Here is a 288,358-nt window from a genome sequence, read left to right as displayed (position 1 = left end):
GAGTTGATAAAAATGTTATGTTCCTCTATGTTGCCATTAGTCGTCACTGTGGGCTCATAGCAATGAGCAGGTCACCTTATTTGCCCCGGGCTTCGCCTCTCAGGCTACATATAGGATTTAGCTCTTTCCTCTTGTTGCTGGAGATTATTAGGGCCATATGGAGCCTTAGAGGAGGACTGAAGTTACTACTCTGGGCTGGGCAGAAATACTGCAGCATCTTCTGCAGATTTTTTGGGTAAAAAAAATGCATTTCTAAGATAAGTAGAGACGGTAAAGGCCCCGTTCTTCTAAATTAAAAGTGAACACATTATTTATCCATCATTAAAATATTATTTCTCTTTACACCTGAAGTCAAACCTACGCCCTTGTTTTCAGCCGTTACTATATCATGATACATTTCCATTCTACTACAGAATCATTAGTTCTGAATATCAGTGTTGAACATAATACAATTTTTGCTCTTGCCTGTCATCAGTTTGGTCATTTAGCCCTTAAAGATGTATTTTTTCATTTGGTTGCAAAACTTTTACTAGAGAGTCAGAAAGTGAGGAGAGAAGTCGGCGGATGTGACTAATTGTAACGTGAGTGAAACTTTAAATCATTTCCTCATCTGTGAACATTTCTGCCGGAGTCACTCAGATAGATCTTCATCAGCAGCGGTGGCTGTTTAACAATGACGACAATCATTCCCATGATACCACACTACTCGTGACTTTTGTCTTGTTTTGCTTGAAAGACCCCATAGCCGCAGAAATTAAATATGTGCATGCACTACTTTTTCTTTTTTTTTTCCTGATCCTGTGTCACGACAAGCCGTAGACAAACCTCAGCAGCGTCCAATTAATTTTTAGTCAGGAGCCAATACATTTTGGAAGCAGTGAGGGTAAAGGTCCCGTAATCAGGCAATAAAATCCGTCAAACATGACTAGATTGAAGAGTTGCTGGGTTAGAAGGGTTAGGAGGGTGAGAGGAAAGCAAGCTGGCATTGACGTCCTTACTCTCATTATACAAGGGTCCTTTTTTTTTTTTTCCATCCAATGACATTAATGACTCCCCAAAGTCACCGCGAGAAATTCAATTAAAGTCCTTTTAATTTAGTAATTAAATGGAGATGTAAGCAGAACTGGATTTAATTTGGCAGTCGAGTGAAAGTTCAGTCCAGAACCCGAAGCACGACATCCGGGACTCGATGGGATGCAGATGGGGCTGGAGATGAAAATGCGAGGCGGCTGGGGAATTGTCCACATTAAGCGACATTTATCATGATCAAAGTGGAAGATCTTTCATTAGCGTACTTAGCTGAGTCTGCCGAGCTTTCATGCATTTTCCATTACATCTTTTACTCGATTTTAGTAACTGAATTGTAGTGCCTTTTAGTGGGAACATTTTTTTTATGCTTAATTATGTTGCATTTTTCGAAAAAAGTACTGCTCCATTTTAGTTTCCAGCTACTTCCCTCTTTTTTCTTTTTTGAGTAGGCAGAACTAAGCGTGTTGACCAGGACAGGACAGCACACCTGCACTTTTCACAGAATAGTGAAATGTTTTTCATGCTCGGCACAAACATCTATAAATTGCAGGTTTTTCGAATGGAGTCTGGTATTGTTGCACCTCTGTGAAAGACTCCGCAGAAGGTGTTTTCCCCCGATCAAAGGACTTGAAAGCGCACGCTGTAAAGAAATAAATAAAATGTCGACATGTTTTTGTTTGGGAGTCTTCTACTGTAAACTGAAGCCTACATTTATAGCCTTGTGGGGGAAAAAAGCACCCGATGCTTCCTGTAAAAGAGTAATTTAACACTAAATCACATAGGGTTGAATACTGCCGCTGCACTGCTTTCTGGGAGTTTGAGCTTTCGAGCAAGTGGCATTTGTGGATGTCCTGGTGCTTATTTTACCTTTGACATCACTGATTGGTTGGGTGTGTGGACAGATGCTAACGTGCTTAAAAGTTTCCAGAGTTGTAGAGCAGAGAATCAGCAGTTTTCCTGATGTGATTCATATGCATTTCACACATGGTTAGAGTCACACTCTATATTTCTTTGCTGATCATATTTCCCTTGGTGTAAAATAATGCACACTATGTTGTCTCGCTCCAATATGATGACGGTAGAAACAGTTAGAAACTGGTATTAGTATTGATTTCAGCCCCTAAAACCCACATGGGTTGAGCGCTGCTGCTCATTGATTTTGTGTATGCTTATTACACCACCGAGCCTTTTTTCATATCAGAATTTGTGTGTATTTCCACATGCATCCAGATGTTTGTCCGTCTACACTTCTCTTGTATTCGTGCCATCCGCTGTCTTGGGCGGTTTCTGTTATTTCTCCTGCAAAAACGTGAGTAGGCAGATCTGACGGGGCCGGACAGAGCTGGCAGCTAGCCCGTGTATCTTAGTTAAAGGGCAGTGTGTGCATAATGCTGGCGCGGTGGAGTATCAGGGTCTATAATCTCTTCTGGAGCTGTGTCATCATGGCGGGGTCAGAGTCCCCTCTCCCCGGCACAGAGGGAGAAGGAGAGCGGAGTGGAGTTGACAGTCTGGACACCGTGGGCCATGCTCAGCGGAGCTGCAGGCCAGCGAGGCACAAGGACAAATGACATATTGCAGCACACATTAGCATTTTTAGTCTGGCATAGCATTTAGTATTAGAGTTAGGAGATGATGCAAATTTGCCATATGCATGTGAGTGGTGCGTCAGAATTAGCATATTAGCTTTGTGTGTATCAGGGTAGATTTTCTCAAAGGCCTCAGTAACAAAGTATCAAAAAGAATCAGTGACTTTCTCAGGTGGGCCTATTGTGAATGTTAAACCAGTGCACTGCTTAGGATGGCATTGAATAGGCTACTGTTACAGAGCTTACTCTAACAGCTTACTCTTGCACTTAGCTCAGCGCAACCCAAAAAGAAAAAAGTGCTCCGGAAATAGAACTGCAGCAACTGCAGATGTTCGAACAATGTCAAGAAACCGGCCCCCGGGTTGCCATATTTGTGTTTTCTCTTCTTCAGATGATTGCCCCAATAAGCTGATGGTGCACTCCGCCAGGAAGGGGAGGGGGGGGAGATGTACACAGAGGCAGGCTTCAACACATGCCGCCTGCTCATGTACTCTGAAAAACTCCCCTTTTTGCAAGTCAACAATTTGAACCGTCGCTACTAGAGCTGCTTGTTTTTTATCCTTACTCTTACTCGTCTTGCTCCTCCTTGAGAGAGCTTGCTTCTTAAAATATTCATCCCCCTTTTTTTTCTCCCCCTCTTACTTCTCAACTAACTTTTTGTCAGGAGAACAATTTTCAGAGCCTTTTTTCTCTGTCTTTACATCTCTCTCTCTCTCTTTCTCTATCTTCTGTGTGTACTGTTTTGTTTGCCCCTCCAGACTTCAGCTTTCTGTTGTTCTTATCTGGGTCAGTTTGCGAGTGGAGTTTCTCCTCTTTCTTTTTTCTTTATTTACCCACCCCCACCCTCCCCAAAAACAAAGGGGGCTACGTCTATTCTTAGCGCTACACCAGTAACAGGGGTTGTCCTCCTTTCATTGTGCTAGGTGACATGAATATTGCAAACAAGAGGACTTACTGTGTGGGAAATGAATTAGTGCTATTTTTCCACATGAAAAGGGCCTGTCACTCTCCGTTACACATGTGCACCTGATTTTCTTGTGCTGCTTTTCTCTCTCTTGCTCTCTCTTTCCGCTTTTTCTTCAACCTCAGCGTTACAAAATGAATGATGAATGTTTTATTATTTTTCCTGCTCCCATAGTTGCCAGGAGGTACACGCGGGAGGCATCTCGACAGTGCCTTTGTGACATTCCCCCAGGGTTCTACAGAGGATTGAAGCATAGCAGAGAAGATTAATGCTTGCATGTTTTGTATTATTCCGCTAAACCCTGGAAGGTGAATGTAGAAGGTCACCATTGTGTACTGTATAATATAAAGAACGCGTGCCATTGTCAAGGATTAAGGCCTGTCCAATGGAATTGTAATGGGTGCCATAGTGTGACATACAATGTGATGTCTTAAAGACAGCAACCATAAGGTTATGTGGCATCAGGGAATGCAAGTCAGTGTTGTTGTTCGCGCTGTGGTTCAGTTTCTGATTCTCTACTTACCGCTCTAGCACAAGTCCTGCCCGCGTGTAGGGCTCCACCTTAAAGTTAGCAATAAATAAATAAACAAACTCTTTTTCATGACTGAATAAACAAACTGACCTTTGGCAACACAATTTCATCCTGTTTTACTTTGTTTATATGTGGCGGACCCTGCCACCTTTCTAGCTTCAAACAGTGTTCTGGGGACCTTATTTTCCTCTGAGAACAGCTTGTTTATTCACTTACGAGAAAAAATATTTCTGAGTTTGTATTATTACCTCATTAATATTGTAAATATTACAATTCTGAGTTTGAGTTTCTTCTCCAAAACTACATAGTGCCCCTTTAATGTTATGCAAGACAGCGACTGTGCCTGAGGTGTGTGGAAATCGAGACATCTAAAAAGAATCACACAGAACACGTCCCAATCTATACATTGATTCCTAATCTAAAATGTCCATATATTGATTACTAAATCTAAAATGTTCAATTCCCACATTCCCCCTTTTTGACACAAAGTGCAACATGATATATATGGGAATTACATAGTAACTCATAGCTCATGTATTCAGATGACCATTCTCTAGTTATTCAATTGGACCTTGAAACTTTATCTGTAACAAGGAAAGGAAAGATGTACACACACACACACACACACATCTAACTGTTCATAGATTGAATACTAAATCTAAAATGTTCAGTTCCCACAGGGTTAAAATAAGTAAGTGAGTTTAGCTTAGGGCTGCAATTTACGATTATTGTCATTATCAATTAATCTGACAATCATTTTCTCAATTAATAGTTTTAATTAAAGTTGTTTGACCCATAAAATGTTTGAAAAAGGTAAGAAAAATGTTCACTTTCACTTTTTCCAAAGGCCAATATGATGTCCTCAAATGTCTTGTTTTGTTGCTTTAAAAGCAAGTCAACATTTGAGGAGAGTGGGTCGTGCAGCAATCGGAAGTTCACTGCTTCGAATCCCTGACTCCCCCGGCTGCATGTCCAAGCGTCCTTGAGCAAGATACTGAACCACCAAATTGCTCCTGATGAGCAGTTGGCACCTTGCATGGCAGCCTCTGCCATCAGTGTGTGAAAGTGTGTGTGAATGGATGAATGTGACAAGTGTTGTAAAGCGCTTTGAGCGGTCAGTAGACTAGAAAGGCGCTATAGAAATGCAAATCTGTTCCATTTACCCTGTGACTGTTGGTTACACATGGGTCTTGAACTCAGGTCTCAGACGTGGAAGTCCTCTGTTTGACCCAGCCAAGCAACCAACCGCTGGAAGTTTCTCGTAGCCTCCAGAAATGACGCTACAGGGTCATGTTTGAACCACAGTTTGAAGCGTTGCCAAGCTGCTGTATTTGCTGCCCGATTGAGAACAGGTTTTTTTTTTCATATATTGAAAGATGCTTCATGGAGTGTTGGTTTGATGAAGCTAATGGCATTTCAATCAAGGGAATTGGAAACTGATCTAAAAACTGTTTTATCATCATTCCTTGTAATAATTTAAAGCCGCAAGATTTCTGGGATTACCTTAATGAAACGTCAACCTTCAAGGTCAAACCATTTTAGATTAATCCCGCTCTATTTCACTGTCTCACCTGTGCTGTAGTTGATCAAAGGCCCATCCGACGCCTCAGCTCAGCACGTAAAACCCAGGGTGACGCCGTCCGATTGATTGTGCTTATCTCCTCTGCTTTTTTCTTTTTTTTCTTTTACTCCAACACCTCCTCCCTTATTGCCTGATTGCTTCGCCTCACTTGATAGGTTCTGCGTACGTCAATATTTTAGTCAGAGATTAATTTCACCGCCGAATCTAGGCATTGGAAAGCTCTCACCAATCAGATAACATTTATAAAGCCATGCTTGACCCTGAGCGTGGAGGATGAAGGGAGAGAGAGACAGAGAGGGCAGGAGAGTTGGTGAGGAGGGGAGGGACGGGCATTATTGAGTCTCGCAGCTCATCACATTCACCTCAGACTTTTTCAGGCTAATGGGCTCCTCATCCTCCGGTTTGACAGAATGACCCGCTCGTCCATGTTAACTCATTACAGCCGCATTTCCCAACCTGTCTGGCCCTAAAGTTCCTCGTCGAGTCAGATCCCAGAGCACCCTCCCCCGGCGGTCCCTATCCCACCTCTGTTTCATACCTATAAGCATAATGTTGACTTCTCTCGTTGTGAGGGAGCATAAGGACAACATCGCGTTAATCCTTCGCTAAGACCGCACGTTCAATCATATTAAATCCTAATACTTTCAAGGTGACCCCGAGCGTGGATTCACTGGGCATATGGTCCCGTTTTTAAGCCTTGAAATGAAGCAATGTGCGTCAGAAGAGAGGGAGGAGAGGACTTTTATCTTTTCATTAAATTTAAATCAACACAATTTATGGACTTGGAGCTGCAGATCATTGTGAAACCACTTCTCTCTGTCTTTCCCCCTCAGACTGAATAGCGGTCGCTCCAGTCCAGGGCTGTGTTTTTGCCCTTTTCTGCGTCTTTTGTTAATTGTTTTTCCCCCCAAAATTAAGTAGCGGGCGGATTAGCTCAAAGATCACACAATGTGTTGGTTGACAAAAAAAACAGTAAGCCAATAAATGAACACACCCTTCCAGCCACAACCATCAGCCTCAATTAGTTGGCTTTGAAATTGAGATTTTCCTCAATAATGGCTTTATTTGTCAACCTGGAGCGGAATAAATGGGATTTCAAAGAGACCTATTATGACAGGAGAGTGCATATCCAAGCAGGCGAGCAAAATGTACCCCCATTACTGCTCTTTGACTCATTTATTATGGCTGCAAAGTGTTGTTAGCGCATTTCAGTCAACAAAAATGCTATACGGTACTGCGAAGAAATATTGATTGCGTAGGCAGCTATACATCATCTAGTTTCATTATCGACAATTTTGTTCAAGGAGAATTGTCCATATTTGTGGAGTGTAAAGCCCAGTGTGGGGTCTTTATCCCATCGCGGTGTGGATGATTGAGGTGTTTTTCTGCACACAGTACAGCTGAAGCCCAGGGTGCTTCTATTGGCTGTGACTAAGATGATGTGGTGTTGCAGAACGCACTGTACCGTTGCTATATATATTGATTTCCGAACATGATTTATGATCATTCTGCCTTATATAATCGTTAGGAGACACTTGAACATTCACAGCCTTTCAGGTCAGTAAATCAGTTCGTGTGGCATCCATGCAACACAAGCTTGGTGTTGTTCTCCTTTCACAATAGGTAAGTGTTTGTGTTGCTGGGCAAATTGTGTTCCAAGGGCACGTTACGTGCCAGTTCTTCCATTGCATTTATTGTCTTCTCCTACAAAGATGAACATAGTTGTATTTCTTATAGGTTGTCCCTTGAACTGGGCTTATACTGTGGTGTTTTCGTTTTCATCTGCGCACTGAATATGTGCATGCTCAACCAATCAGAAGGAACTCATTGAACATCATGGGTGCTTCACCTATAAAAAGGCAATCCAAAGATCAATTGAAATAAATAAATACTTTAAATAACCATCAATTTCTACTCAAAAGAGAAAAAACAACCTCTGTCTCTATTGTGCAGGAAGCACTGCAGACGCACTGCGGCACCGCCAACAACATGAACAGATATGGACAGTGATGAATCAATAGTCAGTTGAACACATCAGAATGCTGTCCCACTTATAAATCAATCAATGGCCTACAAAAGGCCATCACACAGAGCCTCTACCATATAACAATACCTAGTCAACTCCCAGTACACTGGCTGATCAATCAGATTCCCTGCAGATGGAAGCAGTGACCATTGAGATGATGACATTTGTTGTCCCAACAAACCACATTAGAGGAATTGAGGTGAGAGGCTCAAAAATGCATTATTCAAACTATCGATGCACCGCTGACAGCCAGGCCAGAGGTTATAATTTCACACCTTCACTCAGGTCTGTCGCCAGGGTATTGATCAGCTTTTCATGTGCTACCAGTTGTTAAATTCGAATACCTACTGATCGAATCCTTGTCTGCGTTAAATGGCATCATTTTCATTGTTTTCTCACTGTCTGATTGTACTGCAGAATCACTTTTTCTTATTATACTTCGTCTGAAACATAATCCTGGTTATCTGATTTTCCCAACTCCCATTTTTCCTGAATGTCATTGAAACTTTCCCCAACTTATTTACCTGATGAAATCAGCTCTTGACATTTTATTTCTTCAAAATCAATGAAGATAAGGCAGAGGAGATAAGTAAAATTACCCAATTTGACTACAGTGCAGTTGGGTGGGGGACAGGAATTTATTAACATTTGGATACTTCATATTTGTCAATGAACTCTTTGCTCGTCTGAAAACTCCTTTGCTGATATTTTCTGACTTTTTATGATTATTCCAGAAAGGTATTCTTAAAGAAATGAAAAACAGAACAAAAAAAAGAAGGACAACAGAGAACCCAATATAAAAGAATATAATCTCACCACAAGGCCCATTTGCAGCTGTTCTGGAGCTTTTCATACTTACTTTCATGATGAAGATCTTGTGATGTATATGATCTCCACGACAAGGTTAAGAATGAACTCAATAGAACAGAAAAAAATAGAGTTTTATGGCTCTTTATTGGTTAAAGGTCTAGTCAGCGTGATCTCATAGTGATGTGAGAATGATATCAGCGTGATGTCATTGTGATGTCAGAATGATGTCAAAGTGATGTCAGTGTGATGTCAGCATGATGTCATTGTGATGTCAGCATGATGTCATTGTGATGTAGGATTTACTGATGTCAGCTTGATGTCAGAATGATGTCAAAGTGATGTCAGTGTGATGTCAGTGACATCCATCAGAAAGTACAATGATTTGTCTGGTAACCATGTAAAAGAATATATTATATTATATGGCACCTATTAAAAGGGCATTATGTAGTTTTGGAGAAGAAATCCAAACTCAGAATAATTTGATATTTACAATATGAATGAGGTAATAATGCAAACTCATAACTGAATAAACTGTTCTCAGAGGAAAATAAGGTCCCCAGAACACTGAAGCTAGAAAGGTGGCAGGGTCCGCCACATATAAACAAAGTAAAAAAGAATGAAATTGTGTTGTCCTTTAAGGTCAGTTTGTTTATTCAGTCGCGAAAACAAAGATAATTTGTTTATTTAGTTTGTTTGGGCAAAAAAATCTGTCACTGAAGATGACTTTGCCTCCCCAAAACAACATAGTGCACCTTTAAGTGTTCAAGGTCATCAATTATTTCCGTCTGTGAGCTGTAAGAACTGTCTCCAGAACTAATGCAGCGTTGAATGGGTTAAACGCGTAATGCGGGACAATTAAAATGGCTACATCTGCACGTAGTCCTGCGATATTTCCAGGATGGATCGGGAATGATTGGCTTGGTGTAAAGGATTCTCGGGAGACCTTTTCATCATGTGCACACACACACAGACTAATAGAGTAATCTACACCAGCAAGTAGATGACTGATTGGCCTTCCCATCTCCCCATCAGGCCTAAACAACAGCACATAACTCAAAAATCTCATACACGCCGGCTAAATAGCGGATATACACGCCCATGATGCATTAGACAACCATTAATGATTACTGACCCACTGTGATTTAGATAGCTGAAAGAGTGATGAGTCATCACACTGTAGTATGATTGATTAACTAGTTGCATAGATCAGAGCATTGTTTGGCACTTAGCATACACACACTTCATGTTGCTGTGTTTAAATGCAATGTAATTGACTTTAAGAAATGTGATACAAGTAGCGAAAGGAATTATTTTTTAAGTGCCTCGAAGATTTATCGTCTGTGTGTGGTCGGGAAGCTCAGAACTGTCCGTGGGTTGAAACTAACACCATTAGCTGCTTATTACTGATGTTTCCGAGTGCAGTACCACAGCGGTATTTACGCTGCCACAGTTTAGGCAAAATTGTCATCGCTTAGGTGACTTGAATGAATCACGCCGTGAAGCCAATAATGCCCTGTGGTTGAGGCAAACTGTAGCTATAGAAAACAGAGAGCTTTAGACTCGCACAGCTGGCAGGGAACCCACTACCACTATGACTGGGTCGCCGCTGCCGCCACCGCCGCTCCCCTCTCACTCTGAAACGCTGAAGATTGATGTGTTCATTTAACATTAGCCTCCAGCACCACAAAGAGGATAAGCACCTGGGCTCTAAAAATACCTCCTTTTCAGATTATGTGAGGGAAGAGAAAATCAGATGAGTGAAATTACACTCCAAATGGAACCCCATTCATATTACAGCGTGCTCCTTGCCAGAGATCCACTGTGTTCACAGAAACGCCTCACTTGCTACTGAAATATTGATATTCATATGGAAATGCTACCCTTTATTACCATAATAACATAAACAAATTGGGGATTTGATGTGGGTCCAAGGAAAGAGGCGATGGGGCACTTTTGGCAAGCTCACCAATCAACAGCTGCGCATCTCAACCTAGCGCGATGTGTGTTTATACAGCTTCAATCGGGAAGCTTTTCAAGTTGTATATTTGTCTATAAGTGAATACATACTGTATGTATGTGTGTGTGCTGGTGGGTTCTTGTGGGGGTGAGTGGAGAGTGATTATATATCTATAAGCTTGTTGTCATAGTAACTGTGCCAGGCAGGGCTTAGTCTATTTCTTTTTTTTTCTCTCATAGTCTAAGAAAAACAGCCCCTGGGAATCAAAAGCCAACAATTAACTGAGCTGCGTCAGCCATTTAAGGCTTTTTAAAAATTGCGTGTTAATGAAAAAAGTATCAGAGGGGCTAAAAAATGGCTACTGTTAAAGACTGTCCTTTTGACTGCAAGGGATTTGCATTTATGCAAATAATACTTCTTTTAATATCAATCCATTTACATTAAAAATGCGTGTCTGTGTGTGGGGGGGTGATTATGGTGCGTAGAGTATTTTAACCGCAATTCAACACGAGCACAAGTAGCTACTATACTGCTCAATAATCCTCAATTCCACTCACTCCACTGGAGATGAGGTAGCTGGTAAAGGTCACACACTTAAAATAGATCCTACCTAGTATGGGCAAACGGCGGCACAAAAGAAAAAAAGGTTTAATGAGTCTAGTGTCGCTCCTTGAAACAGCGTGTTTTTTATCTTTTTATGGAGATATTATTCGGCCGCCACGTCCCCTCTCATCACTCAGTGCTTCTCTCCATGTAAGTGAGATGGAAAGAATGGGGATGTGGTCAGTCAGTCATGTCTAAGAAGACCTTGGAGGACCAGAGAGCTTCACCGCCGGGACGTAACAGCACGCTGCTGATAGATTGGTTCGCCCAGCAGACAGGCTCAGGCAAAAAAAAAAAAAAAAAAGCAAGACACCATGACCACACCTGGGACATTAAATCACACTGGTATATCATTAGGTTGATTCCTCTTGGGGACGGATGCTAATAGGTCCATTTCAAACTGAAACAACTTGTAGGGGAGAGTGTCACATCAAGGTAAAATCAGAGGGAACTGCAAGAGCATGCCATATGGATTCCCAGAAAAAAAGAAAAAAACGCTGAAATGTAATCACACTGAAGATGCTCTGGGAGGACTACATGTAGAGAAAGCGTGTCTGCATATGGCAACGCCATGATGAATGTGCAGTCCCATTGGAACTGGGAATAGATTAGAATAGAGTGGTGAGGTTTCGGACTATTTCTCTTCATTAGGGCTGAATAAATCAGATGAATCCGTCAATTATTTTCTCGATTAATTGCTTAATCATTTTAAGTAGCAACCAGCAGCTCTATAGGTCGCTCTGTCGGTCCAGAAAAAAATTCCCCACCCTTTAGCGGGCACAGTTTATGCTCTGGGAGGCTGAAATTTGGCATGGAGGTCAAGTGTGTGAGTGTGTGGAGGTGTGTGTTTGTGTTCATGCCATTTGGCTGAAAGGGCTCATGGCAATGAAAGCTGCCTTTCCCAAAACCAACATAACTTCAAAATGGATTCAAAGACTTGATAATGAACCAAAGTACAGCTAATTAACTGTTAATTATTATTATTACACAAAAAAACTTCACTATTATAATTGTCTCCAGCCATCTTTTTCTGCATTATGTTGTTTAAATACCGACATATATCAGCCGACCTTTAATATCAACTCATACATGCGACCCGACTGCATGTACCCGGTTGCAGTTCTTGTAGATTTGCCCTTGTTTCTGTAAAATGACAGACAGTGGTGAAATATCTTCATAATAATGTCTCGCAGGCCCCAGTAACGTCTTCAGATTGCTTCTTATGTCCAAAAACCTACGGATGTGAATGAATAACACAAAAACCTCCACAGAAACAGCTGGATCTACAGATTGCTTGACAGAAAAGTGACTGAGCAAATTAATTGATTTCGTATTATTAGACTGATTGGCCCATCAACTGGGTATGTATCCTCGAGCAAGTTATCTGTTATGAGAATTTAAATCACCAAAAAATTACAGACTGGTTCTGAGCTTTCAAAGAGAGATCATTTCTTTGTAGCACATATGAAATGACACCAGTGACTTTGTAGTCAAGCCACCCCGCAGCTTCCTCTGTGTTCCCATCACTCTTGCATACCATCATTTGGCGGCCATCAAACAGGCAGCAACAGACGCAATTCCATCTGCCCCGATCGTGAAGGACAAATCACAGGGGTGCGTTTGATTCATGTGCCCTCTGGTGAAAGAAGCCCCTGCCGTCGCACCGTTTATCCCGAAATCTTTTCTGTGTCATGAGCTCCAGGGGTACCGCTGCTCCTTCTATACTCATCAGCGCCTGTGGCGTCTAATGGAAGGAAGAAAAGCGAGAGATCAGATTTGCTAATTAGGCTGATTTTAGCATGTTCCTTTTAATCCAAGCAAACGCCGTGCTGTACGCTCCAACCAACAGCTAAATGACCTGTGCGGAGGTATTAATTGCAATCTCTTAGTTAAACATCTTAATTAACCCCCACCTCAAGGTGCACCACCACCACAACATACCCCTTTTCCTGATAAGACTGAATTTATGGCTGAAAGTGCCTCTCTTTATACTGCGACTGAGCATGTTTTCCAATTAATTGGGAGATGTTTGAGAGAGGCATCAAATCAAAACTAATAAATGTAACAGCAGGGAAGGCTTTACTCTATTTTCAAGAATTTCTATGAATTTGACTATAAATGGGGAGAAAAACAAACTAATTTGGTTAATACAGAGATTTTTGCTCTTAATCTGTTTGATTACTCTCTAATAAAGCATAAAATAGACTTCCTCCATCGCAAAATGCAAAACATACTTTGTATTCATACATTGCTGTCGACTGAAGATGATCTTTGTAGCTGTGTAGAGTCTGAATATCTTAATAAGCGACTGTACTGAAGAAGTTCTCCCACCAAAACTGGACTAATTACTCGAGTGAGGAGTTGGCAATGCAAGAGCCAGATCATTTCAGATTTGGAGGATAATCAAAGGGCCGAAGAGATTAAGGATCCACTAACCTAACCTAATTATTCCTGACTCAGACAAGCAAGATGAGGCCTTAAGACTTGGGGGGGAGAACAACAGAGTTATGCGGTGCGATTGCAAAAGAGATGTTTCCACATGCAGCTGTGTGGACAGGTCAAGGCCCCTGTCAAAACAGACCGCGAGGACTGGTATTCAGGCTGACAATATGAGGTCCTCTTGACATTTCTGATGGATCTGTGTTGTTCCCTGAATGTTTAATCACTCACCCACAGTGTGGCACAAAGTAGATGGATAACGGGCTTGCATTTCATTGAAGCCTCTGTAGTTAAATATCAAAAGATTGATTCCGGCCGCGTGCGTAAAAGATAATTAAATCTTAAAGAAAATAGCAATGCGGGGCTGAATGACAAGCACCACATGGGTGCTGAGTTTTTCGTAGTGGTCGCAAGTGTCATGAAATGAAATGTATTACTTATAATAAAATATTTGAAATGAGAAAAGACATCACACAATGACAATGAAAGCATGTCTAAGTAAAAGTAGGAAGAGTTCCAGGTGAGACTAAGGCAAAATATTCATGAGGAAGTGAATTTGTATGCAGAACGGTCAAAGAGTGTAGATGGGCAAGTGGAAGAAAATAACCACAAAAAGTCAAAATCAATAAAAACACTGCTGAAGGCAAAATTCAGAGGAGCAATATGAATAAACTGTGAGTGTTGTATGAAGTTCACTCGACTTTACCTTGCACTGATATACTTTATTTAACCACCACAACAGTGTAAAAATACTACACACAGAAACTTTTCGAGCACTTTACAACACAAGTCAGCATTGAACCATTCACATACGTTCACACGCTAGTGGCAGAGGCTATACTGCCACCAGGAGCAAATTGGGGTTCTTGCCCAAGGACACCTCGACATGTAGACTGCAGGCATTGGAAAAGTAACTTAAGTATAATTAGTTAAGCATTAATGGTAGTAAGAGGTTATGTTTTCGTCCATTTGTTAGTTTGATTGTTGATTGGTTGGTTTGTCTGCAGGATTACACAAAAACTACTGAACGGATTTCCATGAAACTTGGATGGAGGCTGGGTCTCAGCCCAGAATAGACCCCATTAACTTTTGGTGTGGATCTGGACAGATCCAGGATTTATTTTTTTCACTGTCTTAAACATTGCGAGATGTGTTTTTAGACAGGCTTGATTTAAGTAAAGGGGACTGTTGGGCCTTGGTGGAGTCATGTTCTCCACTGAGTGCCATTCTCATTCTACATAAACCGAATACAGTATAGCAGATAGAGCTGGTAAAGATAATCATATATTCTGTAAACCAGGTCACCCAAATGGCAAACTTACAAATACAGGAAACAGTTTGAATTATTCAGATGACTCGCATTGGTGCAGTAGGGTTGCTTGGTTCAACCCAGATTGGCATACATCATTCCTGCATATGTGTCCTTGAGCAAGACACCGAATCTCTACTGGGGTCTGCTTGTGTACAGCTAAAGCTAGCCTCTAAAATCCCTGAGCAGGGAGGAAGTGGTAAGAGACTTTCTCTGTGGGATCAATACAGTATCACTTTATTTTTATGAAAGTTGCCCGGGGCTTTCACACTGGCAACTTGTTTTCAGCATCAGTTGTAATGGAATATTTGCTTGGTCGCTCCTATTTCTCTCATATGTAACAGTGGCATGTGCGGTAAACTGCCCAACATAAATGATTTCATCAATTTCTTCTCTATTGCTGTGGACTTTTTGCTTAAAGAGTGCATAAACACACTGTTGTCAGCCAGCGTTCATCAAGTACATAATTGTGAAAGATGTAGAAAAGTGGAGTGGAGGGTTCGAGGGTGTGCGGGGCTGTGTCTGTAAAAACAGATCAGTGGTAAGTGAGTCTCCTGCAGTTTTCTGCCATCACTGTAACACTGTGTAATTGAGAAGTGTTCACACATTCAAGTCTTTTTTGCCGTGTCGGGTCGTTGAATTTGAGGGAATTGGGCCTGGAAAGCCGTTGAAAAGTCATTGAATTTAATGTGTAACAAGGTGCGGGAGCCCTGCAAAAACACAAACAGAAACACGGCAGCGACAACACTAAATATCGTGGGACAAAATACAGAGTTAAGGCCTTTACACACGGAGGATGTGACAAATAAACAACATGAAAATGCGATATACTCGCCTGTGTATATGTCACATCACCGATAGCAATGCAAATATGCTACAATATGAGAATTTGCGAAGCAGGTTTATTCATCGCATTACAAGGATACTCGGCACAGACCAAGCAGGACAGGAACTGGCAGGAAAAAATGGCACAAGCCCTGAGAGGGCACTGAGGGGAGAGAGAGTTCACATTCACCAGGGTCACCTCCGCTGCCTGTCCTGGGGCTCCAGTCCAGTGAGATGTATTGATACGTTAAAACACCAAAGTTACAAACAAACTTGCTGATCGAGGCTCCTGTAGATCAGCTGCTCCCATGTTCTGCAAGTTAAAATGACTGTTTTTATCAAATTAGTCTGGTGGATTCGAAGAGAGCACAGATGGACACAACAGCTTCAGTTTTCCCTCAGTAAATCCCACATATACTGTTTATAGCAGTCTGTCTGTGCAGAGAGCAACTGAGGTTACTCATCCCCAAATCACATTTGTCACATTGTCTTTACAAATTTGAAACTTTTTTCATTTATTACAGCGTCATGTCATGATAAAAAACAACAGGTCCACCTTAGAATAAACTTAATTGTCCAGCTGAAGCAGGAAAATGAGAATCAATCGCAGAAGAAACACCTCCAGTGTTTAAAGGCCTTTACTACAGACATGATTGAAAGATCAGTTGGCCAAAAGGGGTATTTAGCCGGGAACGTAGAGATATCAACACAACAGATGAGAGACAACACAAGAAACACAAGCAAACAGAACAAACGGACAAACATACAGTACCTGACAGGGCCGACGACAGATCGACAAACACACTGGCACCATCTTGCACCATCATCCCCACTACTTGGGGACGGAAACAGCTTTCCATTAGTTAAGTACAAAACAAAACAGCCCTGGCAACACATTTTGACGCCGGGCCAGTTTCAGCCCACAGAGAGAAGTGTAGCAATAATTTTCTAACCTTAGAAGTAAAAAGCTGGATTTAGAGGGATAATTTGTTTTTTTCAGGAATTGGCTTGTTTTTCTCAAGCTGTAGTTAAAATGAAGGGTTTTCTTCGCAGGAGCTTGCAATAAACAGTCAAATCTATAATAAAACTGCAACATAATTACAGTCCTTAATGCTTTTAGATGATGTTTATATTACTATCCTTTTGTGTTTGGTATACATAGAAATATGCCCTGATTAATGCATGGACCGGCTAAATTACCTTAATTATCCTCATTAGTATAAGTGGTTACGTTTAATGATGATCATGGCAGCACATCGGGCCCATTTTATTTTTGTGAGTCATACCTTGAAGGTTTCTTGATTCTGCCTTGTAGAAAAGCTTTTGTTTTAGCTCGGGTTATTCTCAATGACACCTGAGAGTAGAATAGATGGCGGTCGTGACTACTGTGTTACAAAGAAAAATAAAGAATAATCATGTTCCCTGAAGATGGATCCATTTCTTATAAACAGTGTTTATCTGTGGGCTGCCTTTCTGTGTGTGTTTGGGCACTGGTGTCATGTGCACAAACGTGGGTGGATTCATGAGTTTGTGTGTGTGTTTCAAACGTGTGAGATTTTCTTTTTCTTCATATCAGTCTGTAACTCAAGTTTAAGAAACTGACCTTCTCTTGCACTCGCTTCCTTTGAAGGCCCAGGCTGTGTTCACAGTCTGTATGGAGGGGTACGCATATGCGCTTGTTTGAGCGTGTTGAAACGAGGACTCGTTGTCTCCTCAGCCGAGTGTCGCTCCTGCTTATACCCCATTTGAGCTCAATCCAAAGCGAGCAGTGCTGGCCCATTCTGCAGCCTCAGTTCCTGTGGTAAATGGCTGGCTGAGTGGCGGTAATTGCCTCCCGCCCTGCCAGTTCACGCTCGGAGCAGCCTCGCGGAATTTAGCGCTAAGATTCGAACCATAGCTCCCCTTGGATTACGCTAAGCAAGGTGGGGTGTCCCGGTTGCCACCCCATACCTCGCGCTCACAGTCTGAGGCTTAGTATCCTAATGCATGGAGACACAGGGCCGCAGACATCAGGCAAGGTCATTTTCCAATGAGACGCAGAGTAAGAAGAGAGATGTTTAGTTATTTAAACAGAAAGGTCATTAGTAGGAGACATAAAGAAGCTCCGACAAATGAAGTCAAGCCCAGTTAATGTTCCATTCTTGGAAAGAGGAGGAGGTAGCCGAAAGAAGATGAAAAAATAAATGGAAAATTGCCCTAACTGTATATCTCCATTCGCTCAGTTAGAGAGGAGCTTCTGCAGCAGAGCAGGCACCTTGAGAATGAAGGAACAGAATAAACAGAAATATAGAGCGTAAATACACGTATTTTTCTTTCATATGCCTCAAACTGCCAGCATATCCCAAACAGCCCTCAGGCAACAACTCATTTGATTTCCCACCAATATTGTATTCTCAATATATGATGGTGTGATGCGTCTTTCTTGCAATTCCAGCTCAGACATCTGCTTGTATGGGCGAACAGATGGGGGGGGGAGAATACTCAAGAGGGTCTTGGCTATTGAGAAAAATGCTTGCGTGACTTCCCATCCCCCTAACACTTTTGCTTTCTCAGTACATCTTGCCCTGGAGGACACAAGCACATGCGACTATCCCACCTACAGTGTTACACTGTAACACACATACACACACTTTCATACTGTATGTGCATACACATACGTGGCTACACGCATGGACACACATATACAGGCTGCAGGCCAGACTCGCATGCTAGCTGGTGGCACTCGGTCACATGTGTGGGTCAAATATGTGTGAAAGCACACGTGCATGTGTCAGTGTGATTTCTTAATTTGTGCAAAAAAATGAAACTGTGTGTGTGTGTGTGTGTGTGTGTGTGTGCGTGACGATGGGGAAAGACAAGAACGTGTGTACAGGAGGAGGAATAACCTCAGTGCACCAAAACGAGACATGCGTGATCCTGTTAATGTGCAGATCTGCAGTACAGAAGTGGCTGCTAACCACATGTCGTAGCATATAAGAGAGCTGAGTGGAGATGGTTTGTGTGTGTGTGTGTGTGTGTGTGTGTGTGTGTGTGTGTGTGTGTGTAGTCTCAGGGGAGTCCCCCCCACCACCACCAGCTCATCAAAGTAGCATATTAAAATGAGATGACTCAGACTGATGATGACGCTGTGAGACCCGCTGCGCCAGCAGTGTAGCAAAGGATAACGTGTTTGTCTCATTCTCGTCTCCCTCTCACACTGCTCTCATTCTTGGTCAAATGAGGAGAAGACATCGGTTCTTGCTGGACTAACACAATCATACACACTGCAAGAGTAACAGGATGTTCTGACCTGGCCTTTTGCTGTTTGGAGAATCGCATCTGTACGGTTGTCAAAATTGGTGTTAGGCCAGCAGTTGAGGGTGAGAGGAGGGTGAAATGTGGCTTTATTATAGCTTTCAGCGAAAATACAGCCAAAGTTATAGGCAGGATATGCAGGATTTGTTGGTTGCTGTTGATTGATAGGACTCAACAATCGACCATGTCTCTCCAGAATTGCTTGCCCTCAACACGATAAAATAATTTTGAAAATAAGAAAATACAGTCAGATGGTGGGATCTCTGCAGATACAGACACCAACACACTTATAGGGGGTAATCAGTGATGATTGGGAGGGATTATTTTTGTATGAGTCTATACATTGTTCTCTTTTTTAGGAACATCCTGAATAGTATACCTTTAAGATTTTTTATATTTTTGCCAAGCTGGGAAGAGTTATTTATATTCACAGATAAAATGCTGTCTGGAATGGACTTGAACCAGTTCATAAAAATATGTGTCGTTGTCGTTGATGAAATAATAACAATTTGTGAAAATGACCGCCATGTCAATATGGTCAATATATCGCACAGTTTTGCTCAGAGCTTGAAAAATGCCAGCAATTTTACTATAATCACTATAACTACATGCAGCTAATGTAACTAGTTGGTCACTATGGCTAGCAAACATGAGCTAACTGCTAGTAGCAGCACAATGTCTCATTTCCTAAAATTTCTTAATATTAACACTCATAATCATATTGTCCATTGGAGCAAGACTAGTCATTTCCAGTTTGGTGCTGAGCTATACAAAGCATGTCTAGCACCACTGTACTGAAAGCACAATATAAATGGTATAGTGGTATCTTCTCCAACTTCTGTTATATAGAGCAAATCAGCGTACTCTCCCCTAATGTCAGGTTGTCCTTTAATGGTGTCTCTCACCACATAATAGAACGTGTGCGAAACACAGAGAGTAAGCCACGATTGCATAACAGCAGCTGCACGGCAGATGTTGTGACCCACTTTGTCAATTCACTTGAGTGTCACGGTAGTGATTGGTATGGATTTAAAGTGATTATTCAATATTTAATCAGATTTGCATATGCGATCACAGACAGGTGTGAAAGAGAAATGGTCTGCCAGCGTTGAAGGTGGATCATATGTTAGCAGAAGCTGAAATGTGGCAGGATGAGTTGTGGGGATGCATGAAGGATTTCCTCCAGGATCAGTCAACCTTTGAACAGAATTGTTATTGCGCAAAAAATAATAAAAACACCAAATTGTTTGACAGATGCTTTTGATGACTCTGAGAAACCTCTAACCATCACCAACCTGTCACACTATCATTTCCTCTTGTTAAATCTGCACGCCTGGTAGCATCATGGCTTGGCAGAACGCTCATCTAGCACAAAAGAGAGCTTTTGCCGATACACATTCAAAAACAGCACTTTCAAAGCGAAATTACACTTTCCTTTTGTGGTTTAAAAAGACAGTTCCCTAGTAATTGAGTGTGAACGTGAGCAGAAAGATTTTGCAAAAGGAAATCTTTATTTCGAAGAAAAATACCAAGCAGGAGAAATCAGATCTGGAAACGAAATATATATTTACGCTTTTTTAGCATTTTCAACTCATCCACCCTCCTGGAAAAGCTTCAAAAATCAACTTTGACAACTTTATTTTTGCCTGTTTTTCTGCATGACTTCTGACGTTTGCCACCAGCATCGGGACTCTCTAGCAAAGCCGCCACTGAAATAAATCGTTAATGACCTTTAGTGCCTGAGAGGGTTTCCTAACCACGGCCGGGGACCCAGGGTGATGGGCACTGAGCACCGGAGTGAGTGCAGCCGTTCCACACTGATAGTGCTGAATATATATGCCCTTGCCATGACAAAGAGAGGTGGAGGGCTGAAAGTGGTCACATTGCATTAGCATCGAGCAAGCTTGACTGGCTGACAGGGCAGTCTGACTGGAGCCCAGTGGTGGTAAAGGCAGTGCCGAGGAGGTGAGGGGCAGAGGGTCTACCATCCTTGGGGGCATTTCACAGGACAGTCAGATGGGGTCAGTCAGCAAAACCAAGCAGCCACCCATCAATAATTAAATCAGTCACAGTCAATATATTTTGGCATGAGCGCCTGAGCACTTTGATCACAACAGAGGACCCCACAACTGGCATCAAAGAGGAGAAATCAGGCTGCTTGTTTGACAGAAGTAGCTGCTACATGGACGCAGTGATCCGTGCACCTGCTTTAAGGAACATGTGTGCATTTGGAGACACAAGCAGGAAGGCCTTGTCTAGCAAGCTGCTTTTTTCTCATTTCAAAGTGATAGTGTGCACAGCGAGCAGTCCATTGCTCTTTATGGAGAGGATGGCTTTTCAGCAGAGCTGTGGCCCCTCTGTCAAATTAGATTAAGGGCTGCTTACTCATTATTGACAGGAGCCGCTTGCAGTAATGACCCATAGTGAGAGAGTCATTTACTTTGATGGTAAGAACACAGGCTACACTGGACATTTCCCCCAGCACATCTCTTTAGGGGGAAAAGAGCCCTTTGATGGCCATTAGATTTTTGTGAATTATTCCACATCGCAATCCTGTTTCTGGCCAACTTTGATCTAAAAAGCATCTGTCTGATGTGTTTTTTTCCCCACTCCTCTTTTTTGGCCCACCCTAAAGTCAGTTGACAGGGAGGTTAGACTTCATAAAGGCCCCTCAGAGTGTGTGTTGGCGTTTCATTTGTTTGAGTTGGAAAGATGACAGAAGTCACATTTAATTACAGGGTTCTTGTGTCAACCGCAGAGATAAGGGGGTATGTTGTGAATGCATGGCGCATACAGAATGAGCGTGGTCTGTTCTCTTCCATTTTCAAAAAGATATCTGACCATTAGACTGCACTGTACAGCAGAGTGTGAGTTTCTGTGCTTCAGCATTCATTTCTTTCCCCCCTCTGTCTGCAGCTATGTTTGTGCATCCATGCATTGTGTTCCATCATGTGTATGTTTACAGTGTCTGTTTGCAAACCTGCTGCAATATGTGTTGTGCATTTCTGATTGTAGACCAGAGCCCCGGAGCTGTGCAGCACTCCCTGTACAAACAGCAGTGTGCCCAATCAGATGCTAAAGAGGAAGCCTGATGTTGTGGGCAGCATTATATGATTAACACTAGCCAGACTGCCATAGGAGGCAGGCATCTGCCTCTGATTAGCTTTTACATGTTATGAGCTCACACACAATCTGATATAATCTCATGGTGTGTTTCCTTAAACATCATAGTTAATGTTGCTAATTGAAACTGACCAATCACGTTTTTGTAATATCATAGCTAAGTGACTTGGGGGAAAAGACCCGCAAAATCTGCACATGGGAGAAGTTATCCTCAACGTGTTTTTTATGTTGTGAACGGGTCTATTAATCCAAACCATGTTTTTCTTAACCTAACCAAGTATTTTTGTTGCCTAGAACTAACCAAGTAGTTTTGTTCCCTAAGCCTAACCAAGTGTTTTAGCTTCCTAAGCCTAACCAAATATTTTTTGTTGCATGAACCTAACCAAACAGTGACAAAAAATGTTAAATACATGGAAAATAATGGGTGAAGTTAGTGTAAAAATAATAAGTGAACAGTATGATAATACGCCCCAAGCAAGAGTTGCTGAGTGAGTGTCCCAGACGTAACCCACTCAGCCACAACAGCTCGGTCAAGATACAGTTTCCTTCGCTTTTTCCCTTGATTTAAGTTACAGTAATGGTCCTGGAACAACATTAACTGGGATGCTCTAGGAACACCATCACGGCCATATCAGTTAAACTGAGAGTGCACTCTTTACAAACAAGCAGGCTCACATTTCCATTAGGAGCCAAGTTAAACGAGTGCAAAGTCATTGTTAAACTCCAAGTCAGATAAGATCTACAGAGAAAATAGTGCAGTATTGGTCCTGGCAGTTGGACAGAAGAAGAAGTTGCTAATCACAGTCCAGCATCCAGAGCTGACAGAATGCTTTACTACCAGTGACAGAGACTGATCTGCTGTGCAGCCTTGGTACCGTACGTCTCTGCAGCTGTAGATTTAAATGTGAGATTTGAGACGACCTCCCTGTAAGCCCTTGGCCTGCCCAACCTGTCACGACAACTTCAACTCTGAGCCTTGAGTCATGTGCCATCTCTCCTCATCTCGGCACATATGCTATACCACTGACCTTTATAGGGCACGTGTGACGGAAACATTTCTCAAGACAGCATGGTAACATTTTGCATGATTTATTTGCTTACCAATAATGTCCGTCTTTTTGCCCCTAGGGTGTATTGATACAATCTAGCATGCACCTATAATCCGTCCTATGGGATTTTGAAATCGGGTTTGGCACTATATATGTCCCCTACAGGAAAGCATGCTAAAATACCATTGCAAGTGACAAATGGCAGTTAATAGGTGCTCTCAGGATTATGTAATCATCTGCTTTACTGAGTGGGTGTGTCCTGTGTGGTTGCTGTTATCGCTGACCCACTTACATATCTCACCATGATAGTTGCAGGTGCTCATCCCACATTCAGTGGCTTGTTCCTTCACATTTAGAAGCAAATGAGACACTGTACACAGCTGTTATGTCACTTAGCGCAAACATGACTTCTGGCAGTGTTACACTTTGCAAGTTTCCTGTGTGCCGTCTGAGGCGGAAACAGATTCTGCAGGAATGGTGGTGGTGGGGGGATCAGTCCGTTGCAGCTATAGAACAAATGACCTCGGACTGATTTTCGCCCTCAAACCTCTGTAGCTGTATCCGGCCCTACGTGCCCAGTTCAAAGCAATCTGGAAGGTGGAGTTAGCAAAGAGCACAATGTTGTCAAACAGAAATCAGATTTGCTCCACTCTCCATTAGCCTTAGCCCCTTCACTCTCCCCCCTGGAGATCACATTAAATGACATCTGCTATCATCAGGATAACCTGTGTCAGCTCCGTGACGAGACTGCAGATGCCCGGCCGCAGATTGTGAGAGGATGAAGGAAAGAGAATAGAGATAGAGGAGATACAGCTAGCTTAGGAGTCCTCACACTTACATTAAGGCTTGTTAAATCTGTCCCAGGATATAATTAACATATAAATCGATGCTGGTTCATAAACCAAGCATGGTACAGTTGAGAGCAGCTTTATACCACTGGGAGGATAGAAAACGAAGGATGTATTCAGGGTGTACGGCTGCAGCTCACACCACCACTCTAATAACATACACTAGGACACGGAAAATGTGATCAGAAATCATGCATGTTTCACAGGAGCATCTCTGGGAAATGTGGTGGGCTTCCACAGTCAAGCTTACTTCCCGATAAGGAAGTCCGCTGAGTGACAGCAGACTGAGTGGCTGTCAAAAGTAGCGATGCATGACCCGGCTCTGGAGCATCAGCCACAACCAAACAGCTCTCCTTATCTTCTGACAGTACCATTTGGAGAGCTCGCGCTCTTCTATCTGTCTCTCATTTGCGCTCTTTCATTGCCATCGCCCCTCCCCTTTCCTCTTGGCAGTGCAAACGGGCCACTTCTGTTGACTCGATAATTAGAAGATGGGTCTCTTTGTCACGCCGCTTCTTTAGCTTCCACTGCTATTTAAGCAGCTCCCTTTTGTTGGCTTTTTGAACATCTGTTTCTATCTTTTCCCGCCTCTCAAAGGAGCGTTTGTTATCTGGTGTCACCTCTTTAACATCAATAGCTATCTTAGCCAAGCACGTTATTTCATCTTTGGAACATGTATGCGTTTGTGTTTCTGTTGAATCATCCAAGCTGCTAACCTCTTGAAGCCCTCTTTGAGCAGTCCATGCAAACGCTCCCTAATTGTATGTATTGTGCGATATGGTATGCACGCTTTGTGGCTCTCCGCTGGATGTAACACTACCTCCAGGCTCCTGTCCAAGATGCTCCCATTGAGTACTAATCATCTTGCAGAATGCGAATTCTGCTTTTCTGGAGGAAATCATTATAGAGCCTTTACAAAAAGGCAGCCTCCAAATAGTCAGGGCCCAGATATTGTTGGACTGAGGCGTCTGCACAGGCGCCTGATTAAAAAAGAAGCATGGGCATTAATTGGCCAGCTGATGTTAGGTTGTCAGCAGTAGCTGATGGCTCATTATGCTGCCTGAGCAGAATAGGAGGATGAGAGATGAGCGCGCCCCCTCACACATTACATTTTGGCCATCCTTAAACCGCACACACCCTGTAATTTCAGCATCAACACATCACTCAAAGGGTCTGGGGTATTAGATAAATAAAATCTGTCATTCCTTTAGATACAGACTCGGTGGGCGCTGCGATGGAGAGATTGCTATGATTGTGCGTGTGTGTCTGTTTGTTTGTGATGCAGGGATTCATGGGGACAGTTTGCTTGGCTAATGGGGTTGGCGGGCAGCACAGTGCTCTCTCAGGCGAACAGCTAATTATCAGGAGCAGATGAGAACATGGCGAGTGTGTGTCCAGGATCCAAAGACACACTGCTCGACCAACCAGGAACACTTTGTTTCCCATCTGTCCAATCAGAGGCTCGGAGCGAATACCTCCTTTCCTTGTTCAGTGTCCATCCAGCCAATCGCTGACATCTTAACCTTTAATGGACTCTCCCACCTTTCCAGTAAGGCTTCAATTTACCATGGCAACGGCATGTGTCAAATGGCTACTTAGCCCGGAGGGAATCTCACAAAAACAGAATCCATCAAGTTCAGGGTCATTTAACGTTCATGTTCCCCATTGCCGCTGCTGCAGATGAACAATTGGAGTGCGAGGAGCACTGTCCTTGAGATGGAATTGAGATTTTTTGTGCAATAAGAGAGAATGAAGGAGCACAAAGGCTGAGTCTCTATGGCAGCACATTGCCATGATGGACTCCTTTTCTTTTACATGTGAGATAAACAAGACCTTGTAGCTCCAGGCAGAAATATTCTTCCAGTAGAGATGGAAAATTTGAAGATTTTTAGTGATGCAATGCCATTATCAATTTTGTTTTCTGGTCCAATTCTTTACCCATTTCATTTATTTATTGCTGTTGAATTGCTCTGCGGAAAAAATGTAGGCCTACAAAAGTTTTCAGGGCCAGCACAACTGTTTTTATACCTTATTTTTTCAGGTTGTCTGTCCGTCTGTACGCACACACTCATGAAGATGATATTTCAGGAACGCAGGAGGGAATTTCTTCAAATTTGCACTTCCACTTATCCACTTGGATTCAAGGATGAATGGAGTAGAATTTGGTATTCAAAGGTCACTGTCACCTCATGAAACGATAACCCAAGAATTCATACGATAACTAAGACAAAATTACACACAAGTGTCTATTAAGATGAAATAATGAAGTGATAACATTTTATATCCAAAAAGGTCAAAGGTCAACTTCCCTCTGATGCAAAATCACTTTCCTGGCCATTATTCAACGCCATAACTTAGAAAGAGAAGGGGAGAATATGACCATATTTCACATTTGGACGGGCGCTCAATCGGTGACACTAATCTTGCCGTGCCATCTTGAAACTGAGGTGATTGTATAGATCTTCTGTTCAGCCGTGTTGAACCGCGAGGTGGTGATTTCAGTTTTATCTCTGAGTCTGAACAAAGTGTTCTATTCAAGAAGGGACAATGCAAATTAATAGAACACTTGATACACAAGTAAAGATGCCAGAATGGGTCAAAAGTCTATTTTTCATCCGTAGTCCCTTGGTCAAGGTGTTCAGAGTTTAGTGTTGGCATGCATATGTATTAATCATCAATTGTTACCTCTGCCAAGGAGGTTATTTTTTCACCTGTGTCTGTTTGCTTCTGGGTTAGTTTGTCAGCAGGATCTCACAAAAACTACTGAAGAGATTTCCACGAAAGTTGGATAGAAGAAGAGTCTCAGCCCGGAGTAGACCCCATTAAATTTAAGTGCAGATTTGTTTGCACTTTTAGTACCATTTGTACCATTTTTGTCAGTTTCTTAGGGAATAATGCCTGGATCTTGATGAAAAACATCAGTCGTATTTAGGTGGATTGAGCACTGAGGAGGACTGTTTTGTCTTTGTTGAGGTAGGAATTCAATTTTTTATTTCTTACTTAAAGATCTTCATGTGTTTAGTTGTCTAATATGATTTGCATTCCACTCTCTAGAACCTCTGTGAGACCAGGCTGTCTGACTAAAGATTAAATCAGTATCAGATAGAAAAAGCAGAACGAAAGGCACCCTTGTGACTCAGGTAGCTAGCTATAGCAACAGTCTGAGTCATCATGTGAATTGGGTGAAACGAGAATATTTTGTAAAGCATTGTTTTCATTTCAGAAGCGGGGGTACTCGTGACTGTGAGTTTTACACCATGGTGCAATAAGGGATGATTCAGTGTATTGCTTACAAGAAATCATTATTTTACAGACATAACAACCGGCACTGTTGCCATCCTCGTGAAATGAAGCCACGATTGAGACTTTTTCTTCCTCTCCACCTCTCCTTTTTGTTGCATAAGTTTGACGCGCAACTGTCAGAAAAAATAACCCACCTGCGTTGATAAAAGGAATTGATACTCTAAGCTTGGAGAAATATGCTTTCTGTTGATCAGAACCTGTTCCTCGATCCCCATCCCTAATTAAATCTGGCTTGTGCCTTTTAAAATAAATGAATTGTGCTCAATACAACAACAAAATGACAAATCTAAAATCTTCCAAGATCAGGTCTCTACACTGAACCGTAGGATTCCACTCTGCCGCCACTCCCTGAACTCACTGCTCGAGGAGATACAGTATTTTTAAACTAGACTTCTTATACTGTCACAGCACTGAGATGGTGGGTCACATCTCAGCATCTTTCAGACAGTGATTATACCGACACAGGAACGAAAAGGTAGAATATGTCTCATATTTCTTGGGTAACCATGGCAATGACTGCTGTTTCTATGAAAGACTGAACAGTCTGTACAGACCAGCATCTGCTGCAGACATACATCATCATTTATAAGCAAAGAAGATGCTGGTGCTGAATGCTGCAATTACAATGATTGTTGTGATTGTAAAGATCTTCTATAGACGAGGAATTGAGAAGTTCTTTATCATAAGTCGTATACAGCTGTTCTTTGTGCGTGGGGGAAAATTACCGCTGGAGGTTTTATTGTTTTTTTCTGCTTTTGAATCACAGCAATCCTGTGACAGTGGCTACACGGACAGTTATGATATGGGTGAAGATTGCACACGAGACCTCGGCTTTAACAGCTCATTTGTCATTCATCCGAGGTTGGCCCGAGCCAGCCAGAAAATATCGGGGAATGAGATTTCCTTGGCCTCCTGGCACGCTATCTCGCCGCCGCGTGCACGTGTCATCGTCAGCCTTGCAGCGTTAGCAACACCATTTTTATCCCCTCGCAGATATGAACAGAGCTCGAAACTACACCTTTTATTGTGAAGCTCGCCCAGGCATTGAGCCGGCGTTTTCCCAGTTTTTGTGTATTTTTAGGTTCGCACACATGGAACCCCCAGTGTTATCTGAAACAATAATCAGACCATTTTCTGTCCGATTTTAAAGATAATGGGTTATAAGGGGTATAGTGCATGCTATGAGTCACCGTGTTATCAGGGGTTCTACTGTTAAAAATAAGTTTGATGTACTGGCTTGCTTTAAAATCACGAAACAGGTCCAGTAGGGCGTTCAGCCTCTATAACACAGTACACTGGCCCAGGATTAAAAATCCCATCATTATATTCTCTCCTGTGTCTGGCTCTGCTCTTTTTCATATCCCTCTCATCTTTCCAACCATCTCAGTAAAGAGAGCATAGTTGACGAGGTTATACTGTACTACCCACTGTACTGTGAAAGTAGCTTTGATTAGTACAAGATCTAAAAAAGAAAACTTCCTTCGCATTGCCAAAACTTGCAAGTTGATGAAAAAGTCTTGCGTGTGAAGGAGTCCCGGTTTAGATGCGAACGAGATAAAGATGCACTGGCGAGCGATGGCCCACTCATGCATCTCGAAGGTGACAGATACTCGAAGGATATAAAAGATCAGACAGCCTCGTTTCAAGCATGGAAAACAAATCAGAGTACATGTCAGACCTTCCCAAACAGGGTACGGTGACTCTTACGGGAAACAGCGGTAAGTGCCACACACACACAGAGTGAACCGTCCCGTCGTCACACAGCATACTGTACACTACATCTATATTTAACCGGCTGGAGATCATGATGTATATTTTAGCGCTGAGAGGTTCTTGATGGTAACTTTTGCAGCACAGCGGTCAAAGCAGTTCAACAATGTATCACCCAGCATGTCATCCAATCATGGAGCCGTTTTTTTCGCTCCCCTCCTGCTCACACACTACAGGCTGAAAATCAGAGCCGCTTCATCCGCCCTGAAGACAGAGCAGGAGAGGGAGAGACGCACATCTATTATACATGGTATATGTGGCTATGTGGAATGAACCGGCCGCAGCAAATTGGGCACATTTTGCTCCGACGCTAGCCAGTCTCCGAGGGGAGCCAATTACTACGTTTCTCCTTCAGAGCGGGGCCAAAATAACCGAAATTCCCCCATCTTCCCCTGAGCACGGACAAGGAGCAGCGAGGAAAATGTCCACTCTCTAGTTCCCCATTCGCTTAGCCCTACAGACACTCGCTGAAATCACACATCCCCCTGCATTCATTACCTGCTAATGACTCTCTGTCCCTCAGAGACCATGTAGAGGGAGAAAAGTGAGGGGGGAAAAGGTTTAGAGGTAAAAGAAGTATAGATGGAAGGAAGATGGGAAGGCCCATCATCACGGAAGATGGATGTGTCCCAGGAGCAGGTGATTTCCAGACTGGAACACTGAACATTGGAGACATGGAAATATCCGATACGGCTGGTTAGTCCATGTCGGCTGGTGGCCGAGGAGCGTCCAGAGAGGCCTGGCACTGAAAACTGAACTGCCCACACACCTGCGCTGACCTTCACCTTGAGTGGTCAACACAGCGAGCAGGTGCTTAGCTTAATGTTTCGAACCAGAGAACATTTTTATGTGTAATTACAGAGAACACGCACCGGATTTACTAACCAATTTCACCAATTTACCAACAACAGGCCGGCGCGATCTGGAGAAAACCCATCCGTCGATAGCTGCTTTTTAATTCATACTCACAGCGAAACCATTTCAGCCTCTTTTCAAAATAATGATTCTGTAAAGTGCTTCACACTTTGGCTGCAGCAAATGGAACCCTTAACACACTGAAAGACCTAAAGACAAGCCAAATGGTGTGGTTAATCGTAATGGTGTGTATTGTGATCACACCATTACAAAGAGAATAACTGAACAGAAAGTTTGAAAGATGAATAATTTGGCCTCATGTCTGCCCTCCTATCAGTGATATTCTGCTTTTTTCCCCTTAAGTGATAGATATTTATTCTAAGGGTGTCCGGTCCCATGACTTATCTCATCTTTGTATTCCAAACAAAAGAGCATGCCGTGAGAATATGTGTACCTCCGGGCATGCCTTACAGCATGCATAAATGAGTTACCATAGCTGATGTGTGATTTTGAAATACAGCGACGAAAGGTGGCAGGGATAATGTCACGTTAAGTGTGAATTTAGGTGTTTTATTCAAAGTTCTAAATCAATTTTAACTCATCGGTAGAAAGCAGCAGATCGTATACGTCATCAATAATATTCGGAATAAGACACATCGTTTTTTTCCATGGAAGTTGCTAAGGAGTGAGTCATCTTGCTTCTTTCTCATCTCTGTTGAGAGCCGCACATGCACAGTGCCGATTGGGCGACCAGGGAGGCTCAGTGACGTGGAAGCCAGTAACAATGTTACTGTGGTTAGGGTTGGGTTTGGACATCAGCTGAACGATGTTTAAGTGCTGCTTGAACAGAGCGACCTTTACTTCAACACACGTCATAGCATCGCACCTGAAAAGGGACAAAGATTAGCGTGTCCCCCCCCCCCCCCCAGTGGCCTCCTTGTTTAATCTACTCATCAGTCCAAAATAACTGGCGAGGAAAAGCAGCAAATTCTCACATTAAAGAAAAAAACTGAAACCAGATAATATTTGGCATTTTCAGGTGATTTCCTGTTGTCTAATCGATTAATCGCTCTATTGGCTAATTGTCTATTGATGCATCTTTAATGCCCATTCACTTACATACACTGAAGAACATTAGTGCTTAATGTGCTCACATATATACATTTCTCTGTCTTTAAAAAGCATCGTAATTGTAATCCAGTTACACCATTGTCTGGCATTGTATGGTGAAACAATTGTTTTCTCTCCATTATCTCTTTAGCAGTAAACTAAAAGGAAGCCAGTGAGTGTTCGGTCTCGACAAATTGAAACACAGGCTGCATCTTGAGCTAAAAATCCAGCCAGCTGTGTGTTTCTACAGGAGCAGAGATGAAACGTGCGGATTCTAATTACTCTGCGCTCCACAGAAAGTATTAGCTGCTTTGCTCGCAATAATTGTCCCAAGTCCAAAACCACAGAGGGCTGAATTATTGCCCTGGATTTTCTGTGTCATCAAATGAGTGTGTTTAGAGAGCAAAATGGTCTTTTTTGGTGGGGCTGACTCACACCCTGTTCCCTACAGCAAGAGATAAGGTGGGTGACTGCGACATGATGAAATGATTGTATCTTTTCTGTAAGAGGTCCGCAGGGTGACTCAGAGAGACATGCGAGCATTTACTGTCTCGCTATCTGACTACCTTTTTTCTTTTCTTTGTGTTTCCTGCACACGCAGCTGTGAGAATGTGTGAGCATGCGCACAGCTGGGAGAGAGAAAGTGTATCTCTGAATCACCCCGTGGATGAAGGAAAAGAGACTGTGTGTGCATGTGTGGTGTGAAACTGTGGCTGTCTCCAGACTGGAAAGTTTGCCCCTGGGCTTCTCTCTGTCCACTGTCATTCACAGAGCTCTAACCTCAGAGGACAGAGACTCCTCAGCCACAGGGTGCCCTTCACTACAAAATCCTCAGCTGATAAACTATGACTGCTTTCTTTGTGAACCACTTCTGTGACATCACAAACAGCATTCTTCACATTTTGACATTCCTTCGCCATATCTGACCGGTAAGACTAGAGCAGAAACCATAAGTTGATTAGATCGAAATGTAATCCGCGACAATTTTGATAATCGAGCGATCACTGTCAGAGTTTATTTAATGAAACAAAAAAGCTTGGAATCAGTTCCAGCTCAATCATATCATTTAAAATAAAAACAAGATGCAAAAGAGGACAACAACAATGGGCCATACTGTATGTTCCAGTCATGTAACTCATTAAAGGAAAAGTTCACCCAAAAATGAAAATTCAGTCATTATGTACTCACCTTCATGCCAACGGAAAGTCAGGTGAAGTTTTGTAGTTCACATTTCTGGAGCTTCACAGCAAAACAGCATTGCAGCCATCTCCTTAACAACTGAAGTAGATGGGGACTTGTTTTTTAAAACGTAAAAAACAACTAAATGAAAATATAAAATGGCTGCTTTTACAGCTCATTCAGCGGAATCAAAGTCTCAAGAAGCCCAGAGACAACAAACTGATTTGAAAAGACTTTATTTACACTCTTTTTAAGCCATGATCTTCACTGTAGGTGCTAGACTTGAAGCGTAGCATGCACCCTGTCTAAAGTTTAGTTTATATTCAAACAAGTCCCCATCTACTTTAGTTAAGAAGAATGCCGCAACGCTGTTCTGCTGTGAAGCTCCAGCATTGAAGTGAGTAGATAATGACTGAATTTTCATTTTTGGGTGAACTTGCCCTTTAAGAAACTTTTTGGACCGCAATATTTGAGGTGTATTCATGCATCTGCTTAAAAAAATATATGGATCCTGCTCCATGTATAACATTATTTTGTTCATACCAGTCAAACGCTATTGCATGTACCTCACTGTTAGTGTTATCATTCATTCTTAAGGCTACCTGTCCCCCCCTTCTTCTATACAGTGGATTAAGGAAGTCATGATATGTCTTCAAATAGAGGATTACTTGGTCACGCTTTATCGATTATGTGGAGAAACTATCCCTCCCAGCAGTTTGAGTTCACATGTTTGTGCACGAGTTGGTTCTCAGACCTGATTCTAATCTGCTCTCATTTCTCAATTTCAAGTGTGTTTTTTTAAAATCTTATTTCTTTTGTCTTTTCTTTTTTCCTCTCCTTTCGCTTATTTGTTCACCGTCGGTTTTGATGATAATGCTACAAAGCGATCGTGCCTTGTTGTATGGAGAAAAGTGTTCCTGCACACCGTCTCAATCACCGCTGGTATATTTATTTATTTATTTACAAGACAGTGAGAAAGTCAGTGTCCATTAGTTTTTTCATTTCTCAAATGAATACATCGAACATCTTCTGGCTTTGGTCGGGAAATTCTGGTGGGACTTCTGAATTTTTGGAGACTGACGGAGAAAAAAGAAAAAATCATCAGGCTGATCGATGATGAAATATAGTTAAGACGTCGGAACTTGGCATCACCACATTTGGCCTTGCTGCTATAATTCCAATACTGTTTTTTATTAACCTTGATGATGCAGAGCTGCTTTCATAAGGGTTGCGGCGTGCGTCACTATGCGGTGCAGTTGCATAAAAGATATCTAACTTCCGTGACACCGCTTTAACAGCTAAAACCAATATCTACCACTAAAGGCAGAGCGCATCTTCTATTCCCTTTTCAGTCTCTTCATCAAAGGGGCTGCAGATCCGAGAGCAGCAGCCAAGGTGAAACAGAGAGTGGACACAGAAGAGGAACATCTTACATTCCTGCTCATACCTTTGATTTTCAGCGAATCAAGGCCCATCTGTTTAAACAATACGCAATTACCAGCATTTAAACAGCTAAACTTGTTAAAGTGATTAGCCAGTGTTTACCATAAGCAACATTTTGTACACAAGATAACGGCGCTCATTTGCATATGCTAATGCTCGGTAATTAGCTATGCTCCGCCGGGTAATTCCTATTCAGCCCCAACCTACAGGCGTTATTTTTTGGAGCAGATTAAAAAAAACAGCAAAATAATGAATTAATTCAATCAATCATGTAAAGGCTAATATATGCGCAACAAATGGCAAGGGGACAGTTTTAATGTCAGAAATCAAAAAGGCAAAGATCCAAGGATACTCTAAGGCATGAAAGACGGAGGCAGCCGCCAAGGTAGATTTAATTGTGTTTCTCTGACAATTTACAATAGCACAAACACCTTGTTTTCCGGATTGTGGGATGGTGATTGTAACGCTCAGTATTCAGCGGGGAACAACAAGAGAAGCACTTCCTTCCCTGTAATCGCTTGCCCACACAAACCTGTTGATGTTGTTTTTTTTTACAATAGAAGAAGAAACAAAATGGCTTTTGGAATTAAGGTAAACCTCGTTCCCCCTCCAGGGAGACATGCCTTTCGAAGTGGTAACGAGAAAGAGAGACGCTGATCTAATTTAGGTTTAATGTGTGTTTGCGCTCCCAATTTTCTCTCTCTCTCTCTCTCTTCTCAGACATGGGAAGGCATGATAAACTCGGAGACCGTCGGCTGTGAGGCGAGCAGACGGCACCTCTGCTCGTCTCTCTTGTCCCATTACCTCAGACTGCGCAGGTGTATTAGGTCGCCCAGTAATATATCCATTCCCATCAAAGCTGAGGCCAGATAGAGGGCAGGAAATATTTTACCCTCGCAAACAAATGCCAGCGCTGTTTGTGTGCAAGGTTTATATTTAGCTCCGAGTTCTACGGTGTCCTACTGAGACAGACAGAGGGTATAGAAGCAGTTGTGTCACCAAACAGTCACTGTAATGATTTATAAAGGAGATTATCTGCCGCTAGATTGGAAATGCAAATTTTTCTTCGTGTCAATTCACCACCTGGCAACGGTGTCTGATCCGTAGCTGCATTTGTTGGAGTGACGTCTTTGGTTGTTGGGGTAACTTTACTGTAAGGAGTTTTATTTTTAGAAGGTACCAAGTAACCACCCTTTGATTAAAGATGGTGTGGTTTCATGATTACTCTGTTCAGCAAAGCTTGCTAGTTTCTAGGGCAATCATTTATTGCTGAGCCCCCTAGTATCCTCACATTGTGATTTAAAAGGCCTGCACTCCCCTCAGAGTTGACGTAAGGTTGTAAATGCACTAACATTACGTCTCCATGTCCTGTTTATTGTTGTCTTATTAAACCTGCCCAGTTTGGCGAACCCAAGACGCTCTGATACTTTGGTGCCAGCTGTGTTTCTTATCTTCTGGCTGCTGTTAATGACTTTCTCACAATTGTACTGTTGTTATTGAGTTTTCTTTGATTGGCCTCCTCAGTATAACTAGCTGGCTTACTTTGTTTCAAGCTTCTGAGGCTGAACACAGCTAAGTTACAAACATGTGGTGCGGAGACGAAGATGAAGACACTTCCTCGGTTTTCTTGGCTGAGTGAGACGATTGGAGGTTGACACTGGGAAACAAAGGTGTCCACAGTGGTGTGCGCCTAAACAACAATGTCATCATTGATGGCGATGTTTGACCTTGAATCACCAAACCCTACAAATTCTCAGTTTTGTGTCAACCCTCTGATACCTACGTGGTTAGAAATGATTACATAACACCAGATACGGTGAAATTGCTGGTCCACACCAATGGTATGAAAACGCAGGATGTCAAGTGCACGCCAAAGCAACAGGTGGCGATATAACCTCTACCGTAAGGCCACGTTGGCCAATCAGAGGTCTGCCAAACAAAGGAGACAACGAACGCCGTTTACGTGTGTACGGTCGGCCAAAACGCGTAGAAAAAGCTTTGCTTAAAGAAATACCCATGTACATGTGAACAGGGCCTAGCTGTATGTAAAAGTTCACATGAGAAGAAAAAGTTTAGAAGTTTCCAAAACACTGTCAGATCTGTTTTTCATATCAAATCTTTGTAGGCTTTCATTCCTCTTCATCTTTTCCCTTCCAGACTGTAAACAGGCAAAAATCTCATTACTTTAGATATTCTACGACAGACAGTTGAGAAAAAGTACAAACGTTGTTGCCATGACAATGGACATGCCAGAAAAAGCCACACACACACACTTTTAAACTTTTCTCGGTACACAATACTCTCAGTTTGACAAAACTCTGATACCTTTCAGTCTTGACAGAGGAGTAGTTTGTTTGTCACGCACAAGTTTCTGTTTGCTTATCATGTTCGAGAGACACAGACATTTAGAGCCCTCGGCAAAAAATTAGACGGTGTACTGTATTTTCTTGGAAAGGCGTTTTAATCATTACCTTGACATCAAACCCGTCAAGCTTAATATTCACTTTCAGTTATCTCAGGTCTCTCGCATCTGCAAATGAAACCCTGTGTGTGTGTGTGTGTGTGTGTGTGTGTGTGTGTGTGTGTGTGTGTGTGTGTGTGTGTGTGTTCGTGCGTGTCTGTCTGTGATGGATATAATTGAGCACAAGAACAGAGGAATGCAGCAGACCTGCTCTGTGGGCGGAGGTTGCCTTGGAGAAACAGACAAGCTGGTGGACTTGCTATTTATGTAAATTGGTGATAGCCATGGGTGGGGTGTGCATGTCAACTCACACACACACACACACACACACACACACATACACCTGACAACAGAGCCTGTTGCCATGGTGACCGAGAATTAAAAGTGGATCAGGAGGGGGATTACTGCAGCCACACAGGATAAAAAAAAAAAAACACATGTGACCAGCTGTGGATGGTTACATCTTGAAGAGATATTCTTGATCCTTTTTTTTTTTTAAACTCTGAACTGATGTGATTTGGTGGACAGTGTCAAGGAAATGAGCAAAATGAAGAATTGAATACACATCCACAGTTGGTGCCCGGTACCTGGGTCTCACTCAGTCTGAGATAACAGCCTCCGGTGTGCCATCATACATTCAGACAGCGAGGCTGGTCGCATTAGCAGACAGAGAAATTACAAGGAAGCCACCATGACAGGATAAATACAATAAATCTAATATGCTCTTGTCAAATTCATGGCTGGCTAATGAGTTCTGGAGGCTTAAACAGTAAACAGCAACTTCTCATCTCAAACAAACGGAAGGGTATGTCCTCACATTACTGCCAAGGCACAGTGAGTGATACCACAGATGGGAAACCGTAAAGAAAGTTGCAAGTCGGTGTCAAGTCTGGAGATTAGAACATTGCCATATGGGTGTTGGCATGGCGCTTGTGAGGTGATAATGCTGGATTTGGAAAAAGGATACGATCTTCCAAGTTTTAAAAGATCAGAAACTGGAAAAAAAAAATTAATAATAATAACTCGAAGCTACAAATCTGCTGTGTTCAGGTCACACTTCTTCGTGGAGTATCACAGAAGAAGAGTGTGAATCAGAGCATTTCTGCTGACAAGTGTTGTGGAGAACCTGTTATGTAATCGTACCATGTCGGCGCGCTACATTTCAACATGCAGACTTCCAACTAACAGGCTCACTTGAAGGCCTGTGATGTCCCCAGCTGCCACCTGCCGCGGCAAGTGCCATCTCCACAGTTGCGGGGCATTAGCATGGCATGAAGCTGGCACAGCACAACAAGAACTCGCACACAACCCTCTCGGGGGAGAGAGAGGGGTGTTTTTTCTTCTTTTTTTTTTTGAGGGGGTTGGGTGTGTTCCTGGGCAGGGGGCACCCCCAGAGCAGTAGGACGTACAACAGAAAACTTGCAAGCCACAGCAGGCAACTGAGGAGGTCTGGCGTGCCGCTCGATAATGCTGTGTCCCTTGGGTGGCCTGCGGGAGCCGGCAAAGCGCATGCAAGCTTGAAGCGATGGCACTCGGTGAAGGGATGTGGAGAAACAAATGTTGGCTGCGTACTTTGAGGTAGATGTGCGGTGAGGGTACGACACCAGAAAGTGAGCGTGTGGTGGACTGGAGTGAGAGGAGGCGGGCATGTATGTACATATGGTACAGTGCATGTCAGTTAGCGCTGGAGGGCAGGCAGAGAGGGCGTACGCGTCCTTGTGCTGCGATGTCATTGAGCGATAAGCTTTCCTTTGCGTGTGTGTCCTGTACATACATTGTGCACGCTTGGCTTGCCAGTGTACCGGAAGTACCGGGAGGCTCAGGGAAACAGGCTGGCGACGCGCTCTGGCGACGAAGCTCACACCCTCTGGTGCGTGCTGTCATTTCAGTGGAGGGGTTCCTCCAACAAGGTGCAAAAGGGGAAGACAGCAGAGGAGAACTGGCGTCGTTTCCACCACATGTGTTGGAGATGGCCTCCTTTGTGCTCCAACCATGTCTACTTCCTTACCCGGTCCTCCCTCCTCTCTCATGTGTGTTTTAGTATTCAACACAGAACGCTTACAGCTCTCTAATCAAACAAAGGTTAATTTGTGTTCTCGAGCCTGAATGTCTGTACAGGTGCTGAAGGTATATTGTTTTAAATTATACATAAAGCAGATAATTACGTCTGCCTCATGAGATGTCATGGAAAACACTCTAATCAGATGTGCTGCGTATCGACGACTAAGCTGACATTGAAAGACACCTTTCAATACCCTCCTGAGACCCGGAAGAATAAAGGTTTTAATCAAGTGTATATCCACCGTGACGTCACCCATTGGTCCGTGGACTACTATTTTGAAGCCTCCCATTTGGCATCGGTGTCGACGCCATCTTGGTTTTTTCAGAGCCAGAAGTAATAATGTTTTGCCAAGAGTGTAGCGCTGGGGAGGATATCCTGATTGGATCTGACTGGATCTGAGCACCCAAGGACATGCCATGATAGCAACTTGTCAATCATAAGGTAGCCACGCCCTTAAGCGTACCCAACTTCATCAACTATTATGCTCTACATGGGACTTTAATTTACAAACTGAGCATCATGATGTACTGAGGAAGACCGGAAACTAGGGATTCAGACCATAAACTCAATAGAAAATGGTTTACTGAGGTAATTAATCAAGTGAGAAGTAGGGCCTTTTTTTCATAAGTTTACATACAATCAGACTCAATCAGAATTTTTTTACACGTCAGGTTTTTTCCTAAAAAAGTAAAAAAAATAACTTCTGTTTCTGTTTTATTCCTTCCCATCCGATGAATATTGGAAACAAATACAAAACAAATTTTATTGCTTAACAAACACATTTTCTTACAATGAACACTCGCGTTAATTCGAAACTCATCTCATGGAACAGTTCCTGGTCTTAGCGACACACAGAAAACATCTCTCTAACTCGATGATTTGCACCGCTCTGTACCTGCGACAGCATTTCATCAGCCAGTAGCAGCTTGAAATCAAAATGCTGCAACCTCTCCTTGGCAGGACTCCCAGAGGCCTGGTTATCTGACCTGTGCTGGATCCAGCTGTTTGTGGCAGCCAGATCAAAGAAATACAGGATGGTGCGGACAGTCAACATCTTTGTGTGGCTTGACACTGACATAATCTTTTTCTGCCTCACTCAGGGACCCTTTTTGTTGAAGTATGGAAAATGGCTGACAATGAGAATTAATGTACACTTCTCAAATCTTAATCGGTCAAGACTCTCGTTGAATGAAAAAAACAACACCGTCCTTACGAAGAACAGACGTTTCTTTATAAATTTGATCACCTGAGGCTCATACCACAATTAAATGTGTTCGCTGTAGTTCCTGCCATTTTGAAAATGCACACTGGCTCTGTTGGCCACACCCCCATGTGTGTTTCATAATTATAAAGTGCAGGATGTGCTTTTCGCAGTACATTAGCACTTAATTAGACTGCATGTATAGTGTTTGACATAAAGGCCTCAGTGTCATGTCTCCCACAGCACAAATATGACAGCATGTACGATGAATATATGTAATTCTGAACTGATTAAGTGAAAGGTGAGTGTACATAATGTGCTCATACATCCAAGAGCCGTTTAATACGTGTTTTTTTTTTTCAATCTACATGAACACAGTGTTTTTTCATGAACATTTCATGTTATAGAGAGAAAAAAAAAGCTTTGAAGAGCTGTGTGTAGGTGGAATTACTTACTGAATTCTTCATTTAGCTTTCATTACAATTATGATTTGAAAAGTTAATGTATGATTTTATATGTTCCACAAGCCACTGTGGCAGAAATTCAGAGGAAAACATCCCTTTTAGGTGAAAACTCAAGGGGAATTTGTTTCCTTGACCGTGCCACTGGGTGATAGAGGGTGATGCTGAGTCTGTCTGTCTTTGTATTACACTATTTGTCATCATGGCTCAACTATTGTGTTCTTGAAGGCTGCACAAACTCCAGTATTTCAGAACACTGAGTCATCAGTTTTTAACACAGCTGTAAGTCTATTGTAGTAGTTATTGTGACAATCCAAGATTCATCCAACCTACCAAGGTGAAGCTTTCATATGACAGCAGTATGTTTAGTCCTCCACTGGTTCTCCGCACTCACCAACTCAATTTTGCATTTATTTCTGCTCATTTTTGCCATTTCTTAGTCCCTTTGGATCCGCAGTCTTGGTAGTTGCCAGTTTGTGGGAAAAAAATGTAAAATTGGTAAAAAAAAATAAATTAAAAAAAAGTTCTAGGATTGAATACCACATTTTGTGTCTGAATCAATAACACACTTCAGTAATTTGTATTTTGTAGTAAAGCCCAGACAGTAAGTCAATATGTTGACATTGCCTTCAGTGTGACCAAAATAAATAAAGAAGTTTATTTTAATTCACACATTAATAGCCAACTAGAACATCTCTTCAGTACCATCTGTGAGTTTGATTATATCTTTTTGGAAAATTTAAAATCGCTTTTTCATCTCAAAACTATAATGAAAGTCCATAAATTTACCAGACAGGACAACAAAAGGACAAAACTTTATTTTTTGGGTTACATAAAGTTCATAAAAAAGAAACATGCTGAAATAAATACTTGTGAATGTCTTGCTGGGTCGGGTAGAAACAAACAACACAACTCCTCCTTTTTAGTGCAGATACAGCACAGCGTGAGTCGTGTTCAAAGACGAGCCATGCTGCTGAAAAAATAACATGTCCGGGCAAAGATGTCCTGACATACAAGTACACACACACACACACATATAAACACACAAAAGAGTTCAACAAAGGTGTCTGGGAGGCGTCTGCGGTGTCTGAAAAGCAGCACAATCTGACAATTCTTATCAGGATTATTATTGCTTATCGGGGCCTCAGAGGAATCTTTGCCCTATTGGATACATGATTAATCTGTGAGCAAATTATCATTCAGCATCCTCGGAGGCTTCGTTTTAAATTGCATTGCTGTGTCCCTCGTAGAATGCCAAAACCTGATAAGGCTTCCTTATTCACCATTTCTTTTCAGAAATAGAGTTATTCACTCACCCATTCAGTGTATTCACATTAAAAAGAGCCCACACCTGCCTCAATGACATTTCACTGACAGCTGATGGTACATAAGAGTATTACGTAACGTCCAGCCACGCGCGTGCCGTGACAGACTAGTGTACTGTGCTATTCAAGTGGATCAGTGTGTCTACGTGGCTCAACGCTTAATAGCTCGTTGAAGACTCTGGAGTTTTCCCCTCTCTTTAAATTCATGTCTAAATGATGCGGAGTGGGTGGGAATGACAGTGACAGCGTGGCTTTTTAAATCACTGGTTTCCTTCCCCCCTCTGACACTCACCAAGTGGTCGTATTTTAGCAATACACTGAGTTACAGTAATTAAATAAGTGCATGGCAGAAAAGCGTTTGCACCATGTAATGTTGGGCAAAATATACTGGAAACTGGATTCAATTGTCTGGTCAGACCATGATCTGGAAAGTGAAGCCAGTGGGAAGTGCCTTAAACTTGCAGTCTTTCTAATTGCCAGCAGGTTTTAAAAAAAAAAGTCCAATTATATATAAGCTTATGAGAAAATGACTCTACTTCTCACTTGATTTATTACCTCAGTGAACAGTTTCCTGATAAGTTTATGGTCTCAGTCGCCGGTTTCCAGTCTTCTTCTATCCAATATGATGCACATTTTTTAAATTTTGATCCCACTTGGAGTAAATTAGATGATAAAGCAGAGTATTTTTAGGGTGAGGCTACCTTGTGTCCTCTGTTTTTTAGGTCAGATCCAATCAGGATATCCACTCCAGCTCCACCCTTGTCCAAATATGGTCATTTCTGTCTCCAAAAAAAACAAAATGGCAGTGGCCAAAATGCCAAACCCAAGTCTTCAAAAGTGTTGTCCAAAAGCTATGGATGACATCTCGGGGATAGGATTAGACCAGGTTTACACTTGGATCAGATTTTAAATCTTGCTCAGTTATTGTTTCAAAATATATCTCATTACAATTTAAATCTGCCAGTTTTAGACAAGGAAGTGATATTACTATTTTAGATAGACGAGTGGTAATGAGGGACAGAAGGGCACAAAAAATGTCCTCTTACGGACCTGAAATGGGGGCTCATATAAATGTAACTGATTGTGTCAAATGGGCATATGATATCATCTCCTATTGATCGAAGGCCCCTGTATCGAATCGAATCAAAATCGTATCTACCAATAGTTGTAAATTCCCACCTCAAACTTTTATAAACTGCCTGGAAATTAAACTCTGAATCAGACAGTTCCACTCGTATTAGGTCAGTGGCATTAGCAGCTGCATTCATGCTTCACATCACTCGCTCAATTATCTACTGTTTGGCTACCAGCCGATTGATAACATCCAATCATATTTAGCACGGCCATTATAACCCGACACTTCTCAGCATTACTCCTCTGATGGGCTCATGCCAGCACAATTTGTTTCTGCTGCTCACACATCCTCCTCTTCCTCCTCTCTGTGCGCTATATTTTTGGCATTGTTGATTTAACTTTGATTTAGTGCATCATGTATGGTTTTACAAACGCCGGATTAGCTCTCCCGACGAAATCTTTTCTGCCGCTCAGATCCTCGGAGAGCTTCCTCAAAGAGCAGAGCCTTCCCCTGCAAATCCGGCTGTATAACCGTCAATTCCTTGACACAAGTTTCTCTGCCAGAACTGAGTATTTGCATCTGAAAGGCCTCAAACTGGACTTCCAGTTTCATCAAAGATACACCCACACCGAGGCTCAACACCAACGCAACGATCGTTTGATTCCGAGCTGCTGTTGGATTGAATGTGGCCTTTGGTGGTGAGGGGGCATCCAGATGGGCCAGTTTACTGACTTCCTGAGTTCAGATGTCAGCATCATACTGGGCAGCTGTGCTCTGACCCCTCGTCTTACTGTTTACTCGAAGAAATACAGAAATATCCGCCTGACAACTTGCGCTGGAAGCCTTCAGTTTTGATCACTCTAGGTACAAATCACAATCTTTGTCTGTGAATAAAAGAGCCCAAACGCAAATCTCAGATAGCTCAACTGCCTTAATTAAATTAGTCTGCAGAATCAAATCCCCATTTCTGTGTCCACTAACAATAACTTCATCACTATCTGGAACCTACAATGGAATGGATGGTTGTAATAGGGGCTTACAGGGTAAAAAATACTCCAGGGTGCGGAAAATGTTAAGAAGCAGGATTACACTGGAAACGGAAAAGGAATTACATGTAAATCTATATATTCTGGACAATGTCTACCTAATTAAACTTGAATTCATGCTCTCGGGGGTTGACTTCCAGAAAACCGGTAATTCTTCAAGTGCACAGTATTTTTAAGGATTATTTTAAGCTTAAACTGCTACTTCGCTTCCTCCTTTGTGTATTCAAAACAGTAAATTCGCTTTATAATAGAATTATGAGCGAGTGGCCTGCGAGGAAAAAAAAGTGTGTCGTATTAATAAATCCACTTCTATGAGCAGCAGTTAAGACTACTGTGGGTATGAATTTATTTAAACATGATGAACGATAAGACAAGAAGCTGAAGTCTACGGCCGGATGTGGACAGTGAAGGCCCAGTGGGATCATTAATAGTGGATTCGGATCCCAGGGGCTAAGACAAATACTTCGTTCTTTATTAACATCACGGGTGAGAGTGAGAGTGTTCAAATATAATGGCTGTCGTCGGAAAGTTCACAGATGGCTCGCTGGAATATTACTGATGAGATTGAAAAGGCAAACACCTCTCATGATTATTATGGATTTAACTCCCATATGTGCATTATTTAAGCCAGTTTAATTAAATATTCAGTCGATAATGACAAGTAACGGCCATTAGAACTTGCATGTTTAAAGCATTAACAACTGGTATTAATGTTTTCAGGGAAATCATTTTTCATAATCCCGTCACTTCGACCTCGCCGTACAGAACTGTCACCAATAACATCAAGGGCACGTTCAGTGCCGTTAGCGGTTCCTCATTTTTGGGTTTTATTAGCCGTATCCAGATTTATTTTGTGAGCTAGCCAAAATATGAAGCGACAGCATTGCCTGTAAACATGCATCTGAATGTGAGATGGCACTATATGTTGAAAAAGTTGGTGACAATTGTGTGTTTTTCTTCAGCGATCACAGTGATGAGTCTACTGGTCAATAAATGATGTAGCATGAGCTGAATTTATGCATTAGGGTCAACTGATATTGACTTCTCAATCATTTTTTTCCTGAAAAAAAAACATTTTTTTCCTGAAAAAAAAACATTTTTTTCCTGAAAAAAAAACATTTTTTTCCTGAAAAAAAAACATTTTTTTCCTGAAAAAAAAACATTTTTTTCCTGAAAAAAAACATTTTTTTCCTGAAAAAAAAACATTTTTTTCCTGAAAAAAAAACATTTTTTTCCTGAAAAAAAAAACATTTTTTTCCTGAAAAAAAAAACATTTTTTTCCTGAAAAAAAAAAAACATTTTTTTCCTGAAAAAAAAAAAAAAATTTTCCTGAAAAAAAACAACATTTTTTTCCTGAAAAAAAACAACATTTTTTTCCTGAAAAAAAACAACATTTTTTTCCTGAAAAAAAACAACATTTTTTTCCTGAAAAAAAACAACATTTTTTTCCTGAAAAAAAACAACATTTTTTTCCTGAAAAAAAACAACATTTTTTTCCTGAAAAAAAACAACATTTTTTTCCTGAAAAAAAACAACATTTTTTTCCTGAAAAAAAACAACATTTTTTTCCTGAAAAAAAACATTTTTTTCCTGAAAAAAAACAACATTTTTTTCCTGAGCAAAATCTTTTTTCCCTGAATTTTTTTTTCCTGAAAGGGCAAAAAAAAATGTAGATGATTTTTTTTTTCCTGAAAAAAAAAACTTTTTTCCCCCTGAAAAAAATCTTTTTTTCCCCCTGATTTTTTTTTTCCCTCCTTGAATCACGTTTTTTTTCCTGAAAAAAAATCTTTTTTTTTCCTGAAAAGAATCCTTGTAAAAATCCCCTTTTTCCCCTGAAAAAAAACTTTTTTTCCCCCTCCTTGAATCACGGCCACAGCCAAAAGGAAGATGAAGAAAGTGCATATTTCTGGCAAGAAATGACAGAAAACGAGTTGTATGAGATGGAGGTTGGAAAACATTCTTTATTAATTCTGCAATTCTGCACGTTTTCCTTTAGCAGTGCGAAGACAGTGAATATCCATGCATCCATCAGCATTTCGCGCAGTATTCATTTGTTTTCCTGAAAAAACGTTTTTTTTCCTGAAAAAAATCCTTTTTTTTCTCCTAAAAAAAAACCATGCATGCATTATGAAGATTAAAGAGACAAAATGTATATATAAAGCAAATGTAGCCGGTCACGATCATCACAATAATAATAGTCACAATATAACATGCCCGAGTGTGACCAGTGAGCCCGGCCACGAAATTCCCAAAAGTTTATTAGCCTGATTCTCTCGATACAGGTTAACCTTGACGTTGATTTCAAGTCTTAAATAATATTTCTTATATAAACTATTGTATTGTTTTACACTGTTCTGTAGCACTGTTTCTCTTGGATGAAGCAGTGACCCCCTAGAAAAGTACTACTTGGCCCTTTTGACCTTCTCCCAGGCAAGATCTCAATCACTTTAAGATATAATATGTAAGAATTCTGCATAAAAATGTCTAAAAATGACTAGACCCAGAGAAATCCACAAGTTTACTCAAGCTAACAAACGTTTCAGTTGGTGGCCTGTCGCTACTTCCTGAACAGGTAAGTTGGTGAACAAGACTAAACTTGTAGAGATAAAACTTTTTTAAAAACGACCAGGTCTGTGAACGTTTGTGCATGGGTCACTTCAGATCGATTTTTATCAGCAGCGGTGTTTGTTTAATGGTGTATTCACCACCAGTGACGATAGTTTGACCGCTGAATCATTTGTGTTGATTGCGTGGACGTGCATTCACTTTTACTGTACAGCAGCCGTCAGCTTTCACTGAATTCAGCACTCACCAGAAACTCCATTTCTCTGTCATCGTTTCCCCGCTCTTCTCTGAAATATCGATGTGACTTTGGGTGTTTATTCTCCCAGAAGGTCCGGCTCTGCATCTGACCTGATCTCACCTCCAGCACTAAGCAGCTGTAGCGGCTCGGCCCCTCCCGCTCCACCCAGCTCTCCCCACACAACGCTCTTTTGTTTTGTTTTGATAGAGTGAAATCACATATTGTGCGTTTAAGCACCGCTTTAGCAACACATCCCTCTGTGTAAACTACAGGAGGTTTGGTGATTCACATGTGTTGATGCCAAAAAGCTCTTTGTTGCTGGCCCCTCGTAGTCATTGTGTAAGATGACAAATACATGGCGAGCTGAAGTTTTATGAAGCCTGACAGACACGGTACATCTGTTTGTTTGGATCCCACTGACATCTAAATTGTCAGGATAGTGGAATATATGAGATGAGGAATAGTACAAAAGGTATTTTTTCACAAAGACCTCGCTCAGAAGGACACAGTTTGTACGTAACAGTCGGACTCAGATTGTTTGCCGTCGGTAAAATAACTTCAAATCAGACGGCAATTTGATCTAAAGACACTGCGCTGTTTATGCAGGCAGGAGTACAGAAACGCATGAGGAAAATACAAAGAGGCACTTGAAGGTAGCTCAGTGACATGCTGAACTGCTCGCAAATACACAGGGGAAGGCGGTTTGAATCTCCTCTGATTTGTACAGTTGTGTGTTATCGTTGTCTGTGGCGTAATATGATGATGTGCCGAGCAAGTCTAATGCTCTTGAAACCGCTCAGGGATGAAGCGGCTGGCATCCCCCCATAAAAAGCTTTTTCAGGGTAGATTTCATCCCTGATGGTGGAAAAGTTATGTTGATAAAAAACATCGTGTACTGCAAGTCAACAATATGGCACATTATGTTTTACTGCGCCGGCTTTTAGCACACGCACACGCACACACGCAGTATGCTCCAAATATAGTAGATGTACACGTACTTCCTTTTACTCCTTCACCATGCAGAAGCTCATTAAAAAAATAACGATTTTAGACTTAATGCCTTCTATTCTTAACTCTCTTGTGTGTAGAGCATGGAAAATTACACAACCATATTTAAAGAAAGGATAATCAGCAGCCAGCTGTACCATTTCTGTTTTGTGGCAGTGTTTCCAAATGCTTTCAGTCACCCCCGTGAATGCCGGCTGGCGTTCGCTCGCTGTAACCTGGACATTGCCGTCCATTCATCCACTTGTACATAATGATTCTGACCTTCTCTGTGAGTTTCTTTAGTCGTTCCACAGATGCCAGAGCTCTTGTAGTAAAACCTCGTGAAACAGCTTAACGTGACAAGTTGACACTGAGTTTGAGCTTCTCTGTTCCTCTCGGTGTGTTAGATAAGCACTAAGTCCACGGTCTTTTAACATTTTGCAAGATTTGTGAAAAGATTGTTAACTTTTTTCCTGCAGGACTCATAGTTCACACATTCACTGTGCCCATGTCACTCTACTCTAGGGTAAGAAAAATCTCTTTCCTTAGTAAAAATTAGTCATTTGCAAACTCATAACAGCTGAACATAGTTGGTCGCAAGCTGTTGTTCTCACTTGGCATTATTTTAGCTACTCGTGTTTCACACAGCAGAGCAGAAGCTGTACTCACTAGTAAAAATACTCAGCCCAGTCACCAGGATGTAAGTTCAGCAGTTAACGTGTCTTCAAACCACTGATACGTCCGAGGTTGACATTTGTACCGAACGTGGCATGTCATCTTCACGTCATACTGTATGCTTATTAGCTCTCTTTCACATCGGGAGGTGGAGGGGAAGGTAGTGGCTCTGTTACAAGCCACAAAGCCAGCAATCAGGTAACTGTAGTTTAAATCTTCGGGGACATTTCCAGCTTTTTTTTGGCGACCAAGGCGGGCTGTTTTTCGGGGGAAGTCGGACCATGTCCAGTTGTTTTTCTGGCGACTAAACAGGGTGTTTTTTAAGGAGACCTGGGGACATTTCTGGACATTTTTGTGGCAACCAAAACCAACTGATAAGTTTGAACTTATCTGTGGTTTTGCAGGAATGTACTGAGCTGACATTTACTCTGAAAATTGTGTTGAAATACTTTTAACCGCCTGGGTTGAGCTCCGAGTCTAACAGCTAAGAAATGGTTGAAGACTATTTACTCCTACTGGTACCCGGCTGTGTAAATATCCCATGACAATATTGCGTTTGCTTAACTCTCAGCCTAATGTCTTTATACACGGCAGCATGTTGGCCTTCCTGTTTTCATGGTTTGTCCAAGCTGCTGCATCTTTTTTTACTTTTCAGTGGGATTGTGCAAGCATATCTGTTACTGTATCCCAAGACCGAAAAAGGTTACCTAGGGTTTGCTAATGTCCCTTGCAGAAACATAATGTTACATAATGCTGCTTCATAGGGCCACAAGTCAAGCAGCAGTAACAGTAAATCAGCCTCTGGAGAGAAACTATCCGCGTCCAAAATTCTCACCACGTACTAAATCCAAGCAGGTTTTCGAGTCACAGTCAGCGTGCATTTTAAAAAACTTTTGATTTTTTGAGTGCGCTGTTGATTGCCACTATTCTCCCACAATGTGATTCCAAAAAGGAAATTGAGGAGCTGCTCACAGCTGGAAAGATATTAACCTGATTGTGGGTGGTGGTGAAAAAAAGCTCCAGGAACAAACAGAGCATAACAATGTCATTTTCGGAAAAAAGCATCTGCATCCGCTCCGTGAAATATTTAATCATTCAAAGTTAATATGAAACGGAGACATATGTTGATTTCTTTTCTACTAACTTTTCAGAAAAAGTAGCATACGATATAAAGATAAACAATTCTTGTTTTCAAAGATGATTTTTTATTCAGTTTAGTTTAGTTTTTTAAAAATATATTCAGATATATTTCCACTGTAAATCAACAGAATAACACAGCTTCTACCTCCCAATAACTGCAAGTTTGCTCTCCTCCAATTCAACAGCACATGATGTTCATGTCATTCAGGTTTTACAGAGCGCCAGACTTGTCTGGATGACTGACAGGAGAATCCCTTCCGGACAGGATTCCATCCCTACAATTATAATTGGAAATAATAATAAAGTAAGAGCTGACGGGATGTGTGTGTTGGCGACAGTGCGACAGTGGTTTGGATCCTGTCGGGGCTGAAGCAGGTACGTTTTGGACACAAACTACACCACCTGAGGACGGAGGGCAGGACGTGAGCGGGTGTTACCGAGAGATAAGGGAAGACAGGGGAGCAATGCAGTGTTTTTTTGAGGGGAATTAAGTGGCATGAACAATAAATTAACAATTCAGAAGAGCTGATTGACATTATAAATGGAATAAATTAACTTTGTCTGCCAAAAGTGCATATTTTATCCCACTGACCTCAGCCTGTTAAAATAAGAGTTAATTAAATACCAGCCTGTAAACATTTCAAAGATTATCCGGCTTTGGAGTGATCCATGAAGTATTTTATAGAAGTTTGCACGGACATCGGAGCCATTATACTGTATGTCTCTGGTGCTGTCAGTGCTCATCAAATCCATATTACTTTCTTATTGGGAAAATTCCCAAATCAATTAAATTTAAAACTGCCTTTTCACTGCTACCTTGCACCCAGGCAGATTGACACATAGCTTGCACAGACAGGCAGCAGAGTTGAGGTGGGTCGCATACTGCCACCACAAAACGCCTTGAACAAAGAGAGGAAACTAGGTAGGAAGAAGGGAAACATGACAGTAAGGAGGAGAGTAAGATGGCAAACGTGAGAAAGAAAGGAACGAATGAAGAAGGAACAAATGAACTATGAACTTTTGGCCAAAAAACAGTACAACACCTTTTTAATATCTTCATATATGTGTCTGGATGAAAATGTACCCATCTTTTTATCCCCCTGTTTAAAGGAACCAGAACAGAGGAAATGACATGCTTCCTTTGCCCATGTAACTGTGGTTACTTCTTATCTTTAAAAAATACAATAAAATCCAAGAGAGACTCAAAGCAGAGAGAACAGTAAACAGCAATTTGACAATTCTGATCTGTGACCAGCGGTGCGTTCACTGATAAACTTTGTACACACAAACCAAGCCACTGAAATCAGTCCTACGTTTGCATCAGCTCTCAAATATGTTTAAAAGGGTTTTCTTTCTTCTCGGGTTTATGAATTATTGAGACGGGTTTCATTTCCTCCTCAAACCTCTTCAGAAGTGATACACGCCTTGGGTTAAAAAAAAAAGATATTTCCTTTTGTTCCCTACACATCATTGATTTTTTTTTTTCTCTTTTCTGGCAGTCTCGTAGCCACGCTGCTAACACATGTAAACACGTGGATAGATCACAGTCGAACAGCACTTTCCTAATTGAAAAAAAGGACCTCGGTGATGGGTGCTTTTCTCTTACAAATCCCTCACAACAAGGCAACATTTCACGGTTTAATTGTTGTTGACACAGTTTTGATTCGGCTGCCTGCGATGCTGCGGAAGGCGCCGAATAATCGACATTTCCAAGCAAACAATTTGCTGACAACGGCGCTCTGCTGTAATCTGCACGTTACGTCTGCTGGGCGTTGTTTCAACTCTGACAGCTTTACAAACAGAGAGGAGATGAAACCAGAAGGCTGCGCTTACAAGTCAAACAGACAACCACTTTTCATATCACCCACCATCACTTTCTTTTCCCTCCCTCCCTTCTCTTTTTTTTTTTGTCTTTAGTAAGTAGGCCCAGTCGCTATCTCATCAGCTCGGAGAGGAAAAGCAATGAGAGCGAGGGACGGGAGGAGGGCGCAGAGACGATGGATCGTTTGTGACAAAAAAAGACAGAGAAAGGACATGGATCTATAAGACAAAGTCGTCTCACCAAGTCCATGAGTCAAGTGACAGGACAGACAGGATTCTTAATTGCCTTTAGAGCATATTTCTCATCCAAAGCTCTGGTAATTGGACATGAACATCGGTGATAAATTGCCCGGGCCATCTTTGATTTGGTGGCTCCTGACTGCTGCGTGGCACCTGGAATTAAGATTGGCATCCATGTGAGGAGGGATGTTTGCAAAAGTTTCTTTATTTTTTTTTGTCTTACTTTAAATTCCACACATAGAATCACTCAATGACACCTGCTTTTGTAACACCTTCGTATGAGTTTTATACCAGATAGGATACAAAGCTCAGTCATGAATATTAATTTACGCCCGTGGTTCTGACTGGGGTCATGCAAAACCTTGTGTCATCTATCAACCACGGAGAAAGTCATGAAAAAATAAAAGTACTCCTGCCACTTGTAATTGAAAAACATGTCCTCGAGGTTGAAGCTGTTTTTTAAAAATCACAATTTGAATTTAAGTAGGTACATTTTCATGTTGCTCCCACTCTTTCAGTGCAGTTTGCAATAACAACCTCTGGTCACCTTCAGTGTTTAATTGCAAGAGGGAAAACAAACCAGGCTCTCCTTTTACCCTTTGCAGGTTTTTTTTGTTTTTTTGCAAATTTTTCAGCTACATACTCTTTAAATCACACATCTTGTGCTGTCATTTGGTTGAAAATCAGCAGCAAAACAGAGAAAGAGAATTTAATTTGTTTTTTGTTTTTCTTTGTTTTTTTTCTGCTTACGCCTCCTCTCGTTGTATTGACCCGCCAGAAAGCAATTGGGTTACATTTCTTTAGCCAGCGGAAAAAAATTAAATCCAATCCCTTTCATTTTAAACTGTTTTTGTACAAAGCAGTTTGTCGGCAGGCAATGACAAGGACTGCCAGATAGTCTGCTACAATTTTTCACAAAAATCAAGTTCGAACTAACACAGTTCGTTTGAACTAATCCGTGCAGGTCCATTGAGGCATCGACACAGGAACTCTGGGAGTGATCAATGTTTACCTCCATCTGTTGGTCTTCAGAGTCTTACCCTTACTGTATGTCTAGTCTGTTTAGTTGTGTGTCTCCAGTTCTGCAACTGTCCTAAAAAATATATTCCCCAAAACAAAACCAATGGCTTTCACAAAGTAAAGAAAGTCCTCCGATTTGTGGCTTTTTACCAAGTCGGCGATCAGCCTCATCTTTTTTGGTAATTTTGTCATCTACAGTCGCAATACTTACGCAATACTTAATATTTATTTAGATTTTTTTGAGTCCCTAGCAGCAGAACTTGCATAATGTGTGTTTAAGATTGTCTTCTGCTAGACCACAAAGCAAAGTACTTCAAATGGCCTAAGCCACAGATTTTGGTACTAATGTGTCTTTTAGTCCCTTGCTGGTGCTCAGCCTGTCAATCACACGCTCAAACCAACACCACTCTTGTTAAGTTTTCTCAAGAACTTTTAAGTTATTTCCCCAAAGACCCTTTTTCTTCCTTTTTAGAAATAAAAAAACTTTTGAAAGTCCTCTAAAATTACTTTCTTTCGGTTAAATGTGACCGAGTCGGCGAACAGCCTTTACTTTTTTGGGAATTTTGCAATCTACAGGGTAAATTGTGTGCTATGCCCCCTACTCCACCTGGCCTGTCCCGCACAATACTCTGCATTTTTTTTTTATTTGTTTTGATAGAGACCCTAGCAGCAGAAATTACATAATGTGTGTTTAAGATTGTCTTCTGCTGGACCACAAAGCAAAATACTTCAAACATGCCTAAGCCACAGATTTTGGTACTGGTGTGTCTTTCAGTCCCTTGCTGGTGCTCAGCCTGTCAATCACACGCTCAAACCAACACCACTCTTCTCAAGTTTTCTTAAGAATTTTTATAATATTTCCACAAAGACCCCTTTTCTTCCTTTTTAAAAATTATTTTGAAAAATATATTTTTTAAAAAACTTTAAAAAATTCTTCTAACATTACTTTCTTTCAGTTAAATGAAGGACTGTCCCGGCTGTGCTGTATTTTGCAAACAATGAGCGCCTTTGTTGTGCTACGATAGCAGCTGATGTTTGTCCATATGGTACATAATATGGTGATTTGTTATGATATGTATAGCTAACTTGTTAACCCTTCTCGGAATCTTCCATCATGGGAAAAATTACGATGTCTAATTGCCAGGCAGTGACTCTAGTATGGTGTGTAAACTGACTTTTAGAGATCTATTTTTGGAGACAGTCACTGCGGCTGCCTCTCACAATGAGCTGTCATTCAACATACTTTTGAACTGATAGATATCCACTGTGGTTTAAAACATCTGCCATATGTATATGTCTCCAATGTAAATGAAGCATCGGCCTCATTCATGTCAAAAATAACTTGAGTCTCAGAATCTGCCAGTTTCCTTTCTATGCTGGTAAATTCAATGTATGCATATGCAAGAGTCAGTTTCTTCAAGGTGACCTTGATGATGTAAGACACTTATGAATACTGCAGTATGAGACGGTGTTGTTGTATCCTTTCACAGCCCTATCCTCCCTGGGTTCAACCAAGCGTGTACGGTTTCATGAAGCAAGCTTTAAACTATATAAGTGACGATAACGAGGAGGCAGCGATGTGCTTTATGTCAGATTTGGCAAAGCACGGCTGCTCTATGTTTTTAACAGTCATTTAATGTGGAATGGAGCATTTATTTATATGGCAGGCGATATTAAATGTTTATGAGCACTTCATTACAGCCCTGAGTTTTCCACCATACCATAGTGGATATGACTGCAAAGATTGTGAAAGACTATGACCCAGAAAACAAATCAAAACCCGTGCTGCGGTATATTTAAATGCACGCTGAACAAAAATCACAAGGAATACCTCACTACACTTTTAATGTGAAGCTATAATGAGCAAACCCACTAAAGTAATGTTACTGTACATGCTCATAAAATTGAGCTGACTTCCAGCAAAGAAGCGCAATGTAACATCCACACTTTAACTCCTCTCCCTTAAAAACAATGATCATGAAGTACATATAGCTCACAAGCTGTCAGTGATGTTTTCCTTTGCATATTTAAATCAACTTAGGGAATATGGAGCCTTGGCAAGTATTTGCATGAGATCCAAAGACAAACTAGAAGATAAAGGACTTCATTCCATGTAAACAAGTTTGCGCTTCTTTTAAACATCACCTTTGGTTGATCTCATTCCCGGAGAGTCATGTTTTATTTTGTTTCCTGGCACCGAGATCACACAAACACATTTCAGACATGCACTCTTCAAAAGCAAGCCCCCCCTGAAATCATCACCTCATGTAAATTCAGCAGTTGCCCTTCTGCGCAACGTTAACCCTCTAAATTGGAAGTGAAAAGTGAAAGTAGTCTATTATACGCTATTGTTTGGTAGAAGTAGATAATTAGAACTACTGCGAACTCGTGATAAATTTCAAAGGTTAAACTAGTTCAAAACTGACGCAGGCTTCTAATTTCAGATTCTTTGAAAAAACCAAGCCAAGCTTTTAGTCAAAGGCCTTCGTCAGAGTGTTTTGTTTTACAGGTAAAACAAAACCTTTTATCTGTGAAGAAGTACTCTCCTACTTTAGCACAACTGCTTTATTACAATCAAACTTGAATTTTGATCCTTGTACCCACAACTGTATAATTAACAAGTAAGAAACACACAATATTCCACAGTTTTTCCAAGCAAATAATGACGACAAAACACTTGTAGTTTGCTTATTTTTATTCAGCAGATTTTTAATAGAATGCAAAGGTCCATTATGTGGAAACAAATTCAAAACACTGTTTCTGCTATGGCATACAGAGACAGAAAGAGAAGAGTCTGCCCGAGACAGGATCCTAACCATTTTAAGAATGTAAACTTTACAGAAGGAGATAGAGAGATGATAAAATGCCACGATGGCATCGATGTTTACTGGTCATAAAAGTGTGACATAGTGAATAAACGACAAAACACTCCCCACAAAAACATCTGCAAATGTCATCATCACACAGATATACATCGAAAGACAAAAATAAACTCATCCTTTTTTTTTGTCTGTGTGGCTCCACCTACAGTATTTCGCTAAAATAAATCCATTTACACTTTTCAACATATCCTCACATTTACATGAAATCTATTAGGGAAGCATTTTTTTTGCAAAAAAAAAAAAAAATCAAGCGTCTCCCCCGAAACAACCAGTCCCTTCCTGTACAGAGGAAAAGCAGGGATTGGGCTATAGCATCAGAGAGCATAGGAAATGATTGGCTGAAACACGTACGCATTAAGTATTATAATTATTATCATTCACACAGGAAGTCTGCTGAAAAGTTAACATGGCAAATAACACAGATTGGCAATAGTGCAGGCTGCTTGAGCTGGCAGTGGCCCATTAGGAAAAAAAAAAAGGATGAATAAAAAAGTGATTCTCGAATGATTATTTTTTTTTCTTATTTTTAGCACTGCTAGCATGCTCTATTTGGAGCTACAGGGGCGAGCTTGAGGGAAAAAAAAAAAAGGTTTAAGCAGAAGAAAAGTCAGGACCGGAGGGATGAAATGTCAAATATAAAGGAAAGTGAGTCAATGCTTGTCGTTTAGTTTTCTTTATTAACTTTATGTTCTGTCCAATAGCGTCACTCGCCGTCCATGTCGGTCTTTGGAATGGTGTTGATTGGATGGTCGGTTTGTGTTTTTCTTCTTCTTCTTCTTCTTTTTCTTTTCCATTTTTAGCGCCTGTAACCAAACTCATCGGCATCGTCTGCACGGAAGTCTCCGTAGCGCCAAATGTTGAGCTGATGGAAAGACAGAGACAGATTTTATTGACCATAATGAAACAAATAACCGTAAAATGCGGCTATGTTCCCCATCCCTTTGAATGGGGCTACAATAACCTCTCTAGCGCATTACATGTTAAATGGTCAAGAGAAAAGGGAGAGTGTGGGAGGGAGACAGAAAGTCATCATGCAGTGTGGAGAGAGAGAGAGAGAGATCACTGCTTTTACAGCCTGGTGTGAAGGCGACTGTATCATCATCATCATCATCACCATTTAATCCAACTCTTTGTGCTTGCCCATCCAAGCTGGAGGCCCTACAATGCCTCAAATACCACCCAGTCTATTACTTCTCCTATTCCATTACATTCACATTCCCGCGTCGCCTCATAAACCATCACATGCGTTACCCAGCTAAATGCCGCCTTTATTACAATGCTGTTGGCAAAGTGTGTGTGTAGTTTGGATCAGCATCCAGTATGGCAATTGGTTATTTAAATGTGATGCAGTCTGAGGGGTGTTTGTGTGTGTGTCTTTGTGTATGTAAGAGGGTCTTGTGTGGGATGTTTCTTTTTTGGCTCTCGCAAGCATGCGCGCTCAGCTGTTAATGCTGTGATTCATACCTAATTAGCGACTGTGCTAATTAGCAGTAGTTATTAGGATGAATGAATGAATCAAGCCATTTGTACGTGTTGCCATTTCCCGTCTCCCGCTTCCCTGCCTTTTTTTTCCCTCTCCCCCTTCCCGACACCCTGAAAACATGGTTGTAACTCCAATTATGATTGTTGAGTCAATACCACCTCCGACTGGCTCGTTGTCTGAGCGTGCTGTGTAACTACGGGGTAAACCACAAGAGCACAGGAGGGACGGCTTCCGCTAGGATTTTGAGCCATCGTGCTTGACATTTACATGAGCAAAAACAAAATAGGATCTGATTGTTTGGAGTGTGCGCGCAGGCTTGGCAGGGTTCTTGTGAAAGAAGGCTTAGATATGAACAAAAACTTTCCTGTCAAAGTCTGAAGACAAAAACAAAAGAGATCCAGCAAACAAGGTTTTGACACTTAAGCTCAGGCTATTAGACAGTGACATCTATTGTTTTTTTCTTGAAGGATAAGGCTGGTGATAGTTCTATGTTTTTGTTATTGTCGGAATATCTCATGAAAAGACCAAAAACACCCATTTCTTATTCCCAGTCTCAATCATTTCTGCTTTCCTGGGCCTATCTGTGGCACTAAGCCCCAAGCCCATTGGTTCCCTTGATGATGTAGATCTTTAGGACCAGATAACAAAGCTGTAGTTTTAGGAGTAAATACAGTATTTGTTGAAGACTATTTTCAGTGACAGATATGGTGCAAAGATTGACCATAAAGCAAAGTTTAGACACTTTAGCTCAGGCTATTCAACAATGACCTCTATTTTGTGGGAGCAAATACCTGCTGATATTTTATATTTTTATTGTTGTCTAAATATCCCATGAAACAACCAAAAACACCAAAATGTTAGCCCCTGTCTCTTTAAAAACAGGTGACAAAGATGTAGTTTTATTTAAAAGGCGCAATATGTAAGAAATAGCCACCACAAACTGGCTAGCGTGCTAATTCCAGTAGATATCTCTGCAGCACAATACATAGATGTCTTCAACATAATGTCAAGTGTTACTTCTTCATATTGTGTTGATAAATGCAGTTCATTTTTTAATGTTTTAAACTAAAATTCTTACATATTCCACCTTATAAAAAGCCAAATGATTTCCAGAGAGAGCTGGACGTTGTAGTCTATAGGAAACGCCAGTCAAACAGGAGTAAATACAGCACTCATTGGGGACTATTTCCAGCGACTAATGAGTATTTGTGATTGACACACTTGTTGATTTCTTAATTCGTCGACTCATTGATGTTTTGTAATAGCTTTTGGACAATAATGGAGCTAAATGAAACAGAGGAATAAGCTACATCAGGCTTCGACAACACAGTGGGATCAATTCATTGTTTGTTTAGTTTTTTCATGGGATTTGTTGACAATAAGAAAAATGTAGCCTTTAAACATAGCCCCGCTTTTGTATAATGAAAATGACTAAATTCTTAATGACCCACATTATTAGATTCTTTCATGTGTTTGGTTTTAAATTCCATTATTTGCTGCCAGTTTCGCTCTGGCAAGATGGTTTTCTGGGCTTGAATAAAGTCATTTTCACTGGACAGTGTTGTGTTGGATCCCTGTGACTGGACTTATTGTAAAAGAAAAAAAAGCAGGCACCCTGTGTGTTATATGCTGCCTTCTATTCACTCTCCATTTTCTCCCTTCTCTCTTTCTATCCCCACTGTACACTTTTGCACACATCCCCACCCCCCATTTTCACAGTATGGACCTGCACAGACTGTGGGCAGCAATCCATATGGGACAATGGTGACTGCCAATGTAATGTGTCGCATCTTGAGAGAGAGGGAGAAAGAGAGGAAAGCCGCAAAGAGAAAAGACACTTTCTCCCTGGTAGTTGGTGTCGAAAAGTAATTAGTGTTGTAATGTATTCTTGTTTTGGCAATATTAGATTTCTCAGTGAGAGGCAGACAGACCTAAATTATAAAGAGGAGGAGGCGAGAGAGAAGCTGATGAAAAGAGAGGGAAAGACAATGAAGTCGGGACTGCCGGGTCTGGATGACTTACCCTGGCACTCTTGGCAGATTCTTGACTGTTCAGGTACTCTGTCACCTAGGGCAGAAAGAGAAGAGCCATTAGCATATCACATCACTGCGTCACACATGGGATTTTAGAGGATTAAGGTGAATCAATGCATCCTTTCAACCTCCTCTGCCCCTCCAGACATTTCTTTTACCTGCTTACATGGAAATTCACAAGTTTTTTTTTTTTTTTATGGACAAAGTTCACTTTTTTCAGAAGGGCACTTGCTCACCCTCGCAGCAACACTAGATTCTGAGGAACATGGTGTTCTCTGAAGATCAACAGGATCAAGATAACACACATGGACGCATAGTGCTTATGTCACTGCAGGGGATGTGGAACGCGAAAACATGTGAAGGAAGCATACGGAGTGCGGTGCGCCACATTATGGTTCGCCGTTTGGGGTCAATGCTTTATCCGCCGTGTGCAGGGCATCACTTCGCGCTTCATGCTACAGCTCACACTAGCAAAGCCACTCCAGATGAGAGGCTCTCATACCCCCTCGTGTCTGCTAGCCCCAGGCCAACACCTCGCTGGTTTGTAGCAGCAATTTATAATCAAGTGCATTCACAGGACGCCTTAAGGGAGCTACTAGCTAAAAGGGAATGAGCCCCAACTTCCACCTGTGTTGATGGAGAAAAATTAGAGCCATGGTAAACAGGCATGTTAAACAGTTTGTCAAAGGGCCTTACATAGAAAAGTGCTATTTTTTAATGTATGGTATAGATGGTTGCCAATACTATCCTAATATAACTTGTGAAAGGACAAAAATGCACATTTTTCTTACAAATGAAAAGCTGATTTTATAAACTGCATCCTTTCTAAATGTAAATCACCTTTGGACTTCTACAGCCATAGCCTTACATGGTCGGGTGAAGGGCTGCGGCTAACGAAACTTTCATAATTGATTAACACAGATTGCTTTCTCGATTTATCAATTAATCTGCCCGAAGTTAATAAAAAAATTGCCTCTTTCGATTTACCACAGCCCGAGGTGACACCTTTAACTACCTTGACACCGCAAGACTCAAACGTGATCAATTCACGATTGTATGAAACAGACGAGCAGCAAATCCTCACATCTGAGATGTACCGGTGAGAACAATTACTCGTTCGGCAAGATGGTTGAGGTTTATTTTTCTGTCATTTCAAGGGTTGGACTCTGACCTTTTGAAACCTAATTTTTTATATACACAAGAACATATAAAACACACTGAAGGAAAGGAAAAAATTGAAAAGCATAACTATAGACAAAAGGCATTACAATATGAAGTATCAGAGATCTTTTTTACTTCCTTTTTTTAATTCATTATGTGTCTCTCAGTCCATCTATAAGCAGTCTATTAAAATATCTAGCATGAACTATAATTGTATAATGTACTTACTGTGTGACAATATATTCATATATCTAATATTTCCTTATGTTGATCAAGAACAAAAGTAAAAACCCACACACACCGTCTCATGTAATGTGGTTTTTATTTCAAATAAGATTAAAAGCAAAAGTTTCTCTTCATGTTTCTGATAAAGAAACTATTAATAAACTAAGCCAGTGCTAAACGCAGGAGTTTATCATCTTAGTCACACTATGCTGCCTCTGTACACACCTATCACATGTCTAAAAATGTGATGCGTGGTATACATGCAGTTGTTTGATCTGCTTGACGCAAACAACTGGACGTACGCAATATGGACGTATAGAGAGGATATAAAAGAGTTGGACGAGGAGAGAGGAGGAAGCCAACGTGCAGAGTTGAGCATATTGACTGCTTCTGCTAGAACAGCCACTTAGCCTCATTGAATGAACCAGTGATGAGTCATAGGGCAGGGGAGGGGAGGGGGTGCAGAGAGAGTGTGAGAGGCAGTGTTTGGATAGATGGGTACAGCGTAAGTGGATGTATGGACCTTGGAAAACTCAACCGGCAGACCCATCTGAGTGGAGCTGGAGTGAGAACAGACTGATCAAGCTCTGCACGAGGCACAGACACACACATAAACACACACACACACACACACACACACACACACACACACACACACACACACACACACACACACACACACACACACACACACACACACACACACACACACACACACACAGTCCATCTCACCTCCACCATGTTTAACCCTGCGCACCCACACCTCTCACATCCCGTCTGCGCAAGGTGGAAGTAAAGTTCTGTAAGCAAGTATTGTGTAGCCAATCGTTGAGTAGATTTCGCTGGATTTGGATTAGCGGAACAGATTTAAAAAGGGAAACGTTCGCAATGGCGGTAGAAAGAAAACAAGTTAAAGACAAAACACAAAGACGGCAAACTTGAAAGGAGGAGAAAGTGAAGAAGAGTCATTGTGTTCTTGTAATGGATTCATTGTGCACCATGTTTTGTAGCTTATTATAGTAGCAGATGAGCTGGCTTTCACACTCAGACGCACACAAACGCACACACACACACACACACACACACACACCAGAACAAGGATGCCAGATGTTAAAACTGTCGAGTGTGGATGGGGCTCTGGAGTTTAATTGCTTTGCTAGCTCGTGCACGTAGGTTGATTTGATAGCTCCGCTGCACATGGCACCGCCAAGATAACAGACCCGCAGCTGGATGGTACAGCCACTCTGTCTAAGGCGGTGCACGTGTGAGCGTGTGGCTGGGGGAAAGTGCAGTGGCTGCACAAGTCATCCATCAAAGCCAACTAAAGGAGAGATTTTTTGGAAGGCGTTGGGATATGGCATCTTGGTCCCATCAGGCAGATGTCACCATATGGAGGACCCAGCCGACGATATTTCACCGACACAAAAGGCTAGTGATGCCATTTGGGCTTTGGAGGGGAGCTATCAATGCCTGTAGCAGTTTTAGCTGTCTTTGCTAGTGCTGCATTTGGAAAAAGCTAGAGGGAAACTAAAATTATGTGGAAGAGGGGTTTCAAAGTGGCCCTAGCAATATTTGAGCAGAAAATTACATTTGTGAGAAAAATGGCAAAGCAGGAATATATAAACCTGAGCTCAACTTTAAAAAGGAAATAAAAAAATATATCCAGTCTTCACTTTTGCCAAACTCGACACAGCTGAGCGCCTCCATCCAAATGCAAAGCATTCTGTGAAAGATACCGAGTCAAGAGCACTACAGCACAATATGCACAGATGATACGCTGCCATATTGGAACTATCACGGTGAGCCTCTTTGTACTCTGGTCGGGAGGGTGCCTTTTCCCGGCTCGCCCTCATCTTTCACTGTTCTGCTCACTTCAGCTCGGTGTGACACAACAGCCAATCAGTGTGCAGCTGAACACCGATGATGACTGCCTACGGATTCTGAACAGCTCCACGTATCCTGTCCCGGATCCCTCTTTCACAGTTTTTCTATTGGCTCCAGTGGGGAGGCATAATGGCTCATTTGCGACAAAAACAGAGGCAAAACTCATCTGGAGACGACTTCAAGTGGCAAAGGAAAGGAATGTTTCTTGGGAAACAAGTGCCATGTTAAATACGGGGGGAGAAGATGGAAAAAGAGGGATGATGTGTGATGCAGGAGTGTCAGAAAAAAGAAATTATGTTCCAGCAAAGGAGAGAGGCCAACAAGGATGGCGTTTAAAGCTGATTATGTGGAGGAGGAGTTGAATATGAAACACAACAAGAAGACGATAATGAATAAGGGGACGAGGAAAAGAAAATGCCATGTTTGGAGGGAGTTTGGGTGGCAGAAGGCAGCGGGTGACCGTGTGCTCGTCTGGATGACCCTACAGAGCTCCCATATGCCAGACAGATGCCATGTTTGGTGAGCAGTGGCCATGGACACTGGCAGAAGCAGAGAATATGCTGTTGGGCTAAGGAGGAAGCTGCGTCTGTGTGATTAGCATCCATTTAAACTCCACTCGGAGTCTGCAACGTGCAACAAAACAACTATCAGAGAGTTCACTGATTACAGAAGTCAATTTATTATAATTTCACGCCGACAGATCACGTTTGTGTGAATTTATCGGAGCATACTGAGAAAACAACTATCTGATACTCCAAGCACATTCAGGGAAAAATAAAGATTTACAACTACTGTCTGAGTCAATTTTATTGCATGCAGGTAAACTTTCTAGTTGGAGACTTGGAAGACTTTGTGTACGTGTGATGCTTTTCATAAGATGAACGACAGGTGGTGCGGGTCTGGTGTTTTGGCACTAGTCGGTGTGTCTGCCTGGCTGTGAATCTGTCTGCCTGAAGGCAAGAGAGTGAGACCGTGCATTTCCCAGCGATGGCCGGCACATGTCATGCCCAGGTGGTGTTCTGGTAAGCGTGGTGTGAAAGTGACGGATCTGAGCGAGAGCTAACGTGGCAGCTTTCTGACAGGTTGTGCGTGTCTGGTGCGTAGGTGCGCTGCCTTTTTTTCCCCCTTATTTTTTCATTTCACAGTATGCGAAAAAAATGCAAAGTGAAAGCAGATTTCGGATGGAGTGCATATCAAAAGCAAGTGACTAATCAAAGTTTGAGCACTGGGTGTGCTTTCTTGGTCCTCTGACGCCGAAATGGGATGTCAGGCAACGTAAAACCGCTCGAGTGGAAAGGGAACAATGAGGCTTGTCCTCCACGCATGTTGAGCTTTTCTCATTAACAGCAATGACTATCAGACGCACAGCATCCCAGTCACACTCCAACTACAAAAAAAAGAAAATACCACCAACTCTCTTTTGTTGCTGCATTTGTCTTGTTTTCTGTACTGCTCTCTCAATCCCAATGACATCTCGTTTCTCCCTCCGCCTGCCATCTCCGTCTCCTTTTGACTCCACTGAAAGCAGATAACTGCGCAAGACAGGTCGTCGTCGGAGTATTTGCCGAAACATAATGGCTTTTATGTCTGTAACTCACACTGTTTCGAGTTGAGTGTACTTGGCTGAGCCACGGATTGTAGTCCTAAGAGATGTCTCTCATTCAACATGTCAGTGCATGAATACTGCATGGCAGGCGGAGAGGAGGCCACGGTTTTGGGAAAGTCTCTTCAGAATTTTCATGTACAAGTGGTTTGATAGGGAAAGGCTCGTCACATGAGCACCTTAGCGAACCGGGATGAGAATCCTCTAAGGCTTGTTGTGTGGAAGTGTGCAAAAGAAAGTGAAGTGTGTTTGAGTAAATGTAGGATGAAAAGTATGACATTGGCTTTGCTCATTTCTACAGATGTAAAACTAACACATGTCCAAAAATGTGAAAATCCAGGAATGAACCAAACAAGGCTGAAAATCAAATTAAATCACATGAAAATGTGTGAAAATCATCAAAAATTCTTGTTTCTTTTTATTTACTTGTATAATCAGCAGCTGATTTGCATGTGCTCCCAGTTTCTCTCTTCACTTCAATTACTTGAAGCATTTTCTGAGCCCTCAATGATGCAAGAGAACCTTGTTTATTGTAAACTGCAGCAATCACTGTCTGCCTTTTGCATAAAATAACTTTTGGACATCAATTTGAGTTCAAATCAGTTTGTACCAATTTGCTCCTTCATAAAAAATGTGGGTGTTTTGTAGAAATCTGTTAAAAAATTGAAAAAGACGAGCTTACGTGTACATCATGAGTGTCACTGTCCCTATCTGAGGTAAACTGGGATTACGCCATGTTGCACGCTGGTCCCCCCAGCATGGCTGTCGGAGGAGATCAGGCACTCTGGCAGGAACGTGGCATGACAAGCCCACCAGCATGGGTTCATGGAGTTAAGGAGGACGCACACATGTAAAACATGTGCACATGCACACACAATAAATGGGAGGGCTAACAACAGATATCACAGAGAACATTCTCCAGTGCTCTCCCAGGGGCACTGGTAAGAAAACAAGTCTTACATAAACCACTAATGTATCATAGAAATACATCACAAACACACACACACACACACACTTTTATATAGGCTGCGTCAAGAGTTTGCCCTTCTTTTTCTCCAATATCTTTTTTCTCTCTCCCGCGAGGTCACACAACTCAAAATAATCTAAGTTTGAACAACATGGTGTCTCTGCTCCCTTCCTGACTGTTCTCTACTCACCCCCAGGGTGTGTGTGAGAGGGAGGATATAGTGTGTGACTGTGTGTGTGTGTGTGTATACATCCACAGAAGATGGAATGGCATTTGGGAAGTGGCGCGTGTCAGCTAGGACATGTCAAAGGGGCCCTCAGAGCAGTGGCAGCAGGGGAGGCAACTGCCTGTGCAAGTGTGTGTATGTGTGTGTGTGTGTGTGCAGTCAATAACAGGGGAGCAGAAAATGTCCATTAAAAGGCTCCATCTCTAACTCTACTTGTAAATTAGGTATTGAGCCACTGGTGGGGAGCGGTCATGCTGTCACACGCCCATGAAGCTCAGTGTGTGCGAGTGTGTGTGTTTATATGCACCCTGCGGTGGGTTTTTGTGGGATGAGGTAGGGGATTCTTGATGGGGTGTGACAGGCGTTGGGGTTGAACAGGGAGGGCAGCAACCTTAAAGTCAGTCAATTGGTGGTTGGAATACTGCTTAAAGCCATTTATAGATGACATGGTGAGAAATATTTTGGGTTGGGATCCTTCGGAGGTTTGCTGGCTCTGCTCGGAGACAAACACAAACCTCTTGACTGTGTTGCTCTTTGTCTTTGTAATTTTTTGCACACTGTTATTTTTGAGTGTGTCCTCTCACGTATTGTCTTGTTTCCTCGCTCTCTACATTTAAAAATAAATACTTAATAGTGAGTGTGTGTCGGAGCTCATGAGGGACCCGCACACATGTTCCTTGTCCGTCCTCTCTGCTTGGGGACAGCTCATAAGCAGCAACAGCGGTGCTACAACATGATGTGTTGTTTGCCCACGAGGCCTCATTTTGTTACAGTGAGCCTTCTGTATTGAAACACTGACACTCCCATGAGGCTTATCATCAGAGTCCGAACCACTGGCTTACCAGTGCGACAGCATCCAACTGCATCCCATTAGCCACCTAACTTTAAAGTATGCGTACCAAACAGCACTACTGCACACTGATAAATGGAACAACCCATCCCTGGAGGCATCCTGTGTATGTGTGCAGCCCTCCTTCCTGATTTCCTGTATGGATTCCCATCACGCAGCTGAAGGTGAGACTATACTTCTAAGCACGCCATTTCATCTACGTCTCCAGCTTCAACCCACATTAACACAATTACTGTGCAATGCAGCTGCTGCACTCTCGACTACACGGGGGGTCTCTAACTGCAAGCTATGAGAAAACTACACTACCCATGAGGCTGCTTGTGTGAAAAGAATAAGAAAATACCTGCATCTCGTGTGAGCCACCACTTAAAAGCTGCCCTTCTGGCCCCTCAAAGCTACTTGAAAGTCCTCTGCTTGACATTCATACATGAAAAGCGAGGCCTCGCTGCGAATACAGCAACAATACAGGCAAAGAAGATAAAAGAAAGAAATAAAACTACATTTCCCAGGAGGCAGCTGGGTAATTAAAGATTCCAGGACTCTCATCTGCAGCTTTCACTCTAAGGGAGCCACCTCACAGCTGTTTCCCTATAGCCTTCTGCTGAGACACGCTCAAACACACACTGTTAACATTTTAATAAAGATCTTTATAAACATTTGTGTTAGGTGTGTGAATTATTTTATGGCTTTATCTCTTCGGCAGGAGACAAGAAGGAAACTGAGCATAGGTCGATACAGCAGGCTCTATTCCTGTTCGTGATTGATAATAATTGCGCTGGCGAGGGAGTGACAGAGACTTCCGTGTTTGTAATTGACTTGTAATTAGCAAACGGGAGATTATTAGCTTGTAACGCTAATGCACTTTGGGGGCTAGCACCGATGTCAGTTAGCAGAGGTGACTGGGCGAGACCGCTCTACCCGGTGGCCTGCCAGAGTCAGAATCAGTCATGTTGTTTGGCGGCGGCTGACAGAAAACACTAGTGAGAAGCAGCCGAGCACAAAAGATAGTGCTTCTAACCACACAGCCATCTTCCAATTGAGCTGTCATGACAGACTCATTTCAACTACATCTGCGACCAAAAAGTATCACTCTGGGTGTGTATTTGTGTGTTGGTCAAAGATAGCAGCTGCGGGCACTTATTACTTGTGGACCCAATCAGGTAGAAAGAAAAATGTCTAGTGTATCTAGTTATCTGCTGAGCACTCTGCCTTCTTCACTTTCTCTTTCAAATATTAGCCTACAGAAACACACACACACACAGTTCGTGTCCCTGTTCTGTATGCCTTCACAGAAAATTTGAAAAGACAGGCATTACTATCAACGCACTGTGGGTTCGCAGGGCAGAGCTGGCTGATGCAAGTTGCAAATAATTGCAGATAACAGCGTTTTAAATCACAGCTCATTATGAGGCCAACGCCAGGTCTGATCTGAGTGCCTCTCCACTTGAATTCTTTGGGATTATTGTTCATCGTGACATAGCACTGAAAGACAAAAATGCAAATCAGACACGCGCACACACAAATGAGCCGCCTCCCTACCGCTGCCTTTATGAAGTGCTAGAGCTCAGTTTGAAGAACATGAATAGGAAAGGTAAAAAAAAAAGAGAGAGAGAGAGACAAAAACAAAAAAAATACAGGGAGAGGACGACAGGTGTATGAGTGAGTGAATCTCTGAGTGGAGAGAAAAGTAATAATGACAAGTACGGTCGAAAGTGATGTGCAGAAGGCGGAGAAATGGAGAGTACAGAGGCGAGTAAACAAGAAAGAGGTGATGAAGAGGAGAGCGTTGGACAGATAAGAGGCGATAGGACTGAGAGACGGAAATAATGGTAGAAATCAGACTCTGAAAAATGAGCGGAGAGACGTTCAGAGGGATGGAGGAAGAGAGAGAAAGTGCTTTAGTGAGTGAGTATGTGCCAGTGTGGCAACTTGCCATTCTAGCAGTGGATAGTTGATGGTGCCAGGACAATTTAAGGATGGCTTAGTATATCTACTGTGCCTGGAGGTGGAGAAGTCAGTGTGTGAGTCTTGAGAGGTCCGAGGAGGAAAGAAGAACTCTGAATGTGGTGTAAAAAAAGACTGCAGCTTGTTTGGAATCCAATAGGAGGTTTTACATTTCAAATTTGGCAAACATTCACAACTTTTTGGTTGCCAAAGCTGACAGAAATGCCATATGTTGTTGGCTTGTTTATAACTGGAGTGATAATATGTCAATATAAGTATCCTTAAATTATAAGGTATACTTGAAGTTTTGATTAAGTTTTTGCTTCTCCTCTCTCTGGGTGAGATAATCTCAGTACTTTCCTGTGCATGCTGATGCCCTATTGATCAAACACTTATTTTCATTCTCGCCATTTGAGAGGGAGAAAATCAATGTGCTCTTATTCACGCATTTGCTAGATTTGATACTGAAGGGAAGAAATACAGATCTTTTTTCCCCAATTTAAGAACAGGAGCTGCCAACTGGGGCAATCAGAGCAAATTACATGGTTGACACTGCTCTAAACCTGGCTGCTGTTACCGTTTAGCTTTGCTAAAAGCCTTTGTTTTTTCCTAACATGATGATAGCATGTACCTGACAATCTGCAGAGTAGAGCAGTGCTGTGCCTCAGGGAATGACAGGATGAAACATGATCATGCACTCTCTTTTGTTACAAGTTGATTTGCAGAGAAATCAAGCCTCTTCTCGAGCTCTGTATCTGAATTTAAAATGCCTGAGTGGTGACACATAAAGAGGAAGAGCAGACAGAGGAACAAAGAGATTGGTAATGTGATTCTGTAGGACAACAGAGAAATACAGCAGAGAGTGAAGAACAATAAAAAGTTCCAGGTTGGATTTGAAACCAGCGAAACGTAGTAACTGGCCCATAATGCCTGATAAACTGTAGCTACTGTATATTATGTAAAGTACATAAAGTCCCTTCTGCTTCCAAAGCTTTGTAGATGATAAATCAATGATATCACTCACAGATGATGATCTAAATGTCATAAACAACACATGTGCAGATGGATTTCACATGATATGACAGATGTATGGCAGATTAAACTTTATACTTTGACATTGACTGTCAGTACATGTCTGCACACTCATTATGTGTAATGGATATATAGACACACAGTTCACATATGGGTGCTCTGATTCTGTGTTTTTGGGTCAATACATTCTATAGGACGAAAAGGTCATCTGTACTTTAATCCCACGCTTTGTTGTTCACCCACACATCTGGGTCACCCTCTAAGTTTCCCCTCACTAAGTACAGTAGGCTACATCAATCATAATTTGGCTTACTGGTTTTCCAGCCGCCTCCTACTTCCTCTGTTCCGGCCTCCCTCTTAATATCCCACTCCCATCCAATCAGATAGCGGCAGCTGGCATGCATATCATCATCTTTTCGCCTACACTTCCACAATGACTGTTTATCCCATACTATGATACTGTTGTATAGCCGCAACAGTAGCCATCCATATGGTGCGCATAGTGGGCATCGGTGAGTGTAGGGCTTAAGGCAGAAAAGCACTTGAAAAAAGAAATAAAGCCCCCAAATGGACTAATATCCCTCTCTGCCTTTCCTCTCTTGGGACAATGCCACCCTCAAAGACTGGTGTTAACCTTCAGTGCACTTATGACTGACTATTGATAGTCACTGAAGTGCCAGTGAACATTACAGCCCATCTGTTACACAATGCTTAGCACTAGAGTACAGATTACAATGACCATGTTCCAATCCCCTAGAATGGATAATGAATAAAGAATGGAGCTAAAATGGAGCAGATAGGAAGGACAAAAGTCACTTTTACAAGGAGGCTGATAGGTTGGATGAGTGAGAAAAGAGAAAGAGCTCGGGGTGAGCCTGCTAGGATACTACACTGTCAAAAGCTCGCGGGGAACTTTCTATAAAAAAGGGGAAGAATATGGGGCAAGGATCCAGAGGTCAACAAAAGGTTGCTTTTTCCAACGTTTCTTGACTCTCCTGCCCTCGAAAGATAACATTTTCTGTTGTCGCACTCAGCAGCTGCAGTGCTGCTCATGAATCTTTGAGCCAGAGATGCCTCTTGCTAACAAATGACTCTGATCCATTCGGGCTGGCAGCCTGGCGCCATTTCTATCTGCTTTTACATCTCAATTAGAGACTGAGTGAATGAATGCACTCACGTTTTGTCCTGTGTTGTTGGTCTTTCATATTTTTCGTGCTGCAATTCAATTAATCTTCCTTTCATTTCCTTAATTAACCTTTTGTCTTGTTTCTAAAATTTCAATGTCTGACCAAGGTCCAAAAGCCAAAGAAATTTAATTTGTTGGAGAAGGAACATCAAATTTGAGATTTTTTTTTTTTTACTTTAACTTAAAAAGTCATTGAAAATTTTAATTGATTGCAAACATAGTGAAAGTACTAAGTTCAAAAAGTTTTATCATCTCTAATAAAACCTTTCAGACCAGAAAAGTAACCATTTAAACAACACTCACTGTTAGATATCCACATTATACTTGATGAACTAGAATGGACGTCTAGCTGGGCAATTTAGCGACTGTATGCAGCATAGAATAAGCCCGCACAATCCATGAATCTGATGTACATTTACTCTATTTCAAGGTTTGAAAAGTGGCCTAATCATACTTCAGCTTGTTCGGCTTTAAGCTGAAGCAGACTTGATGGCTGGAATCATCAACAAGAATTGCTTTAGAGCTTACTTTAACACTCACTTGTAAGCACATTGGCAACACTGCTGCTTGTTAAGCTTTCTCCAGATCAAAATATTCGTCTGTAGACGCGAGGAACAAGCGGATGCTGGAGACGTAGCTGGTGAATACTAAAGAGAAACCATTTGAGCCAACAAAACCTACATCTGTGCAGTCTATAAGCCCATTAGTGGTATGGCTAGAAGGTTTTAATCACTGTCCGTTGCCTATAGGGTCCATTACCCAGAGACTACATTATGGTCCTCGGCTACTCTTAAGAGGTCAAAGGTCAAAATGCTCTTACAATGATGCACAGTGCTCTATTGACCAACTGGGAGGCGTGAAGTGCTTTTATCGGTGTGGTTTAGTGTGTACAAAAATGAGCTTCCGTGTGCGAGTGAATAAATCGTGGGAAATAATGTCTCTACAAATGTGTTCTTCCCACTGAGGCCTCTCCACTCTGATTATGTTCGGGAATTACACTCTTGTGGACATATTTCTCCATTGCTTTGTGCGTTTCAGTTTTTAAATAAACAGCAGAGTGACTAATATCGGGGTTGTGTGGAAGCAGTAATTGCAGCAGGAATAAATATCCCCCATTTTTCTTTATCTTTCACGTACAGAGTGGCTTTGAGTCTGCTGGGATGAATTAGCATAATGAGAGGAAAAGTAAATGAGCGACGCTTCATGGTTTGACAAAATGGCCACCAAATTGTAGAGGTGTGTAAGCGTATGTTGTGTGGTTGAAGATTGACAAGCAAGGAGAGGCATTATGTCTGTTGTGTCACAGTGTTAGTACATTAGAATACCTAGAGGCAGTCGGTGTAATGGTAGCTTCCATTTTTCAAAAATAATCTATAAATGACAAACTCAGAGGAAACGAGTGGGTAGATGCATGCTAGCACAGAAATGTGGCAATTATTGGACCGTCAGAAAGCCATAGGCGGTAGATGAACCTTTTAACACTAAATAATACACAAGGGGTCCATTTGCCAATAAGAATGCGAAACATTTACTGTGTGCTTAGAGTTAAGTAGCACCTGCTACCGTTTGATCAACAGACGCCATTGTCTGTTTGGAACAGCGGTGGCGCAAATAGCTATTGATCCATACTGTGCATTGACCTGCTGAATAACAAGCCGTAGGTAGAGAAAAGTAGTTTGAAAGACTGATAGTTTGATTTGCTGTTTGGCACTACGGTCAAAATCCAGCTGGGAAAATCAATAAGAAATGTACTTAAACCGACATTATGACTCTTTAACCGACCTGTTTCAACAAATTAATTCTTTCACACTTCCCTTTAAAAGCGCCTGGAAGTAAAACTACGATTCACATCTCAACCCAGATACAGACAACATATCACTGTCAGTCGGCATTATACTTTCTTACCACAGTTTTGAGTGACATATTCAGCCATGACTGCCTCAGTGAGAGCAGAAAGTGTCATTAACTTAGACAGAGAAAGTTGTTGTCTAAATGTTAAAGGAGACCTATTCTGCTTTTTTGTTTTTTTCCTTTTCCGTTTGTTTTACATATGTTCTTCTGCATGTAAAAGCTCTTGAAAGTTAAAAAAGGTCAAAGTCTGCACCAACAGAAACTCCTCTCACCCACAGAAAACACTGCTCCTGAAACGCCTCGTCACATTTGCATAATCTATGCCTAACGGCTAGTTTGGCACCTAAGAACTGATTTTGCACAGCTGCTCTGTTGTTTTTAGCGATGTTGGGTCAGGCATGTGTGAGCTGACCTATCAGAGGAGACTGGGTATTCTGGAGGCGGTGTCTTAAAGAGACAGAAGCTAAAACAGAGTGTTTCAGACAGAGGGGGAGTACAGTGCTGCAGCACTGGACAGTATGAGAAGACTGCTGTGTTTTTTGAGCATTAAACCATGTAAACCTATTCTAGTAGTAACCTAAAATAAGATTATGCACCTGAAAATGAGCATAATATGTCTCCTTTAAAACAAACAAACAGCAATAAGAGGCTTCAACATCAGCCTCAAATCTAGTTTTAGGCCTTCAGAAACTGAATTCAAGACTTCATTTCACTTACCATCTTCTGCAGGTACTTCTCCTTGCGGACGTCTACCATCACCAGGCCCTCCTTGACCAGGCCGAGACCCACGTCATCCTTGGTGTCCCCAAACTGTATTGTGACGAGTGGGCAGGTGGGGCCCGAGTACTCCACGTTCAACAGGCACTGGGTGTTCTGGATGTCCTTCACAATGCAGTCCACCACGTCCGCACGGGCATCCTCCTGAAGAGGCAGGGGTTGATATGGGAGGGGGAGAAGGGGGGTGAGGAGGAGGACAGGATATGGGGCAGTAATGGATGGTGAGATCGAAGAAGGAACAAAGAAGATTGAGGAGATAATGGGAGAAAAGGGAAAGGGAGAGAAAAAGGTAAACGGGATTATTAATCTGTTACTACTGATGGTTGCTAAACATATATGCATGCACACACATATACGTGCAGAGGCTGATAAATACACCCTATATATGCATTCCTCTCCTCACATTATTCACCAATTGATTGCAGTTACATGATCACTCACACAGTAATCTTTCAGTCATGTAGCACAGCAATAATCAATTCAACCAGTTCAAGAGAGTTTCATTTGACTGAACTATCTAATGGTCTGACTGTCATCCACCCTCCTCCTCCTTCTCCTCCTCCTCACCCTGCCCCTTACTTCTCCTTTCTTCTCATTCTTCAGTTAGTTACCTCACTCTCTCTCATTCCTAACCTTCTCGAATGCGAAAGGGCAGCGTTTGATTGAACACACGGTGGAGAAAGGAGGTGGAACAGCTGCAATGCAATCCTGACCTTACGTCCTCCCAGCAGTCAGGTCGAAAAAAGGAGGAAAAAAAGAAAAGGGAGCTGCATCTTCGGAGGGAGGAAGACACTTAAAAACAAAAAAAATAAAATAAAATCAGTCCCTGGCCATCATCCATCCCTCCCCTACACCATCCATCTCTTCGCTTCCCTTCTTTCTCGCCCTGGTCTTGTCTCCATGGCAACCCCCTTCGAGCTAGCCGCCCTTGGGTATGTGCGTGTCTGAGCGTGTGCGTGTGCGAGTCTGTGTGGGCAGGGAAGCTTGTTCAAGGCACAAAACTAAGGGCCTTTTTTGTCCCCGCTCTCCCCCTGGTCAACTTGTCACAGGCGCTGCAGGGGAGCTCAGGGCGAGAGAGAGAGAGGAGAGAGAGAGCGAGCGTGAGACAGAGAGAGAGAGAGAGAGAGAGAGAGAGTGAGAGAGAAAGGGAGGGGGGTAAGAGAAGGTGGTGAAGAGATGAGACAGAAACGCAGGGAGAGAGTATTACAGAACAAGAATGCCTTGACACTCGTGAGGGGGCAATACAAAATTAATGAGAGCCTTCTAGTGACCCTCGCTTGTCTACCATATGTGCAGAACAGACCTGGTTCAATGTGTTAAGAACAGGATAAAATATCTTCATTTTGCTTACTGTAAGGCTGTGCAGCGGAGTATTTAATTGCTGACTTTAAACACTACTTTTAAACTGAAAAAATATGTATGTGGTCTTTTTTGGAATATGAATATTTTACTAGAAAACCCTTTTTTCCCAATTTAACAGTATGAGCCAAAACTTCTCAAATGCATAAATGTAAATTTTGTCTTAACACAAAGCAACCACACAGGAGCTTTGCCTACACAGAATACTGTCTGATATGAGAAAACTAGCATGATTAAATCAAGAAATATGTGATTAAACAGTAAGAACATGTTTAAATCAATCTGAGTAAGTTCAAAATTTGAGAGATATCAGTACTTTATGCTATAGACACATTCAGGAGGTCATAGTCGAGACAAAATTAATGAAATTTGGTAAATAATATATCAATAAGGGATGCAACACGAAAAGATTTTATTGTGGAAAACACTCAGGATAAGTTGATTGTGGTGAATTTCCATTATCGGAATAATTGTGAATCATGATAACCGTGAATATCCTCAAAAAAGATGCTTAAAAAAGTGACTAGTTTGCTGATGCAAAGTTCTGAAAGATTTAATTTTCAAATAAAATGTTGTTTTTAAATAAATACTACAATGAAAATGTCAGGATAGATGTGTCAAAAGGTGTTTTTAAGCCCTTACTTCAGCCAAAAGGTAACAAGTAACCCCCTGCTGCCAGTGAACATTTAACATGACCCATAATAAGTAATGCAATTAGGTAAAAAGGAATTGACACCTAACAACACCTGGTGCAACCTTTTCATTTTCAATTGTCAACAAACCACTACCATGAAGGGAGTGGGCATCAGGTGGCTCAACTTTTTGTGTGCTTGTGGGCTTGTGTTTTTGTTTTGTTTTTTTAAGAATTTAATTTGTTGTTTACCGTTTTTACAAGTGCACTTTTGGCTTCTACTACTTCCTTTAATTAGCTGTCCAGGCATTGTAAAGAGGTGTGAGTGTCCTGAGTGCCGACAGCTTTGAGTTTACAACATATGTAATAAAACCGGATTAAATAGTGTGAAACACGTGGTAGCAGTTGTTGCTCTGTTGCAGATGTGAAGAGATAACATGTACAGTTTCTTCTACATCACTATCCTTTTGTTTTTTTACAAAACAGAAGGATAGTGATAGTTATTTTTGAAGATATTATTACTTAATGGAACATTTAAAAAAAACTGCACGGAAAAGCAGCTGAATAATTTTGTCCCACTGGCAGGATGTTGGTGTTTACCACTCACTGTGAAGCCCAAGAACTTGTGACAACAGACATTTTATGCAGGGCATCAGGTGGCAGGTTAGCGAGACAAAGCAACAACCTTTCCGATGTGCAGCAGCAAAGGCGCAGTGCAAGTGGGGCACCGTGCTGTCAGCGTGAGTGACACAGTAAAAAGCTTCAGATGAAGCAGACGGAAAACACATGAAAGCAAAAGCGAGAGGAAAAACAGAAGGAATCGGAAAAAGGGTTAGAGGGATGCAGCATGACAGAGAGAGTGAAAACGAGAGGTGTAAGGTGCCTGGCAGCATCCAACATGTGGTAAAGCTGTGTGTCTGTGTCTGTGTGTGACTGGGGGCTGTAAAGTGTAGGTGATGCTTTTGTTTCCTGGGTTGGACCAACAGATGGGCCACTTCATCCTTCAGGAGAGACTGACTCATGAGACAGGTGACAGCATGCATTTAGGCACTACCAGCTCTCTCACTCACACACACACCACCACCACCCCACTGTGACTATGTGAAGCTTCAATAAAGAGTCCAAGCGTGTAAAAAAGTAAAGTATTGACATGAAATTCTTAAAAATAAGGGCAGGATTTAAATGTAATAATAACAAAAAAATGTATTTCATACTTTATGCCATGTACACGTCAAAGTCTACACTTGCGGTTCACAGGTGTGGTGGGAGGCCTTGAGAATGGGCCAAGGTGCCATAACATTTATACATTGCAGTTTGAATTTATTCTGGCGCATTACATTAACTATACTTGATGTCATGTTTTCAAACTGAAGAAAATAAGCAATAAAAATATTTAAAAACTCATATATGCAGCCGTGCTGAGCCAATGACATGACGGCTCAAGATTGCTGGTTGTCATAGAAACACAACATGCTCTGCAGCTGGAAGGTGACAAAAAAAAATCCTGTGAAGTGGTGGCATGGTTTTAAAACATTCTGGACACTAAATAAACTTGAACAAACACTCAAAATTAGGAAATCTGTAAGTATAATGCTTTTCAGTTCAACAACACCACAGACTGCAACCTCTAAACTAAATATAAGATTGTGTCAACACATATCCAAACCATTTTTCAACACGATTGAACACTATAACCTTCACGAAGGTAGGATTTACTGTAGAACTGTTGTATTAAACTACATTAACTTAAGCAAGATTTATCCATAGACCGGTAACTGAGTCTAGATAAACAATCTAATATATCTAATCGAATAAATCGTAGCAAACAAACAATGTCCGTTCCTGTTAATCATAAGGAACATATGACATTACAAACCTGCAGATGCTCTGCATCTTATCTATGTTAAGTGGAACAAATACGCTTTATTAAACCAACACGCTCTCGAATGCATACACACGCACGCACGCACACACGCACACAAAACCAATTAAAGACGGAGCTTAGGTATTGTGCCAATCAGGCATATACCAAAAGAAAACATGTTTTTATCTGCACAAACTATTCAAGGTGCTGCCGACTCAGGAGGCTACCAATGAGTTGACCCCCTGACACACACAAAACACAGTCACTCGCACGAGCGCAAGCACACGTACACAAGTGGTCACCGGAGGTTGAGTAAACACACTCGGATGTAAACAAGAAGATTAGGGCTGCAGAAAAAAACAGTAACTGCTGCTCGGCTATCAGATGGACGTTTATATGCACAGACACATGCACATAAAGTATCTGGATGGTTTGTATTCATCTTTAGAGTGTGTGGGAGTCTGGGCCATAAAAGAAAAATAGTTTATGTTATCAAATTGTTCCTAAAACATTAATGTATCTCTGCTACTGTGTCAATTACTCTCTAATTTATTGCAACCAAGTAAATCAATGGCTTAATGTTTGTCATTGCTTCTTCTCTGTTCTGCATGCATTATGTATGAGCATAATTTTCACTAGAACTTGCTTGGAATGAAAACTCGACCCCGTCTGTCACTTACAGACTTATCACCTCATGCGATAAGTGAAACTCAAACAGTTTTTATGTCTTGCCAGAAAAGTCAACTTTCAAAAGCTGGCAGAAAATGAGACTGAAGATATCGCTAAAGTTAATTTTGAGGCTCTCAGCTGCGACACATATCTCTAACTCTGCACGTGTGCAACCCCCTTCCGTGCACTTACGTCCTGTGGGATCTGGATGAAGGCGAAGGCGTACTCGGTGGCCTGTGCTGGCAGGGTCCTGGTGCTGAAGGCTGGGGGGATGGCAGCCAGGCGAGTGGACGGCACAACTTCTCTCTGAGGGAGGATGAACGGAGGACAGAAATCAGACCCAATATAAAACATTTTCCCAGACAGTCTTCATGGTTTTTATCTTTGCAACCACAAAAAGACACAGTGACATTTGTTTTGTTTTTTTTGATTATCAATTAAAAAGTCCAATGTTGTAGTGTGTTTGTGACTATCCAAGCAGACATGAAAGAGACATCCATTTAAATAAAGGAAGCCAGCAGAGATTAAGGCAGAAATGTCTGGTTTGTTCAGTCATGATAACGATACATTAAACAAGGTTGTTGAAAGCTTGTGATGAAAGTATACTTTCTGAATATTCCACATTACAGAGTCCTTCTCTCTCAAATCAAATGCCTCTCCAAGTGAAGGACATCCTCAAACAAAATGCAGCATGCACTCAGGCTGTAAAGCCATCCTATGCCCTGTAATGTATTTCTATTTTTCCTCAATTCTGAATCAATTCTCAAATCTGGATGGCACTTTAACAGTAACAGTTTACACCTGGTCATGAGGGACAGATGCCATTTTGTAGCTTAAGGGCTGCATGCTTGGATATGTCACCTTAACAATCATTTCACAGCTGTTTCTCCAGCAGTACTGAGGCCCCTTTCACTAAGCTCCATCTGCTCTTTTACTCAGCTAAAAGCCAAGAGTAAAGATGACAATAGGCATCAATCTGATAGTCTCCAGACTCTTGTCAGATTAGAAAACACAGCAAGACCAGTAAAATGTACCAAAGGCAACACAGCTTGCCAGTGTGCACTGGGACAGAACGATGGAGGGTTTTAGTGCTACATATTCACTTATAAGCATCAGAGATGTGTTTACCTGCTTTTACAACCTAATAATAAAAAACAAATAGGACTGCAACTAGCTATTTATTTAGTTATCGACAAATCTACTGATTTTTTAATAAAAGTTAGCAAAAGTAATCGTCAAAAAAAAATGTCATCAGTTTCCCAGAGCCCAGAGTGACATCTTCACGTTGCTTCTTTTGTCCAAAACCAAGACTCTTCATTTACTATCATAAATGACAAATAAAACCAACAAATCCTTATGTTCAAGAAGATTGATACATTTAGTCATTTTTGCTTGAAAAATGACTGAAGCAATAAATCAATCATCAAAAGGTTAGTTATAAAACGTCTTTCGATTTACTCATCAAAAAACCATTTAAAAGTTGCAGCTCTAAACAAAGTAGTGCTGATTGCAAGTTCTGCTCTCTAGTTTGGCTTCGTTCCCGAATTTAAACAAAATACACACTGTTTTGTATGAAAAGTATCTCTCACATTTCAGTGATATGAGGCAATAAAGTTGATCCTTCCTGACAGGTATAAAGCCAACGTGAGCACTGACCAATCAGTCATCGTCCACAGGCTGCCTCAAGGGAGAAATGCGCTGACGGAAAGTCAGACAAATACGGCCGTTAGAAGTGGGGAGTTAATTTAATGACCTCCATATCTTAGGTTAATGTGTTCATTGGACTGTACAGTCTAGACAGAGAATACCTTGAACATTTATTATGGCCTAGAACGTTAAGATTTATCAGCGCCATATTAGATTTTGACAGCACTGTAAATGTGGGCTTTAAAAAATGAAAGACAAAAGTCCTCTGTCGTGTTTGCTAATGACCACATAATAATTCAGGTACTGACCTGTACCTGAGACAGGTGGCAATATGGCCGACTAATAGCTCGTGACACACAGGCATGAAATCAGGGCCCGTGAGTGACTCAACCTGAAATGACGCAAAAACTACAAAGGGTGAGGTAAGATATCAGTTCAATTTTTTGTGTGTGTGCGCCAGGTCGGCCTCGGAGAATCACACTTTCAGCAACATGCCAGGACGCATCGCATCTGCCAGCCAAACCTCGAGCCGCCCCCCCCCGCTCTAAGGTCAGTCACACACTGTGCCGCTCCACTGCATCATGGGAAATCTCCCGCGGGCCGGGGGGTTGGCTGCATGAGCCACTTGGTGATGCAAGCATGTGTACGCACGTGGGTAGACAAATAACGCACTCGGAAAGATGTAGTGCCTTCGTCATCATGGGATTTTAAAAAAAGAGATCCAGAGAGAGGGGGAGTTCTGCTTTTGTCGTAAAATGATGCACTCAGTTGCACTCTTTGCTTCAGTCACAAACAACAAAGGGAAAACAAACAAGCCTGCATCATATTTGTTCTAAAAACTGCAGCTGAAAGGATACATTAAGGCTGTTTGGCTGCTCTGAATGTAGAAAAACAGCAAACATCTGGTGTATGAATAGGTGCAAGAAATCTCTCTTCAAACACAGATTAAAGTTGGGTCAAGTCAGGTCGAGTCTTTAGTTAAGGCAAGCCAAGTCCTTTGTAAACTCAGTCCGTCCCCCACCCCAAAGACACTCCAGTCTTCCTTCCAGTATTCAGTCTTTATATAGAGAAAAGACAAGATATTAGTACCTGTTTAATAATTAGATTATTGACCAATTTATCTAACCTGTTCAAAGAGCCTGACAATCAATTTAATTTGGATTATAATTATTGATATTCAGTGAAATAAATGTAATCAAACAAAAAACAAATAACTTTATAAAAGCTTATTCATTGATTTATTTCTTCGTCCCTCCAAGTGACTTTTAAACTGAAAAAAACTGAAAAACTAAACTGAAAACATAAAATGACCACACACAAGTCATTCGACTCGAGTCATCGTGTCTCAAGTTGAGTTACAAATATTGAACTTCGAAGCAGAGTCTCAAGTCATTTATTTTCTGTCAAGGGAAGTTGCAAGTCATCCTAACACAATAATTCATGTCTGTGTCTGTGGTTTGGCTGCGACAAAACTTGACTAATGAGTGTCTTTTACGTCTTAACGATGACTAAGACTCATTCAACACTTCTATCACGCAGTCAAACTCCACAAAGTTACTCACGTTGCCGTAGTCGATGTAGAAGACGTGAACCTTTGCCGGTGACTCAACTTTCTCCACTCTGGCTCTGTACCTGCAGCAGCAAAAGAATAATTGAGAGAGAGACAAAGACAGAGAAAGGGGGGAGAGAGAGAGAGAATAGAGCAGTGGGAAAAAGAGATGAAGACAGAGGGCACAAGAGGAAAAGGAGATGAGTAAATGATTCCGTGCTTATTTCCCTGGGGAGAAGGTGTTGGAGGATCTGTCTGTTGTGATCGGGGGAGAGGAGCAGGAGAGGATGAGCAGGCCGGGGGAGTGGAGGGGGGTGTAGTGGGGATCTATCAGGACATGGCAGGGCTGCGAAAATTGCACAGAGGCCTCTTTGCAATAAAGGACAGAAATTTAAACCTAGTTTTGCCTTGTAGCAAATAACTTTAGTGCATTAGCGCTAATCACAAAAAAGCCAGCGGTTTTTACTTCATAAGGTTTGATCTTTCCAGCACATTTGTCAGTTTGAGCGAAAGCAAAAATTGATATCACGAGGACGCACTGATCGTTGACAAATTAAAAGAAAACACAACATTAAGTGTCTGAGCGGGAGCCCGATCCTACTCAAGAATTCATATAGAAGCTACAGACGAGCATGTCTCTCCTCAGACTCAATTCAGGAAGTGTCTTTTTATCTGACCGCCAGTCGTCTTGAGTCTCAACTCCAGTACAAAAGACGAGAGCGGGGAGAACAAATTGGCTGAGAACCAAGGACAGCATGAGAAAGCCAAATAATTAGAGGTACATGGGCAAAGAAAGAGACAAGAGAACAAAGTTAAAGCTAAATAAGTGATTAACAGGACTACGTAAAGAGTGTGCGACAAAGTGTGAGTGACTGATGAACAGAGGTTTTTCCTTTCTGTTTACTTTCTTTCTGTGGTGTTCTAAAAGGCCTTGAAAGGCAACGGATTTCTAATTAGCCCCCTTATGAAACAAGCCCACATTCCACATGCATCGCAGAATACAAAGATATGGACACAGAACAATGAGAACATGAACATAATTAGCTCGCTGAATAATATATGTCTGGTAAGGAGGGGAAAAAAGAGACAAAAATCGCAAACATTTGCCGCTTGGAGCAGGATTACAGGCAACACTTTTCTTTACAAAAACAGCAGAAGAAAGTGAAGGTTAACAACAGATGGTCTGTTTAAAAAAGCTCGTTGACTTGCGATGGTGGCTGGGGCACGAGAATAACTTTGGTTTCGCCCCTTAAAAACCTGCAGAGGAGGATGGAGTGAAGGATGGAGGAAAAGAAGAAGAGCACCTGTGTCTTGGGAACATTTGGTTTTTTAATCAGTTTCCTGATCTTTTTTCGCCGTCACCTCCTTGACATAGACACCCCCTCTCCCTCCCTCGATCACTGTGACTTTTATCTGTCCCCACGACCATCTGTAAACTTCCACATCCGGTGCGGAGACAAGATGAAGAGAGGTGTGTATGTGTGTGTGTGTGTTACTGTCAAGCGACTGCTGATTCTAAAAGGGCCAAAGCAGTGGCAGTGAGCTAATTACACCCTGTGGGTGTCTACAGTTAATGCATCACAGGCTTAAATAGAAAATGAAATGTCAGGTTTTCTTAAGAGGGGGAAAAAAAAACCATGCAAACATATATCTTAGAAATGATGCTCAAAGTGACGGAAAATGTCCCAGTGGCAGTGGAGGTTGTTTCAGGTTTTCATAAATAAACTGATAAGAAACTTTGACTAGTTGTAAGAGAGGCTCCTTGGCATGGCTTACGTATAGGTCATCGTAAGGTCTTTAAATATCACCATAGGCATTCAAATGTTTGCTTACCATTCGCCATCAGCAAACTTGGCTATGCAGTAGTCCCCTCGGCGTGGAGCGTAGGATCCTTCCACTGGTGGCTGGGAGGCGATCTCTGCTCTCATGGTTTCCATCAGACTCTCCAGCTGGCCTCCTGAAAAAGACAGACATGAGTGAGATGGAGGCAAAGCTCAGTTTACAATACCAGTGCAATTAGAGGTTTGGTACATTTCTTTTAGTTGCATTTCATTACATCACTATGGGCTGTTTTCAACTCACTTTGACACTGATGTGTTTGCTGTTTTGCTTCTATTATCTTTTAACCAAGTTCCAACTCCCCAAAGAGAAACAGTTGAAATGTTTAAGCAGTGATTGTGTGAAATGTGTCTAAAATTCTATTTCATTCTCTCAGCTGCAGAGATGAAGGATGCTGGCTTGACTGGGAGGAGTGATTGACGGAGGGTGGGTCCTGAGGCAGCAGCAAAAATGAACACCCTTGTGTTTTACCCCTGCAGAGCTGCTAAATAACTGCATCAGTATAAATAAATAAAATCTGATGCAACTTTGCAAAGTATGACTGCGTGCTGCAGAATAAGGACTTTTCTGAAGGTTTCTTATGTTTGTTGTAACTGAATGGGAGTGCTTTTCTCCCTTTTGTTATGAAAAAATAGGATTAATTACTGCATCGCATGCTGCAACATGGTTTATTATAAAAAGGTTCTGGTTAAATTGCATCACTGCCTCAGAGAAGGTACTTCAAACCTTGACTAAACAAACAAAAAATATAAATCCTTGTTTGTAGGTCACACAGCTCCTCACACAAACTCTAAAGGAATGATAAAGAACTTAAGATAAGAAGATTAGATAATATTATTTACGGATGTTTTTTTCTCAAATACTTCAGTGCTAATGGTATGCCACATCGGCTCAAAAACTATGTAAGCTGACCGCCCTTTGGACACTGAAACCAAAAATCCCAATAATGTGTGTTTTTTTGTAGCCGTTAGCCCATTAGCACCGCACTGCTAATGCTGGTTTGACCCTGTCAGAGAGATGCAGCTGTGAGTAAAGCAGCTGCTCCAATGGGCCTTCATGGCCTATCAAGCCATTATATCATGCGTGGCAGACCTATTATGGTGGATTCAAGGCGAGAATGTGGCTGTCGATATGGCGAGAGTTGGGACAAATCAGATAGAGAGTCAGTGCTCCATGGAGTCAATGACTGCACTAAGTGGCAGCCTGATTTGTACCCATCAGTTGCAATTGGGGGGCTGATTGTGAGCGCCACTAAATTTGTGCATCTCCAAGAGAGCCACTTGCTGGTGTTTGTGTAATATGTACAGTATATTTGTTTGTGTATGGTGGAGTATGTTTAAGCACGCATGTCTATTCGGGCTTACAAGTGGCTATGTGCGTGAGTATGTGTGGGGCGTATGAAGTGTGCGGATGCAATTATGTCAGCTAGTTCAGTAAAGTGGCCCACATGAAATCCCATGGCGGTATTTTTAGGGGCTATTTTCACTGATTTACCACCTGGAGGAGATTTAGTTGGCAGGCCAGGCAGATCAGTGATAGAGCATCTTTAACCCCACATATTAAAAAGGAGTTCTGTGGAACTTCTGTGTTGTGTTCTGGAAGCCAGATGTTTGTTTGTGTTAACAGACTCCATTTCCATTAGCTACTGTTGCTCTCTGTTAGCTGAGCGAAGAGAGACACTTGAGAACATGCATAAAGTCACAATCCTCTCATGAGATAAGAGTAAAACAAAAAGAAACTGACAATCACTGCATCTAGTGTCTTTCAGCAATGATCAGATTTCTTAAACCTAAAGTCGAAGAAGAGTCTTTATTTATTTATCACACAGAATGTACAATGTGGTGAAACTGGTTCTCTGCATTCAACACATCCCGGAGTAGTAGTGGATAGCAAACGTTAAGCCCCCAGGGGACCAACACCAGATCTAAGCCAGTGAAAGCAGAGAACTATGAGAAACCCACGCAAGCACAGGGAGAACATGCAAACTCCACACAGCCAGGATTCCCAGGACCTTCTTGCTGTGAGGCAACAGATGGGAACCACTGCACCACTGTGCTGCCAAGTTCACAAGTATCCAGGTTTTCCCCAATTTCTTGGGCATGTAATACCGCACGGCTCCATACAGGGTTTTCAAAAAGGTTTTGTATGTTTTTGAAGACTTTGAATTTAAGACTGGGAAAGTATCACTGTTGCAGTGAAGAGACGTGGCAGTGCGTCCTTGAATCACAAAAAATTCACACCAAAGTTGCCTTCAAAAAGGCAGTAACTAAAACCAGGTGTGAAACAGAACCTACCACACCTAAATCAATTGATGGATATAGAAAGGGAAATACTTGTTAAGGCGAAATAGACTTAAACCTGAGGATAAATCTTCAGAAAATATGGACATTAAGACAGTAAAAGAAGAAATTAATACAATACTTGGCTCTAAAGTCAAACTAAACTAAATGACACAAGATGAATGAGTCTAAATAAGTTGGTTTACGACAGATGAGCAGCAGAGTATTTGTAAAATTCAAGTATGTGCAAATAGTAGGGAAACACTGTGTGCTCTCACACTAGAGAGTCTGTCCTCTCACTGTGTCATCAGTCCAAATGCTCCAACAGAAAAAAAAACAGCTCTTCAAGCTGCAGCCTGATGCATCACTAATACGCTTCGAATATGCCAGCTTTGGATAAAACAAGAGCATCTGCATCTAAACTTGGGGTTTACAGTCACCAGGTTCTTGCGGCTCAGGTAAACACATTCTCCGATTTCCTGTGTTAACATGATTTCTCCCACTAACCTGGTTTCTTCGCATGAATGCAGTCAGTCTGCGTGTAAAATTAGTAAGTTCTGCTTACTATGCATGTTATTGCACTATAAAACAAACAGCTTGGAGGGAGGCAGTGCAGCACGACAGCATCACCTCTGAATACACACCTTTCTGTGCTCCTTTACTGCTGTGGTGAGTCGCCTGTAACACCTAATATTATTTATGCTAATAGAAGAACAAGAAAACATAAATAACGATGCTGTTTTCCAAGGGTTATCTGTGCTGAGACAGCCGAGCAGCTGCCAACCAACGTCAAGACAGGCAACCTTCATTAGCACGATGTCAAACTTAAAGAAAAACACCGGCGAAGGGCACGAAGGGATTTATAGTGTGAAGGAGAATCTAGTTGGATTGGGGAGGGGGTCAGGGCAGGAGGAGTGGGGGTAGGGGGGTGTCCAAACACCTCATTGGCCACCCACTGCTCCACCAACTGCTGATGAATGCAGCGAGGGGAATAAGTATAAATACACACACACAACACCAAACAGACTCATCCTTTGCGTTTTGTAGAGAAAGCAGTTTTTGGAAAACATGTCAGATGAATTGCTTCCCGAACCCCTCGCCTCATATGCACAAACACACACACACACACACACACACACACAAACACACACACACACACACATGGAGGTTGTGTGGTTACATCATTATGCTCCAGCTTTGCCACGGCGGCTTGGTGCAGACTTACTGGAATGGCGTTGGGCTATAGCCGTCACAGCCAGCCACCTCCTTGATTTATTAATCTAATTAAAAAAAGTTAGTGTACGCCTGCCTTCCTTCTCAGAGTGTGTGCATTTATGTGTGTATGTTTACACACCCACTTATATATTTATTTCCGTTCCTGGGCCATGTTCCACTTTGGGTCCGGAGAGAAACGAATAAATGACACATGAGCTTTATATATATATATATATATATATATATATATATATATATATATATATATATATATATATATATATATATATATATATATATATATATATATATATATATATATATATATATCTTAAAGCTTGTGTATGTGTGCGTGTGTGTCAAGTAAGTATATATATTCACACGCATGAAGCCTTAATGGAGGGAGTCTCTTAGCTCGACCTAATTAAAATGCTTTATTCATGCAAATGGTAAAGCAGGACTGAGCGTCAGTATGGAGGTGCAGCTGTTATATCTGATACATTAAACGGGGGTAGAATTCTGACATGCCACATCAGGAACAGCGCCCTGATTAGCTGATGATGAGCTGATGTGACTGCCAAATCTCTGCATCTTACGCTCAGATCTCTCACTTTGAACCGGTTGAAGGATCTCCGAGGGCATTCATTTCTACCTCCAGCCTGTGAATAAGGCTTGTTTACTCCTTAGCAGACTTTTACTGAAAAAGAACCAGGTTTCTTAAAAAGAGCTGACCAGGATTGTACAGAATGTTCCCAAGCATCTAAAATATGTTGTTTACTCCTGCAAGAAGATACAGGATTTGTGGTTTTTAAAATGCCTCCTGAAATAGAACAGCTAAAAACATTCTGGAAATACATATTTGACATGTACAGGCTCACTGATATAACATGGTTAGCTAAGACAAATATATATCTGTAGCACTCTCTATAATCTGATGCCTTCATTTCCATAAGTGCACTGATGTTTGGTGCAGCATGCATTACAAATCTTGAAAGTTCATTTGGTTCTGTCTGATTCTGTATGTGTTTCTGATGTTAGCTCTCATGTCTCACCGCAGGCTGATAAAAGTAAGTCCGACTCAATGTGTGTTCGAGTGTAACTTTTCCAAATAGGTTTGCTTTGTGGTCGGGAAATATACGCCAGCTTCCATATAGGCTCTGGCTGGGGTTATGCAGTCAAAGGGCACCGACAGTAAAGTGTTATGGATCACCAATTTTAACAAGCTGATTTATGATCTGCTGTGACCCATGGATTCACTCCAATTACTTCCAAGTCAAGTCCAGTCACACTTTAACAATAAATCCATGTCCATCCAGTGACTGACATGAATCCTGGCTTTTACAGGTTATTCTCCTCACGTCCTTCAGTACTGTCTTTTATAATCTGTTTGTTTGATGATTACAATAATCTACCATTGAAATATTCAACTCCTGATGCTTCTCCTAATGAAAATGTTAACGCTTTATATTAAGGTCCTTCTAATAAGTGTTAATAGTTAATAAGGCCCTTTTAGGTCTTCTAACATGCTTTTAACATTTTATATGTTAAAGAGACTATGTAAGTGTTCACACTGGCTTCATAGATCAGACATTTATAAGCAATTATAAGAAACGTTTTAATAATTTATAAACTGCTTACAATTTTTAACATTTAAAAATGAGTTTCTTATAATTATTTATAATTGCATTACAAACACATTTGAGTGAAACTAACCGATCTTTTATGTCATTGTTAAACCTAAGAACGCTTTTTTTGTTGCTCTTATAAGATAAATACACACTTTATTGTGCTACATAGTGCACCTTTAACTATGCTTTTTCCAGCTACCCCATCTGAAATGAGGAATATATATGGTTAAGGTTGGCTGACTACATCTAAATTCAATTTAATTATTCTATATATATATATATATATATATTAAAGTTTCATCACATTCACCTAAATGGCAGCCACACTTAGAAGTCTGGTAGTTATTGTTGCAGTGTTTTAATGTTGTTGTTGAGGCTGCTGATGTCATTGTATAGTGATTATGTATTGTCTTGTAACCGTTTTTTATACTGTGGTGTAAATTTTCTTTACAGAGCTGTTGTCTCCGTCTCCTGCCGAGGGACTACACGTGTAAATTAGCTCATAGCCTACTCTGGTACAGCTTAGAAGCTGTGCAATCTCCCTGTTAAACAATATATCTTTGAGGTAAGTTGTACAACCTCAAAGATATTCTGCAGCATGATATAAACATCACGTATCACTTCCACACAAAAAATAGTGCAACTGTAATATTAAAATGAAGGTAGACAGCTTTAGCTCTTTCTTGTCTCAGGCAGCATCCTCAATGAAGTAAATTGACACATTTTAATTTATACGTTTCCTCTCTATGTGTTCCTGAGCTTTTCATAACATGCACGACCACATTTGCAAGGTGCTTTTGATTTAGTATGCAGAGTGTGCTTCATGCATTATCATTACTCTCTGCTGGGATTTACACGTCCATTTTGCTGTGCAGGCCTCTTGGACAAACATGAACTGGCTTTGGGGTTACAAATTCATCAGATACTCATCATCCATGCGTGCAGGTTTAAGTCTAGATGGCTGCCTGTCTACAGAGCCATGGTCTGGAAATTATTTGTGTAAATAAGCATATCACAACACAAAGAGTATCAGGAATGTGGAATCACACATGAGACACACTACACTGAATCAGCTTAGAAGAAAACTGAAATGAGCTTTACATGCTGCAGGCGAGCTCAGAGAGAAAATCTAGGCCCTCTGGGGTCAATTGAGCAAAATCGTATGCGAGTGCAACCTCTCAGTGAAATTCTGAATGAATGTGAACATTAGGAAGGAAGTGGAGCTAGGACACTGTGCATTACAGAGGCAGAATCCTATTTAATGTTGGCATGAAGACAACTAAATATCTGCGTGCAGAAGGGGTAAACCATGTCGAGCGTGAGTGCTCATTTTGTGTTGAAGGCAGAGCCAAAGCAATGATCCAAAAAGCAGCCAAAACCACTGACTGTGTGTGATGCTGGCCAATTTCTCTCTGTCTTCATCTCTTTATTCTGTGTTCTCTCTCGTTCTGTAATTTGTTTATACACCATTATGGCTGCAGCTGTTTGTAAATCATATATAATTACATTGTGAATGCCCAGTGCAGAGTGAGCGAGCGATTAGGCTTAAAAACACGAAAACAATGGAGAAGGGGAGAGAGAGAGAAAGGGGAGAGAGACTGACAACATTTATACAGGTCGGTTATGATCATATTTGATTATATTGTGGCGCACGGTGTGTGAGCAGAGACAAGGGGGAAACAAAAAGCCAATGAAAACAGTGAATCATGTGCCCTTTCGCTACGCATCCCAAGGCCGAACTGAATTCTATTAAGCCGTTTACGAAAGCCATTAAACCACAGAAGGGTAAATAATCACAATATGACAGAGGCAGAGGCCAAGAGAGCGATGGTTGCTTTTTGAAAGCATTCTAATTTTCTGGCTTATAAGAATGAAGAAATTAAGAGTCAAAGTGTAGTTCATCTATGAAAAGGACACCTGCCGAGGAAACATAATCCTGACTTTAACTGCTGACAATTTATGAAGGAAGAATGAGGTAACGTTAAGAGGAGTGATAAAAATGCAGACTGGGGCAGATGCACAACTATTTTTTGTGTCAACGTTCCTGTTCATCTTATACCACAAAGCCTTTGCTGTACGCCCTGGCTGACCGGTCAAAGACTTTGCGGACACACGGATGGTGCATCATCTACCATCTGAGAGTTTCAGAGCCACTGAACAGAGCTTTGTGCTTCTGCTCACCTGTTAGTTCTGAGCGTTAAATATGCATGAGGTCTGGACGGGGGCTATATTCTCTGGGGTAGAGGAATGGCTGCGTTTCAGGACATGCAAGCAACACTTCAAAGGTAAAAGGCCGCACTGACAGACAACAAAAACACAGGCGCGGTACAGTATGTGCTGGCTCGTGAGGGGCTGCATTTGTGTGTGCGAGCAAACACACACACACACACACCCCCACACACACACCTCATGGCCCCTGTGGTTGGTCAACAAAGAACCTGGCGCTTACCTGGGGATATTTGTACACTTTCTGAAGACACAGTGTGACAAGGAGGGAGCTAAGACAAGAGAAAGGGCCATTTACTCCCCTTCCTGAGTGATGTTTAAAGTGGTGTCAGCATCTGCCGAGCATTGAGGGAGGCCACTATAAAAAACAAATGATCCCCCTGCTTGACTAATGCTGCTCCACTCCCACTGGAGAGTGATATGGATTATATCTCATGCGATGCCGCCCCAACCACCCACCACAGCCACCAATTACCCCGTTCCATTCTACCCTTCCCGGCAGTCTGGAACCTTTTACAGCAAATTACTGTTTCTGTAATTGGAAAAGCCATCAGTGAAAAATCTAAACAGAGATGGCATCTGTGGCTCTCTTTTTGCATCAGTCTCTCCTGCTCATCTCTCTGCCACCTGTCGAGCCTCATTGACTGCAGCTAATGCCCTGTTTTGATTGTGAGGAGTCCAAATATATTCACAAGATGGCCTCGTGCAACATTTGGGAAAAGAGGACTGGGGGGGTCAGTGAGCCTGGCCAATTTTGAAGAGAACCCCATTTGGACCTGTAAGTGGCTCACCACTGCGAAAAGTGTCGTTCAGCCAGTCAGTTTTAGGTAATAGAGCGAGAAGTTTGACATTAGTGCAAATCATGCTCACTGGGATGGTGAAGAATGCGTAGGAAGACGCTCATTTTCTGCCTGAAAATCAAAAGCACCCCGCGTCAAACCGACAGGTGAGCTGACCTTTTAGAAGCTAAGTTGCGCATCTGATTTAATAATGAATGCCTTGGGAGGGGTTGGGGGGGAATCATGCAGGCAGGGTCTGACCTCTAAATATTGCATCTGCTGCAGTGGCAGGGAGCTGGGAAAGTGAAAAACAGAAGCATTGACTGCAACTTTCATTTACTTGTTTGGTTGCTTTGTTCACTGTAGGTATATGGTCGAACGCCATCATGAAGGATTGTACACATTTCCCTTAATAAAACATGAGACATAAAAGACAGATGGACAAAGATACATCTAGTTCAACTACATGGTTTTTTTTTTTGCCTTTTGTGAGAGACAGTAATTGTTGCGATGGTAACTCATTTTATTCAGGCTGAATGTAAAATTAGAACTAATATGGTGGTAAAGACAAGCAGCTTTAGCACTGAGATGATTGCATCCACACTGCGAGAATAGTATAGCAATTAAAGCCATTCTCCCCTAATCTGAAGGGGCCATTAAACTATTCAACATAATCATGAATACAATTGTCACATTTAGCACTTTGTTACACTTCCTTTGTATTTTGGCTGAAATGTGTGTTCATTTATTTCCTCATTTCACAATCAGTTGCTTTAGTTCATTGTTTTAATTGGACGGTTCAACAAAGAACAGACATGATTAATAAAAAAGTACTTTCTGAAACGCTTTTGAAAAAAAAAAAAAAAGAGTTTCATAACGCCCTGGTGTAGCAGTTACAGTAATTATCTCCACCCCTGACTGACTTTGGCTTGATGCCTACAGTGCCACAGACAGATAATTCAACCAAAATGAAAAAAAAAAAAAGGAACAGTACAGGCAGCATTGTGACTATCATTTCTAAATGTGCACCCTTGTTTTTCTTATTAAGCTCTATTGTATGAAGTAATCATCACTTGGCTGACTTGACATGACATCCAATTAGCGGGCCACTCACCCTGATCAATATGAAATGCTGCAGTAATTCTCATGTCCTCTTATTGAAATCAGCACCCTAAATACCACTGTTACTGTGGCAAGTTGCCTCTGCTTAATATAGAGTTGGAAAAGAAAGATTATTGCTGTGACGCTGTCAGATCACTGTAGGGAGGCCATATTGGCTGAGGATGTCTTTGTGTGGGAAAGCATACATTAAAGAGGACAGCTACACAAAGAGGGAACAAGTAAATAAGCCAACATGAATATATGAAAATCCTCGATTGGCAAAAAAAGATTTAAATATTTCAACCTAATGGAATTAGATTTCAAAAGACAGAAAATGGGCTGGTTTGAAGTGTAGCCAGAGAGAGAACCGGTCCCTGCCTGCCTTGCTCCATCAGTAGCTGGGTCCAGCATCATTAGGTGATGAACAGCTGCTGTGTGTAAAAGGTAGAAGTGTGAATAATGTGGACGGAGTGGCACCTGGTTGGGGGGAACGACTCCACTCATTATGAGTCTGTAAGGGTGCCAGGAAACAAGCACTAGACAGGATGTACCGCCAACTGCGCCGCAGCTGAGGCTTGAGGTGGGCGGAAAATGCGTGTTTGTCGGACGGGGCCGGGCTTAACAATCTAGTCCCACGGAGGTGAGAACTGAGTGGGGTCCAAATCAGAGGGAGCTGCTAGGACAGGGCGGCCAAGGCGGGCTGGATGCAACATGTCCGAGTGTTGTAACTAACTCATACACAGGAATCAGGGGTGTATGCGACATGGAAAACAAGTGATAAGAATCATGGTTAAATAAATGGTTAAGACGTTATGACTGAGCAAAATCCACCCGCTGAGGAAGATCATGAAATGTAGTTGAAAGCTCAGGTAGAAAGCTAGTGGCTCAGTCGCAATGAGTGGAATTAAAAAGGTGATATCTTTGGTTATGCTATATTGATTTTTATCATTTATTTTCAAACTGGCCATAATGAGTCCAACATAGCTTATAGCTTTTCAAAACCTGGTGCCTACATTATCCACAATGCGGCTTAACCACCGAGTGACATCACTCAAAGTAATTTACCAGACTACATGCAGCTTCCTCTAGAGCCACGAAAGGCTTTATACCACTTTTTCTACACGTGCACTAGACCTTTGAGGACACTTTAATGTTTAAAATTGTTGGAGTTACCCTTTAACATTCTACATTTGGACTATTTTGAGTATACTTAATTCTGTCCAGATATACACCTTACATATTTAAAACAAGACCTGATTGTTGATGATGTCCGATGATGTGTTTTTTGGCGAAGCAAATATTATTTGAGTTACAAAAATATCTGTCGATATCAATTTCTTCACATAAACACATGACCAATATCGTGACGGAGAAAGGTTCTTAGTGGTATATTTTACAGTTGAAAAATGAAGCAGCAAGGCTCCTTTATGTTACCATATTTTTTAAATGATCTTAAAACATGCAGTATTTTTGGCATTTCTGTACTGCAATTATTTGTTACGTAAGAGCCAATATGTGTGTAGCAAGCGTCTGGTTCTCCCCTCTAGCTCTATTCAAAACATTCCTTAACTACTACGTACTATGGAACTGGGACACAGCTAATGGGTTTTTAGGGAAACTAATACTCCCGTACTTTATGTCTTTGATTAAAAAACATTTGAAAAGTGGCAGCGCATCCAATACTCAGGTTGCAACCATTACGGCTACGCACCCATAAAGACTTAAGGAATATATTTAGCAAGTTTTTAATTATGTCGACTCTCCAGTATAGCGGTAATGCAACAACAGTGTACAGCACAGAGTCACTTCCTCCCCCCCTGTGCCTGGAGTGGCCTTTGTCTTTTAGTGTCCAAGGTCACACAGATCTATGCAGGTCCCCCTCTGACAGTAATTACATATAGCCTCCAGAGAGAGAGCAACACGCACAAGGAAAATAGGGAGAGGAAAAAGAGAAAGCGGTACGGCGAGGAGACAATGTGTGCAGGGAGAAAAGTGAGACAATGAGAGATAAACGCATACAGCAACAGATAAAGACCCTTAAAATAAACTGAGGATTAAAGAGCGCAATCCCTCAAGCTTCTCAGTGACTTGGAAAAAGCGTTCCTAACGTGAAATTAATCACTTATCGAGCTTGTGTAAAGATATCCATATATGAAAAAACCCACACTTAGGAGTAATTAAATGTGAATAATTAAAATGGGAAAAGGGGTAAAATACAGAGCGCTTAGGACCCCCAGAGAATAAAAGATATTACAAACTGCATTTTCTCCACAAAATATGAGAAACACTTGGAAGATAACAGCGTAGAGACTATTTCATGGGCCCTTCGTATATGTTCAGTTAAGTGCAACAGCAGCTGTATGGACTTCTCAATCACTACTGCCCTCAGCAGACCACAATAAATAAATAAGTACATCCTGTTCAAAGAGATAGCCAAAAATTCCACAGACTTAATGGTTTGGAAACAGCATCTAAATATTAATGGCTGTAACCATAATGTTTTTATAGGTTGTTTTTTATTCTTCTTCTTCTTTATTCTACTGTAACAAATGTACTGTCAGACTGTATGCTATTTACAACATCTGGTATCTTGCTCTAATGCACTGCTCATTGTAACTAAATTGAACTGCTGCCAACTGCCTCAAACTGTGTATACTTCTATCAATTTTAAGGTCACCCTTCATCATCCCTTTTGTTCTACTGTCTGTATATGGTATTAATTATACACACTTGACCCAATCTGCCATATCGCATTCTCACTGTGCTACAACTTTCCATTTTTCTTTTCTTTTAATGCCATAAGAACACAAAAAACACATTTCCTTCCTCATGCTCTGTATTGTTGGTATCATCCTGCTACCTGAAATAATTCATTGCTTTTTGGCTTTTTTTCTTGCTGCTGTGACACTTTAATTTTCCCACATCGAATCAATTAAGTTCATCTTATCTTACTGAAGCAACGGTGGAAACAAATGGCTTCTTAACTGCAGACAGAAAAATGACTCTCTCTGCCAGTCCCAGCTGTATTTTAATCATTTTTGTTTCTATAAATACACTTTTATGATTTGTTTTACACCCACAATAAAGAGCTGTGGATTACTGAAGTTAAGTAAATGGGCTCGCACCTATCATCATTATGATGTCAAAAGCAGAGCCTCGGCAGTATAGATAAGGGAGAGATGTTCCCCCCTCCTTTTTCCCTCATGGTACCTTATTTCAGAAAAAAATGAATGGTGGTTTTTGGTGAGAGTCAAGGAATTTTTGGTCTTGTTTGAATTGTGCAATGAATTCCACATTATAACTGTTTATTTGAAGATAATTCTGCAGGTCAGGAAAGTCACAGTTTGTTATAAAGTGCTGTTTAGCTTTGAGTGAAACCTCTCAATGGACTACACTGCCTCTCAAAAAAATATGAAAAAAGCACAGAAAAAGTATGAAAAGAGGTGAAAATCACAACAAGTTAGGCCATGATGACAGCAGCAGTTATGCGAAAGGAGAGTTGGTTTTGTGACTATGTTGTGGGTTTCGGGAGGATGTTACTTACACAACTGTTGGGTGTGTAGTCCGAATTACTGTGTGATCAGACTTACAATGTTGTATGACAAATAACTTTCTTTGAAAGTTGAAAAATGATCTTTTAAATTGTTAAATTTGTGAAATTTAAGGCACAAAACCAAATGATTTACCTCTTGCCATTAGCTACTGTTCATATATTTTTTTATATATACGGTTCCATGGTGGTCCACCAGAAGGGGAGGGTCTTTGCCTCTCTATAGTCACATTCCCTTGTTCAAGTTACTTCTAACGAGGCTTGTTCCTGGCTTCCACACTGAACATCAGGGAAAAGATGAACCACGGGAATGCCAGTTAGCTTTTAAGTGTGTTGCACCTCAAAGATGGTCAAGGAGTACTCAATGAGTGTTTACTCCATCTGGCAAATGGAGAGCAAGCAATGGCTGCCAAAACACCGACTGAACTCTGATCCTATCCAGCAAAATTGCAACAGAAGAGGAGAAACTGGTTGTGTTAGAGAACAATCAAACTCCTGGCATAATGTAGGACCATCATCAGGGATATTTAATATTGTGGTAACTTAAAATGAGCTGTTTGGGGTTGTATTTGAGTGCTAATATATACAAGGAGGGCAAATGTTCAAACAACTCATTGAGCAATGCAAAATTTCATCAAAGCCATGACAATTTTAGGTGTCACAGAGGTCACCAGTGCCACTGTATTGTTAAAGTGCAGTGATGTTCACAGTATTGCATCCATCTCTTGCTGTGTGTAGTTTTAGTGAAGTGTTTAAGCATTTGTTTTTGTTCTAACTCAATGAATGGACAGACACGATTTGTTAAAGTTTATCCTTATGGCCAAAGTGCAGCACACATGGGATGAGATTAATCAGAACATATACATTAAAATTTCACATGGTTTGGAACATAAACTGTGGCAATAAACACATTATAGCCACTCTATGGTTTATGTGAAGTGTTATGTTGTCATGAGGTGCAATCACAAGCTTATTTATAATATTCAGCCTCTGCTTCCAAGCTTATCTGTGTATATAAATTCCTTCACTCCAGAAATTGGGGGAAAGGGAGGAGAGAAGTGGAGGGGGGGTGAAACATGTAATGATATTGCAAAGCACTCTGCTTGTATGATTTTACAGGCACTAACACTTTGATGTGCTCTTCAAGGGGCTGGTATGACTTAATGTAGCTTTGAGGAAGCGTCAGCGAAAATGAAAGAGACCAAGGGAGAAAAAGAGATGGTGGAAGTTGGGGAGGGGCAAACAAGGTGATAGCGAGGGAGATGAGGAGAGGGAGGCAAGGAGGTGAGGACCGGACAGGTTTTACCTCCCTGCTGAGAATAACACTTTTTTTTTTTTTTTTTTAAACTGGCACGTAAGCCTCTTGGTAAAAGAACATGGCCCAATTAAATGAAAAAAATAATGAAATAAAAAGGCTGCAGCATTGCTGGATCATCTAAAATCAAGCCTTTACATGAGAAAAGATTAAATAACTCACAGCTCTCCTGTCAAAATACACAGAGAGCAGCATTATAAAAAATGCAGTTTGTGTACAATTTCTTTAAATGCAACACTTATGTTGCTGCTGAGAAAAAAGTTGTAAATGGTGTGCATATTTCTGTTTTCCCGGGTTCCTTATAGATATAATGGAGATTCCTGAAAGTCCCTACAACTCTGACTCCCTGAGATACTTGGAACAAAGGAAAGATTTCACTCCACATCTCGCCCATACATTTTCTCTGCTGACAGTAAGTGATGCTGAAGGCATTAACCCCAGCCTCAGGTTAACACGTGCCATGTGCTGTACAGTTCAACCTCTATGCAGTGACACGTGATTTCGATCAGTGATAAAACCTTGCACATAACCTCAACATCACTCCCGACTTGCAGGGGAGTGAAGCTCAAGTAGCCAGCGGACGTGTAAGGGCTTTAGATTTGAATCTACAGCTCATGGCAAAGACATGAATAGCAGATTGTCTGTGCACACTTCTTAGCACCTGGAGATTTCGAAGAAGAGCGGAGGAAAGAAAGGCCGGGGTCTTGAAAGAACAATTGAGGCCAAATGCTTTCCACACCCATATGTGATTGGATTATTATGGAGTGAGTGATGCTCAGGCTCAGATTGGCAGTAAATGAAGGCAAATTAATTAATTACGGCAGTGAGGCAAATTAAGAGGTGGCCAAAGTCAATTTCATGGCCCCTGACAGTCGACTGCCAGTGACGCCAGATGTGGGGGGCGGCTTTGAGGGGAAGACCTTCGCATCCCGCACTGCTCCCACACACAAACTGGCAGAAGATGAAGGGACGGTGACTGGCATGAAAGCTTTGGACCTGTTCCAGCCAGTTTGTGAATGCAGGTTTCGGTGTTATTGTGCGTTTCTGAACATGTGATTTTGTAAGACAATAACTGAGTCACAAAATCCAAGGTGTCGAGGACAGGTTGGTACCAATTCTGACAGATAATGGGTCAAACAATGCAGTCAGGATGATTCAGAAAAGGTAAAAACACACGCTTTTACTCTGGATTGTTTCTGAAAAGACTATTTCAATAAGTGATGTACTGATTTTTGTACTAATTTCTTTTAGTTCTATCACCTGACTTTGGATATGTTGAAATGTTGGCTCGACACACATAAATTGCTGTCTTGCTTTTCTGTGTTTTGAGGCCAAAATATCTCCAAAATAAGGAATGTTGAATTAGCGGTTACTAGCTCGCTCAGTTGCAGTCTCATGTTACGTAACAGCGTGTTTGAATGCGTCGGTGCAAGCCGTACCTGTACTTCTAACTCATGGAAACCTGGTAGAAAAAAAAAGACTAAGGGACCTCTGGATACCCATGTAGAACTGTTAAATTAAAGGTTTCATATTATGCTTATTTTCAGGTTAATAGTTCTATCTTGGGTTACTTCTAGAATAGATTTACATGCGTCAATGCACACAACACACAGCAGTTTTCTCATACTGTCCAATGCAGCAGCACTGTATTCCCCATCCCTCTGAAACACTGTTTTAGCTCCTGTCTCCTTAAGGCCCCTCCTTGCAAATACCCAGTCTCCTCTGATTGGTCAGCTTGTACACGCCGGAGCCACCACCGCTTAAATCAACACAGCAGCTTTGGTAAATTAATTCTTCCTAGGCATAAATTATGGAAATGTGTAACATGGGGACGTAGTGTGATGTCACAAAGTCACGGAGTTAAAGGCAGGACTACTGACCAGGCGCGTCAGGAGCAGTGTTTTCTGTGGGAGAGAGGAGCTTTTGTTGGTGTGGACTGGAAAACTGAAAAAGATTAATAGCTCTTCTTTAATTTAGTGCTGCAACATTTTGGCTGTAGGCTTATAACTGCATTACTACAAATTTATAATTCAGAAAAACATCAGATGGTGGAAGTTGGATTGGTGCAGGGATCGGTGATGACAGACGGATATCCAGTGAGTCAGGATCAGCACCCAATACCGCTATTGGATCAGATTGCCTTCTCTAATTCTAGTCTCTCATTATTTGAATTGAAATAATGGCAAAGGTGTTGCTCATTGCACTGTAGCCTAAGCATGAGATCCGTCTGGCCTTAGTTACTGTTATAAGCCTCGGACAACTTAGTGGCGACAAACGGCTGCGTGTATGAGCTTGTAATTAAACAGATACATATGTATACATATGCACACACCTTGATATTGCAGAGGATGGCCCATTAAGTATACAACCTAAAAGATGGGCCGTTACCCAGCACAAAATAGAAGAGGGGGAGGTATTATGTGTGCATTCATTCATTCACACACACACGCACACACAGTCGCAAACAGAGCTTGTCAGAAGGAGCAGCCATGCGGGAATACCAGGGATTGTTAGTTTTCCCATCTCCAAACTTTTCTCTCTCTTCCTCCCCCTGTCACTGGTGACAAGAGGGGATGGTGTGATTTATTCCCGTCATTCAGTAGTAATAACAAGTAGGACGTCCTTTGTTTTGTCTCTGCTGGTGGGAGGAATGCTGCAGCAAGGGATGAGGTGAATGTCAGAGTGGTAGAGATAATTGACATTCATAAAGTCAGTGTGGTGTTAAAAGGGAATAAAAAGTGAGAGAGCGAGAGCCCCTCGCTCGCACCTCTGTGTGGAGAGACTGTCGATGGTGGTAATTTGTGTAGGAATGCTTAAGATGATGAAATAATCACTGTAGCATGAAGCAATAAAGCCATTTCAAGTTTGGCTAATTCACATTTGATCTACCCATGTAGTCTGCATATGCTTCAATGTCTCCTTCATCAAGCAACTGTCATTCACGCATTCCTGCACGCACACGAAGCACAAACTCATGTTACCTGTCTCTACGTCCTGGGCGTAGAAGTGCAGGGTGTCGCAGATTTCGGTGACGTATACTGCTCTGTAGTTGGCCACTCGCTCCTTTTCCTCGGTAACATGCACGACCTCCTCAACTGGTTTCTCCTCGTAATTGGCCCAGATCTACAATAAAAACACAGGTGACAGAGACAGGTGAATGACTGCAAACTGATAGCAGACCTCTGCAATAGACATGCGGTACTTGAGATTATTCTTTGTTTGATTGAAGAAAAAACATCTAAATAAGAATAGATGTGTGTCAGAGAGGAGAACTCAAACTAACTTCTTGATACGTCCATATATTTTTCATCCACTCGAGAAGTAATGGCGATTAACACATTTTGCACTACTGTATGATGTGGTCACATATTTATGAGTGCCAGAAAAATGGAATAGACCTTAATATCCTAAAGAAAAAAGGGGTAATAGCAAATAAACATTATTTTTCCTCATCATCTTGTGCAAAACCCAACCACCATGATGCTACAAACATATTCCAATTCAGAGCAGATAAGTGTAAAGACCCTATGTGACAGGTCTTATCAACATAGAGATATGAGTAATAATAGAAAAAGTAATATAACAACCCACTGGTCTAACACTCATGATTTGAAAGTAATAATGGTTGTCACAGAACCTTCATAATAGTCATAGAAAAGGAAGCCAAATGATATATTAAGACTAAAAATGGATGATAAAACAACCGACAGTGTAAACAGAGCCGAAACATTCCATTAGCTAATTAACACAAATGTAATTGGCAACTACTTTGATATCCAAGCAACCATTTTAAGTAAGAATAGCAAAGATTTCCTGGTTGAAGCTTCTTAAATGTGAGGATTCGCTTTTCTTTTGTCACATATGAAAGTAAAATGAATATCTTTGCATTTTGTTTGAGCCAAGTTGAGATTTAGACCTTTAAAGTGACGGCAGTTTCATAAAGTGAGGACATTTTGGCTGGTCATGGTCATTTTTTAGGGTTCAGTCCTGGGTTAAGAGTTCAAGTTAGAATTAGTTCAAGGTTACAGTAAGGCTGAGGTTAGCCATGTGGTGTTGGTGAAAACATGACAAGATTGGGAAATAATGTTGTTCCTCGCGAGCATAGTGATTTGTGTTTGTGTGTGTGTAAGCAGGTTACATCCTTTCTATGCTGCATCAAGGTTAGTTCGCTTTCGGCTCCCCAGGAGAAACAGAGGGCAGGAGGCTCATTAGGGAGAAGTGCTTTGCCTTGGGCCACATATCAAACTGCATGGATGTCAGTAGATGTGTGTCTTGAGTGTGTGTGTGTGTTTACAGAGAGCAAGGGATGCGGAAGAAAGAGTGGGTGGTTGTCAAGACTGAATGCAGCATGTTTGTATAGAGCTTCAAATACAGTAATAGTATTAAACACGGGCACCAACACAGGATGGTCAGGATGAAAGCGAGCTAATCAACTCCCTGCAGATGAAATGCATGAGAGGGGGAGCGCAGGAGATGTAAAGAAGAAGACAACGAATCAGGAAGGGTGGGGAGCTCAAAAGTCAAAAAGTGCTCCAACTTCTTGTGCAGATAGCAGCAGCAGCAGGGGCACAGCTTGTTACCGCTCATTTCTGCAGGCTATTTGGGAAGTGTTTACTTTGAAAGGTTAGAGAAAGAAAAGGAAAAGAGGCAGACAGATTTTATAAGAGCACAGTGATATTAGCCAATTAGGTTTTGGCTAATTATTTAACTGCATGGTATCATCGAGCTAATTAGATTAGCTAGTTTTAGTGTTGTCATTTTTTTTCACTCCTGCCTTGGCTCATCTGCAGAGCTACGCTAGTGTTAAAGCTCAGTTAATCATACCCCAGGCTTTTTTTTTTTTTTTTAATATGCTGGCTCTTCAGCATGCTAAGATTATCCTTTTACCTCATTGATGTGCTGATGTACACTGGCATGAGTCTTACGGGAGTGAACTGAGTGTTTGTGTGTGTGTGTGTGCAAGAGACGGAGCAATTGGTGAATGAGATTTGTAGGGGAAAAAAACAATTGTCACGACCATGGAAGAAATGTTTCCAACTGTTAGCCATGAAACAAGTGACCAAAAAACTGAGCAGTGCCGCCCTGCTTACCCGCTAACAAAAGACAGGGTCATACTACCCAATTACATTCAATTATTCATCCCTCAAATGCTACAAATAAAAGGAAAAGAGCTGGAGAAGAGAAGGGGGAAAGGAGCAAAGAAGGGAGGAAAGAAAGCAGGTAGATATAGTGGGGATTGAGGGCGAGCAAGGTTAATGAAGACCGAAAATGCTGCCACGCTTCGTAAACCCCGAGATCAACCAGGATTTTTTTTTTTCCTTTCTATGGCGTTAGACAGTCACGTGCATTATTAGCACATTCATATACAGCCACATGCTCACATTATATGCACAATCACAAATGCAGGAATACGCAGCGTCGGCTAATAAACATGCTTCCCACATTGCAACCGAGCTGACACGGCGTGGCTTTTAATCAAACCTGCAGCACCAATTAGGGATTACAAAGATTAGAGTGTCACCATTCATTAGCCTGGTGGGTATCACTGCGCCACTTTTAGGGTGGTGGCAAGTGAGTTGGCTTATGGTGGGATTGGACACCAAGCACATCCACAAGGAATGCCCTTGACCTCCGGCTTTGTGTTGAGCACGGATGTCAAAGTGACAGGAGACGGTTACAAAGACAGAAAAACACATTTGCTTCCCCAATGAAAGTTCTCTCGTGTGCTGAAGACACAGCTAGACTACAGTCCAAGCAGTCGGTCAATTGTTGCAACCAACATAAGAGCTATTGTTGCATTTGAAGTCAAACCTTTTTCGCCATTTTCCGTCTCCCCATGTCTGACACTGCCTGCTTGTACAGCAGGTTTCAACTGAAAATGACCGACATCCTGCTGTCTCTTCTGCTCCCTCCGTCACAGCAATTGTGTAAATCGGGGTTAACATTGTGTCTACACAGGAGGCGTACTGTGAGCAGCACATTAGCAGAGCAGCAGCTTCAGTCCTCTGACTGCACAGGATGAGTTCAGACACAGTATTGAGGGGTAGGTTATCCATATTTTGGCAGCGCTCAGAGCCCAACCAGCAATGACTGTAGTTAAGCGCATAAAAAAATGGAAGAAAGTAGACTTCAAGCGTAAAAAAAAATGCTTTGGGTCACAGCTTGGATGGATTAAAAAAGAAGCATATTTGTTGTGTCAGATGTTGTGAAACATCTCTTGTATGAACACACTGTAAGAGGCACACATTGAGCTTAGGTTGTGTACGCACGAGTTGAAAATGTTTAAGCAAAGACGCTGTGGTAACCCAAAGATGAGCATTTGCTTTGCATTGTCTCCGACTGCACTACAAACACTGGAGCTTCATCTGTTCTTAAAGCTCAAATAAATGCGCAGACACACGCACGCGCCTGCACACACGTACATAGCGCCCAGGGCTGATGACCTTCCGTGAGCAGCCAACCATCCTGTTTGTTCCACTTGAATGCAGGTATGTGACTGCTGCTTCTGCTGCTGCTCTGCAACTGCAGCCAGACGCTAGAGCCACCAAGCTGCCAGAGACAATGAGAGCGAGAGCGAGCGAGAGAGAGGGGAAGGGAAGAGAGCGATAGAAAGATGGGAAAGAGGAAAAAGCGGCAGGCCATTAAGCTCAGGCTGAAAGGACAACAAGTCCTAATAATGGAGGCCAAGCTAAGAGAGATGGCAGGTTAGGCTGACCTTCACAACTCCTGAATGACAATACACAAATAGACCCAAACAAGTCCAGCTTGGTGATGGGGTGATGGGGCAATGCTGCTTCATTGCTCCATCTGGTCACTATAGGAACCACATGGAAAAGGGCTAAAAGAAGAATTTTCTCAAATCTGGTTTCTTGTCGTTGGTATTCTCTTAATCTTCTATTACTTTGCTGCCTTTCTCTAGCTAAACCCTCAATGATCTCACTGTTTCATCCCATCTCTTTATCGTCTGAATTTTATTTTTCCAACACTACAACGAGGAGAGAAAAAAGAACAGTTAACAACCGAAAAATATTTTCTGTCTTAAAAAATTATGACAAACTTTCACACCAGCTGCTGCAACTTTTAACAGCCAAAGTGGTTTCAAGTGAGACTTGGAGGAAAATGGCTACCTCGGAAGAAGAAATATCTGGTTAGGGCCAATTTTTTGCTGCAATTCACTGGTAGCGAGTCTTAATTACCCAGCCTGGCATGCCGAAACATCGCTGATGGGAAGAGTAGCTCTCACACAGTTGGTAAGTGCGGCTCTGCTTTGGAGAGCTAAGTGGGCTGCTGATTAGCTTAGTGTTGATTTGTCTGAATATTTCTAATTTGATGAAGAGCGCGGCTGCTTAGAAAGACTAAGCAATTGTGCTACATTCGTAGATTCACACAGACAGGCACAGGTGGATGAATACACAGACAGATGGATGACTGAACACACACATAGTGCCAGAACGAGGGGGTGAGGGCTGGTTTGAACACTGATTAAAGGTGGCAGTGTGTCAATTTGAGTAGTGTGTGTGTGTGTGTATGGTCTGTTAATATAAAAATTGTCACTGCTACCTAAAATACATGGTAGAAAAGTTTGTTAGCAGGGAAATTGGTATAAAATTTGGTTTGGTTTAAAGGAGCTCTGTGGAAATTCTGTGTTGTGTTGGAAGCCGGTCGTTAGTTTATGTAAGCGGACTCAACTTCTAAACTAACGTTACTACTGTTGCCTTCTGTTAGCAGAGCGAGAGAGAGGCACTGAGACGAGGCATTCGAGAACATGAAAAAGAAACATCCTTACGAGTCCTTCACAAAGCCAAGAGAGACGGGGTAGATCTTATTTCTCAGCTTGCTAGAAAATGTTACATAGAGGCCCTTTAAGCATTTTAACTTGTATGAGAAACATTTCCAAAAGACTGACTAGAGATATGAATATAAAATATGTAACATTTTTCTCGAGGCAATGGTGCATTTCATTTGGTCGCCTGTCGCTATAACTTCCATCAGATGATACCTCAGAAAGTGAGGAAGGAAGTCAACGCACATGACTAATCATAAACTGAATCAAACTTTAATACATTAGCTCGTTCGTGAACTTTTCATGCCAGATAGAGTTTCCTCAGTAGTGGTGGTTGTTTAACAACGAAGACAACTATTCCCATGATCCCACACTACTTCGCTACATCTAACTATTTCTTTAATTTCATTTTTTTGGACTGACATAATGTGGGCTTGAGTCTGTTTTTTTAAGTTGTTTTTCCAACTGAATCTCTAAAACTGTCACGTCTTCTATGATTTGAGAAAGCGTGTTTTATTTTTACTTTCCCATCAAATAAAGAACATATTACATCCCTCTTCTGATTAATCCGACACACTCAGAAGAGAGCGCTCCCTGAAAAGAACATTATGAGCACTACTTTAAATACAGTCTGCCTTCACAATCTCTCATTAACCTGTCTTCACATGCCGCACTGACATTGACAGCTGCGGTATGCACATGTCGCTGCCCTCTGATTCAAACACACCTCAGTGGACAAGGCTGCTAAGCCCTCACACCCAGTCACAAATTCGAGTTCTGAAACAATAGCGCAGAGCCGCTGAAGCACTGATAATTGTAGCAGGATCATTTAGAGTGGTGGCTCTTCTTACATGGGAACTTACATAGTTTCAGCGTTAATTCATTACCCAATCACGCTTGGAGAACAATTGAAATCAATAAGAGCATGTTATTCATAAGAGTGCACTTTGTAAATCAATTTAGCCCCTATTATATCCCTGATGAATCCCCTTTAGAGAGAATAGTTAATTAATTCAATCGAGGGCACGTTTTTCTCTATTTGGTCTCTCCGTGTTCACTTGTAGCCTTTTTTTTAGAAACTCACATCAAAGGGCTTAAAGCTACACATAAGGGTAGAAAGGGACCACATTTACTTATGATTTATTTTAGTCTGTGTAGATGCTAGGTGGGGGAGCTTCACTTAACTTCAATGATGATACAGCTGGTATCAAAGGGAAGAACTGGAATGCCCATAAAGGATGCATACTCAATGAAAAGTTAAACACTGCCTGAACTCTTTTTGCTGTAAATCCAGTCTCTCGGGTTCTCAATGTACACTCACTCTGAATGCTAAAATCTGCCCAAAAGGTGCTGCCGTATCACTCTGCATTGATGTTTTCTATTTAAGTATTCTTCTGTACAATAATGTTTCCCTGTAAATAACATTAAGCTCTAGAAAATAATTTGATTGGCATACAAAATGAGAAAGAGCTCATTAGAAATCTGCATCGGAGTCAGGTTAATGAGAAGGACAGGTTGGCGTGGCAGAGAGGTGGACGACCCTGGATTTCCTGGTGCTCAATGATGTTGTCTGTATTGACGAAACCATTAGGAGGTGGAGAATGATCAACAAGATGGACAATTGCTTTACTGAGGGCCAATCTGCCATATCACAGCTTCTATGATTACGCTGTCACAGGAACTTTATTTAACATCATGACTTTTATAATGATATTTTAGGATGCATTGGTAAAATAATAACATTATTAGGCCATATACAGGTTCAATTAGTGGAAGCTGTACCTTTAAATTAGGTTGTCCAAAAAAAAAAAATTACTGTTGGTGGGTCAAAAGCAGCGAGAACTTCAGGGCCAAGCCAACAGAACAATGAATATTCTCTAATTAAGGGCCAAATACTGTAGCATTAAGAGTTCTCAACCAACATCCAAAAAAACAAACGAATCGATCTTACACACAGTAAAAGGTTCATGGCTGATGAATGGTTGTATTTATGTATACACACACAGAACTGTACTCTTTTTTTTTAAAACTAAATGTGATGTAACGAGGGGTTGTCAATGACAAAAATCACCATTTCTAAAACAAAAAAGCAGAGGAAATATCTCCATGTAGTCATGTCACCAGTTCAGTTCATTCAGTTCAGTTCAGTTCAAAAATTATACATCGGAGTGGTGAATAAGAACCTGTCATTTCTCGTCCATGCTCCTAAGTGCATATGCTCCCTTTTCAACTCTGGCTTTTTAAACCAATTTGACTCACTGCCAAAAACTGATATGACAAAAGGTTGGTGTCAGGTAAATCCTTGGAGCTGATGGAAGGTACCACATAACTTGACTGACTGAAGGGTGGACTACCAGTGTCCCCTCACTTTGGTTTATTGACTGCATGCTATACAACAGGCCAGAGGCCACTTCAGTTTTCTTGACAACCCTCAAATCAAATTGAGTAACCTCTATGTGAAAAAAGTCATCTTTATTGATCTTGATTGGACAGAGAGTTAAGTGACAGGTGTCAGGGTGGTCCAATCGCTCGTGTACAGTAAAGTGAAAAGACATCAACCCGATGCAATCGCCTGGCCCTTAAGGGCCCGCCTCCAAGGTTAAGAGGGGTTGTTGATGGTACATTAACCCTGATGGCTCACCTTGTCATAGTGGGATAAGTAAAAGACGTGTCTGTGGTTGTGGAAGGGGAACTGATTTACAGGGTCTGTGCACAAGCTTCCTTCTCATTTCTTCCATGCTGTCCTCATATTCAGATTTAATGCATCATAAAACCTACAGACTGGGCTAAGCACACACAAACATATATGTGCACAGAGGCACTATTGTGGCCTTGGGAACAATTGGTCCAGGTTGAGCTACGATGTGCTAGCAACACTGTCTCTGCCACAGTGGGCTAATAGAGGACCACTGCTTATGGGCCTGCAAGGCCACACATGTGGACATGGTAACAAAACATGTCAGCTGCACACAGGTCTATTGGACAAGCTGTAAAAAATGAAATCACACAACACCTGTATATTGTGTTTGGGGAGGCAATTGGTTCAACACAAACACAACAAATTCCAATGGAAATTATTTTATATGACAATTGTTATCCTCAACCGTGTGCAAATATATATATATATATATATATATATATATATATATATATATATATATATATATATATATATATATATATATATATATATATATATATATATATATATATATATATATGTTGCTAGGGATGTTTCAGAGGGAAAACAAAACAACAAACAGTGGCCTCCATGCAAGGTTTCTGATTTTTTCCAATGACAAAAAAAAAAAAAAAAAAGGATCTAGGTTCAAACTGAGGCTACACTGACTGTGTATTTCAACTCTTGGACACACTGCACACCACTGGAACCCAATCAATCCTAATCCTCTTAAATAAGAATATTAGAAAATAGGTGTCCACTTTCACGTCCCAAGCCAAACACCGAGGGGAGAGCGGGAAAAGCAGGAGAGGGATGGAGGGATGAGTCTCTCGGATGTGGTTACTTAGCAGATAAATTATGCATTAAAACTGCACAGGTGGCGCGGGACAGGGTTTTTAGGTGAAGGGAGGGAGCTGAGCAGCTGGGGATAACAGAAACGGGAGAGCAAGCGAAGGAGAGAGGGAGAAGAAGAAGAGAGAAAGAGATACTCCCGAGCTTCATATCACAGCCAACAGATGTTCTCCCATCACAGAGGCGGCAGGCAGGCGGGGGGGCGACTCAACCCCGGCTTACACGGCTAATATGACCCCCCTTTAAGCTGCCACACATACACGTACACGACAGTCGAGGGCTTGGAAACGACCTAAGGCTATCTTGGTGGCAACTTGTTACACTTTTTAAATTGGCACAAATTGATCCACTTAGATGCGTTGATGTTGGGGTGAGGGTGGAAGCAGGTCTGTCTGGCTATTAGCAACAAGTACGTCATATAAGAGCAGACGTCACAAAGTGCTTCACAATAAAAGACAAAAAGAAAATACAAGACATGAAATGCAGACAAAAACAAACTCTAAAAACATCAAAAGTGCAAAATTAAATAACAAGCACTGACTTGCACCTGACAGAGATTGGTGGTATGTGCGTGTGAACTGAAGGGGGGCATGGTGTTACCATGGAAACAGCAAATATGGGCGCATATGTAATCAGGTCGATACGCGCACACACAAACCTACACCTGTGCCGCCGTCCTCATGGGCGCCACCCGACTCGGCTGGTATGGAAAGCCAGAAGGCTGAGTGTACGAACCAGGCATTGCTCACAGATCACACACACAAAACCACACACATCGTCCCTGGAGGCAGTCACTCCAGCATATGGAGACTAATGTCAAGTGGGCCGTTTTTTTTTCTAACTCTTTTTCTTTTTTTCAAACCAAAGCAGTGACTGTGTCTGTCCACGGTCATTAAAAGATGATCAAGCCGAGCGTGATGTCGTCGGAGCAAAACAAAAGCAGCGGCGGGGAATAAGCATGCAATTTAAGACGACCAGCTGCAAGTGCAAGGGCACATGATGCAGACACTCAATCTTCAAATGGCTTAGACAGAGACAGAAAAGAGAAAATAATTAAGCTGTAGCCAGGAAAAACACTTTGTCTGATTGTGTATCTTGATAACCTTGATAAAAAATGAGGTGCTGCTCGATGGAGTGTTGAAGAGACGGACACAAATACTTAGAGGTTCGCTTGATTTGTGTTTGATTACTATGTTTGTTTGTCCGACAATGATTTTGCATTTGTATGTGTGATCTGCTAGTTGACTCCCCCCGTCGCTGTCTTTGTCCTTCACAATTATTCTGTCTTGATTCTCCCATCAAAATCTGCTGTTATGTCCTTGATGCCAAATGGGGTGAAAATAAAGTACATCTTTCTGTAAATACGCTCATCTGGATAAAAGGATAAAAGTGTGCTGCAACTAACAATAAATGCACAGGATTCTAGCCCTTCTGCCCTCTGTTCTTCCTTTCATCCTCTATAGGATATGTTTATCAAATTGAGTGGATTATTGTCCATGAGAACACGCTCTCTGTCTGATCACTGGAAATTAGGGAAGAGCTTAAAGTAACAAGAGGAGGAAGAGAAAACAGGAAAGAAAAGAGCGGGTACAAAGTAGAGTGATTAAGAAATAGGCCTACCTCAATGCTACAATGTATAGGTATGCAATTAAAAGGTAATTAATCAACTTTTTAATTAACAGGCTAGTCTGTCCCACACAGTGTTGCCATGACGACTGGTTTTCCAGGGTGGCGTTATCTCTTCTCTTTCCTCCCTTTCTCAGTGAAGGAATCCTGATCATTTTTCTCACCGATCACACCTTTCATCCTTGTTCTACTACTCCCTATTGCTTTCCCCCTTTAAGAAGAAGCAAAAATAATAAAGGTATGAAAAGGAGGAGGCTACGGAGTAACGGGGGGGGGGGATTAGGGGATGGGAGGGATGTGGAATAGAGAGTGACAGAGAGGTTAATATAGATCTGGCAACGGCATGGAGCAGCAATGGGAAGCAGGAGGAAGAACCAGAGGGAAGAGAGGGAAACAGAGAGGGGGAGGGGGAGAGGAGTAAGGGGAGAAAAAGATGGCAATATTATCACATCAGAGGTAAAGCCCCTTGAAGTTTTTGAATCGCTTCCCACATGTCACAATTTGTGGAGTGATTCAAAGCTCTGGCGTTGCTCTTGAGAAAAGCTTCTTTCCCAGGTGAGGAACAACTTCACTAATCAGCATCCCTGTAGGAGGGACTATGGTTGGCAGAGCACAAACTCAACCTAATATGGTGACAAAGGCATGAAACAGGCATAGCTGCAACAGGCCAACAAATCAGAGCACAGAGCACTTCGGGATATGTCTTCAGTCAGTTTTTAAATATTTAAATTACTTGGAGATGGTACAGAAGGATGCAGTGCTTAAGTCTTTGATTGGATTGATGGATGTGGAAATAAAGAAGGCCTGCAGTAGTTAAACAGTCAGTTGTAACATGGGTACTGCTCAGCATGTTACATCTGGTAATCAGCAACGTAGTCTCAAAGTAAACCATTTCCCGTTTGCTATGGGATTGAGGAATCCTTCTCTATCGTTATATAACAGTGACTCAACAGTCTCAAGTGTCAATTATCTCAACAACTGTATATCCACATGCTGCACCCCCAAATGACACACTGGAAGCAAGCAAAATGATTTGGCGAGACTTATACTGACACACAGAGGAAGAACCAGAAATAAGTGGGAAGTGAAAGTAATGTGGCAAATGTGGGGAAAAGGACAGAAACTAACAGAAAAAGAGAGACGAGGGCTGAGAGAGACTGGTACAACAGCGGGAATCGGAAGTGCAGTGATGACGAGAGCCTGTTTATGTAACTGTCTGTCTCTCCCTAAGGCATGTGAGAGAGAAGGGGGAAGAGAGCGACTCTGTAAAATGCACAAAAACACACTAGCAAAACTAGCAGAGTGGTCCCATTCTCTAGATTTAGAGTGTTTTCTGCAGGCTAGCCAACCAGGAGACTGAGCACAGTAAAAAGTGGACTGACCTAAATTACAAGAGATTCTCGAAAACTCAAAAATTCTCTCAAACCTGGATCCTGGAAAATGTGTCATGTTGGTGAAAAAGAGGCAACAGAAGAGGACAGACGCAGAGTTATTTCAGCCACCTTGCCCGCCCTGTTAATAAACCCTTCCACTTCCCTCTTAGTTTGACTGATGAGATGGAATAGGCCAGCCACACCTCTAATGGCCAGTCAAAGACAAACGCACAACGTGGAGAATACAGAAGTGAGCACATAAACGGCAACACACATGCTCTCAACAACTATGGCCATACAATGATCTTTAAACCATGATGGTATCACTCACACACGATCCAGTTGGTTAATCCTCATATATAAAGCAATCCCTCCAACCCTCTCCGTGCTTTATTCGTCTATTCCTCTTTCCACGTGTCATCGTGCTCCCAAGGTTGACAGCCCATGAAAAAGGACCCATCAGTTTTCCATTAAGGGCGAGCATTCTTTGAAGGTTTAACAAACACGTTGAATGCCATTCCACAAACCAACAATCTGCAGTGCACTGGCATTTTATAGCTTAACTAGGGTCACGAAAACATATTTTATTTTGTTGGACAGTGTGATGATCCCAATAGGCCACTAAAGACACTAAAATATGAGTCCCACAGTTAAAACTTGAGCTGACAGGCATCCCGGCTTCTTTTTGGGTGTCCTTGTTTAAAAATGCACTTCGAAGAGGTGCCTTTAGAAAAACCAGGGGATAGTAGAAGAAGAGAAAAAAAAATGCATCAATGAATCAATGCGCTTTACATTCTCCTCACACAGACAAAGCATTACAGAGCATGTGAAGTAAGGGGAGAATAACAAATAAGATGCCTAATACAGGGCTTAGGTTGGGGAAAAAGGCGGAGGGGAATTAGGGAGCCAGAAAGAGGTTGAATTAAAGAGCGGATGATGAGGAAAAAGAAAGATGGGGATGATGAGGTGGAGGTACTAAAGCAAGAGCAAATGAATGAGAGGGAGAAACAGTGCAGGACTGGAACAGGGGGGAAAAGTAAGAAGAGCGGGAGAACGAGAGGCCGTGGGGGAGCCGTCAGGAGACGAATGGAGGAACAGAATAAGCAAATGAATTTAGGAGTAGAATTGGCTGCTCAACCAAGACCGGTCTGCCAATGTGTGGAGGATTCTGCGTCTGTGAGCAGGTAATAAAGAGAACTGATGAGGCGCTAGCTTCCACACCAGCTATAAGCTTATTCTCCCCATTCTGGCAGAGTACACTTAGCCTAATTTGCCTTTCTATAGTCGATGCTAGAAGACCGTATGTATAGTGCAGTATACTGAATAACAGCAACATTATAATCAGAAATAATAGAGCATATTTGAAAAGGTCAGGGGTGTCAGAGGCAACTAGCATGTCATACCTCTTAGGTGACAACAGGCCAGTGAAGCAATGTCAACAAGGTCTGATCTTAATGCCTTGGAACTAATAAAATGGAAAGTCATTAAATGGGGCAAGGTTTGAACCACCAACCAGCAGAGAGAGCATTTAAATGGTGCCCTCAAGAAACAAATATTTAGCATTTCATTAGACAGCAGAGAAAAGCGAGGGAAGCAGGGAGGGAGAAAGTAAGGGAGGGGTATTTCACTGCCGACCCATATTAAATGGAGTTAAGTGTGGCTCCGAGCAGGGGCCCTAAAAAATGTCAAAGTGTGTGTAAATGACTGTAACTTCCGTGTGTCTTATTTTTAGTGCGAACGCGAATAGCACACGCCGTTTTCTTCCTTCCCCTGATTAAACAAGGACGATTAGAGAGGACACCTGAAGCAGGGTGAAAAGTGTGCAGACTTGATGCTTTCACAGCATCTGCCTGATGACTCCGAAAATAAATAAATGTCAGTTATCTGCGGGGGAAAATGTCATCACGGCTTCTGGCCGTAATGGATGTTCACATGAATGGCGTGGCCAATACATCATGGTAGGGTTGTCTGTGCAAACTGCTGCAAGGTTACAGGAATGTCAGCAATGCAATGCGAGCTCATTCAAGCCGAACTGATCAAATCCTTGAAGCCAATAAAAGTATTTAAAGACAATGTTAACTAAATGACATTTTAAAAAGGATAAACAGGTATAAATACACATCTATAAAAGGGAATATTTTCAAGGATAAGTAGTTTTAGATTAATATGTACTGCATTTAAGCAAACACCCAGAATACTGCATCAATTAACAGCCGTTGCACAAGGTAATAACCTTTGCAGCAACTGACTAATCAAAGCTCTGCAGTGTGAGGTCAAATGTGCCCGTGTTAAAATTCAAGGCTCGCTGCTTGTATTCCATGCCCTCCTTCTAGTGGAGGTAGGAAGCAGTCAGCCACAACCAGTCCTCAGCAAACCAAGTGGAAAAGTGTCTCCTTACAGTGTCCCAGGAGGGACAAAACCATGGAAAAAAGAAAAAAAAGGAGAATAATCACTAACACAACTCCAGTCAGTGGACGTCCTTCATACTCAGTTTCATCAGCAGAGATAGTGGAGAAATTGGGGCAGAGGAGGAGAGAGAGAGAGAAAAAAAAAAGGGAAGCCCCAAGATATAAGAGGCAGGGGGGACGGAGAAAGGCACGCGGGCAGACCTGGAGGTTTGTGTTTTCTATTGCGGGTGGCGGGCTGAGCATGTGTTAATCAGCCATAATGCAATGCACTATGTCATATCAAATTATGCTCTCTGCCAGCGTTTCACCTCCTTTTCACTCTTTTCAGCCCTCTCTCTCCTCTCATGGTCTCAGCCCATCCATCCCCAGAGCAGACTGAAGGGGTGGGGTTGGTGTGCGGTGGGGTGTGCGGTGGAGGGGGGACTGCCTGAGTTTTTCTCCACTGATGAACCAGAGGCAGCCACAAACCTGCCCCTGAGGACCTCTGCTAAGAGCCCGCAAGAATCCTGTGCATGACTGGAGAAGGGAAAGCACAGGGCCAAGGACACAGACAAATGCATATGCGCAGGATGATATACATAACAATGAACATGCACAGAAAGCAAGTCAAACACGTAAATGCAAACATAACAACTTGGATGGTAAGGACTATATGCATACTGCTTAACTTCACAGCAGCGCTCGTACACAAAGTACACAGTCAAGATGTTGCGCCAAACAAAAAGGCCCACTTCCTGTTTTTATGCTTCATCAAGTAGAATATTTCATCTGAGAGTGTGTGTTCCTCTGGACTGTCCTCATGTCCTTGTGGCTGGATGCATTTTTCAGATGACATTTTCAAAGTCAGCGTGTAATCCTGCAACTCATGTAAATGTATAATTTAGCATGCGGAAGGTGAGACTGCTGAGACGGACTCGCTTCATTGAGTGTGCCTCAGTGCGTCTACTTTTTAAGTTTATTGCTCATCAAAAAGAGTTTGCATGCGTCACTCCGCAGGTGACCGGCATGCGCACGGATGCGCAGCCCGCGTTTCAGAAGGAGGACAAAGCAAATAAAGATGGAAAGAATGTTTGCATGTGTATTCACGAGACTGAGAGAGGAGCTGACAGACTGCTGAATTTGCAGCTTGGAACTGGGGAAAAGGAGGATGAAGGCGGAGAGAGAGAGAACTGGGGGTTGGGGTGTAAATAACACACACATCACTGGGTCCACTGATCTCTTTCTATGTCTTTCTGTCTCTCTGCCTAAGGGCACGGAGGGTCCAGCTTGCTGTCTACGGTGGGGGTGGGGGGTGGGGGTGTCGCCAGAGTGTGTGTGCGTCTGCACTGTCTGTCGGACTGCACATGCTCAAAGTGTGTTTGAGTAAGCAGGAGAGAGACAGTGAGAGTATGGTGTGTGTGTGTGTGTGTGTGTGTGTGTGTGTGTGTGTGTGTGTGCACGTGCAGTGCCTCCCTCCATCTGCAACCAAGTTTGTGTGTGTGCAGATGTGTACACAGCACACTGAGAGTCATATTATGTAATCTCTTAGCCATATGAAAAAAGCCTCCGTCAGCTCTTTGCTTTTGTGTGGTAGGTGGTTCATTTTGTGCACGCGGTGCTGAGAAGAAAGATGAAGGCAGGAGTAAACTCACGCACACGCAAAGAAGCGTACAGACATTATGGCATAGTAAACAAAGAGAGAGTACGCAGTCGCACACACTAATACACACACATCTGCACATTTAAATGCAAAGACACAATGCAGACACACAAACTGAAGCCAGGGAATCTGTGGTATATAAAAGAGCCGTAGTGTCCTCTCAATCTTTTCCAGTGATGTGAGGTCTCACATGGGTCACCTCTCTCATTGTGGCCACCCTGCAGGCAATAATGTCCCCTTGCTGTGATCCCGCTGTCCTCTCACACTTGCCAACAAACCCTGCAACCTTCATCTTTGCTTGTGTATTGACACGCTGGCAATGGGGCCAAACGTTCTCACACTGGATGTGTTGATGATTTCCAGCATGGGATAGGGTCCCCTGAGCCCCCAATATGAAAGGTGATAGGCTATCACAAAAGTTATTGCTCAGCACTGCCCACTTGAGTATATTTACATTTACTAGATTGAGATTTAACTTTAATTAATTACTGCCAATATAATTATTTAGCAATGAATGTGTGGACAATTAACAAATCATATGACATCTTTATATTGTAGATTAAAAAGAACGTATTAAGTACTTTATTAAACTAATGCAAAGTAATAACCCTGCTGTGGTATCACAATGTAGCAAAAAAAGTTAATGAATTTGCCTCAGGCGCTTTAACAGTTTTAATCTGACACACTGTTAGGTAGCTTGTGCTGCAGAGGCACTGTGCTGTTTTGTGTTCTGGTTTCTAAAGCTGTTACTGAGGATTAATACTGTAAAATACTCATTATCAGTAGCAGTGGTAGTATTAGAACTACATTGTTAAATATCTAAAAAACATAGGGAACCTTGTTTTGAAAAAGAGCATATAAATAGCTGGTATCTCAACACCTGGGCAGAAAAGATAATTTGACCACAGTAGGCTGAGGACTGCTGCATCATGAGTCATCCATCTGTACTAACCTGTTCATTGCTACCCACAGCGACAACACTGTGCTCTAGTGAGCCAAAGAGAAAATGTTGTCCAAAAGAGAAGCCGAGACCTTGGAGATTAGTAGTTATTTGACTAGTGATTGCTGTTGTGCCGCACTATGTCATACTGCGGACGATATATTTGGAATAAAAGCAAGACTAGCATGAATAGATTGCTCACGGGTGTGGTGATGTACTGTGACTTTTGGCACAGTTTGAGCCACTCATCTCCTATAGGGCAAAAAAATGCAAATCAACCAGTGACATAATGATTCTCCTGGTCCTCAATCTTTGAGATGGCGGAGCAAAATGCTGCCACTGACACCGTTTCATTCTCCCATTAGCTTTCTGGCATTTAAAAAGACCTCTGCACATAAGCTGACAGTATACAGTATATCCTCTTAAAACCGTTATGTAAAGAAATCAGATCACAAGAGAAACTAAAGGGAGTTATATTAATACATGACTAATGGCAGAATACTAACAACTGATCTACAGGCATTTTAAAATATGTAGAAAATGTATTATTCAGTCCTGTCATTTACAGGTACATAACATGTCTGAATAACTATTGGACGGTGTGACATGATTTACTTTGCATCAGCAGTTTTAAATACAACACCTGCATTATGCATGGTCTGCAGGATGCACGCAAATGCGTTTGCTCAAAGTCTTGAGCAGAAGTCCAGGTTTATTAAATTAAGATGAGGGAGTTTGCAGGAGTTGGCACTATATGACCAGACAAAGTGCCTTTATGTTTTATCCAAAGTTCCCCCTTTTGAAGCATCACAATAGGCTGTTCTGAACTCGATCCAAAAATCAGCTGAAGAAATGCAAACAAGCTGTGCACGCTTGTGACCCTGAGAATATAACCAAAGCTGCAAAGATATATTACAATATACTGAGTAAAGCTTTTCTATTATTTCATTATCCCTTTCAGAAACCTACAGGGGAGAGGGTTTTGCACAGAAAGAAACAAAGCAGTGAAAGAAGCAAATAATTACAAAATAATACAAATCCATGTGTTGAAGTTTTGAGGTATAATGTGTAATCAAAGAAACCTCTCTGGCATTACCTGACTCATTTTAAAGGCAGTACACTTCCATTTACAAATAGGCCATGTGATCTCTAATTTTTAAAAAGGTGACCGAGACTGGAGTTACAAAGGATTTTAACATAATAAGACGAGACTTCTCCATGATGAATGGAATGGGGAAAAGGGGGTACAAAAGGGAAAAGCAGTACCAAAGAAATCTCCAATATGGCAGGCAAATCTTAAACCTTCAGCACTCTGCTTTAGAATAACTTCCTCCTCAATCCTTTCAAACACAGCTGGGACATTTCATAATCACCCGGGCATGAGAAGCAGTTTCCACAGCAGTTGTTCCTGTTACCTCTCAAATGGAATAGACATGTATCTAGCTCGGTCATTAATTTAATATCACTTTCCGTGATTGTCATGGATGTTACTCTTGTCTCAACACCATAGAGCTTCCATTTGTTAAATCAAAAAGGCAATGCTGACAGCAGTAAGCAATAGATGGGAGAAATGGAAAGGAATGACGGAAATGGTAATACAGGTGCAATCATCCAGTTTGCCCCAGAACACTATAAGCGCGCAATTCTTCACAAGGCCTAATGCAATTTGTGTTAGAAAAGTAATAACGGCAATGATTTCATTTTCGTCAAAAATATCTCTGCGGAGTGAGGACAGTCGGAGACCAACACCAAAATGGTAGAAGTTAAGGAGATAATTTGCAGAAGCAGCAATGGGATTTGGCGAAAAGAAGCCTAAATTGGTGAAACAATGGGTTGAGTCAGAAACAGAATGAGTCAAATGTACCTTGTTATTTCACTCGAAGCCTCTATAAATGATCTACTTTCATATTAATCCCCAGAATTTTTCCATGATTTTGCCCGTGCCTACGACAGGTTTTTTCACTATAAGAGACCAAGAGAAACAGGAAGGGAAGGAGAAAAAGAATGCAACCCTAAAAGCGTTTCAACGCCTTCAGGGCTTGGGAAAGCATTGAGCATGGGATTAATAGAAAAGGGACCGTCACCCGTGAAAACCAAACAAGCATGTATGTAATTCTACAAAGACCGTTTACAGAAGACCAAGAGTCAGCATGCCTTACACATAACATGAAAAGGTCCTTCATTGTACAAATTGTGTATTTCATCGAAATTTATTCAATGAAAACCGCTCCGGGTAAAACATTCGGTACCATGTAGATGCTAATAGAAATACTATTATTGTAACAGGACAGAATGCAAACCACAACTGATCCTTTGGGACTTTTCTACCGGTACTTGTGGGTCAAACGGTACTACCATAGTCACCCAATTGTTGAGGCTTTGTTAGTGGCGTTCCTACAATAACACTGGACGGAGGAAGAGTAATTATAGCCACTATTAACCACTACTCAAGACAAGTTTGTCATTAGTTAAAGACAAACCTTCAAGCAGGTAGCCCTGTTGTAATGAAAATGCAAATCCCCGCCATGCTGGGCTGACGTGCCAACTCAAACCAACTAAAGCCGAGCAAGCACATGTGTGTGGAAAAAGCCCCACTCGAGACTGAAACCAGTCCACTAGAGGTAAACTTCCTTTCCCCTCAACTGGGACACACAAGCCTATTAGCTTTGCTAAAAGCCCAATTATCTCGATTCATCCACAGCGTGTTCCCGTTCAGCCAGGTGTGTGATGTGCTGACTGCTGAGACGACACAACTTAGATGGGAGGTCAGGGAGATGTTTTCTCTTTTCGCACACTTTTTAAAAACAGTGGGGAATCATAGATAACTAGAATTACTGCCTCAAGGTTGTTTACTTCCGCCACCTAAGTCAAACTGCGGTTTATATCCATGTCTGTCCAGTATTGAAGACTTTAAAATACTTTCATAAAAAAGGTATTAAGGGGATTTTATTTTTTTGCTAAATTGAAGTTATCACTATATTCGCATGTATGATTCAAGTTCACTTGGAGACTAATTTTACTGAATTTGAAGTTAAAGCCAAAGATTTGTGAGGTCAGTGACCATGATTTTTTACCTTTGACCATCAAAATCTACTCAGTTAATTTACTCAGTCCAAGTGGACATTTTTAAAAATCTGAAGAAATTCCTTCCAGGTGTTAATGAGAAACGGCGTTCTAAGAAAATGGAATGGACATAAGGTCACAGAGACATTGACCTTTGACCACCAAGATCTAATCAGTTTGTCCTTGACTTTAGGTGGACTTCTGTGCCAGATGTGATAAAATTCCCTCCAGTTGTTCCTGAGATATGGTGTTAATGAGAATGGGACAGACATTAGGTCACAGTGACCTTGAGCTTTGATAGCCAAAATCTAATCAGCTCATCCTTGAGTCTAAGTGGAAGATTCTGTGAAATTTGACGAAAGCCCCTCAAGGTGTTCCTGAGATATCCCTTTCACAAGAATCTGGCAGATGGATTGAAATATGTACTTATGGACGGACAGACAGATGGAAAGACAACCCGAAAACATGATGCCTCCGGCCACGGCTGCCACTGTCGCAGAGGCATAAATAATGAGTGGGAATTCCTGTCTAGGTGTCAAAATGTTTGGCTTGCAAGAAATGAAATGAAGGGGCAAAAATTGCAACGTACCAATATAATGCTTACAATGCGAGTAAGCCAATCATAGCAGATCCAAGTCCTTTGATTTGCTTGCCATGTGTAAATGTATAATTGTGAACAGGCCTTGCGGCGAAGTGACAGTCAAGTCAGCTGGACTTGCAACTCTGGATTCCACCCAAAAAGTAGAGAAAGCTGAAACAAGATTATGTACTTCAATCAGGTTCCACCAAGGACATGTCACGAAGCTAAGGGCTTAGACGAGTGTCGTTGATGGACGGGTCAAGTATACAGTAAGGAACAGCAGCACCGGATCCTGGGTTTATGCTTCAGAGGGATTCTTTGTCCTCTAATAAAGGGTACAAATGATGCAGCTGCCTGACTCACTCTGACCACAGTCAAGGCCAAGGAAGGAGCTGTCCTGCATGATCCAAAAAACTGTAAAGCAGCAAAGGGGAACAAGGGCATGACACAGGGCATCTGAGAAGACATTAATCCCATTAATAAGAAAGGATTCAAAGACGATTAGTAGGAGGAGGAGAGAGGAAAAAGAGAGGGGGAGCGGGTGAAGAGGGGGAGCAGACTGAAGAGGTTAAAAGAAAGACAGTGGTCTATAAAGAGGGCTGAACAGGACTGAAGGCAAGGGGCGGGCAGTGATAAAAGGAGGAGAGTCCCGTGACATGAAATATCTTTAACAGGGGTTGTCATATCCTCTTTCTTTCTCCACTCTCTCTTTTCCCATCTTCCTCTCTCCCACTCTGAGACCCATCGGAGTGTGTTAATCTCCTTCAAGGTTGGGTAATTATAGAAAAAAAAAAAAAACCCTTGCTCAACAGAAAGCACACTCTGGTTATTATTAAGGGCCGATTGTTGATTCACCTCTTCATAATTGGGCCATTCCAATTACTAGAATGTTTCTTCCCTCTGCCTGCTTACAGCTATTAGGTTGCGAAGCCTTATGCTAAAATCTTTCAAAGTATTTAGATCCTTTAGTTGTAAGAGTAAAGGATCTAAATACTTATGTCAATGGGATCATTTAGTTTTTCCTTTCCACTTTTCCACTTTGTCATTCTGGTGTACTGAGCGTAGATTGATCAGGGGAAAAAAATATTTAAAGGAATTTAGCATTAAGGCTGCAACAAAACAAATTCTGAAAAAAGTGAAGGCGTCTGAATACTTCCTGAATGCAATGTATGGCTTAAATGATTTGCATTGGTGGATGGTTAAAGAAGCAAGAGCAAGAGCATTTTTTGTTTTGTTTCTGAATTTAAAAAAAAGAAGAAGAAAAACAGTCTCTTGAGGCCCAACCAAATATTGACAAACCACACCTGTTCACTCTTCGGGGAACTTAATTGAAAGCTACAGCCAATGTCTCCGCAGTAGAAATCTCTGCTCCCAATCCACTTTGAGCCAAACTGCTGCTATCTTTTCAAATTTATTTCTCTCAGTAGCAGCTTGGGAATACTGGAACATCACATGAATAGCTGCATTGAGCTGTCTCATATTACAATGACAAAATACAGTGTTTTTACAACAAGTCTTGTTTACAGAGATGCCTGGTAAGCAAGAATTTGTTTTGCTACCCCTAGGAGAATCCAAATATACACAAGAATGCTTTGCAAAACCAGGCAAGAGATTTAAGAAGAGGGCATGAGCACTGCTTGGCAACTGTCGACTCATTGTTAAAACATGAAATAAGTATATACAGTGTCCCGGCTCTGTCTTATAGCTGAATCACATAAATGTTATCACTGAAAGCGTGACAATAGGTGCTGACAGGGCGACACGAATTAAAGAGATTTATGTAAACAATAGCTTAGCCATAAATAACTGTAACTGGGAACAGAATTAGGAATGTGCGCAGGACTACAACTTGAGCCTTCTGCATGAGGGGAGAAATAGGTTTGCTGTGAGGGCTGTTCCAAATATTGTTCTAAGAGATGCTGATACGCAAGATCAAAACATGCTGAGCTCTACAAAAGGCTCTTCTTCAAACCCTTTGGAATGCTTCATTTAGAACACAATCACTTTGTCCCACTGGTCTCATTGTAGCAAAAACTCATATTCACTTAAGTCACTCGAACTAAGCAGTTTTGGTTCAGGATGCTACTGCAGAAAGCCTCAATCCCCCTTGTTGTCCTGGGTCCCTGCTGGACCGCCAACGCAAAGTTTTCTTTAATGAGCATGCGTGTGCGAGTACACACACCCTCCGACTTCATTACGACAATCTTGTTTTTCTTGTAGGTGCGCCTGACACAGCAGTATCCACTCATGTCTTCCATATCCACAGCCGTAGGGACAATAAAGAGGGGGCAATGAGAAAAGAGGAAGAGGGGGAAGGAGATGGGAGGAGATGCGATCTACCCTACCTAGCCTCAGCCTACACACAGACAAAGACCAGCTATGACTTCAAAAGAGAAAGACAGAAAAGAAAAAGCCAAGCTCTCAGCTTTTCTCAAGATGGTCTCTACGGGTTAATTAGAACACCAAGTCCCACCTCATCTGCCTTCAAGTTGCATACTATGCATTCACACACACATACACAACGGATTGCCCTGTGCTCCATTAACGCAACACACTCTTCACTACACACACCCACACACAAACAAATCAGGCTGTGGTTGATCTGTGCACCGGTGCCTGTGGCAAACTAACATCAAACATAATCACCGTCTGTCTGGTCTACTCAGGCCCCATTCTGTCGTCTTTCCTCTCGGCCCTGTCCGCACTCAGGTTAGCTCAAGTCAAAACCTTGTGGTGAAAGTCAATCTGTCTCGACGCTGCAAAGGGGGTCAGAAAGCGGTAGTGAAATTGTCATCAGAGGTGTCAGGAATGTGCCTTCTTGCTGCGGTTAGATCTAACATGGCAGGGTCGGTGTGCTCACATCGCTGGCCAGATTGCTGTTTTTTTTTCTTTCCTAGACAAAAAAGGTTCACCTGCGCAGTGGTCTCTCTTCAACCACTTTGAGAAAAGGAAGATACAGAATGAGAGTATCTGTGAGAAAAAAGGCTGAAGCAAAGAGAAAAGAAAGACGGGCAGAAACACACCGACTATGAACATGATAGATTCAGAGAAGGGAAAAAGAACACAGCCCCCTCTTGGCTCCTGCAATACATCACGTTTATATGGGAAGAGTAGGCAATTGTGTCTCCTAAAGGACCCAAATAGGTAGAAGTGAGTGCTAGAGAGAGAATGGGAGAGAAAGAGGGAGGAAGGGAGGGAGGGAGAGAGAGGGTAAAAGAAATAAGTAACAGAGATAGAGAGGAAAGAGGACAAGGATGACAGCTGGCCGGGCACTCCATGCATCTGGCAGGGGTGACTCGTGAAGCCATAATGAAAATGCAGGGCGAGATCAGGATCAGTGTGAGAGAGGCCTCCATCCATCAAAGGACTCCCATTGAGGAAAGGAAGCTTCAATGATAATGGCAAATATGTGGCTATTCTCCACCCCAGATGGAGCATTTCCACATTATTGTAGCTTTTACTAAAAGGTACAGCCTGCATGCTATTAATACATGAATACACGACTTGCTGTTGCTCATTGCTGAGTGGTGTGTCGTGATAGACATATCGACGTGTCCCTGTTCTACCTTCATACGGATGTACTTGCCGGTGTGATAAAAAAGCTCAGTTTTGTATTCATGGAAGCCAAAGGTCATGGCACCACCTGTCCTAATTGGCTGTCAGGCTGGTGAGGGGGATGGGCTTTGCCTTTGACAAGGGCAGTGTGTTGAAGTTTAAGAGAGAATAGTGGAGTTTCTGTTGAGAGAGGAGTTGCATCGGGTAGCCAATGCCTGGAAGAATGTGTTTGTTTGTTCTCTTACTGGAACAAACAGCTTTTTATGTTTTCTCCCCCGAGTTTTGAAGGGTGGTCATTCCTGTTGACTGCATCTTTATGTCTACTGATGAACTACTAACAAGTACTGATGTTGAAGAGAGAAGTTACAAGAAAGCTCAAAGTCATGCGGCTTGTAAGGAATGGACCATACCGAACCAAAGTAAGGCCTTTCTCAGTTTCATGAGGTTAACTCCGCAGTCAGTGCCCTTGACAAAGGCACTCGCTAAGATCTGGAGTTGGTTCCCGCTGGGCACTGTCATTGGCTGCCCACTGCTCCTCTAGGATAATATAAATAAAGATTCCTCTTCTTCATATGCAGCACAGACTAAATATGTCCACAGGCAGCAAGACCTAGGACACTTCGCCTGAGACGCATGAAGTCTTGGCCTATGCTTAATGATGAACCCTAACCCCAAGAATGAATCTTAAGCCTCAACTTTTTTCCCTATAATACTACACTTGCCATCATGCTGGCCATCCAAGTATTCCTTTAATGAATGTTTGTGTAGTAAATAAATGTATGTGCTTCTTTGTAAAGACAGTTTTATGTCAGTTGGGAGTGTGGTCATCGCTCTGATAGTTTAATAGGATGTACAGTAGTTGCAGCTCTCGCAGCGTAAAATGAGATCTACCTTGTCTTTCCTCTGTCGGCATCCCTCCTCTGCTGAGACCAAGGTTTTGTAGTAGGCGCTGCGCTCTGCTGTAAAGTGGACCTTGGACAGAGCATTTTCTACCAGCGCCACTGACAGATTCACACCCTCGATGTGCAGCCAGCCAATGAAGTTCCCTGCTTTGTCCATGCTCTCCACTTCAACTTCCACCTGGAACAGAGGAATAGAGGGGAGGGGAGGAAGGAAAGGGAGAAAAGAGTTAATGTTCTGTAAAGGAGATTAGGTTACGAGATTCCATTATGGCAATGAAGTGAAGGTGTGTGGGGTTGGTCTTGTGAGGAGATACCACTGTTCTTCAATAGACACATCAATGAAAGCCCTTGAGCTGTGTATTGATTTGGTAGGACACACACAGATCCTGTTTCACTCCTCTGTTGTGGACTTCCCAATCAGTATCATCTGATCTTGGTCAGCATGGCACTTGCTATTTTAAACACCAAACCCCAGCAGTGTGTACATTAAAGCCAACTTGTCCTTGGCATTCTCAATTAAGGACTACCGTCACCTTTTAACAGAAGAAACGCATGTGTCTATTTGCAAACAATAAGACTTTTAAATCCCAGGGCCAGCACAAAAAGTATGACTGGCTTTAAATTAGTGTTGCGTTTGCACTTCAACCTTAATTAAGACTCTAAATATTGTCATCCTACTTTTTTGCGATGTAAATCATTAGCAATTAGTGACACCCAAGTTGCAATTCCCTTAAGTTAACAAATGAGGGCACTGAAATAGCTAACCCTGCTGACAAAGTAGGAAAGATCTCACAACATTTCCCATGATGGACTATAACCAAATTCTGCCTATTCAGGCTAATTATCTATTCATTACATTTTGTTTCATAAGTGATGGACGACCGGGGAAAGAAGGGGAAAGAAAAAAAAAAAAAAAAAAAAAATCAATCGATTTTTTTCCCTACTCTAAAGCCTCAGTCAGCGAGAAAGTGAGAGGGCAGGTGTGCTGAAGAGATAGGGAGAAGTCAAGCGATTAAGACTCGGGGCTGCTTAGCCCTGCAGCCACAAGGGAAATCTGAGGGGAATTAAGTTTGTAAACTGCTCTGCCTTGTTCTCAACTAAAGTCAAAAGCTTTCATTAATGAATGCATAATCTGTTCTTTTATTAAGCAGAAAATTGACAACCTTGGCATATAGCGCCAACATACATGTATTTCAACTTTCTGGACACTGTTACCATTTCAATAAAGCCATCAGCAGTATGGAAGGTGGACTGTGGCACATCAATGCAACTATGGCCCAAAGAAATCATGTCCCGCAATTTATGTCATATATAAAACTTGTTATTTTCTATTAAATAATAATAACCGCTCTAATAATTACTCTACATATCTCTAACATGTAAAAAGGTAAACTAAAGGCTCCATAAAAAAGGCATTTGTCTAGCCTTCCAAGACCCCACTGTGATACAGTCTTTCACTCGTAGCTCATCTGCTTTCTCTTACTCTCCTTCTCTCTCCCTCTCTGCTATCTCAGATACTCACCCCATTTTATCTCTCTTCGTCTCTAAGTGCAGAAGCAGTTACGTAACTAGGCTATTAGAGCGCCACTGGTCCTCCAAGCACACCCAAATGTCAAATGGGGAAGTGGGCGAGTGCTGGGAAAAGGCTAGAATGGCTGGAACTAACTTAACTGTCACAACTACCACTAAGGCAGCAAATGCAAAACAAAAATAAAACAACACTGACAACTAAAAACAACACTCTTTAGCTGGGAATATTTCCAATTTGGAGAGAAAATTGAAAGCTACACTTCCGGACTAAATCTGTTCCACAAGATGTTATAAAATTTGTATGCACAAATTAGAACAATGAATTCTGCACACTGAAAGCTCTTGAACCATAAACTAGATAGGAAAACTCCTTTGTTAGACCTCCCCTGCCAAGCAAAAGGCTGATCAGACTAAAAATAATTCCACAGCCATTCACTCGCTGAACAATACCTGAAAGACAAGAAATCACCTTAACACATCTCACATGTCAGCCAATCTCCACAGAGAATCATTTTGGGTGCAGAAAGCTATCTCGGGGTCAAGGAGATACTCTCTCTCTCTACCGATATTCCTGTATACCAATCGTTTACTTGAGGAAAATACAATTCCCCTGCCCATGTAGCAACTAGATAAATTTGATGAATGTTACAACCATGTGGAGAAATCACAAAGCAGGGCAAGTCATATCAATCATGCCTTTACGAGGTGAGATGTAAACATGTGACCATCCAGAGACGACGAGAGAGGGAGGAAAAGATATGCTGGGGGTGATATTAAAGTTAAACTACGGGCATCACAGACACGTGGTCTTACATGCTTTTGATCGTGACAGAACAAATTAGTCTGTTTTCCCAGACCACTTACAGAAGAAACCCCATTTACCACATACTGCCAGGAAAGAAAATTAGTCTGCTAACAGTACAATATGATTAGAGGACTGTCGTGACTGCACATGCACTGTGGTAACAAATAGGCCAATTGAGGAATGCAAGTAATAAAGTAGATTGCATGCAAAGTTACATGACCTGATTGACAAACAGCAGCAGAGTCAACAGGCTACAATCACACAGGCTAAACATGCACACTTACCAGTGACATACATGTACACACTAAAAAGACATTTTGTGTTCCCCCAGCGTGATAACTGTCATCAATCTAGATGCACAAATATCAGTGTCTACTGGATATTCTTTGAATATCAATTACTAACATTTTGGACCATTACAAAGACTCAAAAAAATACTAGTATGCAGACTTTACTTAATATTAGTAAACTGTGCCCATTAGCGTCAATCTCACGTCAAACTAATGAATCAGATATAGCAAGATCAGCCAAAATTCAAACTTAACTAGTTGCTAATTAAAAAAATCTAATCTGCTGTCATTGTTTTCATCATGGGAGAGTGATACCCAGACTGAAGTCAAAAATATGTCTAAATTATTCACCTTAGGAGACCAAGATCTTGAACGCATCATTAAATAAAAAGAAACCTGGCGTTTCACCGGCCAGCGGGGAAGAGATGAAAGAGGCTAATAGAGAGGTCAAATGTGAAATTAAGAAGGACAAATTAATTCATAAAAAGAGAGCTGAGGCCCAATTTTCCACTGGCAGAAAAAGATCAGCTTGGAGAGGCTTTAAATCCATGGCAGGTTTGCAGAGTAATACCATCGTTTGTACAATATGTCGCACTTAATATGGAAAACGGACTGATAACAGCTCGTTTATCCAGTGAGCTATCATTGCCAATAATGAGAACTTCTCTGTCTTGGCGATTCATATTCTGCTTTATTTGATATGTTTTTCATGTATTTTTAAGACATTACTTTTTATATATTATTCTGCTGTTTAGGGACTGTGTATATGATCAAGTTACAGCCTCTCTAGGAGATATAAAAATAGGAGATACGGCAACATATTGTTAGCATTTATCCAATTTTTTAAATGATAAAGAAGAACAAATTATTTAAAGAAATAATCAATAGAATAATCTATAAATATGATAACAATCCTCAAGGATGATTGTAACCTAAGAGGAACTGCTCTAACATGTCCTTGTTTTTTTACTTTATACGTACCACCTCAGAGCCAAATTTTAGAGTTTTATACATACACACATGAAATTTGAGTTCCTTCTCCCTTTAGAGTAAATAGCTTTGGTCACAATGTGGAGAGGACAGGGGAGGCGGAGTGGAAACTGCTTTGAGTAGAGCCCAGATGGTTCCCAGCGGAGGCCTCCTCCGAGCCAAGATGGCTCCCGCCGGAACACAAATGGGCTCTGGTAATCTCATAAACGCTGGGATTGTGTCGACACAGTGGACGGGAAAGAGAAAAAGGCTAAAAAACACATACACTCAAAGCCATGCGTGTGTATGCACAAGCACATACACATGCGTAGTCATTCAAGTACAAAAGACAAAGCCATTTGGTACCATTGAAGTGAAACCTGGCCCGAGGGCATGTTTTAAAACTGCAGCAGATTTAATTCACTTAGCTGTTTGAAAGTGAGCAAAAAAATCAAAAAGGCTGCGGTAGGTGACACGTCATGTCAGAGCCAAACCCTGCACTAAAAGAAAATGAAAGAACACAGTGGGGTTGGCAATCTAAAAATTGGCAAGCAATGGGATTTCCTTTTATCACCACATCCAAACAAAACAAATATTGAATACCTGGAGGGGGAAGCGAACGGATATATGACCGTATATATGAAGTTACGGAGAACAGGCTGTCCACTTGAGTGTCCGAGCCATTTCAGAACCCATGAGGTCCAACCTGGCATGCGGGTTCGAAGCTTAATTCAAGTATTGCTCTATGCATACATTACGTGCTATGCATTCTCTCATCGAGAAAAGAGAGCGGGCTACATACATAATGCAAGGTTTGGAGGATATGAATCTGTCAGTCAGTGCTTTCAATCATCACGGACGGCAACTCTGCTGCTATTTAAATCTGAGTTTTACTGCGCACTCCAATTACTGGGATCGCGGTTATCACCATAGAGATTTAAGTTTGCATGAGTCAAATTACCAGGTCTGGTCGTAAAAGTTTAAAGGCTTTGACGGTGGCAAACATAGCATTTGTTCAGAGTGCACCGCAGACTCCAGAAAGAGAGAGAGCGTGAAGAGAGATGGAGACGTTTTGGCATGTCTTCATTCATTCTCATTAAGCAACAAGGAGGCGGCTGCTTTTATGGCTACTGTACTCTGTCACTTAGCTGGGCTCTTTCCAGTCTTTTGTCTGTCTGTGTCTATAAAATCACATTAAAGTGTAAATATAAATAGTTTTTAAAGTAGCAAGTGAAAACATACTGCAGGATAATATTTATGTAGGTGTGTTTGTGAATTTCAGTGTTAAAGGATTAAGTGTTCATTACATTATTGAATCAGGGTGCATCTGTTTAAGTGTATCGTGTGTCAGCACACACGGCTGAAATGACAAGGTAGGGGAAGGCCAGAAGGACCTTGCTGTAACAGAGAACCAGCATCAGTTTGTTTTCTCTCCATTTCTGTCATACTATCTGCTCATCTCCCTCATCACCCTGACTCAGACAAAACAAACAAGACTGGCAGATAGATGGACAGAAAAGAAAGTCAGACAAAAAGAAAGAAAAAGATAGAAAGACTTGAGTCACTCCCACCTATAGCCCTTTGCTCATCCAGCAGAATAAGCCATTTATCAAACTGAGCCTTGGAGAAGATTGAAGGAGTGATGTGGAGGTGTGGAGTGTGTGCGCTCTTTTGTGTGCTCTCGCAAAGAGATCAAACCTCCTCTAAGCAATGACTGATCCTAAGCCCTGGGTTGAGGTGCAAAGTGGGGAGAAAGGCGAAAAGGGGGAGAGCAATCAGATAATCTCCAAACCTTAATTCATAGTCCTAACCTTCCCTATTCACTTAACAAAAATCAATGGATACTTAATTCAGAGTCATGAATGCCACATGAGAAGGACAGTTTGTCCCACATGGGGAAAAAAAAAAAAAAAAGCTGAGCGTCGATGGGTCAGCCTCACTGCACTAAGCCCAGTCTTGCGTGAAAACTCCATTTGGGGGTATGAACGGCCCCATCCAACAGAAGTCCATCATCTCTCAGTACTGCCTGTGACGCTGGCTTATATGGATCATTTTTCTAAGTGGACACGCAGCATTCCTTTAAATGATACATCTGTACCCCCAGGCAAGATGCACATCCACAACTTTGATCGGATTTCAACCAAAAATCAATATCTCGTGAAGGTGTTCCTGGTGGGCGGAGATAATTAATCAAAGCTAAATTGAAAACTGAATCAAAGTGTCCGGGACAACAGATGAACGGGGAGCAAAAACAAATAAATTCACAACTACTGCTAGGTAATAAATACGCTATTAGTGTGACTGAGATGCTCAAAGCCATGACAGCCATGTGCAAGACAACTTACTACAGTGATCCTGTAATGTGTGTGTGCGTACAAGAAAGGTATTTTAACGTGGACGTGTTTTAGATGTAGCATTATGTGGGACATTCTCTGTTTTATGTGTGTGTGCAGATAGGTATGTAGAGACATGTCCCAAGTGCTGTCACTGTTTTGTGAGGGCAATGACAGTGTGGACCATGCTAAACAGGAAAAACAACAACACGAGGCTACAGCTGAACGTGTATGTTGGGTAATCTTTGCTTACAAAAAAGGACAGATAAGAAAAATGACGAGCTGTTGAAGAAAAATAACAAGTTGCTGAAAGAAAAATGTTCTAACACCCTGAAGCTGTTTACGCAGAAGTAAAGAGCGCTGTCATTTGGTTGAAAACCACACATAAGGCACGTGTTCTACGACTGCATTTCACCCTCTAAAAATCTCCCGACAGCCTATTATCAATAGTGCACCCATTACTAAGGTCCATAAACTGCTGTTAATGGAACACAGTAGAGCACAGCATGGCCAGAAAACAGGGTCATGTGCTACATTTGTCAAAATAAACATTAGCTATTTGATTGTGGTAACAGGCACTTTTTCAGGTGACGTCCTAGCAATAAAGGGACCTAACTCTAAGGAAAGAGCCCTCTCTCTTAAGTGCCACATTTGTTTAGCACATATCTCATTTCCCCAGAACAGGGATTCCTGGGCATAAAATGGCTAAATGTGTTAGCATGTCACTGTGGTCGAATCGAGGGGGGAAAAGGCCAGTCCGTTCCGGGAGAAATCTATAAATATAGATCACCTTTAAAAAAAAAAGAGAGGGGGAGACAGACAGAGAAGAATAAATGAATGAATTAAACAAACCGCTATTGATCCCTTAATGGCATAGATCAGGCAGGGATGTAAATAGCGTGTTAATGGGGCCTGTAATTTAAAAAAAAAAAATGTTTGCATGGGGAGAACAGCTGCAGCCAGTGTTAAAGAGGTGTGAGCCAGCAAACTGGTGCCCTGTGCAGTCTCCACCACAAAGGAGGGCTGGAGTGGGTAAAACAGGTCACCAATCATCGAACGGGAGTAAAAATGTGGGCAGTGAGACTGATCCTGTTTTTATTGACAACAGCTAAAATGATTGACCTATTTTTTTCTTTCAAGCCCATATGAGAAAATATATTAGATCAGTGAGACATTTTCAATGTAACAGGTACTGTGGAAAGATATTGGGTGTTCTCAAACGCTTAAAAAAAGTCTGTGACAAGCCTTGTCAGAGGCAAAAAAACATTCTCTCAATCAGATAAAAACTGCAGGGAATTGTCTGCTGGCATTTTGATTCTTCGCTAGCTATGAGATTTCCGTTTATCACCATGTCCACAAAAAACATATTTCAAAAACCTGGAGGATACAGACTACAATATCAGCACCACCAAAACACAGGGACTTTAAGAAATGAAAAAGGTTGGATGAGGTGAAGCCTCCGTGTCTGTTATTCTAAGCCAGTAGGATACCTGGGTGTGCGGGTTATTGACTGTCCCTGCTTTGGTGAGCCAGCAGAACAGCTAAGCTCCAGGCCAAGGGCCAAACCTCTGGCACCAGCCAATTCCAAACTAGGCTGGTTCATTAACTATCGGACCACGGGGTCAGGACAGACAGCTATTAGTCACATGTTGATCGAGTTAAGCCTGAGTGGGGGAGGCTTTGATAGGGTGGAAACAAACATCTGTATGATATAAAAGCAAGTATTTTTAGCATTTATAAGCGGTTTACAAAATGTAATGTGGTTAAGTGGCAACAAAATAAAGAAGTTATAGTCGCTGATAATTACTGGTGTTATTAAATGTTTAAAAGTGACCTAATATCTGCTTACAACTACATTACAGAGTGATAGAAGCCACTGACTTGATTATTTATATACTGCTTATAGTGTTGCTAAACAACTTTTCATTGAAGAACAAAAGAACAGGTGGAAATGGAGGGCATGGCTCACTATGCAGAAGAAAGACCTCTCCCTTTAAAGCGTGGTGTAAGGTGAGGACTGGCCTCACCACAGCAAGATATTGCTGTCCACGGTGCTTACTGCAGCACTGAAGTGTGTCTCAATCTGGCTGTCCAAACAATTTTGTGGCAAGAGGACAGTTTTGGGACCCACATCGCTACCTCCATGCCCAGAGTCTGCAGTTATAGCAGCAGGTGCATTGAGCAAAACAAATCTTTTACTGGCACTACAGCAAACTAACTAAAGTACCCTCCAGTGTTGCAGATTTGGGATGATTTATCTCGGCCTGTTCGCCTGTTTCTGAAGCAAACAGTCCAGTCTTTTAACATTGTTTTAAAATTTGAGAAGCAGTTCTAAAAAGACCTTTTATGAACTATCCAAAAATTGCTACGCTATTACTTGGCTCTTACATAAGAGGTGAGATAATTTTTGAGAAAAACAACATTTTGTAGGAATAAAACACTAAATTGTTGACCAATTTCAGCAAAGGTTGATATTGCTACCAATGGAATAATACCATGCACACTGGACAGGGATGTGGTCGTGTGGGTGCCTGTGTGTGTATGGACTCCCAGGGTGATCAATGTGACTCAGGGGGTCCCATGCATCACTGTCAGGGGCAGGCTGCTGTCTGTCGGTGGCAGGATGGGGAAAAGTCAAACGGCTTCTCTAATGGCCAGGGCCATTAACGGTCAGGCAAACAAGCATGATCTCCACCATTAAACCTGCCTGATGCCCATTAATGAGTTTTTCTTTTATCAATAGATAATTGATGCTTGCCCTGCATCACTGTTGTGACAAAACAGGTGAACAAGGAGGGATGGATGGAGGGGGTTTAGGGAAAGAGATGGAGCAGCGGGCAAAGGAGACTGAATGAGTTGGATTCCAGTTAACGCAGGTGGGAGACAAAAATCATCTGGCATTGTTATCTGCTAATCATTTTGAATCTGTTATTCTGGGTAATTGTGGAGAATATGGTGAAAAAGTGCCAACAGCAAAAACTGAAATAAGAACTAACTTGTGGTCCTCATTACGAAGAGTTGAGATGTTGACACAAGGTACATCTAAGAAAACCTTGGTACCATTTTCCATAACAAAGCAAGCCAAAGATGTAACTGGCAAAATTTGAAGTGTTTCAACAAGCCAAGTTTGGCTTTTAAGGATGATTTCTGCATTATTTGTACAAATTATATAAATATTAGCTTTGTCAAACCTTGCATACATTTCAAAGACAATGTGCCCTGTCCTCTTGCCCTCACCACATCTACTCGATTCTGATTGTAATGCATACGATGTCGATCCTCAGACAAGAGCTTTGAAAGACTTATGAAGCCTTCGCAGAATATGAGTTAGAGCAAAGATGGAGAGAGAGAGAGAGAGAGAGAAAAAGCAGAGGTCAATAGTGAGTCGATCAGAGCCGAAGCTGGTGTTGTCCTCTACAAACGACCTACAGTAGACTTTCAAACTAAAGCAAAAAATTATGGAGAGATCTCCAGCTTGGGGGTTTCAAGACTGCACTAGGCAATTTAAGTGCACTATTGTCAAAACAAATATATCCGTTTGGTGATGACATACAGTCTGAAACAAGCGAATGACTTTGCATGATTTTATGGCTGTTTGAGAGGTATGGACACGGAGTACTATCCATTAAAGACAATGATCTAGCGAATTTACCTATTACACTCTAGGATTAAAGCTTGCCATATTTTTTGGCATTGATCAGACACAGTTGTAGCCCATTAAAAAGAACACATGAGCAAGGTCATGCTGAATCATGTAAAAAATAAATGGACTCTGGATGGAACCTGCAGGCCTTTGCGATGCTCACTGACCTTCTGAGCTTACTTTTCTGTCATTTCTCCCCCAAAGCCACAACATGTACAACAATTGGACACCATAGGGGTTTGACAAGTCCCAACACAGTGAAAGGGTCAGTGACATCGAGTAATGCAGGACCTGTGGCGATGTAATGACCGACTAGATTTAACATCAGTCAGTCTCTTTCTATCTGCCCCAATGGATCAATACTGTTGTGAGGAAGCTTGATCCTCCAACACACTGTGCCTTGCTAGGGCCTCCCATTTTAATCCATTACCCCAATAGTCCTGTGATCTCGCATCAAATCAGCACTGTTTAATTTGATCGGGGAAGGGGTACAAAGCGCATATCATAAAACTTACTGTTTTTAGGGAAGGTCGGAAGAAAAAAGAGAAAAACTGAAAGAGTCAGCAAACCTAATCATGCTAAACCTGTAAGTTAAATTAGTTTATAGATCCTTTGTTAGCCTGATGAAAGAATAGCTCAGCCCGCACACACAGCACCAGAGGAAGCTGAGCAAGAGCAAGGCTCTGCATTGGGCCTTAACAGCCTGGTTATTAAAATCAATAATGGCAATAACTACAATCCATCTCGTTTTTAAGAGAGGGGCGACATGACATGCCGGTCGATGAATATTGAGCTACATTTGTAATATTACTAATATCAAATAATTCCCCTTAACTGGATGGTGTGGGGGTGAAGGTGGGAAAACACAAATTGAACTAGGCTGCAAGTTATTGAATGGCTGTTAAGAACAAATGTCACACAGCTCAGTGAAAGTTATTACTTTGAAACGGTTTTCGTTTTTTGTCAACAAGCAACCTTGCTACAACAGATCTAAATGAAAAAAAAGGTGGAAAACCAAAAATTAATTGCAGCCCTTGACACATAAATGGAGACTGTAATCTGATTTTTAAGCATTTTTCACTTGGCTCCCAGAGGTACACTGTGTTCTGGGTTGAGACACCCAGCGTCTCAAGGCCCGAGGGTATTGGAAAGCAATGAGAGGTAAGAGTCCAAATCTTCAAATCGCTGCCTGGAGCAGTGAATGCTTGGTGGGAGCAGTCAAGCCACATTGAGCACGTTTAGGGGTGGTCAAAATGATTGGAGAGGGCATTGAGCCACATTACCTCTCAAAGTGACAGCGTTGCTTTCCTGCAGATCCATTTACACTTATACCTTGGAGTACATAACCAATAAAGCCTGGCCATTACTTTGCAGTCACTGAGCAGTACAGCAGCAATGCAAACATGGAGAAAGAGGAAATAACAATGACATGTTTTTACTACCAATTTTACAACCAACACAGCTTCACCTGAAGGGCAGCTATTCTCTGGTTACAAAGAGAATTGCTATTGTCATCAAATGGCCACTAGCGATTACAGCATAGTGTGGTGAGTTCATTAAGTATTTCATTCATTTCTAGGTGTACAAAAATGGTCGCTATGCATGGTTCATACGAAAAGTATCCCAACAAACTGGGCAATTGCTGTGTAAAAAAAAAAAAAAAAAAAAAATTGTGTGCTTCCTTTTTAATGTGGTTACCAGTTGGTACAGGCAGCCATATTGGCGGATAAAGAAAACTACACTGCCTCTACTGTCTGGGGTTATTAAAATAGTGTAGTTTACAAGGTGGACTCATAAACAACACTCCTTAAAAAAATGCTCCTGACTATTCCCCATCTAAATGAGTGTTGCGACTGTTTAGGTGGTAAGACTAGTGCAGGTGTCTAGACACTTCCTGCTTCTCAAACCTCTCCAGAGTGATTCTCCATAGCGACATCCACCACATGAGCAGCTGTTTCTTCACTCATGCTCCATTTGCCATAGCTTTATGAATCAATTTAAGATTTCATAATGGAATTTTAAATATTTATGATCCTATGGCTGCAATGACCAAACTATATTGGTGCGCCATAGATAGCCCTACGTAGGGAAAACGGTGGAGTTGAATGATTTCTTACTGGACATTCCAGTGTGCTGACAGCCGTAGCTGATGAGGGCGTATAGAACCCTTGGAGTGGAGCTGGACATAACCCAGCTGGAGAGTTGTCAAAGACAGGAGAATGAGAAGTAAGGACTGATTCATAACATCAGAAACTGGATTACGCTTTTTCTTCTTCTATTTGAATTAAAATGGAGGAATTGGGCAAAACACTCCAAATCAGGCATAAACAGACAGGAACTGTGATGTGGCTTGATTCATTCTTCATCACTGACTTACAATATCTACTCGACTTTCCACTAATCCATGAGATAATTCATTAACAAGGGATATCTAAACACAAGCACTCTGTCTTTGGAGAAATTACTGTATAAAAAGAAAATTCATAGCACTGTGGAAAACATTTCCACACCTCCCTGCATTGTGGCAATGTTATTTGGACCTCAATGACCTCAGGGTGAAAAGATGGCGGGTGAAAGCGAGAAAGAGCACGGGACAATCATGGCCAGGCCATCATCATTTGTCTCCACCTCCTTTTCTATCCTCTTTCACCAGTTGACACGGCAAATGGCATAGCCAGCCTGTGTCACTCAAAAAGCCATTTCTGTCCTCCCAGACCCTGCCTGTGCTGACAGAGTGAGAGAATGAGGGGGGAGAAAAGAGGGGAGGGAAAAGAGCCGACAGAGGCATTTTTCAACATGGCTTTTTGTCAATTTCTGTGTGCTTGTCAAAACGAGAGGCAGTGCCCAGTTGCTAGGCTGGTTGGAGAGTTGTTAGGCAGGGGTTGGAGTTTGAGTGTGGGAAAAGTGGTGGAGACTAACCACTGAAGAGGTGCTCCATGTTAGTAGCAGGTATGGTAAAGAGTCTACACTGCAGGCACGAGGCTGCCAGGCATCTAGTAGAAGCAAAAACATTCAGACTCCACCCAACCGCACTCATTCTAGTTACATATGTAATTTCCAAAGGGATGGTTTAAGAGAACAGATCCAGGAGTCTAGAAGAATATGCCTCCTGGTTAAGTGGACAATTATGTACAAGACACCCAACAGTTACCACTAAAAAAGTATTACAGTTAGCTAAAATGAATCTTTTATGCCACTAGGTAGCTTGCAGATCGCGTAATAGGTAAGGATGATATGACCCCAGTCGGCAGCAAATGGGATATAAAAAATCCTTGCGACAAATCATTATATAATCATTCTTCAATTTTGGCAATCCAATTCAACCTCTTCACACGTTCAATCACATTAATGGCAACTGACGATAAACAAATGAGATCTGGGATTGAGATGGGTGCTGTGTGATTGTGTGTATGTGTGTGAAAGGATGGAGAGGGCAGACTGATTGAATCAAGTCATGCCAACTTAGGAGCCAGGCAGTTTGTTGCTGGACTACAAATGAAGATTCATTGGCAAATACAATTTGCCCCCCATTTTATTTCGTCAACCGCAACACATTTTGACCAGTCACTAGCAAATGGTAGTTAGTCTAATAAGTAGTGTAGTGTCAAATAAATGGGATTATAGCCACCTTGCACCTGTGCTTGGTTGCGGGCCTACCTTTGGGAACATACTACCAGTGAAACAGAGCTCTATTATAGGTTTGAGGAATGGAAAATTAGGTGGGTGGATGTTATCATCTCTTGCTAGTAATTTCCCTCAGCCAAGTGTGGGTATCCAAACTGAATATTTGGGCCACAGTCAGAGAGGCACGGATACTTGGACAATAATGGACTGGTTAATGGAGTGCTGACTTTTAAATAAAAAGGGTTTTTTTGGCTTTAACTGCATTTTGGATAATGACAACACTTCTGAACACACTACTTAAGCCTCAGAAGATCAACTATGTTGCATTTATTTCACTTGTCAAAGTAGCCACGCTAACGGAAGGCAGATTTGTTCCTTTATTGTTAATATTTGAAGTGAGCCTCTAGCCCACAACAAAGTTACAAATGTGACACCCACAGTTTGTTTTCACTTTACTCTGTGACTTTGTTCCAATCATCCCTTTCCTCTGTTTTTCTCCTGCCATTCAGTGGGGAAACGGAAAAAGGAAAAAAAGAAAAATCAGTGTCAAAAACAAGACTGGGCCTCCAAACACCTCCATAATGAGGAGACAAGGGAGAAAAATGGGGCTAACATTTGTGGAATCAGATTGAGAGCAAGTAAGGGGGGGGGGGGGGGGGGGAGAGAAGACAAAGAAAACTTAGAGGCCACAAATGACGAAAGAGTGTTGAAGGCACACATTTGTTTTATTTTCTTCCCCGTTCCTCCTCCTCTTTCTGCCCCACAAGACTCTGGAAACGCAGATGCTGCTAATCAGCACTACCTCAGAGAGGACATGCTGCGACTAGAGAATCCGCACAGAGAGAGATGGAAGATGCAGGGAAAGCAATGAAAGAAGCACAGGGAAAAAAAAGTTTCATTTAGCAAATCATTTATCACGCGGTAGGGCTCGGCTGCATGACCTGAAATTCATATCAAGGTATAATTCAAATTGTAGAAAGTAACAAAATAAATCATGTTAGTTAAATTTAAATGTGTTACAAAACTCCAGAACAGAGATTGCAATAAAAAGAACAAATGTCTGAACATGATTCAACATACCTCAAGTAAAAGCTTTTAAATAACATCCATTGTATTACATCAAATAAGTTCATTCCACAGCTGGGTTCTCTTAGCATGAGCAGAGCGATGAGTCAGTCATGCATCAGTCAACGATGTCGGTATCGTGTATTGTTTTCTTTTTTTCTTTTTACAGCATCTCTAGGGCGCAAGAGCTTGTGTCAGAATTGCAGCACATTCGTAACCATTCCTTTTAAATCGTGGACAAACCCATACAGGATCGTGAAGCATGTTTGCAATAGACTGTGGCTCATTCACAGCTCGATTCATCATACAACAACCCAGTACAATTGACAGGAAGTTGAGTCATTCATGAAGGCACATTGACAATAGTGATGTCGATGTGCCAAGTGATGTCACCAAATGTTGTCAGTGTTGGTTAATAACAGTTCGATGGATACGTGCATAATCTTTTGTTGGTAAAAAAATCAGGTAAAAACTTTCTAAGGCAACTGCTGTCACCATCTTTGGCAAGCGCTGTCACTGTAACTATGGTTACAAGTGTTCCCGTCTATCACAGCATCAGATGGGAAGTAGCTTTTTTTTGTAATTGGATCACACAAAGCCAGTGTGGTGAAGAATGTCAAACACTTGTACACATGTACATGCATATGAGTGAACACACACACACACAAAAAAAAAATGGCACACTTACACTGGATCAGATAAAATCTGACACATTCATAGCAGAATACAAAAAGCATGAGCTCATGTACTTGATACATTTGGCGTAGAACCCAGTTCCCTGCAGGAGGGCTTTTAACACTACCAGGTGTACGATATGACAATTGTTCTTCTAAATAGGATGGATAACACTCACTTCAAAACAGGCAGCGGCACACACACTCTTCAAATTCAATTTCAACAATGTGGCCACAGGCAAAAGCAGATACCCCACTACTGTTCATGGAGTTACAAGCTACAGCAACCGTGTGGCCAGCTCAATGCTCCAGTTGCCCAGAGTTACTGCCTGGATACCCAGTGGGGCACCTTTAAGAAGTAAAACCCTGCTGTCTCATGGTATTTCAACTGAATTAATAAGTGGAGAGCTCAATTATTTCCTCAAAAGAAGATTTAAACTAATGTGTCTCAGTGGTTTCATCAATTCTCAGTCATTTATTGCTGTGCACAGCTGAGCCACTAACAAATGGGTGGCAGAACAGTGATAGGCGACAGGAAAAACAAATGGCAGCCCTTGAACAAGAGGGTCTAGACAGTTAAGTCAGCAAAGCAATCTCCAGACAAAACATGCATATTAAAATGCATACGCAGGCACTCCAAGTTTTGCGAGCACTGAGTGTAGCTGAAAAACAATCTGAATCAACTCGCAGCACATCTGAGTCAACACTTAAGAGACAGTATGGAGTGGAGCAAAACATAAAACACCTGGTGGAATCACTGCATGTGTAATACATACTAATTTGACTGGTTATGCTTCATGAATTTTGGCATTTTCACTCAGATTACAGGAGGCTCTATTATGAAGAGGTGTTAGAGAGGCACAAAATTACAAACTGTTACTGCATATAAAACTAAAAGTACAATTTTTATTTGAGTACTATAGCAGCAATTGCAATCAATGTCATTTGTTGTTTTGCAAAATCACCGCTCAATACCAACCCTAAATTTGCTTCCATCATTGTTAGTTACTGTCGATCACTTGAAATAAGAAAGGCAAAATGAGCCATTGAAATACATAAAAGGCTTCCAAGTCAAAATAATAATTTTCAGCAGGATGTCAAGCAATGAGTGGCAGGAAAATGAAAGTGAAATCAATGTCTGCCTTGGGAAATTACCACTGTTCATCCATGTGTCAAGCCAGTCCTATGTGTGGGGTGAGGGGTTATTATGGAAAAAAATAACCGGGCCACACGCCAATAAACACAACTAGAGTGCAAGTGACCTAGACTGATGCCATCAGTCAGAGAAGCGGCAGAGAGAATGGAGAGAGAGTACCAGCAGGCGCACCAGTAGGCAGCAGCAGCATGGATCTATAACATATCTACCAGCAAACAATTACAGAAAGAACAAAAGCTCAAGAAACATGAAGATGAAACATATGAGATGCACTTAGCTACTAAATGTAAAAGCCGACAGCTTTTAATGTGTCGTGAAAATGCAAAGGGAATTTCTCTACATGTATGTTTAAGAAGTTAAAGACTCCTGTGGATGAATAATAGCTTCACACTTCATTTAGTCCACTCCATTGATATCATGTAAAATTAAAACAGTTCACAGCATTATAGTACCCGACGTTTATCTGAGTATGAACATACAGCATGTGACTAAGTGTGCAGTTCTTTTCTGCAGGTCATGGGGTTGGAGGAGAAACAAAGTGACATACAGGATAGTGTGTGACAGTTATGAATCCATCCCTTAGAATATCTGCCGCTAAGAGACTAATTCTCTTGCACAAATACTAAAAAAGTGGCATTTATATACAGGTGCTCAAAATCCTTGCATGCCAAGATCATAAAACTGCATTTGCCTGTGAAAAACAACACACGAGCATGTCAGCACACTGGCGGGAACAGAGTGTCAAAACTGCAGCGACTGACTTTTTTTAGCATTCGGCTCAGCAGAAGTAAGCAAAAAGTGCTAGCTCCCCCAAACAAATCATGCCTGTTCCATGCTGTGCGGATGTGCCAGTAACAATTACCTAGTCGTCATCAGATTCAAAAACAATCTATGGAAGGTTCTCACACATGCATCAAGACACAGGCAAACTCATGTCAGCCGGATGTCTATCCTCTACAAGTCACTAATTTCCTTCCCTACTCCTGGCTCAGGGCAGGCCAACCATACCAGTTTAATCCCCAAAGCTATGTAGAATTGCTAACACGCGAAAAGGGATTAAAGGCAAAATAAGGCTGTGTCTGCATGTGTGTCTCAGATATGCCTGCATTAGCAAGATTTCATACAACAGCTAGATTTAGAAGAAAAGCACTTCAGCGTGGCAGGCTCAGGGCATTTGGTCAGGTTTGTTTAATTCATTCCAATCCCAATGTTTCCAAGAATGTATTTTTAATTTTATTCCACTGCTTAACATTCAGTTCTTGTGTTAGGATTGTCAACCACACATACACGTGGCAAAGAGAGTAAAAATTAATGTCCGGTCTTTTTAGATAAGTACAAGTTTATGAGGTGTACAACCCCGATGCCACACCTCCCTGCCCTGACACCGCTATTTCCCCTCGTGTGCGTTCACCCACACAAACACATGTTGCCATGTGTAGTGGTACTTTGGAGAACTCAATCGACATCCTACCCTCAGCTCTCCTTAGTGACTGTAAGCGGACTGTGTGGGAGGACTGGCTCTGATAGAATGGACGGCTGTGTTATTGACTTCAATTTAGAAAGTGCTGCCTGCTGCTTCTACCCCCCCACGACCCCCCCCGCTTGCCTTCATAGCCAGGACCCTGCTGGCCCCCATCCGCAGCCGACCTCCGGGGGATATCCCTGATTGCACTGCCACAGAAAACACATTTAAGCAAGGTCACAGGGTCTGAACTTAAGCAGAGGGGGGGGTTACTGTTTTTCTTCGACCCACATTCCATTTCCATCTTTCTTTGCGCTTTCCTTCATCCCGAAAGTATGCTTTTTCCTCACATTACATCCTTCCTCAAGTCTTTTCCATAGACGTTTAGCAATATTGTCAACTTCCACTCGGGTGTGTTTCTCAGCCTCCAGCCCCTCCCTTTCCTGCATTGTCTCCTACCTGCTTGGATGGACAGCTGCTGAAGTGTTGTATTGTTGGAAGCTGCAGGTACATCGGCACCAAACATTTGACGCTGTGCTGGCTGCGCACATAGATTAGACACACTTAGCTTGGCTTCTCAAATCCCCAGTATGGGGGAAAAAAATGGAGGCAGAGAGACAGCGGATATTACACAGGAAAAATAACTGGCTGGGAGGTGAGTAGTCGCATTAGAGAATAGACACACAAATGCATCTCCTGTACACATACACCCACTCACACATAAACTCCTACCCTCTCTGTACGTATACAAGTAAAATCATAGTTCATATCACAACAATGACCCTACATACCTCAAAGTGTATTTGACTAGTGAGTTTTTCTCTTTTTTCAGCTCACATTGGGGAACAGATAGCTCATTTGAACACAGATAAGATAGAGATGCAACTATCAGTATTGAAATCCAAATTGGAAGCATATTAGAAAAACACTGCCGGAAAGCCATTGGAATGCAGTTTGAGAGATGTGTGGTGCCTCTACTGAAATATCTGGCACAAGGAAAAGTATGCAGTAAGATAGACAAATAGGCTTAAAAAACACGCAAACAAAAAACAAAGATTATTGGCAAGCAGAAAATCTCTATGTGCTGGACGATGCTGCTGTAATCTGGGCGTGGCCAGGTGGATTTGAAAAGATGAAAAGCTGTTTCATTCTTAGCTTCCATCCCTGGGTCTGTGCAGTAACAGGCCTCAGTAGGGCTAATCCTTCCCTACATGAAGCTTGATGGAGATTCTGGGATTAACAGTTTCACAGAAATAACATGGTAAAGAAGGTAATTGTCGCTGAGATTTTAGGGAGGAGGAGGGTATTTGAAGGTCAGGGCATCATAGTTTGTGAAGAAAGAAAGACACCTACTTAAAGTATAATAAAAGATCTGGGAGAATGTCATGTCAGTTCACCACCCTGGCGATGGATAATTTAAGATGGTCTACATAGTGAGATTTAGTTTTAGAGGCAAAGTAAGAGCTTTTTGCAGTGCTACGTTTGATCCAATTACCTCTAGCAGCAGACCTTTCATATTTGTCATTATATAAAGGCTACACAAAAAGCTAGCCAATAATATCAGTATCAAGTAAGACAAGACAAAGCATTTGTTAGTATGCACAATAAATCACTGTTGCCTCTCCCATTCTATCCTATAAAAACATTTAGGCAGACTGGGATGAGTCTGAGAAAAGATGAGGATGAGAATTAAAGCAACAGCCCAACATAGGACTAATGTTGCATAAAATGTTGCAGAGTAAACAACTCAGTGGTTAGGAATTTTGTTTTGACCAAGCCAAGGACATTAAAGCAAAAGGAGAGGGGAGGGGGGGATCTGAATGAAGACGGCATCTTTGCTCCCCAGGAGCTAAAAGTCGAGAAGATTTAGCTGCTCTCTCTGCGGTGAATTACTATGTTTTTACCTTCACATTGCTCAGAGAATGAGACATCCATTTCCTACGGCCTGGCAGTTGGCAAGGCAACATTGTGATGAACGCACATACAGGGATGCTCCATGAATCCTAATGAGGCCAGCTGACCAATGACGTGGCCAGGGAAAGACGTGGGGAGCATTTGCATACGGTGAAAAAGGACTTTATTTCACACGCTTGGCCCATTAAAATACAGGGTTTTTAGGTAACACTTGATTAAAATCCCATTCTCAGAAAGGAACGAGGTAGTAATTGGCTAAAACGATTTTCAAAACATTCAAAAGACCAAAGTGAAAACACTCCTACTTCTCTAAATATGCATGAAGCACTTCCTCCTATCTAGCGATCTTGGCTCATGCTGATTGGGTTAACAGTGCTAACCTACTTGTATCTTTCTTCTGCTTCCAGCTAACACGGCGCTAGGGCTAATCCCTGCTCTGGCAGCCAGTTTGAACACAGCTCAACATAATGAAGCCCATTAGTCTGGAGACAATGGCTGGTAGCGAAGCTCAAAACACTGAATAACACCGGATGAGAGAAAAGAAAAAAAACAGAAGAGTCAAAAAAGCGCTCATCTTTTACTGTGTGTCTTTAGTTGCCATGGCCTGATATTGCCTTCATTTGAGAGCACACACAAAAACATATGGTGAATGAGCAAACACAATTAACTTGAGACTGGCCTGCAAATAGTAGAACAGAGGAACACTGTAGGAAGTAGCAATTTAGAGGATGAGAGCGAGGGCACGGAGACAGAGGGGAGGACAGAGGAAGAGAAAGCAAAAGAAAGAAGATGGGAGTCTGTGCAGCAAGAGCAAAAGGGAAAAAACGAGGAAAGAAAACATGAGTGGGAGAAACAAAGAAACGGGGCAATGACAAAGGCAATGTAAGAAGAGTAACAAAAATGCAAATAGGCCAAAGAGGAGTAGAGGGGAAAAAAAGAGAAAAGGAGGAAAGGGATGAGCTAAGAGTAGGGAGAGGTTAAGAGAGGACAAAAAAGGAAAAAAGGTAACTACAAGACCGCCACTCATTATCAGAGTCTAGATTAAAACAAAATAATTAATTAGCATTAAACTCGGTTTATTGTTTAATTGTTTGATAAACCTAACCTGCCAAAGCTGCTCTAAATAAAAGTGACAATTTTAGTAATATTAGAATGCTGCAGTGGAGGCCACACAAGGTCAGTAAAAGAAGACTAGCAGGGGTGAACAGGTATTGGGATAAAACACAACAACTGGGCACACGGAAGCCACTAATATATCCTATTGCCTTTTATAATCTCCTGATACGCTGGCATATGATTGGTATGTGTGTGTCTCTGTGTGAATGTGTGTGTGAGTGTTTGATGAGAAAAATGATAAACAGAAAAAATCCCTACCAAACAGTTTAAGCCTTTACTGGGACACCGATAGCAGCTTGTCTGTGTGTGGGTGTGTGTGTGTGTGTGTGTTTGTGTGTGTGTGTGTGTGTGTGTGTGTTTGTGTGTGTGTGTGTGTGTGTGTGTGTGTGCGGGTGTGGGTGCATGTGTGTGTTACACATAATCTCTTGCAGAATTAATTCCTGGAAATTGAAATGAAAATGGGAAAGAAAGTGTCCACTAGCAGGTCCTTTACCTCAAGGTCAGCATCATAGAGTTTGGGATGTCTGTGTGTGTTGGTGTGTGTACACATGTTTAAAGTACGGTGGCCTGGAGAAACTGGTTTAAGATAACATTTTGTCAGGGTGGGGACAGGTATGCAATCGGGCACTGGGACATTACGGGATGCTTAGAGGACATCCTCACTCACACACACACGCAAATGCATATAATTTGTAATAGCTCTCAAAGCACAAGACAAGCCCAAAAATAGTGCGTCTCTCGTCTCCTTGAGCAAAATATCGCTCTGTCTCTTCTAAACACAAACACGTGTACAAACATACAGATACACACAAATACACAAATAGAAAAAAAATATATGGATTGCCAGAGGGCATATACTGTAAATCCTTGATCATGGCAATGGCAGAGGCAATGACATTATCATTGGATCTATCTTTCGATTGTTCATTCCACAACTCAGAGTGTCAGTGCTGCTATATCGCACTGCAGGCCATTCACCCAAATGGAACTACTGACACGCACACACATGCAAACAGACACAGGCTGCTGACCTACATGTGACTGGCCGCAGCCCAGATTTGCTAGCATTCACCTCAGGGGATGGGTTCTGAAATGTTTGCATATACCCGTTGAGCATGCTGGCTGAATGGTGGAAAGGCCGCACCGAAGTAGGTCGTGTGGTACCCCCGAACTACCCCCAGTCCCCTCCTGGCCTGGTGCAGGGGGGGTGCCTCAATAAAGCCTTGGGTAAAGCAGAAAGGGCAGGGGTCGCGCAGCAGGGGCGGAGGCTGGCATGACCGCATGAAGGTCCCACAAATCTGACAGCTCATCAAGCCGTCATTGGTGGGCGAGTCCTGGAGGCAAGGCCTGACAACACTCTTCTTGTCAAGATAGTGTAGGGATATATTGGCATAACTTAAACCTCGAAAGACACTCCAAATCAAATAGTGAAGCCAGGTTTGCAAATTTTGCATTGGCCTGAGACATAATCCGATTTGAATTCAGATACACCCCTAAAAGATGGCCACAAGCTGATGGCTTTTCTGGTTCACCTCTCTGCCAATGTCAGGAATGCCATGTGAGCTGAGCACACACAGACACACAGACATGTTGGACCTTGAGAAAACCTTGTCGTGATCACAGAGTTTGGCTGACCATCAAGCCATGTTGGCCATTCCGGGCCAGGATCAAACTATAACGCAAGGGGTTGACCACATTTGGTCAGTGGAGCATTACAGAGTTTGGCAGGCCGTGACCCAGGCTTCATCAGTAGTGGGAAAGCCGAGTGTCCACTGACAGACAAAAATAAAGTGGGAATAGAAAAGACAGGAAAGAGAGAAATGAACAGGGTGAGGGCCAAAATGAGAGAGCTACCCTGGCAGCGTAGGTCATGTTATGGGTCAATGGATGATTTTGGTTAGATAGTGGTCTGGGATGCGCTGTGCTGGGTGGGTAAAACACAACCTGAACTCATTCGGGGTCACTTGCTCATCAAATGGTGGCACAGCACACCAACGGAACAGTGCAAAGGCACCATCTGACAGACAAACAAAGCTAGCAGTGCCAGTGAGCACACTGTACTAGATCTGATTTTGTGTGTGATCAATAATCACACTGAGATCCACAAGCCTTCATTTGCAGCTGGCTTAACTGACAATAGATCAATAAAATGTTGATGTTGTTTTGAGCAGCTCGTTTGCCGCACATCCTGCATTTGTATAATAGCCTGCTTCTTCATGCCTGCTTGAATATATGCCTGCATTATCTCATGTTTTCACATGCTTGGAGAATGCAGTGAGGAAGATGCAGTAGTGCAGCACACCTTTGATATCACTCTCCACATGGACGCGGTGCTAGGGAATCCCTGTGGAAAGGAAAGGAAATAGCCTCTTTCTTAACAAAGGAAAATCCCCCCCTATACTCCTGTGGCTGCCACCTCACTGTTACATGTGCTTCATTGAAGCCCATTCCTATTCAACTGCAGAGAAGTCAAGGAGAAAGTCTGTGTGTGTATGTGTGTGTATAATATAGGAGTTGGCTCTATACTCCTGTGCCGGTGGGAATAACGTACTGCGCTACAGGCAGTGTGACCTTTTCTAGCTGCCGTGCTTTCTCTCCTCCCTCTCTCTTTCTCTCTCTCTCTTTCACACGCTTACTCTCTAGCTCAGACACAAAATCACACACACACACGTAGCAGCCCTGTCACAGCTAGCTTTACCTACTATCAATTACCGACACTGCTTCCTAGTTTAATGGACATGAGGCTTGTACAAATCATTGGAGAAAGAGGGGTGATGGGACAGTAGGGTGCATTTGTTTTGCCTATTCTCCTGCGGCAGGAAGGTAAAGCATGTCTTGTTTTCTCCTGTTCGCCTTCCTCAACATGACCTTTATGGTTGTGTGCTTCTTGAAGCGACAGTTTGTGCTCAAATTGAGGGTTAAGGCCTGCCTGTTTAGAGTGCTCTAACTACCTGCAAAGGCATACATGATGGAGGGGGGGTACATAGAGTGGGAAAAAAGCCTAAGGTGTAGACACAAAGCACAAAACTTTGCTGTGTCTTTTGATTCTATAAGATGTAAGCCAGAAATCACTTCTTAAAGCCTCATATAATAGAGGGAATTAAAGCAACCTAATGAAAAACTTATACTCTAAACTTTTAGTTCTGTTGCTCTGAGGAGAGATTGAGATGGATATGGCCAAAAGTGCACTTAATGTCCTAGCAACCCAAAAAAACAAAACTGCAGACTGGATTTGGTGAGATACACCGATGACAAAAATGCAAGCTTGTAGTCGATAGGATATAAAGACATAGTCAGAAAGAGATGAAGTAGAGTGACACAGTGACGGCCAAAGAGTGAGCAGAGAAAGACAGCAGGGGGGGAGCACAGTGCAAAGCACTGCTCGGAGCACGATGCGTCAGCAGTCCATTCATGCTCCTCTATTTTCCACTAAAGGACAAAACGAAAAGAGTGAGAGAGCAAAGGGAGATAAGGTGAAAGAAAATCCAAGATAGAGAGAGACAGAGAGAGAGACAGAGCGAGAGACAGAGAGAGAGCGAGAAAATAGTAGGGTGGGGGGGGAGGGTGGACACAGAGAGAGGGCATCATGAGAGAGTGAGGAAGCAATAGAGTGAGAGAAACAGTGTCCCATCTGCCTGCCTTTGCCACTACAGCAATGCTAGAAAGCTTTGCCAGACACGTTGGAATGGTTGGATTATTGCTGGGGAGGAGGGGGTTAAAATCTGGCTGCTGTGGGGATGCCACTGTCCATCTCTGTCTTTTGCTTGGACTGCCTGTCTATTCCCCTAAGCCACACAAAGCCCCAGAAAGCCACAGAACAAGAGACTGTGAGCATTAAAAAAAGAGAGTAGAGGACAGCAGGAGCAAACTGGTTTTTGAAGAGGTAGATCTCTAAAAAGGTCTGAGTGCTTTGAGCTCACCCAACTACCTTAGGACACTGCAGAGAGAGCAGGAGGGAGGCAGGGAGAGAGAGAGAGAGAGAGTGAGAGAGAGCGAAAGTGAGAGAGAGAGAGAGAGAGAGAGTGAGAGAGAGAGAGCGAGAGAGAGAGCGAGAGAGAGCGAGAGAGAGAGGGATCCAAGCCGGCGCACGCTCTCTCTTTTGCTGCTACAACAGATCCTTTCCACATCGACGCTACTGTTAACGTCACGCCTGTAAGCCGCGCGCTCGGCCAGCGCTTGCCTTCCCTGTCTTGCTCCTCTCCCCAGTCGGACGCTGCATTAGCGAGGGGGTACTGATCACCACGAGGAGAGGAGGAGAAAAAAAAGAACTGGAAAACAAGAAGAAAAGAAGCCGGAGAGAGGAAGGAGAAACTGCGCACCACCCCTCCTCCCTCTAACCCACCTCGATCAACCCAGCTACAACACCCCCACTCCTCCCAGCACCCCCTTCCATCCCCCACCCCACTCCCTCTCTGAAGAAATTGACGGATTATTGGGAAGTGCAAGGGAGGCAGGCTGCAGCTGCTGCTGTGTGTGCTCGCTACTGCTGCTGTGTGCTTCGCAGGGATGGTGTGTGTGCGTTTGCAATTGCTGCTGTCGCCACCGCGGTTGCCGAGGCTGGAGCGTGTGGCTAGTTAAGAGGAGGAAGAAGCTAATGAAGGCAGTGTGTGTCGCCTAGCCTTTTCAACCCCCACCGAGCATTCCTGGAGGAAAAAACGAAAAAAAAAAAAGAATAAGAACATTCAAGCGGACACGACGCCACATTGAGAGGGGGAGCAAGGGGAAGAAAGTGAGAGAGGGAGAAGGGCTGTCAGACTGACCAACCGACCAACTGATTGACCACTAAAAAGTGAACAGTGGAATACAGAGAGGAGGGGGTCTGTTTTTTATCACCGTTTGTCACTCTCTCTTGCTAACCATCGCAAAGAAAAGGCAAAGAACATTTGAAAGGACTGTGGAATTTTCATTCAATCTTCTCCAATCCTATCCCCACCTACATCCCTCTTTTTGTCCTTTCAGTCTTGGCTTTTGGTGCACAAAAAATTGTGCATGTGTGTTTGTGTGGTCGCCTGTGCTATGGAGACCTGGGTAAGGTGTCTAGCAGGGGGATCAACTGTCGGATTCCAAGGACAAGCAAGAGAAGAGGAGCCGACAGCAAGAAGCGAGCAAGGGAGCACTGCTGCTTTGGGAGCCTGACTGGATTCCTATCTGCAATCTTTTTTTTTTCTTTCTTCTTTTTTCTAATCAACAAGGAAAGGAAAAAAAACACTCACAAAGGGCCTTCGAACCTTTCTCTTTGGATGTGTGGATTTACAAAATAGCTCTGGTTAAGCTCTTTGGCATTGATGCCTGTTCTGACAGAGCAAATATAAAAAGGCTTTCTTTGCTTCTCTTGGGAATACATACATCTGATGTGAATACCACAGCTCTCTCTGGTTGCAAACAGGAGGGAAGCTATATATCTCAGTTCAAGGACCTGTAATAATAACTTGAGGTAGGTGTCTAGTGTTTCAACCCCTCTTTGCATCAATTTGTAACACCCTATCCTCCCTTCTGTCTTGTAATACGGTTTTTGGTTGCTTAATTTACCATCATGTCCTTCTCATACACATGTTTCAGAAAAAGCAGCCCTGTTTACCCTCCCCTCTCTTTCTGCCCCTGAGCACAGTTCATGGAAATAAAGGCATTGCTTAACTGAGGATAGGTGAAGCCCTCTTGCCCCTTAGCAAGCATCCAAAACCCACATACCCTCCTTGACCTCTTCAGTTCCCTTAACCTCTTTACTCTGGTCCCCTTAACACCACTACCAGCAAACCAGCTACCTTTCCTGTCCCCCAAGCCCCCAAGCACCACCCCCAAACACCCCCAACCTCCCCCCCAGATGATGCTGAATTATGAACGTGCCACATCATGAGTCTCCTGGGGCGGGTAGCTGTGCATCGTGCCAGGAAAGCCGCCCTGCTCTGTGTAGTCTTCCTGATGGCGCGAGCGTGGAGCAGCGCCTCCCTGGCCTTGGCGGGGGCGGCGGTGTCTCAGGGACCCCAGGGCTGTCCACCGCAGTGTTCCTGCAGTAATCAGCAAGGGAAGGTGGTGTGCACCCGACGTGGCCTCACCCGTGTGCCCCCTGGCATTCCTGCCAACACGCGACACCTCAATCTAATGGAAAACGCCATCGAGGCGGTGCAGGCTGACTCCTTCCGCCACCTGCACCACCTTGAGGTGCTCCAGCTTGGGCGAAATGCCATACGGCAGATTGAGGTGGGCGCGTTTAATGGACTTACCAGCCTCAACACACTGGAGCTGTTCGACAACCGGTTGACGGTGGTGCCCAGTGGGGCCTTTGAGTACCTGTCTAAACTTAGAGAACTGTGGCTGAGGAATAACCCCATTGAAAGTATCCCCTCCTATGCCTTCAACCGGGTGCCCTCCCTCATGCGACTGGACCTGGGAGAGTTACGAAAACTGGAGTACATCTCAGAAGGAGCTTTTGAGGGCCTACAAAACCTCAAGTACCTCAACCTGGGCATGTGCAACATAAAGGGTGATCTGCCAAACCTGAGTCCCCTCAAGGGCCTGGAGGAACTTGAGATATCTGAAAATCAGTTCACAGAGATAAAGCCAGGCTCCTTCAAAGGCCTGCGCTCACTGAAAAAACTATGGGTGATGAACTCACAAATCACAGTGATAGAGCGCAATGCTTTCGACGACCTCTCTTTATTGGTGGAGCTTAATCTCGCCCATAACAATCTGAGCGCTGTGCCACATGATCTGTTCTCCCCGCTCAGGTACCTGGTGGAGCTCCATCTCCACCATAACCCTTGGAACTGTGGCTGTGATGCTGTATGGTTAGCACGCTGGCTAAGGGAGTACATCCCGACTAACTCAACTTGCTGTGGACGCTGTCACTCACCTGCCAGCATGAGAGGTCGACAGCTGGTTGAGGTGGACCGAGGTGAGGGCGCTGCAATCCAGTGTTCTGCACCATTTATCGCTGATGCGCCAAGGGACTTGAACATCTCAGCAGGGCGAGTAGCTGAGCTTCGTTGCCGCACAGCCCCAATGTCTTCAGTGCGCTGGCTCCTACCCAATGGGACTATCCTGACACATGCCTCTGGTCACCCAAGAATATCAGTGCTCAACGATGGTACCCTTAACTTCTCAAATGTCCTGGCAGCAGACACAGGCACTTACATCTGCATGGTGTCCAATGCAGCTGGGAACTCCAACGCCTCGGCCTACCTCAATGTGAGTGCAGCTGAGCTTAATACATCCAACTTGAGTTACTTCACCACAGTGACTGTGGAGGTCTTGGGGCCAACTACTGAGATGCCCAAACCTAAAACCACCACAACCACAGCTGCTGCTGCAGGGGCTGGGGTAGCTGGAGGAGGAGGGGTAGGCATAGGGACAACAACGACAACAGCCTCTCCTTCCGTCTTTCAGCCAGTCTTCATCTCCACACCAACTGTGCTGCTGCAAAGCACTGATAGCCCACCAGGCGCAGCAAAGCCATCTGTGGCGCCAGGACCCCAAGGTGCCACTGGCAAGCCAGCTAAGTCTGGTCCGAGCCTAGATGAAGTGATGAAGACCACTAAGATCATAATTGGTTGCTTTGTGGCGGTGACTCTGCTGGCTGCTGTCATGCTCATCGCCTTCTACAAATTGAGAAAGCGCCACCAGCAGAGGAGCACAGTGGCAGCTGCTCGCACTGTGGAGATTATTCAGGTGGATGAGGAGGACCTTCCACCACCAGCGTCTGCAGCTCAAGAGACAGCTCTCACATTGCCTGAAATACGGGACCATAACAGCATACACAAACTGGACTTTATCAGCCACAAGACTGACTACAGCTTTCACAAACCCAAGGCCGAATACAAATCCCAGCCTGATTTCACCCTTCACAAGCCGAAGGCTGAGTATACCACATATAAGCCAAATATGGACTTCAGTAGCCACAAATTCATCCCAGATTACAGCACTCACAAATCTACGCCAGATTTTAGCCTTCATAGACCAAAGCCTGACTACAGCCCATTTAGACAGGACTACAGTACTCACAAACCTAAAGCAGAATACAGCCCATTCAAACCAGACTTTGGCACTCACCCAAAAACTAGAACAGACTACAGCCCCTTCAAACCCGATTACAGTACTCATCCCAGGCAGAAATCTGAATTCAGCCCATTCAAACGAGATTACAGCACCCAACCAAAACCGAAACATGACTACAGCCCATTAAAATCGGACTACAACACACAGCATAAACCCAAGGCTGAATATAGTCCATTCAAGCCCGACTTTGGCACTCATCCAAGACCTAAACCTGATTACAGCCCATACAAGCCTGACTACAGCACTCAGCCTAAATCCAAAACAGACTACAGTGCCCAGAGATCTAAAACTGACATTACCTACAAACCCAAGGACCCTTACGCCCCCCATAAGACTGCAGCCGATTACAGCGCCTTCAAGACCGACTTCAGCCCTCACAAAGCGGATTACAGCGCCTTCAAGTCTGACTTTAGTCCACACACTCAGAGACCTAAACTTGATTACAGTCCACACAAAATGGACTACAGCCCGCATAAGGTGGACTACAGCACTCTAAAGCCCAAATACAACACCTACAAGCCAACTGGCCATGGGGCTAAATGGACAGAAAACAATGTTGGGAACTCTTTGCCTCGAACCTTGCCCAGCACCATCACGGCAATGGCTGAGCCCTATGTCATAAAAACTCACACCAAGGAAAAGGTACAGGAGACTCAGATTTAAGAAGGCCCCCCCAAAAGGCTCCCACTCCTTTCCCTAGGCCCCTAGCTCCCACCCACCCCTGTCCCACGCTGCCCTTCGTCATTTCCTCATAAAATCATGCAATAGAATGCACAACGAAAAAAGGACAGGAACTACTTTTTTGTACAGAGTGCAAACTTAAAAAGACTGATGATTTCTTGTTGTACATGCTTATAAATAAATATATATATATGGACAAATTGAAACTACCATGGGCTGGTGATAGAGAAACATATATTAAAAAGAAATTGAAACTATTTTCTAACTTGTAACTTCTATTTAAAACAATGAGTTGTTTAAGATGCTGTCTTGACTTTGACAAATGAGGGTAGTGTTGTTTTAAAAAGGGGCATTCTGTGTGATTTTTACACCATGCTACAGAGAATGCAGTGATAAGAAAATATTTATACTGAAAAGACTTTCTTTAACAAAAACCGAAAAAGGTCAGTGTCGATCTTTACAGGTTTATCTTGTAAAAGCACCAAGAATTTGTACTGTGCCAAATGTTATAAAATGCAATAAAAAGGATTTTTGGAAGAAAAAAGGAAGTATTAGAGAGAGATGTTTTTTTCCCCTTTGCTTCTTCTCCTAGCGTATACTGTAACGATCAGCCAAATGCTTTAGACACTGCAGTAAGACGCTGCAGCTATACTTTAACCCTACGTGTGCTGAATGACTCAGGCAGAATGAATCACAGTGCAGAAGTGGATGGTGCTTTTTTAAAAATTCTTTTAACACTTTCATTTACTATATTCTTTATCAGTAATACAAGAGTTTGTTCAGTTTTTATTTTACACCACCAGTGAGTGTCATGGTGCTTCATCAAGGTGTGGCTGATCAAAAGCATGTATTTAATCAAAGTTCTTGAGTTCTACAAATGCGTTAAGATGTTAAATGCTGAAGCAATGTTATGCCCACAGACAAGTATAGCAGTGCTATCATAACATCTAATGTTAAGTGAAATGCTCATTACATAATGCTTTATAATGATGCAAGCTGATTGTGTTACCTAGCTCATTTTCCACATTATGAAATGGTATTATTAATCATGTATCTAATGAGTGAAAAAGGTGATAAATTAAGGTGAAATACTGTTTGGGTGTTAACACTGTCCTGCACTTTGCCAAAAAATATAGATCCTCATTTCACTTTTCATTGCATTGCCAGCTGTTGTGCCTTCATCAATCAGTATGGGGGCTTTTTATGGTGACAAATGCATTTGGGTCTCGCTGTTAACTGTGCATTTTTCATCTTTGACAATATCACCCCTCTCGATCATAATATAGCTTCACAGTTCTCTGCCTAACAAAGAAAGATAACATACAACATACACAGTGGTTAGTAGACATGTATTAGACAGGTGAGATTTATTTTATTTTTTTGAAAACCATAGTATAGAGGATTGACCAAGCAATGCTGTGCTGTCTACTATAACTCTCTCCTCTCACTTAATAGGGGGCAGTTTTCTTTAAAATGATAAATGAGACAGAAAGGTGATGCAAATTACCCTGGGTACACATATCAAAATAACAGAATAAAATGTTTGGAGTGGGCAACATATAGATGAGATAAAAGAGAGAACGCTACAAAAGAACTCCAGGGGAGTGATTGGAAGCTGTGTGGGCCATAATCATCACAGCCAACGCGGATACTCCCTTCTCATTAACCTCAGTAAATCTGTACAATAAACTAACAATCAAAAAACTCCAGTAACTAGCCTCCGGTCATCTATTACATTATCAGATCCACAGTCACAGGCCTGTGCAGGCAGGCAAAGCTCTGGCCTAGAAGTGTAGTTGAAGACATCAGTTTACACAGCCAGTATTAAGTGTGGCAAATGGAGACCTGTGAGGGCCACAAGAACAATATCAAGGTTTGCTTTTCCAATGCTGTAAAGTTTCGACATTTGAGACAGCAGAGGAGGAAGAAAAACAGGAGAATGCAAGGTTGACACGGCACACCACAAAAACAGTGTAGCAGTTAGCTGAGAGCTTGTGATATGTGTGCTTGTGAGGGTGACAGTCCAGCTGAGAAATTAGGGGTTGACAAAAAAAGGGAGGGAGTTAGAAAAATAGAGTAAGAGATAGAGGTTAAAGAGGACAGCTGAAGAGGGAGTTTTTGTGTTTTTCCACATTTAGCTGATTTAGATAATATCTTGTGCTTGGAAACACATCTTATGCCATCTAATTTGAATGTCTTCTACTATTGTGCTACGTTATGAGACTGGGGTGGATATGATGATACCAATGAGGGGAGACAACTTCTCGGCTAAAAACATCAATGACAAAATTATGCAGTGCCGCAGAAACAATATATCTCAGAGAATAACCAATTATTCAAAAAGGAAAGCATAAAATGTTCTTCCTGGAAACATTTAAAAGGCAGCACACTGGACTGTGTGTGTGATCTTAGGGAACAAGTACATCTGGCACGTAAAGACAGTGAGGGCAAGAGAGACATGAGAAAGTTAACTTTTACATCTATGCCTAAACTGCAATACAATAAACAGTATTTTTAGACCCAGATTTAGCCTAGGTGTGGTTACATACTAAGTGGTCATGACTGCATCATATCTCAGAAAGAAAATTTCACCATCCTTCACCAACGGCCATCGAATTAGGATAAAAATAACTTGCAGTGTGCCAGGGCTGTCACAATGGGTCACTTTGGCAAAGAAATCAGACAAAATCAAATCAACTACAGCTCTCGCCATCCTCCCCTTTATGCCATGTCTGTTGATGACTCTGCCCTCATTTTGTGCAGGTGCAAGAATGAGCTAGATAGATCACAATGCAAGTCTGTCTGTCTGTATGTGTCCATGTACTGTATGTCATTGACTCTTGTGCCAGCTATGTTTTCTGTTGTGCGTTGGGAAACATCGAGGATAGACACCAATGACAGCTGCACAGAGCAGGAGAGGTAACATAAAAAGTGGAATAGAGAGAGCAGAATTCATATTCAACATGCCCCCCAAATGGTTGAGGCGTGTACCACATAACTGCAACATTCATGGTTTGGTTCCAGCCTGCCTGCCTCTCTACAAGCAGCTTTCCAATAAAGACAATCTTTTCAAAAAATAGGGGGAAAAAAGAAAAGAAAACATGCCCATTTCATACTGTACTGACCATTTGTCACTACGCTGACTCATACCTCAGGCAGCATGCCTTTGTCTCCCACTCCTGTTTACTTGTAATTGTTTTAATAACATAGATAAGCCAGGCGGTGGTTTTCCAATCGTCTCTAATGTGAAGCAGGTGAGAGGAATGTTCAAACAAGTGAAATTGAGTAGATATCAGTATGTTGTATCTAGATGGATAGTGTAAATGGGTTAGATGGAGTGGAGCAATTGTATGAACAGATGTACGCACTGTATGGAGCGTTACGCGGTGTTATGGCATTCTAGCGTAAGCTTCCCCATCCTTCCTTTGCCACAGTATGGTGTGTCTTATGCTACATGTATGTTTTGCAATGTGGGAACTCATTAAGCTGCACTCTGATATAAAAGTCTCCTTCATACTAACCAGTCAACATGGCTACAGGGTCATCAATCAGTCAATCAGCTAGCCAGCCACTGAGGGGCCCGTCTCCATGGGAAACATTCCCTCCATCCCTTCCTCCTCCGCATCATGGGGTTGTTTTTTTGTCTGTCTGTGTGCTTCATTAGCAATCATGAAGCCATTTGAAAGAGGAAGCAAGGCAAGATGGACCTACTCACTGACAGCTCATAGAGCCTGGGGAGGAAGGGAAAGGAAAGGGCAGAAGAAATATAGTTATATAGAAATGAAGATGTAGAAAAGAAACTTGGGAAGGAAAGGACGATAGTTTGATAGAAAGAAATTATTAGGGAGCAAGGAAAAGTGAAACATTTAGCCAAAACAGAAAACAGTAGCAGACAGAGCAGATCTACGAAGCAGAGAGCAGTCAGCAATGGAAAAAAAAAACAAGACATACACAGAAATGTGGCAGGCCTGGATAAGGTAGCTGATGGCACATAAGTGTTTCTGGGAGACTAAAAGAAAAGGATATGAGAAATGAGAGGTGAGGGAGAAGGGGAAGGGAATTAAGGTAGGATCAGGCCCACAATCAAAAGATAAGTATGAAGGGAGACGCAGAAAGAAAAAGGCAAAAAAACAAGTAAAAGGAAGAGACAGAGGAAGTGAAAATTGGTTCAAATAAAACAGAAATAGGAGAAAAAAATAAGAAAGAAGTAGAGTTGGAGCTACCAAAAGAGGGGAAAGCAACCTAGTGAGAGTGAGAGGAAGAGAGAGCAAAGGCGCTTAGGAGTGGAGTAAGCAGAGCAAATGTGATGCAAGAGTGCCAGCTACAGATGGAATGGGGGATATATAGCCTGGCCATCATGGCTCCCGCATGATTGGTGAATGGCCTAGACTGCACCACAAGGGGTGTGGTGGTAGTGGGGGGAGATAGAGTGTGATGTTGCCATAGCACAGTGCCGCAGATAAGAAGCGCTGATACCAGTAATGGACTGGACTACTGGGGGTACTTCAGGAAGGGAGACCGGTGAATATGAAGGCAGAGAGGATGGGAGGATCAAGAGGTCAGCACAAATGGAACTGCAGGGACATTGACTGCCACAGTGCAAGTGTGTGTCTGCGTATGTGTTTCCAACGTGAGCAGGATGACACTGAATTTAACAGGCCAAAGCCCTTAAACCAGCAGCGAAAAACAAACAATATTCTTTCCCTCCCATTCAAAAGGAGCTCATTCTCAACTTAAAAGGGTTCCGAGGACATTTTGAAACCCAATTATTTTGATGCAATCTCTTAATTAGATTTTTTTTTTTTCCTCATTGTAAATTACTATGCACTGAGGCACAGAAGAAGGCTGTAATAAAATGTTATTACATTAAAATGACCTAGACCAATAGGCACTGTAATCTCAATTGCATCAGCCATTTATCAACTGTTTTACATTGTGCTAATCAGTGTCTCCTAAAATGTATATTAAAGTGTTAATGTTGGAATTTAAAAATCGTGATTAAATAATAAAAAAAAAAAAAACATTATAAAAAGGTGCTTCTTAGCCCATTATACATGCATTTTTTCAGGATGCTCATTCCATTGATTGAAAGAAGTGCCTTGCATGTTGAATTTCATGTCATTTATGTTTAAAGGAAAAGCTTGCAAGTTGTGTATAATCATGTTTAATGTTGGAACTTTTCATGATTTGCTGAATATCAATGCAGATTTTCGAGTGGCAACATTATTTGGTTAAAACACCTCTAATTTATCTGTGATTTTGCTGCAAAATTATTGCCTCAATTGTGTTTTCATTCATTTGTATTTTCTAAGCTTATATTGATTTATTGATTATCAATAATTAACCCATTGTAGCCAGCAATTGATTACAGAAACCGCCTACATCCGCATCCCTAGTTCAAATGAGGGATGTGTGTTACACAGTGCATGCGGTAGCATTTTTGTGTGAGCACTAGCCAGTGTGCTAGTGGAGCAGACAGGAGGCTATTCTAAGCAGGCCTGGGAGCGTGCTGCCTTGTGAGTCAACATGAGTCAGGGCCAGAGAGTTGTTTGGTCCTAATGTCAAATAGAAGTACTGGACAAGATGCAGAGTCAAAGGTGGACACAGCACATCATCCGTGCAGGGAGTGATGCCGTGCTCATTATGACAAAGCTGAATTAGGGGCCAGGGCTGCTAACTCACCCCACCTTTAATATTTGGCATATTATCTTTGCTAATTAAGTGATTAAATAGACCATCTTTTCTTTACCGAGAAAACATTTTATATACAGTGCATTGTACATGTGAATTTCCTTTGGAATATCAAGAAACATAAATCAAGAAGATAAGGTGCCGAAGGTGTCGGTGGACTGGAGGAAGAGGTGAAGGCGAGTCTATGTTTGCTGGTGCATCTGACTTCGACTGTGTGAAAACCAATGCAAATAGCCATATTCAATGACCAGCTGGTGGTTTGATTTGTTGTTACTGGAGGTCAACAGAGGCAGAAGAAAAATTTTCATCACAGTATACTGTTGGCAATGAGCCCAGTGCCGTCAAGGCTGTAGTGTTGAATAGGTGCATGCCAACAGATTTTATCGGATATATACCGTGGTCAACTATAAACACAGATTTTGTTTCTAAAACGGAGACTGAATGGCAGGTGGGCTGTGTGAGCTATTTCTGCCGTGCAGAGGCGACCACTCGAGTGTGTTACTCCCTGTGAGACAGAGTTTATTGCCCTTTTGGTGGGTGAAAAACATCCATGTGTTTTTTTTAGCGTCCAGAGACGATGAAGCCTTACTTTTATGATCCTGTCCAGTAGTTGAGGGTGAGGTGTGTGTGTAGTAAATCAAGTCCACTGAGAGCAGCAAACGGGGGGGTGAGGCAAACGTGTGGAGGGACAGTGTGTGTTGTGGGTTTTGTGAGCACACAAACATATAAAAATATGACACGTGCGTGAGCGCGCACACACAGAGCGAAAAATGAAGCCATTGACCATTAATTTCACTGCTTTTGTTGAGATTTACAGCCTGCGGAGAAATCATGATCACAGGCGCAGCATCACCTAGGATACTGTGCTCAGGATGTGCACTTATTCACTCACAGACAAACTAATGTAACAAAATAAATATCCAAAGCCACACGGTTAAAATACCCTGAATGTTGCCTTTTCCAGTCAGAATGCATTAATATGTTTCTTATAATTGAAAAAGCACAAGCTGCCAGATTCTGCTTGTTTAATGAAACCTAGGTAGCTTATTAAGCCTTAAACAGAGTGCAATAAAGGTAACTGTGCTGACTATAAAAAAACATGACATCAGAGATGTCTTTGTATGTTCTTCTGAAAATATCAATTTACGTTGCCTTTATTGAGTGCGTCTTCTTGCCTCAGGTTTGAACTGTGTTTAAGCTGTTGCAGCTGAAGCCAGGCTTTGTTACGCACAATTATAAATATTAAAAAATAATACCTTAATAGGGTCGGTGAAGGAAAAAACAGTGAACTAATCCTTTGACAATGTTACTGCTTCAAAAGTCTTATCACCTAGCCACAGAAATAGCAGTACGTGTGTGAAGTCAAGTGTGAACCCTCGCTACCATTTCTATATTTCCCTCACCGTTCAAACATTTGCATCCATGTTCTCATGCACAAACTCCAGCTTGAAAAGAAGGTGCACAGATGTGATTTTTCAAATTACTCCTGCAGTTTCCATGGCACTCCTGCATGTTCCCATGCAAACACAGGGTCCAAAAAAGACATGAAAAGACACAGAGTGTGCTGATAAGAAAATCTTTGCTCCTATGCTGCATGTACAGTCTAAGGACGAAGGGAGGAAAGGGAAGCTTTTCTTACAAACACAGAGACTGATATTGCATGAAAAATGTAGGGGTGGGTGGACACAGGGAGAGATCTGGGATTTCATCTTTGCCAGGATGAGAATAAGTGTATCTGGGTGTAGACATTTTGGTGATAGTGGAGGGGTGGAATTGGGGTGACAAAATGGCCTCCTGCATTGCTCAAGACATTACACAAAGGAGGCAGTGAGACACACAGACAAGGGTAAGAGAATTAACTGAGGTGGATAGCGAGGTCGACACATTATCTATGACACCCTGATTTAGAGTGTCAGAGGATAGCAGTGCTAGATGGAAAAAGGACACGTAGAGAGAGAAGTGGGCAAGAAAAGGAGAGTGAAGAAAGGGAGACGAGGGGCAAGGATGAGGAACAAAGAGCAATACAGACCAGAGAGAAAGAGGAGAACTGAAAAGGTGATGGCCATAGATAAGAAGCCCCTATCTGGCACATTAAGAGGAGCTCGGTATTCGTTCTGTAGTAAGTGTAGGATCATGAATTTACACTGATGTGGACTTCCAGATGACAAGCAGTGCGCTAATGTCAAAGACTTGCTGAGAGAATGTGCACCGCTGAGCACAGAATGGCACATGAAAGCAACGTTGAGATGAAAGCCCTGACGAGCTACGTAGAGCATCGACGGGTTGAAACACAGTTTTCATGCGGTGGCAGAATTATTCAGCTGCTGCAGCAAACTGCTGTGTGTGTGTGCAGTTGGGTCAGCAGTGATCTTTAAAGATCAAACAAATCAATAGCCAACTTCTGTTTGCTGTGGACAAACAAAGCCTCACTGCACTGTAGGTAGTCGAGTCATTTTGCCCCCACTAGAGGTTTTATTATTTAGGAGGCATTTGGAAATCTGCTATTTAATCTAAGCGGAATCAAATGCAGATGAAACTCTAGTACACTCCAAACAGAAAGGGAGGGGAAATAAGCTCAAGAGCTGTTTTTACGAGGTGGCAGGGTCCAGGCACTGATCCCTGCCACAAGTTTTAATGGATCCCAAATAAATGGCATCCTCAGAAGTGCCTGCTTAAAATACAGTCCTTATTTAATAAGAAAGGATGTGGGTTTGTTGGCAGATCTAAGGCAGCAGTGAAACAACAAGACTGTTGGTAAACATTTAGCTCGTTCCTTTTTAATTCTGACTTCAAATAAATCCGGTTGGACTTCATCGTGAAGAGGAAAAGACGAGAGCAAGTACTGTGAAGTGCTCCGCTTGTGGATTTGTGTTTGGTGTAGGGCGCATAATTGTTTGAATTTGTATTGCACAAGTAGAAAAAAAACATGTTTCTTTGCAGACATATAGCAGTTACTGTTGTTGAGTTATTTTCCAGGGTCCAGTGGTTTTTGGCCGTGTCTTTAGTTGGGATTGAAAACACTGGGAAGACAGATGTGCGACTGCATGCCGTCTATGTGAAAGAGCTTGTGTAGGAGTCACTGCAGGTGAAGCTGTGCCAGTCTATGCCACCTCCGCAGAAGAACTGATCAAAGCCACCCCAGAAAACAGACAGAAAGAGCATTTAAATCCAGCAGCTGCTTATTTATGTCAGACAACTTTAACTTTGCGAGATCCTCTAGAGCTGCACTGGGACAGCCTAAAAAGTAAGTCACTGGGAGCAGAGGAAGAAATTATAAATATGAAGATGTAGTTAATTAAATGGAAGTTAGAACTTTTAAAGTAAACAACGCCTGAAGGCCCCGCTGTAAGAAATTAAACTAGGTCGATTGAATTTGCTGAAAAAACAATTATAATCTACCAATCATTCAAGGTCAGGGCAGATCCTTCATCAAATCATGTTAATGTAGTGATGTGGGCATCAAGAGGGACTTATTCTAAATACTTATTTTTATCAGAAGTGTTCTTTTGAACAATAACTCTTTTCATGGTCGTGCATTTCAGAACCAAGAATTTTCCAACAAGAGGTGAATCAGAGGCGCTGTGTGGCCCCAAGCTGAGCGCGACCTCGTCGGCCCGGCTGATATAAGAGTACCTGCCCAACGGGGGAGCCGATAATTAGACAGCCAGTTATACTGCTCCTCTCCCCTCACCGCTCTCTTGTCCCTCACTGCAGCTAATTAAACACGACCAGACACATCAAAGACGTATATGTGCGAGCAGGCTTGTGTTTGTCCATCAATTACAGTTTTGTTGTTGCCGCTGCGGTGAAACTACTTCAAACCAAGTTGCGGGCCACAGTTGAGGATGTGCTAGAAGAGTAAACATGAGGGACTGGTGGCACAAGATACAAGTAGGTGGTATCATGCAACAGGGATGGGAGAAGCACAATGGGATTATTGGGACGGAATAGATGGATCAAAGATAGGGAGAGGAGAGGAGAGGAGAGGAGAGGAGAGGAGAGGAGAGGAGAGGAGAGGAGAGGAGAGGAGAGGAGAGGAGAGGAGAGGAGAGGAGAGGAGAGGAGAGGAGAGGAGAGGAGAGGAGAGGAGAGGAGAGGAGGCGAGGCTCATGGTAGAGGAGACTTGGCAAGCAGTCACCCTCCCACTCTGTTGGCAGCAGAGGCACAAACTGTTTGCTCACAGCAGTACATGCATCTATTAGTATTGTTCCAGGAGATAATAACTCTGTATGTGTTATTGTGCGAGTGTGTGTTTGTGTGGACGTACATGTGTGTTTGAGTATCCATTCTCAGCCAAAAGTGGCAAACAAGTTGCTATGAGGTGGTAGACGAACAATATGGAGCAGCAATATAAAATGTATGAGGAAGCGAGCATTTAGTCTGTCTGTGGGTGTGTCAGACTTCAGTGCTAAATGTCAGCACTATAGAAACACCAGGGCCCATGGTGCCAACAACAACACAGCTTCTGACAACTACAGCTTCCATGAGTCTTAGCAGCAGAGGGCAAAGCTATCAAAACCTTACTTGTAGTTGCAGTAAAAAGAAAGGTTAGAATGGTGATATTTGTTAAAATCTTGCACTCCAAGGCACTTCAAAGATAATTAAATTTACTGAGGGCCTCGGAAGTATTGATCACTAAACTGAGCACACTTATACAGCAGCAAACACTCTCGCTTTAAGAGAGATTCAGCTGGCAACGAAAGCATTTTTGAGAAACTGCAGTGCCCCGGCCAGCCTTTCTTGGAACTTCCCCTGCATACACCCCTGCACAGTCAGAGAGAGATTCAGCCAGCAAAGGGGTTTAAAGAAACTACATTTCTATAGCTGGCCTCAATTGAAGCTATGCTCGCGCACATATACACACACACACATCTCCCTGCCTGTCGCCCACTTCTGCCATTAGCTTTATCTGTCTGAATTCAAAGCTGAGAGCCCAATCCCCGTTGGTTTTCTGAAAAGATTTTGCCAGGCTTGTTCTTCCCTTTATGCCCCCGACTCTCCTCTGGGAAAACATAGAAAGAAGGAGAGGGGAGCGGTGGGGGGGTGGTGGTGAGACGAGATGCCGATCGCTGACACAGCCGCTGAGATAGCCTCTCTCTTGTTGGTGAGGGATATAAAGAAATGGAATGAGAGGAGAGGTGGATGGAAGCAGATGCTGAGATGGGGATAAGGGTGCAGGCGTGAGGACGTTGTGCTGGGGTAAGCTGGCGACGGATTACCGCTTCAAATCTCTCCTCGTTTTGGCCTTTACTCGGCTCTTATTTATTCAAATCTCTTAGGCTATATTCCCCTGCTCACACCAGGTACACACACACACACACACACACACAAAAGGCACATCTTGTGAAAGCAGAGGTAAAAAGGTGAGAGGAAAAAAGAAAAGGACAAGACAAGAGGAGATGGGAGGTCTAGGTAAGGCGTGCCCTCTACGAAGCAGAGGCCACACGTTGACAACTCAATGGGCGAGCAAGTGACGGAGGACTGACAAGACACGCGGAGATGCGCACATAGACGACGCCAGGAAGGGGACAGGTGAAGACGTAGGGTGTATGTGCACGAATTGTATTTAAATTCTTTCATCATAGAAATAGAGAAGAGACAGGGAGTGGGGGGGATGAGAACGCACAGCCGACTCTTCTTATCATGACTGATTTCAGTGTGTTCATGTGCCAGCTCAAATGTGTGTGTCTGTGGTGCATTTTAACCCTACAGCCAAGACAACACTGATGTGTGTAGCAACTGCTGTGTTGTCAAGGGAACCATTAGCACGATTGAAAGGCTGGTATCTGCTCTGTAACTGCCTGCACACACACACATGTTGACCCTCTTGCACGTATGTTTGCAGTGATGACAGAAATTCAGGATCCGAGGCTGTGAGAAGCTACAAGTGGAGCTACAATTGAGGCTGATGTAAACAGCATCACTATACTGCTTTATCACATCTGGTATATCTATGTATTTGATGTACGTAGGGCGGAGACACAAAGAGATGAATGTGTATTTGTCTGTCATAACGGTTAATATGTTGCGTCCCAATCAACAGAATTGGATCAATCTAAGCATCAATAAAGCATAGAGGCCTTGAGCTATATTTTCAAGCGGGCTCATCAGAGATTCAACTATTCTACAAGAAGATCTACAGGGGATCTTTTGTTCGTAGTGTAATAAGAAAAAAGCACTAATCTGCTCTCCTGTGCGTCAAATGTACGCTCTGCATTGTGTGTATGTTGTACAGAAGTTGTGATACAATGTTTTTGAATTGTATCTGGTTAGGGCAAAGGTGATTTTCCAGTATGGATGGACAATAAAGTTGCAAAATTGAACATATGGTGAAGGACAAACTATACACTGCTTCTAGCACTGTGCATTATCTAGGTCAAGATTCGATTCAGTGAGAAGGCATTCAAATCCAAGTGGCATTATCGCCTTACATGTCAATAAATGGCTTTTATTTTGAAGTTCTCACACAGAATTAGTTTTAAAATGTCATCAATTAACGACCTATTTAAACAGGTTCTTAATTGTACCTCTGCTGCCAGCAGTTCAGAAGGTGATGTAGCAGGGAGATTTATTTGGGTGCTGTGTTTGTGCATGCAGCTTTGTGTAAGAGTATTTTCCTGGAGTGTGAAAGGAGGTCACTGAAAGTACACAAAATGTACACAAACTCACACAGGGGGTTCACGTAGGGGTAACGAAAGCATGAAGAGGAGGACAGAAGTGTGCAAATACTAACATTGATTTAGCGAGGAACATCAAATGGCATTTGAGTGAGAGGAATGGTGAGGCATGACAACAATAATAGCAAATTTAAAAAAATAAGCAATAAAAAGGAAGCCGCCTCATGTGGCAGAACAAGAAATGGAGGACCAGCTGACTGGATTAACAAGATGATATTTGAAGAGTCAAAACGGCAGTCACAAAATTTTTTCAGCCGATATTTAATTACCAAACAGAAATTAATTAGCATGATTTTAAGCAGCCCTTTAAGTAACTAACTAACAGGGGCATTTAGTTTAGTGACAAAAAAGCCAGCGCGCGACTAAAATTGGTCAGACTGTCAGGCGAAAATTGAACTATTGAACGTGCCCTACTAGACTGGCTTCGTTCAATAGCGCAGTCGATATTTAACTCCCACCTCTCAATTTAACATTAATTATTTGTCCCAACGTTCTCCTTCGTAATCCTCTTGCTCCATTTGTCAGCTCTAGTCAATCGCAAGCTGAGACTGTGCTGACTGATGGCATAAAGTAAACAAAACTGGTCTTTATTAGAACAACAGACTGGTAGAAGAGGAGAGCCAAAGGAAGAAAGAAGCGCAGCGGGCAAATAATAAGATAGGTAATGACGTGTCTATTGACACAGCCACTGGCTATCTGGCTGGCTGCCTCCAGTATTCTCACACGGACCAGAATTCAATACGTAGTTTGGCTATTTTCTTTTTAAGTGAGAGGGACCAGAGGATAAGGGAGAAAAAGGCAAACAAAAGACACAGCAGAGACGAAGCCTTTACTCCTTCTTCTGCTCCTTCAATCATTTATCAAACATGTTCAGTCTTCTGGCCTCAGGTTCAACAACAATTTAAGAAATGTGTTTGTTAAGAGTGTGAGCACACATACTGATTCTAACTGCAAGTTTTCCTCTTAAAATCTAGTGGAGAAGCAGCTAAAATGTGGACCACTGGAAAAAAAAAAAGAAAAAGAGTGGACTGCAAAAGAATGAGAAAGACGGCGAAAGAAAGAGAATTAAAAATGAGATGAATCCAGTGAGTGATATACTGTGAGACAGTACAGTGCTAGTGCGTGAGAGCATTATACTATTGCCCTCATTGATGTGGAAGAGTACTGCAGTGCCCTTCATGTAGAGGAAAAGGCTAAGAGGATTCAGCTGGTCCCCAAGCACAGTGTGTGCCTGTGTCTGCACAGTTTCCAGGGTATGCTTATCAGTGTGGACGGTGAAGTTGCAATTCCATAACACACCGACACACACACACACACACACAGACACACACACCGACACACGCGCAGACACACACACACACACACACACACACGCAGACACACCGACGCACACACACGTTAAGCACAAGGTCGCCCTCGTAAACGAGTTGGGGCGATAAAGCAGTGAGCAGGTTTCTCCCTTCCTCTCATCGCTCCATCTCTATTCAGGCCCATCTATCTCTCCGTCACTGCAATGGGGTGAATGCGTTTATGTGGGTCGCTCTGTTCACCTTCGGGCTATAATTCACGATTTTCAAGGAACAGAGCTGCCCGACTGTGACACTGATACACACAAACAGGACTGAGCAGCCCTTTATTTGCAAACTGCCGCAAAACCAAATGCTGAACTCTACTTACGACACCAATTAGTCGAAAGTAACGTAGGCAGGCTTATCGTGAGCATCGCAATTTATGGTGAGTACTTGACTGAAACTATTAACGGCACCATGCTAACAAGGTGGGTTTCAAGGTCAAACTTTGAATAACAAATTGAATCTATTTAAATTGCAAACTAGCATGCTATCCCCGTTACACTGCCGCCACTGCTCTAGTTTAGCAAGCGAGACACAGCTATTAAGATTATGTTTCTTTTTTCCACTCATGTGGTATGGAGGACAAACAATCTTAAAGAAATGATTAAATAAAAATAAATGGGTAAACAAATGAATCGGGTAATTAAAATGAAGGTAAATAAAGACAGAAGGAAATTGAAACAAATATGAATTTATGTCATATATTCTGAATAAATGAATGCCTTCATTTATTTTCATATTATGTTTGGTGCATTTAATTGCAAACTGATTTTTTTATTGACTCATTAAAGCTGCTGTAAGGCTTACTTTTAACTTTTTAATGCTCACCCTTACTTGTAACGTCCCGTCTGTTTCACAGTTAGTAATCCCCTCCCTCCTCTTACGTCACCACATGAACACACAGCGGTTTATCGCCATGCATAGCAGCCAGGACCACCTCTTTAAGGAGTTCTCTGTTCCCTGATTGGATAAAGTTGGCAGGGATACTGGAAAATGTCAATTCTATTTAACTGCATGAGCAGCTGGAGGAGAGACATGGGTTACTGACCAAAACACTATAATAGTCATTCATGTTGGAATATAGAACCATTTACTTATTTATTTATTTATTTATTTATTTATTAAATCACCTACAGCAGCTTTAATTCTTCAATTAATTATTCTTTATTTATATTTGTTGTTTGGATGAACATCAGAATAAATGTACAGATTAAAGCACATCTGTGACTGTTTGCGGTCGGGTGGGAGTCAACTGAGAACCGGGCAACAAGAGTTACAATTTCAAAACATCTTTATTTGCCAGTGAGGATTTATTTTAGTGTTGTAGCTCAATTGAAAATCATTTAAATTAAAGTCCCATCTGGGCCATATTGCTCAAACACAAAAAACACACGTGTAACTGTTGGTAATACCATCAGAAGAATTAGTAACCATATGATGGTAAAAACTATTAAATATTTCTGCTATGGGTGTAATCCAAAGTGGTCATGCTGTTCAGCTGGTGCCGCAGTTATGAATGGATGGGGACTGATCCTGTCTGTGGCTATAAAGCAGCAGTAATGTGGATATGGGGCTGCCTCCTGCACTTGTGGTTTGTTTAACTACAGTGTGGCGGGGGGGAAAAAAAAAAAAGGACCCGAGGGGCAGTTAGCCGTCCCCACCGTCTGTCTGTCTCGCTGACCAGGAAACCACACCATGCATTATTCATTATGTGTACCCATTCTCTCTCTCTCTCCCCCCTCTCTCATACGTTCACACACATTCTGCATGCTGAAGTATGAGAGAGAAAACTGAGTCAAAAATAGACGCAAAAAGCAAAGACACCCAAATGCATGTCGACGCAACAGAGCAACATGAGCAACAGAATGTGAGGCGAGTGTGTGAGGGTGGGGGGCAGAGAGGAAGAGACGTGGTCAAAGACTGCGAGATGCGGTACTTGTGTAATCGGCCTCACGCCAAAATAATTCAAGCGTGATCGGAAATCAATGTGAGAGCATGGAAGCTGTGGAGAAATCCGATGCCGTCCTGCGGCCCTGAAAGGCAAAATAAGACGTATAAAAGAGTCTCAAACGCATGAGGGATGCATTCTGCGTGCTTCTATGTGTGTGTGAAGAATGCTAAATGAATTGATCCGAGTCGTGCTGACCACAGATGTGCACAGAAACAGATTGAGGCAAAGACGGACAACTAGATAACATTAGATTATCCAATTGTCACAGTGTGCCTATTTATACTTGTGGTAGTGGTACAATAAGAATTACCACGTACAGAACAGCGAGCCAAATCCGCTTGATATTTCAAAGGTGTTGAACGTATTAGCATTTAATTAAAATGCTCACCAAGAACAGTTATTAAAGAAGAGAGCGGGGCATCTGTGATGCCACGCCGGCACACTGACTCATCAACGCTCCACAACACAACCTCCTGCAGGTCTGAAGACAGTCTGTGCCAACCTCCCCACCTATGGCAGTCTGGTGCACATAGTGTTCACGTCACAAGGTGGACTACGTGGGTGCAAGGTCCCATTTTAAGCAGGTCTTGGCAGGGGAGCAACATGCAGGACACCTGACACTGAAAACTGACACTCAGAGACAGAGGTAAGTGCTTAGGTGTGCAAGTTTGCAATTATGCTAAAATGCTTATCATATTTTGTTTAGCTTTTTCCTGATTACTGCAATTATCATTTTTCATCTCTTTTTAACTACAGCTGGAATTTGAAAGCGAAATGAAGTGTTAATAAATTGTTTCAAAGGATGGCATGCCCTACAACCCACCCAACAAACTTAAAAATAGTAACTCCACCAAGGCTGCTCTTGCATTGTTTCCATTCTAAATAGACTGTTGACACGTTTTCAGAGACTGGAGGCTTTATTCCTCAGGTGCAGTCGAATGTAAGATAATCCATCACAGGTGCATAAAATGCAGTTTAAAGGCTTTTCAGACCTGGCATCAACATCTGTCTTGAGTGATTTGATCATAATTGGACAGCTTTAAGGAGAGGTGAACACTTCCAAGGCACACTGAGGACACATTTGTCTATTGAACACACTGTTTTAACCGATTTGATCATTTAAACTATATTTATGAAAGAAAACATCACTTTATTGATGGCTAACATGTCAAACTTTACAAATACAGTCAACAGTAACCAATATAGACAACTTCTTTGACGCCTGTGGAGAAAGTCCCCAGACTCCCTTAAAAAAATTGCTCCATTTTGTGAGTTGTGGACTTCGGAGAAACGCCGTCGACAACAAAATCTTAACTAGTTGGGCCATCATGATAATTCTGTAAATGTTACATGAAGATATTTCTTCGTCTTTCATAAGACGTTATGTTGAGACACATTCTGTCCACTTGTGATCGGATCACTCAGGATGGATGTAATTACCAAATGTGAACAGCCTCACAACATCAGCTTGTTTTAAGAGACTGTCTGTGCTAGCTTGAAGCGCTTCACATATGAAAGTAAAGGAGATAAAAATGTTTAACTTTAAATGCTAACAAGCAAGTAAGAGAATGTAAAATACGAGCATCTCTGTGTGTGATATAGAGAGAAACTGGCAGTGAGTAGGCAGTCGAGGCAGTACAGTAGATGAGAGACCACCCAGACTGAATGAGGTCAATAGGAGTGACAGCATACGTAGGTGGATCAGTACACCGCATATTACTGTCCACTTAGCCTGCTCTCGTCCCTGCTCAATCAAACACTCCATCCTCTGCTTTACCCTTATTTCTTATTCTTGCATCCGCTGCAATCGTGTGTGTATTTGCCATTGTATAACTGATCACAAAACGGTACTTCCAATTAGTGGACAGTTCAGATCAACACAAACTAAAATAAGTTTAACCTAAAATACTAGAACCACAAGTAGATACAACTGGTAACCGTGTTTGAAAATCAGAAATTATGTAAAAACCATCCTGAGAACAACTATGTTTTAAGCAAAAGTCTTAAACAGCTTGTAGCTTTAAAGTATGATGCACCTCACTTTGACGCCAGCATCACGCCGTCATCGTGCGAGTCACCTTTTTCACTTCGCAGCTATCTCCTTTTGGAATGATGCTCATTAAACAGACATACACATTTTAATAAGGATTTGGGACTACTTTAAATATTATTTTACCGACTTTCTTTGATTAACTAACACTACACCTCTAATTATGTCCCATCTCTAGCTGACTCATACTTGACAAACACGTCAATGCAGTAAGATTCTTCCCTCCTGGTTAGGCTGAGCTTTTGAAGTTGCCACCCAAAAGCATAAAGGATAAATCAACAGAGGAACAGTGACAGAGAGTCTGAATGGATGTTTTTTTGTCAATGGAAGGTGGGAGGTGAGAGAAATTAAATGGAAGACATCAAAAAAGAAAAGGGAACGTCTTGGGAGTGGTGTTTACCAATGTGTTTTCTTTTGCCTCAGAATTTAGTGCTGCTGTTTTCGGTTGCATGCTGGGATACGGGAGCAGTGTCTGTCAGAGATTAACACTACACAGGGAGAGCGGGGAGGAGAGAGAGAGGCAGACAGACAGTAAGAGAGAGAGAGAGAAAGAAAGGAGGAAGGGAGGGAGGGATGAAGGAAGACAGAGCAGATAAACACAAAAGTGTTTGAGGGAGTCTGAAACTGAAAGAAATCTTTTGAAAAGCGACAGAGAATCACCAGCGAGACAGAGGGAATGAGGGGTGCCAGAAGGGGGGGGGGGTGTTATAAATAGAGGAGACAGAAACCAGGGCCTCTCCCCTCACTGGATGCCACATTAATTATGTGTGTCTGCATCAGGAGAAATTAAGACGTGGCTGTGTGTCAGTTTGGAGGGAGAAATTGAGGAGGGAGGGGACAGGCAGAAATGGCAGGCGAGGAGGGAGCTAGAGAAGAGCAAATGTCAGTCAGAGATTTAAAACCGGACACCAAAGACGATGAGGGAGGCGAGGGAGAGGCACAAAGAGAGAAAAGGCTATTAGACGAAGCAACAGAGGCGCAAATGCCAAAAAAATAGAGAAAAGGGCGCTCAAGTCCGCACCCAAACTCCATGTCAATAGCAGACGAAAAAGACAGAATGGCTAATTACAGTGTAGTGAAATATGGAAGTGTGGTGAGGGGATAAAGCATAGGGACCATTGAGTCAACATGTCATTAGATCAACAAAGCGAGAGCGAGAAAAATATTTTATGAATGCAAATAAATACATAACCAAAACCCGAATCAAATGTCATTCAGGTGAAGCCGTCTTCGGAACGTCTTAAAGAGCTCCCGCAATCAGATGCTATTCAGAGACGAATCAACGGCAGAAATCTCATGCTCGTGAAACTAAATGATCCATATTCATGTTCGAGTGTGACACACCTAAATAGCCTGTTTCGGTCACGCTCGCTATGCTGCGCGGGGGATGAGGGAGACACGGAGAGGAGGATGGATTCGAGAGCGCAGAGAAGTTTCTTCAGCTCGAGTCTTTGATTCTGACGCCTCTCTCGCCGTCTCTTGTAAGAGCTTCTGAACTTCCCGTCACCTCTCTGCTCTGGCTTTCTCTCATGCAACTCTATCCTGTTTTAGCGTCAGGCATTGTATAACATTACACTATCATTTGACTAGATGTGTGGGTTTTCCCTTGTTGTGTTCCAATTTGTCTAGTGAACCAGAGGAATGGTACACAACCACCAACTTTCTTTTGGATAATGATGTACTTTTTTTTTTTTTTTTTTTCAACAGTGACAGCTCTTATGTGTGAACACTTAACTGTGTTATCAACATTAATGTGTCCGTTTGAGTGCGTGTGTGTTTGTGTTCATATTAGCCCATAACAGCAGGTCAGTGCAGCTAGCCAACCAGCCCCCGCACTGGGCTCGGGACTCATTATATGGCTCGGTTCTGCCTGCTAACTCCCACCTACCTGTGAAAAACTTGCTGACACCACTGATGACTGGCAAGGGAGAAAATGTGTGAGAAAGTGTGTGTGCGTCAGAGTGCGTATGGATGGAGGAGGTTATGTGCATGATTATAAATTCTTAATTTAGTCTGTGCACGTACAGGAATCACTAAGAAGACTGTGGTGAGGCACGAGTCTTATAAATCTGATTAATTATGCATTTGTATGTATATGCATCTGTAAAAATAATAAAGATTCATATTAACATGCAAGTGCTAGAGAGAGACTGCACTGACTCATGAGGGGAGGTTTGCATGCGTGTCAATCAAAATCCCCTGTTGCTCACATCAATTATTTAACAGCCATGGGTTTCTTGATCCAACCTATACGCCTGGCTCGCCACACACACACACACACACACACTCTCTAACACTAGTCCACCTCCAACGCTGGCCAAGGCTACATTTCCATGACAATTAAACACCAGAGGACAGTGGAGTCAGCCACCCTACGCAAAAAAAGCCCTTTTAAACTGAGATAGGAATGGAGAGGGGGAGTAAAAGAGAGCAAAGGAGAGGGAGTGTGTGGCCTGGATAAGTGGTGGCAGGATTATAGCTAGTTCCATCATGGCTTTGGTCCGTTCACTGCTTCTTATAAAAACCTATTAGCATGTGAATGAACAGGCACACAGTGGATGGGAGTTTTCTAAAGCCCAGGAGCACTGATCCACTATCAGGTGAGCTTTCTATAAACTGGGAGTAGGCGGGGGAGGATGGTGTGTGTGTATGTGTGTTGGGGTTAGTCTGCTTGATTGTGGCCCCTTTTGTCTGGATTTTTGTGGAGATTTCACAGCACACCAGGTACGAGTACAGTGCTTTAACTGCTGTAACAGAGCTCATTTGGGAGTCAACGATTTAATCAGCTTATAAAAGTCAGTGGCCCCATCTTTGTACAAACTGTCTTGACAATATAAACAAACAGAAATTTGGTTTGATGACTGACATTTTGTCTGTTTTATCCCTTTTTTTTTCTTTGCAAAAGTAAAGAAATGTAAGAATTTAAAGGGGCACTGTCATTTTGGAGAAGAACTTTTGACACAGAATTTTTATATTTACAATATTAAAGAGGTGATCATTTAAATTCAGAAACATTTATTTTTTCCATAACTGAATAATCGAGCTGTTCTCAGAAGAAAATAAACACTGTTTGAAGCTAGAAAGGTGGCAGGGTCCGCCAAATATAAACAAAGTAAAACAGTCTGAAATTGTGTTGTCTTTTAAGATCAGTTTGTTTATTCAGTCACGGAAACGAAAAAGAGAGTTTGTTTATTTAGGCATAAAAAAAAAAAAATCAGTCAATGAAGAGCCTTCTTTTCTGATATATGTTTTCTTCTCCAAAACTGCACAGTGCACCTTTGAATAAGGAAGTTTTTATGTTTTCGCGCCGATAAAATGGATCGTCACAAAAATGAAGCCAGACTTTTTCAAGCAGCTTCTGTGGTTTATCAGTAACTGGTATTGAAAGTATAAAAGATATTATTCTTCTCACGTCTCTGAACCAAAACGATCTTGTGCTCAAAGCTGACTAAACTTGGACTGCGAGTGTGAAAATAAAATGCAGCGATGTGGGTGCCAAAATAGCAGAACACCAAGAGTTACCAACACAGGAAGGGGTACTGAAACACTTGGAAATGATGAAACCAGGGCCAGAATGCCCTGCTGTTTTACTTACCTCTCTTTGCAGCACCAGCTCTTTGGTGAACAGCATGGCCTCGTCACTGAAGGGTTCCGCCACCTGCATCCCTCCGGGCATATTCCTGGAACTGCGTGGACATTCGATACCTAACCAAAGACAACACAGTTGCAGGAGTTAAAGGTCAGCACAGCAGATAATCAAAAGAACAGCAAGCCATCATGAATAGTTTTAACATTTGGCCTAGAAAAATCCTAAAAGACCAGGAGACACAACTAGATACGTTTGTCAAAATAAATACGGAAAAACTGGGAATTAATATATATATCCACAAGACATGTATCAACAATTTTGAGGACCTCTGGTACTCTAAGCAACTGTTACTGCCACATTGAGAATCCTCCTCATTCCTCTTAAAAGGTCAAGGTCAAAATAGCTTAGCCACACTATTTTACACAAGGCACGTCAGTGGCTTGACACAGATTATCCAGCTACATTATCATCAGCACTCAATGGATAATTGGTCATGAGGAGGTCAATCCTGAGTGCATAAAGTGCTTCTATATAACCCGTTTCCACACAAAACAAATCTTTGGAACCCTTCTACGTCAACTTTTGTTCATTTTCAGAAGCTCCATGTAGAGTTCAGGCAAGAATGGATAAGCTTCAGGGAAGAGGAATGAGTGGGAATAAAGGAGCTGCGAGACTGTGTCACTTCTACATGTTCACCCTGTTTGAAAGAATATACTGAGATAAAAGCGAGTGTATGCAATAGAGGTATATGCGTCACAGAGAAGAGAGTATTTCTGTATTCGACTGGGCTGTAAGGTAGTGCGAGTACATGTGTCGATCTTACAGAAAGTTTTGGGCTGGAAGCACACTATGAATTTTACATGTAAAGCCTCTATTGGAATTGTTGGAGCATACCTTACTTCAACAGAGACTCTCTTCTTTGTCTCCTATACCCCTCGGGAATTGATAGAAGGTATGTTCATGCAACGTGTGCTAAGATGTGTCCATGCCTGTAAAAAATTTTGAATATAAAAAACTAGTGGTAAAGTAGCGATACGTTTATCTGTCGTGTTCTTGACCTCTTCAAATTCTCGAATTAATAAGCGCGCTAGCGAGCAGGTTGGTGCTGTATAGATTTATGCAGAGACGCTTAATGATAGTTTTGGTTGGGCACTAAACCCTCCGGCATTCTACTAATAAAGCTCTCTCTCTCTCTCTCTCTGGGTCTTCCTTTCCTCTGACTCCATGTTGAATTTAATGAGTTTTCCTGCCATGACAGATACATGCACATACTGCCTCAGGATGGATTCATGACAGAGGTAAGATCAGATGTGCTAGGGCATTCAGTTGGCTCAATGGTTAACGTGGTCATCTCGCAAGATGATGATCGTGGCTTTGAAATTGCCATGTTTTCAATGGAGGTTCGGCAAAGTTCCACTTGGTTTCCTTGGACTGGTGATGTATTCAGGTATATATAAAAAAGTGCTTCCCAGACTTATCGCTCGAGGGAATGCTGCTGAGCTCTGGCTCCGATGGGACATAGTGGTAGAAAAAATAGAGTGCTTAACACAGATGTGTGTACCTAAGATAACATCAGTTGATGTGTTTCTTAGATTAGTGGATGACATTTAATTTCACATTATTACACCTTTAAACTTGTCAAAACGGCAGAGCTCGACTGTGACATTAATCGGGGACTGGTGGTACCTGGTGTCTGAACCTTGGCTGTCGTTTTCTCTGAAAGTTCTAGCAGAGGATATCTCTTTAGATCAGTTCTACAAGCCACATTTGTATCATTATTGTTCACTTTTTATTGAATTCCTGATGCAAAATTCTTGTAGGGGTTTTATTTCAAGCCTCTTCAAATACATAACTGGATGTGTAACTGAGTAACTTTTTGTGCTCTACATGTTTTGTCCTTTGTAGTTCATTAACAGTAATTAAAACGATCTAGATTAAGTAACCATCAGTCCCAGGTGGTTACAAAAATACCACCAGACCACCAGCTAACTTAACTGATAAACATTAGTTTCCTTGCATGGTTTCATAACTATCCAAAAGAACTCCTGGCTTTTTTTTTCAGCTGTTTTTGTTTTGTACTTTCTGTTCCCTACGGAAACCTCTGCCGCCCATGTCTGTCCCATTTATGAGAACAAGAACAGGACACATCAGCGTATTCACACTGGCAGAGGAGAGAAAATGACCCAGGAAAGGCAAAAATGAGTTCACAGGACAGTCAGCACCACAGTTATGAAGAACTGTTGAGTCAACCGTCTGTAAGACATAAAGGTCTTCAGAAGACCGCGGGGAGCATTAGAACAAATTAGTCATGCAAATTTCCATTTTGTGCTGAACTTTTTGCACCTTTTCACTCTAGTTGTAATATTTTGCAAAGTGGGGAATGTAAAATGCCAAGGAGCTATAGAAAAGATTTGTGCACACAATAAATAAGAAAGAATTGAGATAAAGAACAAGCCTCGCAGTAACAAACTGATTCAATAAAGAACTGCTTTAGTACTTTAATAACTGACAAAAAATGTACAGAAAATGTTATCGTAAATGTTATATCAGACTATAATGAGAGTTATCTTATTGTAGATATTCTGTTATATACCCTGCTGTATTCGAACATTTAATAAAACATAATAAAAGGAGGAGCCGAGAGACTAAGGAGGAGGGGAAGGAGGAGGAGACACTGATGGCCAAGATCATCTGAAAGTATTTATAGAAGTGGACCAGGACAGGGCTTCCACGTGGGATACTGTGGCTTCAGCCTTGCCAGAAGAAAGAAAAGAGGAGGATGCGGTATAAGAGGAAGAGGGAGAGACGAGAGAGGAAAGATAATGGGAGAGGTAAATACTGCACGCTGCAAAAATGGTGTATGAGGTAATTGCAGAGAGGGAGATGGGTTGGCCGGAGCTATGATAAGGACTGGAATCGTGTTTTTCTAACAAATGCCACAGAAAAGACTACACAGGGATGCAACACAGAGAGAAGTCAAGTTTAATTGAGCAGCACATCCTGTAGAGTGTATCAAAAGGGTTTTCAGGCCCATGTCAGCAATAATTCATGACCCAGGCCAAGCTCTCCTAAGACAAAAACATCCCAAATATACCAAAATGGGGTTATAACAGGTCAAATACACTATATATAAAGTCCAATAAAACAAGTCAAAGAAATAAGCCCAAATGCACATGGGAACACTCTCCTCAGATGACCTACGACTTTCCTAACTGCACTTCCTGAAACACACACACACACACACACACACACCCCTCCTCCCTGCAGCATTCAAACAACGCCAAGGAGTCAATTACAACGACCAATTTTAACCTGCACCATGACACATAACTCACTCCTGGCACTGAGATAAACATCTGGGTCTAACAGCAGGATATTCATCTTATCTGATCTCAGAGACAAACAAGACATACAGTGATTACTAATGGCATCATACACACACACGAACAAGGCACTGGTGTACAGCATCATGCACGTGCTGGACAACCTTAATGGTGCCATTTTAAGTTTTTTATTTTTTTCTGTTGGTTTTGTTTACATTTTGAAACAAGTCCCAAGTTAACTTAGTTTTGCTGTGAAGGCTCCAGGAAATGTTTAGTGGCCTACAAAAAGTCCCCCGACCTCCTTTAGCATGAGGGTGAGAAGATTTTCATTTTTGGGTGAATTTTCCCTTTGATCTAAAGCTTTAAAATGGATTATATAGATTAAGACAATGTGAGCTTAAGAGGAACTGCTAGGTGGATTTTGGACAGTGCCAGTGCTAAGCTAAGCTAACCTCCTGGCTCCAGCAGATAAGACATCAGCGTCAATCATCTGACTCTCAAGCAAAAAAGCAAATGTTTATTTCTGAAGATGTCAAATTATTCCTTTTAACTGTTGGCCATAATTGAGCTGCCATATTATCCAACAGGTGTCCAATACACCTAGCCATAAAGATGCACTTATAGAAACAATGTCAGTAAGTGCCATGCAAATACACAAGCAACACATACAGAATGGATGTTTTCAGCGAGGACTGATTTTCACACTAGTTGTAATTCTTCTCAGAAACCAGCACTAATTGGATGAATTCATATGCATTCATTTCCCGGCGCGGCAGTTTCTTTTCTAATACATTTTTCATACGATGTAACTGAATGTGTTTTCGGTCGGTCCGACATACAGCCGGAACAGGATCGAGTCGACCTCTCTTCCTCTTCCAACCATGCCGAGATAATGAGCTTCATCTCGGAGAAATGGGGTCTGTAGGGAGAAATGTGGTGACGTGTGGCTGCTGTGCATTAATGTTATTGCTGCAATTTATACAAACATGCATCACGTCGCAATTTCCTATACTAATAATGTGCATATTGATTAGCCTCTGACTTTATGCTCATAACCTGCCAGATGCTTTGTGCTCTCAGTTTGGTATGTCTGCAGGTATACATGGATACTGACTACAGTCAGCTCAGTATGAATGCCATTAGTGTCTATCTTTTTAATGTAATTAAGTTACTAATTCTTGATTTTTGACAGGCTGTTGACAGGGTGTAATTAGCGCTGCGACAGGCAAACAAATAAAGACCTAAAAGCTGGAGGAGGGAGTGAAAGTGTGCATATTTGTGTGTGATTCTAGCTCTAATACGGTTGTTCCTCCATCACCCATATCATTAAATACTAAATTTGTTCCACCTCTTTGAATATCCGAGCAAGAAGTTCAACAGTGAGTTAAAGGTGCATGTGGAGGTTAGAGCGGAGTGATGGAGGTAGAGCAGCAAATGGGAGGCAGACAAAGAGCGAGTGCTGTTAGGGAAAATCCTAGGATTGTGTGACTAGCCCTCTCTTTTATCCTTTCAATCCATCCCTCCATCTCACCATTATCTCAACATGGATCTCTAATGTGAGGCCTCATTACCTCAGGCGAGGCTTCGGCAACGCTACTTCCATTCGTCCGAAGCACACAAAAGTGCAGAAAGGAATGGTTTGAAACAACCAGATTTCTAATATTTGATTTGCAAAAGCAAAGCATGAATGAGGAATGTAATGACTTTCATTATGTCTGCTAGTTTCAAGGATATTGTCCAAGGCATAGAAAACTACCCAGTAGCATGGTCTGTTATGTACAGTATATACACCAATAAGGCACAACATTAAAGTGAGTAACTGGTGCAGTAAATAACACGATTATGTCCGTATGACAGGAAGTTCTGCTGGGAAACCTTGGGTCCAATGGAAATCTGTTCAGTAATTTTTGTTTAACCTTGCTGACAAACCAACCAACAAATAAAACAACAGACACAGGTGAAAACATTACCTCCTCGGCGGAGGTCATAATAAACAGTTTTCTTGCAGGCCCCAATTCACTGAAGAACATGTCTGATGTAACCTTCACTAGAGAGCAGCATTAGAATCAATAATGAAATTCACATTTCATTATTTCTCAAGAACAGCAAACTCAAACAGCAAAGTATTAGTTATAGGTTAGATGTGAGAACTTTCCCCCCTCCAGTAACAGCAGGTATGGCAGATGGTTGCTTTGTTGTAGGCTGATGCAGCTCATAGCCCATGTTTAGATTCAAGATTACATCTTACAGTGTAGTAAATGTAACGGCAATAATGTTTTAATGACTTGATGAAGCTATCATTTCTCCTTACAGGCAACTTTATCATGTGGCGGGCCTTAAAATGTGTCTCAAGGCCTCAAAACAACCTGGCCCCCTGGTTGCTAATAGATATGTGAATCTCAATGAGATGCAGCGCTGCAGTCACACACAAGGACACCGATACTGAGGTCATAGCAGAGCGCAGTAACATTTTATTTGCAGACTTTTCCTGACCGACTCGCTACTATGCTAAACTTGGTTTTTTTTTTCCAGACAGACATATATTTTTAGCGAACAAGTTGACAAATTTTCTGCTCCACTTCACCGACTTTCCCTCTCCTGCACTCACACACTGCAGGAAGCGTACCAGCACACAGATGTACACACAGACAGACACAACCATACACACACTCATATCAAAAATCAGACAAATGGCACTAAGCCACACACTGTGATGGCTAATGCGTCTTGCTGACACTGTAAATCTTTGTGTCCGAGTGATGGGTGTTTCATCTTTTTGACAGACTGCTGCTCGACATACCTTTCTGAGTAACTTTGAAAGTACACTTCACCTGCTGTGGCCTCTGTCTGAAACTCTGTGCAAGCTATTGAAGCTAGTAAACTTTTACAGCCTTTTCACTTCTTGGTCTCCCTTGGCTGCAACAGGCCTTTATACCCACGTACTGCACATCAATTGTACTTTTTTTGTCTTCCCTTTACCCTCCCCTGTCCTTTCTGCCTCCACAGCTCTTACTTCACCTCCTCCTCCTTTCATCATCATTCTACCCCCCTCCACTATGCTCTGAAATCCCTTTCCTGTGTGGAAGGGCCTTCTTTCCATCTTCAGAAACCGGATGACTCCTTTACCCTTTATCAAACTTGCATACGGAAGTGACACCACGCAGGCCAGCAAGTGAGAGGAGAAGAAAGGAAAGGTGATGTGGGAGGAGAGGGAAGGTAACTTCCCTTCAACTCCTGAAGCACCTCCGGCCCTCTTTGAAGCACGGGCTTCCCTCGCTACCCTTTGTTTCCTCACTTTTTCTTAAAGCACTGTCTTTATAAATCAAGGAAAACTCTGGGAAAGGAAGGAGACTATGTGCGGGGAAGATGCGGAGGCTTTGAGGTGCCTCACTGGAGAAATAAGTCTTTCCAATGAGGGGGGGTTCAGTTTAAATCAGGACAAATAACACATCTAAAGCAAGGGGAGAAATGCTGCTGGCTAAGCAAAGCTGGTAGTTCAGATTCAGAGATGCCTGTAGTGTGTTTTTTTTTTTTAGTATTATAATTTTGATTCACTGTTACATCACGTACCGCCTTGGGATTATTTCATTCGCAGCTCTACTGTAAACAATTTGTTCTTCAATGGCCTCCCACGACATTGTTTAAGAATAAAAATTTGGCCATGATGAATACAGTGTGAAGAGAACGCGGCTAATGAAACGGATGACTAATGCAAGACTTGTTTTAACAGCAGCCTTTGAATACATTCTCCATTTGTCTGCATGTTGTCAATATTTACTCAGAGACTGAGCTCAGCTTGTGGAAAACATTTTCTGACCTTTAATACAAAATAAATTGCAAAACTACTACTTACTTGAGCTTGTAAAAAGGGACTAAGATCATACATTACAACAATGGCTATTATGCATTATGTATTTTGAAGGCTTTTAGCAACTATTTTGATGCATTTTGTAAGTAATAAATTCAATATAACATATATAGGCTATTTCCAATGCTGCTATCTTTATAATGAGGCCTGTTTAACTTTCAAAATAAGAGCATTTCAAAAATATCTAAGGTCAGCTCTCAACCCACCTCATTATCTTTCAACACTATGTGATAGTTTAAAGAAGACAAGGTCCAAAGGGTTTCTGCTGCTTTATATACAGATAAACACAAGAGGCTTGGGGCAGCCAATTTATCATGTATGTGTCATTTCAAAACACAGCCCATGGTGCAGATGGGTGAACAGAACATGGAAAGATAACTTTGACGGGGAAGAGAAAAGTGGAAAGAGATAGGGAGAGCGCTCTGAGATTAGAGTTGGAGAGATAATAAGGGCCTGTTTGTGCCTGAGGGCTTCATTTCATGTGTGGTTAAAGGTTTAACATCACTTGTCGTGCGAAGAAAACCATGCGTACAACAGCATACATGCACAGAAACACAGAGGCCGCGACCCACCAGACGCAATATTTTATCTCATAAACATCCTATCTCTGAAAGAACAAAAACAAGAGGGAGGAAACAATACAACTGGTAAAGCACTCACATACCTGTAGGGAGAAATACACAGGGGAGCTCATCAAGTGATACAAAGAACTCGTATTGGAATAGGAGTTAAAAATGCACAAAATTGGAAAGGGGATCATTTGTATCAATCAGAGCTAATCCAGCCTAATGTGTGTATTAAAGACAATACTTGTCGTCTCATTTCCAGCAGATGAATCTCTTCTTCTGGGGACGACTTTAATCAAATACGCTCAGGGGCCATCAGCTCTAATGTGCTTCTTACGATTTGCTAATAAACTTTGATTGAATAAAATCTGAAAGCAGGCTGACTATGTAAACACCATCTCGCACATACCTGACATCTCATTAAGGGAGAATTGTCAAGCGCAAACCAGCGCTACAAAAAAAAAAAAGAGAGAAAACTTATACGGTCCTATATGCAGATTGCTTATTGGCATGGGTCATGTCAATACATCTTGTAGCAGGCAGTGGACAAAAAAAATTTAATTACAAAAACCATCAGTGGATAGCAAAGACAATCAGAAGCAAATTGCAAAATTAATTAATGCATCGACGATTTAGCCACGCGTAATTAAACTGAATTTGAGTGTTTGTCAGAAATATATGGAGTTAGTCCAACTGGATATGGGGAGGAACTGTATGGCTGGCAAGTGTCGCAATGAAATGGAGATGGATTGAAGCGGATTTTTATTGCAACTATAACAAAGAGTATCATCTGCTGTGGAAGGGATAAGCATTCTCGCTATTCCCATGATCTGGAAGGACGTGCAAATCATTGGTGGCTGCCAAAGATACAGTCTCAGTGTTTTTATTACTGGCGCAAACTGTCAAGACAGTCGGGGAGCGGAAATAAATGACTAGACCTGCTATCAAACAGTCCGTATTTCATCCTATCTGCATCTTGCCCGAAACTACTGTTGTTTTCTCATGCTGAAGGGGAAAGCTAAAAGAATAGATCCCTTCTTGAATGGATTATTTTCATTATCTATTTCTCTGCCAATTATTTTCTCTATTAATCGATTTGTCTATAAAATAAAAGGAAAATGGGAGGAAATGACCAATACAATATCCAACAACGCCGGGTGATTCGTTCAACATTTGAAAGGCTGGGGCAAGTGAACGTTTGACCTTTTTTGCTTTGAACTAAGAAGGATTAATTGATTCTTATCGTAGTTGCTTATTAATTACTGTTTAGTGACTAATTGATTAATCAACTTAAGGTTGTAGCTCTTTATCTTTCCAATTCATTATCTGTCCTCTGTGCCCCTGTACTCATCAGGTAGAAAAACAAACAAACCAGGAAGGATAAACTGACTGTGTTGACGGAAAGAAAGTTGGACCTTTTGGCATTCAACACCAAAGTTTTCACAATGTGACCTTGTCAGAAACTTTGTTCAAAAGAGGGATAGAAAAAAGCAAAAAATACATTTCTTCTACCAAGTTCATATATTGTTAAAATCCTAACAATACCTGCCCATCCACTGGAGTTAAACCCTCCCTTTACCTCGACACGGTGGCCAGTTACTAATGAAGATGACTGCTGCGGTAAAACAGAAAAGACATTGAGAGCAGAGCGCGAGTCTATCTCAAACTTGGCAGAGAGCCACAGAGGGGAAGGTGAGGTCAAAGGGGACACATGCTTCATGCCAACCCCTGCGTTTTGAAAGAGGGTGGACTGTGGTTGGTGCAACATACCCAGCTACGCCCTCTGCCCTGTCGCGTTGCCTGCTGAGAGGTGCGAGAAGGGCTTAAACTCTGATCTCTGAGCTCGCAGGAGTCTCAATTTGGCAAATATGTCTTTGCTCCGATACACACAAACACTCTCAGGATATGCCAATTAACTTTCGCGTGGCAGCAGCTAATGCCTGTGCTGACACAGAAGTGAGCTGGTTAAAGGACACTGAAGGAAGCGACCTTCGCACCAGGAAGGGAAAGAGCTCTACCCACCGGCAAGGAGGAATGTGATGAGGCAGGTTTCTTTGGGCATGTACAGCTTGAGGCGGGAGCCGCTGAAGACGTATTCTACCACGGCTTCTGACCGGCCAGCCCTCTGCAGGAAGGGCAGGAACTGCTTGGCTTTCTGTGTCTCCTAATGGACGAAAAGAAGACATTAGGTTTGACAGTGATCTAAACCATTTGATGATATGTAAAAATTAGCTGATCCAAGTCTAAGGATACAGCTGTTCAGTATTTGTTAACATAACGGTTATACTCTATCAAAGAGGACCCGTTATGATATCTGATGCATTATGTAAAGAACAAAATTGTGAGCCTTTTCATACCAATTTATTTCAAGTTAACTGCCTCATTGAAATAAACCATTGAAATATCTGTTACAAAAAGTGTGACAAAATCATACTGGATGCAGCATGAAAAATCTCAGCCAAATGAAAAGTAACCAAAATAGACAAGACAGACTAAATGGGTTTATTGACGGCAGAATCTGTGGGCTTTTTCCAGACATCTTTAAATCTCGGCCTGGTCTAATGAAGTCCGCTCCGCTTCTCCGTGACACGTCTGGAAACTCGTGCAATCAAAAATAATTCTCTCCCCTCCTTGCCTCCATCTCTGTCTGCAAAAGGGTGAGTCACGAGCTTATTGTTGTGCCCGGGCCAAAATTACAAGCGGAGTTAAATCATGTGTATTCAAGCAGGGCTGGTGGTGCAGTGGCTGGGGAAGATTCATAAACGATAAAAAAATAATTTAATACGCGCCTACTCCAGGCAGGAGCGTGTAGGCACAACAGACCACTCAGTCAGTGTGTAGCATGTGTGTGAGTTGCAGCGTGGGTCATGGGTGTAGGAGCGAAGGCTGGGAGGAAATGATGGGAGTTCAAACAAGAAAGCATTCTCCATCTTCTACTGCGAGTAGATGCGAGTAGTGATGGGCATGAAGAGTCGTATACTCAGGGATCGATTTGGATGTCAGTATTTGTTAGACATAGAGTAAGCACGTTTTTTTATATAAGAAATATTAAAGTAAAATGACTATGTTCTATATTAAAAGATAAGACATTACTTGATCAAACCTAACAGTCAGAATGGCGACCAGCAGGTATAAGAGAGTTGTTAGAAAGTTTTTTGAAAACAAAGTGTCGAAAATACTGTCAAAGCTCTATTTTCACAGGACATAAACAATATGGTGGAAACTCCCGATTCACAATCTCTCTCAAAACAGTATGTTAAATATGTTTCTGAAAGCATTTCAGGTGAGAAATAGGCTGCGTAGTAACAAAATCTTGGTTTATAGTTTAGTTTACACTCTGTGTCCATGGATGCGTACTTAGAAAACATGGAACAACAATCTTTAGTTGATGCAACAGCCCCCAGCTGCCAGATGACACGTTTTTGATGGATTTTTGTCGGCATAAAAGTGGAGGTGCTCCGAGTACACGAAAGTTTAAAATTATTTATTTGCAGATAGTACCAAAATTGCAGTGATAGAAAGCTAGGTTTTTTTGTTTGTTGGTTTTTTTATGAGTACTTGAATATGGAAATCAATTAAAATGCCCATCCCAAGATGTCAGTGCTCAAGCTGATGAGGAGGAGAAAAAAAAAATAAAAAATTAAGAAAAACATTGTCAGACATGTGTTAAATGAGTCTGTATTTTCTTTCCTGGTTGAGAGGATTGCTACACAAGAAAAGATGGACTCGGTACATCATGTGACACACATCGTCATCAGTAGGACTCAAACGCATGTAGCTGTGAGTAAAGGGTATGTGCTTTAGCCATAAGATGTAGCACCTGAACTCCGCCCGCTGCAGTCCAAAATAGCCCCTTGAGTGGGAGACAACAGAGCCAAACATTCTGTCGTTCACACAAACACATTTGCAGCACCTGCAGTGAGTGGGCTGTGCAGTCTAACTTGGTTCAGAAAAAAAAAAAACGGAGAGACATGAGAGAGGACCTCATTATGCAACCTTTAGAGGTATGAGGTGAGTCAAGTGTTTTATCCACTATCCTCCCACCACCTCTGTTCATCTCCTACACTATATGTTTATAAACCTATCTCAGCTCTATTTGTGACTGCATCCCACTCAATGTACATAATCCCTTTCGGCAAACCTTTACCGCCAAGCTAAAGGATGCTGACGTATAGAAGTGTGTGTTTCCATGTGTGTTGGGGGGGGGGGGGGTTGTACGCTTGTGCACGTGTACAGCTGTGTGTGGGTGTGTATCACAGAGGAGAAAAGATAATAAGGGAAGGGGAGAGGAAGAATGCAGAGGGGGGGGGAAGGCAATGTTGCTATTTTAGTCCTTTAGAATGCTCATTACATTAGCCTAGCCAAACAACTGGTGCATGCGCGTGCACACACGCCTACCGGCACTGACTGGCAACGATCCTGGACTGTGCTGAGAATCCTGTGTGTGTGTGTGTGTGTGTGTGTGTGTGTGTGTGTGTGTGTGTGTGTGTGTGTGTGTGTGTGTGTGTGTGTGTGTTAGTGTGTCCTTATTGGGACCTGCCAGAAATGCTAAGAGAGGGAGGGAGCCGCAGCTGCATGTAATGGCGCTGACCTAAACTACTGACACGGTGGCGCTAATAAGGGTGCGTTTAGAGGGGCTTCACAGCGCTGATGTCACACACATGCATGACACAGCACAATGGTGATCAAATGTAAAAGACCACCATGGCCATCGCTGGGTTACTGGGACAGTTTTTAATAAGTGAGACGTGGAATCTCCAGTTGGAAGTGGGATGTGACATATATTGCCGTTTCTCATTTGTTATTAAACAAAATTAATTATTGAGCACCTCCCCCTCAAACTACTCCCAAGTCATTGCTGCACACAGAGCGGTCAATTTAGCCTGTTAAGTTCGGTGGGTTTATAAGTATAAAATGCAGTAAAGCCCCTGATGTAATAGCACAGGGCTGCTCAGTCAGCACAACAATTCCCTGTCATAATTATTTTTACAGGGTCCAATAGTTTATCTGTCCTGCTGACACAATAAGACGGAGGGAGGTTACGATGATGACAATGTGGAACAGCATCACATCTGAGAGTAGTTATGCAGAGGCAATGTCCGACTTATTAGCTAGACTCTAAAGTCCTGTTGGTGTTAAAGAGCTTTAATGACTTGGCTGAATGCCTCCGTTCAAATGCAAGGTCGTGACACTTTTTAAAAAGCATCTTGCAGAGCTCATCCAGGACCACCGGATCTGGTGGACCACTCTGAGCTACAAAAAAAAGGTTAACACGGAAAAAGAGGGCTTGATTAAATTAACCAAATGTCTCTCTAGAGCACACAAGTACAAGTACAACAAGGGAGCTGAAGTGAGAGAGACAATGAGGTCCTAATGTTTCTGAAGTTCACAGAGGGCCATGTAATGGCTTACTGAAATGTATAATGAGACGTCTAGTCGACAAGACCAGAGATATATAAAGACACTAGAACTATTCCGATGAAAGTGGTTTGACATTTTGAGTTGTGTGATTTTTTTTTTAAAAAAAGCTACGAATCAAATAGGCAAGACTTTTGATTTGTGTTTAGGAGGGATATCAGTAAGGGACCATGTAGAAACTTGGACTGGTTTGCTAGATCGCACAAAAGGTTCCAAGGATCATTAATAGGACTGGTTCAACTACAGAGGTGTCTGTCAGGTAGAAAAAGCAGCTGGAATGAAGGTCACAGTAAACTGCAAATCAGCTATTCCAAATTGGGGGAAACAGAAAAAAATCTAATGAAAAGACACACAGTAAAAAAAATGAAAAGATCTAATCTGCAGTAAAGTTATGCAATACATTGTCACATTTTTCCCCTAGGTACAAAAGGGTGACTTCATCACCTGAATGACTGACCTCAATTTTCCTCTTGGGTGGTTTGAGAATAATGCAGTGTTAAAAATAAGCCAACAGTAAGAACACTACCTAGCATGAGACAGTGACCATCGCAGTGCCATCATTCAATCTTCGTATCAGTGCCATGGGCACACATTTCACTTGATCGCACTTTCCACTGCTCTGCTCTCCATGTGAGCTCATCAAACACAGCCACTCAGATTGAATACTTTGGACAGCTACAGCACTGCAGCGTACAGTGAGTTAATAAAGCCTGCACTTGGGCGTAGTAGTGCACTGTGACAGCCTGTGGTCATATAGGACTACATCTCTTGTGGTATGTAGGAGACGCTCAAGAGATGGATTGGCAGTCAGAAAAGGAAAAAAAAACTGGAAAAAGGAAATTCCTTTTTAGAAAATAACAGTCTCTAAATCAAAAATGCAACTAAAACATGTCTGATTGAATAAGTAATCATAAGACATAAGAGACATCATAGGGATCAAATTTAAAAACACGCTTCCGGGGTAGTGAGAACAAAAACATGCTTTAAAAAAAGGAATGTCTACCAATCGTCCATTACTCGTTACTGAGAGGTTTTATGGGTTCCCCACGCTAATGTTCATTTGGTGAGCACTCCCAATCAGGCTTCATTAGCCAAATGATGCCTCTATCAAGCCCCTGGGCACACGTAAACAAGCAAGGACCAAGCACTGCTGATGGTTTTATTAATGGCGCTGATTATTTTTAGAGGCCTCTTAAGTTTCTTTAAGATGAGGAAACCGGCTGTGAGGATCGGGGATTTGGGGGGGGGTTGTGATAGAACAAGTCAGTGGCTCTTGGGCATTGACGGCACCTCAGAGTGTCATGGGGGTTGTGTGTAAATGAGTCCACAGTTAAGAATATTCAATTATATCAATGCATTTTGAGAGATGCTTGTCCTAATACCCTTGTGTATAGGATAACCACACAACAACAAAAACAACAAAAAAAAAAAAAAAAAGATACCTACCCCAGAGATATCAGCCACTCTGTGGATGGGGACCTCCTTCTTGCTGTGCAGCCCCTTCCCATTCTTAATGGCCCTACAATTCAGTGAAACCACAAACACACATGTCACTAACAGAGCTAGAGCACAGTCATAATACACAGAGAAAAAAGCATAAAGCCAGAGGCTTAAACAGACATGGAGAAATGGGAGCTCTTTGAGTAATCACTGGAGATACAAAGAGGGAGGCATTGTGGCTTTGTGAAGTAGGATGTAAATTCATACCAGTTTCTCTTCCATGAACTGCCATTATGGCTCAACTGGAAGCACTAGAGGGAGATTTTTTTTACCACACAGATAATCTATAGGATTGTGATAAGTGGAAATGCTAGTTGAGAAAGAGAAATTGATAGAATGGAGGGATGAGGAGAAACCCGAGAGACCAGGGTAGCTTCTTTACAGCCAGCTAGGGGTTTAGCGACAATGACTGGTTATGGTGATCACTGCTGTGAAAAGCCTCAAGGCCGAATTAGATGACCATTGAGGCTGCGGCTGTGGAGTGGAATTATGCCACCTACGGGTCACCGGGAGATCACTGCTTTCAAGATAAAGACCTCCAAGATGCAAGCATGTATACAGTATATGTGCATTTAATAGCCAGGAGGAGTTTTCTTGAAGGCTGTGGGGCAATCAGCCTCGTGCACTGGGAACTAAAAATAAAACCAAGGCTAGAGACAGAAACCTCTCATCAACTCTAATAAGACCCCACCAGGGACACAGAGAGAAAGGGAGAGAGAGGGGGAGAGAGGGGGGGGGAGGGAGGGAGGGCAAGAGAGAGAAGCTAGAGGGGGGAGAAAGAGAAATGGGAGAATAGAAGACACAGAAGAGCAAGGCCAAAGAAGGACAAAACTGAAAACAGCTAAGGTGGAGAAAGAAGGACAAAATGTGCGAAAGAAAAAGAGGGCGGGTGGGCAGTGACACTGCAGGAGAGAAAGGGGAGTGAAAGAGTTAGTCCTATAAAAAGAGGCTGTGGCTGCATCTGCTCTACCTATAGCCAGCAGATCTTAATCTATGGCAGAGTAATAAAGCTCGTACTAAATCTCTCCACTGCACCTCCATATAATTATATTCATAGGTCCTGTGTAAAGAGAGCCTCTGATTTAGCATCCGGCACTTGGGAAGGTGTATGTGTGTCCGAGCATGTATGTGAAAGAAAGAAAAAAAAGCTGCCAATACATGTGTGAGAGCGATGACATGAAACCTGGGAAAAACGTAGCAACATCTATCGATGGTGTCACAGCTGAAAGAAATTCAGAAAAATATTAACACGATTCACCTGCACCATGTTGCCTTTAACAGCAAATGTAAAAGCAATCTGATATTTAACAAAAAGCCTCAAGGTCATATTCAATTCTCCACTTCCCAAGAGCAACGTTTGTCAAGGTCATGCACAACTCGTGGATGGCTGTGTGAGTGTGCCTAAAAAGGCTTTGTGTGAGAGATATCGAGTGTAGTGTGTGCAGATACATGTGCTTATTTGAAGGAACAAGTCTTTATGAGAATAAACATCAGTTTGAGAGCGTCATTGTACCGGGTCTGTAGCTGTGGAAGTTCATGTAAAAAGGAGATGGAAGGAATGTGAAAGGGTTTTGTGTGAAAGAATGTGTGTGCACGTGTGTGCTCCTCACCGTGCTTCTGCGGCAAGCAGCTCGTCGTAGTGGGAGGAGCGCTGGTCGTCGTCCTGTCTGTATCTGATGACTGTGGCCAAGCCTTTACTGACCAGAGCCTCTGCTATGTTACTGAAGGAAGAGATAGAAGAAGGGGAGATTAATAAAAACAACAAGCAACCCCCTCCTTGACACTGAATGCTAAGTGAGCTAACTCAAAAAAAATAAATAAATAAACTAACAAGGGCATGACAAATCCCAAAGGTGGCTCTGCTGAGGAACAAAGGTCACTTAAATGTTGACATTGCACACTTGACTAACCACTTCCTGGCTGTGTTAGTGATGTACAGAAGAGAAGATGAAGGGCAGAAAGAGGGGAGTATTGTTGTACTTAATGCAGCACTTAGTGGCTAGCCCTTGGACATTGGTGTTCCAGTTGAAGTGTGGGAGAAAGAAATGAAGGGACAGGAAGGAAAACTGGGGGGGGGGGGCTGTCCTCATATTGCCCTTGTTCTCACAAGTAAAATGTTTTAATTTACTTTTTTCATCACCTTTATCGACATTTGGATAAAAACTGAGGTCGAAATATCAGAGGAAAGAGCCAGAAGTTTACTTTATAAGTAAATCTTTAGGTTTTTCATTTTTTTCTAGATTCAGACACTTTTAGTGTTGGATATCATGGGAGGACATTCAGTTTGCTCCAAGCTTCTTCACTTCATCACCCCCCACAGAGTTTTAAGTATAGACCAAATCACTGTTATGTTACACCAACAACAACACTCACATAAGGTTGACAATTGGCGGTTGATTTGCAGTCCGGAGACATGTGAAGTTGTTTATTTTCTTTTGTCATTTTCAGCCATTACTGTAGCATTTACAGATATACGGTTAAACACATAAGTTTGACCAATGTTGCAGTTCTGCTGCACTTATTTGAGGTGCTGTCTTGCTTTGCTAGCATCTTAAATTAACCAAATCTACCTGACAGCGACATCTACCGCCAGTCGGACTTACTGCTACTGCTACTTTTGGATAACCTCAAGCTGACGATTTCTTTAGTCTGTGGCCCGAAAGGTAAATTAGATTTTCAACCTTATGTTAGTGAAAGTGTTGTTATAATGAGATATGAAAGCATCAAACAGATGAAAGAGAAGTATCTACCTTTGAATAACATCATGTAAAAAAGAAAATGAAATTGTATCCGAGCTAAGTGATTCAGGGTTTTTTTTACAAAATATTGCCGTTGGTCCTTTAGCAAAGGTTTCTATCTTTATTAACCTTTTTGTTACCAGGAGTATTCCCATTATGATTCGAAATCTCTTTTACCTTAAGAGTCATGGCAGCAGCATATGAGGTTTTACATCAAAAGCGCAAACAGACTTAAACAACATTAATTCTTGCTTTCACCAAAGATTCTCTTACAGTCTCAAGCTGAGCCCGTTTCCTCTCTCTTACAACAAGCAGCGAAATTGGGAACAACACAATTAGACAAGGTCAAACAAGGTCAAAAACATCCACCCCACTGACCGCATCACCCCTTGACCTCGGCATTCACAGGAGGCCGTGCCAACTGTTATCTGTGGAGCAGATCGGCTGGTGTACTGGACTATCGCTGGGTTGTGATTGGCATGTCATGAGGTTGGGTCCTGACCTCTGTGCGCACACATGTGCTGTCAGATGCAAGACTGTTGGTTTGAAGGCAAAGAGGGATCCGTGTGTTCAAGTATGCATGCGACTGCTTTGTGCCGCAGAGAGTTATGCAGACAGAGAAAACCAGGAGATAAGTGCAGCTTCCAACTATTGTTTTGTTTTGTTTTGTTTGGTGAGAACGGACTTCATTTCAAGTCCTGTGGCAAATAAAGCCCCTCTATCCGTTTTTTATTAAATATCAACCTCTGAGTCGTTTAATAACATTTATATCTGTGGTGCTGTATGAAAATACACATTTCAAACAGATAAAGCGGATTTCTTCAAAGCGGTGTTTGTAGAATAATTGCTTGCGCGGAGACGACCCTTCTCATGGAAATTAAAACACAAAAGAGGCACTTTCAGGTTACTTTGTGATTCATGATGAGATTACAAGTTCTAAGCATTTACAAATGATGGCTGTGTCATCTCCTAACTTTTAAAGTCGTACGCAGGGAGACCACCCGTGTAATAAAATGAAATGTTATAGTGAAGTCTCTTACGCTGACAAATTACATACTGTATGATCTGCCAGTGAGGGCTGCTTATTTGTAACAAACTCCTACGGGAGGCTTAGTAGTGTGTGGTACAAATACAGAAATGAATGCTTCATTCATGTCGAAGCTCATCGAGGAGAATAAAACAGTCTGAAACGAAAAGTAGACCATTCAGTTTGGTGTAATGCGGCTCATTACTTACATGCCGCCGATTGTGACTGTAGCACAGGTGCGTTCTGCGAAGGCGGGCGTGCTTTCTCCTGGACCGGTGGCTGCTCTGATGTAGTCAACTGTCACATTGACCTAAAAAGGGACAAAGTAAGCAGGAGAAGAGGTCAAAAAAACACAGCAAGAGTACTGAGATGAACTGAAGGCAACAGCAGTTATGGTAATAATTAGTGTAGGGAGTGTTCGGACTCGTCTGTGTGTGTTTGTGTGTGTTTGTCCCAGTTGTCAAGGTCACCCCCAGTCGGTGTGAATCACATCAGGCAGCACTGTAGATCTCCCTAGAGGAGCAGTATTAACACACTGTGGGTGTTTGGGACAGTACACGCACACAAACGCACACAAACACACACAAAGAGAGAGAGAAAGAGAGAGAGAGGGGCGACAGTGATAGAACCCAAATGACCCTACACTGTGTGTTCTCAAAACAGCCCCCTTAGGACAGACTCCAATCCACCCACCCTGAAGATATAATTTTGTCACTCAGCTGTGTGTGCGCGTGTGTGCGCGTGTGTGCATGTGTGTGCATGTGTGTGTGCGCATATCTACAGACATGTGATGGGGAAAGCCTGCTTTGTGGGCCAGACGCAGGCAGACAGCGCCAACAGCAGGGATGCAGCCGTACCGATACACATGATCGGCAGTTTAAGAGCTACGTGTCAGAGTGTCAGACAAGTGTGATGGCAGGAAGGGAGAAAAAAAAAAAGTGGGGATCGGGCTCTACATCACAGTGTCATAGCGTAGACACAAGTCAAACAGAGACAATGCAGACAGGCCTATTACAGGGACATGAAAGAGACGCCAACCAGGACATGGAACAAACGCCGACTTGTCATTAGATGGACAGGATGAGGACATGGTGATGTGAGGAAGAGAGGGGCGTTTGACAAGGCAGAATCGATGTGTGGTAGTGTATTGTTTAAGCAGGAAGTGTCATCTGCATTTCAAAAGGAGGAGATGAAAAATATAAAAGGATACCAGGGGATGGATTATGGTTTTTGGAGGCCACAGTTGGCTCCACTGTTAATACAAAAGACAATGTATCTAGAACTGCCACAGTGGTGCGTGTGAGGATTATGGAGAAGAAGAAATAGAGGTGGGGAAAGGAACATTTTAATCTAAATTAAATCATAGGAGTAGTTGGTCAGCAGTAGTGTCTGCACACCAACACACAAATTGTATCTGTCCTTTATGAGACAACATTTTCATTCCGCCTGTATGATCAATTCAAAAATAAACATCCCGCTGCACCATAAAGTACATTAATAGTATCCGGATCTCGACTAACAATCATATTATCAGCAATAGAATTGGTTTGGGATCCTCTCAGCCGTAGAACATTATGCAAAATCCGCTTTTAAAACACCCCCAAATTCATCAAGTTTTGTAACCATGCAACCCGTGTAACCCATTCTTATTGTTTCGAAGGAAATTATTTTATCCTCACTCCCACATGAAAGCTTTTCATTTCCTCGTAGCCCAGACATGACAGAGTTTCACGTCTATTCAGAATGATTGAATAGTGAAGCCATTCAAATGAAGCAAACAAACACAAAACCTTTTGCCTTGGTTACATTTTTCAGTGTGTGTTTAATGGCCAGGCATAGCCGGGCCATTGTATTTGAGGAATAGGGGACAGACAAAGCAATGAAAAACAGGAAGAATTCAAGTTAGATATTGAGGACACAAAATGAGGTGAAATGAAATAAGTAAATGAGAAAGCCAATGCAAACAAAGAGAAGATTTAAGGAGGAGATTGAATCACACAAAATACAATGCTGTATGCCATAAGCTGTGAGAGCACAACACCAGTAGTCCCCCTATTAAGCGAGATGATGACAGATTATAAACTTTGACCAAGCGATGTTAGATTAGAGGAGTTCCAGGACCATTGTCCTCGGGCCATCTAGCCGATCCCCTGATAAGGCAAAGCTATCTATAAGAGCCCCTCCACTCTACACCAGAGGAGCGTTAGGCAGAGGGGGAGAGGCGCAGGATGGATTAGAAAATGGGGGAGTGATAAGGACAAGGACGGCAGGAGCAGCGTGAGATGAAATGTTTTTGTTCTGCTGAGGCCACAAGCAGAGATTTGGTTTACTCTGCCAAAGGAATCATATTTGTCACATGTTTGTAGGTGTAATGGGAGTTTCTGTGATTGATTGCTGAAATATGATGATATGGTAAGGATGCTGTACTGTGCTGCATCGTGACTAACAGTAATCACAGGGGATTCAATATTTTAAAGGTCACATATTATACTCATGTTCAGGTTAATACTTTTACTACGGGTGCCTACTATAATATTATCAGCTGATATTGGAGTATTACAGATACATATATCTGTATCGGCCCATTTGTTGTCCAATATGCACCAATATTAAAACTGTTATTTAAGGGATTGTAATGGAGAAAAAGATGCCTTGGTTTATTTATAAATATTAAATTCCCAGTGGAGTTTTTAGTTTCAGTGCACTGATGTCATTTTAGAGAATAAGGTTTATTGTGAAACTGTAAAATATCCTGCCTCCAGTACATATTTTTGTCACAAATGTTTGATAACTACTTTTGAGGGATCAATGCAGAAAATTGTGTGTATATCTGTATATTGATATCAGAATTTTTCTCTCCCTAATATCGGTATCGGCCATAAAATCAAGTATCAGTTGAGCTCAAATTTTTAAGCCTTGAAAAGGTAAAGAATGACAAGAAAGGGGGAGGAATGATGGTTAAGAAAATAAGCACAAGAAGGTGCAAGTGTATGCGTCAGAGAGATGCTTAAGTTGCTGTTGTGTTTTTAACAGGCTGTAATCACAGTCGGCTGTCAATAAATGAAAAGAGCTGTGCTGGAAGGAAAAAACCTCAGGCTGGGACAGCACAACACTGAGAGGAAAAGAGGGAAGAGAAGGAGGGAAAGGAGGGAGCCCCATCTGGATTTTCAACCATGGGACCTGGTGACGCTTAGGTCTGCAAGCTTTGCATCAACTTGAACGCACACACCTCAAGCTTGCCCCAAAAGTCAGGTCTCACTCTCGCAAATACACACCACATCAAATACCACGCTGCGCACGCACGGCATTCTCAGTGCATGCACGCACTCGCATGCACACAAATAAAGAGGGGAAAACTCTGGCGCTAACAGTACTACACAAGCAGCTGCATAACAGGAGCCACTTTGAGCATGCAGGATTATCCGAATGTGCTCAACCCTGATAAGTGGCTTAATGCAACATTTCCACTGGACTTTTTTTCTGCTGAGGCTGAGACCCAGGCGCACAAGAAGCACTACTTATAAAGTTAGCCAAATCGAGCTTTTTGGGATTATGTCACCATGCAAGCGCTGCCATTTCAATGGGGGTGGGGATATATGTGAGAGAGAGAGGGAGACAGACAGACAGACGGACGTGGAGTGACAGAATGGAGAAAAGGGAAAATGCCTCAGTGCACATTTGGCTAAACTTAAAGGGACAGTTCAGAGGAGGCGTTTTTGTATGTGAGGTAAAATGAGTTGCTCAATGATAGCGACACATGACCACTCTGGTCAAAACAAAACTATTACTTTAATTTACTCTAGTGATAATTAACTTAGTTAAGTTGTGTCTCATGTAGCTCTTGTCTAGAGGAAAAAGTACAAAATGATCCAAAAGAGTTCTGTTGACTTGAAATTGATCAAGCATGTACAGTTGTTTGAGTTGATGCTGTGAACAAGACCAGATTTGATCACCACCTGTAGCTGTGAAGTCCTCTTTGAAAGATCAGACCGGGTATTGCACCAATCCCTTCCTGCCACTGAGAGCTATCAAACATAGACTCTGCTTTGCCAAATAAAAAAAAAGAAGGAAAATGTCAGTCTTTTGAATATGGATATTAGATATGCTTATAAAAGATCAAAAGCACCATGCTCTCCTTATAGAGATGAGGAATAGCTGGGTTTAATAGAAAAAAAAAGCATTTAATGTAGCTTTATTCTCCTAAAGCGGAGCAGTGGCAATAGGGCTTTGAGCTTTTGCTCAGCACACTGAGACTTGTAGTTGATGCTAAGTCACGTCCTGGAAGGTTTAGTCAGGGGAAAATCTGCTTGTTTCCAAATTCATGCAATGTATTGCACTCTTTGCCCATCTCTGAGCTTTGATACGTAATGTTGTCAAGGGGAATACCTGTAGGTCGATCTGATAACTCGTAATTTTGTGACTGTATGGAACGATTAGCTTAGGTCAAATCCAGTTTGAGCTAGATGATGCAAAGATACACCTGTGATGTGAATAGATCTGCAGTCACACCTCAGTAGGTGATTCATGTTCTCTCCCCCTTCTTCTTTTCAGGGAAGACACAAACCAAAGTATTTTCTTCTAAATCCACCGGGTCAAGGCCCAATTACCCCACTGTTGAGGTAAAACCTTTGTCTCAACTTGTGTCGGAGAGGAAGAAGAAAAAGAAAGATAAAAGTGGAGCTCTCTGGAGCAGAATTTCAGGGAAAGCAGTGGTCTTAGAGTCTTCTACTAATGCTTACTGCTCCAAATCCGTCTCTATAGAGCTTAGTGTTCGGAGACAGGATGACAGTAAGTGGGTCGACTAAACTCCTCTCCTTGTTGAGAGTGCAACATGCATCTGTACACTTGTGCACCTACCTGCATCCAACTTGACAACTCAAGTAGGCCGAGGTAGTATGGATTAACAATAAAGCCTCAAGGGTTAAGTATTGTGCTCGCAAATAAACATTCACCCACAGAGAGCTGTGATTATTTCATCCAAACTAATTCTTTCTTGTTGCCAAGGCAGCAGAAGGATGTTGCTTGTACCTTTGAAAAACTGTCTTTTTTAGGCCTCTAATTATTTAAAAAAAAAGTGTATGATACATGGTGACACGGGGTTTAATTTAAATCTTTACCCTTGTGTCCTAGCAACAATAAAGGAATGGGAGGGAAGCAGCGTTCCAGAGATCTTCCATTATTGATTTTGCAGACTGAGGAAGGAGAAGGCTGCGCTGCTGGCAAATGGGCAAGAGGTCTCCACTTAAACCTAACTCACTTGTAAGAACCTATAAGCACACACTTGGGAGACCAAACTTCAATACCAATCAAATGTTGAGGAATATAGTGGCCAAAAATATATGTGTATAAAGCACATTGTACTGTGCATGCAGTATATATTCACACAAACATGCACACACGTACATCAAGTGACTGTTCATGCATACACATTGCCATTATAGCACTGTATATATTCCTTATATAAAGCTTAATGGGTGGGATAGACTTTTGAAACACCCTTGAATATAAGAAAAGCAATACAGTTAAGATGTAATTGTCCTCAGCACAGGCAAAATACAACACATAAAACATGTTAAGGTTCGGAGCAGACACGCTGCACATGAATCCATAATTATTTTATCACACCGTTATCGTTCACTTCCTCTGGGTTGCATGCCGTTAACACTAGCATGAGTAAACAGCTAATGCTCATAGACGGGTGTGTGTTTGCATGTGTGTATATGCATGTTTCTGACTCTAAATGCCCATATATATGTATTATGACCTCATCTAGATGCACAAACACAAGACATTGTGTTTTATTGCGAATATGCAATTCTAAAAACAAGCCCGAAATGGTACTTAACACTCATATGGCTTGGCATGAGTGTGGGTGTTAGAAACATTTTATCATCAGGCTAATGGCATATTTGGACAATAGTTTTACACCTTGTGTGTGCGTATGGTTGAGCAATAACAGAAAGTGAGTGGCAGAGTAAAAGGCTAGCAGTAAGTTGTCATTCTAGCCCTACATGTACAGTAAAAGCTGGACTGTGTCAGTTAGTAAATGCTGCAGCTTCTGAAGATCAAGAAAAGTCTTGTTCATTGTTTCGCCAACTGCTGGAAAAGCTAAGTGGGTTAGCCCTGGCAAACATCTTCCCTGTGCCTGTACTAAGTTCTGGTCCAGAAGCTGAGTTGTTACTAACAGTAGGCTTTTTAGCTAGTATGCAACATTAGCTACATTTACAGGAAGCAACGCTAACTACTTGGCTTAGTTGCATGTCGTTACTACGAGTGTGTCCAGCGGTGAGAACTTCAGTTCACAAATAAGACAAAGTAACCTAAGAGGGAACGTTATCTGGAGTTCTCTCGACAGAATTACACTCCAAAAGCTGGTCTTCTGTCATGTCATTTATAAATAACCAGTGCTTATTCTCATTACTCCTTGATTAGCTTTGAAACTGGCCTTACCCCCATTCATTAACGCATACATTTTAAGATATTCTGCCACGTGTGAGTAAGGGGCCAGCACACATGCTCAGCACCGCTGCTGAAAAAAATTCAGGGGGGGAAACAGTGGTCGCCCTATTCCCATCACACAAACACACTCATAATCCCCAAACACAAACACCACAAATAAACAGCAGAATCATTATTCTCGCTTCACTCGTCAAACGCCAGCTTACGGCTGAATTTTCTGTCATTAAAAAAACATTAATGAGGATGATTAAAATGACTGTGATGAGATGCTGGGACAGGGACATGAATCTCACTCCTGTACTGAATGCCAAAAGGAACTCTCTTGGCTTTTGGCTTTGAGTGGGTGCATGTTTCTGTGTTTATCAGGCTGTGCTGAAAATGTTTTTTTTCTGTTAAACTCTGTACACTTATGAAAGTAAGTGAGATGGGAATGTTTGCTCCATCTATTGTCGGGTGTTGTGCTTTGGACCCCTGAAATCTGTGCATTCGTTCAGTACATTCAGAAACAGAGCAGAAACACTGGCTGGGATTCTAAAAAGCACACTGAGAATTGATTTGTTGAGGTCTGAGCACCAAAATCTAATTCTCAAAAGTCAGCAACAAAGCAGCGTTGAATTTATGAGATAACGTCTGACTGGGGAAGTCATTTTGTCAGAATGATTGTGCATAAATGCACCATATGACACAGTTTTCCATCAATCTGCACTTTCAACTGAAATTCATGTGGATTGTTGCAAGATTCCAATCTTTTCCAGCATGGTTTCATTATAATGTGGGCCCTCACTGTCTGACAAGTGTTAAATGTTCGCTTTTTAGAAAAAATATAAACCATCATTCTACTTGTTCAGTGGACAACAGCCCTGGGCGAGCCTGTGAGCAACAGCCGCCTTTCTCCCTGTGCCATTACTGGCACTGTAGGCGGCAAAATTGCCCCTATACGGACAACAACAACAATTTAGGCATCATTTTACTGATTTATTGAGGGTACAACCCAATGTGTACGTTAAAAGCTTTATTTTGATATGTAAGGCAACGCTTGCTTCCTTTAAAACGTGACTGAGATGGTTACAAATCAGCACTCGCTCGAATACCTGAAATTCTTGCAAAACTGAAGCTAATTTCAGTTGGCTGAAGTGTTTTCTCCCTCTCAAACTCATACAACCAAGCTCGATTCATAATTCTATTCAAATTTAAAACAAAAAGACCCAAATGTTCAAGCGGTGCTGTGTGTTTCGAGTGCATTCTACAGTGCTGGGTTCTGCTGGGTCAGATGTGTGTAAATCATAGCAGCCCCCAAGGTGTACAGACCCAGTAGATCAATAGACACAAGAGGGGGGAAATCAACACTGCTTGTTTAAAGGGTGCGTCCGGGCCGATACCAAGCCCCAGGGCATCTACTGAGAGTACTTGGTATTCAAACAGAGAAGGAGAGAAATAGATATCTAGCTTAGGGCTTTAGAAATGTGTGTATGTGTACCGGTGAGCGGGAGAAGGCTGTTGGAGCGCATGTACTACAGCCACTGGGGGAAATCTCTGTTTAGAGCTAGTGTTTAATTCATTAAATAAGAGGCAATCAAGTTGATTCACATACTAGCACATTCACACAGAGCCAAAGAATGTTTCATGGTCTGTCACTGGTTCTTACCTTTTTACCGATGAGCTTCTTCCTCAGGAACTCACGGGCCTCGAACATGTAGGGGATATCGTAGAGCGGACGGAAACGTTTGTCTTTGTCCTTGTTCTTCTCCTGAATAGAGATGGAGGGAGGATGGAGGAGAGATTGGGGAGGAGGGTCAGGAAGAGGAAGAAGGGGGAAGACGAAATGGAAAGAGAAAGTTATTCACAATGCACTTTCAAAGCTGCGCTGCTGAACATATCCGCCCCACATGCAGACCTCTGAGAAACATGCACACACACAAAAACACCACCCCCCCCCCACACACCTCACGCAGACAGACACACAGATTCGCACAGTCGGCTTGTTTGTTCCTTCTTTCCCTCTACCTTTGTCCTGCGACAGGAAGGATCTGGACTCTGAACTCAGTGTGAAACATTTTCGAGTGACGGCATGTCACGCGCACGCACGCACTTTCCTCAAACACAAACATCTCTGTTGCAGTCAATACTGACACATCGCACCCAAAAATCAAAGCACACAGTTACCAAGGACACAGACACAAACAGCCAAGGCAAAGACACTTTGTGTTAAACACATGCACAAAAGGCGAGCCGACACTATGTGCGTACACAGATGTAGCCGCACGTACACACACAGCTGCACACAAAAACTTCCCTCAATATGCTCACCCACTCTCTGACAGGAGCAGGCCACAAATAGAACCTATTTGCATTTTCAAAGGAGGCTGAGGTTTTGTGTTGCTCCCAGTGTGAACAGACAAACACACACACATACACACACACAGACAGTGACAGGTGCCGTTTTTGTAGGGGCGGGATAAAAAAAAAAATTATACAGCAAATGACAATGACGCAGTGGGAAAATAAACGACAGGCGCTAACAGGAGGAATAAGGCTATGAATGACAATACCAGTGTGCTCGCCACCCCTGCCCCTCCCACGCTCTTCTATGAACGCCATCATTATCTGTCATACAAACAGAAGTAACACTCTTCCAAATGTACACACAGGGTTGGATTAATTCCTCATTTCCTCCTCTCTTCAATGGTTTCCATTCATTTTTAATGCCTCTCCAGTTGTTGGGAGCTGCCAGGTGTGGCACACAGCTGGGCAGATGGATGTGACGGAAACACATGGGGGGAGGGGGCAAAGGGTGCGTGAGCATGCGTCTGGATGTTCGTGTGTGTGTGTGTGTTTGTAGCTCCATTAAGAAGGTCTTTAAGACAAATCTTCACAGCAAACTACACTGGTGTCAAACAGAAAAATCCCCTTCAGCGACAATAAGTTTTCCTTCCAAAGCGGCATCGATATTTTTAGTAAGTTTAAATGTGATTGCACCAGAGGCCTGCTGGATTGGCCCTGGTAAAGGAGGTCTGGAAACTGCCAAATCTACCAGCCAACAGAGTTCCTCTAACCTTGGCAGGAATGTAATAACCTTTGAGTTTAATAGCTTTCTGTCTTTCTTTTCTTACTCCCCCGTTCTCATCTCTTTCCACTCTCGCTGGCGGAGTCAGCACAGCATGGAAGCTCGGAGGTGAGTTAATCTCACACATGGCCAGTGGAAATCCCCCACCGCTCAAGCCAAGAGCCGATGTCCTCCATTTTGTGTCAGTTGGGGCTTATTGTCTGGGTCTTTCATCCCTACCAAGTCAGTTGTGGTGGGATGATGGGGCCTTTTAGAATCACCGCCAGCCAGGAATCCTCCATTTTGTACCTGAGCTGTGGACTTATCCATCCACTGCTGGGAACGAGGATAACTTACACCAAACGGACAATGCTTGGAGCATATTTTCTTAATCTTGTACATTAGGACATTTCCCAGAAACTGAATGATAGTGTGCATCCTGAGGGGCTTTTACACACAGCCTATTAATGGTAGCACTCCATTTTGGAGGCCATTAGGATTCTGATAGACACAGGTTAAACCAACAGGACAAATTCCAACAGGGAACAAAAAAAAAGAAAAATCATTTTTAACTAATAAGCTGGAAAGGGAGCCATGTCACTGAGGGCGAAGAGTGTAAATGTCAGCACTCTATGCCAATTAGGCACAAGGAGTGGAGAAGCAGACAACGAGGACAAAAGGTACCACTCCTCCATCTTTTAGAAAGGTCTACGGGGAATGGAGCGAGGCGAGTAGAACACAGCAAGGTGAAAGAGTCAGAAAACAAGTAATTGAGACAGTGAGAGGAAATATTCAACTACAACATACATTAGACTGCCTATGTTTTAGTGGGAATCAAGGAATCCATGATGCTAATTGACTGCCCAATATTTCACAGTGGGCCTGGTCTTCTTTAAAACAACAAAAGAGCTCCAGATCATTTGCAGTGCTACTAAATGGGACATTAAGGGCTCATTCAGACCAAATCAGGCGTCGCTGCGATTAGCGAAGGGTTGTGCGGTGGTGTGGGAGGACACAACTGGGAGAGTGTCATTGTTTGGTCCATGAACTCTGCCTGGTTGGTGCCAGTTTCCAGCTCCCGGCTGGGGAGGAAGAACTCTTGCAGCGAGGCTTTTTCCATCCGCAACAGGTTTGCAGAGTATTTCTCCTCCCCTGCTGGTGCAGTCTCCTGGCAGCACGATGTCATTTGAGGCACCATGCAACACAGAAACTCTGAGTAATTTGACATCTGAATGCATCTTTTTTTGGCCTATGATAGTACCCGAGTTACTCTCAAGGTTCTTGTTATGTTGGGAAGCTTTGGCAGTGTAGAGTATCAAATACACAGAGTTCCTGGAACTTATGTTTCAACATATCACTGGTGTTTACACCCTAACTTGAAATGATCATTTCACAGAAATGTCAGTACAACTGGCACTGTTGTCATCGTTGGACCATTGCTTCCTCTCCACCATGTCTCCTTCTCGTTGCAAGTTTCCAGCAGCATACATGTGTTTGACGTCAGAAAAACATGCCAGAATCGATTGAATGAACTGATAAGCTCGAAGGCACACAATTCCAATGGGTCAATTTGGAACCGGTTCTCAATTTCCACCCCTATGACATGGTGTTGCGTTTCTCAGAAAGTCAATGCCTTTTCAACTTTTAGCCACAGGGCCGCTGCACCTGAATCGGTGAAGCCTAAGCATTTCAGTTAAGTGTAATTCAACAATTAGAAAAATAAATGTGCCCCACTGCCAATCAAAATACACACAAGACTGTCCAGCCTTGATGAGTATTTACAATCAAGTCAATTCTAACTGCCTAATGCCTATGAAGCCACATTCAACTTCAGTCCTGAGATACAGAAAAACTGGTAACTTGTGCGTCATTAAATTACTGAGACAAGACAACCTCTGTGCAGCAGCATCCTTAAACTATTATTGTGCAGTTGCATGAAGGTTACAGAAAAAGAGGAGAGAGTCACTGTTATGTCTCAACCGTGACCCAATAACAACAGTTTGCTCTCACCTCGGGGGGAGTTCTGTTCTATTTGGGGTAAATTCCCTTCGTTCCAAATTACCGACTAAAGCTCAGGAATCATCTTTGACTATTGCAGAGGCATGACGCTAGCTGGATTGTACAGTGTCGCAGGGCTGCAGGGGCTGGGCTGCAAATGTGTGGATGCTACTGCTGGGAGCATTTGCAGCTTCTGGAACTTCAAGGGTGAAACCATGAGTCAGGAGCACGTCATGCTTTCTGATGTGTGGCTGTGGTATCGGGGGGAGTGTACAGTATTAGGCCTTAGTTTTGCAATTAACTGATTGAGACGAGCGTGTTGTTCTGTGAAACCTATATTTGGAGAGGAATACACTGCTGTGTGCATTCCAGACAAAGTGGACATCCTTTTTTGATTAAACACTATGCACTGGTAGCCTGAGACAGTCAACATTTACTATTGCACGCTAAATAGCATTACTCATTGGTGCATGTGTAAACATTTAATGGCTGCAGAGGGTTGGGGTGAAGTGAGTGAGACGATGCGAGAGAGAAAGGAAGAGAAGAACAGCGAGGGAAGGCATACAATTCCTGAAGCAAGAACATGCAGGATATAACCGATTATGGTTTACAACACAAAATCTAATATATCAGATCTAATGATCTGACGTTCAGCATTATTGCTCATGCACCGGAATACAAATAAGTCACTACTAAACTGACTGAAACTGATCCCACAATAGACTCGAGAGAGAACTGGGATTTCAGAATGAAATTACCTGTAGCACCATAACGACGAGCAGCCACTCAATTCGTGATTAGCTGCTATCAGACTGGTGCAGGTAAATGTACCGAGACAGCTGTGACGGGTTGCAGGCCATGTCATGGTTGCTCAGTCACTAATAAGGATCATGGCATACAGAAAAATGTGAGCTAAAGCATGTGAGCCGTTTTGAATATTTGGACCAGACAGACGGTCAGACTGGCCCTGCAGACAGACACAGTGAGGCAGTGGGAGGCTAACTGCAGTGCAGCTAGGACACGAAGCCCCCATTTAGAAATGTCCTATATCAAAACAATTTATGCTCAAAAGATATTTCAGGTGGTGTGTACCGTTGCTACTTGTAATGCCACCCTTTGTGTAACTTCCTCCTACTGCCCCAACACAAACGAAAGTAAGCCAAGTCCTTGCTTTTTTCCAACCGTGTCAGCCAAACAGTGCACCGGGGCCAAAAATATTCATCCTGTAGTGTGGACGGATACTGGCTACAAATCTGCCTCGCCCAGCCAATGGTGCACAAGTGAATCATGAGGTTGGCGACCCTCCTCCCTAGTCATCGTCCTCCCAAACTTGAGGTCAAAGCGTGTCATGCCGGGGCTAGGGGCGAGCTTAGGGCACGCACATGGCCAGACATAAGATTTGGAGGATGGGGAGGGAAGTGAGGGGGGAGGGAGAGAGGAGACGAAAACGAAAAGGGGGGAGAAGTGAAGCTGCAAATGGGGAGAAGGGAGCAGATGGGCCCGTCTGCTTAAAGACTGACTTTCCTAAAACTGCATCCCTGCAAATTTTTACAAATTTCAACAGTACATAAACTTTGAGTATTATGTTCCAACTAAGACATCTGCATAATGAAAGGGGCCCGATTCTGTTGTAAAAAAGCCACTGAAAATCAACACAAATACCTTCCACAAACTCCATTCATACAATCCCCAAGCTTCCTTCCAATTTATGTCTTTCACATTGCTGCTTTTGTTACTTGTTTGTTAGCTGTCATCTTCTTATCCGTCTGTTTGTCTTTTGGTCCCACATGTTATTGTTTTTTACTTAATACAGTGTCAGTTTTCTGTTTGACAGCATTTGGATGATGTCAGTTAATTTTTTCATTGTATTTGCAGCATCCTGCCCTACATCGCAGTTTATTATCATAATCTGACTAGGTTTAACAGCATTACAACACATTTCTATCTCCATATTCTACCACCTTTTTGAGACCTTGATGTTTCGACTGCAATTGTAGATGTGAGATAGAATTCATTATCATGTGCAGACAATAGCAGGGAAACCATACTACTGTATGGCAATTGTTCAAAATAACTATGTGACACAATGGCAGCTGTGCAACAACAACAAAAATACGCAGTCATTTATTTTGTGACATGCCTTCCAGACTTATCTACACATTCTGATGCACTTCACATACTCAGGAAGATGTAGATCTGCCCACAGACTTTGCCAGACTTTTCAGACCTGTGCTGAAACTGCCGTATTTACAGAAATGCTAATCAACGTGCAGTGTTCCAGTGTAAAAATAAACCTGATAACGTGAAAGTAAAAATAAGATGGAGACAGAAGAAAAGAAGAAGAGACAGAGAGATAGACAGATGGTTTATGGTAGGCAGCGGCAGACAGGACAGACAGAGATGTATTGTGAGGCTAAATCATCTACAAAGTCAACACAAGCGCGCACACACAGGGGTGGACTGGAGAGAGGTTAGACGAGTAGGCAGGGCTGTATGGAGTAGCGTGGGGATGAGCCATTGTGTTGCCTTATATAAGGACAGCGAGTTGACCTCTCGATGTGCTCCATCAGCACCGTCCTTAACCCTACTTAAACCACATAAGCACACAGATACATTACGATGCATGAAGAGACACACACACAAACACTTGAGACTCGACGCATGTGCATCGTCAAAGCAGATACACACAAACACATCCAAACACGCCAAGTGCGAGCGAGTGAGTGAGTGGGTGTAACAGTGAGTCACTGAGTAGCAAAGACATCGCTCCCCACTCGTGTTTTACGCTGGGCTAGTCCTGATGCACACGAGAGAAAGTAGAAAAAAAAGAGGGGGGGAGAAAAGAGGGAGGAGGAGAGAGAAGAAAAAGCTGACTCCAACTCCCAAGCTCAAAATAACTCACATCTGAAGATGTGCCACAGCAGTAACACTGGGGAGGAGTGGAAAGAGGGAAAGGAGTGAGGAAACTCGTGTCCTATGTTTTGCTGCAGCCAGACACCATTGGTCCGCCAATCTGTCAGTCTGAGCACAATTAGTACAGTCACGAGAGGAGAGAGCTGTGTGTGGTGTTGGGAGACTAAAAGGAACCAGAGGAGAGGGGCTTGGCAGGAACAGTCACAGTTCATCAGTGCACTGGTACACACACCCAGACGCACCCGCACGCAAACATAAATGGCCTTGCTTGCAGAATTCGGACAAACAGCACACAGACACATCCAGACAGACAGAGATAATAATGACGACTGGCACAAGAAAATCCCTACAGACCTCTAGAGCGAACGCAACACACACACACACGCACACACACACACTTGTCACAATACCAAGTGTTTGTTTTCTCTGGAGATTTCCTGGGAGGTTCATAGATACAGCACTAACATGCACACACCTGGAGTGTCCCTACAAACATATACAACACATGTCTCAATACATGCTTGCGCACGCGCTGATGCCAATTTCCAAGATGTTTCCTGACATAGGCTAATGCAGCTTAACCAAGCATGTCTCTGTATGCCTGTGTGTGTGTAAGCTGCACTGTAAACCGTGACCATGTCTTTGTGTCCGTCTGCTGCACTGTAAGCAAGGAGCCAGCTCACTCGTGACAGTGTTAGCCAACATGATGTCAGATTGTGTAGAGCTTCTGGCTGAGAGATACCTGCTGTGACCTCTCACTCGCTTAACCTGAAGGTAGGAATCACCCCTGCTGCTTACAAGCTCACAAAAATCAGCCTCTTTCAGTTTGTGCATGCTTTCACTGCAAGTACGCGTGTAACACTTGTTTATTTTTATTAGGAACACAGCAGGCCAACGCACAAATACTTGGGAGGCACTAAACGATACATTTGATCGCCCTTCAAAGTAGTGCATGCACCAGTAATGAAAGATTGCAACTCCCAGAATGGCTTTCAGTAACATAATGTAAACTAATATATCTATATCTGTAAAGGAGTGCAGACAGGGCATGAAATTAAGTTCCTCTGCTCGCCTAACAGCTCACTTGGCTTATTCAGTGATCAGACACAAGCCCAGCTGGCAAATGAGACTGGACATACACGTCTCAAATCCCAGCACGAATGTAAAACAATATTTAGTGAAGATATCCAGTGAAATTTCACTGCTTCTCTGTCAGTTGCCTTTATTCTACCACACAGTCCGAGGGCTCATCACAACTCTGCATTGCTGCCATAGCGACAACACTCAAAGCTGAGCCAACGGCATTACAGACAGGCGGGCAGGCAAGGCAGCTCTTTAGCTCACAGACAGAAATAACTAGCTAACAAACAAAACCAGAAGCAGCACCATGAACAACCCTTATCTGAACACTGAATGCAGCAATGTTTTTTTTTTTTTTTTTTATGTAACACCAAAATAAGACTGTCCTCCCACAGCAGTCACAAAGTGCTACAGGAAAAACTGGCTATGACATGACTCTGATCTTCTTATGGGTTTTAATTCAAATGATAAAAGCAGCTGCATGTTTTCTGTTGCCGTCATTTCACTCCCGTCCAGGGTTCCCACACCTTCTTAAACATTATATTTTAAGCCTGAGTCTCTCAAATTCAAGGACCTAGCCCAGCGTAGTCTGCGACACATATCTGGGTTAATTACCGCTACAATGCTGTCAATTTTTATCATGAGTGCGAGCAGGGTTTACAGAAGCGAGCAGACAATGATTGAAAAGAATGGGAGGCTTGAATGTGTGACGCTTCTCAATTGTGCTGCGGGAGACGCATGCAGACAGCAGAACTTGGCCTATAACTAACGTTGAGAACTTTCTATTTTTGCACAAAATAGAAAAATATTCAAGCACTTTCAAGGATCCATGTCTACTTAGGTCCAAGTAAACAAGTGGGAACCCTGCTGTGACTTGCTTCCCCCCCCCCCCTTAACTTGCCCATACTGTAAATTATGCAGCTACATTAACAGCTAGTAACAAAACACCTGTACATGTCTGTACATTTCACCACATTTTTCGATTACATTATCGTGACAGGCCTTGTAATATTTTCTCCAGGCTACTACAAATTTAAGTAGTGAGACTGAGCTGGTACCCAGACACACTGGTTTTGATCAAATATTCAAGATGTTTACATGAAAAATCAGACACACAACCACACAGGAGCAATAAAATATGCATGAAGTGCAGGAAATAGCAGCACAGCACCTTGCCAATATAACACCAATACAATACACACACACAAACACTCACATCTGGGCTCACTGTCCCAGGCTCCCCGTAACATACGACAGTGTAATGAAGCACAAAACACATACTGTTGAAGCATCTGGTGCAGGCAAAGACAGAGCGACAGACAGAAAACAGACGGGCACTGAAAGACAGGACGAGCTGGACAAATAAGGAGAAGAGAGACCAATACATGAGTGGAAAATTAAAAGGAGGAAATGAGGCAGAAAAAGTAAATCAGGAAAAGTAACGTGGGTGAAAGAACCTCTAAAGGCAGGAAGGGATAAGGCCGGAAAAGAGTTGGGAGCTTAAGCTCTGTAGTGCAAGGAACAAGAGAAAGGGCACAGAGACAAAATGGAGAGATGTTTTTGCCCACAAGCTTGTTACAAACACAGAGAGCTAAGGAGGATAAACACACAGGAAGGGCAACGGTGCAGGTCAACAATCTGACCACAGCGTGCACACCCGGAGGGAAAGGACGGCAGGAGAAAGTGACTGCAGAGGAGAGGGGAGAGGAAGGAGAGAGGCAGAGAGAGAGATACAAAGCAGTACTCTTAATGACGCGAGGCACTAACGACACTGGGGGAGAGAGCGGGGAGACGTGGACCGAGGTGGAGAAAGAAAAACTGGACAACAATAAAAAAAGAAAAGGTAGGAGAGAGCAAACCATAAAGCGGAGAGAAGGAGTCAATAAAAGCAATCAAAACGGAAAAAGTAAAGGGCTGTTGCGGACATTCTGCAGTCTGACTTTTACAAGCCTTTTCTACAACACCCTCTCTGTCTCATACCTCTTTGAACAGGGAGATGCGAGGCATGACTTGCTCATAAATGGATATTACAGTAAACAGTGTGCTGACTGGAGGAATAGTTGTCAAACAGCCTCAGACATGTTCAACAAAAGGGAGAGAAGGGCTTCATTGAAAATATGAAACTCTGACGAGAAGAGAAAAATCCCTACTGTTGTGACAATAAAGGTTTCTAATTAAAGGGAGTGACATTTTCAGACATATTGAGCCTGTTATTTGCAAAATGGTAGGATTTTAGAGAACTCAGACACAGACGGTTTTTGAAATGTAAAAATTGATCACACGGTTTTCTAAAAAATAAAAATTCGAACAATTTATACTTTGGTAACACATATTAACCATCAGTAGAATGCATATAAGTAGCATATTGGCTTTTTATTAGTCATTACAAAACACTTATTAAGCCTTGTTCTGCATATTCAACAACTAACAGGCAATTAACTAAAATATTTCCCTAAGTAACCTACTAATTACTGCTTATTGATTGTAAGTAAGGAGGTTTTTGGCCATGAACAGTGATCATTGCTCCATAAAGTCATTTTTAGGCAAGTCTCGCCACTCAGCAGGTATCTTGGTAAAGCTACCAGGCAGTTCCTTTGGGCTAACTTAGACCAGGTCCTTATCTGAATGAATAGGAAGAGAGCCCTCTACTCCACTTATAATAGTTACCAGTATATAAAAACTGCATGTATAGAATCACCTGTCAACTTTGTTAAAAACTGCTTTCAAAAAATGTAGTGACTTAGCCCAAAATAAGGTTTTCTACAGGCTATACGCAAGGTTTAGTAAACATTAACAAACATTAACAAGTGTTAATGGTGTTCAAATAACTATATTATAGGTCTTTCTAACTCAGAATGTGTTCAACATTCTAAAGCGAGGTCTCGCTCTTACTAATTCACTAGTAGTTGGACATTATTAACCCACACAGGTTCTACTGGGGAATTAAAAAGCATGGTGTTAAAACGAAAGCTTTTCGAGAAATGTGTTTCAAATGCTCAGTGATGAAAGGGGCTTCATTTGAACCAATAAATTCCTTCATAATCAGAGTCGGTGGGGGTGAGGAGGTAGCGAGACAAGGACGGTGACATCCAGCACAGCACAACCATCTTTTTTTCCCCCACAGACAGTGCCTATCGTGTGGATAAATATACTGCATGTCTCCTTTGTTGTGACTAGGTACAAGCATGTATATGTGTAGGTTTATGTTTTCACAGTCTCGAAGTGATTCTGAGGAAAAATGGGAGAGTGTGGAGGGAAAAGACAAAAAAAAAAAAAAAAAAAAAAAAAATCGATCTGCCTCACTCTGCAGTGCTGCAACCACTGGGTGTGTGCAAGTGTCTCGCTGTGTTTGCATGTGCCCCCAGCTGCAGGGGCTCCACCAAGTGGTCAAATTTATTCCCACCGTCGTTTTGGAGTGAGACGAGACTAATGTGTAATGGAAGAGAAGAGGGCACAGGAGAGGGAGGAGAGATGGATAAATATTCAGAAATGTGTGGAGGGAGATGTAAACAGCTTGTGTTTGACTTCAAATGAAAATAAACCAACTCTGTCAAGACATCCGAGGCAGCAGTGACACGACTCATCTCTGCGGAGCTTCTAATTAATTGGCCGGCCGTGCAGGACCACAAGCTCTCCCACATATAAACACATTCAGTCACTTATTCACACACGAGTAGCCGCTCGCTGTCTGCAAAGCTGTGTACACACATACAAGCAAGACAGACACAGACACACGGGTTTTGTTTGTACCTCTCCCTCGATTCTGGGGGGCCTGATGCTGGACAGGTGGATGGTTTTGTATTCTCCAGAGTTCAACTTAACCACCATGGCGTCAGCGTTGACCACCTGCATCACCTAGAGGGACAGAGAAAGAGAGGAAATCAGTAAATTGAATGCAGAGGGCGGACATAAAGAACCATAAAACTCAACTTCAAATTCATTTAAGGGTCCTAAAACACATAATCCTTAAAGGGACAAAAAACAACAACAACAAAAAAAAAAACTACACCCCTGCAGGATGTTGGAGCAAAAAGACTGGCACTGCATTTTGGTGAGTGAGCAGATAGAGCGAAAGAAAGATGGGAAGTGAAGGAGCAGGTAAAGGATAAATGGAGAGGAAGAGATCTATTCAAAGGCGGAAGGAGAGTGACAGCGCAGATCGTGTGCTGTCACGAGCGGAAGGCACTGAGAGCGAGGTAAGAAAGAGTGATCCTTGAGTGACTGATTAAGTAAGCGAGCTAAGTCGTCCCCAGCAGGCCGGCAAAGGTTTGGAGGACAGAGCGAGGACGTTGCGCTATCTGGGGGATTGGCACCGGGAGGGGAAGAGGGAGGGTGGGGGAGGAAGAGGGAGACAGAGTGCAGGAGGGAAAGCTTTAAAACACAAACATCCTGTTAAAGATAGACTGGTGGAGGTATTACACAGCCCTCTGTCCAACAACTGGCTGGCAGCACTTTGTTCTGGAGACATTTACAAGTGTAACTACAGACACAGACTAATTCATGTTTGGCATTTCAATGATATTTTTGTGTCGCAAAGGTAGCAACCACATTTATAACAGATATTCAAGGCTACAGCTGTTAAGTTACAGTTTAACTACAGCAATGAAGAAACCCGTTGACAAAAGCACTCAGGAGTGAAGATGGGGATCTGGAAAGTACATAAACCTCAAAGGAATTAAGACTCATCTAAAAAAATCATGAATAATGCCGTGGAAAAATGATAGAACGATTATCAGTTTGGCCGATTATCATATCCAATTATCGGAATCAGTATTTATTTTTTGTCGGATTGCTGATAAAATAACTTAAACTGGCAGCAGGCAAGTTTTCTGCTTCAGAGTGTCATTATGAAGTCAGTGAAATCAGAGTTTACAGTAGGGCCTATGGTCCAAAGTTGGCCTGCAGTAAGGTTTGATTTGGCCCTCCAGATGTTTGTAGCAATAGACAGATGACAACCAAAGTTAGGTACAAGTACCTCATATTTTACTAAAGTATAGTACTTGAATAAATCGTACTTACTTACACTCCATCACAGCTTATCTAGAGTTTAAAACTCAAGTTTTTTTTTTTACTGCAAATGTAAATCAGTTCCAACACTCGGTTTATGGCCTTCTTGATTACCATTAATCCGTATCAGCCCTGATAAACGACAAACATATCAGTCGATCCATAGTGTGGAATAAATATTTCTAACTCATCAACCCTGTCTTCATAAGTGCCTTTCAATGTGCCTGTGCCCTCCCAAGCAAGAAGACAGATTGGGGGTATAATGTGACTGAGATGGAGGAGGCATCCAAACCCAGAGCCTTTAAGTAGGCCGCTTGCAAGAGACAGAGAAATCAATCGCCCTACACATGTTGCCACCCACATGTGCATTAAATGGCCTCATCATCACTCAAACTGTGGTTCGTATGTAGGCTGTGCTCGAGCTCAAGTCCTAAAAAGTGAGGGATGTGAGGGAGCCATGTTTTAAGCACAATTTGGACCGTGTGGGTGTTTGTGTGGCTGACTGTGTGGTGGAAAAACAAAACAACCAAAAAATCCTTTTGAGATATTAAAGATCGAGTTGAAACATTTTTCATATCGTGTATGGCAAAACACACATCCAGGTGTAGTGGGCTCTTTGGGACATTTATTATACCATGAAAACAAATCAGCCATTGCATTTGCCACCAGAGAACAGAAATTAGACCAGCCCACATGCTAAATAGGCTGCCCACAACAGCAGCCAAAATACATCATATACTAATCACTGAGCTGAGTGGGAGATGCAGAGACATGGGGAGCAGGAGGGAGCGAGAAGGAGAGGGGGGGAGAGGTGTAATGAGTTGAGTGTGAGGGGGAGCATGCATGCATGCGGCGACATAGACGCGTGTACACATACACACACACCAGCCTACACAGATTCACACCCTAACAAGGTCATTTTGTGGCCTGCCCAAGTAAATAAAGTGCAAGAGAGGGAATGTGGCAGGAGCAGAAGAAAATGGCTCAGCGTTTACTGGCTAATTATCAGCCGGGGGAGGCGAGACGACAGAGGCGAAGGAGGACAGATCAACACAAGACAGAGGAACGGGAAGATGGAGCACGCCAGAAAGATAGAGTGTAATCTCTCTGCAAATATCACAAGAGGAGAGACAGAGGGAAAAGATGAGGAATAGATAGAAAAATAGAGCAAAAAGTCTTTGCAAAGTAGCTGCCATGAGGGTCGAGTGAGCAGGCAGAGAAGACAAATAGGCGGGCAGCATGACTCACTGGTCTAATCTGACACTCTAGAGGTGGGGATCTACTGCCACCCTCTGTCCGTGAATGACACGACATCTGCAGTGGCCAAGATCAGTCACAGCGAAAAGGAGGATCTTGGCTTCTGTCGGGGACTGTTGTTGGTTGTCAGTCGAATGCATTAAGTTTGTTTTAACCACAGGGCCAAGGCAAGGGCTTAGCCAGGGACTTGCTCATTACTCATGTCAGATCATCTCTCAAAAGCAGCACCTATGGCAAGTGTTTTAGTGCTGCTGCCAGTCGAGATGATTTGTCACCCAAATTACATGGTTTCAAATAAACTAGTGGTGTTTTGGATGTTATGAGAAACACCTTCAGCTGGCATGTCGCCCCTGACGACAAAAAAAAAAAGTGGCTCATGGGTACGTAGTGCTCTGTGAGGTTATTATCAGACAGACAATCTACAGAGACTTTTTCACCTAGGCGCTTGACTGATTTTAACTAGGGCACGAACCAATATACCCTTTCTCATCATCTTCCCCAAAATTGATTTTTTTAATTTTTCTTAAAGAAGCTGTTTGACCTTGTTACCATTCTTAACTGGGGCATACAGTATACTAACAGCCAAAAAAGGCCTTCAGGTTTTCTCTTTCCCTTTTAACCATTGCTGAAAGGGTACAATAGGCATTCTTTCCCGGGCAAGTGACTCTGCAGTAGTATTGGGTATTTATTGGCTCCAGCTCCGATCGGCAGTTATGGAAAAATGACACCCAGATGGACATGCTAATTTCTGACCCTAGTCCAACACATTGCTATGACGGGTGTTGAAGTTTATCATGTCAGAAAATAATTTAAGTAAGAAAAAACACATTTCCATGAGCGCCATTTTAAAAATAGCATACCGTTTTATCCTGTACGGCTAGCATCTGTATCTGCTTCACAAAACACTGTTCTACAACTGCAGTAGAGACTGTTACTTTTCATATAAACCCCAGACATTACATAGACACACTAGCTTTGCATTTTAACTGTCATATTCTCATGGATTTGGTCGACCTAAAAGCAACCGCGTCAGTGTTCCTGACAAGCTAGCGAAGAGAGGCTTGCGAAGGGGTTTACACCACGTCACCTTTTATCCATCACCTCGCACGTCGGTGGTTACCCAGGGGAGAGGAGGGGAAGGGAGAGTAAAGGAGGGGAGAGGAAGACTATTGGGACGTGGCCTACATCCACTTCTCTGGTCCCAGCAGAGGTTGGGAGGAGAGAGGCGAGACAGTCAAAAAGGAAGATGCGTCAGCAGGATTGACTTGTGGGGATTGGGCCCCGCTCTGCTCTCTCCACTCTATCCATCACTCAGATAATAAGAAGTGAAAAGTGGAGTGGACGAGAAGAGGGGAGGAGTGTATGATGATGGGATTGATGGATAGATGTGTCTCTGGGAGAGTCGGTGCATCGAAGTATTAGGTGCCGACAAATGTCACAAGTATGGAGGAGCAGTGACAGGCCTGGGTAACCTTAGCCTGTCCGATATGTACTTTGCTTTAAAATGGCTCAAGAAGTTGCAGGGTCAGCATGACGTTTCCCATCACAGCTGTCTGCTGTCTCTTTCTGAAAAGTTTTTGGAGTCAGATGAAAGGTTACGATACCAGAATTTTAAACTTGATATAAAAAGAACTATGCTCGACAACTCTTTCGATACCACAGCAAAAAGATAAGGAAGAAGTCCTAGGCTCACAAAATTCGATAATTTTTCCTATTGAATGCAGGTATTTTACTGTTTAAACACATGGTATCAAAAAAGTATGAAGTATTGATACTTTTTATGGTCCTAACGTTATTTTAGAGTCCTTGACCCTTCCATTAACAACCTTTGAAGCTACCATAGATCAAACTTCTGGGGTTCTATTTTAACATGAAGGTGATAATCTGGAGAAGTCTTTTGCCGAAGCCGCGGTGTCCGAGGAGCTTCTGGCTTTTTCTACCGTAAACAAACGCATACTAACACAGCACCAGCTGACATGAAGCAAGCCTCCTCTGTGGCTCTTTGTGGGAGAGCAGTTGCAAGGGAAAAAAGGACAGAGAAGAGTCCTACAGAGATCAAAAAGTGCGTCAAGGTTTAACTGCGGGCATCAGCAGTGCAGTAAAAAAAACAAGGATACAAGAGAGAGGGCAAGCACAGTCCAAGGGATCTTGATTAGATATTTTTTTCTGGCTTTCACCTCTCATGTCCTTTCATCCTTCCTCCCCTAAGCCTCCCTATACCCCTTTCACACAAACTCACTTTCAATTTATTCTTCAACCCTCTACCTCTCTTTTTAGCCACATTTCTCTTTTTCATACACCCTCCTTAGCTCCCCACCAAACAGTCCCTCACTCCCCCCCACCCACACTGCCTGCATCCAGCCTTCTTTCATTGAGGGGGTTCAGAGAGATCTGAGAGTAGCTCACACTGATAACATAAATGTTTTATCCTTTCTCCAGCCTCCTTCCTCTGACTCAGGAAAAAATATATACATACACTTAGTTTCTTTTTTGCGCCGTCTTTATGCGTGTGCAGTTTAACAAATCCATTCTGTAAGCAAATTGTCAAAGCAACACCTTTTATGAAACCCTCGGGGCGAGCCGTGAATTTTTTCAGGGTCTTAAAAGTTCACAGTCTGGAGGGAGAAAACACAGACAAAAGTCAAACTTTCTTTTTCAATCCTAGAGAAATATATATCAGCTGGAGGGCTGAAGGGAAGGATCGGGTGCAACTCATCATCGAAATGCACACAGAGGGGACCAGATTTAAAGCTCATGTTTTGAGCCTAGAGTTTCTATATTGTGTTAAAGCTACAACTTGGACACTATAATATGTTATCCCATAGTATGACTGTGTTACCGAAATGTATCGTGGAGTCCATCTCAAATGATTTGAACTAATGTGTTCTGACAACTGGGAGGGAGTGCAGTCCCCTTGTACTTGATATTAAAGACACTTCTTTTCCCTTGAGGTCCCAGCAAATAACCTCCAAAGCTAATATCTCCAGTTCTTGGCTATTGGGGGTCGTTCTGTGCTGCTGCTGCTGCTACTGCACAGCATACGCCAGCGCTTTGGCCCTAATTTGACTGGGGAGTGCTTCAAGTTTGCTGTTAAGCATTCCTGCTCGTACCTTTAGTGACCTTTTCTTTTTTTTTTTATTTAGGGTGGGTGCAAATGTGAAAATAAGAGGTGTCAGGAGGATGTAATTCGTTAGAGGCCTCAAAGTGGCTCAGCTATTGCTGCAGTGCTGTGAGAAGATTGAAGATGCTGCACATGACATCAAGTATTGAAAGCAATCAGCCCCTTAAGCACTGAAGCCAAGTCTTATTCATGCTGGATAATGTCTGCATGTCATACTGACGGTTTCACACCTTAATCCTGTTTTTTTTCTCTGTGCTATAAAGACAAGCACAGATGTTCAATGGAAGCAAGACGATCCAAATCGAAAGACATTATGTTCGGGGCCAAAGAAGGAGTGCGTTCACCAAACGGACACACAGCTTATAAAAGCTACTTTAGGACCTCACCTTGGCAACAAATTGCCTGTCCTTCTGGTCCAAGTTGGCTGTGGGTGCCACGTAGTCCTTCCAGATGCGGACCTTTCGCTCTTTAGCAGATCTGGCCAAGAAAAAGATCATATCATCATTAGCGGTAATATCAGCCAGACATTAAGACATAAAGGGCTTAATCAAGTGTCTAAAATTATCCATCTGGCTGGAAAAGGCTACAAAAGCTCATTAAAGTGAGACAATTCCTACATAATAAGCCCTTAGTCATTGCTGCAATTATTGAAGAGAAAGATATCATTGCAGCAGAATAGAGTGATATTATACAACTACTTTCAATACCTAGAATCTGCATGTACATTCTTTATTCATTATGGCTTGAAACAAATCAGTGATTTCCTGAACCCATCACACTGTAAATTGGGGTCCTAAACATTTCTGTCTGAATTTAATAATAAAAAGACTTCTTAATAAATCTCCTAAATTTCCCAGAGCAGTTCTTTATATATTCAAGACCTGTGCACCATCAAATTCAGTTAAAAAAAAGTTGTGTTTTCTGTGTGTCTACTGCTGCGTACCTCTCAGCGGCTCTGAGTTTCTCAGCTCCCTGGGTATAGACAGCCATGGACCAGTCCACACAGCGGGCGAAGCCTTCCTTCAGCAGGAGTTCTGTGATGTTGCCATTCTGTCACAGAGGGAACCAGAAAAGGACAATTAATGAGACAGAAAGCCTGAATTTTAATGTCAAGTCCACCAATGGGTGCCACCTCCTGTGTCCCTACCGGATGAAGGATGGTTCCCAGTATGATCTGATTGGGGCAGCTCTCCAGGATGATCTGAACGTCTCTCTGCAAAAGACGGGACTCGGTGAAGAATTTGGCCTCCGCTGCGAATGCCTCTGGTGTCTCTGCACCATCCGCTTCCCGCTTGAATGTGGGACACTGGGGAGAAAGAAAACGCACATTAACACAATACTCAAGCTTCAATCAATGGCCATTTTTGCAAGCTGGATTGGGAAATGTGATCAAATCTGTCCTATCCAAGGGAAGCACATATTTTTTTCTACTGCAATTCCCAGCAGTCAACCAGTGCCTCCAGGAGGGTTTTTGTGCACAAACGCTTTTGATGTAATCTGTCTTTTCTGTGTAGTACTGTTATCCACTTTTAGCCGATGTCACCTTGCTGTATATGCTATCTGTATTCTCCTTAGAGTGTGGCAAAACACCAGACAGATACAAACACAACAGGCGGCATGAGCAGACAGGCCTTTGAACAACAAGACAAAGAACACCTTGAAATGGATGTAATATCTTCAAGTGGGAGATGAAAAAGATTAGTTATCTTGAGTGGCCCATTGGCAAAGCCAGGCTTGGTGAAAGAGATTGATGGGGAAATTTAGCGGAGCGGATATGACGCTGGTGAAACAAACACAGACGGAGAGGAGTGACAAAAATGAGCCGTTACTCTTTTAATGCCTTTTTTTAGATGCGTATTCATTACGAGACTGGACTGTCTACCTTCAAATACTTTAATAGCTTTTGTGACACTAAAGTGAAGAAAAAGATGTGGGTGTGGTGAAAACTGTCAAACCACAGCCAATTTATTCACACGTGGTTGGCCATTTGTGAATGTATTTATTTGCTCACTGCTTATTGTTAAAGCACCGCAGTCTTTCAACTGTAAACAAGTTTGTCAGAATAAATAAATGAGCTCAGCAGTTCAGTTTACATTTCAGCGCATCTGAAAGTGCAGCAAGTGAGAGGTGGTTACCTTGACTCCAGACAGCATGACAGTGACCAGGTAGTGGTCGGGGAGCAGCAAGGCACGAACAACACTGCCGTCACGCACATGCTCGATGATGGCTGAGGGGAGGAAGGAGAAGAGAATGTTAAAAGGTTTGACGGATTGTTGAATTACAATGAACATACAGACATCAAGTTCTGGAATTGGATGGGACAGATCTTATACTAAACTTGTAAGTACTATATGTCATATTGGAAAAATGAAGGGTGAGGACTGAATGATCAAGCATTTAGGGTACAACCCAACATCTACCTAATGTCTGTTGGGTCAGACCCCTGAATATCTGAATTCATTATATTTTTCTTTCATAGCAAATAGTATCTTTTTCAGCAAAGACAATTGTTTCATACAAAATGTTTTACTGAGTGGTGGAGAGAAATTGTCCTGCTAAAGCGTCGCTCTCTGGTACTTCTCAAAGAGAAGGAAATCATGTTAACACCAATTAAAGTGAAAGGCATCTTTGATTAATATAGGCGACAACGACTTTTAAGGTTTTACAGCAGAAAAACAACAGATTGTCAAAAGAACATCTGAATCCACTCCTGCAGCATTATCAACTATCCTGCTGTCAGTATGTCAAGTATGCTTGAAACTAGCCAAAATACAGCTCCTTCAGTGTTCAGCTATTGCCATCAACACTCCAACAGTCAGATTCAAGTAGTTCATTTATCCATATTTTGAATTACAAATGTTTGGAGCATACCGAGTCTACGAATGGACAGTGGACAAGTGCATTTTAGAAAACTCTCTGGATGTTCTGGTACTTGTCCCTATTGTAATCCAACCAGCATAAACTGACCACAGCCATTGTTCTCTGAAAAGGCAGAGCTACATATTTCTAGTGTTTGCTTTTACAGCCACTTCTCAAGCCAAAAGAAAGCACCTGATACTCGATGATAGATTTCCAAGTATCACTTTAAAGTTCTGACTATGCTATATGCAACATATCAAGGCTCGAGATGAGGTCAATTTATTTTGAAAGCTTTTGAGGTATTACATTGGATTTTTCTCCAAAATCATATCACTCAAATGTTGCTCCTGCCCTCTAAAGTACTTCAAGAAATTGGACAGGATGTGAGTCACCTGTGCGAGAGGCATTTCACGCCTAAATGGTATTTTGATGATGGGTTCCTCTCTCAGTCTCTACATGCCTTTCTTTCTCTGTGTGCGTGTATAGGTGTGTGTTAGTAGCAGCAGATGAGAGAGAAATTGGTACTCCAATTTTCAAACCAAAGCGACTCAATGCACAATAAAAAGGGGCTTTGGCTGGATTGCTGCCTCCAAATTCAAAAAAGCCCTAAGTGTGTCTCATGAATGGTAAGAACAAGAAATAAAACAATGAAATAGCCTTCCCCTATTCATTTTCCCATTCAATTAAAGGGTAGTGAAATGAGCTGAGCCACCGTTAACAGCAGCCGCCTGGAAATGAATTGAGTGGCACGTTACAACTCGGATAGGGTCAGAGATGAGAGACTGGAGGAATGAGCCGGTGAAGGGTGATAGACTGTGTGCCATTACATGCTCTGAAGTGGATATTTAGAACAAGATATCTTCAACCGAAATGGGCTGATGCCTGACACAGCCTGCAAATGTGGCTTTTAAGGGAAAATAGAGGCTTAGGTGACAATGTGTGTTTTTAAATGCCACTGTGTCAGTGAGGATGCTTGCAACTCATTACCGTTGATGGGTTTCTGGTGCAGAGAGTCGACGAAGTTGCGGGGATTCTCTATGGTGTACTTCATGTCGCGGATGGTGTGTGTGCCGCCACCCTCACTCCACAAGCCTTTCTTGGAAGCCTTAGACTGGTCCTCCAATTCACAGAGTCTGGCCTGATCTGGACTGGTGACACACAAGAAAAGGACAGTTTAAGACACAATGAAAGAAAGACCGATAAACACATTTTAAACTCTAGATGACTGTCTAAGTGATCAAATCAATGTGTTGTTCTTTTCATGCAGTGAGCAGGTTAACTGTGCAGACTTCTGACAAGATGATTGTTTGACTTCAATCCATTTGGGGTTCTTGGCTGTTTTTGTTTTTTTTCTTTATTGCCACAAGTATTTTTCTTGCTCTTTCCAAGCTAAATGGAGAAATGGAGGCTGAACATCAACATGAGTGGTTCGGTATATCTCGTTTAATTCTAACACACTGGGACATTTAAAAATGAATTTGAATGTGTAAAATAAGAAACCAAGATGAAATCTTCACAGCATTTTATTAAATTTACTTTAATGGATTAGTGGCGTAGCATGAAACCTGCCCTTCTACTGAAACCTGCAGCTGAGTGAAACTGATACTGATACTGAAACTTTCACGGATAGCTCCTTACCAGCTTTGAAGAACAAAAATGCTGTTAAAGACCACTGCTGCACTTAATCCAACTAGGTTACAACAAATCTAGGATCCAAGAGTCCTTGCCATTAAACTCATCTGTCAACTTGGGAAAGTCTTTGTACCTAATGAGCAAAAAGTTTTTGCACTGCTTGTTAACTCGTTCCATTGCTTTTATCCAGGCTGTGTTGAAACATAGGCTACCTAAATCCTTGTCCCAATAGGTCAATTTCAGCTTAACAAGAAATACAATTACAACTTGTAACGAAGGCAAGAGGACCCAGGCTACAACTTCTATCATGTTGGGTTCATTACAGTTCACCAGACTGCAGCAACAGTTGCAGCTGAACAAAGCTGCCATTGGCTGTTAACTTCAACATGTACAAACAACTGCTCATTAAAGGAATAGGTCTGTATGAGTAAGGGTTTGGTGAGGCTCCAGCTTTGTTGAATTAAGTGATGCCTTAAGTGCTGTTCCTGACAAACTGCACTGCTGTTTCAGTGGAAACCAGCTGATGACCAGATTATCACTGCTATAAAAAAAAATGTATCCAAGCATTTTCTGAAGAGACAATAACAGTGTTTGACAGCTCCTTCAAAAGCTACCACGCAGCTGGCTACAAATGCCACAATTAATTCCATGCTGGTTCTCTAAATTGTGCAGCCTAATGCTTTTTGAGGGCCCTTGTACAATTTTAATTATTCATTACTTCAAATGGCCGACGGGCTTTTGTTTTCCAAGAAGTTAAGGCTGCCCGATTGATATGGGAGTAGCGATGGTGACTAGAACTTGGAGAGGCAACAAAGTGGGTCTAAATTAAAATGCCACACACACACGCACACGAACACACATGTAGCCTGCTCTCCAGCTGTGTGTTCCTAATTGAGCTTCTGGACTTGTGCCCGAAAGCCGCCAACTTGTCTGTCCTCTCAACACCGATCTAGCTACCAACTTCAATTAAAATCAAAACAGTTTCTCGCTTACCGAGCAACAATAGTCCAACTTTCTGTAAGACGTCGATTGTGTTTAAGCTACTTAGACTTTAAGCGCTAAACAGGAACAGAAAGCTACAAAGATAGAGTGGGAGAAACTAACAATACAATCAAGGAGAGCAGACATTGTAAAGCCCCCGGAATAAATGGAAAGCAATTCACAAGCAGAGATTGGTGAAGATAGAAATAACTTCATGCGTGGGGGCAGATGATAGTGAACTTATCCATGTCTCCCAAAAGACTGGATTCCTTTAGGTCAGCAACTCCTCCCAACCAACACATCGCTTCAAATCAAAAACAGATATTGATGGGGAAGAAAGTGCAACACTGAGCAAGAGTACTGGAGAAACAAAGGGCTGTGGAAAAAAAAAAACCTTTCCAATTCCCTCATGTTTGAACACACTGTAGGCTACATCTTTCATCTCAATATGGCTCCCTTGTGCATCCAAGGAGACTTTAAATAGATACAAAATGTTGAACCTTAGCAAGGCATTTTAAAGCTCCCTGTTGTCTTTGTACAGTTTGAAGAGGACGTAGGAAGTCGTGTTCCCCAGTCTTCCCCACTTCTATTTAGCAGCAAGGCTCAAATGAGTGCAATTCATTCACCCCCCCACCAGATGTTTACACCCCTCAACCAGCGCTCCTCTGGGGCTCCAGTTAAAAAGGACCGATGGGGGGTTGTAAAGCACAGTTGGACTCCTGCTCTGGTGGGTGGGCGTTGCATAAGCCAATCAGTCAAACCCCCTGCCAGTGGTTTTAATTTTTCAAAAAGACATGTGAAATCCTGTGAAATCTGACCAATTCTCAGGCTCTAGCCATCTTAGTGATTTTTTACTGAGATGGCCACATTCAAATCAGGGACCCAGGCCAAGATCCGAGAACATTCGAACCCCAAGTCCAGTTGCACCATACTCAGGAAAGATATGAAACACTTGTACCCAATTTGAAAAGACTGAGACGCAAGATTGAGTAGAGGAGATTGAAGAATGTGTTTGTACCGATTACTGATACACAGGGACAGTATTTCTTCTGCCTGACCATGTTAAAACTCAATCAAATGATGAAGCCTCTAAAAGCAACACATAAATAATCATCACTATGATTAAATAAAGAGAAATCTGAGACTGACAGCTGCAATATGGAGAAAGAAGCTAAGGCTGGGAGAAGAAATAAATAAACACAGGACACATTTTTTTAAATAAATTGGGTGGGCCATTTACATAAATTGAGATGGCAAGAAAGTAATCTAACCATTTAAATATAGAATAGCTGGGGAAAAGAATGATATGCATATCTTTTGTGTTGTATTTATGCTACTGTCAGTTCCAGAAAACTAAGTAATAAAACAAAATTCCATATAAGAAGTTATTTGGGCTCATTCCATTGTCTAAATGTAGCACTCCAAGCTGAAGTTATTAAAATGTGGCTGAATAGCACTACACAAAGTGCCATTTATTTGCAAAAAGCACATGATTTTAATACATATTCATTACTTAGCTGAAATTCAATATCAAATTACAATTCATGGACGTATTATAGCCTGATCTCCTAAAATAATAAATATGGATGGACAAATTTATCTGCATATTTTCATTTAAATCTAGTATCACCCAGACAATATTTAGCATGTTCAGAAGCCGAATACACAAATGGACAGAAGTGAGCATTCGATCCAACTTCCTTTTATTGTGTGTGCGTGCGAGAGTGAGCGACTGTGTTCATTCTTGCTCCAATAAACCAATGAAACTGTGCCCCAGCCTGCTCTGGTGCATGGCTGAGCGCTGGCCCTTAAATCTGTAAAGCGTTTTCCCAATTCGTAGTCAGCTTCTGAACACGTTTAACTGCACTGTCCAGAGCCATCATCATTATAATAACCCCCTGTAATTAAGATCACATCATTGTTAGTGTGATCAACGTGGCCGGTCACGAGGGGTAATGATATTGGAGGCTAGTGCGTTGCGGGAAAAACTAAAGCCTAAAGTCCTCACTGAGTAATGGGCCTCCCCCCTTTGGCCAAATGATGCCCGCTTACACTTAAAGCATCATTTACATTAGCGCTTGTTCTGGGCCATTGCACAGAATGCTTGAAAAGGGTCATTAGTGGCAAAATATTCCCCATCATCTCTGTTCATGTTGGAAGATACAAATGTAGCAGCATGAGTCAAATTGCTTGTAATGTGTGTAATGTGCAAATACTGCCACTGGGGGGGATATATGGTACTTTGTCATAAAGCACTGGATGTGCAAGTGTATTTAGGGGATTACTGCATGTGGGCAATGTGGCAGAAAGGGTTTCAGAGGGACATCATTGTAGCAGCAGGGTAATACTGCCACCATCTGGGACACCATGACTCTATATCTCAATTCTCTACAGTCCACCAGATGAGGACTTGTGTTTATCTCCCTGCAGATTTACCAGTGCTGTCCTGCTATAAGCTTTAGCAAGTAGAAAGATTACATCGTGTTGCCAAAAGTGATTTCCTCCTAATTCTGTCAAACAATGGGCAGAGTTGCAAACTAGAAATCGGCTTTAAAGTCCAAAAGTACACCAACCACGCTGATGAGCAAATTTGAAGGAAAAGCACTCATGTCAGTCTCTTGTATGTTGACACACTCGACTTCAGTGATGCCAACGCAGCCGATTATAGCATAACAAATACAATACATACCACATAATACCAGTACACATCATTTTGTCTAAATGTTATGACCGAAAAGACAGAAAAAGAAGCAAAAATCTTACTTGTTCCCTCGGATTCCTTCCCTGCGAACTGTGGCGAGGCCCTCGTTCACCAAAGAATCTGCAATGTTCTCGCCTGTTGTGTCTAAAAATGAAAAATGTAAAGCATTTCATACAAAAACAGAGCTCATCTTTTTAGATTTTTTTCAAGTTAGTTCTGGTCAGGTGACTTGATTGGACAAGAGGGAACCAAGAGAGCTGATATTTAGGATACAGGGAAATTTAACTTGGTTAATCGTTCTAATCTAATTTTTAGTACAAATTTTACATGATTGTTTTATAGTGTAATAATAACCCATAATGTTATTGCATAACTGTATAACTATATGATTTCCTCTACACATGTATGCTGAATTCTGTATAACAAGTCAAGTAAAGGGAAAAGGAACATTTATGGTGCAAGTATTTTCTCCCAATCCATGATGCATGTGGACATTGTTCAGATCACTTTGTGATTTAAGATTTGACTCAGTCCACTCACCTTTTCCCAGGTACACCATGCCGTACTCCCTGCCCAAAGCAGTCTTGATTTCCACGGTGAAGCACACTTCTTTGCCGATTAGCTTCTTCCGCAGGAACTCTCTGGCTTGAAAGGCCCATGGCTGCAATACAGACAGGAATATTAATGTGCACTTCCATGTCAAAGGTTGATCACAAACAACTCATCAAAGTGTATTTTGACTCAATAGTATCATTAGAATTAAATAACTAGTAGATACATACTTCTGCAGAAACAAAATCCTTCATTTTAAATAAAATGTTATTATTGTCTGACAAAAATTAGAGTCTGATCACAGTTGGTGGCCCTTCACTGCAGGCACCAGGCAGACATAACTATCCACAGTAGTTAAGTGAAAATAGTACGATAATTAGCACCGTCATAATCATGTTGGCAAAATCTGCAATAAAAAAGATTTTTGATATGCTATTATCTTGGTCAAAGCAAACTATATCTGTACACTGATTGAAATGGATTTTTCCCCTCTTTCTTTTTTATCTGATAAATGAAAAAAGGCACAACTGTCTGTCAAGGCCAAATTGAAAATGTATTCAAAAATAAAAAGACATTTTAGTCTTGCAGCCTTCAGATAGGAATAGATTTTTTTTTTTTTTTTTTTTTTTTTAAAAACAGGCAGCAGACCAGACAGTAGTCAAATAAATTGATGGACTTTTCAAAAGGCATGATAAGAAAATGTCAAATCACACCACTGGTGTCTTAAAGCTTTGAGTTCAATTGAGAATTGACATGTTTATCTCAAGGCTACATCACCATTTATACAATCAGGCGTGGTCTGAATACCAATTCATACATAATTATGTTACAAAAGCTCATTGTAAATGAGGATAACAAAGCCATGTGATAAATCTTCTCCCCAAAGTAAAAACAACGATGCACAAATCGTCATTGAACCCCCAAACAGGAATATCATAGTGTGTGCTGGAGGGATACTTGGCAGGACCTTGTTCTGCCTTTGCCAAACACATACAAATGCAAACAAACACAAACACAATGGGACAGAGCTGCTCACCTCATCAGGGGTGTCCTTGGTGTCGGGCTGGCCCTGAGCAGCTCGGCGGGCCATGGCTCCAGCTCGGATATTGCTGAGATTGATCTGACGCTCCGGGGGTGGGCCACCTCGAGGCTGGCCCCGAACAATGATGGCACAGCCCGACAAGACCTTTAGAGATGACAATAAAGACCGTCAATTGGACAAGATAAAAATGAACAGTAAAAGAAGTGACTATGTTGAAGTAATATCTTAAAACACTTCAAATCTTTTTGTCACAATACCACAAACAAATACCAGACTGCAAATCTTCAATCACATGGCTGAAATGAAAAAATTACCATAGCTTTCAGTTTCTATTTCCTCTGAGACAATGCATGTGTTCTGGTATATCCAGTAAACTGCTGTTTTTGTATTTGCATTGTGGGAGGAGACAATCAGTTAACCCCTCAGGGAGGGTCATGCAGGATTCATTTAAATCGGGTGTAACATAAGTAGGTAGACAAATAGGAAAATCATCAATTCAGTGAATTACATCCGCACTCATGCTGTGTGGATGGAAATCGGTTGAGAAATTACATATAATAGCAGAATATCATAAAATGTTACAGGAGCCTGAAAAAGCAACTTCAATCTGCACGTTGCCATGGTGACAGTCTGTCATTCAAACGCAAGGTGAGATCGAGCCATCTGATAACGTAGCTAAATACAAAAAAAACAACAGATAACCTGCTCTTGGGTTTGACAACCACGGCATTTACACGAATCTGAGCAAACACCTTTTATCTGCGGACTCTCCAGTGTGTCTGTGGGGAGCATCACCGGAGGCTGTTGATCTAAGATGTGGGCTAGATAAAGTCTTTCATCAAATCACAGAGGTCCCCCTGCTATCTGTCTCAGTTCTTCCAAGTATAAGCTGTAGTTTGTAGTGACCAGGCGTGGAAAAAAAAGAGGCAAAGCGGCACTGACCCCCCTCCCTGCTCTGTTTGCAAAAGGGCCAAGTTCCACTTGGAATGTACTACAACCTGGCTTTGCCTTTCTCAAGGCACAGAGTTGACCGTTTTAGATAAGGGCCGAGATTCTACCGTCACTAAATTATGTATTTTGTGTGAATAATAAATCAAAGAAGGGGAATACAGATTTGTTGAAAGTGAATTTGAAATTCATTTCTCGCCAAAATCATATTAATCCGACCACTCAGACTCTCCTGCGCTGCAAAACGCTATAATTATTCCTTCACAAAAAACCCTCAATCCCTTTGGTAATAAACCCACAGGAGTGTAACCTCCCATACTTGCTTCTCGAGGGAGGACACCAGTCTTTACTTGTTTACAGTAGTTGCCACCGGTCTAAAAACAGCCCTTGTTCAAACGCGTTGGGGACAAGTGTAATTACGCGTCGCTCTCTGTGGTATACTACATGTTGTTGAGGAGCGTGAGTGTCATCCTAACTTCTATAAGGACTCGAACACCTGCACCAAGACGCTGGCTGTTTTCCAGCTTGTTACATGGAGCTGACTTGGATCTACTGGGCACCTTCCCACAGGTCAAATTATGGCACACATTCACAAAATATGTCAACTCTATCTAGATGAGTGAAGGTTAGGTTTCCATTGGAAGGAAGTGTCAGGTCAAATCTAAGAAATCAAAAGGTGGTGAAGTAGCATGTGGACGAACAGAGACTACACACAGCCCAGATGAATGGGAGATTATAGGGGGCAACAGAGGCTGTAGCTACGTGTCATTTTCCCGTGGTTGGTTTGAACAGCACACTGAGGAAATGATCCGTCTGTGACTTTGAAGGGGTCTGGACACATTAACCAGCCTGGCTACTACAGAAGTTATTTCCTCACCCTTATTACGGCTCCTACCGCTGAAATAAGACACTACGGAATTTTACGGAAACGCTGAGAGGCACAAAAATGAAACGTTACAGCTAAAAGGAGACGCTTTTGATGTTAGCTCCGAAGCTAGCTGGCTCAAGCACCAATGCACATGCCGACAATAAGTGAAGTAAATTCAATTTGCGCAAACGCCGGCAAGTATATGTCAAGCAGCACCCACAGGCGACCAACTTTCTTCACTTGAAGTCAACACTTTGTAGACAGCAAACGCTCGTTAGCTGACTGTTAGCTCGCCGCTAGCTGGGAAACTAAACATCTGTTCACGTTGCAGCTAACAAGTTACTCAGCGACATTGGTTCCCGGTTAACACGTGTGAATAAAACATAAGTCTCAACCACAGTGGACTTTTCGCAGCTTTACAATTTGACAATACAGCAAGTTACTTTTGCCAACTAGCAAGACAGCAAACATGTGATAACGTCAAGTGGCTTTAGCTTATTAGCAGGCTAGCCAATTTCAGCTAATGTTAGCTGGCATGCTGCTACAGCCAGGTGAGGTGAACGTCAGTGACAGTTGTTATTGACATTATGCCAACACTGTCACTCAGCAGATACGTGTATTTATATCCTTAAATAAGTTATTTTAAAGTTGTACGACAAACGACAGCCACTCCAGCCTTCATTAACGTTAGCCCTTTGGCTCACTAAGCTAACTAGCTGTATCCCCAGACTCACGTAGTGAGCTCACACACTCATATGTCAGGATTCTTACCATTTTTACAATCCCTCTTTGCAGGGGAGCAGCCGGAGAAGGGGCTGTCTGAGATGGTGCCGAAACAGATGCCATGTCCACCGGTTTGAGTTACAACGCCGTTAAGGGGTGACCAGGTAAGGGAGCTGGGACTCTGAAGTGAGTGCCTGTTCTACTGAAAGCCAAGAGAAAAAGGCTGAGCACCGATCAACACACACGTTATACCGGAAACACACTGTGCCATGCATACACACACGTCAAAATCTTTCCGGGTCCGGGCAGCGGAATGAATGGGAGCGAATGGAGCCGCTTCACGACCGCGCAGGCAAGTTGAAATAAAACCTTCCGGAGCAGGAGGTGCGACACGTCAGCATAGTGTTAACCGGGATGATGCTGCTTTCACGGGCTGTCGGAAACCTTCCCTTTGGATCAGAGCACAGAGGATGTGCCAAGAGTTTATGTTAACGGTGCACAATGTATTTTTAAACAGATTAAATAATGTGTATAATATATATTTTTATATATATAGAGAGAGAGTAATGTCTTCTTTTATTTATTTCTGTTTTTGCATTACTTTTCCTTCTTTCTCTCTGTTTTCTCTGTGATTTTGCCTGTTTTATCACTTTTATTGACTTTTATTGTAATTACATTTTCTGCCTTCATGTTTTAACTCACTTCCATGTGTTTGGCCTGACTATTCGGTGATTATTCTGTAATGTTGTCTTCTTGAGTTTCCTGCTTTTGCTTGATTCTCAAAACAAAATCAGTTATAGTAATATAATATTATTGCATCATTGTTATATTATAGTATAAATTGGGCTAAAAAAAGTTAAAGGTGCACTTTTCTTTTGGGGAAGAAACTTTAATCAAACGAGATAGAGTTTTTTATGCCTAAACAAACATAAAATAGAATTTTTAAAAAAAACTCTCTTTGTTTTGATGACTGAACAAACTGAATAAACAAACACAATTTCATACCGTTTCACTTTGTTTATATTTGGCAGACCCTGCCACCTTTCTAGCTTCAAACAGTGTTCTGGGGACCTTATTTTCCTCTGAGAACAGCTTGTTTATTCAGTTATGGAAAGAATGAATATTCCAGAGTTTGTATTATTACCTCATTAATATAGCAAATTTAAAAAATGTTACACTCTACCTGTTTTTTTGTTTTGTTTTGTTTTTAAGAAATCATTTTACCTAGCTCTCCTGCATTTTGTGCCATCCTATTTCTGCCCCTGCAGCACTATGACTTTACAGCACAAGATTTCAAGACTGAAACGATATGATATAAGCCAAATGGTTTAGTTTAGTTACGCTATTGTATTATTATTGATTGGCTAAATCAAACAGGATGTCACAAAAGCAAACACCACAGGCTGGTATGCGTGTGGTTTCCAGGAAAAATATGAGGAAATCTTCAATGTTCTCTTCTCAGACAGACATGTCAAAGCAAAGAAAACACAATGATGACTTCCATTTAGGTGCCAACGCACTGTTACGGCATACTGGGTGACTGTTGTTAACATTATCCTTGTGATTTTCCTGCTTGGACAGGTCAAAATGTCTGAAAAGGGTGTGTTCACCAACTGAGAGGTAACATGATACAACACGTATGTACATGTGTGCAAAAGGTGAAAATGCATTTATTTTGAAGTGCCCTGGAGGAATTTCACTTCATAGACGGACATACTGAATAATTACATGGACGCAGGTAATGTGAATAAGGTTTATGCTACAATTATTATGACACAAGAATAAATCACGACTCGTGCCGCCGTCCAAACTGTTGTGATATCATCAGGACACGGATAATCTTGCATCAGATGAAAATATTATTCGTGCATGTTCGGTTTTGCTCAGTTGTGCTTGGCAGCTCGGAGATGTGAGTAACTGTGCGAGTGGGAAGCAGGCCACTGCTGCGAAGGAAACATTAATGCTCAGGGGGCTCTAAATATTTGCATGCAAAATGCCTTGAGATGTTTTGAACATCATGACTTTCTTAATTCCCGAAAGGATTGACTTTTTATGACTTACAGAGAGAGACAGACAGAGCACAGGGAGCAAGAGAATGACATCAATATGTTTTGTATTAATAATATGCAAAAAGGTATCCAGATGACTTAAGACATTGTGAAAATGTGTCCATGTGATACGTGCATGGCACACGTGCAAGGAGGCTGACTGGGAGCCTGGAATATTTCCATAAGTGACAAATTAAAGGAAAACCCATTATGTCTTAATGTCTAAGTGAGGTGTTAGGTCCTAATGAGCTGCCAGAACACCTTCAATGCTCTTCAGTAGAGATTAACTCTCTCGTGGCCACAGCAAATGATTCACCTCATTTTGCATCATCGAAATCTAACACCAGTTATGAAAAAAGTCACAGAAAAGACATCAGTCTCACTTTTTTACAGGTGTTTCATACACTATATGCCTATTCTTGTATTTAAATATATATCAGATCAAGTTTTATTGCGACAAAATAACCCCCTTCCTGCACTCCACCATCTCTGTCCAAGCAAATGTCTGCATACTAAAGCTCATAACGGCTTATATGCACATATGCATACATGCGATAAGCTGCGAGTGGACTGTTAATGTGGCAACATGGCTCTCTTGCAGGACAGACCTTTTTTTGCTCAACAGTTTGTGTCAGTATTTTTACTCGACAACAAAACATTATCCAACTAATACATTTTAAAGTAAATCATGAGACTCAAAGACACAAAATGACATAAAATGTATTAAGATGCCAGAGCTGCTGCCAGAACATCTACCATTTTTATTAGTCAGTTTCCAGCTGACTGATTTTTATGAATCATTTTAAATTTAAAAGACAAGTGATTTAGTAGTCTTTTATGTGCTACTCACTTGTTCCAGCAGTTTCAGGAGAGAAGCAGGCACAGTGATATCACTTCTGGAAAACAAGAAAGAAAAGAAAGAGGGGGGATTAATTACTGTACCTGAAGAGTTGTGAATATGCAAACTGACTGAAGGAAATAATGAGGAGATGCTTTGAAGAAGTTTTGGGCTCATCTGCAGAATCAACAGGACAGATAATCATCATAAACTTTCTTTGCAGCAGGGTGTAGGCTTCCCTGTGTTATTGAACAGCAGGTGAAGAGTCACTTGAATTTGCAACAAACTCTGGAGTACATTTGGAGAGTTTTGTCAGCCAAAGAGTGTGAACAAAAAATCTCCAGAGGGATCTCATTATTAAGAAACTGTTGTTTACAGCTCGGTCCCATGTGGCTCATAAACCTTAAGGATTGGTGAGAAAGTAGGAATTTGGCAGGTTTGGCATTTGGTGTAATTGAGCCAGTTTAACTGCAGTGCGCAGTAAACACGCGCGTCATCCCCAAAGAAGTGGCGCACATTTTCACCCAATAACGCATTAAAAGCACATTCGGTTCAGAATCACGAGGAAGAGGATCTGCTGACTCTTGTGTTGTGAGAAGTTGTGAAGATTTTACGACAATGAGAAAATAAAAGAAGTGTATTAAAATGATTTTCTCTTCAAACAGTTGAGGTTATTGGTTCAAGACGCTGGCTGATGATGTGGTAATGTGGAATATTAAGTATTGTGAACTTCGTCTTCATAAAAGGTGTGTTTAACACGTTAGTTATCCAATTCAGAATCTTTAGATCTTTTTAAAATGCGTGGGAAATCACCAGTAATCTTAAGGACACGTCATTTTGTTCGTTTCAAATAAAAATAAAACATTCAAGTTTCAGTTAAAGTTGAATGGCATGCGTCGCGTTTGGCCACGGACACTAAAATGAACCACGTAACACGGCTGTTAATTACAAAGGACCGAAACAAGCGTCTAGTTCACAGAATATAAAAAACAGTCACTCAAGTAAAAACAAAAAATCATGACATGATCAAATCAAAACATGGACGATACATACATCTCATATCAAGGTGGAGAAAACTGCCGGACAGGCGAGCACGGAGGCAGCTCCGTTGCGCACACGGCACCTCGGTGCGCTTTGGAGAGCTTTTGGTAACCCTTTTTACGCGGATGAATTACCCGCATTTCTCAACGCTTCCAGACGCGGTAAAGCACCGGTACACGTGTTTTATGCACAAGACTATCACACAGGACGTGTCAGTAAAAAGTGTACTCATTATGTGGCACGTTTTAGCCACTTAAACTCCCGCTCCTTTCTTTGGCGAGCCCAGACTATAATTTACGCACCACGAATATGTGGCACCGTCTTAAAAACACAAGCTAAGTACTTTAATCAACCTCGTTTGGCACACACTGTACGTGCAATAAAGTGCTATAAATCAATGAGCACATCAGCTCCCCGGTAATAAATGAAAAAAAGGCTTGCCTTATTTGTCCTTTGTCTCGGTTGGCAAGGAGATGATGGTGTCCAAAAATGGCTGTCCTCTATCTAACCTGGCTGATTGTACACAGAGAGTATTATTGTCCTCTAACGCATGGTTAATGTATAATTTGGGCCATATGGCATTTTAAAATCTGAGCCTTTATTTCGGTGGCACTTCGATCTGTGTGGACCCAACTAATGATATTCAATTAGTCATTAAACAGGCCAAAAGACGAGCCTCGTGTGGGTTTTAACATAGGCTAATATTTGCTCGTCAAATATTTCCCTTTGAAACGTTTACAACGCATTTTTATCTGCTGGCTGCCCAAGGAACATCTGTGAGGGTTATTTTAGCCTCCCTCTTCTGGATAAACCAGGTCCCCCAATTGGCCCTCTCCCTTGCGCCCATGCACGAGTCTATTTGTTCACGTTTTGAAAGAAAATGTAATAAAGAGAGACTGGGTGATGGATTTATGATTTATCAAAAGCACTTTACCATATGGCAGTCGTCATTGGCGCAGATTTCCAAATGTTTGCTTTATGGAAGGAGAGCAGGGATCCTTTTAATCTGAGCCACTTCACCTGGGAAAGGATGCTCAGGTCACGTGACCACAGGTACACCCCCGTAAAGGATGGGAAACATGGCAGTGTTGATCATTCAGCTTCTTTGAAAGATGGAGTCTTCGGCTATATTTTATTATAACAATGCACCGAGGCAGAAAGTGTCAGAGCTGAATACTCGCGCATCGATTTGTCTGGTTGTGGCTGCGGGCAGCCACTGCGCAAAAAAGGAAGCCAGCCTGAGTTCCCAAACTTGAATATTGTTATGATGATAGGCTGATTACAGCATGACAAAGACATTTTTGACAATTTCTAAGAATCCAGACGTGGAAATGTTTGTTTGTGACGCCCAGGAAATTTGGTGTAGCCAAGAAATCAAGTCAAACCTGCGCAGGTTCTGTCAGTTCACTTTTCTGGTACAGCAAAGCAACATCTACATGTGCAGTGTGTTAAATGGCACCGAAGCAAAGGTGATACATCATATATAGTATGCTTTCTTGGTAAATTCTATCTATCTTTTTTGACTGATTTTGCAACGCAAATGCAACTTTTTTGTTACTCCTGTTTTGTGAATTACACAGTTACTCAATTATTAAATGTTTGATGCGCATAATAATGAGATTGCGCCCAAATCTGGACTTTCTTTGCAGGTGGAATCGTTCTGATTTCACTCACCTCCATGTCTCAATCTTCTCCATTTTCCTCTGCGCAGTGTCTCCAAATCTAAATGCTGACACCTGTCTTTACAAACCCCTGAAATAACTTTAAACACAAGTGGAATAAAAACCCCAGAATGTTGTGTCGTGTCTCATGTTGAGACATTTTGTCACCACCGACCTCCAACTCTGAGGCCCATTTTGAGTTTATAATGCCCACATTCACTTCCAGGCAGTGTTGACATTTCAGGTAACAGGCCCACCACGTCATGTTGAGGTCTGCGGGCCTATAAATTTCTCCTGAAGGGCGTCGTTTCCCCTCATTGTCATTCACCAGAGATACGCGGAGTCACCTGGACAGTTGATTTTTCTGCGCTTTGCGTCTCACAACGTGTTTTTTCTCTCTCTGGGATTCTGGGAACTTTATTTCAGCATCAAGCCTGGGAGCAAGCGGAGATGTGCGGGATAAACGCTGATCTGCCAAATAAAGGTTAATTTCACCATTTTATCTGCGCTCTTAGACTGTTATTAGATTGTAAGATATCTCTGTGTATGTGTGAACTAAGTTTCCAGAGTCAAAACGCGTAATTTCTGTTTAAAAGGCAGATTTAATAAGTATAGGCTGTCTTGTGAAAAGGTGGTGGAAGTGTCAACCAGCTGGGAGGGATGTTTCTCAACGGCAGACCTCTCCCGGAGTCCAAGAGGAGGAAAATGATCGAGCTGGCCTCGGAGGGAGTCCGTCCAAGCCAGATCTCCAGGATACTCCGGGTACGCACAAATAAAACCAAGTGGCTCACATTCTGGAGAGAAGAGTGGGAGTAAAAACTCTTGCTCAGGTACAGTTTCAGTAGATAAAGCATCACTTTTTGTATGCAGATTGTAAGAAAGTGGGTCCCTCTGCGTGTTTCAGGTGTCCAACGGGTGCGTCAGTAAGATCCTGAGCCGCTACCGGCGCACTGGACTCCTGGAGCCGAAGACCATCGGAGGGAGCCGACCCCGGCTCCTCACCCCGGGCGTCATCTCCACCATCATCCAGTGCAAAAGAGAGAATCCGACGATCTTTGCTTGGGAAATTAGAAAACGGCTCGCAGCAGCACGGATATGCAAGGCCTCCAAAGTCCCCAGCGTAAGTGAGATTGAAACTTTCACGTTTGTATGATCCTGAAAGTGTTCCAGCATTTGATGCTGACGCTTTTCTGCACACAGGTGTCGTCTATAAATCGGATTTTAAGACGGATCCACCTGGACCACGGGCCGATGTGCATGGAGATCAGTGCGCACATCAGGACTGAGCAGGGTAAGTCACCTGTGAAGGTCAGTGGGCTGCTGAGAATATGTGAAAGAACAGAAAACATCCAGCTGATCACATCATATACACAAAATTGACAGTGTACCAATTAAAAAATAATAATAATTTAAGATGCTGTTATGGACAGATCAGAGATTCCCCCAATATCCTGATGTTAACAGGGATTTCTCAAGATCTAGGTCACAGGTAGTCAGAAGCTATTGGGTGCACCTGTGATGTTCTCCCTCCATAAGGGGGTTGCAGTTCCCCTGCTCAGGTGGTTGTGTGTTTTCAGGGAGTCAACACCATCAGTTGGCTCTCTGCATTTTCTGTTTGGGTGAAAATCTGGGTTGAGTGTGTTTGAGATTTCTTTCTTTTGGCCAGTTTCTATACATTTTGTTTCCCCCTGATCAGTGACTCCCACTTTGGTTTTTGGGGGAAACGTAACATGCACAAACTTAAATTTAAAGTAAAGTCACCTTTTCAGATTTTACAGTGTAGTTTGTGACATTCATCGGCAGAAAATTGATAAAAACACATTTATTCAAAGTATATTTTTGTGAAAACTTCTATAATTATACAGGATATCTGCTAATTAACAAAAGTAACCTATAAAACTACAGAACACTTCTAAATGTAACTACACAGTGGCGCACTTAAGATGTTTGAGAAGCAGGGGCAAAAAATGAAAAAAGGGCACCACATGTATACAGGGGGGCACCAGCAGGCAGAAAGTCGTGATGTATTTATAGTGAGGAGAGGGCACTTTACGACATTTTGTCTACTGGAGGGGCACCCTAGAGGACACTTTATCATGTTTTATCTACCACAGGGGCACCGAGAGGCCTCAGTTATTAATCCTAATCAATTTACTTCCACATGGGAATGTTATGGTTATTCACACTTACAGATTTTTGGTTATCTTACATTAGAAATGTAAATTTATAGTCTGTTTTTGTAATTTTATGGATATTTTAATGTATTTGAAAATATGATTTACAGTGTGTGCATGGAGAGAATGCATCATTAACTAAAGAACCTAATTTGATCATTTTGATTCCAGTTTATATGATAAAGCCTGATGATTTCCTACATTAATATACAATACAACAATATTTGGGTGATGTAATATAGATTTAAGTTCAGGTAGGTCTAACTAGCGTAACAACAAGCTAATGTAATGTGTGTATCATGTGCAGATTTCGATTCACTGATTCAAGAAGAAGTGAACGAGAGGAGGACGTTGGAGACGGTGTGCAGCCATGACCAGAAGCCCGGACGTGCCCAGCATCGAAACCGAACCACCTTCACCCCGGAGCAGAGCACAGCACTCGAGCGAGGTAGACTCAAAATCTGAAAATACGCACCCACGTGTGTCTGCTGCATTTTTTTTTCCCACTCAGGAAAGCACTTAAATACGTGTTTCTATCTCCCCAATCAGAATTCTCTCACAGCCAGTACGCAGACATGTACACCAGAGAGAAACTGTCAGCGCAGATCAAGCTTCCAGAGGACACCATCAAGGTAGACCCATCATTTTTCCTCTTCAGAACACTCACAGAGAATCACACATTTAATCTTTCTGCTCTTGAGATGATTGTCCCCTTCCACTCTCTCTCTCTCTCTCTCTCTTGAAGGTCTGGTTTTCAAACAGACGGGCTAAATGGAGGAGGGAAGCCAAACACAGAGGTAGCACACAGAGTAAGTGTGTGTGTGAATGTACTTGGATTTGAGTGATCGAGCTCAAGATCAAAAGGGATTGAAGTGAATGAAAAGCCCCTTCAGTTCATTCACACCCCATGGTTATCTGACAGTGTTTTTCTCCATAACACCTGCAGACCTTCAGAGGCAAAGAGATGCCGATCCTGTGAGTTCATCGATGACACACAGCTCCGCATCTCAACAGGTGCAGTGGGAGTTTTTGAGACGAATCTTAAAGGCCCTGAAAACTCCTTTTTAATTTTTTTTAACTGAATCAGCTTTTTGTTTGAGCAACAAAACCATTTTACTGCTTTCACATGAGAGATTTCTGTATTTCTTTCCGTTATGGATGATGAAAAATGACTATAAAACTCTTAGTCGTAAATATTTATAGAGCAAAAAGCTTTACAAAATGGTTTTTGGTTTCTAATGCTCTGTAGTAACTTTTGGACTGTGCCTGTGTTGATTTAAAGGCAACAGGAGTGTCCGGAGTCGACTGTGAAAACTCAGATGCCTCCCTTACATACAACACAGTTGCCAGGAAGTTGCAAAATGGCTACTTCTTCCCATCAGAAACAGGTAAGATCCTGCGAAAAGCCTCTAAAACGCTCATATTGTAGACTTCAAATTGTCTTATACAATGAAAATGTGTAATTCTACTAAAATTTGACTGCAAAATTAAATTTTTTACACCTTTTTTTTGAATGTGACTGTTGTTAATTCGCATGATAATTGCTGTTGGAGATGTTAAATATTTCAAAATTACCTTTATAAGCAACGCCCACTTTTTCAGAATAACTGAGAAAATATTTATATTATTATTTTTTAGGGTAAATCTTTGTGTCTGAGTAAATATTACTGCCATTACCTTCATGTGACTATCATGGGATCACTTCAGAGCTGCTATTGTTATTCCTTTTTAGAACAAAACTATTTTACTCCTACATCTGATTTAAGGGCATTCTTAAGTATAATCCTTATAAGAAAAAACTATTCTTTCTTTCCTTCGCTCTTATATACAGGTATGGGAAATTCTGACCTCTCAACCATCTCAGTGCCGGTCTCGTTCCTCCATCAGTCCAATCAGACCCTGACGGACAAGACTCCACTGGATCTCCACAGAGACAGATTCACATTCCCATTGGTTCACCATCACGTAGACGCGAGAGCACCCCTCTCTTTGGCAACTGAGCCAATCAGAGCAGAGCACGCTGTGACTCAGTGCTGGAACCAGCAGGGGGGTCCTTTGTCATTACCTTGGAGCCAGTTTCAAACAGATGAGAGGTTTCTGTTCACCCAGCAGCCCTGGGACGTGAATCCACATCGCTACCTGGACTAAATGAATCAGTTTCTAGACTGGACGGGCGTCTTGTAACCAGCAGAGGGCGACAGATGACTGGAGTTACAGTCTTATCCTATTTTTCTGCAGCTTCACTCATCACTTTCCCTCGCATCAGTACTCTTGATTTGCCATAAACAAGGAGTAACATAGAGTTTCGTATCTTTAAAATGGATTCAAAAACTCAAAACTTGATTGGTTACTTCTCAGCTTTACAAGTCACTGATGTGTTGAATAAAGCTTGACAGAGAACATGTTAATGTATTTTCTTTTTTTAGAAGTTTTATTCATGAGTTTCCAGGAAATAAGGTGTTATATGCCTGGAACGATTAAGCCCACAAACACAGGTTCTGCTTGACAGGGTGTAGATTTTAAAGAGTACATTTATTGCTTATAGAGAGCATTAAAATGAATATTATATTTGGATATGTGAGCATAACCTTGACTGGATTCTTGACAGTATATCTTGTCAGTGATGTCCATGTAACATAAATCACAGCTCCATGGATCATTTAAGGTTACCACTGTATAATATGGATGTTATCTCTTTTATAGTCTTGGGCTTGTTGTTTGTTTAAGTGCAGATGGAGGTTAAGGTGTTCTTCCAAGAGTTTCTTTCCAGGGGCGAGCCGTTGGGGGAATCTATAAAAGCATAGCTTCAAAAAGTCTAAACATGACCTGATATCTGCTCTGCTCGGTATCAGTTTTTATGGCTGCAACAGGGCAGAGGCATTGAGTTCCTTTATATCCCTTTACTACAGCGGAGAGACGGTAAGACTCGGAGTTTCTCGATAATTGGTCACCCGGGGAAAGGTTGGGATCAGAAGGCAAACAGCTTGGCCAGCAGCAGAAGCAGCAGCGTGGAAGTGGCCTACTGGCAAAATGACCTGTCGGAATTTAACACTGTGAGGCCAGGTAGGGAAATTACATCTCCACATGACAGTTTTGTGTTGTGATTCCTGCTGTGAATCATCTGTAAGCCTTTTAAATAGCTTTGGTTGGGCTTTTCGAACATGGTGTTCTCCTCAGAACCTTCTTCAATTGAGGTCAGTTTTAGTGTTAGTGGTAGTCAAGTTGGGGGAGGTGGGGTTACCAAGTGTGACTGAGTTTATTCAAGTGCTGTCTGAAAGGATAAAAATGGAAATTCAGTCATTATCTACTCACCTTCATGCTGATTGAACGTCAGGTTTTCCGCAACAAACTACTGATGTAGACAGGGACTTGTTTTACAATAACAAACATAAAATGGCTCCATACAGCTCGTCTCGGCGTAATCCAAGTCTCCAGAAGCCCCAAGATCCCAAATTGATTTGAAAAGACATTATCTGCACTCTCGTCATGCGGTTGAGCTGGTGCACCCACTTCAGATGGGGTGCATGCTAATGTTTTAAGCTTAGCAGCTAAAGTGATTTCGGCCTTAAAAAGAGTGCAAATAAGGTCTATTCAAATCAATTTGGGATCTCAAAGCTTCAGGAGACTTTGATTACGCCAAACGAGCTGTATGGAGTAATTTTATGTCTTTTGTTTTTGTTGTTTTTTTATGTTTTAAAACAAGTCCACTTCTACTTCATTTGTGTCGGATAATGCTGCAGTGCGGTTCTACTGTGCAGCTCCAGAAATGTTTTGTGGACTAAAAAACAACCCCGACTGCATCCATTGGCATGAGGGTGAGTAGATAATGACTGAATTTTCAGTTTTGGGTGAACTTATCCTTTAAGTACAATTTTCAGGTCAGAGGCAAACAGAGGTGAAGTATTCAGATGGTGTAAATAGCTCTATATTTGTCACTGGAGACAGATATTGCACTATTTGACAGCAATAGTTAGTCTGCACATTAAGATTTGCATTAAAAAATCATAGGATAAGCTTCTAAAATCATATAAATTCTCAGGGATTAAACCAGTGGTTCTCAATTTTTTTGGCTTCTGACCCTTTCCAAAAAAAGCAGTGTCTTATTCGGGCTTCTAGTAAAGTTTCTCATGGTTTCGTAACTATCCATGGCTCCAAGAGATAAAATTATCAAATATTTCACACACACAAAAACAAAGATTAGAGAAAGGGCCAAAACATGAATGCAGATTTGTGTTGGAGAACTTTCTTTTTTTCCTACATTTTCCCACCTCATTAATCATCCCACGACCCCTCACATTTATCATGTGACCCATTTTTAATTGCTTCCTTTACTCATAGTAAAAGATCCGAGTGCTTCCCTCGCCACTGCCGACCGAAAACTCCCGTCACAATAGCTTGAAACAAAAATGAATCTCACATTTGGAGCACTATCTAATCTCACATTGAGCAACTAAAAGTTTCGGAGCTGCTGAAAAGCTTATCTGAGTTCAATTGTATCTCACTTAAGCATAATGTCCAAATGTGTTATCCAAATGTTATTATTTATCTCCCTCTATCGACGGCCCCTGCTGCTTTCAACCACTTGAGAAGAGTTATCGCGCACTACAGTTTGCAGCTCGGCGTGATGTAGTGGGGAGTAAACTGCCAGAAATGGAGTAAACAGATTCTAAATAAGAGCCGCTGGCTTTTCGAACATGGTGTTCTCCTCAGAACCTTCTTCAATTGAGGTCAGTTTTAGTGTTAGTGGTAGTCAAGTTGGGGGAGGTGGGGTTACCAAGTGTGACTGAGTTTATTCAAGTGCTGTCTGAAAGGATAAAAATGGAAATTCAGTCATTATCTACTCACCTTCATGCTGATTGAACGTCAGGTTTTCCGCAACAAACTACTGATGTAGACAGGGACTTGTTTTACAATAACAAACATAAAATGGCTCCATACAGCTCGTCTCGGCGTAATCCAAGTCTCCAGAAGCCCCAAGCCCCAAGATTTGCATTAAAAAATCATAGGATAAGCTTCTAAAATCATATAAATTCTCAGGGATTAAACCAGTGGTTCTCAATTTTTTTGGCTTCTGACCCTTTCCAAAAAAAGCAGTGTCTTATTCGGGCTTCTAGTAAAGTTTCTCATGGTTTCGTAACTATCCATGGCTCCAAGAGATAAAATTATCAAATATTTCACACACACAAAAACAAAGATTAGAGAAAGGGCCAAAACATGAATGCAGATTTGTGTTGGAGAACTTTCTTTTTTTCCTACATTTTCCCACCTCATTAATCATCCCACGACCCCTCACATTTATCATGTGACCCATTTTTAATTGCTTCCTTTACTCATAGTAAAAGATCCGAGTGCTTCCCTCGCCACTGCCGACCGAAAACTCCCGTCACAATAGCTTGAAACAAAAATGAATCTCACATTTGGAGCACTATCTAATCTCACATTGAGCAACTAAAAGTTTCGGAGCTGCTGAAAAGCTTATCTGAGTTCAATTGTATCTCACTTAAGCATAATGTCCAAATGTGTTATCCAAATGTTATTATTTATCTCCCTCTATCGACGGCCCCTGCTGCTTTCAACCACTTGAGAAGAGTTATCGCGCACTACAGTTTGCAGCTCGGCGTGATGTAGTGGGGAGTAAACTGCCAGAAATGGAGTAAACAGATTCTAAATAAGAGCCGCTGGCTTTTTCCTTTAAAGAAATTACACATGGAAAAAGCCCACAGGAAGAAAAAGAGGTGCAAAATATAGCTAAATGTAATGTCAAGTTGTTTATTAAAATAGGAATAATACGAAGGCTACAGAATTCAGAAACGTTCATAGATATAAAACAACTCACTAACACAAAATAGCAGCTGTTATATTTAAAGTTTACAGTATACAAACATATAAACAGACTGATCAGGATGTAAAAATACTTAGTAGGATATTTACAAAAATTACAAATTGTAATTTACAGAATGCACTGGGCTATTTACAGAAAGGTAAATTAAATAACAGTCACAACGCCAAGAGAAACAGAAAACCGATCAATAACCAAGAATATGTGAGATTTGGTTTCACCTCTCTTACATGTTAATCACCTTTTCATCACTTCAGTTTCTACTTCATGGACTCTCAAGGCTGTTAGAGGATTGCCTTTAATCCTCAAAGTACGATTAAGGCCACAGTTATAATTTAATTTTGTACAGTTGCACTCGAACAGAAGGCAAAGTGACCCCGAAACGCATTGTATTAAAGCCCCAAATGTTAATGTTTGTTCCTTTATTGTTATGACCTGTTTTTGATGTGATATTCAGAACAGTCATCTTTGAGCTGAGAATAGAAAGACATGGTTTAACTCTCACGCAGGAGCCACACAAACATGAGTAAAATACACTGCTGTTAATGTTAAATGAATGGGGAATCAAAGGGCCATTCAGGCACTGTTTAGGGCAAACTTCTGCCAATTCAGAAATGGTGACAGAAACAGACATTTGTAAGAGAAACATATCCCTTGTTCTAAGTACTAATTCTCAAGTTCTAAGACGGCAGCAGGGTGAACAGACTGTGGCTGGGGTGGGTGTTGTCTTTCAGTATCCTTTGGGCTCTGTGCAGACACCTAAATTCAGCTATATCACTGATGTTTGTATCAGCTACATGGACATCATACGTTTTATTTTGGCGAGACTAACCGTAAGACACTAGGTGTAAGATGTTTCTGCACCGGTTTTTGTTTTATTTTGTTAATAAAACATTCTTGTATTTTAGGTAAACGCCTATATTTGCGCTAGTTTTTCTTGCGATACATGCTAAGGAAGTTATGTTTTCACCTGTCCGTTTGTTTGCTAGTCGGTTGGTTGGTTTGTAGGCAGGATTGCACAAAAACTACTGAACGGATATCCACAAAACTTGGATGGTTGATGGATCTCAGCCCAGAATAGACCCCATTAACTTTCGGTGAGGATCCGGATAAAGGGACGGATCCATGATTTTTTTCTCACTTTCTTTAACATTGCGATATTTTCGATGCAATGCATGGATTGTTTGGATGTTTAATTTATTTAGGATACTCTGTTTGAATATTGAGTTAAAAGTTCACTGCTCTTTGAAAGAGTGTACTTGCATTATTGTGCTATTATATTATCATTATCAGTATATATCAGTGGCATAAAATGGTCTTTAAATGACAATATTGTTTACCACAATCACAAAGGGGGACAATAATTTATCGAAGAAAAAGTAGTTATCGTGGGCCTACACATATCTCACATATTTGTGTCTATATATTTACAGTAAATCCATGATAATCTCTGGGGCAGAATATCAGCACTCTTGAATAAAGACGTTAAACCATATGAGGCATACTGTCACACAGCATGTTGCGTTATGTTTGTGTGGCTGTTACTTGTGAGTCAAACATGCGCCCCAATTATTCTGGGGTCATAATTACTCTCAGATCGAAGTAACAAAAAATCGAAATATCACACCAAAATCTGGATTCTTTTCAAATGATGTCTTCTGCTAATTTAAAAAAAATAAATACCTAACTACTACTTAGAAGCTACCAGTCTCTTTAAATATTCAACATCATCACAGGCACAAAGAAGCCAATCTGACGTTACTCAGTGAACCAAAAATATTCCAGATCTATAAGACCTATAAAATCTTACAGCACAGCAGAAACATACTCAATAAATCTGCAGCTATGTACATAAGGAGTCACTTTCCATGAAACACAAAAAGTATAAAATATCCTACTGACCACACACAGCCCACCAGGGGCCAAAGTTCCCTCCAAACTGGAGACCAAATAGCCATGTTATATTTGGCATGGCTCTTCTCTCTCTCATGCTACAAATATTAGCATAAGATCTGGAGCAGTTTGCTCAGTCCTACTTAGACCCTCTCACGGGGAAACTAACAGTTACAGCTAACTGGGGAAAAGGTAGTCCAGCTACTGCACACAATTAGCACTGCATGGTTTGCCAAGGCTGCTGCAGTTAGCTTTTCAAGCAGCAATATTAAACACTAAACTACTGATGCACATGAAGCCAAATCTCAACCTTTGCTGGCTTGGCTTAATCACTTTTTTTTCTCATGGGGACTTTTACTGTCTGTGAAACCTAATAGTGAGTTTATAGTGACCTTTTCATGCTAATGTTTTCCTCCTTTTTGGAATAATAGAGTTTTTTCTGTTGGATTATTTTTGGAGCGAATAAACATCTAGAACTTTTGTTGTGATATATGTAAGGTATCCTAAACGTTTGTTGACATTGAGGAATGCCATAATTATCCTTCCGCATCACTTGTGTTGCAGGTAAAAAATATGTTTCGCAGTCCAGCTTAGCACATAAAAAACAAGAAATCCCAGTCACAGAAACCTCATGTGGTAACTGCCAGACAACTGGGCTCTGTCCGTATTCAAGTATATTCCAGGAGATAATACTGAGTCACAAGTGTCATTCTCGTCGTCGTTGATTGCATGGCTTCAGAGTTTCTGAACACATCAGACTACAATTAGTATCCCGTCCACGTGCAGGAAACTTTGGTTGTAAAAAATGACATTAAGGCTAACGACCTGGATGCCTCCATTTGCGAAGTGGAAGAAAGGGTGACATTCCATTTGGTTTATCCAGTCTTCGATCACTAATCTCTGTCCTCTCTGTCGGATGACAAATCAGCCAAAAAAATCCCAAAATGTCCACTTTTCATAAGGTCAGTTTCCTAATATCTCCTCCATGGTCCACGCTGCAGAGGGTTTAAGCCGTCCTTTCCTCATGGAGTTGATTTTTAACACCACGGCATCAGTTCCTCTCCAAGCTGGGGTAAAGTTTGAACACTTTGTATATCCACTCAGAGTAGAAAGCGACGTTCACGAAAAGCGCAGGCTGTGACGAGGCGCATTTTGTCCTTTGGATGCTCACGCCGATGATGACTTTGCGCTCGTGTTCCTGGCAAACCAACGGACCGCCGTAGTCTTTCTGCAGGAGAAGGGTAGAGAAAGTCGTCAGAGGGACAGCACGCTAACAAAGACATTATAATTACGCTGATACAGCGTTTTAAAGGTTCAATATGTAAGAATTGGCCACGACATTTATTTGTGATCCTTACATCACATACGCCTTCTCCTCTCTTGCCGCCGGCACATATTCTGCTCTCCCCAGCATCCCCTTTGATTTGCGAGCACATGTCATTGTTGACCATAGGCATGGTCACCGCGTTCAGCCTCTCGTCGTATGCTGTATCTGAACAGAGAAGGACAAAAAGCGTTAGTATAAAAGTAACAATTATTCTTTTGGTTTGAATAATGGTTAAAATGCAAAAAAGTGCCGTGGCATATGGGTGAAAGTAGGCAGTACTTTTGGTTTCCCCCCATCCGTACATGGTGCAGTTGGTGCCTTCAGGGATGTGACACTCTTTTACTGGAAGATGGATGGTGGATGCACCTTCGGACACAGGGGCAGGACTACAACAAACAAAACATTCATCTTAATGTAGTCAAAAATTATTACGATACAGTTAGGTTCCCTCACCACTAGTTATGCTCTAACATTGGGATTTTAAATTAGTGGGAACCCAGTGAGTAGTTAACTTACTCTGCTAGTTTCAGCATAACCAGGTTGGATCCTTCAGGGCCACAGATCAGACGTGAGATGCGTAGTCTCGGGTGGCTTGAAGAATCATTGAGGTGGTGCAAACCAACCTGCACACTGTAGTCCTTGAGATCGGGAACACTGAAGACAACGAGGACCGAGATGTTAGTCGTAAAACTTCAGTAGTGTTAGTTATAGATGGGGCATTCAGATGGCTGGGGTTGTCTAAGGAACGGTGCTGACAAGTTGTATTAAGGGAAAAGTAGACTCCAGTGTTATGTACATATTAACTTGGCAAAATAAGCAAACTACTTAGTCAATGGTTCACGTTACATGCACAGAATTAAATATAGGCAGAAATATTCATTCTGGACCAGTATTGACTTTTTGAAGCCTTTATGGCCAATACAATGTACAAATCCTTTTGTGCATCACAGCAATTTAAATTTAAGTAAATGAGTAACACATTGTGTATATTGATCGTTTTTACTAATATGCAAAATGTGAAGACAAGACAGACAAATATGAGCAACAAAAAAAGGAAAGTCTAAGACTTCTAAGAGCTACTGATGTACACCATATGTAATACATACTGTCCTGTGCATTAGTACAGAGATAGGGATATTTTCTCTAAAGCCACTTCTTCAGATGTAGAGATACTGTACATATATGACTGGCTCTGACATGGACAACTGCAGCAGTTAAACAGATCTGCAAGCCAAACATTTCAGGTCAGGCCTGCGAGGGAGCGTCAGTAAACAGGATAACATCCTGCATCTTCACTTTAAACAATGTTAAAAATAGTCTGCAAGAAGAAAAGAGAGAGTCAGAGGGATCAGAAGTTGGGATTATTACCAGGAGGTGAAGCACTGCTGGTCTGTTAAAACCCAGTCTTCTCTGATCAACGAGCCTCCACACAAATGAACCTTCCTGAGACAATTAAAGAAGACAATTTGTATTGTTAATGTAGGTATTAAAGCATAAGAAGTGAGAAATGACATTTTGTAAAAACACACATGTAAAAAGACTCACTCTCTTTGGATGCTTACAACCCAGCTGCCGTCCGTACCTCGCACCTGGTGTCCTCCAACAATCCTGGTGTTTATATGCACAAAGCATGATATCTTGGGCCTGGTTAGACCTAAACAAGGAGACATTTTTCATGCTGCGTGTTAGATTTGTAGATCTATTTACATTTCAATGGGAAAATGTTTATCAAAACTTCAAAAGGAGACCATAAAATCTGATTTGTTTAGTCAGGTGCATGACAACAGACGGATTTGATAGAAAGAGCAAAAAGGGAAAGGGATGAGATTGAAGATAAGAGGAAGAGGAAGAGGACTAGACGGGTGAAAGTAAGATAAGCTAACGGTACTCACTGTTTGGTTGAGGAGCCGCTGTAGCTGATTCACCTGATAGATAGAAGTAAAGAAAAGGGCACGACAGTAAGAAGAAGTAAATAATTCAGACCGCTGACCACACATTGACACACAAATCATGAAGTCTCATTGAAAAAGACACCCTTCTTCACTTTGTACAGACTTATCTCTGACTCTGGAGGCTATAACGGTCAGCCACTGCAGCAGATAAATTTGCTCGAGACCTCAAAAACTTCACGGAAGATGTGTTTTACATTATGTAAATTATTGTGCAGCCATTTGAAAGAGGCTCTTCAATGCGACCCTGATTGAAACCAGCCAAAGTAAATGTTGGGTCCAGCCGCTCGAGTGTGTGTTTTCTCAAACAAAAGGATGGCAGCGCAGACCTGCATCTGTTTGCTGTTTGAACATTGTGTGTTCTCTGCCAATTGGACAAAACCACGGCTAACGCATTACATAAACCACCAGCCCTGCTGTAGAAGAAGTAGTTGTGACATTAAAGTGGGAATCAACAAAGGCGACGGAGATAAATCACTTGTGTTATTTAATGCTACTCCGCCCATACAGCAACACTGTCTTATTGTGTGTCGTAAATGCCAGTCAATGCTCTTTTAGAAGTATTGTTTGCATGGTCTGAAAGGAAACACTTGTTTCTCTTTTTTTCTTTTCGAGAAGCTATGTGGCATTGTTCACACACTTGACTGTGTACCTGAAGGATTAGAGAGGGAAGGGTTGCTGATGAGGATCAAATCGTCCCTGGCTGACACTGAAGTATCTCCCTTGAGAACTTTTGCACAATATACAGTCAATATAACGAAGCTTGCTTTTTATGCTGGCATCTGTCCCTCTGGCGTTGTCCAGGATACCACAACCGACACAACACTGCCAAGGTATGTGAATGCTTGACAGATGCTCACATAAGTGGTGGTGTTTATGATGCTCAAAACACGTCTTAATCAACACCAAAACACACATCTTTAACTCCAATGTGAAGCAAGTGATGCCATGTTGATCAAAAACATGGAGAACAACAAACAGGCTGCAAACATCCAATAAAACCTGCTTCAAGAGAATAATCTCTAGGAGCTAGATGTATTAACAGGACTACCGACAAGAAGAGGAAGACCAGATCAGTTATCCTGGGTGACTTCTAACCCTTAAAGTAATCTGCTGCCTTCGGAGATCATCTCATCCTTGGCACGAGCTAGACTATCGGCAACCAATACCATATTTTTCCTTCCAGATACAGATTCCAATGCCTGAACTTTGTATATCAACAATACTGAGAACAGGTGCATAGACTCAGGTACTTGGCGATACAGGTTCCTGCATTTAAGGCAGTATCTGAGGCATATACGATGCTGTTGTTGGTATTAGAACAACACTATCAGGTACCCATTGACTCACAAATTCTAAAGAGAAAATGTTATTGGACAAACCCTCAGAAAACCTGCCACAAACATCACCCAATAATGGTACCCCCAAGAGGGTGTCCAGGCAGAAATGTCTGGGAGTCGGCTTAACTAGGAAGATCCTGAAAAAAAACGCCAACACACAAGTGAGGTGGAAGACATTTGTCAATGGCCTATGCTTCCTAGACAAGCATTATTGTTGTCATTTGTTCAGAGTCAGTGGTTACAAGAATGTCCTCTGGGGTTAATAAAGTTCTATCTTATCATAACTTACCTTACTTCCTGAGGTAATACACTTTTCCCTACTGTTCATTAGCTTAACTGCACGCAGACAAGTAGTCATAATTTCTGAGGACATGCACAGGATGCACTCCAAGGGTATGCAGGATACATGAGGCATCTGTCATCCTCATACAGTATGAACGCACATTGTGAAGCAAGTATATCACGAGCAAAGTGATGAAAAGCTGCTCTCAATTGTTTGGACAGTGCCAATTTTTGGAACGCCCTGAAAACAACAATCCAAACGTGCTTTACTGCAGCAATTAGCCAGGTGCACACAAGTGTGAAAATGAGCTTCACACACTCTCCTCACATTCCTACTTTTCACTGCTCATTTGTACGTGTGCATGTTGGCAGCAACAGAGATGCTGTGCTTTCAGATGTGACCAAAACAGGGATCAAGTTCGAAACAACAACACTGATCGGAAATGACCCAGTCTATGTATTTCAATTGAACTCAGGGAATGTGGCAACCTGTTTACTCCGTGTAAAGGCAACATTTTAATCTTCTGTAGCCTCTTCACAGCTTTTTGGGAAATATGCTTATTCACTTTCTTGCTTAGCTTAGCACAAAGACTGGAAACCGAGGGAAACAGCTTTGTTCAAAGGGGAACAAAATCCACCTTGCAGCACCTCTTAAGCCCACTAACAACATGTTATATGTTGTTTGTTTAATCCGGACAAACACTGCGGTTTGACAGGTGTTTTAAGTCTTTGTGCTAAGCTAACCCAATCAGATGCTGGCTCTGGTAACATAGAGGTATAACTTTTCTTTTCCAGTTCTCAGCGAATAACATCAAGCTACTTCTTTTAGTGTCTGCTAAATAGATCACTAAAAAGTTGCACTATAGACCACAGTCACATGGCAGCCATTTTCCTATGATGTCACTCAAAATTATTATCATTTCAATGCTTCCTGATTCAGCTAGGGAGTGCTTGAATGCTAAAGTTAGCTAACGGGTTATCATATATGTTGTTTTATCTTGCATTGTCTTTTCAGTTGCTTATCAATCAGGAAGTGGCTAAATGCTAACGCTTTGATTCCCTACATTTTTACAACTACAGCTAACTTTAACATTCAACCCATTCCTAGCTTACATTATTGTTTGATTACATCCAGTGCATTTTATTTCCAGGCTTAAATAAATGTGTCCAAGATGTGTGTTGATATTTTAGAATTACTTTACACTTTTTCTGTGGTATAACACTATCAAAAAGTAAAAGTTGGCAAGGAAGTGGTTGTATGCTAACGTTAGCTGTTGTCTAACGTTAGCTAATGAGTTATTAAATACGTTGTTTTACCTTAAATGATGGCTCGATGTCTCTCCAAATTTTCACAATCCATTGTCTTTTTAGTTGCAAACCAACGAGGAAGCATTGAAATGATAACGACATGCAACCTGGAATACAGCAACACGACATTTGAGCCTCCCTCCCTGAGCGTCACGTCAGAGGAAGATGGCCGCCGTGTGAATACGGTCTTCACAAAATATGCATCATTCACATTCTTTCTGCTACGGGTCTGCTTATATTTATGGCTGATATAAAACAGATGTCACAGAGAAGGACATTAAAAGAGACAAGGTTATCTGAGCTACTCACAGTGCTTCAGTTTGCAGTAGTCCCAGACCAAACGGTTATTTGGATTGGTGTAACACCAGGGGCCATGTTTGTCTCGGTCTGGGTTCCGGCAGTAGTTCTTCTCCAGGCCTACGTGGGATTCTGTAGAGTGAGAATCCCCACTGTAAAACACACAAATACAGATTCTCATATTCCATTTGTTACTTTGCACACAGTGTATTAGAACTAACAGTGGGTCACGTCTCATAAGATTCATACACACTCTCACACTCTAAAAACATACGAACATGTGCGCACCGTCACGCACATACAGTACTTACACACCGTAAGTAACCATGGCATGCCTGGAAAGTCTGACTCTGGCCTTCCTATAGTGCAATGACTCCTCTGTATTTTGTGCACATAGCCCCGTAGAAGGAAACGCAGAGTTTTGTGAAGTGTGCTCGTGGGAATATGAAAGTATGCACTGTAAGATTTCAGCGGGGCTCAGACCAGCAGGAGCCTATGGAACGTTTCCCGATTTGTAGGAATTCACATCTAACCGTGTTGTCTTTTTGCAGCGTTCCTCTTAGCTCTGAGAGAATTAAATGTAATCTTCTCAGATATCCAAAATATTACTGAAAAGCAATTACTAGGAAGGAGTTCGGGACACACACACGCTAAAATAATACTAAGCGTTGGGCAACAATTTGTCAGGGGGTGAAGATAATTCCTCTTCCCAGGAGAATGTTAAACAAGCTGTAGCTCTCAGCAGTTTTTCCTGGGCTGACCCTTGACCTTGAGCAGGGTAGACTCGCTGGCTGCAGCCTATGCGAGGGAGCTGATTGGCTTTGATCTACTTTCCTCAGAAAGCACTTCCTGGGGTCAGGGGTCGGCTCTGGAACATGTCCATCTGTCTGTGCCATTTTGGCTTTTAAAATTCCTGTAAATTAAGTAATTCCAACAGCCTGACTTAAGCATGAAGCAACAGCCCCGGAGTTGGCAACCTTTCCGTCAGGATGGGTCACTCGGAGAGCACCCCGGAGTTTCCTCTCGTCAGTTAGATGAATAATAATTGGGCCTGGTATTGACCCCTGAGGAACCCCTGATTTCCCTCTCGCTGTTTGTTTTCACTGCTTAGCTTCATTCATATGAAAGGGATTTTCGCAAGGCAATGGGAGCTAAGTTGTCAACAAACACTCATCAACTGAGCTGAGAAGAATGTCAGTCTCTCTAGGAAATATCTCCAGTGTTTCTCAGTACAGATTAAGCGTGACAGAAGGAGAAAAACAATTTTAATGGAGAATAAATGAGTTTGTTACCTGTTTATGTGGTGTGACCAGTTTGCACAGGGAATCCCCGATCGAGTTGTAGACAAAGTGCCTCGGAAAGTCTCTCCGTTGTCTTCATAACACTCTGAGGAAGGACAAGATGAAGTTATTATTGACCATCTTGTTAAATAGTCCCATGAGAAATAGAACGACTGAGTTCAGCAGTTTCTCAAACACCTAAATGCAATCTGTAAGTGGATACAGTCAAAGAGCATAATCAGGCTGGTGGCTGTCTTTCTCATTGGTGCAAACATAACATAATCAAGTTTAAAACTTCGGCTTCTCTTTGCGGTTTGGATCAATTTAGTGTCAAGGGCCCCTGTGTAACCGGCGGGGCTCAAGTTTAATAGAAAAATGAAACCTTACTATGTCTGTTAAACAGAATCAGAAGAGGGGCTTTAGTGACTAACAGACTGGCTGCACTTTGACTGTGTGGTCGTCTAACTGCAAATGTAAAGCAGAGAAACATGGGAAATGACAGCGAGCACTATTGCCAAAGTCTGGTGTTTTTGTTCTTCCATGAAATGGAATTCATTGGGCAGCGTGCTGCCAAGCGATCCAGTCCTACGGGAGCAATATAGAAAGTGTCTGTGTAACTCCACTTTGCAAAAGCATGACATGGCTTTCAAAGCATTTGTACGTCTGTATTTCAATCTCATCATTCAGAGAAACATGGAAACTTCGCAGTAATTTACAAAATATGTGACATTCATTTTGAAGTTTCGTGCTTCTCAGTGACACTTTAACACTTTTGGGAGATTCACTTATTTGCTTTTTTTGATGGAAGCACAAGTAGAAAATTGCTAACACTCTCACATCTGTATATTAAATATGTAACAGCTGGGTAGCTTAGTTCAGCATAAGTACTGACAATTAGGGGAAACAACTAGATTGCCTCTGTCCAAATGTAACAAAACCCTACTAAACATTTATATTGTGTTTGTTTAAGCCATACAAAAATCTAAATGTTTGACTAGGGGGTAATGAAGCAGACTATTTCCTGGCTAAAGAAACTTCCTGAAGTTTTTGCTAGTCCACCCTTGGTCACACGCAGAAATACGACCTCCTTTAAAACCACAAGTTGTCGTTTTTACATTTCCATTGCCATAATGATTAGACAAACAACAAATAGTGTGTTAATTTGAAAGCTTTGGGTGCTAGCTAGCATATTTTTGTACGTATAGACAGAGCCAGGCTAGCTAAGTGTGCTAGGCTAAACTAACCAGCTGCTGACCCTAGCTACATATTTGCTGTACAGATAGAAGTGGTATCATTTTTCTTATCTAGCCCCTGAAAAGAAAATTTAACAAGCATATTTCCCAAAATGTTAAACTGTTGTACGGTAATTTACCTATTTTTTGTGTGGCCTCAGCATCACACGTGGGGATGTGGGTGCAGTTGGCTATCCTCTGATTTGGGTCTGTAGTGAAGCACCATGGGTAATCTGCACCATCGGGGTTACGGCAGTAGTTCTCTCTGAGGTCTCTATAACACACACACAAACTACGATTTAAATGATGGTGCTGATGACCGTGTCTTTTAAAACAAAGCTTTATTTTTTACGTTTTATATTTACCACTTTTTGCTTTTTGGCATTGCAACAGTAAAAATGCACAAAATGAACAAATAAGAGAGCCAAGAGAAATTAAATCCAAGCTGTCAGGGGGCCACGAAACAAACATCACTCACTTGCATTTGAAGTTCTGAGGGAGAAAGGAGTGGTTATGTGGAAACTGGGAGTCCCAGCGCTGACATGTCACACCCTCTGGAGTGACATTCATTGTGCCTCGGTAATCTGTGCCTTTTCCCTGGACACAGGATGTTGTTACATTGACATCTGTGTCCTCGCTTGAGTCAGAGTCTAGCAAAAGACACAAAAAGACACCAAAGTTATAATTGTGAGCGTACGCGAGAGAAAGAAGGCACAGGGAAAATTTGCTGAGGAGAGTGAGATGTAGAAAAAACGAGGGCAGGAAGGAGGGAGGGAGAGAAGGAGGGAGATATTAATCCCTAGAAGAATGTGTCATGTTTAACCTAGAGACAGATGATCAAAAACAGTAGCACTCCCCCCTCGACCAAACTGCGATAGGAAACTTTCTGTGTGTTCATAACACCAGTTCCCCACATTCTTGCACGCAGGGACATCCACAACAATATGCAGTTATTTAACTTGCACACAATGCCACAGGTTGTTGTTAGAAAAAATCCTGGAGCCCGGTCATATTAATGAATACACCCTCACCTCAATATTAAAACATCATAATTCTGTTTCTGGTGAATTTTGTTTATTGCAGCCCAACCAAAGATATCACATCCAACCCGGTCTGTCTGGGGCAACTTTATCCACCGTAAAACTATTCCAAACATCTTCAGATGGAATTCTGCTTTTCAGCGGTGCAGGGATTGCAGTGCACAGGGAGCGAATTCTCCCCTCTGGATTTCTGTCTCTGTTTCTTTAGCCTTTGACAAATGAGATGGGAGAAGATGGAGGAGGAAAGGGAATGTTTTGAAGCAGAAATGAGAAGGCGGATGGAAAAGAGGGATTCCTTGGCTTGATGTAATGCATGCCAGTGTCTGTGTGCTCTGTGTAGCACAGGTCAGTGGTTTTTATCTTTCTGAGGGCAGGCATTGAGGGATGCACACATCTGGACAAATGCAGATCCTCCGCCCTCGCTGTAAATCATAACATGTACTGTAGAGTACATGTGCGTATGCGTCTGACAGAGACAAAGTGAGATGCTCTGTGTGTTTGCGGGCGCGCATGTGGGAATACTTCATTGTGCTTTCGATGAAAAAAAATGAGCTAATTCTCCAAAGGTGTAACCTCTTTTCGGAGTCTATTCTTTTTCTTTTCCCTTTCTCCCTTTTGTATTATGTGTGGAGGCAAAAGTTATCTAAACTACAACTCTGTCAGAGTCTGCCAGATGTAACATGACTCAAGGAAAGTTACATTGTTTATACTCTCAATATATGTCCTATAAAAACTCACACACAGCGCCATTTCAAATACATTAGGGCTGCAACTACTGATTATTTTCATTATTGCATATTATTTTTAGGATTAACCAAGTACTTGTTTTGTCTAGAAAATGTCACAAGGCTTATTTGATTAGTCCAAGATTTAAAGATAATCAATTTGTAGTGATATAAAATAGAGAAAGAGTCCAACTCCTCAAATCTCAAAGGTGGAACCACAGAGAGTGTGATATTCTCTCTTGATACATAACTGTAGGTTACTTGCATAACCTGTGTTCTCTAAGTAGCACGAGTGTGACATCTCTTAGCCTGTATACAGTGCAGGCCCGTGGCTTCCTTCGATCTTAATTCAAAAAGAACCTAAATGATTAATCATTTAAACCGTGGATTCAATTTCAGGCAACTGAATAATCAACTATTCCTTACAAAACACATTAGAGCTGCAATGATTAGATCTAATTCATTGTTACAGTCATTTTTCAAGCAAAAATGTCAAACATTTGCTTGTTCCAGCTTCTTAAATGTAAAGATCTGCTGCTCTTCTTTGTCACTTATGACTGTCTTTGGGTTTGAGTGTTGGTTGGACAAAAGAAGTCACTTGAAGACGTCACTGCAGGCTCTGGGAAATTATGATGATAAACATTTTTCACAATTTTTTCCACAATAATCGTGACAGTAAACAGCTGGGTTGAGGTCTGTTGACACATGATTATGATTCGCATCATTTGATCCTCATCAAACAATTCACCGACTCCTTGTGCCTGCAGCAACATCTGCATTCGTTATGTTTCTCCACTGCACTTTTCCTTTAATTTGTCACTTGTTTGTACATATCATGATTTTCGTACCGCTAAAACAACTATTGGACCTTTCAACAGCCTCGTGAGGCATCTCTGCATAGTAGCCTCTATTGTCACAGCCCCTTGTCATCTGTGAGTGGTCTCAGTAAAACACTTCTGGCTCTCTGAAGTCAGACCCTCTGCTTTACAAACAACCTATTTACTCTTCCTTGTTGAGGTAGAAGGATCTGAAGCCAACCACCACATGAAACACTCGACTGGGTACATAAAAGTCTTATGAGACTCTGCAGGAGAGAAGAGGGGCTTTTTGACTCAGCTCACCGCAACTACCCCGAAAACCAGCAATGTCTTGTATGCAACAAAACCCCCTGGTGACCTCAAACCACTAGCTGGTAGTGCCCAACCACAGTCGGTCTGTTCAAAAACCAAGCGAGGAATCCTCAAGACTATGTCCACTTTTGGGTCCTTTATTGGATTCCTTACTGTGTGACACTGTTAGAAGGTTGTGAGGGGATTAGTAAGAAAAACTAGCAACAGTCATAAATCAGAGTTAAACAATAATTTGGTCTTATGTTGATTTGTTAAAGACTTTGCCCACAAAACCCAAGCCCCAGGCCTTTGTATACACAGTAGATAGGCACTTACCACACACAGTGATGTTGCAGTACTCCCACGGAGTTTTGGGATCCATGGTGTAGCACCAGGGACGAAGACGATTATCCGGGTTGCGACAGTAGTTGTCCCTTAAATCTTTGTCCCGATACCTAAGAGAGGACACAGAGGGGATACAGGGAGGAAGGAAAATGGGGGGGGGGGGAGTAAGTCATAACAACTGGTGAGGTCTCCCTCTCCTGAGTGTTAGCGTCATTTCTGTAAGCATCTGTATGTGGGTGTGTGCAGCACTGTCCGTGAGAAAGGTTAGTGTGTGATTATCAGCTTTGCAGCTTACTTTTTGGGCTGGAAGTGGTGTTTGTGAGGTTTTGTTGAGTCCCATCTCTGGCACTCCTTGCCGCTCTCTGTATGGTCCATTTTGCCCCGGTAATCTTCCCCATTGCACGTCACACAGACTTCTGTCAACAAGGAAAACATCAGTCATCAAAACGTTCTTTGCTCCGGTAATGAATGCAAACACAACTAATGACTGCGAGAGGGAAATAAACAAGTATTAGCTGTGTTTCCATCTGACTGTCGAGGAAATAAGGAGGAGACCCTAACCCTAACCCTAACACAACCCCTAACCCAGAGGCAAAAACCATTCCTAGCAAACTTTTTTCAAAGTCTGTCATTTACATAGTTTTCTACTGTGATAAGTGCATACAAATACATGAAAACTCAGCTATGGGTTAAATGTTAGAACACCTCTTGAAAAGGTATTTGACAGCTTCTTATGTGAGTTATTTTTCATCACATCTTACTGTCTAGTGAAGCTGTTTGGCAGGGTCTTACCCTCTGAACACTGTGGTATGCCACACTCCTCAGCTCGTACGTTGGGGTCAGTGGTGTAGCACCACGGACCACCGGGATCGTTGTTGGGATTCCGGCAGAAGTTCTCCCTCAGGTCTTGCGTTGGGTACCTATCAGGATAAAACCTACAGGAGAGTCGACAGACATTGTTGAAAGTGTTATCTGAGACTGTAAGCTGTTTAAATAAATTTCAGGGAGTACTTGCACACATGGCTGCTCCAGTCGTGTATACAGTACCGTACCTGCCTGCTTGTGCTCTCAGTAACAAGCCAAATAAATTCAAAAAGGCATTTACATTACAGTGTAAGCTTCATTTAGATAAATTCTAGTGCCTAGAGTGTGACCAGGTTACATTTTAAATCTTGTCACAGAACTCTTATGCAAAGTAAGTCATCAATACGTTTCTCCTTCCTCCGGCTTTGCACCTTTTGCATGATCGCCTTACTGATTCCTACCATACCCTGGCTCCCTCATGTGTGAAGCAGCCAGACTCTGTCACACCACAGTAACCACCAACAGTACAGAACAATGCCACGAACCACTTGGAGCAGCCCAAGCAGGTCTTTTGCTGGCAGCCTTTGAACACGTCTAAACCTAATCCCTCTCTGTCAACGGCTACACTGCGTCAGAGTGAACAAGGGACTGCGAGACTGTAAGGAAAAGAACCTGGCTCGTCCAAACATATGGGATGTAACAATGGGGAGCGGCATGAGATCCCCACACTAAATGGACAGTGCATGAAATCCGTCTTCTGTTAGGGGTAGGATGATGAAAAGCTGGCATGTCAGCACCCCCTGATCCATGCTGACCACATCCCCCCCCCCCCCCCTCCCACCCAGGGAGACAGAGAGGGAAGACAGAGAGGGAAGACAGGAGGAAAAGGTTGAAGAAGGGGGAAAAGAAACAAGTAAAGTGACTGACTTAAGTGCTTGAAAAAGAAATAAGTAAGCGAAAAAGGCTCAGTAAAAAGAAACGTGTATGTGCAGGATAAGTAAAAAAAAAAAAAAGATAGAGCAAAAAGAACCACATTCCCTTCAGCAGCTTGTCCGAACACTCTAGCCCAGACAATGACTCTTTTCTTGGGGGAGTCCGATCGGCTCTCCCCTCCGTGCCCTGGGGCTTACACAAGGCTGCTACGCTAATGCACAACATCATTCAACCCAGAGAAATCTGAGGCGTCTAACTTAGCCTGAAAGAGAGAAATAAGGCGAAGGTCCTGAGCTACAGATCACAGTCTCACCTACAGAAAAATATGACAGCAAAATTTCACTTGTGCATGTAACCAAGACAAAACACTTTCTCCCCTTCACTGCAGCTGCCTGCCAAGTGCCAAAACTCACATCTGCTGTGTGTAACTCACATGCTCAATATATTTCTAACATAATACAGTATCCTTAATTTATAAATGGAATTACATGGTTCTTCACTTTAAAAAAAGGTTGCATCTGGTGAGAGTCCGTAAAAAGGCCACGGCATGGGAGCAAGTTAGCCATAATGATGCTGCGCTAACAGATGTTGGCCAGTTATTCATCTCCTTGCCAAAGTCTGTTCCCACCGGAGTGTGAAGCAGACACTGTGCACACACATGCTCCGCTCTCTCTGGGCCGGCTGAACATATTGGCTAGATTTTTGGGATATCACTAAAGATGAAACCTAGACCTGAAGTAACTGCTGCAAAATGTCCAGCAACATGCACCTGGTGGTGATGGAACAAACGTGGCCATGCTTCAAGTGCGACAGAATCCGAAGGAATAAAGCAGTCGGAGGTTAAAGCGAGCAAGCACGGACTTTATGAGTCTTATGATATTAATAAAAAAATTTGGAAGCAGAGTGAGATGGCCGACATCTGAAAACTTTTTTTTTTTTTGTGATCAAATGTTTTATATCTGAAAACTTTGAAGTGGCCTCAAAAGAATAGTTTGAAATTTTGGGAAATGTGACTAAATCACTTCATCCTGAAGGAGGTAATGTTTTCACTGGTGTCCATTTGTTGGTTGTTGGTTGGTTTGTCAGCAGGGTTACACTAAAATTACGAAGTGGATTTCCACGAAACTTGGATGGAGGATGGGTCTCGGCCGAGAATAGACCCCATTAACTTCCGGTGGGGATCCAGATAAAAGGACGAATCCAGGAATGTTTTTTCACTGTCTAGCCATTCTAGATTGTTGGTTTGTGAGCAGGACTGCACAAAAACGACTGAACAGATTTCCATGAAACTTTGATAAAGGATAGATCTTGGTCCAGCATAGACCCCGTTAACTTTTAGTACGTATCCAAGATTTTTTTTCTCACTTTCTTTAACATTAAAGGATGGGGCTTTTTTCAACCTTTCATTTATTTCTCAGGGAAAAATGCATGGATCCTAATGAAAAAAATGTGGTGAATTTACGTAGATGGCTTGTATCTATGAGGGATTACAATCTGATGTGGATCCTCGATCTGGTGATTTTCTATTATGGATATTTTACAATTTAGAGTGATACAGCCATGTCCAGTTTCATATTGGATTCGGCTTGATTGAATTAAAGGGGACTGTTTTGCTCTACTGAGTGCCATTCTACTGGTCTGTTAAATGTCCGTGGTAACAAAACCTGCAAACCTGCACCTCTAAAGCTCTCCAATTATCATCGGACGAGCCATGCTAGCTGCATCCCCTGTTTCAAGTCTTTATGCTAAGCTAAGCTAACTGGCTGTTTGTGGCAGCTCCACAGTTACTGTGCAGTAAATCACGGCAAGAGGCTGCAGAGTCGTGTTTCTGTAGCTGAGCGCACTCGCGGACCTCCCAGCGGAAATATGTGGAAAAATAAAAGAATGCCCCAATGGGAATAAATAAATTATTGCAGTGTTATCTAATATTATTAATATAAACAGAAACTTTCCATTCCACTTCGTTCTCCATGCTCGGCTGGGCATTAATACACGCTTCTTTCAGAGCCTTGGTTCAAACACTAAATATAGACAACAGGTGGAAGTCCCATTCCTGGAAGGGAACCTCCTGAGAAATCACCCCTGGCCCACGGAGATCGGTCAAGCATGAAAATAATAGTTACCTGAAACTCAAATGGTGCGTGGTTCATTACGGCGGTAATTCTCGCTCAGCGGGACAGTCCCATGTTAGGCAACCCCACAGTGGCACTAAATCTCCCTTAAGTAATGCTGCCTCTGACCCTTTGAAAGTTAAAAGTTGCTGACAAGCCGGGGCGATGTTGTCGGACGTTACATTTGCCATCTGGGACGGGGACTGGAACGGTGTGTCAAATAAACAATGACAAAGTATTCCTAATGTGAAGAGCTGCTTCTGGAGAGGGAAGGGAGGACGAGAGGAGAGGATGGGGACCAACACTGCAATGTGTTTTAATTACGGGGATCACTGAACATTTATTTTCTCTCAGCACGTCTGTGGCTCTGTGAGCTCAGCTGGACAGAACATGACATCAGTCTATAAATTTTTGCACTTTCTTTCTTTAATTCCAAGTCCTTTCTGTCTATGTTTCTCTCTACACTTCTTCAAACCTCTCTCAACCCTCCCTCCCTGCTGCAGTTAAAATATCTCCCAACTAATGAGCCCCACTAATGAGATGCTGGCACAGAACCACGGTCACAAATTCACTGATCTTGCCCAGCTTGCGGCCGAGAGAAACATCTCTGGGATACACCTGATGGCCTACAGTGCAGCAGAAAAACAACCTCGCCGGCGAGGAAATCCTTGCATGTGTTGAAAGAAATCTGACTTAACTCTGGCTAAACGCTCACTCGTCTCCGAGCCTCCACCTTCCCTTAACCCCCGAGGTGGAAGGGAATGATCTGTACATCAATAAATCAGCTGCTGAGGCCTGTTCAATATCAGACACAGAGAAACTGAGAGGGAGCATCCAGGAAGGTGGTGGAAGCCTTGAGATTAGAGAAGGCTGCTGGTTCAAATGTACAGGAGTCTGGGGAGTTGAATGATTAACACCTTGCACTTCTTATAAGGTGTCACGCAAGCAAAGCACTGCAACCTCAAGGTGACGTTAGAGCGTTGTCTTCTATAAAAGAGAGGACTTACGTGTGTTCGTTGATGTTATTATCTGCCCAAGCTTGGCAAGTGATGTTTGACTTCGTCCAAGACCTCCTCCCCCTGTAGTTGTCCTTGGTGCCGATGATGCACTCCCTTATATAATCTAAGTCAGGGCAAAGACATAAAAAACATCTGAAAACATCCATTCATGTTTTTACTTTGATACAAGCTGTCCCTGTGTACTCTTTGTGTGCCAATGTATACAGCGTTCAGTCAATTAAAAGTTGATTTGCGTTCGCTGCCTTGACCACCTGGAATACATTTTCCCATGTATGGTCAATAAGACGTTTTTACAGCGAGCGTTTTAGTGTGTCCCAGCTCGTGTGTTATTCCCAAAACAGACAACTCCCTAAAGTTCATTAAATGTCACCGAGGGGAGTTTCCATAAATTTTGCTGTAAATTCTAAAGTGCTAGATTCCACAGCCCGTAGTGGAGAAAAGGCCTTTGCGTTCTCACTGTAAACAATTAGTTTTTTGTTTACTCTCCACTTAAGTCTGCGGCATGTTTACGCATGCGTTTCTCCCCGCGGGAGCGGTTAAACAGCAGGGGGGTGAGAGGTTGTTGGTTGCTTTCATTGTGTCAACAGAAAAACCAAAGAAATTAAAAAACCAGGGGAGCTGTCGAAGCAAGGAGTATAACCTGCAATCACAGACAAACAGTTGTGCCTGTTTTAAATCCCTCTCTACACCTGAGCACTGAAAACACCAGAACTTCAAGAGACTGTAAATTAGGACATTGACCTTTTTTTTCATACAAAGTAAAGTTGACGTTGGCCTGCTTCTGCACACCGTGGGTGAAGCGGTCGAAGGGAAGCAAGTGGCATTTCCTGTTGTGCCGTTGGAAGTTGAAAGCCCTGTCGAAACACACAGGAAGCAGTCGAGAGATGAACAAATGATAAACAAGAAAAAAATGTAAATACTGTGTGCGCACAGTAGGAGAGGAGGAGCGAGAGGTTATCGGTAATGATGAAACCATGTGCTGGGTTTCCAGGAATACAGAGAGAGAAGCTAGCTCACCTGCAGCTGAAGTTTTTCTTGACCTTCTTGCACTTGTGGGCGCAGTGCTCCTGCGATCGGCTGTTTCGTACCAAAGGGGACTGAGGGCAGTCTGTGCAAACCAGCATGTGATTCTCGGTCTTCTCATACTTCTGTAACGACTGATGAGTCTTTCGACAAAAACCTGCAAGAACATAGGGAGACAACATGAGAATAGGTGTGTGTTTAATCGCAATCAAGATTCCTGATCTAAATTGTGATCTTTTATCCAAGTGCTAGTCAATTAATTTATGAATAGCTTTGGCAGAGCTATAGACTCATTGGTAGGTCGGAAGGAGATGGGTTGGCTGACTACTATTTTGAAGCCTTGAGTTCGGCATTACGGACGTCACCTTCTTTGTTTTTTGGGGCCAGAAATGACCCTAATTGGATGAGAGAGGAGGCGCTGTGGAGTATATCCTGATTGGATCTGACTGAGAGACCGAGGATACACTGCGGTAGCGACTTGTCAAACACAAGGTAGCCACATCTGAAAGCATACCCTGCTTTATTGTCTGGTTTACTCTAAATGGCACCATAATTTGCAAAATGAACATCATGCTGTGCTGAAGAGGACTTGAAACTAGCAATTGAGACCATAAACTTGTTAGTAAACTGTTTACTGAGGTAATAAATCAAGTGAGAAGGAGGGCCGTATTCTCATAAGCTTACACAGAATTGGACTTGTGGAGTCGCCCTCCTGCTGGTCTGTCCATATTTTGCACGCTCAGTGGTTTTCTTCCTCTTCTCTACCATCCATCCCACATGGTCTGAATGTCTACAGTCAGTGGCTTCCTTTGCTAAGATGGCTCGTTTCACAGCGAAGGTGCCATTCAAGTTCTCACTCCACTAAGACAACAGTCTTGAGTTACCATCCGTCTCCACCGTGCGTTATATTTCCTAATTGATCTGACCAGAGTTCCTTCATTTTTCTTTGAAACCCCTTTCAAAGAAACCATTTTTTGGGGGGGCGTCCCGGTAGAGAGGTGCTTGGGGCACCTGATTTGGTCCGGTCCAAGGGTCTTTGCTGCATGTTATGCCCCCCTCCCCTCTCTCTTGCCTTGTTTCCTGTCCGTATCTACGGTCAGCTATTAACTGAAGGCAGAATGACAAAAAACGAACATTTCTAAGAAACGTTTTGGCTCCTCTTTACTGACAAAGCGTCAAATATTACTCAAATACTGCGGCCAAATATTTCACTGCTGCTGTCAAGGCGCTGTGGATGAAGACGAACTTGTCAAATGGGTGAGAGTATTTCCTGGGATTTTCTCCTGCTGGTTTGATTATTAGAACAGCAGGAAGCATATACATCGCTGCCAACGTCTTGGCATGGGGGAACTGGAGCATACATTGAACCGGGTGGCCAGCTGTCAGTGAAAGCATCCTTCAACTACAGTTTGCTTCAAGCTCCACTCTTGTTGACACGTTAGCATCGGCGCTGCTTAATCATACTTGCACAAGCAGGGCCCGAACCCCCTCAAAACTCAAAACATTTCTGCGGATCGTGCTTCAGCTGCTTGGTCAAACTAGTTTATGTGTCAGAGAAGCAAGTATGAAGTGTGTCCAGGATCAAAGCCCGGCTCAAAATGCCCCCCAGCACTCCTGCTTCAAACCAAGGAAGCTGCCTGCGTAATGCAGAGTGGGTGCTGAACTGTGAAGACAGCCAAGAGAACAGAGTGATGTCCATGCAGCAGGCTGATGTGCTCCAGTGCCTCAGTTGGAGATTTAATGCTCGTGAAAGCATATCTCATATTTTATTGCTTGCAGAAAGAGCCAAAAATCGGCTCTTTTTTCAACAATTTTTACTACTTTGTGGTCCAGTTTTATGTTATTATAGATACATTTTTGATTCCTGAAAGCCATTTCAGTGACTTCAACTTACGTTCGTGAGCTCCTGCTGTTTAAGTGCACTGACAGTGCGATTATTCCTTTTCATTTTGAGCAACAGCGGTGACCTTTGTTTTTTCCAGGGAACAAAACAAGATGCGGTCAGAGTTTCTTTTTCCCGGGAAAGCTTTTAATGTCCCTCGTCAGTTCTGTTAAGTAACAATGTTTTACGAGTAGTCATCCAACACATACTAGAGAACATATAGCGAGTGGAAAAATGGAAACCTGTCATTTGTTGAGAGCCATTTCTTTGGAAGAGGTACTTCAAAAGAGAATTCGATAAATGTGAAGACATAGCATAATGTATATGAGATCCAAGTGGGTTCAAACGCGGGACAAAACCATATTTTAAGTCCAAATCCTTTGTGATACAAATCATTCATTTTTTACCTGGTGGAAAGAGTTAAGAGCCCATCCTTCAGCAGAATGGAGCTCTACTGTAAATGCTGTCTCTGAGGACTACGGCAACATCTTTCGACGCACTATGTGTTTAGTTACAATAGTTTTTCCGTTTATAATTAGGGCCAAGTGTGATATAAATCACACAGGAAAAAATCTCATGCTACCGAGTTACAGCTACATGCTCCGGTGCCAAGATCCGACACAGGACGTCGTGCGTGCACTTAGGATACTGTAAACTGTGGAGCGTTTAGAGGCTCCTCGTGGTTGAAAATGGTTTTTTGGGGAGAACGTGTTATTAATGTTTGGGCTCCGCTGGACCACATCTGGCACTCATCACTATGTTGTTCCAGCCCTGATGTCTGGCCAGGCTGCTCAATTAGATTTCACTTAGTCTCTTCCTCTCCTTGCAGTCAGACTCCTGCTATCTCCAAATCCCAAACATTTTGCTGAAGTTGGAGATTATGATAAAATGTGCTCAATGGGCGACTATGAGAGGGACGAGACTTAATGAGAAGAGGCAGCAATAGCTTAGAGGAACGGGTTTGAGACCCCGGTTCAGCTTGAAAAATGCAGAGAGGAAAGGTGAACGACCGAGACTCTGACACTTCCGCAGAAACCGCCACTCAGGTGCCCTTGAGCAAAGAACTTAATCTTAAACTTAGCTGGATAAGTATTTCCTGCGAGATAATCGGACGAAAATGCCACATTTATAACCACCACAACGTACGCATTTTAAAGCAATGTTGGGGAAACACTGAATTAAATGAACAACAGGAAAGTAGCAGGTTAAAGGTGCGCCTCTGTCTGGGAATTAAACAGACATTACATCTGCTTCAGAGAGCGCAAAATGTGGATTTGGGCTCAGCAGCCAGATGTTACCCCAACTCCCTCCCTCTCTGTCCCTCACACACACACACACACACCCCTTTTCTTTCTCCCTACTGGGACAAACGCATGAATACCACAGTGCAGGGCGCGCATTTTATACTTTCCCCAACTCCAGGGCGGTCAGAGGTCAGGGTCGGCACCCCTGGAGGTGGTAACTATGGATTCAGTGCTTTACTCAGTGACATGTCAGCGGGGCGGATGTAAGCCGGGACACTCTGTGCACCACCAGATCATTTGCGCTTCATTTAAGGGGCGGCACAGACTGAGCTTGTTGAGCTACAATTTGTAGTTTAACATGTGCAACAATTTTAAACAGAAAGGTGAAGAAATAGAAAACAGAGTTAGCTCTGTGTACTGTGCTGCAGAGGTGTCTACTGACATTTGCATGCCAACCAGCTAGCCACTTTGCAGCAAGAAGTGATAAAAGGTGATAGTCTGATAGTAAACAATGCAAAAATTAAGCCAGTGCTCCAGGCTAGCTGTACGCCTAGATGAGCTATCTAGCTAATGGCTACAGTTAGCGGCAGTGAGCAGTTACACCGGTGACACGCTGCTCCCTGTAGACGTAATCACCGTGACGTAACAACAATAGTCACTTCAGAGTTGAAAACTGGCCATTTTTTTAGCCGTAACTGTAACACTTAAAGTTATATCATTAAACATGTCGACCTATTTGACATTCATGTTGTGCTTATTCCATGTATGCCACTATATAGCATTGCTAGCGTCTTTAATAGCTAGGCTAACAGGGTAAACTGCTGCTTTCTTTAACGCGTAAATCATGTATGCAAACTAACGTTAATGAAAGTTTTGTAATGAATGAGATATGACAGCATCAAACATACATTTTAGATTAAATAGATACATACAATTTAATGTAACATGATGAAAAACATGATTCAATCGTAGGATATGCAAGCTAACGTGTGGTGCTGGGGTTTCCTACTTGGAAGTTACTGACAAACAAACACTGTGCTCTCTTTTCGAACAGGTGTCCACTTCTTACATATGGTACCTTTAAAATGACTGTGTGGTGCTGCGAGCCCCACCGGGCTGTGCTGCAACTTTACAAGTGCACTGCATCCTCTATGTGGCTGGCGTCAGTCCAACAGACGCAGGAGACTCTGTGACTGAAATCACCATGACCTTTATAAAAAGTTTAATGACATGCTGTAACATCAGCACGACGGTTCAAACTTTGGCAGGAGTTTCTCACCTCAGGCGGGTGCGACTAATCTTCCTGTTTATCTGATATTGTTAAGAAAACACTGGTTTCTGGATCTATCTTTTTACTGGTAATTAGAGCCAATAATAATAATTGGAAATGATGAAGGAGTCAATGCATAGTTTTGATGAGCTGTTCAATTACTTAATACAATGTGTTGTTGTACAAAGCAGTAACTAAACGTTTGGTAAGAGGCTCCTTGTTCTTAAAAAAATACCCGTAAGTGTTTTCTTTCCACTCCCCTAATGAATCATCACAGTAATTCATTGCTTAAGTAATTAATCAGTGCAAGACAAGGCTTGTGATCACTCAAGTTCATTAAATGCAAAATAGCATCCAAAGATAAACAAAGTGTTCTGTTTTACTCTACATGACAAAATCTGAATTTTATAATAAGAGAAATTATATATTTTTTTCCACTTTTCTAATTTGTTTCATTTTCAGTTTTCATTACTGTACATTTTAAAACTTTCTCCAATGTCTGTTTCTCACTTTCCCTGCACACACAACACGCAGAAAAGAAAAAAAAATAGAGATTAAAATTTAAAATTGGAGTCATCACAGGATACATTTCAGCTCTCCAGTGTCTTACCTGTGTCCATTATAGTGACCACAACACACAGCAGAGTTTGGTAAATCCATACGTTTGTCCTCATGGTTAGGAACTTCAAAAAGCAGGTTAGTTACAATCCGGATTAATTGAGCGACGGACTCGCTGGTTGTGTGAAGTCCAGAGTGGCTGATGAGCAGCAGAAGATGCCACTTTTCCAAGAAGCCACACGTCCTCGGTTCAACCCCCCTTCACTTGAGTTTGTGCTCCTCTCTGTCAGCGGCTCTCTCCTCAGCAGCGTCAAGTAGTCTGGGATAAATACCCCGACTTCCGGTGCGTGTTTTCAAAATAAAACCGGACGTGACTCACTTTTTTTTTTCTTTGCTATGACTGGTGATCCCATACCAACAAATATTGTCTGATACAGCTCATTTATCACGCCACATATGGAGTCATCCAAAAGTTATTAAAAAAACGTTAATGGGCCACACATTTTGAGTCCAAACCACAAACCACATTCTGGTGCGATACATGCTGACTAAGGCACCAAACATGTATTCATCCACATCTGAAAGTAGTGCCTGATAAATGCACCGTTGGCTACTTTTTGAAATATACTGAGCCTTTTTTTAAAAAAAAAGTCTAAATCAATCTATTTGTGACCCATTTTTAAAGATTTACACCATAGTAAGAAAGCAAGCCTTATTTTCTTTTGTGTGTGTGTGTGTGTGTTTATTTTTACGTGTATTAGGAGGTAATCTGTAATAAGTGAAAACATAAATTGGTTTTACTTCAAATTCTCCCATCAAAAGCATTTTTAGTATATTTCTATAAGCATGCAGGCTTAGGCTTGATTGTATTAATCAAACAAGTCAGCCAGAATAGGCAACAGCAATGGAATAATGGTTTAGTTGTTCAGTACACTTCCTATTAATGCAGCTTTAAAATCAAACTTTGGTGATTTGCCTTTATTTTAAAAGTAACATTTCTCATTTTCTATTCATACGGTATTTTGGCTAAATAAGATGGCTTGTACTATAGCATTATATACGTACATCCTTAATATGTCAGGCATTTTAAAGGTACAGTGTGTAGGATTTATGGAGATCTATTGCTGGAAATGTAATTTAATATTCATAAGTACAGTTTCATTAGTGTAGTGGGTCCACAAACCAAAGACTAGTTTTCAGCGGTCAACATAGGGGAGGGTGAGATGAGGGATGTTCTGCGCCCTCACAACAAGATGCCACTAAATCTTACACCGTGGACCTTTAACATCATCTCAATGTGTTGATGGGCACACATGGCACAACTTTATGAAAGGGATGTTTTATGAAGGGTTTTGTGATGGCAAGGTTATGAAAAATCTCTCTGGCTGGTGTTTATTTTCTTGTGTTATCTTTTCAGCTCTCTTGCTCATCAGATCGACCTCTCCAATGGACCAATTGACCTCTGACCTATTGTTAAAAGGATCTAAATCCATTTATTACCAGCCATGATAGCAAGCAGGTGGTATTGCTTTCACCTTGTTAGTCTGTGTGTGTGTCATCGTGGCAATCCTGTAGACACGTATTGTATCGTAAACCACTTATTGTATCGTTTCTACCCCAAAAGCAGTATTTTTTTTAAACTGTGACAGCGTCACAACCATACAAGATGCAGTTATGATACTGAAACTTCACAGGTGTGTAAAAGATGGATGTGGTCCAAGCAGGGGGGCAGTAAGCTCTGTGCACATGTTATACAGTCAGTTGCCTATGCAGAAACAATGGAATTAACCATGAATCATAAAAGTAATTCTCAGGAACCCTGGACATTGTTAAAGGCAATCATTAGCTGGAAATCATCTGGGAATGACCTTTGCCATCTGATGACAAGCGTGTGACTGTACTAACCGAGAGCTAGGATGGAAAGTCAACATGTTGAAAGACATGAAAAACATCGGAAGATGGTCTCTAGTCAACTACTTATTAACTTTTACTATGAAATAAGAGACAGATTACTGTGAAATCCCTTTTATTGTCATCTCATTAATAGTTGTTGCTACATATGGCATATTAAACGTGGCCTATTGGCGAGTGAGACAACTCTGAGGTTATAATTTTGACACTTCTCACCCTTTATTAATAACTTGACTTTTAATGACTCTCCAGGCAGACAGATTTTCAAGCAGGTCATCAAACAGGATCGTCTTGACAACATCCTCTTTTCTGTCTCTCCTCACTCGCCTCACTTTGGCTCAACTGAAAAGGCAGATGTGATTCTTTACATGGTGCGCCAGAGAGCATTTGGCACAAAACAGACCCCATCCTCGAAGGATTAGCCAGTTGCAAAATGCATAATACAGCACCAGACAAAGTGCAAATATAAAACATACAAACAAGAAGACAAGAGCCTACTAAAGAACAAGACGCTGTATCCTGTCGACACTGAACCCGGGTCCAACTGGACCCACTGACCTGAGACCGCACAGACCTGATCTAGTGATGGACTGCTATGCCGCACCATGAGACAGCGTCTTTTTTCTCACACGGGGTCAGCTGCTCTAATGAGAGTCACATCATGACAAAGATGAAAAATATCTGTCAGGGACTGAGGGAATATTTGTCCTGCTGTTCAGACAATCCCTTTGAGAGAAAGAGGTATGGGTGGGAAACACAGTGCCAAGAGTCTATTCATGGCTTATTCCAATTCCAATGGCACGTTTGAGACTGACCTTATACAGCCCCCATGATGAGCTATAATATTTATATTATATAAGGGTACTCATTGATAGAGCACAGTGCAGCATGCTACTTTATAATATCCTACATCTTTATTATAGAAATAGTTAATTGATTATTGGAGTTTGAAAGTACCACACAGGTGCAATAAGGTCACTATAAAGACAACACTGAGCACCACAGACACAGTCCTAAAAGGACATTATAAGACATGAAGTGTGTGTGTGTGTGTGTGTGTGTGTGTGTGTGTGTGTGTGTGTGTGTGTGTGTGTGTGTGTTTAGGTGAGGCAGCTGGAAGTGATCCCATTTAGGTACCAGCGTACAGGACTTTTGTTGGGCCCTAACCCGCATTTGACAGGAAATCCACACTTTAGCCGTTAACGGGCGGCGGACTTAAAGCCCTCCAGAGAGAGCAGCGGGGGGAAGAAATGGTTTGAGGTAAATGCCAGACGCCCGGCCCTCCCTCATTAAGACGCGTGCAGGTCATTTCATTTTTCTTTGGTCCCTTTTCCTCCCTTTGGTCTGCGTGGGTGTGTGTGCGCAGGAAAGTACCAGCAGGTGTAGAGGTGTGTGTGCGAACAGCGGTTTCTCGGCCTTGGCACTGTGCACACGTCGTACCCGCAATGTCAATCAGTGTCAGAGCAAAGAAGAAAACCAGACGCTCAGAAAACCTGTCTGGGAGCAAATTTTTTTGTAGATTGGTACCTTTTTTGAACTACAGCTGGCCCTGTCCCATGTGCTTCAAGAGCCTCAGGTAAATAAGTTAGCTTTGACAGCTGATTATGCATCAAGGGAGAAGATGTTGGAAGTGGGAGTGCTCTTTCATACATACACCAAAGCAATGGGAGTATTAACTTCCATGATTTATTTTTGCACTCAAAGCCCCGCGGCCTATCGCTGAGGATTCCAAGATGTCAGTCATCCTGCCGCATTGCTAATTAGAGCATGGGAAGTTTGGTAGCGCCGCGATGTACAAGACCGATGAGCAAATTTATTCAAACACTAGTTTAAGATGTAATCAGCCTAACTGACATCAATTTCACAACTGCCAGTAACAACAGGGTCTAGCTCTTGGGAAGCACAATTACAAGCAACCTCACAGCAGATAGCAAAGTCGTTCCCAGATGGTTTCCAGCTAATTTGTGATCGCCTTTAACAACGTCAGGCAGTCTTCTGTCATCACAGGGTTCATGAGAGTTACTTTCAAGATTCATGATTAATCCCTTTGATTGTCCGTGTGTCAGCCATTGACTGTGGGCTTAACTTTCTGGTATGAAAGGTGAAGCCGACATGGAAGTGCCTTAAACCTGCATTCTTTATAATGGCCAGCAGAGGGCGACTCCACTGGTTTCAAAAAGAAGTCTGATTGTATGTAAGCTCATGAGAAAATGTCCCCACTTCTCAATTGATTTATTACCTCAGTCAACAGTGTCCTGATGAGTTTGTTGTCTCAATCGCTAGTTTTAAGCCTTCAACAATACATCACGACGCTCAGTTTGTAAATTATGGTCCCATTTATGGTAAAAAAAAGACGGAAAGTGGAGTATGCTTTTGGGTGTGGCCACCTTTTGATTGACAAGTCGCTACCAAGGCGTGTCCTTGAGTTCTTAGTCAGATCCGATCAGAACATCCTCCCTAACTCCACCCTCTCATCCAATTATGGTTACTTCTTGTTCCAAAGAAACAAGAGTTAACTAGATCCTTCAAAATGGTAGTCTAGAAACCAACTGGTGATGTCATGGCCGGTTTACACTTGGTGTAGACTAGGGATGGATTGGGCCTTTAACTCCAGAAAGTTGTAAAAATAGTAAAAGTTGTCAGAAAAGAAAAACTGTGGTTAAATGATCATATTGGCTTAGTATTTTTTGCCTTGTTTCGCTACTAAATCTTTTGCAGTTTGTTGATGTTGCAGTACAATAACACATAAATGCTCCTTTTATTGAAAAGTAAGGTTAAAGGGTGCTATTTGTAAGAAGAGTTGTTTTTTGAGTCTCATTCCCAACTCGTCAAATACTGGCGCATTAGGATTGTTGGGACCAGTTGGGAATGAGACTCAAAAATCAACTTGTCTTACAAACAGGACCTTTAAATGTAAGAAAATGTATGTTGTTCATGGGGGTTCGTGGAAAAGCTTGCCTACAACATACTCTACAAACCATATATCTGGGTGGGTATGGCTCATTAAAAAAAATGAAGAATGTTAATAACAAACAAACCAAAAAAAGCCACACATAATGCCTTTAAAGGCTCAGTTTTGCGTCTAATATTGTCCCTCGTTTTGGCTCAAGCTATTCTCTGCGTGCGTCTCATGCCCACATAAACACACACCTATTTCATGGCCTGCTGAGCCACGTAAAGAGGTGTGGACAGGGGAAATGAGGAGGCTGAGGAGGGTGACCCAGAGAGATGGGTAATGTTCATTATCAGGGAGAGCTGGGAGATCGTCAACTCCCAAGGCCAGAACCTGTCAGCACCTCAGCCTCGTTTGACTCTTTTTTTCTAACTTGGCTTCTCAACACGTGTGATTCTAAGATAAACAGTTTTTTTACACACAGCTGATGTTCAGCTGATGTTCTTATCCAGCTGGCGACTTCAAGCCTTTGATCCCTGCAGTTTGTAGAAAGTTGGACCAAAAGGACCAAAACCAAAAAATTCCAAGCAACTGGTTTTTAAGTTCTTAGTGGCGATGAAAAGCCAGCTCATGCACGTGTATACAAGCTGTGCCAAACAAAATCAAATCTTGAGTTGCATTCCTGTTTGGACAAGTAACTCTGGCTACATCCACACAAATGTTAGCTACCTGAGTGGATCTTACCAGTCAAGACATGTCCTACCCTGATTCGTCACAACCAGGGTGTGTATTGATCTCCAATACTTTTATGGCATTAACTGCATTGCCTCGAAACTATCGAAAAATGACTTGTCATTACCAAATTTCAATACCGAAGGAGTTAATCTCATCTCTCCTAGTTTCGTTTTCTTCAATGATACCCAGCTCGAGTCCCAACCCTATCAATTTGTCCTTTTTCAGAAAACTAACTAACCCTAACCCTAATTCTAGCTGTTTGATTGATTTGCGACGATTCCTGCTTCTAGCAGTCATCAGCCATACATGGAGTGCCCATTGTTGTGGCTCCTAAAGAAAACTTTTGAATGTCCAGTTTGGCCCTGATCAACCTCACCGAAAGACTAAGTTTGTACCTGAATCGCTTCTTTAGAGATTTAATGGATTTAACCTGGACTCACCTGATCAGAGTCCAGGTGTCCATGACTTGACCTGGGGCATTATCATTAACAGCCCTGACCATCCTGCATGAGATTTTTCCCCCTGCCCCTTTAATTACTTTACACCCCAGCTGCCCAGCAAACACTCCTCCTGTCCCTTCATCCCTCTACTCCTGCACATGAAGGAGGCTAATCACCGGCGTGATCTCCCCCTTTTCACCTCTGACCCCCCCGACACTAGAATAACAACCTCCATACCCACCCCCCAACCCCTCGACGCTTCCTCCCCCCAATTAGGAGGGTGCTTTTTCCCTTGCAGATGACAGATGAGGGGTCAGGGGGTTGTCAGACCCCCTTGCTAGTTTCTCCCCGTGCCCACCGAGGGATGAAACAGGAGGACGTCCTTGCCTTGGGGAGTGACAAGGAAAAAGGTTTGGCAGTGGAAGTTGTACTGACATAGATAAATGACTGTCAGAGAACTAGGCACCGGGGGGGAAGTTGGGGTAGGAGGCAGAGGAGAAATTAGAGGAAAGCTATTCAAGGAAAAGCTGAAAGTTAAAATGGGGAAAGTGAGAGAAAGGAGGAGTAAGAACAACTGCTGCAGCAAGGCTGAAAAATCCAGACACAAAGTAAAATCGGAAGTTGGACAGAGAGATAGGGAGTGGATGGAAGGATTAAATGGATGATAAGGGAGGAGGAAAACGACAGAGAGATAAGGCAGCGCTCGCTGTGCTGAAACACTGCGGCCAGCCGTTTTCCTCCGCTGCAATAAAAGCAGAGCTGCAGTCCAATGAATCAAGGCGTTGGGGGCTTTGCTCTCTCTGTTGTGTGTTATGTCCAGTGCTAATGGCCAGCAGATGTGGAGGTATTTCACAAGTGTGGCTTTGGAAAACATTCCCGCACATAAATCCAATTAGGTCGGACCCTGCACACGAGCTAGCTAGCGAGCCTGGCGAGCGCGCTCACGACCGCCCAAACGCTCGGCAGACACAGTTGACTTAAATAATCAGATTTCTCAGAGCAGGTAGAGGAAGGTGTAGACTTAGTAATGGTTAAAGACATTCTAAGCTTAAGTAAACCTATGTGTTAATTCAGGATTTTAGCTGTTTGGGTTTGTCTGGTCGTGATGTTGTGGTGGGTGATCAACACTGACCGCTCAGTGTTTGCTGTCAGGGCTTTCTTTACACAGGTGGTCTAAAAAACACAGTTAAACTCAACTAGAGAGAAAAGATCCATGAGACAATGTCTCAGATTGGAAGAAGAATTGGAAGCTAGGACTTAATATCAGGCCAAAGATGTATCATCAATTGGAAATGCTCCTTCTCCTCAGATCACCAGCCGTGGGATCAAACAATGGAGATTAAGTAGCCACGCATGAAGTCGGTGCCAAGCTAATATACCTCGAGGCAGCAAAACTTCAACATAATCATGTTTCCTCTGGGAGCCGTTCTAGAAAAAAACGTCACCCTTCAAAAGTCAGTTATTTGTTCCTGATTTATTCCACAAAGCCTTGTTTGGAGAGGAGACTGGTGGCCAGACGGCCTCTGGCTCGTATCTGTGATTCCAATAAGAATTTAATTCCACAGGGTGAAGTAAATGGCCTTGAAGCAAATCATTATTAAACACATAAATAAAATCACACAAGAGATAAAAGTAAAGTGTCTGTCATTGAGTCCTTCAGTTGCAAATCTGGCTCGCAAATTTTGCTTCAGTCTGGAAAACATGAACACCATCGGCATGATCTTATTGCCTGATTGCACTGGCTGATTGCTATGTCCCTCAGTAACTGTTGCTGCACCTGTCAGACTACACTGTTTACAGTTATATTTACCTTTCAAAATTTGAGGAGACAACAAGAGCATTTGAAGTCCATGGATTTGTTGGCTGAAAAGAACACGCTCACAGATTTTTTTTAGTGTTTACAGATTTGTTCAAAATGAGAACAAATGGCATTACATGTGCACTTGATCACTATTCTAAAAAAGTTGAGTGTAAAGCGACATGAGTCAGTATCTTCATTGGCTTATAATAAATATGTCACATTTTATGAATATAGTAAAAAGAAACAAATATAGCTCATTTCTTTCGTGCCTGTGGAGAACATCCCCAGACTCCCTTAAAAAAACGCTCAATTCTGTGAGTTGTTGAGTTAGGAGAGACTTTATAAACTTTGTGAAATACTCTCTATAACAAATTCTTAACTATTTGGGCCTTTTTGTTAATTCAGCAAATGTAATATGTAAAGATATTTCTTTTTTTATGTAAAAAACATAGTGACAGGCTGTCAGATGTACGTCTTTATTTGCATATAGAGCAGGGAAGTGAAATCCGATCACAAGTGGCCACTCGAGATGCATGTTAATACCAGGTGTGAGGTTTCCACATCAAATTATACTCACTCATAGATACGAGCCACCTAAATATGCCATTTTTCCATCAAGATCTATGCAAAAAAAAAGTGCCCAGTTATGGTTGCTATGGTGCGGTTGGACAATTGCTGCTCAGGGTGCAGCAAACGGTCAAATGGCCGTCTTGATTTCATGTTTTTCCGTTTAAACATGGAAAAACGTGGTTGAACATCAAGTTCTCTGTACGTTGTGCAACGATATACATTCAAATAAAACCCAGGAGTAAATTACAAAATCCCTTTTTATTGATGCACTTGAAAGTTTTAATGCTGAGATGGCAGGTGAAGTAATCACCATCAGAGAATTGCATCTGGCCTCCATCTGTCAGCCTCGAACGTATCTCACTGAGTGTTTTCCAGAATTGTATCTGATATTAAATCTAGCTTTTGATTTCTGTCAAATAAAACTTTTTTGTCTTTCGTCCTTCCTGGCTTTCAGTGTGCCAGACTTTTTTCTTATCTTATCTTATCTTATCTTATCTTATCTGTCAAGACTTTGCTAACCAAGGCAGCAGGACATCTTTTGATTTAAAGACGGCAATTAAGAATAACAACAAATGTTCTGTTTGCCATGACGAGCTTGGCTTACATCGCCGGTATGTCATACGGCCTGCATTCTTCTCAGGACGCTTTATATGAAAGCCAGTTATTGTGCAAACACAGCGTACGCCAGGTCATAAAAGAGAGATGACATGTTTTGTCCACATTTGGGCCTGACCACAGCCAAGAACTGGTATATTTAAAAAAAAAAAAAAAAAACGGCAAACTGACCACATTTACATGACCCGGACACTAACCATCATCCCAGCAATTAAAGCGGCACATACGATCTGACCTGGAGTCAGCGCTCAGCAGCGACTGCAGCCTACTGTGTCTGGATCATGAGCTATTGTTTCGAGTGTGGCAGCTGCTGCATGCTTGTCTGGCACCTCATTCACTGCTAACTGGCTCCACGTGTGTGTAAAAGGACAGGTCCAGATACATTACATGCACACACACACACTCTGAGGTCCACATATACGGACGTAAATGCACACCTCGCCACACGCCACAGACGGACGCACGTACACACACACTAACTAATCCCGCGGCTTTAGTGGCACAGCGGGAGTGTGGTGGTCTTGTGTGGCTTTATTAACTGGGGTGGGGCAAGGCGAGGTGAGATGGTAGAGCGAGGGATGGAGGGTGGGGGAGAGAGAGGACAGAGTAAGGGGACCGGTGGGGGGGGAGGGAGTCCCACCAGGTGCTAATAGATTTCCTGCAGCTTTGAAACGTTTGCTTGCGCTGGTTCCCTGGAATGGAGTCGGGTTTCATCTGTGGCAAATTACCCGGACCGAGGATTGACCTCCCTTCAACACACACCCCAGACACACGCCTGCGACACACACTCTGACACACACTTACCAAGTGGGACAGACCTGTGCACACACCCACAGTTACGCCTACATAGCGCTAACGTACATCCTCAGAGGTGAAATGCCTTCACAAACTCATAATCATATACTTGTCCCCCTTTAATATGCTTATTTGCTTTCCTTAAAGGGTTAGTTCACCCAAAATCAAAAGTATATATTTTACCTCATACCTGTAGTGCTGTTTATCCATCTAGATTGTTTTGAGGTGAGTTGCTGACAAGAGGCTACTTCCTGTGACGACACAAGACGTAAACATTAATGCCGCCCCCCTCGGCTGAGCTGTAACGTTAGCTAGCATCTTGTCAGTGACAGGATGCCATTTCCTTCAGTGCAGTAATACAAAAGGGAGATAGTACCGAGACATCTCTAATGCCGATTTCTCCAAAACTCAGCAACTCACACCAAAACAAAGAGAAGTGATGTTGATTTTGGGGGGGAACTGTTCCTGATCGATGTCATTTCATGTCTATAGCGAGGAAACAGCTCTCCAAAGTAAAAAAAAAAATACATATAACAATGCTGTACTTCTTTTGTTAAAGTTGTACAGAGCTTATTTGGTCTTAATGGGAGTTACATGCTGAAGCAATTTGTCTTGTTTTCTGAGTAAGTGTGGCTAGTTTTGTTACTTTCACTTACCAAAAATAAACCAGAACTAACATCTGGAACACCGGGTACAGACCATAATGGCCTTCAATTTCTTACTCAATTTAGAGTCACAAAAGCGAGCCAAGACACGTCTTCTAAATCCAGTTATGCATGTTTTTTTTCAAGCTAGTTTTTCGCCCTGTCAATATGTTAGAAGATTGAATTGTCCAGTTAAAAATTACGAGAAATACAATTATTAGTGTTTTTACCGACAGTTAGAAGAGAAGATGGCTGTGGGATTGCCAAATATGAAGTTACAGCCACCTAGTGAAAGACCTAGCCTCACAGGATACCAACAGACACCGCTAAAGCTCAATAATTAACATGGAATGTATTATGGCTATTTAACCGGCACAAAAATCTAGTTTCTTACCAAACAATATCCTGTTTCCATTCTTAACGCTAAGCTAAATGAATTGGATGCAGGCTACAGCTTCACACACAGGAGCGTGGTGCCAATCTTCTTATGCAAGACGGTTAAAAAAGCTAACTTCCCAAAACGTCGAACAATTTCTCTAAGAAAGCAAAATGGCGTCTGTAGCAACATTATGAACTGCTCCTTTGACTCTCTCAAAACTTCCACTGCACTAATTATGCATCTACACACATTTGCACTTACTCAGCAACTTATTACCCATATGACCACACACACACACACACACACACACACACACACACACACACACACACACACACACACACACACACATACATAGGTTCACTGCACGACAACCCTTTGATAGTTGTGGTGGGAGAGGTGCAGCACCATGCCTGTGTTCATGCTTGTAATTTCAACTGTGTGTTTGTGGGTGGTTTGGGTTTGCACGCGTCGTCTCGACTGCCGACGAGGGCTTGTAAATGAGTCACTTTTGCTCAGTGTTATTAAGTATTACATGTAGTATAAGCGTTTATACATATATGTGTGTGTAGGTGTAAGGATTTACAAGTTTGTTTATCTGTTGTGTGGCCGTAGTCTCGTACAAATGGTTAAATGTGTGTGTGGGCTGGCACCGACGGATGCAGCTGTAGGTTAATTTAGCCACAGTAGACGCCTTGTAGCGTGTCAGAGGATCTTTAAGAGGATCTTTCTGTGTGTGTGCCAGACCGTAGAGCCTAATCACGCACTTTGTTATTACACACGGACGAGATGCTGACTCGTTGTCCCGATCGGACACCTGGGGCTCCCAGCAGAGGAAATAACTCACGCTCTACCAGAATAAAAGACGTCTGCCCGTCTGCGTTATGTAATTGGCTTGTATCAGATCTCTCTGATATGAGTCTGTGTCTCTAACAAGAGACTGTAAGACTCATCGAAAGTGTTTGTCTGCCGGTGTTAGTCATTGTTTATGACTCTGAACATGAATCTGTTCGGTCTGAGGGTAAGCAAGGCAATCAGTCAGTGGGGCAGTTAAAAATCTGGCTGCCAGTGAGAAGGAACAATAGTCATAGCAGGGTGCTGATAAATACAATTTTTAATTAGAATTTACTCAGTTTGCATGATTCACGCTGCATCACTGCTTTGTCAACATATTATTCTTATCATCAGAGAAATAATCATTTCCTTGAAAGACTGGCTCATCCAAATGACCAAAAATCATATTTTCTTACTTTAGGTATCCAGTCATGTATATAGTTGTGTTGGGATTTAAAAGATTTGTTTTTTTTAAAGAAGGTTTTAAAGATATTTGTCCCTGAGATTTCCTTCCCCGACCCCATTACAATGAGGCAGACTTATCCAGGGTGTACCCCGCCGTCGCCCAATGTCAGCTGGGATCGGCTCCAGCCCCCCCCCCTCGACCCTGAAAAGGATAAGCGGTTGTTTCAGATAATTGATGGATCTTGGACTCTGTTTTACCTCGACCCATGAGATGTCCCTCTGGATTGTCTGAATGTCTGACAACCACAACAGTTTTTTTTTGTTTGAATCGGACAAACACTAATTAATGAGCTTTAGATGTGTTGGTAGACAGCGAGAAAGTGAATAAACTCGCTTCCCAAAATGTTGAACCACTCTTTTAAACACTTGTAAGGACGGTTTATAAGTAACATAGCTTTGAATCAAGCTGGATCAAAAAAGTTGTGGAGATGGATCTTCTCCAGGGCACCGTCATTTAAAGACAAAGTTTTGACATCTTGTTCTTTTTTCGCCTCGGCTCTGTCTGCAAATCTTTCTAAGTGCTCCATTGTTTTCCCCTCTCCTCTGCTCTCTTCTCCCCTGAGATAAGGACCACTCATATTTCCAGTCAAGGACAGCTGATACAAAACCGTGGGTGATGCTGGTGATTCAAAAACCACATCAAACCTCCGGTACTGGTCATCGGGAGGGGAGGGCGTCCTACATCTGCCCTGGGTATTTTTCTGTTTTCCCGATACAGCCGGGGCCTCCACTTTAGCCTCACTTTCTCTGCGGCCAAAGGAACATAAAAGGAACATGAAAAGCCAATGCTACCAGACTGCAGCAATTACAACAAAGTGAGTGAATAAATGACCAGCAGATGAGTAACAAAGAAACGGAGCTCCCAACAGCGATCTGAAGTGATGCGGAGACAGGGGAGCAGGTGAAGTAAATTTGGAAATCAAGCTGTTTTGGAAATACGAGAGAAACGCTTTGAGTTTGCCAAGACAATTGTATAAACCTCCGGTTTTCATGAAGCTTTTTTTCCGAGCTTACATGTGGTTCAAGTTGCACAAGGTCGTGTAAATAATTTATTTTGCTAATTTCCAACTGCATCACGGAAGGGTTGTTTGTACACACAAGAGCTATTCTGACGCCAATTACACAATAATAGACGCCATCGACATCCCTTTCATCATGCAGACCACTGTCGGAAAACTGGAAAATATAAGGCTCTCCTCTCTTTGCATCCGTTGCTTCGAGGATTTATGATTTGATATTTTCTTAACTCTAAATATTGAGTCGACACCACATGTGGAGAGCACAATGTCCCTTTCTTGGCTGTTGTTATTTTTAGGTAATGATGCACTATAAAATGTAATGTGACACACTCGTCCAATGACATAACTCAACTTCCAGATTGGGCATGTGTGACACATGTGAAGTGATCACCCCAGAACACAGTTGTGAGACAGACGCAAGAACTACGATGTCACACTGGACAATTTTCCAAATTCTGGGAGTGTTTGTTTCTAGTTAGTGGTTGATAGTTTCATTCATCAGGAGAACAGTCTGTGCCTCAATAAAGTCATTGTTGGATTCTTGGAACTGCAAATGAATTTTATGGAGCTTGGAATAACCTATCTGAGTTCGCTTTTTTCAGTCTTCACACACAATTTCTGCTCCTGTCTGATAACGCAAGACTGTTTGAAAATTTTTGTTCTCGCGGTTGCGTCAAGACACCAAAGACTCTCAAAACAGAGACCGAGTTCAGGGAAAGGGATGTGATGCAGCTAGCACGGCCCGTCCTTATGGGTCAACTGTGCTAGCAGCATAATACGACCAATATTTCAGTTGATTGTTAGTCGGCGACCTCTAGTGGCCATTGTAGTTATAACGGCAGCAAATGAGGAGGGCAGGTGAGTATAAAGGGCGACGCAGAGAGGAGGATGGGGTGGATGGACGAGTCAACAAAAACAGCACTTTTACCCAGGAGACCGTGAAACCACAAGTCAACATGGTGTGTGTGTGTGTGAGCGTTCATATATGGAGTTTTTAGAGTAACTGGTAATCAACCTATTCAGTCATCTAGCTATAAGGATGTTGGTGTTGGGCAGAATGAAGTGTGGCAATTTGAAACAAGTATTATCTCTTTGCTTTTAATCTCTTAGTGTACTACCTTGTTCGGTTGAAGCGTACTGAACCCTTCAGAAGTCTGGACATAGTTGCTTATCTCAGAGTTAAGACGGTAACAACAGGCTACCTGGAGCTCTTTACTGGATGTACGCATGATGAAAGAATCCTGTACTTTTAATGTAATCTCCTTCATCGTAATCTAAAATCTAAAAGAAGGAGTGTAGAGTTTAAGGAGTTGCACGCAGCTGATGTACAATCCGCCTATCCATCCTGCTTAAGCTTTATACTAGAGGGTCGCCGGGAGCTGGAACCAATCCCAGCTGACACCGGCCGAGAGGCAGGTACAGGGAGAACATGCAAAATCTTCACAGAGAGTTTGAACCCGCAGAACAACGGTGCTAACTACAGCATCTCTGCCAGAGAGGTACAGTGAAAAAAAATAGAAATTCTGCAGGGACGCACAACATAAACATATCAGTCTCAGCTTCCCTGAAATGAGACCCCCCCTGTGTCCTATAAGCATCACAAGATGTCTATTAGAGCAGTTGTGATTGGGTTTTGAGCCCGAGCCAAACAAATGCCTTTATGAGGTGTTTGAAATTTAAATGAAAGGGGACGAACTTCATTTGGGATCAGGGGTGATTACACATTACACACAGCCGAGGAGCAGAGCCAAAGTAAGGACGAGCTAAAAGACAGGAGATGTGGAGACAAACAAAAACCTCAACAATGCCTTGGTGGTCTAATAGTTGCTCTTTGTCGTCAATTGAAGCCCTGAATGCTGTTTTTTTTTTCCTGACCACAACCCTCAAAGTTATTCTTTCTTCCCAACAAACTACCGGATCCTTTGTAAGCCTGCGTCTGTGCAAAAACAAAACTTTCTCAGTGGGTTTGTCCGCGGGCACGAAGCAGGCTTTTGTGTGGGGACAGTGTACTCTTCAGTAACCCAAAACCGGTCATACTGTAGGATCGCTTCCACAGAATGGGAAGGGGAGAATGCAGAAACCATATCTTCCTCATCTCGCACGGTGAGGAATGCAAGAGTAAGCATTTGCTGGGAAGAGGGAGAGCGAGGGTTTTCAGAGGAGTGCATGCATATAAATGAAGCGGTGAGCATTCCTGGTCAACATATACGATCCTTTTTTTAAAAATTATTTAGCCCTTCAAGGTTCACTCCGGTGCACAAACCAACGACATGTGACACCGTCTCTCCACTTTTTAGAAAAACAAATCTCGGTGTAATGAGACTGTTAATGCTTACAAATGGAATTACTTACATAATAAACTTTTCGTATTTACACTAGAGGCGGTTTACTTGCGGGACTTGAGGCCAGATATCAATCAGTGACAGGGGGACACAAGCCCAAAGACTTAGGATAACAATCAAAAACACAACAGGAGTGACCTCTCAGTGTAAACCAAACTGGGTCATCTTGTTGCCAGACGCGAAATCCAGAGCCCTCAGCAGGAAATCCACCGTGTGTTGTTGACATCGCAGCTCATCCGTGACAGACAAGGAATAACACTTTTGGAAAGGAAGAGTTTTTTGGGGAGGGGGGAAATAATAGATAGGGTCCAAGAGAGACAGGGTGCTGTCACCGGAAAACACGTTTTTTTAAAGCATGATTTAGATCTTTCATAGAATATTCACTCAAAGAAAGAGGATGCATGGAAAAACAGAGATTACACACAGGGAGAGTTATGCTATGGTAACAAAATATGACAGATTTATGAGTCGAAATCCAACTAGGCTTGAGGAATTTACTACGTAATTTCTTTGCATTACATCGCATGTTGATAAATTATGTTTTGAATGGGCGTCCGGTTTCTTCACTGAGGCCGAACTTCACTGAAATGGCAGTTTCGCTAACTTATGGCTGGTGCTGTTGTAATCAATTTGTGTCACATGGTCTGTAAAATATGTAATTTCATATTATTGGTCTCCGTATAGTCATTCACCAGCTGTGCTACCAACAATAAAGGCCATTTTTTATTAAAACGAAATACTAAAGACATTGTAATTGGTCTCATTTAAAATGTCCCCAAGCACCTAAAGGATTTTACTTTTTCCTTATATACCATACCAAGCTAGGGTTAGTTTTTAACGTCTATAATAAAGAGTAAAATGAGCCTGTAGTTTGTCTTTGGGGGGCAGTGTGTAAGAATCTGGGCTTGAGCACAGCTGGTTTCAGGTTCAAGTGTAAAGCGAACTGCGCTAACGAGAAAGTCACTTAGTATTTGATCAACATGCAACAGGGAAAACAGGAATTACTGCAAATTTACGACCAGAGAACATTACGGGTCGTTGTTAATGGACGTGTCCTTGAGCCAAATTCAATGTTGTAGAGAGATGTGGCTGCAGCTACGCCTCCACCGTTTCTTTTCCTGGACAGTGTTGATTTTGGCTGGACGTCAGTTTCTGATGTTGGCTAGACACTGGGAGAGCAGACTCGGGGTGCTTCCTTCTCATTCTCACACACATTTGGATGGGAAATGTGTGCTGGCAATGTGACAGAAGTTAGTAACAGAAATCTGATCCGCTGTGGAAAAAAAACAGACATTTTGCAAGGGAAGGACATCAGCCAGAACTCTAGAAGTAATGCAACAGATAGTAATCATAAACTTTTATTCTGAATATACCTTATTTGCACATGAATAAACACGTTTTTTCCTCCCCAGGATTATAAACATTGTTCTTTTTTCTTTTTTGTTGAGAACAACATCCCTTTTGTACAAATTTTTACAGGACTGATTCTGGAGAATCAATTTCCACTAAAGTGTAACATATTAAAGCACAATCGAGGGAGACTGACAGAGAGGCCCGCCGCCAAGACTTCCCCGACGCGGAGTCTGGCGAGGGGTGACTCGGTGGACGCTTCCATCAAGAGCCTGCCTTGAAAACCAAAAGGCAGCGAAAGATTGACTGACAGGCCCGCCAATCGTCTGCCAAAGAGTGGCAGCAAAAGGTAACAGACACAAAAAAACACACATTAAGCAATCCTCAAGATTCCAGAAATAAAAAGGCCAACCCACACAGTCCACACAGAGAGCACCAACAGAATCAAAAAACACTTCATATCACATCGAGAGAATATTGTTCCTGAGGTGACAGCATCTGATTTTAGCACTTAAGAGTAGAACGGGACATCCGGACGAGTATGAAGCTCGTGTTCATTCTCCAGTGTTTTCTGTGCATTTCTATGCGATTAGGTGGTGTGAATTTTCACTCATTTCATATCTGTACAATGTACATATCTGCCTCAAGTGACTTTAAGAACCATATCAGTGTTTTTGCAAGTTTGTCTTCTTACCTACAAGTCAGGCATATTTCCAATTTTCTCCACGTTTGAAGGTGTTTTTCTACTTTTCAGGCCCACACTGCTCTGTGAGGTGGTTTTGGGAGATTTAAAAGCAAACCACATGAACTTTGAATGAGCTTTTGCTATTTGTTGTTAGAATGTTTGCCCTTGTGATTTGATATGAGGGTATTTACATTATAGCTAATTACTGTAAGGGATAGACTTACATACAGAGGTCAACCTAAAGCACATGTGTTACCGTCCAGTAGGCTACAACTGAAATAATTCTCGTCTGCATAGAGGATTAATAAGAGGAAACAACCTTTTGTTTTATTCATGTTTATCAGATGACAGCATCGAAAAAATGATTGCAAGCATGGCTGTTCTTGGCTTCTGTAGTTAAGCATGTTATAATTTCCTCGTGTTTTCCTTTTTTAGTGCTGAACACAGAGAACAGTTGAGGCTGATGGGATTGTCATTAGGTTTGCAGGCATGTAGAAACCAAATTATTGGACACATTGAAGTACTGGCCCGATGACAACACTAGATTAAAGTCCAGGGATGACTTTAAAAGTGATTAAAATTCCTACAAATTTCATGGCAATCAGTCTTAAACCTGAGATATTTCACTTCAAGGTGCAATATGTGAGCGATTTAGTCAAAAACATGATGTCATGAAATCTAGTGCTTGCAGAGATATCCAGTTAGCAGATCATTTGTCCATGTCCAGTCTAAAGACACAAATCCCTCGTGCTCTGAGTTCCCAGTCCGGGCCGCTAGATGCACGGCTAATCGAGCCAACTAGCTAAGAGTAGCTACAGCTTGCTGCAGTCAGCGGCTACTCTGGTGATGTGCAGTCCTTTTTGTTTGGAGAACATATTCGACAGCTGGCCAGTTCTTACATGTTGCACCTTTAAAGCCACAAATCTGAACCTCATGGTGGCGCTACAGTAAAACTAGGGGGACCAAAGTCATCAGGACACATGAATGTCAAGTATTCATTATTTGGAGTTATTGGTCCAAACTTGCTGAATCACTGGTATGGCCCTTAAATAATAGTGAATCACACATTGTTCGAACCAATCAGACAGATTGAGCAGTGCATTCAAACATCACGCTGGCCAATCAGGTTCCTTCCCCCAGCTGACTCAGACCAGTGAGGAACCAAATGCTGTCCCCCCAAGAGAAAGGCAGTAATAGCTGATCATACCTTATCATATCATGAACAAACACCTGACACCCAGAATATGATGCTTCCCAACATTACACACTAAAGCAGGAGCACACCGGATATGTTGTTTTTTTTTTTTTTTCTTCTTCTTGTCAGCCAGTACCATGCAGCGCACAGGGAAACAACTTATGAGACCTACATCTTGGTAAATTGCATAAATGTTGTATTACGATAATAGGTTTCTCCACGAGAGAATAAGAGAGTCCTATATGGCACTTGATATTCTTGAGTGTTAGTAAATGAGGAGCATAAATACCGTTGTTAGTTTCACCACATTGTCTTTTGTTGGAAGTTGAAGATAGAGGAAAACAGACAGAGTAAAAAGTGCACATCAGCGACTTAGAAAGTTATGATGATGATGTTGGTAGTGGTTTGCCACAAAATGAGACCGACAAGAAGGCACTCCTTGATCTGACTCAGAGGAATGCTTATTTGTTCGAAACTGACATTTCTGTATGATGTCACAGCAAGTATTTAACGAAAAGGGAGAGAAGTGGTAGTGGTAAATGATGTGGTGCACACAGCTTAGAGATTTCTGTGGTTCTCACGTCCCCACAGAATTAAGTAGTTTCCTGCAAACATGCGTCAGTGTTTATTAGACTCTTACAAAAAAAAGATGCACCCCCCTGGTTTTGTTTTTGTGGTGTTTGTAACATCCCAAATCCCCAATTTACTTCGTCTGTTGATGTTATGATTTGAAATAGTTGAAATTGGAAATGTTTAACAGTGGTTTTGAAAGAAATGTGGTGATTTAGAGTTGCTATTACGCAGTAAAACCATGAAGTGCATCTGTAAACAGTTGTAAAATATTGGTAACTGTTTCAATCGTTCAGTCTCAGTTGACTAATAATGCATCACGAAGAACATATGAATCATTTTAGCCTGCGATTGTCAACTCTTGCCTGGAACCAAACGTCCACATAATGACAAAATTATGGGATTGCTCAATGACAGCCGTGACAAACAAGTGCCAAGTGCAGCGGGTTTAAATAATAATTACATATTTATATTACACAATCACACAAGTTTTCTGCCAGACAAATAATTTCCTGCCTCATTAAATGTGTCCTGTACTCCTCAATATATGTGGATACACACGTCAACCACAACAACAAAGCGTGGCCTTAAATTGCATCTTCAGGGTGGATTTATATTTTCATCACGAAATTAATAAAGTGAGTTATTCACTCTCATCCTTGTCCACAGAACTAATATTGCATGGAGATTTAGCGGCTTAAATTGTCCAGATTGGATCCTGCAAAATTTGATACACTCAATTATTGTGGCAGATGACATTTGCTCTGCAGCAGTGGCTAATTAGTGCATTTCTCAAAGAAACTTGACTGTTTTGCGCTCTGGCCAACAAGATGACACTATTTAAAGGAGACGTTATGCTCATTTTCACAGTAATTAATAATGTTATAATTTCTTTAATAATAATAATTCATAATTTTATTTAAGGTTACTACTGGAATAAGTTCACATGCTCTGGTGTTAATAAAAACACATCAGTTTTCTCATGCTCCTGTCTCCTTAAGGCCCCTCCTCCCAAATACCCAGTCTCCTCTGATTGGTCAGCTCACACACACCTGAGCCAGCTGTGCTAAATCAATTCTTAAGTGCCGAACTAGCCGCTAGGCATAAATTACGTGTGACATGTGACATGGTGACCTCGTGTGACGGGATTTAAGGCGGGACTACTGACGAGGCGTTTAAGGAGCAG

At 42.1% G+C, this 288,358-nt stretch overlaps 4 protein-coding genes across 4 annotated transcripts; 2 read left to right on the top strand and 2 right to left on the bottom strand.

Annotated features, from left to right (window-relative positions):
* Positions 1-54,630: 54,630 nt before the first annotated feature.
* On the bottom strand, positions 54,631-229,577 carry snd1 (staphylococcal nuclease and tudor domain containing 1). The gene is made up of 24 exons (XM_073480269.1): positions 229,406-229,577; positions 226,813-226,962; positions 225,765-225,885; positions 225,287-225,368; positions 220,898-221,058; positions 219,187-219,278; positions 218,199-218,357; positions 217,995-218,101; positions 217,438-217,528; positions 211,417-211,521; positions 200,278-200,379; positions 192,383-192,483; positions 190,019-190,129; positions 188,355-188,427; positions 183,513-183,654; positions 173,740-173,849; positions 123,099-123,287; positions 98,690-98,831; positions 81,610-81,733; positions 79,790-79,859; positions 76,773-76,886; positions 71,998-72,201; positions 58,341-58,385; positions 54,631-55,697 (listed from the first exon to the last, which is right to left on the bottom strand). Exons 1-24 carry the CDS (start codon positions 229,478-229,480, stop codon positions 55,632-55,634), a joined length of 2,736 nt encoding a protein of 911 aa, XP_073336370.1. The 5' UTR covers positions 229,481-229,577; the 3' UTR covers positions 54,631-55,631.
* On the top strand, positions 149,541-152,405 carry lrrc4.1 (leucine rich repeat containing 4.1). Its single transcript, XM_073480846.1, has 2 exons — positions 149,541-151,789; positions 151,892-152,405. The coding sequence occupies exons 1-2, from the start codon at positions 149,541-149,543 to the stop codon at positions 152,403-152,405; spliced, it is 2,763 nt and encodes a 920-aa protein (XP_073336947.1).
* Positions 229,578-233,409: 3,832 nt separating the features above from the next.
* Positions 233,410-239,267, top strand: pax4 (paired box 4). Its single transcript, XM_073480408.1, has 11 exons — positions 233,410-233,445; positions 234,678-234,699; positions 235,577-235,707; positions 235,850-236,065; positions 236,146-236,236; positions 237,427-237,567; positions 237,669-237,751; positions 237,865-237,928; positions 238,066-238,094; positions 238,402-238,507; positions 238,951-239,267. The coding sequence occupies exons 1-11, from the start codon at positions 233,410-233,412 to the stop codon at positions 239,265-239,267; spliced, it is 1,236 nt and encodes a 411-aa protein (XP_073336509.1).
* Positions 239,268-245,689: 6,422 nt separating this feature from the next.
* Positions 245,690-268,045, bottom strand: hgfa (hepatocyte growth factor a). Its single transcript, XM_073480833.1, has 18 exons — positions 267,982-268,045; positions 262,970-263,132; positions 262,694-262,806; positions 261,941-262,055; positions 257,878-258,020; positions 257,381-257,501; positions 257,077-257,195; positions 254,345-254,516; positions 254,007-254,140; positions 252,647-252,740; positions 251,367-251,506; positions 248,071-248,103; positions 247,724-247,832; positions 247,547-247,621; positions 246,695-246,832; positions 246,458-246,564; positions 246,210-246,343; positions 245,690-246,079 (listed from the first exon to the last, which is right to left on the bottom strand). Exons 1-18 carry the CDS (start codon positions 268,043-268,045, stop codon positions 245,903-245,905), a joined length of 2,151 nt encoding a protein of 716 aa, XP_073336934.1. The 3' UTR covers positions 245,690-245,902.
* Between the last annotated feature and the right edge of the window lie 20,313 nt (positions 268,046-288,358).

Source organism: Pagrus major, chromosome 14 (genome assembly GCF_040436345.1).
Source record: "Pagrus major chromosome 14, Pma_NU_1.0".
In the NCBI taxonomy this organism is placed as follows: domain Eukaryota; kingdom Metazoa; phylum Chordata; class Actinopteri; order Spariformes; family Sparidae; genus Pagrus; species Pagrus major.
Note: the sequence above shows the minus strand (reverse complement) of the source record. Positions and strands in the feature narration are given on the sequence as shown.

Coding starts and splice junctions, on each gene's coding strand:
- lrrc4.1 (XM_073480846.1), top strand. CDS start 149,541: ATGAGTCTCCTGGGGCGGGTAGCTGTGCATCGTGCCAGGAAAGCCGCC. Junction 151,790..151,891: donor CCCGATTACAGTACTCATCC/CAGGCAGAAATC, acceptor CAACACACAGCA/TAAACCCAAGGCTGAATATA.
- snd1 (XM_073480269.1), bottom strand. CDS start 229,480: ATGGCATCTGTTTCGGCACCATCTCAGACAGCCCCTTCTCCGGCTGCT. Junction 225,369..225,764: donor CATGGTGTACCTGGGAAAAG/GTGAGTGGACTG, acceptor TTTCATTTTTAG/ACACAACAGGCGAGAACATT. Junction 200,380..211,416: donor CCCCCAGAATCGAGGGAGAG/GTACAAACAAAA, acceptor ATCTCTATTCAG/GAGAAGAACAAGGACAAAGA.
- pax4 (XM_073480408.1), top strand. CDS start 233,410: ATGAATTACCCGCATTTCTCAACGCTTCCAGACGCG. Junction 233,446..234,677: donor TCTCAACGCTTCCAGACGCG/GTAAAGCACCGG, acceptor AAACCTGCGCAG/GTTCTGTCAGTTCACTTTTC. Junction 235,708..235,849: donor AGATCTCCAGGATACTCCGG/GTACGCACAAAT, acceptor TGCGTGTTTCAG/GTGTCCAACGGGTGCGTCAG.
- hgfa (XM_073480833.1), bottom strand. CDS start 268,045: ATGAGGACAAACGTATGGATTTACCAAACTCTGCTGTGTGTTGTGGTC. Junction 258,021..261,940: donor AATAACATCAACGAACACAC/GTAAGTCCTCTC, acceptor ACTCTCCTGTAG/GTTTTATCCTGATAGGTACC. Junction 246,565..246,694: donor GTTATGCTGAAACTAGCAGA/GTAAGTTAACTA, acceptor TGTTTGTTGTAG/TCCTGCCCCTGTGTCCGAAG.